At 41.9% G+C, this 288,358-nt stretch overlaps 1 protein-coding gene across 4 annotated transcripts; it reads right to left on the bottom strand.

The window, feature by feature from the left end:
- Positions 1–3,908: 3,908 nt before the first annotated feature.
- LOC138747868 (phosphatidylinositol 3-kinase C2 domain-containing subunit gamma-like) lies at positions 3,909–183,026 on the bottom strand. Of its 4 annotated transcripts, XM_069907457.1 has the most exons (34): positions 182,958–183,026; positions 171,829–173,068; positions 157,707–157,828; positions 151,390–151,547; positions 146,080–146,194; positions 142,454–142,565; positions 142,237–142,313; positions 140,811–140,874; positions 134,711–134,833; positions 118,351–118,387; positions 116,863–117,067; positions 114,116–114,241; positions 112,557–112,718; positions 111,153–111,228; positions 103,026–103,159; positions 98,781–98,972; positions 94,576–94,669; positions 89,336–89,430; positions 79,421–79,601; positions 76,288–76,395; positions 69,712–69,804; positions 63,608–63,737; positions 61,079–61,215; positions 60,636–60,805; positions 57,035–57,191; positions 52,199–52,308; positions 50,972–51,173; positions 47,484–47,608; positions 36,662–36,779; positions 26,322–26,391; positions 26,094–26,194; positions 24,365–24,455; positions 14,542–14,667; positions 4,323–4,411 (listed from the first exon to the last, which is right to left on the bottom strand). In XM_069907457.1, the coding sequence occupies exons 2-33, from the start codon at positions 173,020–173,022 to the stop codon at positions 14,549–14,551; spliced, it is 4,998 nt and encodes a 1,665-aa protein (XP_069763558.1). In that variant the 5' UTR covers positions 173,023–173,068; positions 182,958–183,026; the 3' UTR covers positions 4,323–4,411; positions 14,542–14,548. The 4 variants fall into 4 exon arrangements, with proteins under 4 accessions (XP_069763556.1, XP_069763557.1, XP_069763558.1 ...); XM_069907455.1 differs by lacking the exon at positions 24,365–24,455 and having other exon boundaries at positions 3,909–4,411; XM_069907456.1 differs by lacking the exons at positions 24,365–24,455; positions 182,958–183,026 and adding an exon at positions 179,701–179,775 and having other exon boundaries at positions 3,909–4,411.
- Between the last annotated feature and the right edge of the window lie 105,332 nt (positions 183,027–288,358).

Here is a 288,358-nt window from a genome sequence, read left to right on the forward strand (position 1 = left end):
CCGCTCCCTCTCACCATCCAAGACTCTCCTATTTTTGAAACAATATTTATTTATGTGTATACGTGAATACTGCATATGTATTGTTTGTGTGTTATATCTAGTTGTGTGACTGCGTTTTGCTTGGAGGACCGGAAAGCACTGTTTCGATGGGTTGTGCTTGTGCAATTAGATGATAATAAACTTGTCTTGATTCCTGGCCTCCAATTGCACACAGCTGAAGGATATCCTGCTTTTCTATTCTTCTCTGATGGTAGTTATTATTGGAGTAACATTGGGATTTTCCATCTGCCAAGCTCGTGTCCACTTACCCCCAAAGCAGTGCACATTGATAGATTAAATGTAAATTGACAGTAGTATATACATGAGCAGTAGAATCTGAGAGAGAGGTGATAGGAATGTGGGCACAACAAAAACAAAATGGGATTGCTAATAACATCAGTGCAATGGATGATTGATAGTTGGCATGGACTCAATGAGCCAAAGAGCCTGCTTCCCTGTTACATGAATCCATGCCTTTCTCAATCTGGCTTTATCACCCAGGATTCTGTGTGTCCTCCGCACCGCTTACTCTCTCACACAGCTTTGGGCAGCAGTACATTTCACTTGGTCACCTTGTCTACATCATTGATGCCTGATAGTAAATCACTCAGTTAAAATGTAATCTTTATAGTGAGTCACCTGCTTTAACATATCTACATTCAAAATAACTTTCTATTCCCACTGTCCTTTTTTTTATTTGCCTATTCTTTCATCCATGCTAATGCATTGCCCCAGTTTGTGTGAGAATCTTTTGAACCTCATCTTATCAGAAGCATCTGTACCAAATGAATCTATTTAGCTCCATTATCCTCTCTGCTTGTTACAACTTAAAAGTTAATGGATATGTCAATCATGAATTTCCTTTCAGAACTCCATACTGGTCTTGCCAATCATGAAATTGCAATTTTAAGAAAAGTTATAATAGGTCTGAACAATTTCCCCATAGCTGATGATAAATTGATCACTATAGATCTGTGGTTCACTTGAAGTTCAGAGTTTTGTTTTTCTTACTGCGACCTCTCTGTCCCCAAGGGCTGTTCTACAGTCTTGAGAATTCAAGAAGATCTAAACCAATAAATCTACCATTTTGTAACTACTGCTTTCAAAACCCAAGGATGTAGGCCACTGGATGCAGTAAATCATTTGGTTTCTGGTTTCATTAAATTTCTCCACTGTCATTTCCTCTCTAACCATAACCTCATTCTGAGGAGATCCTTTCCTTTCCATTACTCTCCAAATATTTTCAGGGCCTTCTTCTGCGAAGACCGATAAATGTATTTGCATGATACCTCTCCTATTACTTTATCCCTTGTGAGGACTTTTCCCATCTTGGTAAAGTTCCCCAATTTAACTTCCTGTACCCTTATTGTAACTTTTTCAAGCATTTATATCTCTTGGGAGTTTTTTTTTCTCATTTTATCTTTATTCCATCAATTTTTTTTGTCATTAATGGTTTCTAAAATCTTTTGACTTCCGACTTAGTGGTAAAGATTATTAGCGTCTGTTTTTGAATCTTATCCTAGCTTTGACTGTTGGTCTCATTGTGAATATCAGTGATTATTTCTTTTCTAAAATGTTTCACATTGACTAAAACATAATATGTTTTAATTTAGTTTTTCAGTCTACCCAATTGACTCACTCTGCTTTATTCAGGGTTGTAAAGGAGAGAATCTTGTGAAACTAAGCAAACATGTGCATCTTCACTGCAGCGTTCAACATTAGAAACCTCCAGGTTTCTCCAAACAGGTTTTTTTAACTGAAAGCATTTTTACAGCTGGTGTCCACCAATGACCAGATATTTACAATTAATTCAACACCTTTAGTTCGCAATTTTCTTTTCCAAATTCCGTGCAATAAAATCAATGTGCAAAGTTTGAGCTCAGTTTGGGCATCATGTTCAATACAGACGAAGTTCCTGTTCCGGTGCTGTACCCTTCTTTGTCAATCTATCTTTGAATTATTTTCCTGGCTACTTATTACGTAAATAGCATGCCTTTTCCTCACTTCAATTGTCAAAATGGCATCCTTCTTCATTTTTTTTGCCCCGCTGATGTGCGACTTTGACATTCTCTATAAATCTCTTCCCTCATGTTTTATTTAAGTCATCCTGCTGATCAATATTCAGTTCTGATGGGGGAATGTTGGAACACAGCTCCATGTCAATAATTTATTGCTCTGACTCAGTCAGTGTTTGATGTTCAATGTTCACTTCTGTCATTCTATGAGCCAGTTCTGTCCGACCTGACATTTTAACTTGTCTTCAGGACTGTTTGCCTGTACTTCACCCCTTAACCCCCTCCACTCCTCTCCTGACCCCCCACCCCACCTTTTTAATTCAGGTGGTTTTTGCTCATGGCTTGACAAAGAGCTCAGGCCTGAAACACTGGTCACCCTTCACTTCCTGCACTGCCTGACCTCCTGCGTTTCTCTAGCATCTCTGAGCTTTGCACAGAAGTCACAGTGTCTGCAGTCTTTCCTGTTAAACCTTATTTTTATTTGCAGAGATTTATGTTTGCTTCCAATTTTGTGGCTTTAATCTGAGTGTCAACATCTTTTCAGGGACAACTGTTTACAAATGTGTCATCAATCACAGCTGTCATTTTGCATTGCTATTTAAAGAGTGATTCTCTGCAAATTCAGGGAAATTAAGTCTTATGAAGGAACGTTTTAAATACAGAATTGAAATGGTGATTGACTTTCATGGGAAGGAAAGAAAGTGCTATTTTTATGTTATTTCAAGCTTTGAACGCAAATATCTTCAATCATTGTAAAGAATGATCTGCTATGATGTTTTATTGGTGTAAACTATGAAATTAAGTGGCTATGTCAGAGTATAGTTCTAAGAAGTGGCTGAGAATTTCAATAGGAAGCTTCCAGCCCCACAGACAGGTGCTCAGGCATCAGTGCCTATTCCGGTTTGATGGCTCCAATGACCTCGCTCCCCACACAATGTTGGTTTCATTACGGGGACAGTAATTGGGATTATGGATCAAGTTGACTCCAACACCAAACCTGTGGCAACACAATGGCATCTTCCCAGACCATGACTCTCCGGTGTGGTGAGATCAAAGATAGATTAGAAGCACTTCAAAAGGCTGTAAAACCCTTAGAGATACCTCAGGATAATTGAGGAGTCACACAAATATGATCTTTTCATGATTCTTCCTCAGTTGCACTTGGTCACTTCATTCAAGTGCAGGATGCCCAGTAGTATTGGACAAGGCAAGAATGACAAAAAGAAAATGCATCGTGTTATTTTTCACAGCCTTGGGTGGCTGCAAGTCAGGGTTAACTGGAAACAAAAATCAACTGATAGTTAACAGTCCTTTGGACTACATCTCTAAATGTGATGTGGGTGTCCCTTGGTCTTCATATCAACTATGTTTTAATGCCAAAGTTAATTGAACACGAACCTTCCACCAGGTCAGCCTCACCTGTTCCCGGGAATGAAATGTGCGGTAGCGGAGCAGCCACGTTAAGATGGCACTGTCGGGTTTGGGGATTCCTCGTGGCCTCGGCCATCGTGCGCGCCCTTTCGGCTGCATCATGACGTCACAGCCGACTGTTTGTTTGAAACTCATCCTTAAAGAGCAGCGTGTGAGTTTCAAATATACAGTTGAAAATAGAACTCACCTCGACCTGTGGTCTCTTCCAATCTCTCAATCGTTGTAGCTCCCACAACAATACCATATTAGCAGACATTTAACATCATCACTAATTATCGATTTTGGAGTCAAATGAACAAAGTCCAAACCATAAGACATGTGACACCTTCCACTAAAGGGTTATAACTAACACACATTCAAAATTAACACCCCCCCCCCGCCACCACACCAAATAGTTTAAAATTTTATTGAAGTAGTCACAGATTTTGAATCCTTTATTGCACACATTTTAGAAAAAAGTATTTCATGGATTGGTGACACTTTACGATAAAGAAGTGTGAATAAAGAGATGGAGAATTATTTATCTCTTGGATAATCAGTCATTAAGTAAAGCTTTATATTAAGCTTCAGACAAAATTGCTACAGGGTAACACTCGGATCTGCTAACAGTTGTACAACAATTTACATTGTACCAGAAGCTTCCTTTAAACATTCTGAGGTGTTGAATCTGGAAGAAAATATCAAGAGCAATAGACCTAAAGACTTACAAGAGAGGAAGTCCTGTGTCTGGCGTCTGCTCACTTTCTCCTCTTCCTGCACGTGTACAATCAGATTAAGGAATTGCCTAGTTTGTACCACTTCTCTTCCTCCAGCTTTATATCCCTGAGAGGAATGTTTACAGCTCCCAGCAGATTCAGCCTACACCACACACTCAGCTGGATGACTCGGCTTGGGAGATCATTGCTTGAAATTCCATCGTACTCCAACTGCCAACGGAAAAGATGGTTTGAGATTAGAGTCTAACCCACTAAGATCTTTATGTTGTTTTTGGAAATCTCCCAATGAACAGGAGTGAAAACAGCAGTTCCAATTTTTCACTAATTTTATACAGAAACAGTAAAAACCCTGGTGTTCAAAATTCAAGCAAAAAAAAAAGTGAGGTCAAAATAAATAAGAATAAAATAATAGGTAAAAATTATCTATCTTTAAAATTGTGAAATTTTAAGTAACACTTAAAACGTTGGTGAAGATGGGAGCAAATATTCAGCCAGCGGAGGGCCTTGGCCATGCTTTGCTCACAGCAGTTGCTTGAATACATTTGTGTGAAACAGTAATGGTGTCACCCAGGTTGAAGTGCTGGTTGATGCCACACACCATTGGTGAGTCTCTTAAAACATCTCCTTATCTCTGTTTCATAAGAGTCATCTCAGTGAGAGGCTTTATCTGTAAACATGGTTAAGGAAGGGGGGGGTTAATTATCTATAATGTTATTGTTTGTCTTTTGGACGGCTCCGTGGAGGGGGAGGAACCTGCAGATGCAGCGATGATTAAATGTTTTCAAAGAATGTGACTGAAAATAAAATAAAATTCTTTATATATTCATGGAAGTGAAGTTTGTTCAATTTATGTACAGTATAGAATTTTATTCATTTAAACAGTTTATTCTCAATGCAGGTCTTTTATTCATTGTAAGAGTAAATCTCAAGCAACCGGAAAATAAATTTCTCCAGCAGTTACCAATCCCCATAAGTATTGGATACTTAAGGGTTTCACTGTATCTAAATTATATCAAGGCTGCACCTGGAACAATCTGCAATTCTGGTCTCCTTACTTGAGACTGGCTTTGGAGGCATAGCAGAGGAGGTTCACCAGGTCGATTCCAGAGAGGAAGGGGTAAGCTTCTGAGGGAAGATTGAGTGGCTTGGAACTATACTTGCTAGAATTCAGAAGAAAGAGGGGGCATCTTGGAGAATCATATAATTGTGGAAGGGATAGAGGCAGAAAAGTTGTCCCCACTGTTGCATGAGGCTAAAACTAGGTGACTTTGCCTCAAGGTTTGTGGGGAGTAGTCGTAGGCCAGAGTGTGGAGGAATTCCCATAGAATAGTGAACCTGTGGAATTCTCTGCCCAAAGAAGTAACGGAAGTTGCCTCATTGCATAAATCAAAGATACAGAAAGATAGATTTTTGTACAGTAGTGGAATCATTCCGCTTGACCCTTAATTCCCCGATGAAGCAAAAAGCATGTAGGTGGAGCCAAGTCCACAGCCATATCAGCCATGATCTTATTGAATAGTGGAGCAGGCTCGACAGGCCGGATGACCTCTTCCCTTTCCTATTTCTTACATTATCAAATCAAGATTCAATTTATTGTTATTGTAATAAAACAGTGTCATATTACATGAAATTGCTTTCACCTGCTGCAAGAGAAACAGAAGCAAAAGAGTCGCCCCCCCCCACCCCCCCAGAGTCATCACTGAGTGTCCTCCAGTGCTTCTGCAGCCACACAATGGTCCAAACCATTGGCAACCCGAGCTCCAGATCCGAACCTCCGATACCTGGTACCCCTCCAGCCAGTTTCAAGCCAGTCTCCCGCAGTCCACAGGCCGGCCTGAGGCTCCTGACAGCAGTCTCCAGCAGCCCACAGCCTCCATGGGTTCCTCACCTCAAGGCATTGACAGCCCGCCACATGCATTGGTCTTTCAGTTGCAGAGCCCCCTCAATGGCCGCCGCTGCGGTCACCATCTCCATGGGTCATCTCCTCTGCTTCTCCTTCTCAGACAGGGGATGGTCTCCCCATTTTCTGGTGTCCTGCACCAGCCCTCCACTCTACAGGAGTCTTCAACCCCTCATGGGTGCTGCTAATCAGAGGATCCGCCATCTCGGGCGCAGACCCTGTGGTCATAGGATTTTAAATAAAGCTATTAGCTCCTTTCACGGGCCATTCAAAGCCTGTGTGAGCTGTTGGCAGTTGACTGGGTGGCTGGACCCAATTGGAATGCTATATTTGCTTCCCCCGGGTCCAAAACAGTGGCAGCGCCGGCATTTTGTAGTATTTTGTAGCATTTTCAAGTCAAGTCTAGTTTATTGTCATCTGATTGTAAAAGTAAAACCGAGGGAAACAGTTTTCTCTGGTCATTGGTGTAAAACACGAAGACACACAACAGACATAGCACACATATTGGCAAACAATACATATGCAGCACACAAGAACATAAGAAACAGGAGCAGGAGTCGGCCATCCAGCCTGTCGAGCCTGCTCCGTCATTTAATAAGATCACGGCTGATCTGATCATTGACCTAACTCCAACCACCTGCCTTATCCCCCATATCACTTAATTCCTTTTTTACGCAAAACTCTAACTGAACCTCATCTCCATTTTAAATCTACTCCCCGAATCTTGAGGATAAGTATTCATGAATATGAGAGCCCAGGATGGTTAGTGAGAGCAGTTCCTTTGGTCGTTCAGCATTCTCACTGTGGAAGAAGCTGTTCCTCAGCCTGGTGGTGCTGGCTCTGATCCTCCTGCATCTCTTCCCTGAAGGGAGTGGTTGAAAGGGGTGGAAGGGGTCCTCAATGACTTTGCGTGCCCTCCTCAGACAGTGATCCCGGTAGACCATGTCGATATAGGGGAGGGAGACTCCAGTGATCCTCTCCGCCAGTCTTACGGTCCTGTGGATTGACCTCCAATTCATTTCTCGGCAGCAACCATACCGCACTCTGAAGCAGCCGGCCAGGACACTCTCGATAGGTTGACATGATGGAGCTTTGCCCGCTTCAGTCTTCTCAGGAAGTGCAGTCGCCGTGGTGCCTGCCTGACAAGTGAGGAGATGCTGAGTGTCCATGATAGGTCTCTAGTTGTGAACTCCAAGCAAATTGGTGCTCCCCACTCTCTCTACTGTAGAGCTGTTGTGAAGTGGAGGGTGGTCATTCCTGGTTCTCCTGAAGTCCACGATCTTCTCCTTCGTCTTGGCCACGATGAGACTCAGGTTACTACTTTCACACCAATATCATGAGATTTTCCACCTCTTCTCTGCAGCGCACCTCATCATTGTTGCTGACTGCTGTTGTGTCATCCGCAGATTTGATGACACTGTTAGAGGTGGATCTGGCGATGCGGTCATGGGTCAGTAGCGTGATAGTGTGATTTTTTTAATTATTATATTCAATGAAAACTGAAAATGTTGGTGCATCTGTGTATTGAACGTGTATATGACAATGAACATACGTTGCATCTCAAAGTCTTCTCTTTGAGATTTACTTCTTACAGCAATTATAAATCTAATTCCTGCAGTAATACAAAGGACCAACTTTTGATGATCTAAGTTACTATTTACACCTGATCATTCTGAGACTTCATCAAATGCAGTGATGTATCAAGCTTAAACACATGGCACCTATGACTGACTAGTCTGGGTACGGTAATTAGATTTATTATATTCGATTGATTCCTCCAAGTATAATAAATAGAAAGCTAAAAACCGGGAACCAGCTATGGCATCCGGGCATTTACCAAGGCTTCAGCCTCCCCCTGGTTACAAGCTTTCGTAGTGGAGTGGGTTGGAATTGGCCCAAACTTTGTCTATCCATTGCAAACTTCAGGCCATGGAAAACCCTGATGCTAACGTTCCTTCTCACATGCAGTACTCTACATTATCACTGCGGAGATTGGTTGTAGTCTTCTAAACTTCTTTGAGAAGGTCCCAATCTGATAGAATATGTTATCCGGCTATTCAAGAGCAGAGAAAGAGTCAAAACTGGCATCAAAAGGCCAGAGAATTTGACATCAGTCATCTCAAAATGCTGGAATGCACGAGGAAAGGAATGATTTATAAAATAATTGGAAATAGATCAGCGAGGGTCTCCTCCCTCAGACCACGTCAACTTGGTTTACGGTGAAGAGATGATTTTCTAAAAGGTTCTGCGAGTACAACAAGGATGTAACAAGAATCGCAGACAAGCATTGATTAACGGGGGGAACCAAATTATTGAAATATGTGGGTCATTTTCACCTTGGCAAATTTTGCTATGGAGACCTTGGGGTTCTCAGGCATTTAGAATCAGTTTTAATGACTTAAATGAGTAGGTGATGCATCAGAGTTTGTTGACAACACCAAAATAGTTGGGAGCATAACTTATCAGGAAGTATGAAATGTGATAAAGGCAGATTAAGTGTTGTAAAAGGCAGTGATAGAGTAGCATCAAGGGAAACATGAGATTGAGTGCTTTACACGAGGGCAAAAAAGCAATGTTATTGAAAAGATGTGAAAATGTTAGCCAGATCAGTCATAATCTTTCTTTTAATTTTTTTTTAATTTTTAAGAAAAGATTATATTTATATACAAAAAGGACTCAGTGAATATATATCATTATGTGAATATACAAAAAAAAATTATATTCTTAAAATGCACATTAAGCCTAGAAATAACCCTTCTGTAGCTTAAGAGAAAGGAAAAGAAACAATGGACAGAGAGGGAGTAGAAGAAAAAAGGAAAAGGGGCAATTGCGGGTCGAGAGGGAGATCAGTCACGATCTTATTAAATGGTGGGAGCAGTGAAGACACGCAGAAATGCTGGAGGAACTCAGCCGGTCTCGCAGCGGGCCTTAGGAGGTAGCGATAGGTTACTGATCTTTTGGGCCTGAGCCCTTCTTCAAGGAATAGGCAGGCGCAATGGGCCAGATGGCCTACTCCTGCTCCCACTTCTTATCTTCTTATTCATTATTAGGATATAGTGTGAAACCTGGCCACTAAGTGTGAGCTAAATAGAGCACAAAACTTCAAGCAGGCAGCTGCACACTGTGGTGATACGCAATTACACCACTAGGTCACCAGTACATATCACCACACAGACACCAACTCGTCGATGTGCCAGTGGAGACCCTTCACTTCATGTCTCCAGACTGGCCTGCTGTCCGCTTGGCTCATGTTTTAATGAGAGTCAAAAATGAAGGTTGTGGGCTGCCTGTTGTTGCTCCATTTTCTGCTGTCAAGGCAGGGATAAGAGTCATGCCTGCTTATGGGATTACTCTTTGGGTGAACAATACCAGAACGATATCAATCACACTGATATTAACCATGAGCAGAAAAGTTTGTTCTTTTGTGTTCGAAAGTAGTTGCTTAATTGTGATTTAAAAATACTGAAAATGTTTTTTTTTTTACAGATCATATTTGGAAAAACAGACATAATTGTCTAAGTTTACAAGTCACCAGGTGCATCGCAGGAGATGGGAGCTCTGTTGAGATTGCAGTCTAGCCATTCACAGTTGTGTTACAACCCCCTCCAGCTAATTTGGCCAATCCCAATTTGCTGAGCCAGTAATCCAATAAACTGTGATAGTAAATGCTAAACCCATTTAGTATTACCACAGCTGATCCCGGTCTCAGATCATAAAAATGACTTAAAAGAGATTTATTAATTTACTAATGAACTCCAAAGACTTCGAGATTCACTCTGTGTTAAATGTGATTGTCTAGAATTGCAGCCAAATGTACTAAAAATAGTTAAACATGAGGGAATTCAGAATAGTGCATACATGTCACTTGAGCAGCTTCAGAATGATGTCTTGAAAGGTAAATTTTCATCCATAATGTATATTTTTTTGGAGCTGTTCAAAAACAATTTAATTATTGCTATTTGAAGTTAGATCATCAAATTCAGGAGGACATGATTAAAAAAAATTCATTGTTACCCTACTATTCTTCATTATCTCTCCTTGCTTCTTCCCCAATGCAGAATGTTTGTTTGCCATCACAGCCAGCTTCAAATGGTTGAACACAATAGCTAACCCAGTGCATTATTCTCCAGTCAGTTTTCTTATTCGGTAATCTCTTGCCCTGCTATTGTGCCGATGGAGTGATTCTGTAGTCCTGCATAATTTGTGGAGAAACCCGACCCAACAGTAGCATAAGTGGAGTTTGCCACTGTAGGTAAGTCTCTACATCTTGAGCTCTCTGGGGGTTGAGCCCAACTCTGAGACAGATCAAAGGGGAGAGAAATCAACCCCAGTGTTTAAACCTTGCTTCTAATGTAAATTTAAATAAGGGTTAAATGACCTATCGAGAAAAAGAAACATATTGACATCAAGCAAAGTCAATGATCACATCATGCAATAATTAGAACTCTGCGTCTTTCTGCAAACATAAGGGTTTAAGATATAGAAGGATGAATGAGGTAGCAGTGACTACGGAGGACCATACTTCACCACCATCTTCTGGAACTGCAGTGCTATGGATAGTTTCATAATCCTGAATTATTTGTGACCTCCAAAAAGCACTGCTTTAGGGCTTTTCAGTGAGATAAGACCAGACCTTAGTTGGTTTGAAGCTACTGGGAGTAGTTTAACCTGATGAGTTGGGATTTGCCTTCTTCTCATTGACCCATGGTGGACTTCCAAACTAAGAAGAAGAGCTTGTGGAGGAAGATTCTGATGATGCAGGGCATCATCTCTACCCATATCACTGGACACATTTTAGAAATCCACAGAATTCAACAGTAAAATTATTTAAAGGAAATTAGATTTAATGCATAAGTACAGACTTACCGCACGGTAACAGGCCCTTTCAGACTATGAGGTCATCCTGCCCAATTGCACCCAATTGACCTACAACCGCGGTCATTAAAAATAAATTTTTTTGAAGGATAAATCTATTCAAGATATTTGAGGACTGGTACAGATTGGATATTAAATGTTTTAAAGACCTTTTTATTGGCAACAATTTTGCATCTTTCAAACAATTGGTGATAAAAGTTAATTTCCCTAAAACTTATTTCTTTAGATATTTACAAATTAGACACTTTGTTCAATCTCAGATCCCTGAGTTACCTTGAACCCCTGAGGTGACTGTTCTTGACAACTTTTTTGATCTACAATCTTCCCACAAAGGCTTAATATCTCTTATTTATGATAATTTGGCTGATCTAAGACAACCCTCCCCCCCACTCAAGTTAAAATCAAGAACACCTGGGAGCAGGATTTGAATCTTACATTGTACAATGAGGTTTGGGACTCCATTTTTAATTTGATTAACCTCCCTTCCTTTTGTGCACGGCATTATTTACTGTAATTTAAAGCAGTACATAGAGCATATATGCCTAAAGTTAAGTTTGTCTTGTTTCTATTCAGACATAAATCCTTGATGTTACAAATGTAAAATAGGTAATGATTCTTTAGTTCATATGTTCTGGACCTGCCCTGACTTAGAAGAAATTTGGAACTCTATTGGTAATTCTTGTTAAAATTGGAACCTTGCCCATTAATTGCTCTTTTTGGATTACCTCAAGATGTTGATATATTACTGACTTCATTTCAAAGCCGAATGTTATCTTTTACATCACTGTTAGCCAGATGTACAATTTTCATTAAATGGAAAGATAATACTCCACCTACACATGCACAATGGCTAAAAGATATTATGCCTTGTTTAACTCTAGAGAAGAAAATTAGATGTTCTCCCAAGGATTCAAATGTTAAATTCCAAAAGACATGGGGCCCATTTATGGACTAATATCATAATTATAGATTTAAGGTTGTTCTGGAATTTTGACACTGTGTTGACCCTCTCCAAGTTGGTGTCACTTGATTCATACATGTCAACTTGCTTAGAGGAAGGGGTTTTGAAATTTTTCTTTTTAGTTTTTTTTTTGTTGCGAAATCTTATTGTTACGATTGTGTCCTGCACCCTGGATTTCCTTATTATGAGAATTTTGTGTAATGTTTAAATTTTTTTTCTTTCTCGAATCTTGTAGCACATCGTATAATTGTACTGTTCAATTATTATATTGTGAAACGTCAATAAAAATATTCTTAAAAGATATTTGAGGATACCATTGATAGATTAGATAAGAGAGAACCAGTGAAGTTCAGTGTATTTACAGTTTCAAAGAGTCTTTGATGAAGTCCCATGAACAATATTAAACACACATGGGATTAAGGGAAATACAGTATATGGGCATGGATTGATAATTAGTAGATAAACAGGAAACAAAGTAAGAACAAATGGAGACACTACCACAAGATCACTTCAAAGAATGCTGACTTTGAAGAACTTCACTGGGAGTTCTGTGAGTCCCTCTATCATTGCTCCACTGTGATCTACTGATGACCTTATCCCTCTATGATCAGTGTTCATAAAGGGTTGATGCAGGTTGAGTTCATCCAGCTCATTATTTCTTTGTGAGAATGAATAGGCCTTCTTGGCTGTCAGTGTGGGAATTAGAGGCTAATGCACCACCAGGGCTTGGAGCCCAGGTACTGTAGGTGCAATGGTGGAATCAAATGGAATATTTTTAAAAATTGCCAATGACACCAAACTGAGTGGGATTGAGTTGTGAAATAGGAGCAAACAGACTTCAAGGAGATGTGGACACATTGAGTGGGTGGGCAATTACATGGCATGGAAAAATGTAATTTTACCCACGAGTAGGAATAAACAGAAAGGCAACATCTCATTTAAATCACGAGGACCATCGGTGAACTAAGGGATGTGGGTGTTCTTGTACACCAGTCACTGAAAGCAAACGCAGTTGCCCTCGCCAACCAGACACCATTAACATTGGCCTTCAATTTCCATTAATCTCCTCCTATGAGTCTCTGTTTTGCCCTATCCCTCTGTTTGTTTTTCTCCAGCTCCCCACCTCCTCCCCTTCTTTCTCTGATCAGAGAGCAACCCTCTCCTCCTGTCATTTCACACCTTTCTTTTCTTCTATCCTCCTACCTGTATCCATCTCTTAGCTGTTAACCTGTGCTCCTCGCCCTTGCTCCTTTCTCCCCCATCTACTCTCCTCCTCTCCCCACCTTTTTTTCAGATGCCTGTGTGCTTTGGGTCATACCTGATGAAGGGTTCAGACCCAAAACATTGGTTACCCTTTACTTCCTATGGATGCTGTGTGACCAGCCAAGCTTCTTCAGCACATCTGTGTATTTCAATGGACACCAGCATTTGCAAACTTTCTAGTTTAACTTCAGTAGGCAAATGGTATGTAGGTCTTATTACAAGAGGATTGAAGTACACAGTCAAGGATGTCTTGGTATAATTATGCAGGGCTTTGGTGAGACCATTCTTGAAGTACCATGTACAATGTTAGTCTATCAAAAAATTGAATTCAGGTGTAAAGAGATCATGTTGAAACTCTACCAATCTTTGGTGAGACCACATTTAGAATATTGTGTTCAGTTCTGGTCACCTCATTGTAGGAAGGATGTGGAGAGGGTGCAGAGGAGATTTACCAGGATGTTGCCTGGATTGGGAAACAAGTCTTATGAGGCAAGGTTAGCAGAGCTGGAACTTTTAACGTGGGAGTGTTCAAGGATGAGAGGAAACTTGATAGAGGTCTCCAAGATTATGAGAGGCATAGATAGAGTGGACAGCCAGTAACTGTTTCCCAGGGCAATATCAACAAACACATATGTACAAGGTTAAGAGGTTAGTTTTTAAAAGAAACTTAGAGAGTTGTTGGTGTCTGGAATGCTTTGCAGGGGATAGTGGTGGAGACTGAAACATTGGAGGCATTTAAGAGACTCTTAGACAGGCACATGGATGAAAGAAAAAGAGAGGATTATGATCTAGGATTTTTCTTTAGGAAGGAATATATGGGTCAGCACAACATCAAGGGCCAAAGGGCCTGTACAGTGCTGTATCATTCTATGTTCTAAGGGAGGACAGCAATCAATGACCAGACAGATTTCTGGGAATAGTGTGACTGCAATGTGTGGAGATATTAATTTGACTACGTTTACATTCATGAGAGTTTAGATCAATGTGCAAATTCTGGCAGGGATAGATAAATTTGGGAAGAATGTTGCCCAGGCAACAGGGGTAAAGAATAGCCGTGGGTAACTGTACTGGAATAAGGGTGTCACCGTCTCAGAATACATTTTCTTCATCTGGAGGGGGCGAGCATGTAGAATTCTCTGCCACAGAAGGTAGTGAATAACAGGTTGATGAAAACATTGAAGGAGGAAGGAAGATTTTAAGACACAAAAAGCATCAAGGGATATGGGGAGTGAGGAGAAACATGGCATTGAGGTTATCACCTTGAATAGCAGAAGGGCTAAATGTCTTTATTTTCCTGCTTCTTTCTAATATAAAACCAATAAGGGTCTGCACAGTACTTACAATCTGATTATATGTTGGATTGCTGTTTTTTGGAACCACTTTTGTTTTTCTTTTGGTGACTCGCTCTGCATCTGGTAGAAGATAGATCTTTACATAAGCATCTGGTGCAGAACCATCTGGTAAAAACTGAGAGAAAGACAAGTGTTTAGCAAAAATAAATGACACAAATCTGCATTCAGCAGTTCAGGAAGATTCATGGTTCCTAATATCATCTGCTAATGTAGTAGTCATTACATTACAAACTAAAAAAAAATTCTGATGGAAACTCAATTCATCAAATGCAATAGTGGATCCCAGATGTTCAACTTTAAAAAAAAATCAAATTCCTTTACAGAATTTCCGGATATCTTGCAACATTTTAAAACAAGTTAGTCATTAAGTATCTGTTACGATGAAGGTGAAACAGCCTTGTCGTGCACAGATTAATCCCATAATTAGCAGTTTTATGTTCTTTACTTGTCAGATTAACTTAGATATGTCAAATTAAAAAAAAAAATTCATCAACTGCTCACCCTCAAACTAGCAATTTTAGACACACTGCTCCATGCATTAAGAATTGCTGGTTCAATGCTCTACATCAGAGGTTTTCAAACTGCCCCCCCCTCTAAACTCACATTCCAATTTAAGCAATCCCTATGCCATTAGAGCTCTGTGATTGCTTAAGGTGGTCTGTGAGTGGGAAGGGAAGGCTGAGAATCACTGCTCTTGTCCCAATTGTTACTAAAATATTTTGCTGGAGAAATATTGTCACTGGCCCATTTCCTTTGGAGTTCTGAAACCGTGCACATAACGAGTCAGTGAGGTACGATTAAAACAGTGGTTTTCAAGCTTGTTCTTTCCACCCACACACCACCTTAAGCAATCCCTTACTAATCACAGAGCATCTATGGCATAGGGATGACTTATGGTGGAATGTGAATTTAGGGGGGCACTTTGAAAACCACTGTTTTATATTGTTCCATACCAATTATTTAATTGCCCTGTCTAAATTCTTAGTTTAACCAGTTACCAGCCTGACCACATTACATTTGATTGAACAATAGAAAAGGATGTCTTAAATACCTGGGGGAATACTATTTGATTGTTGCTTTATGAGAAATGTAACGGATCTGCAAAGTGATAGGACTAAAAGGAGAGAAGAATAAATCCATGTCTGCACAAACTGCTGTCTGAGGAATGGTTTGAGATTATCTGATGTTGGAAGCAGGGAGATAGAGCAAACTTCCTACAAAATATTTTACTTTAAACATTCGTTCTTTTGGGTACTGCAACGTATGAGCACACCACATTAATTGCCAGAACTTCCTTGGCTCCTAATGATGTGTAGTGCAGGCTTGACTATTGCTGCCTTGATGTTCTGTATTGAATGTACAGCTTGCAGACTGTACAGATCACTCATATGGAAACAGATCCTTGCAGCAATACAAGACCTACTTCAGTGTAACTCGGAGGGGCAACTAACTCGAGATAGGTCTTTTGTTAGAACTTTTCCTTTGTGTGGGCTTGCATTCCTGGCACAGCCCTTTCTACTACATCATCTTTGAACCCAAAAACTCTCAATCTTTCCTTCTCGTCAGACTCTTGAATGGACCTCTCAAACAGTGATCAGAGAACACTGATTCGTCGGATTGTACAGTCATGTGGCAGTAAACGTGACTCAACTTGCCATTAATGAAAGATGAGGCCTTGTACAGTGTAACTGTACTCTTCTCCTTCACACTTCACCCTATATTTTTGTCTTATGTGACACTATATCCTGTACTATTGTTTTATCGTAGCATTAACTGTTTACTTTGGTACAAACTGTCGCACTACATATAGGTTGACTTCCATGGATAGCACATAAAACAGTTTATCACTGTTTCTCAGTTTAGTGACAATTCTAATTGAAATCACCTTCAATGTCCTAAATATGACCTCAAGGTCCCAATTTTGTAACAGATACTTGAACTCATCATCTCTTCCCTCTCTCGCATTCTCCAATGACCTACATTGAGCATGCATCAAAGAGCCCACTACCCATTTACCCAGTAGAGCAAAAAGGAGAAAGAAATTTTCCAGCTTGCAACAATTTTATATCTCACCTGCCACAGGCCTCACACATGATGAAATGTTGCAATGACGAGTGCTTTGTGCAAATGCTCATTGGCTTATTGCGTGCAAAACTGCAGTTTTCAGGATCTTTTCTAGATCTTTATATTTTAAAATATTCTTGTGAAGAAGTTATAATGCGTGCATTTAAAATTATGTTTCAGAGAAAGTTTGCCAATTGGTTGTTATAATTATAGTATTCTAACATCAGAATTGTATTGAATATAAAGCTGAAGAATTTCAGATGATTTCACAGTGGTTCCTGAGTATCTAAATTTTATATTGTACATGCCAATTTCTCTTGCTTACATATGAGAAGGCTTTAAACATCGCAGCCTGAGGTAGTCTGCATCTTCAGCATTCCTCTGTTAAGTGACACGTAAGATAATTTTTACTGAACAGCTGCTGCTTTTATTCCCCCATCACCTGAGCCATTGTGTTTGCAGTTGGCAGAACATTCTGATTACATGCATTAACATTTGAGCTTGCAGAATACATGGTGCACGTGAAACATCAGAAGGTGGTTCATTCCCTGGAGAACAGGGAATCTCCAGACAGGTTGTCATTTCAAGCAGTTGGCTCACATTCTCTCAATTCCCTCTGACACCAGCTGGACTGTTTGCCTGCTCGGAGTAGATTAACAGCTCACAAAGTAAAAGATATTTCAGGACCTGAGTAATCTCTTGGAGCACATTTGATTGCATGCATTGGTAAGAAACTTTGCCAGATTTCTGCCTCTAAAATGGCTTGGGTTTTCATCTCTTGTCATGGATTTTCAAGGGATTTAAGTGTGTTGAACGGAGTGGTGAATCAATGAGGAAAGAATCAAGTTTAAGTCATGCAGGCTGAAGGTTTTCTCTTGCTGCATCTAAGAAAGAACACGTAATACACAAAAGTCCTGCAGAAACTCGGCAGGTCACACAGCATCCATAGGAAATAAAGGGTAACCAATGTTTCGGGCCTGAGCCCTTCGTCAAGGTATGTACAAAAAGCAAGTGGATGCCTGAAGGAAAAGGGGAGAGGAAGGGATGGGGAAAGTCATGATGGGGGAAGAGAAAAATACTGAAGTGAGAGGGCAAGGTGGTAGCTCTCTGATGAGAGGGATGGGAAGCTGAAGAAAGAGAGAGAGGGATGCAGAGAGACTAAGGGGAGGAATTTAACAGAACCTAGAAAGGTTGATGATAATGCCATCTGGTTGGAGAGTGCCCAGACCAGGGGTTCTCAACCTTTTTCTTTCCACTCACATTCCACTTTAAGTAATCCTTATGCCTTCGGTGCTCTGTGATTAGTAAGGGATTACTTAAGGTGGGATGTGAGTGGGAAGGGATGGTTGAGACCCAATTTTTACTGAAATATTTTGCTGGAGAAAAATTGCCATTGGCCCTTTTCCTTTGGAGTGAGGAAACCGTGCACATAGAGTCAATGAGGTACGATTAAAACAGTGGTTTTCAAACTTTTTCTTTCCACCCACATCCCGCCTTAAACAATCCCTTACTAATCCCAGAGCACTGATGACGTAGAGACTACTTAAGGTGGAATGCGAGTGGAGGAGGGCAGTTTGAAAACCTCTGCTTTAGTGTGCTGATGCCATTTACCTAGGTCATGATTACTGATTGTGCTACACACATTTCTCAAGCTGCTGGCAGAAACTGGAGCCTCCAGAGAAATCTACAACTGTTGCTGTTCGTCCATTAAAAGATTCACCAGGAGCACATTGCACAGGTTTCAGGAAGGGCATGACAATTAGAGTCCACATCTTCACATCCTACGCACGGCCTCTGCTAGCCCTTTCAATATTAGATCATTTTAATCCCTGATTGCAGTTTTCTTCCCAATAACATGCCTGGATATACAATTCCTCGCCCTTTGACTGGCTCTTGGCTTGGAATAGTTCACGAGCACCCATAGTACAAAGTCAATCTAATTGTGTTGTCTGAAGTGGAAGAGCTATACAGTGCCGAAAGATTGGAGAATCCTCTGTGAGACCTCTCCCATGCTATCCCTCGCTTCCATGGTTATGTTTTCTGCAGGGGGAAGTTCATGAGGATCTTGGCTGTGAGCCTTCAAGGGCTCATTTTAGTTCACGAATTAGTGTGCAAAATATGCTGGTTCTGCTTTCCACATATTTTCAGACAAATTCTCAAAGAGTTTCAGGAGATTGGGGGGCACTGTTGGCGCGGTGGTTAGTGCAAAGCCTTTACAGCGCCAGCGATCAGGACCGGTGTTCAAATCCCGCATTGTCTGTAAGGAGTTCTCCCCGTGTCTGTGTGGGATTTCCCCAGGGGCTCTAGTTTTCTTACACTGTTTGAAATGTACGGGGGGGAAATGACTGTAGGTTAATTGGATGTAAATTGGACCGCACAGAGGTGTTGGCCGAAATGGCTTGTTACCGTGCTGCTTAAATTTAAAATTTAAATCTCACTGATGCTCCCCCATGTCATGTACCAGCAAGCAACTTTGAGGCTTCAATATCTAACTTGATGAGAGCACGGATTAGGAGGTCGATTTTCCAATCCACATTTACATCCCGTGGATCAACACAGAGAAGTGAAGTTTGTAAAATTTACCCATGCCCCAGTGTGAAATTTGTGAAGCAATATTTTCAAATGATGTAATCTTTCTCCTTTGCGTCTGCCAAGAGAAAATATTACTTTGGACTGGCCAATATGTGCTTGATGCTTGTGTTTGTAATTAGCTGGGGTGACAATGTTCAATTGGGTCACCCACCATCCTGCAGTGAAGTCAGCGCCAATTTGGTAGTGAGAGGGACATGGAGCCTGACAAATGCGCCACTCTGTCACAAAAAATTGTGACGGCCTTATTAACGATCCACATCCCTCCACACCCAAACACTATTGAACTTCCCAGTCATGTGAAAACCCTGGCTAAATGTCTCCTTAAAGCAATCAAAACAGGTCCAGGAAATCACATTGGCCCTATTGCAATCTATATCCGAGGTCTTCATTCCCGGATTTAAAGAATCAGAAACACTGGGAAAGGGAGGGTTGGGGCTGTGTGACAGAACGTAGTCTTGCTTCCAAAGTAATTTGTTTTTAAAATTCCATCCTACAGTGGGAAGGTTGTTTATAGAATAATCGCAGAATGCCAGAATTGGCTAACTGTGCAGAAACACTGGGTCAACAATTAGCTCCAGTGTAGTGGCAGGCAGGGTGTTGATATTAACAGAGGGAAGAGCTCTTAATAAATGACAGCTGGTCTCCATGTGAAGTGTGGCTGCAACAACACAGCCAGCTGAGAGAGGATAATGTGGAGCTATGAAGTCATTCAAAAGGTCACGGTCAGAGAAAACACAGGAAATAAAAGCCAGGGGACCAGGGAGTTGGCTGCTGTACAGCAGCTCAGATTAAATACGGCTATAAACCACCAGCCTTGCATCCCTGAAGAAAACATTAGAGAATAATAATCAGACCTCCCTGGCTCCGTACACTGCAAGATTACGCAGCAGCACTCGATTTATGCTCCCTCTGAACAAAATGATTGACTTAGTATGATTTTCATCCATTTATCTAGTCTCCCTGGACTTGTTTTGATTACCTCTTGGGGACCATTTGGCCTCAGTTTCCAACTCACCAGGAGACGTCCCCGGGTGTGGTGGCGAGCGGATTGTTTATATAGGGATGCCTGGACAAATTTTCTGCTGAATTATTGTCACTTTTCCCTAACCTTCAATCTCCGTCCAAATATAAACTAATTTAATCCACGGAACTAAACCACAGAATAAGCTTATTGAACAAATAGCCTTGTTCCTTTGTCTTATTTTGGTTTCAATGGTTTTTAGACTTTCTTGAATCTACTCATTATTATTTGAGTGGCAGAGTGCTGACATGTTTCTGTGACGTGCCAACCTGAGGGGAAAAAAATGTTCTGAAACAAAATTTTCTTTTGTGGTGGAAGTGATGAAGGAAAGGAGAATTTTGTAAAATGCCATCTCATTATTAGTGTTAGTCTTTGTAAAGATGATGGGGTAATGGGCTAATTTTGATGGCAGACAATCAAAGATCTAAATGTAATTCCCTGCATGAAAGTTCAATAATCTGAATTGAGTTGAAAAAAAAATCCGTTAGAATCTAGCATTAACCAGAATGCCTGTGAAGTTGTGGGAGTGCAAGTTTAGTTTAAGGAAGGAAACCTGTGGCTTGACCTGTACATGACACTAACCCACAATGGCATGGTTGCCTTTTAATTAACTTTAACTCAGTCTGGGAAAGCAGAAAGCAGGTCTGTAACTCTGTCTACTTCTGCAATTTTTTAGCTTTGAATGCCTCTGCACATTCAATACCTTGCTACTCTTAAACCTCCCCAGTGCTGAAATCCTCTTCATTTCACCCCTGGACACCCCTGGTGGATTTAAATGAGGGTCCATTCCCAAACATGAGGCACACGATTATCGTGCTCGGTATTAATTATGAGCCTGAGCATAAAAGCTCAGTCTCGATGCATCATCAAGTAGACTTTCCCCAAAAGGTCAACCCTAGTCCTATTCGGCATTAGCTGCTGTTCAATTATTTATTTATATGCAATAACAAACAGCAAAATTATTGGATCAAAACAAAAAACAAAATTATGGCTTGAAAATTTGGGCTGAAATCTATCTGCATACTGGAGAGGTCCTGCATCACAAGTTCACCTTAAAACATAAGGCGATATTTATTTTCCCCTGGTCCAATGTTGCAGACGTTTGTCCAGCATTTTGCAAAAAATGCAAATTCATTTAACTAATATAACCTTTTTTTTGTACAACTGTCTATTTGTTTATGATTTGTTCAGAACTACTAAGTCCTGAACCTTTGCCATTGTGTCATCAGTCTTAAAGTCTTTAACAATGGAGAGAGTTGTTATCATTGATCTGGAGTACAGGCAGTTCCCAGGTTACAAACGAGTACCGTTCCTTCAGTTTATCTTTCAGTCAAATTTGTAGTCAGAACAGGTTCTTACTTAGCATCAATCAGTCAAATGTTTGTCTTAGTGTCTAGTATTATAGTAGATATTTTACCTATCTATGATAAAAAGATCATGATTAAAAGTTAAAACTTTCATTCCATCGATGTCTTGTAGACTGGAAGGGGCATTCGTGAGGTAACATTAGATGCATGTGCAAATTGAGGAACAATTTATTCATTAAGTATGGGTCATCCATAAGTCGGACATTCCTAACTCGGGGACTGCCTGTATATATTTTAAGAAACGCCTCAAGAACCATAGTTGTTAGCACAGCGTATAATATACTACAGTTTAAAAAAAAACTCACAAGACTCAAAATCAGCGCATTTGTCCAAAGCTACAGTTATAAATCAGCAAGAAGGAGAAATGTCACTTACTAGAATCTCAGGTTGATTGCAGAAGCAAACACTACCAAACTAACCTGAGCTTTTGTTGATTAAGGTTGCTTCATTAAACAGTCCTCTCCAAGCTGACGATAATGCTCAATGTCCATCGACACAGGGCTCAGTGAATCGGAATTGGATTAAACTCTGATTTGTTCACCTGGGCGTGATCATGCAGCCTGGCAACAGTCGCTATTTACCAACACCCACATGGCTTTGGGATGTGGGAGGAAAACGAAGCACCCATTTGGAATCCATCCCCCCCATCCTCACTCCTGTTCACAGGGACAACAGGGGAATATTCTGCATAGGCAGCACCAGGATTGAACCTGGGTCATTGGGGATATGAAGCAAGACCTCTTGCTGCACCACTATACTGCTTTGGAGTGTTAGTTTGACTTATGCGTAATCTTAACAAAGTTCTCCAAGTTTTAATGAATATCTTTGTCTTTGGTTGGGCAAAGGTTTCCAAGATATTAGCAATTTGGACGTGTTACATTTTAATATGTGATCCACACTGCAAATGCCACAATGGATCAACATCAACAAATTCCTTGTGGAATTCACATGATTTTGTCTCCACTTATGTTGTATCAATGGAGATGGGATGAGGAGAAGTTGACTTGGATTTTCCTGAGTGCTTGTTCCTGGAGCTGGAAGTTGACCCAAGTAGTCCTGCAGCAAGGCCCTCTTCAGGAACAGTGCCTCACATGAATTGGAGGGTTGTGGGCTTCAGAAAACTCGATAGATCATCAAGTTTTCTCAATGCTTCCGAAAGTGACAATCAGAAACATTAAAAAAAAACGATTTCAATTCTAAGATAAAACTTTCCTTTATATGAACCAAAAAATTATACTTAAATAAGCAAAACACTGAACTAAGTTATTAAAATTTATTTTTTTCCTTGTTTCAACCTTGAAACCTAACAATCCCCCTCAGTTACATTGCTCGTTCTGCAAGATTCAGTGGCAGCCACAGCTGGGAGGTTTCTCATTTGCCCAATAAGTATGGAGTGGTAGCCTGCAATCGCGGAGATCGGGCCGGCACATCGCGTGGCAGCAGACGCGGACAGAGATCGCTAAAGCGACTCCCAGGACAATGAACCGGCGGGGGGGGGGGTTGAAGCTGGGGCAGCATCAGACCCACAGCCCTAAAATGGCAATGGTCAAGCGGCCCCGCTAACTCAGCAGAAACAGACTGGGGAAGAAGGGGATTCGTATGGAAGAAGGGGATTCAAGCGGTCCCGCTAACTCAGCAGAAACAGACTGGGGAAGAAGGGGATTTCATATGCATGGATGTTCCCGCCCGCTATTGTTATTCGTATGGTTGACTGTGTAAAAACAGCGAGAACTTGGAACAGTATAAAAGCAGCCTTTCCAGCCCTAATAAAGTAGTGAGCTTAAATTGCCACACTCTGTGTGTGTGTGTGTGTGTGTGTGTGTGTGTGTGTGTGTGTGTGTGTGTGTGTGTGTGTGTGTGTGTGTGTGTGTGTGTGTGTGTGTGTGTGTGTGTGTGTGTGTGTGCGTGCGTGCGTGCGTGCGTGCGTGCGTGCGTGTTTCTTTGTAGTGGTCAGCTACAATGGCATATTTCTTTCATAGGGGTGTCTAGAAATTTATTGCTCTTTTGCTAAATGCCAACAGCTTTGTGAACAATTATTGGCAAAATGCAGCATTATCATATTTTGCTCTGAAAGGATGATGTTCAAACTGGTTGAACATTTTGCACACCACCCTTTCAAAGCACAAGTATATTGCAAATGATTTTTTTTCTCATGCTCCACCAATGATGGCAAATCTTACAAAATGCAAGTGAATATTTTTTGTACTTGAGCTAAGTTCCAAATAGCTGAAAAGTCAATATTCTCAGGGCAACATCTGGACGGACTCAGCCCCTTTCACGCTGCCAAATAAAATGGGTTGAGCCTGCCAATTTAGCAGGTCAGTAGTGAGTAATCTGGTGGTGTGAAAAGTCCAAACTGGACAGGGTGAGTAAAAATCTGACTCTTGGTCGGGGGAAGTGTCAGAGCCTGGTTGAGTTAAGTCGTTAATCACTCTGTGGTGGTGTGGATGGTCTACTCAAATTACCAGGTACCATTAGTGACGTTAGTGCCCGCATGCTTGCGTCAGCCTAGTTGATTTAAAGCACAGGTACGCTGCTGACAGTTCCACCGGCCATGCGCTGACATCCCCGCCGGCTGCACAGTTATATTTCACAGCATGACCAGCGGGGGCTGTCAGCGCACAGCTGGTGGAGCTGTCATCGCATATCTGTGCTTTAAATCATCTTAAGATTACTTATAATATCTAATACAATGTAATGCTTTGTAAATAGTGTTATACTCTATTGTTTATGGAATAATGACAAGCTGGTCTGTGCGTTTGACTTACGTTTGAACAGTCTGAAGCCCACTGCAGAGGATTTTCCCAAGTTTATACATGGAGCACGTATGCGCTTTATTCCTGCTACCCTTTCACTGCCCTGCAGGTACATAATACATCACTCATGACATCACCACTGGAGGTGGGGCCTCTTTAGGTCCAGAAGAACCAGTGGCCCAGTTTGTAGGGCCTACCGGTGCGGCATGCCTGGTAAGTTTACCCGCTTCCTAAGAGGGTTGGCGGTGTGAAAGGGGCTTGATTCCCACCCAATCCTCCCGTCATGGGTCATTGGGGAGCAGCTCAATATATTATCCGTCAACTGGTTCATACAATTTCTAGAAAGCGACATTTCATGAAGAATCTTTGCTGCTTTATAAAGCATCACTAAACCTTTTCAAACCAAGCTGCGATCCAAAATGAGTCACTGCTGTCAGATTGTCAGGGAACTAATTGAAACAACTGCTTAAAAATTATGGTTTGACTTGCACATTGTTTGCAAAGAACAAAGTTCTTCCACAATTCATTTTCAAACGGTGACAATGTTCTCAGCCTAGCAATAAAATAGCAAAAAGGGTTGAGATTTTTTTTATAAAAGGCAAGGATTATATCCTTTCTTGGGCTTTGAAAAGGGAATGAATTACCATGTCCAGTATTCTACTGATTAATGATTTCGAGACCATAAAGACAACACCAGGCACGGGGCTGCTGGAGCCAGAAACATCCTGACATGTGCTAAATTTTGTTTTACTTCAGTATGCTTGCTTTTCTAGAAACTGACATCAGGCCTATACCAGCCAGTAGGAAACATTGACAATCTTCACACAAGTTAATTTTCCCTGCCTGGGCCTTACATTATTTTCGGTGGCAGCTTGGTGGAAGTGACAATGATGAATTACTTTTAATACAAGGGGCGGCACGGTTGGTGTAGCGGTTAGTGCAGCACTATTACAGCTGCGGGGACTGGGGTTCAAATCCAGCACTGTCTGTAAGGGCCTTGTACATTCTCTGTGAGGGGCTCCAGTTTCCTCCCACCATTCGAAAGGTACTGACGGTTGTGGTGTAATTGGGCGGCACGGGCTGGTGGGCCTGTTACCGTGCTGCATGTCTAAATTAAAAATTTTAAATGGCAGTGGGTTGCAGGCTCCAGATTGTCAGCCTGGCACAGAGGGCCAGAGCTGGGGAACACCTCCCCACCAAGGAGAAGCTTGGGCGAGGACCCCAAAGGAAGGTGAGGTTGATGACGCACCAGTGAGTGGCTCATCAGCTGAAAGACTGGGCTGCTGGAGACTGGCTCAGGCTAGGCAGGTATTGGGTCTGGGATTTGTAAGGGCGTCGAAGGTGACCGGGGCACCCGAGGGGCCTCTAATGTTAATTACTCCCAAACTCTATCGGAGGTCCTGAACCAGGAACTTGGGTTCACTGCCGGAGCGGACAGGAGGCCCGTGCTGTTTCAAAGGCGGCGAGAGTGTCACTGAAAGGACTCCCTTTCATTTTTATTTCTCTGATTGGAAGGGGTGCTAGACTAGTGGGACCTCTTCGGTGCCTTTACAGCAAGCAAAACGTTAACAAAATGTGTGCATTTAGGACACGATTTCCCGTAAAATAAGGATTGCATTGTTGCATGCATACAACAGCGAAGGTCATGAGGACTGAGCATTGGCAGTTTTGCATCTATCCAACAGAATCTCCTGCAGCAGAGTGGGTTTGAACGCCTTGTGGATGTAAACAACTTTCTTACAATGTTTTTGATGTGCTTCACCATCACAGACAGCTTGCAGTTCTCCCAGGAGATGAGGAGCTGTGTGCTTGCTGACAACTTCTCCATGTGAGAGGAGGCCTCTGAAAGACAAGCAAGTATATCAAACTGATCAACCATGGCTTGAAAGTACAAGTATTATCTCTGTGTGGAATGAACTACAGAAAGTGGTCAGAAGCAGAAAATGATTGACAGGAACTGTTTCAGTACCTGATGACGTTGACACAGAAGGTCTTTCATTATTTGGAAAACAATGAAAAAATGTGTAGATGAGGTCACTCTGAAAAATAATAATAAAAAGTCCTGTTTGCATATATTGAACATATATTCTTAAAATCACATGTATGATTTTCATGCATGACTCACTTCAAAAATGCAAAATGTAGTGAAATTTCATAAGCAAATATAATGCAATCCTGCCTCATGGAAATATGAACCAGGACTGAAGGGAAAGTTTGACTTCAATCCATCATCATGGTTAAAACCCTGCATTTTAATTTTCAAAAAAAAGCTTTAGTTTTTCGGGATCGAGAAACGACGTTAAATTGCCCTTGATCCAAGGGTTTGTGAGGCCACATCAGAGGGCACTCAAGAGTCAACAGCTTTGGGCAGTCTGGTGTCACTCATCGGCCAGAATGGGACGACACTTCAGATTTCCTCCGCAAGGGACATTCCAACAATGCACCTTCTTAAAGGAGTATTTGACAGTGTTTCTGCGGCATGCACTATGACTGATTAAAAAGAGTTAAAAGGTTGAGTCGGGTTTCAGGAAAAACTCAAAAATATTGATAATGGCAAAAAAAATTTCAACATCAACATACTTGCATGTGTGCTTTTTTTCCATGGGTTCTTGTTAAACCATCGCATTTTATTTTAGGAATATAATTCAATCCCAAATTTATGCCTTCGGCATTTGTTTGACTGAACTAAACAATGAAATGTTGAAATTACAAGAGGAACTTTGTGTTCGCCGATAAAATAGAACCACATACTGTGAAAGTCAAACAATCAGGCACTCTTGGAACTAGTCTATTTTCTTGACTACTGTATGGTAATCGTTTTGTTACAAACCCAGAAAAAACCCAGCAGCAATAGAAATTCACCAAGACAATGGATACTTAAACACAAGTTGCTTTTAATTTTCTTTAAACATTACAACAGGATCAATCTTTAACTTATTTCTCTTAGCTTAACCCCCTTCTAATTCTAAGCTCATGTGTATGCAATGTGTCTATATTCAGAAAAGTTCTCCATTTCACTGTCCAATCATTCACTTCTCCAAGTTCACCAGTATCAGACAATTCTTATACTGTGCACAGAATTTAACATTTATGAATCCTCACCAGGCTCTGGTGCTTAAAGTTAAATGGTTATCGCTCAGGGAGGTTCTTGTTGGTTTCAGAGAGAAATTTGTTGCTCGTTGGACACACGCAAACTGAGTTCCTCCAATCAGTCACTTCAGTGTCTTGCCGAAGAAACTTGCCCCATCATGGGTTTTTCAAATGATAACCTCTTCTTCCAAGTCACCACAGAGTTCCTCTCGTTTTCCTTAATTCAGGAGAAACACTCTAGCCAGCCATTTCCTCTTGTACAAAGATTTTGGGCAGGCTGAAGTCAGAATTCACAACTCGTCTTCAAAATGGGGTTTTTCAGCAAGCCTGCCAGCTTGCCATTTTGCATCCTTAACTGCTACTGGAGAACGGACTTCACTTTCTCTTTCCAAAACCTGTCTGTTTTTCCTCTCTCTGCTTGTAAAAACCATATGACTTCTTACAGGGCTCCAAACCCAATCCTTGAAAGATCTTATCAGCATCTCTGAGCCTGGAGTTTATTGCCTATACACAATAGATCAGCATTCTTCATTCCTTCTGCTCAATGTCCAGCTTCAGCAAAGCTCTTGCATTTTAAATGAGATGTCTTTTGTGGAGTGTTACTCTGTGAAGTGTAACCTAAACGAAACCCCTACAATCTATCATTTTTAAAGACATATTTTACCCATAACTATTCTCACATCCCCGTAACAGTATTAATACCCCAAAACACATACACTTCACTTTTTTGCTTGCATGTTATACTGTGGTTATAATAACACTTCCAGTGAACTTGGTGAGTTTAAAGAGAACATGGGAAAATGGGTCCAAGTGAGTTGAAAGGAGCTTAGGAATGGGGCCCTGGGGAGTTTAAAGGGAGTGCCCAAAAATGGAACCTGGCGATCCAGTTACCAATGGATCATCGGAATTCGACTGTGATTGGCTCTTCATATTTAAATCAGGGGTAAGGCTGCAGAACTCTGGTTTTACTGAGGTCTGACTTCTAATGGAAGCACATCTGTAGATTACAGGGAAGTCTACATGAAGATTACATGAAAGTCTGCAGACCCTGTGATTACAGTGAAATCACACCGAAATGCTGGAGGAGCTCAGCTGGACTTTCAGTAACCATAGGAGACAAAGATACATTGGCGACATTTCAGGCCCGAGCCTTTCTTCAAGGAATAAGCAGAACCAGCAAAGAAACAGACAGAAAATCTCAGGAAGACGGTCGGAATTTCTTCAGGGTTTTGGAGTGTTTTTATTACAGTGCTGGTGACCCAGGTTCAAATCTGGCGCAGCCTATAAGGAATTTCTACATTCTCTCTGTGGCCTGGGTGGGTTTTTTTGCCAGTTTCCTCCCTCACTCCAAAATGTACAGGGTTTGTGGGTTAATTGGACTGGAAAGATAAGCATATTTGTGTGTCATTCTTCAAAGGAAAAATTACACATTTAATTGGATTTCATCCTTATTTGACATCTTAGGTCTAGATCTAGCAGCCAATTAAAGGGTTTTTGATGTGCTTCACCATCACAGACAAAAATATCCCCCCAACAAAAATATCAAATGTTGTTTAAAAATTGTTAGAATGGTCTTTAGCCTGATTGTGGTGTGACCATGGATGGAAGGTCTCATTCCTGAAGAGCTTCCCTCATGGTGTAGCGTAAATCGGAATTAAGGGCGGGTACGACATTGATAGGAATGTTCTGAGAGCAAGCATAGATTAAATGGGTTGAACGGCCTCCATTATGTCATGAAAATATGAGAGGAAATTTATATTCTGATTCAGGAAAACACTGTAGTTAACCCTTTAATACAGTTACAAGGAGAGTATGACAGTGAAAAACCATACATAACTCTGGATACACCACCCTAATGGTCTGAGGGGTATCTTTTCAACATGTTATTTGGAAATTAAGCTGATTGCTCCAGTAATTTGAAGAGCCCGGATCAACACAAATCTGAACTGCAGTCCAGAATGTAATTGTTTCACCCTGTCAAGAAAATTCTGATGAAAAGAATAAAAATTTGTTTATCTTAATCATAGCCAAGAGAAGCAGAATTGGATTCAAGTCATGATGCCACTTTAACTGAGACGACTTGCTTCATAAATTGCCCGTCTAGTGACTGAATACTTCATACAAACTGCTGACAGTCGGAGATCAACTGATCTATCCACTGAATACTGATTAGATTTGTGTTTGAAGATTCAGGAAGCAAACTGGGTAAGAATTTTAGCTCGCATATAGGTTATAGCCTATTGTTTACTTCACTGAAAGTTTTCATCGTTGGAAGATTCAGGATCAGAGAGTTAAACTTTGAACTCTGCGATCTGAATTACCGATTATATTTTTCACCTAAGTGGTGAATATACAAACCAATTTATGTAAACATAGTTTCTTTCTGCCTGTGACCTGCAATTGAAATTCCGAACACAATTAATAGCAGAGCACCTCAAGGAAACAGCAATAGCTAATGTAGCATAGAGAAGTCTGGACCAAGATGCACAAAGAAAGGGAGAGAAACATGATGCTCTGTTTTTGGGAGGGTGCTTAAGTCCCTTATTTTTAAACATATACTAAGGTGCTTGCCGTGCAATGCCTAGCTGCCCAACCTAACAGCAGCACTAATAAAAGATTACACTCCCAACTTCTTCATTTCATCTAGATACCCTTATTAATAGTAAATGATGGAAAAATTCTGCAGGCCAAACAGTGTACTTTATCTTTGGCTTGGCTTCGCGGACGAAGATTTATGGAGGGTTGTGTCCAAATCTGCTGCAGGCTCGTTGGTGACTGACAAGTCCAATGCGGAACAGGCAGGCACGGTTGCAGTGGTTGCAAGGGAAAATTGGTGGGTTGGGGTTGGGGGTTGGGATTTTCCTCCTTTGTCTTTTGTCAGTGAGATGGGTTCTGCGGTCTTCTTCAAAGGAGGTTGTTGCCCGCCAAACTGTGAGGCACCAAGATGCATGGTTGGAGGCGAGATCAGCCCACTGGTGGTGGTCAATGTGGCAGGCACCAAGAGATTTCTTTAAGCAGTCCTTGTACCTCTTCTTTGGTGCACCTCTGTCTCGGTGCCCAGTGGAGAGCTCGCCATAGAACACGATCTTGGGAAGGCAATGGTTCTCCATTCTGGAGATGTTACCCACCCAGCGCAGTTGGGTCTTCAGCAGCGTGGATTCGATGCTTGCGGATTCTGCCAGCTCGAGTACTTCGATGTTGGTGATGAAGTCATTCCAATGAATGTTGAGGATGGAGCGGAGACAGCACTGATGGAAGCGTTCTAGGAGCCGTAGGTGATGCCAGTAGAGGACCCATGAGTCAGAGATGGGAGTGAGTACTTTATGTTCTTTTCTTTGGCTTGGCTTCGCGGACGAAGATTTATGGAGGGGGTAAATGTCCACGTCAGCTGCAGGCACGTTTGTGGCTGACAAGTCCGATGTGGGACAGGCAGACACGGTTGCAGCGGTTGCAGGGGAAAATTGGTTGGTTGGGGTTGGGTGTTGGGTTTTTCCTCCTTTGCCTTTTGTCAGTGAGGTAGGCTCTGCAGTCTTCTTCAAAGGAGATTGCTGCCCGCCAAACTGTGAGGCGTCAAGATGCACGGTTTGAGGCGATATCAGCCCACTGGCGGTGGTCAATGTGGCAGGCACCAAGAGATTTCTTTAGGCAGTCCTTGTACCTTTTCTTTGGTGCACCTCTGTCACGGTGGCCAGTGGAGAGCTCGCCATATAGCACGATCTTGGGAAGGCGATGGTCCTCCATTCTGGAGACGTGACCCACCCAGCGCAGCTGGATCTTCAACAGCGTGGACTCGATGCTGTCGACCTCTGCCATCTCGAGTACTTCGACGTTAGGGATGAAAGCGCTCCAATGAATGTTGAGGATGGAGCGGAGACAACGCTGGTGGAAGCGTTCTAGGAGCCGTAGGTGATGCCGGTAGAGGACCCATGATTCGGAGCCGAACAGGAGTGTGGGTATGACAACGGCTCTGTATACGCTTATCTTTGTGAGGTTTTTCAGTTGGTTGTTTTTCCAGACTCTTTTGTGTAGTCTTCCAAAGGCGCTATTTTCCTTGGCGAGTCTGTTGTCTATCTCGTTGTCGATCCTTGCATCTGATGAAATGGTGCAGCCGAGATAGGTAAACTGGTTGACCGTTTTGAGTTTTGTGTGCCCGATGGAGATGTGGGGGGGGCTGGTAGTCATGGTGGGGAGCTGGCTGATGGAGGACCTCAGTTTTCTTCAGGCTGACTTCCAGGCCAAACATTTTGGCAGTTTCCGCAAAGCAGGACGTCAAGCGCTGAAGAGCTGGCTCTGAATGGGCAACTAAAGCGGCATCGTCTGCAAAGAGTAGTTCACGGACAAGTTTCTCTTGTGTCTTGGTGTGAGCTTGCAGGCGCCTCAGATTGAAGAGACTGCCATCCGTGCGGTACCGGATGTAAACAGCGTCTTCATTGTTGAGGTCTTTCATGGCTTGGTTCAGCATCATGCTGAAGAAGATTGAAAAGAGGGTTGGTGCCAGAACACAGCCTTGCTTCACGCCATTGTTAATGGAGAAGGGTTCAGAGAGCTCATTGCTGTATCTGACCCGACCTTGTTGGTTTTCGTGCAGTTGGATAATCATGTTGAGGAACTTTGGGGGGCATCCGATGCGCTCTAGTATTTGCCAAAGCCCTTTCCTGCTCACGGTGTCGAAGGCTTTGGTGAGGTCAACAAAGGTGATGTAGAGTCCTTTGTTTTGTTCTCTGCACTTTTCTTGGAGCTGTCTGAGGGCAAAGACCATGTCAGTAGTTCCTCTGTTTGCGCGAAAGCCGCACTGTGATTCTGGGAGAATATTCTCGGCGACACTAGATATTATTCTATTTAGGAGAATCCTAGCGAAGATTTTGCCTGCAATGGAGAGCAGCGTGATTCCCCTGTAGTTTGAGCAGTCTGATTTCTCGCCTTTGTTTTTGTACAGGGTGATGATGGTGGCATCACGAAGGTCCTGAGGCAGTTTTCCTTGGTCCCAACAAAGCTTGAAAAACTCATGCAGTTTGACATGCAGAGTTTTGCCGCCAGCCTTCCAGACCTCTGGGGGGATTCCATCCATACCTGCTGCTTTGCCACTTTTCAGTTGTTCGATTGCCTTATATGTCTCATCCTGGGTGAGGACCTCATCCAGCTCTAGCCTTAGGGGCTGTTGAGGGAGCTGGAGTAGGGCGGAATCTTGGACTGAGCGGTTGGCACTGAAAAGAGATTGGAAGTGTTCTGACCATCGGTTGAGGATGGAGATCTTGTCGCTGAGGAGGACTTTGCCGTCTGAGCTGCGCAGCGGGCTTTGGACTTGGGGTGAGGGGCCGTACACAGCCTTTAGAGCCTCGTAGAAACCCCTGGAGCAGAGACAGCACTGATGGAAGCGTTCTAGGAGCCATAGGTGATGCCAGTAGAGGACCCATGATTCAGAGATGGGAGTGAGTACTTTATGTAGCAATGATAAAAATACATAACCAACACTTCTGGCTTGAGCCCTTCACCAAGGTATAGAAAAAGTGTCGGCGGGCGACCGAATGGAAAGGTAGGAGGGGAGGTGAGGCGGAGGAGCATGGCCGCAAAGGCAGGAGGTAATAGGTGGAGAAGGGAGGGAGGCCATGGCAGCGAGCAAGGAGCTTGCTAGGTGAATAGCTGAATAAATGACTAGATGAATAAATGACTAGGTGATGGGGGTGAGAGCTGAGAGAAAGAAGACAGGGGGAAAGGGAAGGAAGGGTGAAAGGAGAGCAGATTAGCAGAAACTGGTGAAGTTGATGTTAATGCCATCCAAATGGAGAGTGCTCTTCCTCCAATTTACCGGTGATATTGGTGGGATAGTACATGAGGCCACGGACAGGCAAGTGGGTGTGGGAGTGGGACACAGAGCTGAAATGGTTTGCCACTGGGAGGTCCCTGTCACTAGTGCAGACAGAGCGAAGTGATCTCCCAGTCTGCTCCAGATATAGAGAAGTCCACAAAGAAGCACTGGATATAATAAATCAATCCTGCGGATACACGTGTTCCTTCACTTAAAAGAGTGTTTGGGGTCCTGGACTGTGGTAAGGGAGGAGGAGTGGGAGCAAATGTTGCACCCCCTGGGGAAGGTCCCATGGGGGGGTGGCAATTGGTAGGGAGGGATGTGTATCAGGGAGTCATGGAGAGACTGGTCCCTACAGAAGGAGGAGAGGGGAAGATGTGTCTGGCAGTGAGATCGCGTTGTAAGTACCAGAAATTCTGAAGAATAAAGTATTGGATGTGGAGGCTGGTGGGGTGGTAGGTAAGGACAAAGGGCATCCTAAGTTTGTTGTATCTAGGGGCAGAGGGAGTCAAGGCAGATGAGCTGGAAATGGACGAAATGCGGGTGAGGGCTCAGTTAATGGTGGTGGAGGGGAGGCCATGTTTGTGAAAGGAGGCAGACTGGACTGGAAGTCCTCATCTTGAGATCGGATGCAGTGGAAATGGAGAAATAGCGTGAAGGGATATAGAATCCTTGTGGAGAACAGGATGTGAGTTATTGTAGGAGTTGGTGGATCGAGGTAATTGTGGGAGTTGCTGTGTTTGTATTATATGTCGGTGGAAAGCTCGTCTCCTGAGATGGGGACCGAGCAATCCAGAAAGGGGAGAAGGTTGTTGAAGATGGACCAGGTGAATTTAAGGTTGGGGTCGAAGTTGGCAGCGAAGTGAATGAAGTTGACGAGCTGATTGCAGGTGGATGAGGCAGCCTTAATGCAGTCATCAGTATAACAGAGGAAAAGTTGAGGGGCCTTGCCTATGTAGACCTGCAGCATGATTGCTCCATAGAGCCCACAAACAGGTAGGCGTAGCTGGGACGCATGTGGGGACCCATGGCTATTTCTTTGATTTGGAGGAAGTGAGATGAGTCAAAGGAGAAGTTGTTTAGAGAAAGGACAAGTTCTGCTAGGTGGTAGAGGGCAACTGGTCAGGTATCTGGTCCAGAAAATCATGAAGATGAGGCAGTCTAGTTTGTGGAATCTGAAGTCATTGAAGAGATGGAGGGCATATGATGTATTGCAGTTGTAGGTGGGGAGGGATTGGACCAGGGGAGAAATGATAGTCAAGGTAAGATGAAACTAATTCAGTGGGGCAAGAGCAAGGAGAAACAATGGGTCCACCCGGATGGCTGGGTTTGTGCAGCTTGGGTAAAAGGTAGAAATGGGCAGTGCGGGGATGGGAGACATCAGCACTGGCCAGCACCGCTCCCAACAAAAGTAAGTACGGGACCACGACAAAACCGAGCAGGGGTCAGAGTAGTGGAGGATGTAGGAGGAGGTGGAGGGCTAGGGAGGTCAGAGGGTAGAGAAGGAAGGTAGGGGAGGTCGGGGGGGTGGGGAGTTGGTTTGGGGAGGTCAGAGGGTGCAAGAGCAACCCAGTAGGTAGATTTGCCAGTTTCATAGAACATAGAAGAGTATCTCATAGGACCCTACTGAACACGATGCCAAAATTAAACTAAATCTCTTCTCATTTGCCATTGCACATGATCTAATTGAATGGAGATGGATGTAAATGATGAACATTATTATTTTTAGGCTCTGGGAGTTTATAGTGCAGTTAAAACATAATTGCTATTGAGCCCTCGGGATCAAACTCAAGACATGTCTTTATTCTACAAATATCTTTTTCCTAACTTTGTTAACTGAAAATATATTATTTTAAGAAAACTTTCACAGTTTTGGACTAATGTTAAAGCTAATTACAGCTAAAATATTTTTGGGTGAATATTAATGCATTTGACATAAATTCAATTAAAGAGGTTAAAATCGGGATCAATGAAATCAATACACAGAATGATTTTTATTTGTTGGATTTGTATTTGAATGCAATGTGCAGGGATAGAGTTCATGCATATAATTATAGATAAGAAGTAAATGATTGCTTTTAATGCTTGGTAAATTGTTAACAGAGAGAAAGGGAGAATAATTACAATTAAGTAAATGATAGTCTTCTTTTTCTTGACAGAAGATTATTAGGAGCATGAAATATATGACATTGACTAACTATTGGTCAGTGCAGATAGTGCAATGCCTTTATAGCGTTAGCAATCAGGACTGGAGTTTGAATCACGCACTCTCTGTAAGGAGTTCGTACTTTCTCCTCACGTCTGCGTGGGTTTTCACCATTTGAAACGCACCGGGAGTGTAAGTTAATTGGGTGGAATGGACTCATGGGCTGAAATGGCCTGTTACCGTGCTCTATGTCTAAATTTAAATTTAAAATTGGAGAAGAGGCCGCAATATCCTGGCGTTACCATTGAACTGAAACGAAAATGGAGTCATCATATACAGTACACAAGGTCAGAGGCTGTGTATCCTGCAGTGAATAACTGCGTAATTCACAGCCTCTGACCTGCAGGGTGACAGGGTTAGGGTTGTGGTTAGCACAATGCTATCACCTCGCCAGCGACTGGCGTTTTTTGTAAGGATTTTGAACATTCTCCCCCTGTTCCCTCTGGATGCTCATCCTCTCCCCCTTCAAAAATGTGCAGGGATTGTCAGTTGTTGTAGGTTAATTGGTGAATTTGGCGGGGAGCACAGGCACGCGGGCTGGAAAGGCATGCTACCATGCTGTATGTATACATTAAAAAAAAGAACAAAAATTAAATAACTCACCTCTCCACTCCCCAAAGCCTGTTCACCATCTAGAAGGCTGAAGCCAGTGGTGCAATGGAGCACTGTCCACTCACCTGGACAACAACACTCAAGAATCTCAACCCCATACAAAAATATAGCAACCTGCATGATAGGCACCCCATCCACACCCACTCAGTCACTTCACCCCCAACACACAGGAGCAGCAGTTTGTACCACCTGCAGGATGTAATGCAACAACTCCTGAGACGGTACTTTCCAACCCCATGACCTCTACCAACTAGAAAAACAAGGACAGCAAGAGTAGGGAACACCACCATCTGGAAGTCCCTCCACCCACCCCCCCCACCCCCCCACCCCTCAACAAGCCACACCCCATTCTGGCCTGTAACTATGTCACCGGTCCTTCACCCTTGCTGGGTTGAACTCCCTCCCAAACAGCACTGTGAGAATAACAACACCCGTTGCTCATGACCAGCTCCTCAACAGCAATTAGATTACGTTGACACAGCCTAAAAAACTCCATATCCCTTGAATGAACAATGAAAAACAAAACCCAATAGATTTGTGCACAAATTTAGAGGATACCAAAGTACAATTTGTTTGGACTTTTTGCACGGGTTACCTTTGCAACCTGAGGTGATCCATTCATCAAATAAGTTACATATGTGTTCAGTTCATCCTTTTTTTTCCTTGCCAATTCTCTTCCCTTAGACAGTCCTATCAGAGGTTTGTAAGGAAATCTGGAACACAGACATTTGCAGGAGTTATTTTTCCCCCCCCCAAAAAAAGAGATATCCTACAGTGGAGAAACCTATTAGCAAGAAGGCTTGGATGTTTTAATGCAAGAACGGAAAATGCTGAAAGTACTGAGTAGTATCAAATATGCTGAGTTTATCTAACAGCAGTAAATATGCCAAATTATGTGGTGGCTTTATTCCGTGCCATTCCTGTGATTTTCACCTCATTATTGTGGCTGGAATAGATTATGCTTGAGAATCAATAAAGGGCTAAACCTCTTCCTCTTCAATTCTTGCACCAAAGAAATGACTACACTTTATACTGGTATGAGCAACATCCGAAATAACCTCACCTGCAATTACAGTCGTCCTTCCCTTATCCACAGAGGTTATGGTCCAAGACCCCCTGGTGGATGTCGGAAACTGCGATTAGTACCGAACCCTATACAGGGTGTGTGCCGCTTAACGTCCACCATACATTCTGCGAAATCGGGCGTTATGCGATGTGGATGTTGTGCAGACACCATATTATATACCTTGCAAAGCTTTATGGGATACTGTAGTGTACCTGTACACTTTTTATGTATATGTAGGGATCAGTGTGGGATGAGAGAGCGGGACAGAGGGATCAGTGTGGGGACCAACATGGGGTTGTGGGAGAGAGCGGAGACATTTTACAAGGCCAGGGAGCTTCCTATGCATTGACTAACGCCATTAGATATTTAATACATATCAGAACAGACACATGGAATCACTTCAGAGTCTAAAAGATGTACCTTTGTCAAAGCAGCACTACTTGAATACTACATCAGTTGAAATTATGTACAGGTTACGGCAGTTGTGGTAATAGAAATAATCTGAGAAACAATAAAATGTTACTCTCATGGAACTTATGTTCTTGACGCTCACACAAATGATGTGGCTTTACATCATGAATAATTAAGATACAGACTGTCTTCATGGAACTCAAATCTACTATAATGCAGGGGCAACCTGCACTCAAGTCCCAGAGCTAGACTTAAATGTCCAACATTGACAGTTGTCAGCTGAAGCTAGCTGGTTGTGACTTCCTAACTGGCATTTCAGCAACAAATGTACCTCACACTGACCATTCTTCCACACATGGATGCATCAAAATTAACATCCTTAGCAAACTAAATCACTACTCAATATCAAGATGATGAGGGGTTGTGGTGAATCAATCGTGGCTTTGATTTTAAAATAGATGTAAATAAGTTGAAATCCGTCTGCTGTGCTGCTGGGTCTCAGCTGGTTACGTTAAACAACAAGCATTTCTTTGGAAGGGGAGGGAAGTGAAATGATTAAAAATGACATAACCTGAGAAGTACACTGGGAGAAATTCAGTTAAGAATTCACTCTCAGGTACTGACATGCCACAGAAATATCACCTTTATCAAACCCGTTCCTGAAGTAATATCATTTGAATTGGTCTCTTCTCGTGATACAAAACCCAACCGAGATCCATTGCAATTTGGACTTTAGCTGACAAGGAGTCAGTTTCCCTTCTATTGCAAAGATGGCACTGCCCTGATTACACAGAGCAGAAGGGCACCCACATTCAGCAAACTGAATTGTGACTGCCTTGGTACTTATTTTAAATGTTAAATTTAGACATTCAGCATGTTAACTGGTCCTTCCAGCCCACGAGCACATATCGCCCAAATAAACCTACAGCCATCATACTTTTTTGAAGGGTGGGACAAAAATGGAGCACCCAGAAGAAATCCAACCAGGGCGAACATACAAACCCGTGAAGACAGTGCCAGATACGAACCCGGGTCACTGGCACGGTGATAGCAGTGCTCTAACTGTTACGTTAACTGTGATAGGACAGAGCTTCTGAATTTCAGAATGATGTTAGGAAACAATTTTCCTTAAAATAATGAATGGAAGTGTGACAGATCATGCAAGGAAGAGCTGGAAGTGTCTTGAATCACTACAACTCCACAAATCCTGGTGATCGTCCAGCTGTTCTTCATGCCAGACACTGAGTTGGTGATGCCAATTTTATCATATCGTTTCATGGATAATCCCCAGACCTTATTAGAAGGTGAGACTGCAGTTAATTCTAAATTTAAAATAATGTTTCTGCCACAATTAGGAGGTATGGTTTTCTGTTTTGGGACAGCTTGGATGGAAACAGACAGTTGTTATTGGGTTAGGCTTGTGTAATGTGGATTGTGGAGGGTTACCTCTGTCTGGAACCTGGTGGGAGTATGGATTGCGAAGAATCACATGACCTCTCTGCCTGGAACCTAGTCAGAATTCACATCATCTGCCAATCAAGATTGGACTCTTCCTACCCTTTGGTTCACACCTGACCATTGGCCCTTTTAATGACTTTGTGATTACCTGGGCTGGACCCTCCAGCCTACCGTACTATAAAGTCCGCCAAGTGTAATGGAAGATTTAAACTGTGTTTTTTACTTCTCAGCAAGGCTGAGAACCTGCTTGTTTTTTTAGAATCAGCAGACATAATCTAATTTACACCATGAGGCCCAGGATGCATATTTAGTAGACACACCTAAATTTCACCATGGGGCCCAGGATGCAGCTGAATCAGAAGACATTATCTAATTTACACTATGGGGCCCAGGGATGCATATGAATCAGTAGACATTATCCAACTTCCACCATGAGGCCCAGAGATGCAGTTTTCTTTTGTTGGTCGCAGACCGTCAGGAGACCTTGAAGATAATTAAATCATTTGTTCAAAGAGATAAGATCTGAAGTAAACAACTTTTGGGTAATATAAGCCATGGTCCCACTGCTGAAGATTGAGACTCTCCAAGAGGTGGCAACATCTCTCAGCAAGAAGAAGAACTTCAAGAGTCCAGCTAACATCCCAGTCGAGGGAGGTAGAGAAGCTGCTACCGTACCAGCACCCCGACAACCTACTACAAGTGTGCAGTCATTGCCTCGCTTCGGCAGTTGGGACCAGTCCAGGTGTTGATAAGTATAATTGTGAAGGGCTTGCATATTGTAGTGTGAATTCAGCTTTAGATTTAGTAATAAAGCCTTGTATAAACTGAACTGCTCTCAGTGTGTGTGTGTCTATTTTCTTTCGGTAGCTCAAACACTGTGACCAATCTAAAACGAACAAAATGAGAGGTATAAGTTTACCCAAGACATCAAGTGCAGTAGTTTTTGCTCTTTGGCCCTGAGATGAACCCTGCTGTGGACAATGCTGAAGGGGTCATTGGCAAGGTGTGTTACCTACTGTTGTAGATAGCATCTGAGCTGTGTCCATGATAGACAAGGAATGGCGGGTAGCAAATTGTCATCCTTGGTTATGACGAGTCTGTGTAAACAGTTGCTTCTTTTGGTCACATTAAGTCCGATGTGAGACTGGGTTGTACTGTGCTTGTAAGAGTGTAAGCAGTTACAGGTATACCCCACTTTACAAATGTCAAATTACGAAAATTCGCTTTTACAAAGAAATCCATGATGGCTTTTACGAAAGGATTTGAATGGGTTTTTAATATGTTGTCGCTTTTGCAAAAATAGCCTCCAGTAGTAGTGAATGGGTCTTCATTTTGCGTCATTTTGGATTACGAAAAGTTTTATAGGAATGCTCTAGTTTTGTACAGCGGTGTATACCCGTGCTGGTATCGGTAAAGTACAACGCGACTGGTTGCACTGTGCTGTGTGATTGAGATTACTTGCATGTGTTATTCCTGTTGTGATCTCTTTATGTGTTTCCATAAAGATTATTTCTGCATTCAGTCTGTGTCCAGACCCACTAATCTTTGAACCCACCGAATTTTTACTTTCCCACACGACAGATTGAAACCCCAACCTACAAATATGCCCAATTCGATTCTGAGGTCTGAATCAGTAAACTTTGATATTTTGCTGCAAGACTGAGATCAACTCGATGAGCAACTTTTTAAGTTAGTGTTTAGTGATCTGTCGGCTAATTATAGATTATAAAAGGGATTGAATGGCTGAAAACCTGCACTAAAACCTCCCCATTAGGCGATGACTTAATTGCACATGAGCAATTATACTCCCACATACTTATACTAAAACGCAATAAGTTCAAGGTTAATCAATGACTTGTTCACAGCGGCAATCAAAAATAAAGCCAGGGCCAAATAAATGGGCTGTCAGGTCCATCAATTTAGAGATTGCTTGAACTAACCTGTATAATTAATACAGTGAAGTGAGAATTTTGTGTAATAGGTTGAGACATTGGATAATTTTTGATTGTGACTTTTAATTAAGAGGGACAAACAATACTTCACGCTCTACCAGTTAAACAAGTAAATCTGTTGATGCTGGGGATAAGTGCAATGCACAAAAGTGCTGGAGAAACTTAGCAGGCCATGTGGCATCCATCAGAGATAAAAAGGCAACCGATGTTACAGACCTGAGCCTTTCGCCAGGGATGTAATTCGTGACTCTGACAAAGGGTTCAGGCCCTCAATGTTGGTGACCCTTTATTTCCTATGGATGCTGGGTGATCTGCTTAGTTTCTCCAGCACTTGCACTCCCTGCTCTACCGCTCCATTTAAATACAGCGTCTGTGTTGTTAGCATTAATGGAGAAAGTGATTTTAGTTTATCGTTTGTCTCTGTGTTTGACCTTTGAATGGGGGCTGAATCTCGGATCACTGGTGAGACTCACAGTCTTGTCATTCAGTTTCAGCCCAAACATTAGCTGACTGCATTATCTGGGAATAAAGCCAAGTTTAAATAATGGGCGTACCTATCAACGCCCAGTTTATGGAACAAGCTGTCTGATAAGTCAACAGTCCCCAAGAGTACTGTAAACTTCTCTGGCTTAGGTATTGGATTACCAAGGTTGCCATGGTAACAGCATTCAGTAGTTATTTCTATAACATTAAACCCACTATTATCCTGCAGAGAAGCTTTTCAGCTGGTTTCTGAATGTGAACAGCCCCTTCCATTTTAGGGTCTGGGTGAAGTTATCCCTTTGATCTCCCCTGTGTGGGAGTAAAGTTGAGAAGGAAGAGGACGTGCATTTAAAAGAGACACACAGAAGTTATAGGTGTCCAGAGGATGCTGCTGGAGTAGTGGCCAATGCACCTGTAACAGCAGCATTGAAGAGGCTTTTAGATAGTCACCTAAAAATGCATTGAATGGAGGGATACAGTGCATGCAAAAGAAATTTAATTTAATTTTGCATTGTTTTCCATGCAGACACTTGGGCCAAAGGATAATCTTCGGAGGAGTGCAGAAAACAAAGGTGCAAAATGAACAGAGCCAGAGAATGAGAAAAGTTTCTTCAGTGTAGAGTAAGTTTTTTTTTAAATTTAAACAGACAGCCCTGTAACAATTTGGCCCTATGAGTCAGTGTCGCCCAATTTACACCCATTAACCTACACCTCGCTATGCTTTTGAAGGGTGGGAGGAAACCAGAGCCCCTGGAGAAAACCTACGTAGACATGGGGAGAACATATGAGTTCCTTACAGTCAGGGTAGGATTCAAACCCTGCTCTGGTCCCAACTGCCGGCACTGTAAAAAGCGTTGCACTAACTGCTACCCCAACCATGCCGTCCCTAATAGTCCTATTATTTGGACTATTTCCATACATGTAAATGATTTAGAAGGTGGATTCGATGGCTTTGTGGCCAAGTTTGCAGATAGGTGGAGGGGTGGGTAGTATTGAGGAAGCAGGGAGTCTGCAGAGGGACTTGGACAGGTTGGAAGAAGGGGTAAAGAAGTGGCAGGTGGAACGTAGCGCAGGGAAGTGTATGGTCGTGCACTTTGAGGGAAGGAATAAAGAAGTAGATTATATTCTAAATGGGGAGAAAATTCAGAGAGGAGAGGTCCAAAGGGTCTCAGGGGGTCTTAGTGCAGGATTCCATAAAAGTTAACTAGCAGGTTGAGTCAGTAATCAGGAAGGCAAATGCAATGTTAACATTCATTTTGTGAGGACGTGAATATCAAGGCAAAGATCTAATGCAGGGGCTTTACAAGGCATTGGTCATCTATATTTGGAGTATTGTAAGCAGTTGTGGGCCCACATCCAAGGAAAGATATGCTGGCGTTGGAGGGTCCAGAGGTTGTTTTCAAGAATGATCCCAGGGATGAGAGGGTTAACATATGGGGTATGTTTCTAAACTCATTGGAGTTTAGAAGGACATGGGGTGAATCTCAATGAAATATTCTGAAGATTGAAAGGGCTGGACAGAAGATGCTTCCAGCAGTGGAAGAGTCTAGGACCACTGTCACCATAGCAGTGGAGGCCAAGTCATTGGGTCTATTTAAAGCTGAGGTTGATAGGTCCTTGATTAGTAAGGGGGTGAAAGGTTTTGGGGAGAAGGCAGGAGCATGGGCTTGATAGGATAAATACACCAGCCATGATTTGATGGGTGGGGCAGACTCGATGGGTTGAATGGCCTATTCTACTCTTACGTCTTATACTTCCTTATAATGAAGAAGGGGCCATTTTGACTCATTGAATGTCTCATAGAGGAGTGGTGAACACAACTCAAATCATCATGGAGGCCAGCCTCCCCTCCATCGATTCTACCTTCACCTCCTGTTGCCTTGGGAAAGCATATTCAAATATATCTTCTTCTTCCTGCTCCTTCCCATCAGGTAGAGAATACACAGGTTTGAAAACTCTCACCCACAGATTGCAGGACAGTTTCTTTCTGTTATCCGAGAATCTCTATGCTAATAATCTCCAAGGATCTGCCCTGGAACCTCCATGTTGATACAATCGTGAAGAAGGCTCGCCAGCGGCTAGACTTTGTGAGGCATTTGAGGAGATTCAGATTGACACCTAAGACCCTTGAAGACTTCTACAAGTTACTGTGGAGAGTATTCTGGCTGGTCCCATCACTGCCTGGTACAGAGGCGCCAAGTCTCAGGACCAGAAAAATATCCAGAGGGCTGTTAACTCGGCCTGCGACATCACAGGCACCAGACTTCACTCCATCAAGGACATCTACATGAGGCGGTGTCTTACAAAAGCAGCCTCTATCCTCAAAGAGACCCCCACAACCCAGGCCATGTCCTCTTTACTCTGCTACCATCGGGAGCCCAAAGACGAGCTCTCAGCGGCACAGGGAGAGCTTGTTCCCCACTGCCATCAGATTCCTGAATGATCAATGAACCAAAGTCGCTGTCTTACTTTTCATGAACTATTATTTTTATATACATTATAGTGTACTTTATGTAGTAGAGACACATAACCAACGTTTCAGGCTTGAGCGCTTCATCAAGGTATAGAAAAATGTCCGAACAAAATAGAAAGGGGTGGGGGGAAGGACAGGGGGAGGAGCACAGTCCCAAAGGCAGATGGAAATAGGTGGATAAAGGGAGGGAGGGCTCACTAGCAAGGAAGGGGAGAAGGGATAGTTCTGCGAATGGAGAGGTGAGGGGGTGGAGAGCTGGAGGAAGGAAAACAAAGTAAAGGGAGGGAAGGCTGGCAAAAACTGGAGGTCAAGGTTAATGCCATCCAGCGGGAGAGTGCCCAGACAGCCTTAAATGCCGTTTCTATTACTGAACATATAAAATCTAATGGAATGAACCAACCATTGAAAAACACAAATGTTAGAAAACCACATAGTAAAGGTTCCATTATTGTTACATAATACTACTTTTACAATGTTACATACACAAAATTCTTGAACTTCTGTCAACTGTAAGGCAGACAAAGAGTCGCCACTTTGTCCAGCGCCCCTCATGGAAACCTACAGGATCTGGCATTCCTTGGCGGTCTCCCCTCCAAGTACTAACCAGTCCTGTGCCTGCTTAGCTTCTGAGATCAGATAATCTCACGCATATTCAGGATATTAGGTACTGTATTCAAGTGGCAAAAGTTGATTTCTAAAAGAGAAAATCAAACCTGATCCAGAAAAAAGTTATGGAAAGGAAGGTAGGTGGTGGTAGAAAGGTGGGTGGGGGGGGGGGGGGGTGGTGGGGGGTGGCGTGAGTGGAGTGGTGGTGGAGGGAGGGGGAGGGGTGGAATGGAAAATAAGTTTCATCACATATTCACTGCAGTTCCATATGGTCTTGGTGAGATTGCACCTGGAATAGTGCAATTTAAAAGACATACTTGTCTAAATGGAGCACAGTGAAGATTGATTACTGGAATTGCCAGGCTTACCATACAAGGAGAAATCAAATAGACGTGAATTTTAACAAGTGAGAGTTCATGAAAATTCTTGGAGGGAATGGCAGGCGGAATAATGGATGAGGAGAATAGAACCAATGGTTGAAGTCTCTGAATTAAGGGATAGGCCATTTACGATTGAAATGAGAAAGTTCAGTCATTGAATCCTGGGAATTCTCCACCCTATCAATCTCTCAAAACAGAGATTGATGGTTTTCAGAATACTAAGGGAATTAAGGGATAAGGGAGACAGTGCAGGAAGATTGAGCTGAAGTGGAAATTCAATCCTGATCTTGATAAATGGCAAGCAAGGTTTAAAATGCAAGATGACCGACTCCTCATTGTTTTGTTTCTATCCTTGTTTTTATCAGACAAAGAAACTACCAGTGAAATTTAGAGCTCAGAATGTAGGTTTTAGCATTTACTCATCTTTGACTCTAGTGGCTGACCCTTGCAACCTTGAAAAGTCTACCTTTGGGCAGTTGAGGGGACATCTACTAGAGCTGTACACACAAGTACACAGTGGGATCAGAGGGTTGATGATCCTGAAGCCCTTTCAGGAACTTTTCAATGAAGGTCTCTCCACACCACTTCCAAGTTCATGGCATTTTCTCTGATCTTCAGGGGTCAAATCCCAATCCTATCCCACAGTGTGGTGGCCGCCTGCATCACAGTCAGGTATGGGAACCTGAGCGGAAAGCTTTGCAGAAGGCAATAGACGCAGCTCAGGACATCATACATGTGAATGAAGTAATAAACAACAGAAAAGAAGGAGAAAAATCATGGGGAGGGGGTGTTTCAATGCCATGAGTTGCTACACTGGGTGACACCAACCCTATTAACGCCACTGGGCTTACCATAAGGTAAATGGCTCTTTTTATGTATCAGAATGCTCAAGTAATTTCTTCAGCGGTGTGAGGTTATAATATTGCCGTAACAATCATCATTGTTTATCCCTAATGATATTGCAAAGAACTCGGGATGAATGTAAAGAGAGCAAAGGCTTTGATAGCCAATTGGATTGATCTTCACTCTTGGCCAAACAGGTTTTTTTCCTTCATCTTTGATATTTTTACAACTAATAAATCAATTTGTTAAAAAAAATGTCGGAAACATCTTATGGAATCCTTCAATCTTCTTGAGTTGCTAGTCACAATATCTTGGGGATGAATCTTCACTTCTGGGGGAATTTAAGAACAGTATCAGGACATCATATGCAAAACTCTCCCTGCTGTCGAGGACATCTACAGGGAATGCTGGCGTTGGAGAGCAGCAAAAATCCACACCAAACAGCACATGCTCTGTTCTCCCTGCTATCATCAGGAAAGAGGTCTAGGTGCCACAAGACTCGCCCCACCAGGTTCAGGAACAGCTGCTCCCCCTCCACCATCAGACTCCTCAATGACGAACTCAATCAGGGATTCATTTAAGGACTCTTACTTGTGCACTTCATTGATTTTTTTCTCACTGCATTGCACAGTCAGTTTGCTTACATTTCTTTATTTGTTTATATGTGGACATATCTACTTGAGTAAAGTTTTATTTTTGCACGACCAATGAGTAGTAATTCTGCCTCGCCCTGCAGTAAAAGAATCTCAGGGTTATACGTGATGCCATGCATGTACTCTGACAATAAATCTGATCTTTGAACTTTTAAACTTTGACCACAGATGTGGGCATATTCCTGGTCTTGTCACTTTGCTAATGTTTGTTCTTGGTTTGAAACATTGGAGACAGTGACCAGTTCTTTTTATAAGAAGCAGAGAGAGAGAAATGGAAAGGACCTCTTTCTCTCAGTTGAGAGGTCAGTAACTGGGGGCAGGAAATAATTTAAGCTTCTTTTTCAATCTTTTTATTGGTTTTAACATATGGAAAATACATAGGTACATATGGCAATAATAATAAATTAATATGAAGTTACAAGTATTAAATGACAAAGTACATATGATCCCATGTTATTAAATGGATAAAGGAAAAGAGAAAAAAAAACAACTATATATTCCTAAACTAAGAGTCAAACCCCACCCTATGAGGGTTGCTGGCCAAGTTACTAATAATAATAACTATGGGGTCATATTAACAAAAGAGCAGAGATAATTAATCTACAAATTTTGATAATAATTAAGGGTATAGGTTTAAGTTATTGGAGGAAAGATTAGAAGGGAGTTGAGTAAAAAAATATTTCTCTCTGTAAGAGGTGAGAGTCTGGAACTCAATGCCCGAAAGGATGGAGAAGGCAAAGACAAACGCTGCACGTGAACGTTACCTCAAAGAGCAACTGAAGAGACACAAGCAATAGGATCTAGAGTTGAGAAGTGATATTAACACAAAGTCCAGTTTTGGTCAACATGGGCACAGTAGGCCTTTCTTTGTCCATGATTCCATTCAAAAGCTTGAGGGGCACCCACCACCCCCATGGCAGAAATGATGTGAGGGGCGCTGTCACCGTCAGGATGAGCCTATGGGATGAGGCAGTGGGGCAAGGGTGGGAGTCTGAGTGAAGGGCAGTTCCTGTGTCAGTAGGCCAATCCATTGAACAATATATTTAACAAGGCAGCAGCTGAAGAGGTGTTGAATTATGAATCCTTTCTTACCTTGGCAATTCTAATGCAGAAAAGTAGCAGTGAAGCTGTTTGTTGAGTTCAGCAAACTGGGTGTAACTTCTTTCAAGGAAGGTCACCCCGCTCTGTCCTTCCCGTTCCACTTGTAATTTGTAAAACTGAAATGAGATTGGAGGCATGAATGTCTGGAATTTCAGGAAAATCAAATAGATTAATCCTGAAAGATTTCAAGCCAAATAATTGTGCAGCAGGAGCTTTGCACCACATATTCCAGGACCTCGACACAAGATGCTCATTACTGGGCTTGTAGCATTTGACAAGCAGCACTCTCAAGCTATTTAAAGGTTGATAAAATACCACTTTCCAGGCCTCTGCATCTACCACATCGTTATCAGCAATTCCAGCTTTTGCTGACTGAAGTCTCTTTGCAAAAGAACTGCATTTCCAGAACTTGCAGATATAACAATGGGAAATCATATTTGTAAGGACACTGCACTGGAGCGTACAACAGCTCACCTGCAGCTCATTAATTAGCTAGATCAAATGGGGAGCCAAATCAGAAAGCTTTAAGGTTTGCTATTGGCATCAGTCGAGGGGGTGCGGACCGCACCAGGTGACACCATCAGAGCGGGTGACACCAAAATGACTGTCTATAAAATTGTTGTGCAGTGTTTCAGCAGAAATGTATTATTTTTTTTACAAAAATAACTCTGTAGTTAGTGATATAACAACAATATTTTCTCATAAGCCCAACTTACATGCATCAGGATCGAATCAAAATTTATTGTCATGAACAAGTCACGAGATTCGGTGTTTTGTGGCAGCGCCATATTATAACCATCTTACAACATGACTATAAATAATTTTTTTTTTAAATTAGTGGATGAAAAGCGAGGCAGTGTCTTTGGTTCATTGATTATTCAGGAATCTGATGGCAGCGGGGAAGAAGCTGTCCTTCTGCCACTGAGTGCTTGTCTTTCAGCTCCTGTATCTTTTTCCTGATGGTAGCAGAGTGAAGAGGGCCTGATCTGGGTGGTGGGGGTCTCTGAGGATAGAGGCTGCTTTTTTATGACACCACCTCATGTAGATTGTCCTCAATGGAGTGAAGTCTGGTGCCTGTGATGTTGCAAGCCAAGTTAACAACCCTCTGGAAATTTTCCTTGTCCTGAGATTTGGCGCCTCCATACCAGGCAGTGATGCAACTAGCCAGAATGCTCTCCACTCTACCCTGAAGATGGGTTCAAGAGTCTTTGGTGATGTACTGAATTTCCTCAAACACCTCACAAAGCATAGCTGCTGGCGAGCCTTCTTTGTGATTGCATCGACATGGAGGCTCCAGGACAGATCCCCGGAGATGTTGACACCCAGGAATTTGAAGTTCTTGACCCTCTCCACTACTGAGCCCTCAATGAGGTTGGGGTCATTTCTCCTCACTTCCTCCTGAAGTCCACAATCATCTCCTTGATTGAGCACAAGGTTATTAGTGTGGCCCCACCCAACAAGCTGATCTCCCTCCTGTACGCTTCCTCATTGAAATCATGATTCTGCCGACAACTGTGTTATCATTGGGAAATATATAGATAGCATTGGAAGTGTGCCTGGCCACACAGTCATGGGTGTATTATTAGTAGAGCAGTGGGCTGTGGTGGGGTTCACCTGTGTTGATAATCAGTGAGGAGGAGACATTGTCTCCATTTCATACTGACTGTGGTCTTCCAATGACAAGGTTGAGGATCCAGTTGCAGAATGGGGTACAGAGGCCCAGAGTTTGTAGCTTCTTGACCAGCAGTGAGGGAGTAATGGTGTTGAAGGCTGATCTGTAGTCGATGAAGAGCAGCTGCATGTATGGAGTGACCCAGAGCTGAGTGGAGAGCCAGCGATTTTGCATCTGCTGTATATTTCATCAATATACCTACAGGCTAAAACTCTATACCAATTTACTTTTTGAACCTTCTAATAAGCTGTCATTAGTACCCAATTATAATGATGCTTTGAATCTTGTGGTTTCGTCTGCAAGCACTACCAGCATGCGCTGTTGTTTTTGTTGCTGCTGGTGTTTTTATAATCGCTGCTTTTGTCAAGTTTTCTGGGGTTTTAGCTACAATATTGTGGTAATTAGTATTTGTGAATCTATATTAATAACTTTTTTGTGAATGAAGTAGTAAATAACAGAAAAGAAGGAGAAAAATCATGGGGGGGGTGTTGCAATGCCATGAGTTGCTACACTGGGTGACACCAACCCTATTAACGTCACTGGGCTTACCATAAGGTAAATGTATCAGAATGCTCAAGTCACTACTTCAGCGGTGTGAGGTTATAATATTGCCATATCAATCATTATTGTTTATCCCTAATGACATTGCAAAGAACTCGGGACGAATGTAAAGAGAGCAAAGGCTTTGATAGCCAATTGAAAATCGGCCAATTGAAATTTTGGCCAAACAGGTTTTTTTCCTTCATCTTTGATATTTTTACAACTAATAAATCAATTTGTTTAAAAAAATGTCGGAAACATCTTATGGAATCCTTCAATCTTTCGTCTTGAGTTGCTAGTCACAATATCTTGGGGATGAATCTTCACTTCTGGGGGAATTTAAGGACAGTATCAGGTTTGCAATTCCACACGTTTTGGTTCAAGCTTATAAGGGGCAGTGAACTATACAGACAGACGAGACTCTGGGTTTGATTGGCACTCTTGATCATTTTAGTGCATTTCGCCTTGGGAAACAAGAGCTACGGTACACTTGCTCAAACTCTCCTCTAGGTATCAATTTCCTCTGTGAGAAAACCAGGAGCTGCTTTGGATCAGGTGCAGGCTTTCTGCAGCCTGAACGCCCCCCCCCCACCCCACCCCCCGCCATTGAGTGTTGCTCTGCAGCGGAAACCTTGAAAATGGTACCTTTTAAATCCAACAGCAAAAACCTACAGATACTGGAAGTCTGATGCAAAAACAGTTAACTCTAGAAATATTCAACAGGTCAGGCATCATCTCGGGGATAGAAACAGTGTTATCACGAGGCCAATGACCTGATGAAAGGTCATCAACGTGAAATTTTAAATTAAATTCTTAAATTTAGACATACAGCATGGTAACATTTCAGCCCACAAGTCTGTGCCGCCAAATTTACACCCTATTAACCTACACCCCGGTACGTTTCAAACAGTGGGAGGAAACCGGAGCCCCCGGAGAAAACCCACGCAGACATGGGGAGAACGTACAAACTCCTTACAGACAGCAAGGGATTCGACCCCGGTCCGGTCCCAATCATCGGCACTGTAAAACGTCATGCCACCCTCTATTTCTCTCTTCTTCGATGCTGCCTGATCTGCTTGTATTTCCAGCATTTTACAAATCTCTGCAAATCTATCTTATTTATTAAAATACGAGCGACCTCGAGGGTGGCAATTTATATTTTAAAATCTCAAATTGCCAAGTATTCTCAAGGAAGCATCTAAGATTCCAGATTTATTTAAGTCAAGCTTAATTATTGCATGTCAGTTTGACTTGCCACATTACTTACATACTCCTTCTGAGGGGCCATTTTCTTCTCAAAATCACACACCAACACAGACATTATTCGACCATCTGTCTCTAATGTGTATATTTCTGGTGCAAAGGAAAGACTTGGTGGGACGTGTACATTTGCAAATTTCTTCTGTGCCAGATTGTGGGCAAAAAAGTTAATTTTCACTGGTAAACATTTTAGGCTTTCTTTTATTAGGCTGTAGGTGGAAAAAAAAACAATGTTGCTGGTCAGTGTGGAAGAAAGTTCATAGTTATAAATACCAGTACTTGCAATGCCTACAGAAAGAACATTTCCCTCAATGCTGATCCTGGGATTTACTTCCAATCATATGTATTTTCGCTTCAGATGAATTTTATATATTCTGTTCAGCTATGCCAATGGCCAACAAATATTAAACTTTTGGATTGACTTCTATCCTGAGGGGAGGCTTTTAGTTAAACGTGGCCTTGCATCAATCATTGTAAAGGCTGCAGTTAAGCTGGGGATCTCAATTAGCCACAGTGCAGGATAACACCACTTATTAAGCACTCACTGGTAAACGATTCATACACTTGCGATCAATTCAAACTGGATGTTGAACAGGAAGAAGATGCCTGTTCTACTGGAGATGACGGAGTTCTTTATTAATGGCAGGTCTGAGTGTGTGGGGAAGGACACTTCAGGTTCAGAAGGGGTTCCAAATGGCTCATCAGCCTGACTGCAAATACCTGGTTGCCCATGACATTAAAATGTATTGATCATAATTTATGCAGTGATGGAAATGCAACATTTAGCCTTGAGTTGTCAGTTCATTTTCAATGTTTGTTCTAATACAGAGAGCTCTAATTTTTAAACATACTGCTGAACAGTCATTGATTGCATTTGAATCCCAACAAATCAGTCTTGCTGAGTTAGTCTGCTTTATACAAAATGAAGAATATTGCAGGGAAGGATGCCATTTGGCCCATCAGCCCTATGTTTAAGCAGCTTTTCATACATAGTAATAGTAAATAAATTTAAATATCTCCTCAAAATCCCCTTAATTTGTTGGGATCTTTTGAAAAGGTCCCATTCTTTGGACTTAATATTTTGCTCTATTTATTGGCATTAAAGTTACAGCAGTTAATTTCTGCAATTAATTCTTGAACATGTTCCATGAGAGAAATTAATTTCAATAGCAGCATGAGAGTTGAATTTAGATACTGAACGAGCTGGGTATTGGAAAAAAGTCCCACATTCAACCTGGTGAAGTACGAGGTGGCTTGTACATCGGAGTCCATCGGCCGCAAGTTATTGTAAACATACTTCAGATCCTGGACCTCAGACAGCTCAGGAAGTCCAGCTGACAGCATCTAAAACAGACAAGAATGGTAGGTCAGTGAGTTAATGTCCATTAATTTTTCTGCCATAAACATAAATTGACTCTGCCATAATACTAACAGCGAAGAACCACCCATATCTCCCTCTGATGATCCCATCCTGTCCATATCGGACAATGTTGTCTTCAGGAAAGTGCATCCAAGGAAAGCAATCAGCCTGGACAGAGTTCCTGGCCGAGTATTAAAAATCTGTCGACCAACTTACCAACATATTCACAGATATCTTCAATATCTCATTCCAGCAGGGTGTGGTAACCACCACTTTCATACAGGTCTCAATCATACAAGGTGCCCAAGAAGTGTGGTAAACCTGCCTTAATGACTATTAAGGCAGTAGCTCTGACAACAACAGTGATGAAGTGTTTTGAAAAGCTGGATGTTAAAGCATATCAGCTCCTGTCTGAGCGGTGACGTGAATACATTCCAGTTCACCTATCATAGCAACAGGTCTATGGTGGATGCCATCTCACTGGAAAGTTCTGGAACACCTGGACAGTGTAGATGCATTCATCAGGATGCTCTTTATCGACTACATCTTGGCATTTAACACCATCGTCCCCTCAAAACTGATCAGCAAACTCCAAGACGTGGGACTCAACACCCCACTGTGTAATTGGATCATGGATTTCCTCACCTCTAGACCCCAATCAGTGGGGATTAGCAAGAACATCTCCTTCACAATCTCTATCAGTGTCAGAGCACCACAGGGCTACATTTTTAGCCCCCTGTTCCACTCACTTTACACTCACAACAATGTGGCTCAGTACGACAATAACACCATCTACAAATCTGCTGATACCAGTGTATAAAAGAAGGTGATGACTCACTATACAGGAGGGAGATTGAAAACCTGGCTGAATGGTGCACCAACAACAGCATTGTACCCAATATCACCAAAGCTAAGGAGCTGATTGTTGACTTCAGGAAAGGAAAGCCAGACGTATACAATCCAGTGATTGTTGGGGGATCAGAGGTGGAGATGGTGAACAAAATTAAGTTCTTGGGAGTCACTATCTCAGAAGATCTTTCCTGGACTCAACACACTACTGGCATCGTGAGGAAAGCACGTCAGCACCTCTACTTTTTCAGGAGTTTGCGGAGGTTTGGTATGACACCAGAAACCCTGGAAAATTTCTTCAGATATACGGTGGAAAGTGTGCTGACCGGCCGCATCAAGGTCTGGTATGGGGACACCAATACCCCTGGGCGTAAAGCCCTCCAATAGGTTGTGGACTCAGCCCAGGACATCACTGGCAAAGCCCTCCCCACTCTTGAGTACATCTACAGGGAATGCTGCCGTTGGAGGTGGCAGCAATTATCAAAGACCCTCACCACCCAGCACACGCTCTGTTCTCGCTGCTGCCATCAGGAAAGAGGTGTTGGTACCACAAGACTCGCACCACCAGGTTCAGGAACAGCTGCTACCCCTCCACCATCAGGCTCCTCAACAACAAACTCAATCAGGGACTCATTTAAGGACACTTGCATTTTATGGATTAAAAAAAATTCCTTCTGCATTGAAGAGTCAGTTTGTTTACATTCATTATCTGTTTACAGTTTTTTTTTTAGTTGTTTGCATGTGTACGCTGCATACAGTTTCTTTTTGCACTACCAATAAGTGGTCATTCTAAGTTGGCTGCAGAAAAAGAATCTTAGGGTGGTATGTGATGTTGTGTATGTTCTCTGACAAGATGTAAATCTGAAATCTAATTACAGAGAGACTACAACTCTTGTCCACACAGTGACCTGTGGGATGCTGGAGTGATGCCACCATCTTCTGTCACAGGCAGTCTGTTTCTTTGGCTCTTGGTTCATTATTCTTGTTATGGCTTTGTGCTGTATGGGCCTGAAACTTCTAAAGAGGGACATCTTGTGACATCTGCCATTATTTATAACTTTTCCTGCAGATTTCAAAGTTAAGCCCTGGTCACTGCTTAATTTGATCTGCTGCTGTTTCAGGTGGATAACGGTGAACGGGAGGGAAAGTAGACACTTGGAGATGTCAAAGCTGCGCGTATCACCAATGAGACGAGAAAGGTTGAGAGCAGAACTGAGAATCAGTGATGATGGATGTGAATTAATGTGGTAGAGAAAGAGGAATAAAGAGCGGGAACATAAGTTTAGCACAAGAGCGAGAAAGGCACACAGGAAAAGAAAATCTTATATGGAAATTCACAAACTGGAGAATTGTGACTCCACAGTTAAGTCATTTTTTTCACAGCAGCTGATTTGATGGGTGCATGATGCGGATATTAACCAGACAGGGTTTCAGAAGCAGGGGCTGAGGATGGTGACTTGGATTCACCGCTGGAAAAGGCAGTAAGCTATGCAGCTCTGGAAGTTACGAGAGCACAGAGGTAGCGGCATCGGAAAAGGTGGTGGGATCTTTGAAGGAACTGCTTCTCTTTCTTGTATTAAATTAAATTTCAAAGTTAGACATACAACAGGGCCCACGAGCACATTACACCCAATCTAACCCACATATGTTTTGGAGGAAAACGGAACACCCAGGGGAAACCCATGCAGACAACGTGCGGGATTCGAACCTCCATCCTGATCGCTGGCGCTGTAACAGTGGCGTGCTAACTGTGCTGCCACACTCATACTTACAGGGCAAGTAACATATAAAATGAATCGACGCCTTAAACAAAGACTAAGGGCAAGATATCTTTCATTTTAATGCTCTCTCCCCAATCTGAACATTTCTCTTTGGTAGCAAGTGGAAAGATGATCACTGGCCATTTTGATTATTTAATGCAGAGAACCCAATCTGGGAGAGATGGAGAGATAGCAGCTATCAACACATCCAACCGGGGATCTCAGGAGAAAGTGAAGGATCCTGGTGTGTCCACACATGGAGCAAGGGCTACCAATTCCCAGTAATGGGCTGCACTCACCAATAAGCCCAGAGTGTAGCCACTTAGCCCCACATCTCAGCACCTCCTACCAGTCTTCACAGGAAGTCTCTCCACTCCAGGCCAGAGATGGAGCTTGGCTGGCTTTGGAGTCAGACTCCCAACAAACAGCAGAACCATGAGTAACACATCTCCAAATATATAAAGCTATAGTGATCCCTTTAAGCGTTGATTCCGTTGGCACTCTGATTCATATCCTGACTGCCAAGCAAGGTAACAATGAAGTCATTATCAACACTGCAGTTTGTTGACACATTTATTCTGCTTAACAGGTTGCATCCAATTAAGAGAGATACGGGGCCTCCTACAGAGGAGATACGGGCCTTTCAACCCATATGGTGACCAAGTTTGTGCCATTTGGTTGCATTGGACCCATATTCCACTAAACATTTTTGATCCATTTTTTTCAAAACCAAAAGTAAACTTTATTAAAAGGAAAACCTGGTCAGAACCTGTTCCCACCCTTACTTTCATATCCATATATTCCTGTCATTGTGCATTGCAACTTTCAATACTATTTACACCATTACCACCACTGTGGCACCTTGTTGCTTCTCTCCCTGCCCCACACCCAACCTCGTTTGTGGGACTTCCCCTCAGTCTCATTCCCTCAATGCCCGGTAATGGAAGGACTCTAGACTGCGGTCTGTATACAAGTAATGCAGCTCCACCCTGCTAAAATCGTAAAGCTCTTCCCCATTCTGAGTAGAGTTCATACATGTCACGTTCAGTCCTACGGGAGAATCAATATTCCATTCTTGTGCTCGTTGTGGCACATCTAGCATGAGTCTGGTTCACAGCACAGACTTGTTTTCTGAACGATTTCCCTTGGAAAGTCTGGTAAGTAAATTTGTTCAAAGTTTCCCTTGAAGGTTGACCTATAAAATGTTACCGACACTCTTATAAGAGCATGAAAGCAGTGGGGGTAAGCTGCTACTGGAAGATTCGGATCAAAATGTTCCACGATTGGGAAAGCATCCATCACTGCTTCCCAAAATAGAGGTGTTCAAGCATAACTCTAGTCAGCTTACAGCTTCTATGAATTCCCTGGTTCCCATGATTAAGGTTCCAGATGATGAAAAAGAATGCTGCAGGTGCTGAAAAGCTAAATCAAAAATTGGAACATGTTGGAAATACTCAGCAGGTCAGGCTGCACCTGCGGGAAGAGAAGCAAATGTCAATGTTTCAGGTAGGAGGCCCTTGGTCAGGACTGGGAAAAAGACAGAAGGATTTGTTTAGTTGCAGGGAAAGTGATCTCTATACTCAGAACATATCCAGCTTATTCCCCATGTTCACCAGGTTTCAAGTTTCAAGTCAGGTTTATGGTCATCTGATTGCTCAAGGACAACCAGACGAAAGTGTTCTTTGGTGGTCCTCGGTGCAAAACACACAGACACACAACCAGACATAACACACATGCAGACAATACACAGGACAATTCATAGCTACAAATAAATAAACATTGTTTCGTACCCGATCCATGACATCCCTCTCCACAATCTTCCCTGCAGCTTTACAAGCTTCCATTGCCTCTTTTCCAAATCTGACAAAAGATCTCTGACCTGAAACATTGACTCTGTTTCTCCTCTCACAGATGTGGCCTCACCCATTTGAGCATTTCCAGCATTTTCTGCCTTCGTGCTGAATACGAAGACCTTCCTATTGCAGCTTGTAAAACTTAAAAGAGGCTTTCAATGTCGTAAAAATGTACTCAAATTCCTGCTCACTCCACAACCTTATTTTCCACAGAAGGAGTTTGGAGGATGTCATAAATTCTCTCTCACCAGCTCCAGCAGATTCATCAGGAGCTGAGTGTGTTGACGGATAATGTTATAAGCCTGACAGCTCAGGTCCACAAACGTCTGGAATCGTACTCCATTTTTGCCACCTTCTGTGATGAAGTGCTCCATTTCGGCAGTAAATATAAAAGGAGCGCGATCCCTAGTCAAAATCAATGGACAAGTCATTAATAAAATGCGAACATCACAATCTGGAGAAATTTTCAACTAAAACATGAAAATGCAGCAAATACTGAACAGATTAGGGAGCACCTGTGAACAAAGAAACAGAGTTAACATTTTGGGTTAAAGACTACACAGTGGAACAGAGAAAACAATAAAAAACAATCTGATTCTAAAGTAGGGGAAGGGTGATCAGGATACGTGGAATATCTCTGATTGTGTGAGGCTAAGAGTGTCATGTTGATAAGATACTGAGCAAACCATTGGTTGACTGATTAATGGAGGAGGTGAGAGAGAGAGAGAGAGAGAAAGACAAAGAGATTTTATTTTACATAGCCGCTGCGTTCCGGGAAATTATTCCCAAATTTACGGATTTCAGTCTGTCTAAAAAGATCAGAACAGAAGTGAGTGACTCATTCCCATTCTGAAATTTTACCTGCGCACCCCTAGATGTTATTGTGAACTGCCTGCAGTTCCGATTAGACTGCAACAATGGCTAACGAATCGCACGTATTTGCAAGTCCTGCTCTTTACTTAGTGTACTTCCAGTATTCAGTGTAAACTCATGTAAGGAAACGGAGATTTTGAGTTTTGGTCGTTCGTGTGTGAACGGCCACTCTGGAAGGTAGGAAAAAAAATTCAATGGGGAAAAAAAGTAAATTCTATTGGAGATGGAGACATGAAAAGAATAAATTTGGTCAAATCTGCAGAAATTTCCCAGTCCATCAGACGATTTCACTGGAGGGAGAATCAGAATTAAATGTGAACAAGTTGTATTTATATTGTTTATTCAAGCATAAAGTAAGTTTTGTACATTCACATATAATAAAGGAGCTAGTGTCTTTCACACCCTTCAAAGAGTAGAGGGGTCACAGACAATTGCAGATGCTTGAATCTGCAGCATAAAATAAACTGCTGGAGGAACTCGGTAGACCAGACAGCATCTGTGGAGGGATTCATGGACGTTTCCTGACCTGCTGAGTTTGTGGATCAGTTTGTTATTGCATGGCACGATTGACGGCCAGTGCCAGCGATTGGGACCAGGGTTTGAATTTTGCATTTTCTGTGGGTTTTCCTCGGGGGCTCCGGTTTCCTCCCACCATTTGAAATGTAACTGGGTGTAAGTTGGGCGGCATGGGTTTGAGGGCCGAAATGGCCTGTTACTGTGCAGCATGTTTGCGTGTCTAAATTTAAATTTAAAAAGCAGAGTCATTGCAAGAAACCCAGAAGCCAATTTAAAAACTGCCAGGTCTCTGAAAAAGCAAACTAATGAGTTTTGGTTTTGGTCTTTACCAGGAGAATTCTTCTGCTCTTCCTCGTTTCATATGTTGGGAACATTTAGAAACATTTTAATGGCTAATTGGTGCCTCTATTTAATATTTCACCAGCGAGGGAACCCCAGTGCAACATGTTGTTTGACCATTAGACAACCCATGTTACTCAAGTATCAGGCATGGTGCTTGAACACCTCCTCTCTGTAATTGGATTCTGGACTTCCTAACAGAAAGACCACTACCTGTATTGATAGCAGAATTTTGAACCCCATCACACTGATCGCTGGGGCACCCCAGGTGTGTGGTCAGGCCGCTCCTGTTCACACTACTAACCCACAACTGCATCGTCAGATCCAGCTCCAACAGTGTCATCAGGCTTTCAGATGACACGGTAGTCATTGGCCTCAACAGCAGCAGTGATGAGTCGCACTGTAGAGAAGAGGTGGAAAATCTCATGAAATGGTGCACCAGTAACAACCCGAGTCTCAATGTGGACGAGGAGAAGGAGATGGTCGTGGACTTCAGCAGGACCAGGAATGACCTCCCTCTTCTCCACATCATCAACTCTGTAGTAGAGAGTGGAGAGCACCAAGTTCCTTGATGTTCACTTAACTAGAGACCGATAGTGGACATTCAACATCTCCTCACTTGTCAGGAAGGCGCAACGCTGACAGTACTTCCTGAGAAGCCTAAAGTAGGCAAGGCTATCTTCTGTTACATCAACCTTCTATAGGAGCTCTACTGAGAGTGTCCTGGCTGGCTGCATCACAGTGTGGTGCGGTTGTTGCAGAGAAATGGATTGCAGGTCAATCCGCGGGACCATAAGAGTGGCAGAGAGGATCAATGGAGTCTCCCACCCCACTCCAACCCCCCCCCATCAATGTGATCTACCTGGATTGTTGTCAGTAGAGGGCGTGCAAAATCATTGAGGACCTCTTCCACCCTACACACAGCATCTTTCAGCTGCTCCCATCAGGACAAGATACAGGAGTTTCAGAGCCAGCCCCACTAGGCTGAGGAACAGCTCTTCTACGGGCAGTGAGAATGCTGAACGACCAAAGGAACTGCTCACACTAACTGTCCAAGACTCACATTTGTATAAACAATATTTATTTGTTCTCGATAACATACTTGTTCTGCATATGTATTGTTTGTCTGGTTGTTTGCGGAGACTGGAGAATGCTGTTTTGTCGGGTTGTACTTGTACAATCAGATGACAATAAACTTGATTGGACTTGAGGCCAGGCTTGTATTGATGGGAGGGCAGAAGGGAGGGAGGTGAATTGATTGAAACATAGAAGATCCTGAAGGATCTTGACCAGATGTTTCCTCTTCGTTGAAGACAGAAGATTTTTTTTTTCCAGAAGCGATTACAGCGCCAGCAACTTGGGTGCAAATCAGGGGCTGTCTGTAAAGCATTTGCATGTTCTACCCGCGTCTGTGTCCGTTTTCTCCAGGTGCTTTGGTTTCTGCCCACCCTTCAAAAATGTATGGGGCTGTAAATTCATTGGGTGTAATTGGGGAAGCACATGCTCATAGGCTGAAAGGGCCTGTTACCGTGTTGTATGTCTCAATTTCAAATGCAAAGGTTACCAGGATTATGGCAGGAATGCAATTTGATCAATTATTGAATGGCGGAGCAGGTTTAAGGTGTGGAAGTCGCCCCCACCCCTCCCTGCTCCTTATTTGGGTGTTGAGCTGAAAAAGTGGTGTCTCTGTGCTACATTAAATGATGACAAGGTATCGGGGGACTCCCTGATTATATTAAAATTCAAAGTTCAGATTTATTGTCAGAGTACATACACTACATCACATACAACCCTGAGATTCTTTTCCTGTGGGCCAGTTAGAACTTCTCCTTGTAGATTATTTATATTTTTCTTGAGTACAGTTTACACAAACAAAAGTGAGAAATGTAAATAAAGAAAGAAATGTAAACAAATTGACTGTGCAAATAGAGAAAAATATTCAATAATGAATAATGTGCCAAATAAGAGTCTTTAAATGAGTCTCTGATTGAGTTTGTTGTTCAGGAGTCTGATGGTGGAGGGGTAGCAATGGCTCCTGAACCTGGTGGTCTTGAGGCCCCGATACCCCAGCACTGAACAGAGCCCAGCTCGCTTGACTGCCGTCTAGTCCATTACACTCACCTCTTCACACTTCCAATCATCTGAGCATGCCCCAGAAACTTCCCAAAGTCGATGTGGAACATGTGGCCTGTGGTTCTCACCATGATGTTGTCATTGTGGCGATCACAGACACCCAGCACAAAAGTTGCAACGCACCAGCCAGCGCAGGATCTGACAAAATTTTCCATAGCCTAGCAATTCAAATGTAAAACGGCAAATACATGAAATGACACAAGTTTCAAACCAAGGAAATATAGCAGAACAATTCCCTGACTAAAGTATAGATTCTCTTCACTGTTTAATACATGATAAATGGGAAGATTGAGGCTCAAAAAAGGGCGAGAAGGACGAGTGGCATTCTAAGTGGATTGAGATTAGCTCTCAACCTACTTATAACATTATGGGAAGATACTGAGCAGAAGGGGAAGGAGGTGGGATAAGATTATGTTTTAATTAAGACTCACTTTGTTGTGTAGCTCCTCAGTAGGGTTGTGTTCTTGAAACCATTTTAAAAGAGTGCTTTCCTTGAATGGCCCAGTCATTCCATGTTTCATGTGGATCTTGGCAAGTGTTGTGGCACCAGGAATTATCTCCACCATTCCTGCAACAAGTCCAAAATGTTGAGTGAAAAAGCCATCTACATTTTTGAACTGTTTTAATGACATTGGCTGCCACATAATTCCACTGCAAAATCGTTGACAATTCCCACCATGACTTACTTTACATTGGTCACATTTAATCATTTATTAAAAGGTAATATAAACAAATTGTGGCTTATTTTCACATATACATTCATATACACACACCCACACAGATATATTGATCGATTGGTAGGTAGGGAGATAGATGCAAATGAACACACAATTATCTATTTCCCTTTCCAATATATTTTATTGAGTTTTATAAGTAAATTGTACATAGGTATTAATAATAAGTATCCAACAAAGTGGATTCACTATTATATATGGCTACAATAACCTATGCTAGATTGAAAAAGACAAAAAAGACATAACATAAAAATTATACTAAAATTGTACTAATAGTCTAACCCCTCCCTTGTGAAGTTATTGGTTGAACACATGTGTTCCAATATTGTAATAGGGAAAAACCAAACCAGAAAATGGGATCTAAATAATCTTCTAAATTATGAAAATAATTAAGGACCCCATACATGTACAAAGTTAAAATTAATTTCAGTAGTAGAACATGTAATTTTTTTTCCAAAGTCGGGCATGCCATCACATCCGACAGCCGTTGAATATGAGTAGGAGGGACGGCATTTTTCCATCTCACAAATATCACTCTTCTAGCAATAAAGAGAGCAAGTCAGCTACATGGGATTGAAGCCTAGACAAATTCAAGTCAGTTGGCTTACTCATTCCAAACAAGGCAAGAATAGGATTAGGAATCAAAATAATATTAAGAACTAAAGACAAGGTATGAATTTTTTTTCCCCAATAGATGGAAAGAGAAGAACAAGTGCAAAACATAAAGTATGTCCTTTAAAATATGTCATTTTTTGGGGAGAGATTCACCGCTGGTTACTGATGTTTAATATGTGCCAACTGTTGAATACATTGTCTGATGATTGGCTCCACTGCCCTTGATGTGGGCAACCTGTAAATTATTTTTAACAAACATTGAACAGAAGTGACCAAGGACCAATTTTGCCCATGCTGGCCTCTGAGTGTGCTGCAGTAAAATCTCATACAGAACCTTAGTTCCTAACACTTAAACACTCAGCAACTACAGTGAGAAGCTCCATTGAAGTGGGCATTACTCTAAAATGACACACTGATCAATAACTGAGTGGTGCAGCAAGCATCTCTTAGGGAGACATGTTCAATAGTTCCATCTGTGGGGGGGTTTGCACATTCACCTTGTGACCTCATGGGTTTCTGCCCACACTCCAAAAATTTGTATGTTGGTGGGTTAATTGAGGAACTAGATTGCAGGACAATTAGAACCTAGTTGAGGGGCATGTGAGTGGAGTTACAGGGGACAAAGTGAAGGAATAAATGATGGTATTACACAAATAACCAGCATAGAACTTGAAAACTCTCCTACTTCTGTGAAAAATGTGATCAAGGAGAATATGATATAACCTCTTCATTACTGAAACTTGGGGTTTAAACTCTGAATATAGTTTAGTTGGCATCTGATGAAATGGTGCACCATTTCATCAGATGCAAGGATCGACAATGAGATAGACAACAGACTCGCCAAGGCAAATAGCCCCTTTGGAAGACTACACAAAAGAGTCTGGAAAAACAACCAACTGAAAAACCTCACAAAGATTAGCGTATACAGAGCCGTTGTCATACCCACACTCCTGTTTGTCTCCGAATCATGGGTCCTCTACCGGCATCACCTACGGCTCCTAGAACGCTTCCACCAGCGTTGTCTCCGCTCCATCCTCAACATCCATTGGAGCGCTTTCATCCCTAACGTCGAAGTACTCGAGATGGCAGAGGTCGACAGCATCGAGTCCACGCTGCTGAAGATCCAGCTGCGCTGGGTGGGTCACGTCTCCAGAATGGAGGACCATCGCCTTCCCAAGATCGTGTTATATGGCGAGCTCTCCACTGGCCACCGTGACAGAGGTGCACCAAAGAAGAGGTACAAGGACTGCCTAAAGAAATCTCTTGGTGCCTGCCACATTGACCACCGCCAGTGGGCTGATATCGCCTCAAACCGTGCATCTTGGCGCCTCACAGTTTGGCAGGCAGCAACCTCCTTTGAAGAAGGCCGCAGAGCTCACCTCACTGACAAAAGGCAAAGGAGGAAAAACCCAACACCCAACCCCAACCAACCAATTTTCCCCTGCAGCCGCTGCAACCATGTCTGCCTGTCCCGCATCGGACTTGTCAGCCACAAACGAGCCTGCAGCTGACGTGGACTTTTACCCCCTCCATAAATCTTCGTCCGCGAAGCCAAGCCAAAGAAAGAAAGAAGATAGTTTAGTTGGAAAACAACAATATTATAGCACTGACCTCTCCCCCTTCCTGTTGATATGCACCGATAGATGATCATACTCATACTCAGACCCTCCTGGCACCACATTCGATCCATTAATTTCACCATCTGCAGAACCAACATGTCCTGTCGCAGGTCGTCTCCTGACTGGGAAGAGGCAGAGTTCCAAACCAGTTTGAAAATAATAACCAACTCCTTCTCCTCTCCCACTGGAGGAATGTTCCTAGCGGTGCTGGCTTAAGTGAGCATTAATTATATTTACAATAGCAAAGGATCATGGAGGTAAATTACAGGAAGAATATGTGACATTTGTAGCAAATGCACACTGGCTTTACAACCTTTAATGTTACTGGTAGGTCTCCATGTGTTGTTGGCCCCAGAACATCTAAGTAAAAACTTTGTTTTCTTTTCACGTTATATAATATAAATGTTTTTTTTATGTAGTTGGTAGGAGAGAAGTAAGGGGCCTTAAACTTTGAGCTGAGTCTTAAGAGGGCCAGAGGTAAAATAAAGGGTTAAGAATGGCTGATTTAGATTTTTACAGTACAAAAAAACACACCTTTTGGTTCAACATCACCCTGCCGGCAAAGTTGTCCATGTGAATGGGCGCCTATTGCAAATGTTGCCATTAAGATACAGTACAACTCCAACTATCCGAAATGGTCAGGACCAGGCCTTTTTTGGATAAACAATATTTTCGGATAACTGGTCATTTTTTAAAAACAGCCCAGTAGCAACAGCAAATCACTTGTAACAGTGTTTCAACAACAAAACAACAAGGGAAGAACTTTTAAGCATTAAAATAATGTTTAATTCTCACCAAAACAAACCATCTGAACAAAATAAAACCAACACCAATAATTCAAAATTCTACTCAGAGGTTTTTCCAAAATTACAGTTTTTTTTCTACCTGTGATGTCAGTATGGCTCCAAAGAAAAATTTTGGATAACTAAGGATTTCTGATATCCTCAAAATTTTTGACCTCATTTTGGCTTCAGAGTTTCTCAGATAAATGAGGACTTCTGATTTTTCCTGAAATCCTCAATTATCCAAAAAAATTTTCAGAGCTGATCACTTCGTAGTCCAAAAAAAATTTTGGATAACTGAGAATTTTGGATAATCTCATTTCGGATAATCGGAGTTGTACTATATGATTAAAGAGGAGATAACAATCACAGGAAATTCACGTTATGCAGGAAAGGTGGCTAAACAGAAGAAATTTAACAATATTTTATGTATCTGAATGGCCAGAAGCTTTTTCCTGGAACTAAAATTGTTAACAGAAATGGGCATAGATTTCAGGTGCTCAGGACCAAGTCCAAGGGAATGTAAAAAGAAAGTGGTGGGTGCCTGAAATGCTGGAAATGGTGGTGGAGGCAGGTACAATGAGAGCTTTTAAGAGACTAATAGATAATGGAACTGAGAAAAATAGGGGGTTATGCAGTTGGGAAATTCTAGGTCGTTGTTACAGAGGAGTTTATTAGATCAGCACAACACTGTGTTGTAGATTTCTATGTTCTATTTTACTTTTGAAGTTCCAAATCTATGGGAACGGAAACTTAAACTGCTGGGTTGACTGTCAATCTCCTCTGAAGGTGTTGCAATGTTGCCATTGATAGGAGGGTCGAGTAACAAAGTCCCATGTTAAGCCAATCAATTTTCACATTGATGGCTAACAGACAATTGTAATAAACATATATAAAAGGACATCTTAAGAGAGGAATTAGGAAAGCTAAAAGAAGGTACGAGAAAACTACGGCAAGCAGGGTGAAAACTAATCCAAAAGAGTTCTACAAATATGTTAATGGTAAGAGGAAAGCTAGAGACAAAATTGGTCCCTTAGAAAATCAGAGTGGAAAACTGTGTGTGGAACCTAGAGAAATGGGGGAGATATTGAACAGTTTCTTTTCTTCGGTATTCACTAAGGAGAAGGATATTGGGAGATGTGGGATAAAAAAAGCAAATTGGGTAAATATGGGGAATATAGAGATTACAAAAGGTGTAGTTTTAAGGCTTTTGAAGAATATAAAGGTGGATAAGTCTCCGGGACCAGACGGGATCTTCCCCAGGACATTGAGAGAAGTGAAGGAGGAAATAGCAGAGGCTCTGGCGGTAATTTTTCAAATGTCATTAGATATGGGGATAGTGCCGGAGGATTGGCGCATTGCGCATGTGGTTCCGTTATTTAAAAAGGGTTCAAGGAGGAAGCCTGGCAACTATCGGCCTGTAAGTTTGACGTCTGTGGTAGGTAAATTAATGGAGAAAATTCTTAGAGATAGTACTTATAAACATCTGGATAGACAGGGTCTGATCAGGAGCACTCAACATGGATTTGTGGGAGGAAGATCATGTTTGACCAATCTGATTGAATTTTTTGAAGAGGTGACTAGGAATGTGGATGAGGGTAGCGCAGTGGATGTTGTCTATATGGACTTCAGTAAGGCCTTCGATAAGGTACCACATGGAAGGTTAGTTAGGAAGGTGCAGTCTTTAGGTATAAATTTTGAGATAGTCAAATGGATTGAACATTGGCTGAAAGGGAGAGGCCAGAGAGTGGTAGTGGATAATTGTCTGTCAGGTTGGAGGCCGGTGACCAGTGGTGTGCCTCAAGGATCTGTATTGGGCCCATTGTTGTTCGTTATATACATTAATGATCTAGATGATGGGGTGGTGAATTGGATTAGTAAATATGCAGACGATACTAAGATAGGTGGAATAGTGGATAATGAAGAAGGTTTTCAAGGATTGCAGAGGGATTTGGGCTGCTTAGAAAAGTGGGCTGAAAAATGGCAGATGGAATTTAATGCTGATAAGTGTGAGGTGCTTCATTTTGGTAAGAAGAATCAGAATAGGACATATGTGGTAAATGGGAGAGCATTGAGGAATACAGAAGAGCAGAAAGATTTAGGAGTGACAGTACATCGTTCCCTGAAGGTAGAAACTCACGTGAATAGGGTGGTGAAGAAGGCTTTTAGTATGCTGGCCTTTATCAATCATTGCATGGAATATAGGAGTTGGAAGGTGATGTTGAGATTGTATAAGACGTTGGTGCGGCCTAATTTGGAGTTCTGTGTGCAGTTCTGGTCGCCTAATTATAGGAAGGATATAAACAGAGTGGAGAGAGTGCAGAGAAGGTTTACCAGAATGTTGCCTGGGTTTAAGCATCTGGAGTATGGGGAGAGATTGGACAGATTGGGTCTTTATTCTTTGGAGCGTAGAAGGTTGAGAGGGGATTTGATAGAAGTATTTAAGATTATGAAAGGGATAGACAGAATGGATGTGGATAGACTATTTCCGTTAAGAGGAGGAAAGATTAAAACAAGAGGACATGAGTTAAGAATTAAGGGGCAGAGGTTTAGAGGTAACATGAGGGGGAACTTCTTTACTCAGAGAGTGGTAGCTGTGTGGAATGATCTTCCGGGAGAAATAGTGGCGGCGGAGTCAATTGTATTATTTAAGAAAAGGTTGGACAGGTATATGGATGAGAAGAAGATGGAGGGTTATGGGCATTGTGCAGGGAGGTGGAACTAGAAAGGGGTGTTTGGTTCGGTGCGGACTAGAAGGGCCTAATGGCCTGTTTCCGTGCTGTAATTGTTATTAACTTGTTAAATAACTGAACTTAAAATATGCATTACATTTCACTAATCTGTCTGGACCTTTATCTTGCGAGACCAACTTTCTTTCAGATAAAAATAATGGGTTGCATTTTTAAGAGGGAGACCAATTGTTGAACTTGTCACGTAGCTTGGGTAAGTGTGAACTGAGCAGGCAAGGATGAGGGCAGATTAATAAGTCTTACTACTGCCAGGATACTCCAGGCTGGTATTCAGATTTGTGCTGATTTTTAGTGTAGAGACAGTCAAATTTTTACTTCAAGTGAAATAGGTTGGTTACAGTTCAGTTGTAAACTATGGCTGTGGACATTCATAATTCATGTAATAAATGTCTGAACTTCCGTCCCAAGTGAATCATAATGAACACCAAATGCTCATTAACCAAAATGAATAAAATTTAGTGTAACTGCAAAAAACATCAAGAGGAAATCTATACAACCTTCTGTACAAGACTAAACCATTCACATTGTCCCCATTAAAATAAATGAAACCTGGACTCCCACTCAGGAACATTAGAACTGGAAGTACTTGAGCCTGAAAACATCTTCTTTCATGAAATGATTAAAAGGGAATGAACTAAATATAATCTGCATGCTCTTGCATCATTTAGAGTTAATCTTAACACTTGTGTCACTTGCACTGTCCTGACGGGGATGGAAATACAAAAAAAACACATTGCTGGAGAAATGACCTGGACAACCCTTGGGTATTTATTTTTAAATTTAGACATACAGCACGGTAACAGGCCATTTTGGCCCACGTGCCCATGTCGCCCAATTTGCACCCAATTAACCGACAGCCCCCAGTACGTTTTGAAAGGTGGGAGGAAGCTGGAGCCCCTGGGGAAAACCCACAGAGACACAGGGAGAAAGCACCAACTCCTTACAGACACCGCAGGATTCAAACCTCGGTCCCGATCACTGGCGCTGCAAAGGTGTTGCACTAACCGTTATGCCATCTGCGCTACCCCATATATTAAATACAAAGATTAATTTGGAACCAGACATTTTAAAGATAAATGAAAATTATTTCACCACTTGCATTTGTAATTTTGAATCTGTAGCCGTATTTCCTGATGTATTGGGTAATTATGATAACATCAGAAAGTAAGTTGTTCCAAAATTTGGTTCAGTGGTCAAATTGAATTTGAGAAGGAAAGTGCAATGCACAATCACTGGTGAGTTGAATATAGAACAACTCTGATCAAGGGTAGGCTTATTAATAATATTCATATAAGATGGGGTTTTCCAAACATCTATGGAAGAGCATAGACTGGACTGATACCAGCCTTATACCAATTAAAGATGACCCTGTCAATTAACCGTGAGCACGTAAAAGCCTATAAAATGAAAGTAGTAGCATTTCTAATCAGGCACCACATCTCTTCAAAATTTCTTTCAGTGCCTTATTTATCTGCTTACATTTCTCTCTGTTGCGGCCTATGTCGCAATTGCTCACAATTTCCTAGTTCACTTTTTCACCCTTCTCTCACTCAACTGTAACCCTCAACCTCTTCAAGGATATTTCTTACCTTTTTGCTCTGTCACTCTCGTCTCCCATGTCTATGCACTGACCTTCCTTTAACCTTTACCAACACATCCACTCATTTTATTCCAATTCCTCAACTTTCCCTTTCTCACTCCTAAATCTTTCCTCTCATTTTATCCCCGTGCCTCGCTGATCCACATTATTCCAAACCTCTTCCACACTTCCACCACTTTCCCCAATATCTCATTCCGCACCTCCCTGTTCCACTATCCGGCGTTCCTTTCCTCCATTGTTTCACATTGCTTGTTTTTCTTTTATCCACGGCATTAATCTTCCATGATTTAAAAATGAAAATATAATGTGATCTCCCCAGAGGAATCACTGCAATTGTCATTATGTTTTCATAGCAAGTGGATCAACTGCCTAATATTCATATTGAACAGTGGAAGAATTCCAGGAATGTTCCTTGGATGAATATTCATTATTATATTTCAGAATATGTTCATTTATGATACTTGACTGAATATTTCTAAAAAAAATGCTTTAGTCAATGTACTAGCACAGAGGTTTTCAAACTGTCCCCCAAACTTGCATTCTACCTTAGGCAATCCCCATGCCCTAAGGGATTGCTTAAGGTGGAATGTGAGTGGAAAGAAAACATTTGAAAACCTCTGTTTTGATTGTACCTCATTGACTCGATATGTGCATGGTTTCATCACTCCAAAGGAAATGGGCCAATGACAATTTTTTTCAAGCAAAATATTTCAGTAACAATTGGGTCTCGAGCAGTGGTTCTCAACCTTCCCTTCCCACTCACATCCCATCTTAAGCAATCCTTTACCATTCACAGCATCGATGTCATAGGGATTACTGAAGGTGGAATGTGAGTTGGGGGGGGGGCAGTTTGAAAACCACAGCTCTAGCATAAATGCTCAACTATTATTTCACAAATAATTATCATTGAATTAGTGCTGAAATGAAAGTTTCAAATATGCTACAATTAAAGCAAATACCCTACCTTGAATATCACATTGATATTTTTTCCCAAAGGATCTGCATTGATGAACGAAAGTTTCAAAGGAACAGCATTTGATGTGAAATAGGAACACGCCTTTTTGTAAACAAAAACACAAGAAAGTATAAGCATTGTAAATAAAACTTGCTGTAGTTAAATTTCTGATGCAATTATAGATTTTATTTGGGAGTTGAAAATGGAATGAGTTTTGGATTGCTTTACTAAATAGATGACATAAGAGGATGGTATAAGTTCTATAATTGAATCACTAAAGACCTCCAACATCTTACTGAATGGTTTAAATCCCTACATTGCACGAATGTAAAACCAAGGTAGAGATTTTTACTCACTATTGTGAGAGTGCAACAATGTGGGAATATTTTCTTTCTGGTGTGATGCTAATTTGATGCCCAACTCTGGCTCTAAAGGGTCCTATAGAGCACTTGGTGTTGAGCAGGTAGCCTGGGATGCTGCCCAAGTTATTATGAATCACTCAATGAACTCCCCTTTAGAAAGATAATCTGCTAATTTATCCTGTTCATAGTGGAACTATTTTTTCATAAATCATTGATATGAATATCAAATTATCTTTGCTCAGAATATTGCAATGAATATTTAGTTAGTTCAGTATGGAAGATGCCGATTCTGGCCTTTTAAATCCGTGCTGCCTAATTACACCCAAATTAACCTACAACTTTTTTTGGAGAATGGGAGAAAACTGGAGCACCCAGTGAAAACCCACACAGACACAATGAGAATATACTCAGAATAGGTTGTGTTTTATATTGTCTATAGATATGATTTTGGGAGATAAAGTGTGGCAGGTTTTCTTTTTAGTGTAGGTCATATACAAACATTTCAAAACAGATCTCATTTAAAATACTCAAGCCAGTCAGGCCGGCTCCGAAGGCCTTTGCAAGAGCTGTGGCACTTCACTAATGGATTGTTGTTTAGAAAAGGCAACAGGTATAAGAACTTGGAGGATTAGGTTCAGAGCCACAGTCTGCCTGAGTAGAGGTTACTGTTCTAAGGGGGGTCATGTGGTTTTGCAAGTAGAGAGAGTCAAACAGGCTTTTCTCTGAGAGGGGGAGAGAGAGAGAGAGAGAGAGATTGAATTCAGTTCTACAGTTCAGTAGCAACAGCTGGGACTGGAAGAGGACAAGCCGGCAAGCTTGTGGAAAAACCCCATTTTCAAGATGGGTTGTGAGCATTTAGTTCAGCCTGGTCAAAGCCCGTGTGGTTCATGCAAGAGGAAAGGACTGGCTGCCTAATGTTTCACTGAAATAAGTGAAATGAAAAGGAACTCTGTGGTGACCAGAAAGAAAGAGGTTATCACATGGAAAACTCTGATGGGACAAGTTTCTTCAGCAAGACACTGACGTGGCTGATTAAAAGTGATCAATTTGTGTCCAGAACAACAAACCTCTCTCTGAAAACTGACAAGAACCTTCCTGAGTGGTAACCATTTATCTTTCAAGCACCAAAGCCTGGTGAACTTTATAAATGTTAAATTCTGTGCACAGTATAAGAATTACCTGCAACCAGTGAACTTGGAGGAATGAGAAGTGAGATTGGACTGTGAATCAAAGAACTTTTCTGAACGTACACATTCATTACATACACGTGCGCTTAGAGTTAGAAGGGGGTTAAATTAGGTTAGTTAAGTTAATAGTAATAAGTTAAAGTTCAATCCTGTTTTCGTGTTTAACAATAATTAAAAGCATTGTTTGTTTAAGTAACCATTTGTCTTGGTGAATATCTATTGCTGCTAGGCTTTGGGATCCTCTGGGTTTGTAACAGTACACCGGATTCAATCACGGGTCGCTGGCGATTTAATAGTATTTCTCAAATAAATGATATAAAGTAAGTAACACTGATCATAAATTCCATGAATTACCAAATGGTAGGATGATGTTCCATCTAAAGGCACATCGTTTGTTTGTACACATCATGAATAGAGAGAGAAAAAACAAAGAAACAAAGTCTAGATTTTTCTATTAAAATAATGTCATCAAAACAAATGCAAATTATTTCACTGGGAGGGAAATAAAAGGTTTGTGTTAGCAATTTTACAACCATGAATGATGAAAAAAGTTAACTACATCCAAGAAATAAAAAGTTTGCACTGGTCACATCAAGTTTTTGTAGACTGTATATCAGATGCACTGGTTTTACATATCACAGCATCATTATTCTCATAAAAGTACTTAATTTCACCCACTAACAAAATTAATTTTAGCATCGACTTGCAATTCAGCATCAAGAGCGGAGGCTGTAGACCACTGAGGTAATTTTGTTTTAAGCACGAGCCTCAAAGCTACAAGACTGTTGTAATTTATTTCCCTTGTGACATCCTCCAGACAATAGAGAATGTGGATCATTATATCCACCACACTCTGTATTGGCTCACGTTTACAAATCAGCATTTAACTCTGTCGGCAATGATTTTGCTGCCATAAATTTTAATGCACATACTTGAGTTTCAGAGGGAAGAATCATGGTCCTATCTGCAGATTGTGAATTTGGCAAGTTTTGATCGAGTATACTTTGGACATGTTGCCAAAGAAAATGATGAGATCTGTAAGTAAGATAAATCTGTTCATTTTCTGCTCATCTTTAGTTCCTAATTTCATTGCCAGAGTCAAAAGGTTGGAATGCAACTCGAATCCAAAATCTCTGGTGGTAATTCAAGGCATTCCAGTGGGAGTACAGCCTTGCGGGAGGTGTCACTTTTCAGGCAACGAGTAACTGCTGTACAATGTTAATAGTATGTAGTTAACTTTGCAAACATTTATTAAAAGAGAAACAAAAAAAACTGTACGTGATTTTAAATAAATAAGTTTTCAGACACTGTGATTGTCATTTAATTCAGAAAAGTGCTGGAGAAACTCAGCAGGTCATGCAGCAGTTTAAAAATTTTTTAAAGGCAAAGATACATAACCAATGTTTTGGGCCTGATTCCCTTCATCCAGGTACAAGCAAAAAGCAGGCAGGTGCCTGAATAAAATGGTGTGGGAAGGGGCTGGGGGAGGATGGAGGAGCAGAGGCCCACAGGTGACACGTCATCATAGGTGAATATGGGTGGGAGGGTACAAGTGGAAAAAAAAAGCTTGAATGTGACGGGGGAGGGGATAGCTCAGAAAATGGAGAGGGATGGGGTGGGGAATGGAGAGAGGGAGGGAGGGAGCCGAATGGGAATCGGAGAAGTCATCGCTAATACCAACTGGTTGGAGAGTGCCTAGACAGAATATTAGGTGTTGTTCCTCCAATTAGCGGGTGGCCTCAGCATGGCAGTGCATGAAGCCACTTTCAGACGTCAGCATGAGAGAGGCACGTGGAATTGAAATAGGTCTGTACATGACTTATTTCGATTGGGGATGGAAAAGCCTTGTTCAGCATTTCTTTCTCCCATTTGACTGATTCCCCACTGCACATCACCATCAGTCACTTTAGCTCCCACTTCCTCTGCATCCTGCAGCTGTGTCAGCCCATCTGTCACTGAGAACCTCGTACCTGTCACTGCCGCCCCCGGACTCGCCCATTTCATTGCTCTCCTGGCTGGCTTCCATTCCCTTTCCTTCTTTAAAACAGGGCACATCCGCACTCACCTTCTCCACCATGCACAATCTCAGCAAGATCTGAACACCAGCTACCCTGAAGCAAAACTGGTTCTCGGATTGCTCTCAAACCCCCTAAATCCGGACATTTATTTCTCTCTTTAACAGGAAAAAGCACTTGCTCAAGAAGTCTGTTTAACTGAATTGTTCATTGTGACTCCAAATGCTGACAACGCCAGAACACTAATTTGGATTGAGGCACCACTCCCAAAATAACGAATCAACGAGAGAATATAGATGAGAGCCTTGTTCTCCGAGTTTTTCAAGTTTGGTGTCACCTTACTTTGGTTTATTTGCCTTTCAATCAGCAATCAGGAGGACATTACCTAACTTAGGATTTTGGTAGCTGAGCCAGGATAACCTGTCGGTGGATTGCTTGACAGAATACTGCATTACTGGAAATGCTGGGGTGGTAGATTTGTGTGAACTGCAATTAATCTGGATGCATATAAAATTTATGTTGCTGCCCAATGATCAGTCTCTTAGCCTCAAGATTATGCTGTTTATTGCTTTAGAGAATGTCCAGTTGTTCAGTTAAAGGTATACACATACTAAACCTGTCTTCTAAAATTCCACTTCCCCTTCATTCTGCCTTGCAGTGCTCCTCTCTCCGTTATCATACCCTGTGCACTTATAAAAGCCAAGGCGTTTCTCGAGAGATGCTGGAATCCAGAGTAATATACGAACTGCTGGTGGATCTCAGTGGGCCACGCAGCATCCATGAGAGAAATGGAGAGTCAACATTGCGGGTTGAAACTCAAGCTTTGGGATTGAGAAAGGAGAGGGAAGACAGGCAGTGTTAAAGAGAGGGTGAGGGGCCGGGGCACAATAGCTGGAGCATGAAGCAGTGAAGGATGGTGGAGTGATGGAACCAGATGGGGTGGAGTTGGGAGACAGTGATAGGTGGAAGTAGTCAAAAGGAACAAAGGTGCCATGGTTAGTGTAGTGGTTAGTACAGCGCTGTGGCAGCACCAGCGATGGGGACAGGGGTCTGAATTTCACACTGCCTGTAAGGAGTTTGTATGTTCTCCCTATGTCTGCGTGAGTTTTCCTCCCCTGGGGACTCCAGTTTCCTCCACTGTTTGAGACATACCAGGGGTTTTAGATTAATTGGGTGGCACAGACTTGTGGGCTGAAATGGCCGATTAACGTGCTGCATGTCTAAATTTAAAGTTCAAGGGGAGGGTCGACGGAAGCAGAAGAAGATGAAAATGGAGGCAGCTAGTGAAGAGAAGAGGTAGGTGGAACCGACAACAGAAGGATGGGAAGAGTAGGGACGGGTGTGTTGGTGGTGGGTAGGTGGAGAAGTTCAGGAAAGGTAAAAGAGCAGTATACTGGTGAAGAGAGTACGTGAAAGAACCAGGGCAGATGTGGCGGAGAGAGGGAAAGGGACCCCATGGGAACTGGCTATCTCGAAATGGAGAACTCAGTGTTCATACCATTGGGTTGTAGACTAACCAAGCAGAACAGGTGCTGTTCTTGGCTAAAAGTTCACTTTGTTTAGCTCAGGGGTAAGAGGCAAAAGGATGAAGGTGAAGACATCCAGTACTCAATGACCTGCAGTCACTAGGTGAGATACTGTGTACTCCAGAATGAATGGGCTAAACCCATTCAAACCCTTAAATTCCTAATCCTGCATGGAATTAATTCCGCCCAAGGAGACAGTGCAACATTCATCTATTTGAAGTGGCCCAATGAAGAGGCAGTTCCTGCTTTCCTACCATGTTGTGCCAAAGGTTCCAGCACCTGGACAATATCATGTCAGAAAGTTTGTCTCTTACCTCCAACTGGATTATTAACAAACATTGTGAAGAGCACAATCCCTTCAATTAATCAATACCGACCCCATTTGTAACCTCGCCAAAGTACTGCAGCTTCTTCAAACAGCCTCTGCTTTTGAATATTGTGGTGATATACCATTAGCCGACTGCAGGGGGTGCTGTCTGTACCTGCAGGTAGATCGGCAGAGGACAGACCACACCTGGCTGGCTGTCAATCAACCGCCTGGGATATAATCCTGAGCTGGCCCCTCCCGAGCCAGACACTCAGGAGCCACCAGTATAGCTAGCACTGGAGCCGAGACGTTTAACTGAACAAAGCCTGTTGTACAGTCTTTCTCGATTTTTGTGTCTGCTTACTGCTGCAGCAGTGCATCGCACACACGCAATCTGTCCCTGAACCAATCAAAAATCTGCCCGCTCACCTTTTACTTTTCTGGATTCCAGAATCTGTAACCAGTGTTATGAGGAAAGTTTGGAATAGCTAGAACAGTTTTCACTGAAATGAAAGGAGCTGAAGTGTGGTAACTTAATTGTGGTGCATCAAATGATTTAAGGACGATATGAAACGAGAAGGGTCTAGTTTCCTTAGTGCTAAGGGTCAAAAAAATGATCGAATGATTGAAGAAGAAATGAGCAAAATAGGTTTTCTCTCAGAGGGGGACTGGAACTCACTCCCCAAGAAAATGGTAAACCTTCATCAAATTAAAAATTAATCATGACCTGCAGGGCCACACACTCGTTCTGGAAGGTGATATTAGGCTACCTCATTCTTTTTGAATCAACACAGACAAGATGGGTGGGGTGGCCTCCAGTATTATAATTTTTATATAATTTCCATCTTAATGCTGTGTTTTGTTTTATCTCAGAATCAAGGGATGCGATATCCATTGGGACTAAGTTCACCCAAAAACATATTGACAGGTTCAATCAATTGAATCAAGGACATTTTACCTCCGAAATGGTCAAATTTAGGATCTCCAATGATCCATCCAGAACCAAAGTTAATGGACTTGCCAGTTCAGTTCTGATTTCCTGTTCCCAAGTTACAGAAATTACATTAAAAAATGTGATTTAAGAGAACAGAAGATATGGGAAAGCTAAAGACCGTGCATAATTCAGAAGTTCTGCCAACCAGCATTATCTCTATGAGACAGCTGCAATTCCTTTCTATGTGAACGTACACTAACGTCAATGCCTTTCACGGCCCATGCAGGGTTCAGTGGCAGGCGACAAGCATGCTCCTGGTAGAAGAATTTCTCTATTTTTTCCAACTCTTTTGCTAATACAGTCTGCAATGTAAAAAAAAAGATAATTAAACTTTGTCATCATCTTACTCATTGCTAAAAAAAATGTGAACATTAAATTATACATTTTGCCAGGAGAAGCAAAATAGTCATTTCACAAGATGACATAAAACAAGAGCCGAGAAATAAGAAACTGAAAGGATACATTTACTGATCCAATTCCTCTTGTAACACAGATGCCGTATGTAATATTGATTGGAAAAAAAAATCAAAATTATTTGAAGAAAAAATATCAAAGGATTCTTCCTTGACTTGGTTGCTAAAGGTCAGTTGTTTTAGGCAAACCAGCGTGAGGTCATAGAACCTTTACAGATTAAAGAGGAGGAAGTGCTTACCATCTAAAAGCAAATAAGGATTGCTAAAGGCCGTCTGATCTTGAGGAAGGCTAATGTAAAAATGGCAGGGACTCTGGCAGATATACTTAAAATATCCAAAGCCATGGGTGAGGTGTCGGAGGATTGTTCCGTTGTTTAGAAAAGGGTCCAAAAATAACCCAGGAAATTATAGGCTGGTGAGCCTGTCATCAGTAGCTACTGGAGATCGGATATACAAGAATTTGGATAATCGGGGAATGATTAGGTATAGTCAACATGGCTTTGTGCATGGTAGGTCACATTTAACAAATCCTATAGAGTTTTTTGAGGAGTTTATCAGGAACATTGATAAAGGACTTTAGTAAGGCCTTTGACAAGATTCCACATGGGAGGATAATCAGGAAGATTCAGTCGCTCAGTATTCATGGTGTGGTCATAAACTGGATTGCACATTGGTTTTATGGGAGAAGCCAAAGAGTAGTGGTGGATGAATGCCTTTCAGACTGGAGCCCTGTGACCAGTGGTGTGCCTCAGGGATTGGTGCTGGGTCCATTATTGATTGTCATCTGAATCAACGACCTGTACAATAATGTAGTAAATTAGATCAGCAAGTTTGCAGATGACATAAAGATTGGAGGTGTAGTGGACAGTGAGGAAAGCTTTCAAAGCTTGCAGAGGGATCTGGACCAGCTGGAAACATGGGCAGAAAAATGGCAGACAGAATTTAATGCAGACAAGGTGTGAGGTATTACATTTTGGAAGGACAAACCAAGGTAGGACATGCACGGTAAATGGTAGGGCACTGAGGACTGTGGCAGAACAGAGGGATCTGGGAATACAGATACATAATTTCCTGAAAGTGGCATCATGGGTGGACAGAGTTATAAAGAGAGGTTTTGGAATATTGATTTTATAAATCAAAATATTGAGCACAGAAGCTGGGATGTTATGGCAAAGATGTACAAGACATTGGTGAGGGCAAATTTGGAGTATTGTCTGCAGTTTTGGTCAGCTAACTAGAGGAAAGTTCTACATAGCTACAACATGATCTCTTTACTTTTATAAACAATGCCTTTTCCCATGAAGCCAAGCATGCCATATGCCTCCTTTAGCACCTTAGCCACTTGCTGGCTCTTCTTGGATGATGGGAATTCCTTCATCAATTCCAGGGCAGGAAGAGAGAAGTTTCTGACTTGTAATTTACAGTTTCTCCTGCCGCTGAATAACCTGTCAACATTAATAGCTTGGGCTCACATTACACATGAGGCCACGAACTACTTCCTAGCAGAATCAACTTGTGGGATAGGGGGGAAAATGGGCAACAGTCAATGTAGAGCAGGGGTGTCAAACTCAAATTCACAGAGGGCCAAAATTAAAAACTTGGACTAAGTCGTGGGACAAACTAGATATTTATTGAAAATTTTCAACAACATCTGCATGTTTTCTCTTCTTTCAACATATGTAATGTTAAACTTTTTCTTATTAAAATAAATGTTTAATAATAGTTTTGGTTAAACTCTCTCCAGAAGAAGCATTAACAAATGAGAAATAAAATATTCAATAAATAATATTACTCTATAGCCTTTAAGCTCCTTTTAAATGTATTTTTTTTCACAAGCCAACAGGTCAAAAAAATAACAACTTGCTTCAATGAAAATCCAATCTTTCAACTATGAACAGTCCAAAGTTAACCAAAGAAAATATTAATCCAAGCTTAGCTTGCTACACTGTGATTTTCTCTGATGCACCTGGGTCTAAACCAGATACTTGGCATCTCTTCTTAGATGCAAGTTCATCAAACTGTGGGGTCAGAGTTTGCCTCCCACCTGTCTTGAAAGGTCCTGTTTTCTGTCTTTCGTTTGGCCATTTTTCGTAAGGGGTTTATTACATGTGAGTTAGGCGACAGGTCGCAGACGCTAATGAAAGTAAAGAGAGGAGGTGGGGGCGATTCGCGGGCTGACGGGCCGGAGCCAATGCATTTGCAAAGCATTCTGGGATTTGTAGTATTAGCTGTGCATGCGCTATACTGGCGCGGCGGCCAGCGGGCCAGCTCTAATACATATTTGATATGATCTTGCGGGCCAAATATAATTATATCATGGGCCAAATTTGGCCCGCAGGTCTGAGTTTGACATGTGTGATGTAGGGGGAATGACAACGTTGGAATTGGATAAAATTGATACCAGTGCAAATCATAATATCATAACAAATCGGCCCATTGGGTCTGCTCTGTCATTCAATGAGATCATGGCTGATCTGGTGTGAGACTCATCTCCACTTACCTGCTTGTTCCCTTATTAGGTAAAAAGGTATCTAACCTGGTTTTGAACATATTTACTAAGTGCCTATTATTTTTATCTTGTCAGGTAATTGTCCATTTAAAATGAAATTTGTTTCTCTGGTATCTTGACATTTCCTAAACAAATGACCTTTAGATCGGCTGGAATTATACAAAGATCTGATAAGTCCAGCAGATTCTACATTTGTGCTGGTTAGAATTGGGGACGTGCTACTTGAATCCCAAACAGCCTTCTTGATTTTTCTTTATCATTTGATGAACAGTTGGGTGATAATGGAATAAGAGAAAGTTCTTCAGGGACTACACAATCTCCATCCATCTCCCTTTTCTGCAGGGTGTGCATGGAGGAGAAACATTTACAAAGATGCCACTGATAATACATCGGTCTTGAACTCACCGAGCACTTTGAATGATCAGCTGAACAGACTTTTTGCGCTACTGCTGTCAGCTTTTCAACAAGCTTGGTTTCTTTGTCCAATTCTTCTTGCATGGCCTGCCCTGAACAACAGAGCACTGCTGCTAATAGCTGGCCATATCTGTCCTTGAACTGAGAGTCTGCCATGCCATCCTTCAGTAACCTAGGGAGAGACAAAAGGAACAATCTTAACTCAAAGTGAACACATGCCTCCTGAATTGAGCCTAAATGGCTTGACCCAATTAAAAAAACACACCCCCTTAGTGACATCACAGGAAATGTTTCTTCTGTATCTGGACCACAACATTCCTTTATCAATCAGAGTACTCTCAAACCTCAAGAATACAAGACATTCTGTCATCGATATTTACAAGGGAGGCCCATAGAGATGCACATGGATGTTAGAAAAATAAAGGGTTACTGGTGCGAAGAAGGGAAGGATTTGAATGTTATGGAGTAGGTTTACATATGAGTTGAAGGGTTTGTACAGTGCTGTAATGTTCTATGTTCAAAACCTGATGCCACTCACCCATATCTGTGGTGTGCCCCAATACCAGGGAACATTCTATCATTCTTAATATGTAGTGGTGGAAAATAAGCTGGCCTCAGATAGAATATTTCAGCCTTTAAGCTTTATTATTTTCCAAAAAGCTTCAATGAATGATCACAGTTGGGATTTCACACCAGGATAAATTTTTGCTCCATGCCAGTGAATGAAAGGAACGATTGTTGATTGCAATAGCAGGCAAATGGTGACCTTGGGGACTACTGATTGCACAGTTTTATACCATTGTGGAGCCTCTACTGCAGTGGTTCTCAACCTTTTTCTTTCCACCCACATACTACTTTAGGTATGCCCTATGCCATCGGTGCTCTGTGGTTAGTAAGGGATTGCTTAAGGTGGTGTGTGGGTGGAAAGAAAATGTTTGAAACCCACTGTTTTAATCATACCTCATTGACTCATTATGTGCAAGGTTTCATGACTCCAGAGGAAATGGACCAATTACAATTTTTCTCAAGCAAAATATTTCATTAACAATTGGATCTAGAACAGTGATTTTCATCCTTCACACTTACATACCACCTTAAACAATCCCTTACAAATCATAGAGCACTTATGGCATAGGGATGACTTAAAGTGGGATGTGAGTGGAAAGAAAGAGTTGAGAACCGTTGCTCTACTGTGAAAAATAAATAACAACAAATCAAAAGATGTTCTCAACTTGATCAAGAAGAAAGGGTGAAAGGAGGTACCTGGAATGATTTTATGGTGAATACCATCAGTGAAAATTTTAAGGATGGATTATGTGAACTGACAGATACTGGCAATCCCCGCATTATAGGAGAGGGTAGGCTGTGTTCCTAGAAAACTGTTGGTTCTGCCAACATCAGCTGTGCATGCGGCAAGAAATGCAAGGGGAAAAATAAATACCTTTTCCCCCCCCCTGCATAAATTCAGAGGTAGCAAATTTTATTCTGCATCTCAAATTTTTGGGAAGGGAGCTGTGACATCTGGAGGGGTTAATTAGCAACAAGAAATTAAAAATGGAAAAGATATTAAAAAATGATGTATGGAAAATATAGTCTAATTAAAAAACTGTTATTAATTAAAATAAGGGAACAAAACCATTTACCTGCACTGATCCGTTTAATTCAGGTCAGTGTTCCAATATTAATGTATATAACATAAGCCCATCATGACTGGCATTAAATTGAGGGACCAGAATTGCTTCAGGAAGATTGCGGTCTGCTGTTGGACTCGCCTCTGCACCATGTGATAGAGGTCTCAATGTGACCTCCAGCATGCTCATGACCCCTGCTTGACAATGCATGATACAAACAAAATGAACAAACCAAGTCGTGAGGAGAAGTCCTCATTGATTCACTTCTAAACTGGGGCCAGAAGGCAGGTACGTTTTGGACTAGTGTCACGTGACCACTGAGGTGATTCATTGACCACAGTGTATTTACCAGCCATAGTTCCTTTGGTTGAAAATTTGATCTTCTCATCTTGGGAACAACAGCCATGGAGCCATCGCTGAATTTCTCTCTCTCTCTCTCTCTCTCTCTCTCTCTCTCTCTCTCTCTGTCGCCACCTCCCTCTTTAGCTCTCTAATCTTCATCTCTGCCTTTCTCCAAGCCTAGCCTCTTGTGCATCTTCAACTGCTCCCATTCCTAGACTTTAAGCTGCCTCCTCCTTTAGGTGCTCATTGATAGGAGCCTCCTTGACTAATCTTTGCTCATAGAACCAAAATTAATCTTCGGTTCAGTGCCAAGCAGCTTGAAGTACTTTGTGATATTTTAGGTCTTTAAAAGTTCTTCAGAAACACCAGTTGTTTTAAATCACAAGTCATCTACAAGCAGTCATCGCATGAACCCAGTAAAGAGGTAGACTAAATTGTATGTTCGTCTTAATGTGATATCTAAAATGAAGTAAACACTGTTCCAAACCCATTTGCAATTTAATTTATAAACCCAAGCAATTCAATAGTTACACTGATGGAATTGTGCAACCAAAGGCAATTACTCACACCAGGGATCACTATTAACAAGCATCTTAAGTCTTGAAAAAGGTAGGCACCAATAATTCTTGAGTAAATAAGATGACAGATGGCCAAATGGTAGAATAATCCTTTAAAGAAAGCTGGTAGTTTAAAGCAGGGGTTCTCAACCTTTTACTTTCCCCTCACATACCACTTTAAATAGTGGTATGTGAGTGGGAAAGGAAGGTTGAGAATCACCCAATTGTTATTTTGGTTGAGAAAAATTGTCATTGGTCCATTTCCTTTGGAGTTAAGAAACCATGCACATAACGAGTCAATGAGGTACCATTCAAACAGTGATTTTCAAACTTTTTCTTTCCACCCACATACCACCTTAAAGAATCCCTTACTAATCACACAGCACTGATGGCATAGGGAATACTAAAAGTGGTATGTGAGTGGAAAGAAAAGGGCTGAGAACCACTGGTTTAAAGAAAGTCTGGCTAGAAGATTGTATTCAAGTCAAATCAAGTCAACTTTATTTATTGTTCATATCATGTTCACATGGCAGGATGATATAGCATTTCTCCAGGACCATGGAGTGTATTTACATAAATATAAGTTAGGAAAGCAGATAACACATTAAAATATTAGGGTATTAATACATATACACTGAAAATCCATGGCGAACTATGCACATCTGTAGTGGGAGTTTAGGAGTCTGATGGCTTGGGGGCAAAAGCTGTTTCCAACTCTGGATGTAAGTGCTTTGATACCTCCTGCCAGATGGCAGAAGGGAGTATTGCATTGTCCAAAGGTTAATTGAATTTTCTGATTTCTACTCAATTAGAAATTCTTTTTGTTGAACGTGAATGGGATATTAGTGAAACAAAAGCAGAAAAACAGCAGCTCTGACACCATCTGCACAAAGAGAAACCGTCAATGTTTAGGGTCAATGGCCCTTTGTATTCACTGAGGTTTCTGCACAGAGGTGTCCAGCTATTGCAGTCTGTCAAATGACAAACAAAGCATGCTACTTCACAAAACACAGTTGAATATGTGTCCTCAGAAGTGGCATTATTCGTACAATAGCTGTAGCACTCATAATAGACACGCTCTGGCAAGACTTCAAAAGCACCTGCCAGTTCTAGAGATTATTACTTGGAATGGCAGGTCCTCTTTAAGTTTGGTACTTTGTCCTTTCTCCTTGAGGCTCCTCTCCCTCATCTGGCTCAAACATTTCCACCCAGCCACGGGCTGTGACCACACCTTCCATCAGATGCTCTGACCCATGATAATCTTTATTAGTTTCCAGCTGTCCAGCAATCCCTCTGCCCTCTATATAGGTTCTTGGTCAGACCCCATTTGGAGTACTGTGCGCAGTTCTGGTCATGTCGCTATCGTGGAAGCCAATAGAAAGGGTGTAGAGGAGATTTACAAGGATGTTGCCTGGTTTAGGGAGCATGTCTTATGAAAACAGGTCAAGTGATCTTGGCCTTTTCTCCTCGGAGCGGCGGAGGATGAGAGGTGACCTGATAGAGGTGATTAAGATGATGAGAGGCATTGATCATGTCGATAGTCAGAGGCTTTTTCCCAGGGCTGAAATGGTTGCCACAAGAGGACATGGGTTGAAGGTGCTGGGGAGTAGATACAGAGGAGATGTCAGGCGTGTTTTTTTAACATAGAGAGTAGGGCTGCCAGCAATGGTAGTGGAGGCAGATACGTTAGGGTCTTCTAAGAAACTTTTGGATAGTGTTATGTTGTCAGGATAATGTGAACTATTTTGTAACTGCGTAAGAATACACCCTTCTCTCTGTAGTGCACCACTGTGGGGCACACGTATATGCATGTAAGTGTGTGGACAGTTTCCTGAGATGGTGGAAGGCATCAGTAAGTAAAGTCTCTTTTGTTATTTGAATCTTGCATCTCTAAATTATTTAGGAAGCCTCCCAAGTAATGCAGAGACATAACAGATAGTTACATGGAGATTAAAAAAATAGAGAGCTATGGGAAAGCCTCATTATTTCTAAGATAGTGACAGGATTGGCCCATCTTTGAGGGCCAAAGGGAGTAGTAAGTTTTCTATGTTTCTCCCTATGGGACATTTCCATGACCTGCCTGAATTCTAATACTCAGCAGTAGAGAAGTGGAGGAAGGGCCTTTGTGAGCAATGATGAGTTCATGGCTTGTTTTATTAGATGTCTCGGGCCCTGGGCACATTTGAACTTTGCATCAAAGGACAATCGCCACAAAATCCATCGGCCCACGTGTACATGAATGGTTAAAGGTACATTCATTTGAATGGAACATTTGCCAAGCCCCCATGGTTTCAAAACTTATGGGTTAGCTGTGACTTTCTTTGGAAGAAAACACAGATTAAGCATCTGAAAGTTTTGACTGAAGAAATGTTTGCTTATCTTAATCTGCTCTACTTCATGTTGATGTGCATCCAACAGTTGGAAACAATAATATATTGTGACGGACTACATTCCTTGCCTTCAACTAATCTATTTACTTCTGACAATCTCCAATCTCAGGGAAAAAACTCAGGGTTCATTTTCTCATATCATAAAGCTGACTCGCGGTTTAAAAGATCTGTCAGCGTGGGAATGACGAGAGGGTGATTTCAGCTACATCAACTTCTCCTTCCTCTCACCATTTCCCCGCACCTTTCTTTCAGTTTGTTGTTTCCACCCCCCCACCCCCGCATTGTGGGATTCTGCCCTTTTGCTTCTTCTCTTTATTGCACAAATCTTGTCTAACGAGGACAACAGCTCAGGCAGCATCTGTGAAGGGAAAACCCAAATCAATTTTGGAGGTCGATGACCTTTTGTCACAGTTTCATTGATGTCAGCAACTTGAAACATTAAGCTTTCCCAGCTCCATAGATGCTGCCTGATCAGCTAAATACTTCTAGCACTTTTTTGACTTTCACCATATATTTTGGCATATAAGTCGACCAGCAGATAGGTCAACCCCCCCCTTCCCTTTTTTAGCCTCATTTTTTGGGATCTCCGGACCTCCCAGAAACATCCCAAAATGTTTTGAAACACCCCAATCGCAAGTAACAAATCTGTAAATTAAGTAATTAAAAAAAAAACACCTCGCCCTACCGGACAGCAGCGGTGATGGCCCACGGAGCTGGAGCGGCGCCATCATGCTCCTGGCAGGAGCAAGAACCTTGGCCAACCAGACAGGAGAGGTGAGAGTGACCTCAGGCAGGAGCGGTTATGGTGGCGCCCAGCAGTGGGGAGGGGTTAGGGAGCGGCGGCAGTGGTGGGGAGGTGCTACATCAAATTGACGACAATCTGTTTTTTTTTAATGGTCTCAAAAGAATATCTGGCGTATAAGTTGACCTTCCTTTTTGAGAATTTTTTTACGGTTTCACGACTCGAATTACACGCTGAAATATATGGTACTTTCCAGCATCGACAGTTTTTATTTTGCTTTGGTATATGGATTGCATTAACAAATCTTCCAATATCCATCCAAAATCTGCTTTGTGTTTTAGAGCAAGAACATTGTTCTTTCCTTAGAAAAGCAGGAATGGAAATAAGAGCAAATGGAAAGTTAATGACTACTGCTTGCGCAGGTGCAATGAGACAGCTCTATGGGCATGGAGTTGAACATGAAAGTCTGCAGATGCTGGGGTCGAGTGCCAATACACAACTGTGCTGGAGAAGCATAGCAGGTCACAAAGCATCCATAGGGTGTAAAGGGTAACATTTTGGACCTTGGCGTGCCGCTTGGAAGCAAGTGGAGCAAATGGTACAGAGTTACGTTGAGTTTCAATTCCAGCCTGCAGCACTGATTTGTGGGTACTGATGATTAGGGCTCACAGAGTCTTACAGTTCACTTCCCATCTCTTTTGATACATGTTCAGTCAGCCGTGAAGCTCGTTCTCAATTATCCGGGCCTGGATTGGACAGAACTTTTTAAAAAAATTTAATCCAAGTCTACCTCTCTCCTTCTGCTGGCTGTGTACTGATATGGAAAGTAGTTTGTGGTAAATGAGTTGCTCCAAGATTGGAACACCCAAACTAAAATAGTTGGGTTCATGTTTCATCTGCAACTCCACCATTCTTCACATTTTCATCCACACAGTCATTTGTGGTGACTCCGTCACTTCACCTCCCCACTGGAGGAACCACTCGGTAGAGGGGTGGCTTTATATTCAGATAACTGCTCAGATAAATTACCGGATTTGTTTCTGCTTTCCCCTTAATCTCATAGCAAATGAAAACGAGAAGCTGGAAGGACTCCGCAGGCCAGGCAGCGCCCATGGAGCGAAATGGACAGTCAAAGTCTTAAATTTAAATCTTTAAATTTAGATGTGTAGCACAGTAACAGGCCCACGAGCCCATTCCGCATAGTTATACCCAATTGACCTCAAACCCCCAGTACGTTTCGAACAGCCGGAGGAAATCTAATGCACCTGGATGAAACCCAACCCAACACAGGGAGAACACACAACTCCTTACAGAGAGCGCTGGATTTGAAACCCGGTCACTAGCACGGTAACAGTGTTGTGCTAACCGCTACACTCCAAAAGGGTCAGGACCCTTCTGCAAGACCAGAGGAGATGTATAAAGGCACTCAATTCTCATCGATCACTCTTGGTCACCCATCCAAAAAAATAGTTTAACTTCCATTGCAAATTTAATGACTTTCCCTGTGCACCTTGAGTGAAATATGTTCCTGATCTGTAGTGTTAGCGATAAATTGGGTGCGTTTAGGTGTTGAAATACAGTTCAAAATAAAATCTCTCTCAAACCTCATGAATCTCTTGGTTTGTACATCATTGTGCCTTGTGATGGAAAATGGATGACTCATCATGTCAATTCAGTTAAATCAAAAGCCAGGACAAGTTGGGTTTGACCAAAGACAAATGATTAAAGTCCAATATTCAAGCAGGATTTAGCAGCATATTTATAAAAGATGCTCATCAAAACTGTTCATTCATTACAAGCAACTTATTGTCATTACTGCAGATTCACAATGAATATCCAGGACATTTTAAAGCCAAAATGCAAATGATATGTGCTCCGAACAATTGCTAATAAAGAATGAGCCTAATGTTTCATTTGCTTTGCAGGTGGGCAAATAGATTACATCACAACAGAGTCTGACAACCTAAAGTGTCTTGATGTCAAATCAATTACAACGATAAACCATTCCCTGGGGTGTTATAGCCAAAATTAACCATTCTGTTTTCCAGTGTACATACTGAATGGAGAACAATCTATTTGAATCAATTTAAAATAAAAATTCATTTAGTTTGTTTGAATACTGACTTCAGCAGAAGTGACAACTTTGTATCACCATGAAAGAATATACAATGTACAGAGAGCCATTTATGCTATTGTGGACGCGCAGTCTTCTGTAAAGCAACCAAACTGACCCCATTTTATACGCATCCATGAGTTTTAAGCAAGTTAGAATGGATAACACTGATGTAATGCATCACAGTAAACTTAAGATAAATTCCCAATAATCTTTTATGACCAAAAAATGTTAAACCCATGCACCCTTGAAACTGATGACAGAATCATATAGCACAGAAACAGGCCATTCAGCCCAACTCATGTCAACCAGTGAGCTCCCTTCTGAATTATCTTCATCATTCAGTATTATCCATAACTTTCTTAGCCTTAAATTTTCATAAATGCCCAGTGAATTCCAAGGGCGAAGAAGGACTCTGCATATCCCTTTTGAGTTCCTTCCTCTTTACCCTCTTGTTTTATCTACCCCTGATAGGGGCAATCTTCTCCTGCAGTTCTATCGTATCTATCCCCCCCACAATTTTATATATCTCCATCATAACCCCTCTTCATCTCCTCTGCCCCAGAGAGATCAGACCAAGCATCTCTGGTCTCTTCATAAATGAACTGCCCCATCCCAGTTCACAACCTGGCGAATTCCCATTGGACCCTCAGCACTGTCACATCCTTCCTATACCTTGGTGATTGGAACTGTATGTAATGCTCTAGTTGAACTATGTCCAATATTTTATGAAGTTGGAGCTTATCTTCTCTATTTCTGACTATTGAAGGCCATCAGTCTTCCTGATCACATTTCCTACTCAAAGTGGCACTTTCAAGGATCGATGGGCTGTACATCGAGGTCCTTTTGTTCCTTGATACTCTCTATGATCCTACCATTTCTTTGTTTCTTTGGAAGTTTGTGTTACATGTTTAACTTAATCCACATCTCACCAGAGCACTAAGCACGACCATTGACTGGTAAATGACAATGCCTGGAGTCTTGAGTCAATAAGAGGACAAGGCCTTTATTTCAGAATCTCAAGTAAGCTGCATGTGCTTCATCTGGTTCTAATAAGAAGATAAGAACATAAGGAATAGGAGCAGGAGTTGGCCATCTGGCCCATCGAGCCTGCTCCGTCATTCAATTAGATCATGGCTGATCTGATGATAGGCTCATCCCCACCTACCTGGCTTTTCCCCCATATCCCTTAATTCCCCTACTATGTAAAAATCTATCCAGCCTTGTCTTAAATATATTTACTGAGTTAGTGCCCACTACTTCCATGTACAGTGAATTCCATAGATTCCCCAGCCTCCGGGAAAAGCATTTCTTCTTCATCTTATATCCTGAATCATGAGGCTCTGCCCCTAGTTCAGGTCTTCCCCTCTTATGGAAATGACTTACCTACTCTATCTTACCTATGTATACCTTTCATACGTTTCTATAAGATCCCCCCTCATTCTTCTAAATTCCGACGAGTACAGTCCCTGATGCCACAATCTCACAAGGATCACAGTTGCTGCCTCAGAACTTCCATGATCAAGGTTCAATCTTGACCCTTGGTGCTGGCTGTGTGGAGTTACCCTGCAACCATATAGGTGTCCTCTAGTTTCCTCCCACATGCAAAGGTGTATGGGTTGGTAGACTAATTGACTACTGCAAATTGTCCCTTGTATGATGGTGGAGGCAGAATCAGGGGGTCCTGGTGGGAATGAGGGGAGAATAAAATGCTCTTATTGTGGGATTAATACAAATGGAAACATGCAAGCCAGTATGGATTTGGTCAGCTGAAGGCGCTGTCCAACGTTTAGGCTTGCTGAGAATCGGACGGTAAATCTCGCTGAGATAAGACTAGGTGATGGTGTCATCTGGCAGGATAAGAAAGAGACAGCAGGTAGAGATTTTTTGGGAGGGCTTTATTTGCCTCTTCATAAAAATGTTCTGAAAGCAAATGGACTTGCCTTGAGAAAGGATTCCCCTAAAGAGTGCTGGGTATCATTTGTGGAGAGTGTGGCTGGGCTGTCCACCTTGAGGTTCCAGAATGGGAAGTAAATCAGTTAAGATCCAGGTGCGTCATGGTCCAATTAAAATTTAGAGACCTACTTTCTTGGTGTCCTTGACCATTACAAAGTTGATAACTTTGACTTACCAGTACAACTGATGAGCCACCCGGGTACTCCTGATTGAACGATCGACTAAGAGTTCCACAAGTGGGCTGTTAAGATGCCATTCAAACTTTATTGCCTGGTTAAAAATGAAATGGTCTTTTAAAAGCAAATTCCAAGAAGTTTATCTGTCAACATTTCCAATTTTTGTCACCTATGTTATTAAATGTTACAACTCATTCAATTTTTACAGACACGATTACTGATTCATATTTTGACCTTAGGTCAGAAGCCACAGGGCCAATGGGTAGGTCCATTCCTGTTTGACATGTTTAAATGTGACATCTCAAGGCTTGTCAAAAACAACCCCTGCCTCCTTTCAAAATGCAATATGCTACCACTACTTGTCACTGAAACCAACCCCTGGTGAAATTCTAAAATGGCATGTTCGGGGGGTCACATTCCTCCGTCCAATCCATTCATTTCCTCTGAGGATAGTTCACACACACCACTGCGAGCTTCCCACTGTGTTTGCATGTCTATCAAGTATAAAGTCACATCGTGGTTTCAAATCTAAATCCAAGATTCATTCCCCTTGTGCCCTGTTATTTCCCCGGCTTTGCAAGTGCAGATTGAATGTGATTGTAAATCATAGTTAACAGGGCAGTGCAGGCAGTTAATAATCTGGATCTTCCAGGAAACAAGATAAATGTGATGGTAAATTTGCCAGATGTGTATGCGTATCCAGTAAAATTTTAAAAAGCCCCCCCATCGGGGAGTATTGATATTGGCAATCAACATATGTTAAAAATAATTACACTTAAAACATAATATTAGATGCAGCTTGTATTATAGCTTTGAAGGGTAGCATTACCATTGAACATCCAGAGCTACTGGATGACTTACTGCCACTGCATTTCCTGGATGGTAGATTTTGGTCATTAATGAGAGCTTGATTTCAACTCTGCGTCAGTAAACGTTGACTTGATGGCGTGCCACTGACCAGGAGGAACTAAATGATTTTTAAGTCTGCAGATCAATATTGCTTCGTACTTATGGGTGAAGGAGCTTCACAATCAATGACTTACTGCTGGGAGGACCAGCATTTACAGTATTACCTAATCCTAATTGCCCTTGAGGTGCTGGTGGTGATAAGCCACCCTCTGGAATCTCTGCCATCCTTCCACAGAAGATGTTTGCACAATGTTTCTGGAAAGGGAGTACAGTATTTAATGCAGAAACAGTCGTCAGATGTGCTCAAAAATAATGTATCAAATACAGTAAATGGAAGTTTTATTTCGCTTTTGGTCAATTTAAATATTCTTTCATCTGCATTTCTGGAAGGCATTTTGATATCACTGAATCTTTCGAATATGAATACCTCTGCAGTTCAATCCTTCACATCGACACACTGTCCCTGATGACACCTCCTGCCAGAGGTGCATCCAGTTACAGGTCCTAACAGACTAAGTTAAGGAACTGGCGCTGGATGAACCTCCAGATTATTTGGGAGGCAGAGAAGGGTGGATGATAGACAGGAGCTTCAGGGAGAACCCCTTCCCCCTGTAGCTCCAAAGCAGGTAGCTGGGTGACTGTTAAGAGAGGGATGGGGAATAAGCAGACACCACAGAGCACCCCATGGCTGTTCCCCTCAACAATAAGTATACCATTTTGGATACTGTAGCAGGGGATGATCTACCAGGGACAAGTCATGATGGTTATAAAGGGAAAGGGGGAAGAAATGGAGAGTGATAGTAATTGGAGATTCGCTAGTTAGGTGAACAGATAGGAGGTTTTGGAAATGATTTCAAGACTTCTTGATGGTATGTTGCCTCCCAGGTGCCAGGATCAGGGATGTTTCTGATCGAGTCCATAATATTCTCAAGTGGGAAGATGGGCAGCCAGCTGCTGTAGTCCATGTTGGTACCAATGATATCGATAGAAGTAGGGAAGAGGTCCTGAAGAGGGATATAGGGAGTGAGGAAAGAAGCTGAAAAGTAGGACCTCAAAGGTGGTCATCTCAGGATTGCTGTCTGGGCCACATGCCTGAGAGGGTAGGAACAGGAAGTTGTGCTGAAGAGTTGGAGCAGGGGGAAGGGGTTCAGATTTGTGGATCACTGGGATCAATTCTGGGGAAGGACTGACCTGTACAAAAAGGACCTAGGTGCACCTGAACTGCAGACGGACAAATATTCTGGCAGGTAGGTTTACTAGAGCTATTGGGGAGGGGTTAAATTAGCTGGGCAGGAGGATGGGAACCAGAATGTGAGTGCAGAGGATAGGGCAGAAGGTGAAAAGCATGAAGCAATGTGCTGTGGAGTTGTGAGGAAGAATTAGGCAGGGCTGACGCCTACATGTAGTCAGAGGGTTTGAAATGTGTCTATTTCGATGCAAGGAGTATTAGGAATAAAGGAGGTGAACTTCGAGCATGGATCAGTACATGGAATTACGATGTTGTGGCTGATACAGAGACTTGACGGGAGGAAGGGCAGGATTGGCTGATGCAGCTACTGGGGTTTAGGCTTTTTGAAAGGAATAGGAAGAAGGTAAGAGAGTGGGGGGGGGGGGAGAATTACTGGCCAGAGATAGCATCTCAGCTGTAGAAAGGGAACGCACTATAGAGGGAGTGTTTACTGAGGAGGTGTAGGTTGAAATGAGAAATAGGATGGAAGCAATCACTCTACTGAGCATAGTCTAAGGGCCCCTCAAATAGGCCTTGGGAGATCAAGGAACAAACAAGTAGGAAGATTTTGGAATAGTGCAGAAATTACAGGGTTGTCATTGTTAGGTCTGCTTTGTTCATGAATGAGTGAGACAAACACCAGACTGAGTCGAAATCAGGGTTCTTTGTTCTTTATTACCGGATTGTAACACTTGCGACTAACCATGTTAGTCGGAGAATGCATTCTGCCGTTATCAGCAAAATGGTGATTTTTTATACCCTTGGATACATGCTTAGAACATCATCATATCATTACTTGTCCAATGACTAAAACTGTTGCTATCCTTTCCCTGCTAGCTTCCTGCCTCTCAATCCATCAATGTCTCTCTTATCTTGTAAGTACAAGGATGCATTCACATCTTGTTACAGCCCTGTACATTCCCATCTCATGATGTTTTACCTAACAGGAGTACAAGGACACCTCCCCTTCTTGTTACAGCCCTGTACAGGGTAACTCCCTACACATTCCCATCTCATGATGTTTTACCTTACATCATCCACGGGAGACTTCAACTTGCCTAATGTTGACTGGCGCCTCCTGACTGCAAGAGGGCTAGATGGGCGCAGAATTTGGCCGGTGTGTCCAAGAAGGATTCCTGGCACAGAATGTGGAGCAGCCAATGAGAAAAGGGACCATACTGGATCTAGTGCTGAGTAAAGGTGGTGGACCTGTTGGTGGGGAGCATTTTGGTGAGAGTGCCCACAACTCCCTGAGATTTAGTATAGATACATACAAAGGTAAAAGCAGCCAAAATGGGAAAGTGTTCAACTGGGAAAGGGCTAATTATGATGGGATGAGACAGGAACTACGGAGAGTAAATTGGGAACAGACGTTCATGGGAGAAAGTGCAGAGGTAACGTGGAAGATGTTTCGGGATCCTTGCCCTGGGTTCAGGATAGGTTTGTCCTACTGAACTGGGAAAAGATGGTTGGAAAAGGGAAACGTGGTTGACAAAACAGGTGAGGCAGCCAGTGAAGAGAAAGAAGGAAGCAGACATTAGAGTGAGGAAGCAGAAATCAAAATCAGAATTTATTGTCATGGACAATAAGATTCGGTGTTTTGTGGCAGCATCATAAAGCAAACATTCATATTATAGCCATCTTACAACATGGCTATTAAAAAAATAGTGCACAAAAAGTAAGGCAGTGTCTTTGTTTCAGTGAGTATTCAGGCATCTGATGGCAGCGGGGAAGATTTGTGCCGCTGAGTGCTCATCTTTAGGCTCCTGTATCTTTTCTCGATGGTAGCAGAGCGAAGAGGGCATGGCCTGGATGGTGGGGGTCTTTGAGGATAAAGGCTGCTTTTTTTAAGACACCGCCTCATGTAGATGTCCTCAACGGAGTGGAGTCTGGTGCCTGTGATGTCGCAGGCCGAGTTAACAACCCTCTGGAGTTTATTCTTATTCTGAGAGTTGAAGCCTCCCATACCAGGCAGTGATGGAACCGGCCAGAATGCTCTCCACGGTACACCCGTAGAAGTTTTCGACAAACTGAATCTCCTCAGGCACCTTTCGAAGTATAGCCGCTGGCGAGCCTTCTTTGTGATTGTACCCACCCAGTCATCCCTCCTCCTCCCCCTCAGTGCAGCTGTCCCTACCCTTCTTTCTCCACCTATCATCTCCTACCTTTGCTATACCCCTACTCCCTACCTCACTTTTTTGTTTTGAAGCCTGCCGGCATTTTCTCATACTTTGATGAAGGTCCAAGCCTGAAACGTCGGTTATGTATCGTTATCTTTGCTATATAAAGGAAACTGTTTGATCTACTGAGATTGTCCAGCAATTTGTGTTTTTTACGATCTGTAATCTTCGACATTCTACACTGAAGACAGTGCCATGTACAACAATACTGTCCTAGTATTGTAATGTCCTGTGTATGTGTGAAAAGGAGCAGGTCACCTCATAAACTCCACAGCTTCCCATCTTGTCAGCCACCATCTGACCCATTTATGGAAGACTCTGTAGTTTCCTCCATGGATTCATCGGCCACCAAACTAGAGAGGAAGCAAAGTCATCCTTGATCCTAAGACACTACTAAAAATAAAAGTTTGATGGGGTGATATATGATTCATGGCCGTAAGTGCAAAACAGATGGAACAAGGAGAAGAGACACTGCAGGTATTTTTAGTTCTCTGTCTTTCTCAGTGATTCAGCCTATCAAAGTGTGCAGTTGGAATCGAACCCCAGGCCTCCGTTATTTCAATTCATTCACTTCTTGCCCTCAGCATTTGGAGATCAACTGCACCAACCCATTGTTTGAGCATGTGTTCCACAGTGGAGATGGAGTCATCCAGCCACTAATTAATTCATGGTTATGGCTTCAGCTTTGTTGGACTTCAAAATTTGCATCCCATGTCACTTTTCTGAGCCACATATTCACATACTTACTAAACCATCAACCCTCCCCCCCCACTCCCCCCCCCCCCACCCCATTAAATCCAGTCAGTTAGGCAAGAAGTTTTTCATTAGGTAGCTTTCACTTTGTGGATCCCTGGAAGCTGTAATAGTGAGGGCTTGACTTTAATTCTGTGTATAATGCTGTACCTTAACAAGGGCGATTTACCTGAACCAATTGTGGCAGATAATCTAACAATTCGTCATTGAGAATGGTTCCAATCTGTTGAACTGCAGCCTGACGAAGCTCTTGATCTGAAAAACTTATCAAGTGGAAAACAAAAGGTACAATGTGAAACAGTGAGAGAACCCATTTCTGTTCCCCAGCCCCCAACAACATCATATATACACACCCAATTTTACCAGAAAATGAAATTAAAAAAAAAGCCAAACAGAGGCACTTTCAGAATTAAATGAAACCAGCTGATTTTGATGGGTATAGAGTAGACCTGGACTGCTCGGGGATTGAGTCGGTCCGGATTTTACAGATTCTTGGGTCGTACTTTTAAAATTCAAATTTAAGGAATAGGGTAAATTTTGATAATTTTTAAAAATATTCTATTTATGATTTTCAAGCTCAAACTCAAACAGCTTTCAGCGCCAATGTTAACAAAACCAGCATTGACTAAAGTTTACCATTGTCAATTCTGTACAAATTTATTTACAGGGTTTAAGGTCTTTCCATCCCCCTCCCTCTCACCCCACACCCTCAATATTTAACACTTAATGCTTAACTAACCACAATTACACAGGACACTAAAGACATTCACAACAGAGGCGTGAAACATATATCGGGAATCTGTGGGTTTGTCACGGCATGGCGGTCAGAGCTCAGGCTGACTTTGCCTGGTTGGGATGAGATGGACCCCCACCCACTCCGTTCCAGTACGTTTCCGATTATCCAAAAGCCATTCTACCAAAATTCTCGAATATCCGTAATTTTTTTTTCAGCTGAGACAAGTTGAAAAAAGTTAAATTTCTTTTACCCACCGTGCTACAGGGAATCAGTTTTACAAAGGAGACATTTGTCCTGCAGGTTACACATTGAAAGAAAGGACAAGACTGATTATTTATTTATAAATTGGCATTTTTTTTACCATGAGTTACTGCAACTTTGTGATAAATTGCCTTGTGGCATTCTCAGAGTTTGAATTGAATACCGCACTCTCTCCCTGCTTGCCTGAGCCGCACTCTCTCCCCGCTCCCCCACCCGAGCCGTGCTCTCTCCTGGCTCCCCTGAGCTTCTCCCTCTGTCAAATGACCTCTGAAATTCCATTGGAGGACAGTCCCTGCAATCTCCTACCACTTATGGTGAGGTGAGACCTTGGGCTCCCGATCTGGATTTGCGATTGCGGTGGGGAGGTGTCGGGGATACAAGTATTTTGCTGATGCTACTGGGCCACTTAAAGAAATTTCTCGATTATCTGAAAAATCCGTATGACTGATATAGGTTAGGTCCCAAGCATTTTGGATAATCGGAAACTCACTGTACATCACACTTCATTTATCAAAACGAGCAGTTATGAAGAAAAATAAAATCAACACTTGATAAAAATGTAAACGTAATCATGGGCGGCACGGTTGGTGTAGTGGTTAGCGCAACACTGTCGCAGCTTCAGCAATCGGGTCTGGGATTCGAATCCCGAGCTGTCTGTCAGGAGTTTGTACATTCTCCCTCATATCTGCATGGGTTTCCTTCGAGTGCTCTGGTTTCCTCTCACCATTCAAAATGTATTGGGAGTTGCAGGTCAATTGGGTGTAATTGGGCAGCACTGGCTCATGGGCCAAAATGGCCGGTTACCGTGATCTATGTTTATGTTTTTACTTATTGCTTCGTGCATCTGCGGCCCTTTTGCATACATACAAAAGCCTGTAAAATTTAAAACGTTTGAGAGTTTTCAAGAAGTCCAGACTGTCGGGTGGTTTGGATTTATGGCAACCGGATTTTTGGATGTTTACTGTATACACAAAAGTGTGAGAGAAACTAAGAAGGTCACACAGCATCTATCAGAAGAAAGGAGATATTACCAATGATTTGGGCCTGAGTCCTCCATCAAGGTACGAGCAAAAAACAGGCAGGAGCCTGAATAAAGAGGTGGGGGGAGGAAGTAGAGGAGAGGAGGGAAGAAAGAGTTAGGGAGAGGAACGCAGGGCGAGATGGGAATGGGTAGAAAAGAAAGTGAAAGGGTGAGGGGGTAACTCTCTGAATGGAGAGTGAAGGAGGTGGGGAACTGGAGGAAATGTTGTTCATTGCTCATTGACTACAGGTCAACACCATCATAACAGCAAGACTATAAATAGACTGAGGGATCTGGGACCCTGATGATAACCTCTTCCTACTGCTACCTTGGGGAAGAAGGCACAGAACCCTAAAGGCCAGCACCTCTAGATTAAAGAACAGTTTCTGTCTGGCGGGTGTCAAGCTCTGGAACACCCTCACCCCCACCTTTTTATTTACACTGGCTGCAGTGTAAAGTAAGAATATTGTTGGATAAGTATATTGTACAATGTATTTCACAATAAACTCTATCATTATCATCAGTCAGAAATAATCACAAATCTTTCAAGTAGGCTTCCGTTATTTTTGTCCTACAATCTGCATTAGAATCAAAAGAATCCCAAACTTTTCACACGCCTCGTCTCAAGCAGGGTCTGAGAAGCCTGTCTGCACCTGTCACTGGACTTCTAATGGTGACCCTTGTAGGGCAAGGTGAGGGATTTAGCCCCTGTGTTAAATCAATACTGGATATACTTCAAATTCGGAGAGCGTGCATGGAGATCCGTTTTAATGATTAACATTAATTTTTGATGGGCAGTTCTAAAATTTTAATTAAAGTTTAATTTATTTACAACATGGTAGAGTCTGATTCTAGCTCACAAAACTGCCTAATTACGCCCAATTAACCAACCAAGCCTGTCCGTTTTTGAAATTTGGGAGGAAGCTGGAGCACCCGGAGAAATCCAATGCAGGTCATGTGAAGAACGTACAAACCCCTGACAGACAGATTCGAACGTGAATGTAATGGCATTGCACTCAGTCAGTGCAACATTAATCCAATTAGTGCCTCTACGGTAATGGCAGCAATGGTGCAGACCTGGGAGAGCAGGAAGCAGAGACACATAGCTCCTCTGAAGGGTCCTACTGCCTGGATGTGTGTATCCCTCAAGTTTTAAACAGCCTTTAGGAAGGGTGGACAGTTCTGTGCCCAATATGACAGGAGATCATGAGGGGTGCAGGGACTGGGGAAACAGTGGATTGACGCAGGACGCCAGAGCGGGAGAACACTACCCCTCCTGCTGTGAAGGAGAAGCCTGGGAGAGGACCTTGCAGCGAAGGTGAACGCAGCAGCAAACCAGTGAGCAGTTTGGTGGCAGAAGGACTCAAACCAGGCCATGGGTCTTGAGATTGGGATCCGTGAAGGTACCGATGGCGAGAAGGGCTCCCGAGGGGCTTTGGGTGTTTAGCAGCTTCTTGATTAATAATGGAGATTCAGACCCAAGAGCTCAGGTTCACTGCTGGAACGGACAGCAGGGCATGAGGCTGGAGATATTACAGGAGTGCAGGACGCAAATCCACGGACACTTGGTGTCCTTGAAGGGTCCAGGGCATTTTGGCAGCCTCATTTGGTTCCCTATCATTTTGGCTTTCAGAGTTGGGCATCCATAATTTGGCACCGGAGATTTTGCCACCTGTTATTTAACGCTGGGCATTTTGCTGCCCACAGTTTGGTGCTGGACGAACAGCTTGGTGGATTTCACCACGGGGTGAGGAGAGTGCAGAGATGCTACAGTGGAGAGATAGGAGTGTGGAGATGTAACCGCAGGGAGAGAGGAGTGTGGAGATGGATCTGCGGGAAGAGCTGAGATGTAACTGCAGGGAGACAGAAGTACGGAGATATTACCGCGGGGAGAGGCTAATTAATTAATCAATCAAATTAATTAATTAATACAATTGATAATATTATATTCATTGTTTAGGTTGGTGCCAAAATGTCCTAGGGCTACAAAAGCCTTGTTGTTTTTGTCGCCAAAGTGTCTGGCAGCCAAAATATCTGATGCCAAACTGCGGACTGCAAAATGTCTGATTCCCGTCCTTGAAAGGACTCTCTTTTGCCTCTCTTTTCCTTATTGGTGGATTACTGATGTCTCTTTGTGTGTCTTTACAGTCGGCAAAAGGTAACGAGCTTTGTCTGTTCTGGACATGACAATAAATGGATCTGAATCTGGGAGCCACCAGACACATGGTTGGATCCAATCCATTGATTCTGGCACCAAAAGAACTCAAACATAATCCACAGGAATAAAGACTAACAGCTCTGTGAAGTGTAAAGATCAAAGGAGGAAAATCCACCAATGGATACTCCAGACTCCTACCTTGGAAGTAAAAGTCCCAGTGACTCCAAAGGGTTTGTTGAAAAGCTCCACGTTTTGAGCACAGCATAGATCTCAGACAGAGAGGCCAAGTCCCTGATGAGCATACTGCCCAGTAAGAGGGGAAGGAAGCAGTTGGAGCTGTTACAGAATGAACGTTTTGCCCAGAGCAGCTCCTTCTCGTTTTTTTCAATCCTGTAAAACATAAATTGAGGTTCAAAACATTCAGACCTGGCACTCCAGAAGTGGATTAATTTTCTTGTTATGGACAACAAATCCAAATGTTCTCTGACATCGTACCTCAGCTCTGAATCGACTTTATGTGCAAGCAGTTGCCTGGCCTTTTATTTTTCTCAGAGGTGCATCCAATCATCTCCCACGTAAGAGTTTCAAAATCAATCTCAATTAACATCACAATTATGAGCAGGTTTGTTTCTCAGATACTGAATCTTTTTGATAACTTGTGGCACATGATTTGAGTATTGCTTTTTAATTGTAAGAACAAGCCGGAGGACTTAGGTGTAAATTTAGAATATAGAAGTAAATGTTGCAAAGCACAGTGGTGGGAAGGTAATTTAAAGGGAAGCTCCTCCATCCATTAAAGACAGTGGTTTTCAAACATTTTCTTTCCATTCACATTCCACCTTAAGCAATCCCTATGCCACCGGTGCTCTGTGATTAGTATGGGATTGCTTAAGGTGATATATGAGTGGGGAAGGGAAGGTTGAGAATCTCTATTTTAATCGTACCTAATTGACTCGATATGTGCACGGTTTCATAACTCCAAAGGAAATGGGCTAATGACAATTTTTCTCAAGCAAAATATTTAAGTAACAAATGGGTCTTGAGCAGTGATTCTCAACCTTCCCTTCCCACTCACATCCCCACCTTGTGCAATCCCTTACTAATCACAGAGCACCAATGGCATAGGGATTGCTTAAGGTGGAATGCAAATTTAGGGGCAGTTTGAAAACCACTGCAGCAAATAACCCTGGCAAGATAATATTGACATATTCTCTGCCCATATATTTTATCTGTTCTTTGCTTACCGCAGGACAAGTTTTCTGCGCCAGTTGTGTCTACTGCCAAAGAACATTATTTGATTTTCTGGGCTTATCATTAAACTGGCAGGGTTGTTATGTAACTTTGGAAAGCTTCTTTTAAAAGGTTAAAAAAAAGGACAGAACAGTTGTGTCCAAGCAACTAGCATTCTTGCTTGCAATAAAATAGGGAAAAATGCTCACTGACCAAACATTTGGAGAGAATAGGTAGTTCTCCTTGAGAACAGTAATTTCCTCAATGACATGGATTATCTTACAGAGTTATCACCTCGAGTCATATGGCCCAGGCCCATCAGCTATCTAAGTCTGTGCTGCCTTCTGGGCCCCATTTCCAACCATGCCACTTTATTTAATTTGATTGAATTAATGTAACATGGCTACAGGTCCTTCTGAACCAGGAGTGTGTGCCACCCAAATATATCCATGTTGCCAATTAATTGACTATCCCCGTCCATCTTTGGAAGGTGGGGGGAAGCCAGAGGCACCCAGAGGAAAAACATGCAGACATGGGGAGAACATACATACTCCTTAAAGGCAAGATCAGATTTGAACCAGGAATGCTGGCGTTACAATATTGTGCAAACCATTACCCTAATGGTTAGTGTAGCAGTTAGTGCCATGCCGTTACAGTGCCAGCACCTTGTACAGCACCTGGTGTTCCTCGGTGATCTCCCCTCCAAGTACTGACCAGTCCTTAGCCTGCTTAGCTTTTGAGATCAGACAACCTCAGGAGTATTCAGGCTTTTGTGTAGTTTATTTATACCGCACATTTAAAACAACTCACGATGACAAAGCGCTGTACAGATCATAAATCACATCTCAACTTAAGCAGCTATTTAAAGTGCAGTACAAAATGGGTACCCAAGGTACAGAATTGTACATTCAACATGGTGGCAATCAGCAATCACCTCAAAACGTTTGCGAATAAAAATACGCCAACCTGGATTTAAAAGAGTTAGGGACTGATTTAATGGACAGAGGAATATCGTTCCATAGTTTGGGGACTGATATCGCAAAGGCACAATCTCCCTGGAGTTTGTGATTTGAGCACGGAACAACCTTGTGCCCTAAATTGGCCAATCAGAGGGCCTTGAAGTGGAGTAGGACATTAAGAAATCGGTTATGTAAGAGGGGGCTAGTCCATTAAGGGCTTTGTAAACAAACTGGACCACTTTAAAATCTATTGTGAGCCGTACTGGTAGCCAGTTGAAGGAAGTCAGAATAGGGGGGGTCAGGAGCCTTGCTGCAGCATTCTCCACCAGTTGCAGACAGGATATTGATGACTGATTCTCATATACAAAGAGTTAGAGTAGTCCAGCCTAGGTGTTGACTAATAAGGTGATTTATTTATCTGATAAGGATTTTTTTCCTCTCTTCACCAAACAGCTTCAATTTTGGTAGTGGTTTAGATTTTCTTTTTTATTACTGTAATATAATATGTTTGATTGAGAATGCGGAGTACCTTGGATGAACTGGTATGATCCAAGTGCAATGTATTTTGTTTTACTTTTAATATTTATCTTTAAGTACTCTGTATTTTTCAATGTGGTATTTCAATTTCGATTAAAATATTGAAAAATAAAGAAACAGACACCCCTGCAACTTCCAAGAGAGATGAAGTTTGAATGCTATTGGAACGGTGTTGTGACCAGAGATTCCCCAGCGATTTTAATCCTGCCACCTCAGGCCCGACAATCTGGAATCATATACCGATGGAGAATCTCATTAGTGAGACAGATTGTGAATTAAAACTCAGTAAAAGTTGCCCTGGGTAAGAAGATAATTATCTGGATGTGTTGGCAATTATAGGACTAAAAAAAAGTTATGTCAGGTGATTGCCAAGACATCCTGATAATTATGTTCTCAGCCAGGACACTGTTTAATCTGAGTTTTGGTTTTAGAAACGGAATTTACCATGCCATTTCAAATTTCTTTGCATATCAAATTGTTTTGGAGTGTCGGTCCCATCTGAACCACAGTGCACAGAATTACAAAAAGTCACAATTTGCTGAGGTACTCCAAAATGACCTGCACTTCCCCTCTATCGAATACCAATAAACTGATATTTGATTATCCAAAATCCTCATTTATCTGACAATTTTTCGGAGCCGAACTGACCGCACAGGTTGAAAAAATAGATTCGCTCGACATGAAATTAAAACGACGATTTTCCTCGTTTCAATATCTCCCTCCCCTCTCTTTCCATCTCTTCTTCACCTTCCCCTATTGACCTTTCTTTCCAACTCTCCCTCTCAAAATGTATGCCACTGTATCCCAGCTGCAAGCGGTCAGAAGAATCCTTTGTCCCGGCGTCATCCAGGAAAGCAGCCTCCTGGGAGCAGAGGGGACGTCGGGCCTCCAGGCAGGAGTGGGGATGTCGGGCCTCCGGGCAGGTGTGGGGACGTTGGGCCTCCGGGCAGGAGTGGGGACGTCGGGCTCCCGGCAGGAGCGGAGCCTTGGTGGGGAGGTTTTGGTCATCGACAGTGGCCAGCAATTTTTTTTGGCGAGAATTAAATGTTATTTGAATGCTTAAAAAGCTTTCCCTTATTGTTTGTTGTTGTTTAAACACTGTTACAAGTGATCTGCTGTTGCTACTGGACAGTTTTTTAAAAAATGACCAGTCATCTGAAGAAAAAAAAACATTTATCCACCTAGGCCCAGTCCCGACCATTTCTGATAATTGGAGTCGAACTGTGCCTTCTTTGGCAAATCACCTCATTTCTAACAACTTCCTGTACCACTTGGCCCGACTCCCACTCTAGCAAGTTTCCACTGTGTACATTTGAATAAAAACATTTTGTAGTCTCCTGCCCTTCATAAAAATGGGATCCATTACTTCCCCGGTAATGTTCACTGCTTTTACCTCTGCTATAATGTTATTGAAGGGTCACAAAGGTTTTTTTTATCTTAGACAAAACATCAAACTGCATTACTTCTATGGTATATCTGTTGATTTTTAAACATCTAGTGTAAACTCAATGCTTGCACATTTTGAAATTCACATTTTATTGGCCTGTTCTCTTGTTTTACTTACTTAACCTCAACTACGAAGTGTGCTAACTTTAAGCCCGTGCTTCACTGTCCTTCAACACTCTCTTATCATCCAATGTCCAATGTCCAAGCACTGCAGAAATCTTGTCATGGTGAGATCCCGAAAAGGCTTTTCTTGCACATGAGAAAGACTTACAAAAGTAGGGAATGTTTTTGCTGGATGTTTGCAATCTGTTTTCTGGAAACTTCATCAATATCACCGACATACTGGCTGCAAGTTACAGGAACAGGCCGAGAATAAGTGACCAGGAGAGTGTCTGGGAAATCTATCTGCAATTGAAATGAAATACATTATCCACAGTTTGACAAAATTAATATTGGATAATCTTGCACTTCAATGCCAAGAAAAATAGATCAGGTAAATAAACTGTTATATGTGCAACTGCGGGCAGAACAATCGGGTTATTTTAACTATTCACGTTTGCAACGTGCATGCAACGCTATGAGATGCATGTGGCCATACGGAGAAACATGCCTGATTTACACAGCACCAGCTTCTTTCTTTTGTACAAATCCCATATTTCTGTTTTTACATACCTATTCCTTCAATATCTCTTTCAAGAATAATTAAATCACATTTTTGAGATCAGTAATCAACTTCACATCATTTGCTAACTCTGGATTTGGATCTCCTCTAATCTGATGCTTCGTTTAAGATTGCAGACACTAATTTCTAATTTACCGATCATCAGAAATCACACACCTCTGTCCACTTCATCTATTTGACAGAGTTTGGTCAAATCTACTACTGGGCTTTCTAGGTATGATGGAATATCACTTCAGGTGATATAATCTTTTCCTGTAACCCATCTGACTAATTTCCAGTGAGGGTTTATAGATTTGTTCCCAGTGAAAGATCAAAGGAGCATTTGTACTAATTTATCACTCAACATACACCCTCTATCACATCTGTTCTATGAAAAACACGCTATGAAAGCAATTCTGTTGAAAAGTCTACTGATTACAAAATGTCTTTGTACTCACTTTACTTCATTAAACCTTGAGAGCATAGCCAAGATATTGAATTGTTTTGCAAACAGGAATTTTACTGTCTTGCCTAAATAGGAATTTAACTATTGACGTGATCACTGATTGACTTCATTAAGTTCTGGACTGGGCAAGTTGCACGCTACATTATCGATTTATTTTGGTACCAAATTGACCAGTTCTTCATCTGAGTCAGGCACTAAACTACAATTTTCTTGCTGTCCTTGGCCAGCAGTGACTCCACACTAGGGGTTGTTTGCACAGATGCAATTTTCCCCTCTTCCGCTAAATCTTGACTGTGAGGGTAATCTGGGGAGGGGACAGTACATTAAGTCTTGGGAGTAAATGCCATCTTGGAAGTTCCATACCTGATTCCTTAGAGGTTGAGATTGAATCCCCAAGCACACAAACACCTTGCACAGATTCACACTGAACACCCTACACATGCATGCACACGCACACACACAGACAGTAGCCCCTATGCACACACACACCACGCACACACACACACACACACACACACACACACATAAAATACACAGTAATATACATATAGATATCATTTAAAATAACTATGCAAATATTTTGGGCTGATTCACTTGGTTACAGGACACTGTTCATCAATCTCACATCCTGCAGGATAAACTCCCAGCCTGGCGGTCCTTATATTGATGCTTCTGTACCACCTTCTTGATGGCAGTGGGTCAAAAATACAGTGCATTGGATGGAAAGGGTCTTGTATAATTCTTTGAGCTCTTTTCAAGCAACGCTCCTTGTAAATGTCATCAATAGAGGAAAAGGAGACCCCATTGGCAGCTACCAAGCCACGCCATGATGCAGCTGGACAGGACATGGTCAGATGTGCTCCTGTAAAATGCTGTCAAGATTGGGGCTGGTATCCTTGCCCTCTTTAACCCCCTTAAGGGTTAATAGGCTTTGCTGCGGCTTTTTTATGAGAAAGGTGTGTTCCATCTGTTCTATATCTAACCCCTAAACTTATCCAAGAACTGAGTAATTTGGTCCTATTTTCAAGGGGCAGCAACAGGATTTTACCCCAATGGTTTTATTTAAATATTGTTACAGTCATACTTTTGCAATGGCTACAGCAAAGTGAGAAGAATAATTAGAGAGGGAGATTACTTTGGGGATTCTTAAGGTAAGATATTCACTTGCTCATTGGTGCAATGCTAGACATTTCCTCTCATTGCTCATAGGCCACATTCTGGTTCACCAAAACATGGAAATAAAATTGATGTTGAATTTTAAGTTCTAAGCCAATACAAGATTTTTTTTTTAGGAACTTTGCAGTTCATCTGAGGGAAATTGTCAGTAGAATAACAGATGCCTGGAAGAATTTCTTCATGATAGGGTTATCGACTGATGCAGAATGAAAGCAGGCCCTTCAGCACCTGCTTACCCCAATCGTGTTTCGCTCCTCAGATTCCTATCAATTCCCACAAACTCACTTTTACAGTGGGCACAATTTACAGAGGTTTATTAACTTGCAAGTCTTTAGGATGGTAGGGGAAACAGGACCACCCAGAGGAAACCCACAAACTCACGGGGTGATCAGTATATAGACAACACCTGAACAATTGGAGCAGGGATGCTGGATCTCTGCTAGGTCCTGTCCATGGTTTTGATCTGATTTTATCAATAATCCCATTAACCCCATTGGCAGTTTAACACAAAACATAGAGGTCCCAACATTCATTGATCTGCTATATTTAATGGATGGGGTGCAAGGTATGAATGGTCTTCCACCTGCTTTACACTCCTGGTGAATTGAGAAGTTGTTCATATTTAAAGAGACAAGCGTTGATGCAAAGTAAAGCGACCGTGGCTGTGCAGGTTGGGGAGTGGCTTTCAACATCTCTGGAAGGAGAATTCAAAGGGTAAAGTGGACTTCCTCATCTGAGTTTCATAAAAACAGGTCATATGTTGGAACCAGATTAACAAATAAAAAGTCAAAACAGAATGAGGGGTGAATAAAAAATTGGGTCCATTGGAGGAGTAATGTAATGAAACTGGAACATCTGCTGTGATTGTAGTCCAATGCACAAGACCCTTAGAGAAACTCAACAGGCCATGCAGTGTCTACAGGAAGCAAAGGGTAACTAGTGTTTTGGACCTGAGCCCTTCATCAAGGTGCAAGAACAAAGCAAGCAGGTGCCAGAAGATAAAAAAAAAAGGTGGTGGGGGGGGGGGGGGTGGTAGGCAGATGAGGAGAGGAGGAATGAAGGAGAAGGGGAGGAAGGAAATGCACACTTATACCTGCCTGACCACCATTCATGGCCCAAAACAGTCCCCAAACCGCAACACCACTTGTGGTCTACAGGGATAATCCACAGCATCTGGTGCACCCGTAGTGGCCTCCTCTACAGTGGAGAGACTGGACGCAAAAATGGGAGATCATTATGCTGAGCACCCTCATTCTGTCCACTCCAAAAATGAGGATCTCCCAGTGGCCAACTATTTCAATTCCACACACCATTCCCACACCGACATGTCTGCCCATGTCCTCATGCATTGCCAAACCGAGAACACTGGCAAATCAGAGGAACAAATCCTAACATTCTGTCTTGGCACCCTCCAACTAGATGCCATTAACATTGACCTCCAGTTTCCATTAGGCCCTTCACACACACACACACACACACACACACACACACACACACACACACACACACACACACACACACACACACACACACACACACACACACACACACACACACACTCCTTTCCTTTAGCTCCTCAACCCCTTCCCTTTCTATTCAGAGAGCTACCTGCACCTTGTCTCACCTCAACTATTTTCTGTTCTTCCCCTCCCATGTGTATCCAACTATGACATCTTGCCTGTTGGCCTGCACACCTCCCCCTGCCCCTTCTCCCCTCCACCAACCTTTTTGTTCAGGCACTGTCTGCTTTTTGCTCATACCTTCATGAAGGGTTCAGGCCCGAAACTTTGGTTCTATCCCTTTGCTTCCTATCGATACTGCATGACCTGTTGATTTTCTCCAGCAATTTTGTCTATTGCAGGAGTATTCATCTTTATGTTGAGAATGATTCAATGGGTCAAAGAGGCTGTTGTCATGACTATAACTCGATAAAAATGATAGGAAAAATGGCATTAAGAACTTTCTACAATTAACTATACAATTGATCAGATTGGTGACAAAGAGCAGCAGTAATCATTGAGGATCCACACCACCCAGTACATGCTCTGTTCTCACTGCTGCCATCAGGAAAGAGGTATGGGTGCCACCAGACTCGCACCACCCGGTTCAGGAACAGCCATCAGACTCCTCAATGACAAACTCCATCAGGGACTCATTTAAGGACTCTTTTTCTCTCTGTGTTGCACAGGTTGATTTCATTTCTTGTTTACACCTATGTTGAGTATAGTTTTTTTGCACCCACTAGTAAGTGTTAGTTCTGCCTGGCCCGCAGGGAAAAAAGAATCTCAGGGTTGTATGTGATGTTATGTATGTACTCTGACAATAAATCAGAAATCTGATCTTAGCCCTCACTGCTTCTTTGTCTGCCAAATGGACAGATATGACAGTATTGTTTATTTGCTGCCTCCTCCCATCCCAGAAATAATGAGACACAAGTGGTCTATGGTTCAGTTGAGTGGAAGAGGAAGTTTGAGGATTCAAACAGCTTTCCTCTAAAGCTTGGGGACACTATCTTCCTCCGACATGAGGCTGTAGTGAATGTCATCAACCTATTAGAAAACTCTGCAAAGTAAAGGCAATTTCATTCAGACTCTTCAATGGGTGCATAGGATACACTCCACTATTTTTGTGCGATATTTGCAGTGCAGAAGGCTGTTGAGATGTTGGCTTTCATTGTTAGAAGGATTGAGTTTCGGAGCAGGGAAGTCATACTGCAGATGTACAGGGTACTGGGGAGACCACATCTGCAATACTCCATGCAGCTCTGTTCTCTTTACTTAAGGAAGGGTGGACAGGGGTCCATCCCCCTTATCCATGGTTTCGATTTCCGTTACCCACGGTCCGAAAATGGAAGGCAGGTTCCTTTCCACCACAACATCAATTTTACCACTGGCTTCAAGTAACCCTTATTTTACTTAATAATGGGCTCAAAATGCAAGAGTCATGATGCTGCCACAGAGAAGTTGTAAAGTGCTTCCTTTAAGTGAAAAAGTGAAAGTTCTTGACTTTATAGGGAGGTTGCTAAGATCTTTGGTAAGGACGTATCATCTATCTGGGAAATTGTGAAAAAGGACAAAGAAATTCATGCCAATTTTGCTGTCACACCTCAGACTGCTAAAGTTATGGCCACAGTGCGTGATAAGTGCTTAGTTAGGATTGAAAAATCATTAAATTTGTGGGTGGAAGACAATGACAGAAAACGCGTTTCAATTGACAGTAACATTTGCATCAGAAAGCAAGATTTTCGCAATGGATCCCTTAAAATGAGTGATACCAAGCCATTTATTGCAGGTAAGGGATGGTTACACAGATTTGCGAATAGATTTGGACTGAAAAATATAAAAATTACTGGAGAGTCTGCCGATGAAGAAGCTGCTGTCGCATTTATTGAGGTTGATTGAGGAGAAACCACACCATCTTCAATTGCGATGAAACTAGGCTGTTCTGGAAGTAGATACCCAATAGAACCTACATTCATAAAAATGCACTAGGGCATAAAACATGGAAGGACAGATTAACTCTGGTACTATGTGGCAATGCTGCAGGGCATATGACAAAGCCAGGCCTAGAGTACAAAGCAAAGAACCCACGCGCTCCCAAAAACAAAAACAAAAATTATCTGCCCATGTAATGGCAACATAATCAAAATGGGTGGGTGACAGCCATTTTGTTTTTGGAATGGTTTCACCAATGCTTTATCCCAGAAACGAGAAAGTACTTGGAAGAGGATGGGTTTGAATTTAAAGTCCTATTAATAATAGACAATGCATCTGGCCAGCCTGACTTTTTTTGCTATGAAAATGAAAATGTCGTGGTTGTATTTTTTCCTCCAGATACAACCTGATTGCTTCAGCCCCTCGACCAGGGTATCATTCAGTGCGTCAAGGCCACATACACCCACCTGGTATTTGATCACATTTGATCAGCAATTGCTGCAGACCTTAATTTTGACATCATCCAATGCTAGAAATCATTTACTTTTGCTGGACACAATAACATTCATCAAAGCTGCAGTGGATGAATTAAAACCAGAAACTGTAAATGCCTGCTGGGAGAACTTATGGAGTGAAGTCATGAATGATTTTAAAGGCTTCCAGGGGATTGATGGAGAAGTTCAGAAAATCATTCACTCAAGCAGGACAAGTCGGTGGAGAAGGATTTGTCAATATGCTTGATGAAGAAGTGGAAGAATATATTGAAGCCCAATGAGAAGTGTTAACAAATGAGGAATTGGAAGAACTTATTAAGTCATCTACAGAGGAAGATGAAGAAGAAGAACCAGCAATGTGAACATTACAGAAATGTGCCGGAAGTGTTTCAACTTGCACAGACATTAAAGGATAAAGTTATGGAATACAATCCTCGGATGGAACACGGCATTAAAGTCACCTGTATGATCACCGAAGGATTACAACCTCTGCAGCAACATTTTGATAAGTTAAAAAGAAAGAGACAACAATTTCCGATCACAATGTTCTTCCAAAGGATTTCAGCAAAAAAACCTTCAACTATTGAGAGAAACCACATTTACATAACTTATATTACAGTATATTGCTATAATTCTTCTATTTTAGTATTAGTTATTATTGTTAATCTATTATTGGGCCTAATTTATAAATTAAACTTTATCATAGATGTGTATGTATAGGGAAAAAAATAGTTTATGTAGGGTTCTATCCACGCTTTCAGGCATCTGCTGGGTGGGGGGGGGGGGGGATCCTTGGAATTATCCCACAGATAAGGGGGAACTATTGTTCTAGCTTTGGAGGCAGTGCAGAGGAGGTTCATTCGGATGATTTCAGAGTTGAGAGGGGTTAGCCTATGAGTAGAGATTGAGTCACTTGGGACTATTTGTGGAATTTAGGTGAAAGTGATATTTCTTATAGAAATACATAAAATTAAGAAAGGCATACAGTATATAAGATAGAGGTAGGTCAGTTGTTTCCATTGGTAGGGGAGACCAGAACCAAGGGACATTCAAAATTCAGGATAATAGATTTAGATGAGGAGGAACTGCTTTTCCCAGAGGGCAATGAATTATGGGATTTTCTGCCCATTGAAGCAGTAGAGACTACCTTAGTGAATATAGTTAGGACAAGGTTGGATAGAATTTTACAAAGTCAGGGAATAAAGGGACATGGAAAAAATGCAGGTAGCTGGAGCCCATCATCAGATCAGCCATGATCTCATTGAAAGGTAGAGTAAGGCTTGACAGGCCGGATGACCGACTCCTGCTTCTATTTCTTATGATCTTATGTTCGACGGCTCAGAAGTCCAAAAGCAGCAAGAGATGCACAGTGGGGACCTCATTTTGTTCTCATTCACTCTGTGTCAATAATCATTGACTCTTTGTGTTTTGACTACGAGCCTGGAGCTGACGTGGACATTTACCCCCTCCATAAATCTTTGTCCGCGAAGCCAAGCCAAAGAAAATAATTTGTGATGGATCTGGCGAGACTGTTAATCTGCACCCGACTGTTTGCCCAGACTTTCACGCTGGTAAATTCTCTTGCTACTCCAGCAATTTTTCTCCATGCCATATATTTCACACATGTGAGTTATTTCACATACCACTCCCCCCCTCCACCCTCACCCATCAACACCTGCCGAGTTGGATATTGTCACAAAGTTCATTTCCTTGTTGGCCCTGAGAGGACTGGTAAACGGAGCCATCACATTGACAACATTCGAATTCAAGCACCAGCTCTTTCGATGCTGGGACTTGGCTTAAACTTTTTCACATAGGTGAAAGTTAATGAATTGTTTGAGTAGGACAATATTCAATGATCTCACCCCTGAGCGTCTAGTGGTGCAGTCTCTCATTCATTTGCCTGATTGTCAGGCAATGAATCCAGCCAATAATTCAGAACATTCAAAGCATAGAAACTGCTCAAATAAAGCATGATTTTAATTTAATTATTGAAGAGCATTTGTCTCTCACCATTCCCTGAGCTGCCATCATTACTGAAAGTATAAAGGAAACTTCAATGTGACTTAGTTCTTCTCAACTCTAGTAACCAAGCCACAAGTTGCATTATATACTCTAACGGTGTTACAACTGAATATTGCATTGTACATATTGCAACACTGCTTACCTGTAAGGTTAAAATGTCTGCTTGGCTGACATTAACTGGAATAAGACACAACAGTTTTGTACTGTGGATCAAAGTTCTGTTTGAAAAGAAGGAACGTAGCATGTATTATTAATCAGACTGAACAAATGATGGCCATGCTTTATTCTGCATCAAGCAATTTAATATAAGCTTCTCTGAACTGCTGAGACTTGCATTGTCTATATTCTTTTAATCAGGCGCAAGGGACAAATTTAGTCAGGATTTGAATGAGAAATGTTTCCTCACCAGAAAGGAGACTGAGTCAGACACAAAATATTTACCCGTATTTGTCCTGGGAAATACACCAACCTCACTGGAGTGTTGGTCTATTTTGGGCTTGCTTTAATGTGCTGCTGCTCTTTGCAGAAATTGTGTTTACTTGTTCTGGTAAGGGCTGGGAGCAACAAAGAGGAAATTTCCCAGCTGAAAATTTGAGGTCCAAGAACTCTGAAGAGATTTGGCATGTCGTCGCAAACCGTTGGGAGTACACTGAGTGGTCCATCATCGCCAGGTTTGGAAACTCATCAAGGTACAAAAGGGCTCAGGCCTGAAATGTTGGTTACCCTTTACTTCCTATCGGTGTTGCGTGACCTGGCGACTTTCTCCAGTCCACCATCTGCAGGCTTCCTTGTTTGAAATCTCCATGTTCAAGAACAGCTGTTTGGCTCTTGAAGCTCCTCATACTTCAGGACTACAAAAAGGACCTGCCTACATTACTGAAACCTCACTAATATTTTTTGAACTAACTACACCAGTGAATATTCATATATCTATGATTTCTTGTCTTGGCATGTTATGGTAATTTGATTCATACTCTTCCAGTTGGTGTATCTTAGATATCTGTCCAGCTGGAGCAAGAATTTCACTCCATCTGTAAATTAAACCTCTGCGTATGATAATAAACACACATACATACTAAATAATTAAAAGGAAGTTGGACATTTGCTTGCAGGGCCAGGTGTGAGAGTGCGAGTGGGATCCATCGAGTGGATTACTTTCATGTGGAAGACATATTAATATAATGGAGAGAATAGGTGATAGTAAAAATAATGAACCATGAAGCAATTAAATCAAGTAATTATTTTGGCAAAAGCAAATGCCTCAGTCAGAGAAACAGAACTCTACCCTGAAATATTGATGAGGTACTAAATACAAAGAAAGAATTTAGTGAACAATGCAGAGAAAAAAAACCAGATTGAATTGTGAGAAAGCAGGAAAAGAAGGAAGTTTAATCTGGGAATAGGTAGCAGTCTGAGTTTGGCTCCAAGAAAACCCTCTGATAACATGCTTATGATTGACTAGGACAGCGATCATGAAATTCGATGCCTTCTAAGAAATCCACGGTGCACGGCAGGAGACGAGTCACCTCCAATTTTGTGAACTTACTGTTGAGAGCTGTAGAGAGCCATGGATGCACTTGCTAAAGTTTCAGCGTTTTTAGAGAACTTGTTGGCTTGCTGGATGCCAGCGGTGACACGGAACCCATGCAGCACCAGATTGAGTGTCGCCTCACACGGCAATTGCCTGATCTCGAAGGGCATGCATATTCTGAAATGGAAACACCCAAGTTAGAAAACAATTTGTCTTTTATTCCAAATTTATTCTTAGTACAGGCTTTTGCTGAAGCTTTTATTTCGGAGTTGTCCCTGCGAAGGTGGTGGTCATAATGATGCCCACTTCTTTTAGTTGTATTCAGTGAGGAGAACCAGGAGATATCCTGGCAATAATGTCTGCATATAATTGGTTTCCCACAATCTTGACAGCAGTAAGGGTTTGTAAATTATTAATGCCTTAAAGCTCCCCTCACAATTAAATTTTAAATTTAAATAGATAGCATGGCAACAGGCCCTTTCAGCCCATAAGCCCATGCCACTGAATTACACCCAATTGATCTACAAGCCCCCGGTACGATTTGAATTGTGGGAGGAAACCACAGCACTTAGAGGAAACTCATGAAGATGCAGGGAAATCGTATAAACTCCTTAAAGACAGAATGGGATTTGAAACCCAGTCCCGATCGCTACCTAACCTCCAAAAACCTCATGATGATGCGACATCCGGTAATCTAATGGGGCAGAATTTCAATTCACAGTTTGATATAACCTGCAAAATACAGTTCCAACACGATATAAATTTAAACATGACCCAAACCAAAGGACAGACCTCAAGGTCCATCTCTCTCTGTCAGAATTGAGTGTCAAAGGCTTTGCATTACAATTTCTGTATATTTTGGCATATGTCAGCCTTCAGATAAGTTGGGTCCCCATTTTCAGCCTATTTTCATGGTTTTATCATATATCAGGCATATAAATTGACCCCCAATTTTTGCAAGGAATGTGCCAGAGAGTCCCAGCAACAACCCAAAATTTGTTACCACACCAAGTAATAAATCAGTAAATTAAGCAAGCAAGTAAAAAAAGTTAAAAAAAACACCTTTGCTTCTGGCTGGGAAGATGCCAAATGGCGCTGGGTCTAACTTTTCAGCATTAGCTATAGCCGGAATTGACAACTGCGACTCTATTCTCAACCTCGGGTGCGATGCAGTCCACAATGAGAAAGTTACCTCGCCGCCGATGTGCTTGGTGCAGGAAACTTGGCTATGTGTTGGCTCGGGGAGAAGCGGAGGCCTCGGGCCCCTGGGCAGAAGCGGAGGCCTCGGGCTCTACAGTTGTAAAATGTCTGGGTGGACTATGGCAGCACCTGGCGGTGGGGAGGTGTCGGGGAGTGGCAGCAGGCGGGTGCTTTCAGGATTGTCTTATAAGCTGAATCTATGTCAAACGGATTTTTTTTTTGTTGTATTTAAGGTCTAATTTTTGTATCTGGCGTATAAGTTAACCCCTGATGTTTGAGTTTCAAAGCTTGACTTATACCCCAAAATATACTGTAATTTTTCAATGACAATGAGCAGCTGCAAGGTTACAATAATTCCAACAAACATTACCTACCTCTGGTTCCATCTGGCAATGTGGAAAAGGGTAGGTTTCGTGATGGAAACCTTCTCTGTTTTAATCCGTGGGCACAGTTCTTCACCTCCGTATTTTAATGAACAAGTTATAAATAAGTTCTCATAGCTACATCAGGAAGGAGAAAATAAAACAAAGCATTAATCCTTGGCATTCTTGATTTGGCAATGTCCCAAAGTTTAGCTGTCAATGGCAGAGGTGCAATTAAATTAACGATGTGATTTTTTTTTAAAGGACATAGGAACCAAATGCATTAAGAGAAGAAAACCTACAATAAGATTGATGGAGTTGACAGTACTTTGCACATTTCACATTATTATCGTGTTATTTATTGAGGGTCGATTTCCATTATTTCCATTGCCTTGGAAACTAATAGGATAAAGCTCTGCTTGGCTTTTGAGTGGAATAAATACAAATGCAAGAAGGAAAGCAAAAGCAAACAAATACTGGAAATATTCAGCAGGGCAGATAGGAGGAGAGAGGAACAGGTCAAGTTTTAGATTGGGGGCCTTCAGCAGCTCTGAGAAAGGACCTAAAACGCCAGCTCCTTTCACAGATGCAGAGTTAACATCAGAAGAGATCTTATCATGGGTGGGGGGGGGGGGCATTAGGGTAACTGCGGTGGGGGATGGGGAGGAGGACCAACTGACGTTCACAGACTCACTCAGCTGGGTGGGGGTGCCATACCTGCCATGAACCTCCTCCGTCTGCCATCACACCTCCCCCTCCCTCCAGCGTTTCGGAAAAGTGCGCGCGCTTATAGTGGGTGGAGATGAAACCACATGATTCATTCTGGTGATACCCCCTCTGATAGTGTCACCCGGTGCGGTCCACAACCCCCTAGTGAAGCTAGTGCAGTGAGTGGGTGGGGGCATGGCCCGCGAATGCCACCCCACGATGCCGACCCTGCACAGATGCTGCCAATGCCTTGAGTGCTCCCAGCATTTTGTGATTTTGTTTCCTATTTCCAGTATTAGCAGTTGTTTTGATTCTCAAGAAAGGCAGTGTCCAGTTTATTTTACCTTCTCCCTTTCTGCTAATTTCTCTTTATCAATCTGTTCTGTCATGCTGAGAAAAGTCAATGGAATATTGTTGCAGAATTTTGTTTTGGGAGCAATGGAAAGGAAAGGACTGTTGAAACACAAAATGATTAATAAGAAAACATTGTTTTTGGACCTTAAACAATCTCATGAAATTCCAAAGCAACTTAAAACCACGTTTGAAGTGCAGTTATTGTTGGAATGAGGGAAACACATTGTGAACAATGTGAACGTGGATTGAATTGATAATCATGACCGCCAAAAGGATCTCGACCTTTAACATTGACTATCCATTTCTTTTTAAAATTTAAACTTTAAATTTTTAAAAATTAGACATACAGGCCCTATCAGTCCACGAGCTCATGCCACCCAATTGTCTGGCAACCTCTGTAGGTTTTGAATTGTGGGAGGGAAGAGGAGCACCAGGAGGAAATCCATGAAAGTATGGGGAGATCTTACAAATTCCTTCCTGACAGTGCAGGATTCAAATCCCGGTCCCGAAGGGACAGCACTGCACTAATCATGTCGTCCTTCTCAATGGATGCGGTCTGACCCACTGAATCCCTCCAGCTTCTCATTGTTTGCTCATAGATCAACAAAGCACGCTTCTCTAATCTTTGGCAAGGTGTTCATTCTTAATAAAATTGACTAGGACACGAAAGAGAACTTCCAAACATTTCCTTAAATAATGGCATCGTTCATTTGGATCCCCTGAGTAAGTGGTTGGGGCTTCAGTTAAAGATATGGAGGTGCTGCCGGAACTGCAATTAAGGCAGTGCTGTCACTGGTGTGGACCCTGGAGAGCAGGGAGCAGAGACACAACATTGTTCCACAGGGTCTTACTGCTCAGTTGTGATTCAGATGGGCCAGTGCCGTCTTTAAATGTCTGTGGTGTTTCTTTTTTAAACATCTTGCAATCATGAAGGTCTGTGCCCGAGATGGCAGCACCTTGCTGGGCAGCATACCATGAGGGATGTAGACTCTGGGGGAGAAGTGGACTGTTGCAGAGCACCAGAAACTGGAAGACCCCCCCCCCCCCCCCCCACCACACTCACTCCCCCTCACCTCTGCATTGAGAAGAAGTGTGGGAGATGTCCATGCAGGAAGTTGACCACTGCAGTGGACCAGCGAGGGACAAATATAGATGGTGGGCTGTGGACGACTTGCAGTCAAAGGACCCATGGGAACCAGCTAATTGGCTCCAGGATTTGAGCAAGTACTGAGGGCAAAAAGGGCTCCCAAAAGGCCTTGGGAGCTGACAGCTTCCTGACTATATCAGAGGTTTGGATCTGGATCTGGGTTGCTAATAGTTTTATCGGACAGCTGCAGAGGCCGCAAGAGCGCTGGAGGCGAATCCGCGGACACACAATATCTCGGAAGGGGCTCTCTTTTGCTTTTTCTCTTATTATTAGAGATGACGGGGAATGCTCATGGTGAGTCTCTGTTTGCCTTACAGCAGAAAAGTTGAAGTATACCATGTACATTTCATTTTTTTATGTGTTATTAATGGAACCTTTGATCGAAATGTAGGCACCATTGATGGTGCACAATTCTCTCAAGCACTACGTATGGGAGTTACCCTAGAGAGCACCTTCAAGTCTCTGATGCAAGGTGCACCCATTGCCGAAAGAGTTGGAGGGTAGAAGCTCGCAGAAAATTCCTTCAGTACCATAGACCATATCAGCTTACCTCCCAGCCCAGGCACTTGGGATTCCATGCACAGCATACACATTGAAGCTGAAACCTGCAGTGATCTGCTGTGCCTCAATCACTGATAGAGGTTTTGTGGCACCAACATGGGCAACTTGATAATCAGTGTTAAAGTTGTTGCAGAAGATGTGGATAAGGTGGGAAATAGCAGCAGTCAGTTCATTGATTGCTTCTTTGAGCGTATCTGCAGTGGAGAAGTAACATTTTTCAAATATTAATTATTGATGGAAGTCTCACCGTAAATGTTAGTTTGTTGCTCATTTGCTTTTGTTAACACTGAGAAGCTTGCTTGGTCATTTTGGTGTGCAATTAAGTGGCAACAGTGCAGTGCAGGTCAGGAGTCACAGATGGGTCGGACAGACCACACGAGGACGTCAGGCTTCCTTCCCTGAAGCACTCTGTGAACCAGCAATATTCTATGGTGACGATTGCCACATTTTACACCAGTTCAAATTCAAGTTCGTAAATGGCATGGTGATATTCTCCCAGACTAACAGGCCCCATGAGGTTAACTAATTCTGTCGCAGAGTGCCGTCAGGTTTCACATTGTCTGAGGTGGTTGGTATCGGAGGCTTGCCATTTCAACCACTAAGTGCAAATACCTCAAACCTGAATGGGTTTGTTTTAACTCTGCAAAAATAAACAATTTTTTTCCCCTCAGGACAAAATATCAAGATGATCCCATCTGTCCTTGGCCCTCCTTCCCCAGAAATTTGGGGAAGGACACAGCAACTTTGCCAACATCCAAAAATAAATATTGGCAGGTTAATTCCTTGCATTGAATTCAAATGAAGGATTAATTCCTTTCCTCTATTTACAGGTGCCGATTTTACTGTTTGCTCTGAGTTTGCAATATTTGTCTTCTCTTCCTGATAATATCTGGCTTAATATGCAGAGTCCCAAAGGCAACTTTTCAATCACAGCTGAAGTGATGCTGAGAAGTATTAGGCAGAGTGAATGAAATATTAAAGGGCAAATTGACTGTAATAACCTTGCAACCAACTATCGACAAGCCCTTGAAACAGCATTGAACAAGGCTCCAACTCACTCAGGAATGATGTACAACCAGGGAAAGAAATGGAGAAAATAGATCTCAGTATATTTCCATCTTCATCTCTGACCTCAGTACTCCGGTAGACCCTAGTAGTCGATCAACTTAGAGATCGCAAGTTCAAATCCCATCAAGACAAAGTGTGAAGTAGAGTTCAATAAATATAATGATTTAAAAATAATTTTGAAATCTATGGGATTGACAAAAATACTCAAATGGTTTATGAATATCAGAAAAGGGAACCTGCCCATCACTAGCTAGTGCGACAAACCCATTCTCAGAATGGGAAATAAAAGGAGCCTTGCTGATATCCCCAATCTCCCATGAAAAATTAAAACCCAAGCAGTTAAAGTGACTGAAACTTCTTTAGCGCGAGTCAGATTTCTGTTCAAACAAGCAGTAAATTGAACCTTTACCTTGTTGCTTAGGCAGTTGCACAGAATGCAATGAAGCCTGAAAGTGGAAAAACAGAACATTTAATTAGTCACTGAAAATTTCATTTTCTTTTTAATTAAAGAATTCTTTCAAAATTTCACTCCTAAAAATGTATTCAGCAGGTGAAGCCTGTTCGAATATTTTGTTGTCTCATTAATTGATCTGCTGATCAACTTTGTAATTCAATTTCACTTTATATGCATCATTTAAAATGATCAGATTAATTTGAAACTGGTTTATTACACAGAAAGAGACAGTCTTAGAAAATGCCAATAAATCAAGTACTGTAAACATCATAATTTATAGAGAGCATACAGTGTCGCTTTAAACTCTTCTATGGGGTAAACATATCAACTGTGGACTAGAACTGAATGATGTAAATGCAAACCTAGTTTGGTATTTATCCATTAGCCCACAAATATTGCTCAGAAATTTTCCCATGGGTAATCACCCCATCCTAAGGAGACCTTCAACTGGCTCTTTTAAGAAAGAGACAAAGGGACTTTTTTGACATTCTGCACCAAGCTCGCTTGTTATTCTAAGTGCCAAGTTCACTTAGCATCAGGCAAAGATGTATGAAGGGAACTGGTGCAGTAATGTCTCAAGTGATTTATAAAAAGCAATTTGTATACAAGTTAGTAATTAACCCAGCACCCGTATAATTCTGTACCTGGTGACAATGCTCAGCTTCCCCTGGGCAAAATTACATCGCCTGTACTACATTGGCCTGACTGCAATAGCCCAGAGCCCAAAAGTTCATTGATGTGAGCTCTTTCATCACATTCCTCCTGAGATTCAAAGACGAGGACTATGCTAATTTTCTGTCCGAGAACCCATTACTATAAATGTTACTCTTCTCATGGCGCCATTAAATAAAACAACAAGGACTTGCTTTATTAACCTTGATGAAATGTTTGCATTTAGAGTCAAAACATTATTAGGACCCTAATTTAGAGCAATTAAGGTCATCAATTTGCTGGTTTCTAAAACTTTGAAAAACAGCATTCCACTTTCCAAGAGACTTGTGAATTAAATTCTCATCCACGATGGTATAGGAATCATATTGAATTGATATCATGGTATTTCTATTCACAGAAGGGAGGGCAATTCTGTTTATCTGGTTTGTCTCATGATTTGTGCTTCAAAGGCATCCAGTTATAATTATTCTTTATCCCTTTATGTTAAAATTCTTATTTTAAAAATATTTATCTTAACTAATTTTAAAACGTTAAGATATTTTCTCTGTGTTTAAGTAATCAAAATTCTATTTCAGTACATTCTTGATTTCCTCTTTTAATTCACTTGGTGAAAGTTCATCTGGAAATTCCGAAGGACGAGAGGCAGCTGACTTGACCTTGGCCAGTGCAATGGTTCTCAACCTTTTATCTTTCCACTCACATACTACTTTAAGTATTCCCTATGCCATCGGTGCTCTGTGATCAGTAAGGGGTTGCTTATGGTGGTATGTGAGTGGAAAGAAAAAGTTTTAATCGTACCTCATTGACTCGTCATGTGCACAGTTTCAGAACTCCAAAGGAAATGGGCCAATGACAATTTTTCTCAAGCCAAATATTTCACTAACAATTGGGTCTAGAACAGTGATTCTCAACCTTCCCTTCCCACTCACATCCCACCTTAAGCAATCCCTTACCAATCACAGAGCACCGATGGCATGGGGATTATTTAAAGTGGCATGTGAGTGGAAAGAAAAAGGTTGAGAACCACTGCTCGACATCCTTCCCGTCATGGCTTGAAGAAATAATCATTTTTTTTCCTGCAGGCAATTGCAATTTTACAGGCTAATTGCTTCTTCATCATACTCTAAACATCTCTTCAAAACTCCCCTGTTCTACCATTTTGTCCAATGTTTCACTGCATGCACTCCTTGCTCTTTGACAACCACATTTAGCATGGATTTTTGGCCCCTCTATAGCTTTGCTTCTATCTAGGCACTTCTCTGAAGTTAAGTCTATGGAGTTTGACTACATCCTTAAATTCCAAAATAAGCTAGCTTCCACTTGTGATAGTACGGATTCTATCATCAATGTGTATATGTACAGATGGTAGCGTAGGATGACTGTGATTGGCTGAGAGCATAGCCACACCTACTGGCAGGTCTTAAAGGATTGCTCCTAGCCAGATCTGGTCATTCTGGACTGGTCGACCTACATGTGATATGTTCCAGTCTTTTAGTTAACAAAAGCCTCGGTTTGGTTCAACAAGTCTTTGATTCTTTCGGTGCACTCTACATCGCTGAGCGAGCCTTTCATGTCCACAAAACCACAAAAGTTCAAGGATTCATTTTATGGTCATGTAGAAAATGCATTAAAATCGAATATACATGATATACCTATTCTTGTCCGCTGTAAGGTGTTCAGCATGAGCATTGCCTGGCTCCCCTAACAATAGGAGAAAGAGAAGCAAAAGAGGGTCCCTTCAGAGTTACTGAGTGTCCATGGATTCGCCTCCAGCGCTCCCCAGCTTCTGCAGTCAGACAGACCTGCTCAATCTGAGCTTCAAATCCAAACTTCTAATATGATCAGGAAACTTTCAGCACCCAAGGCCCTTCGGGCGCCCTTCTTGCTCTCAGCACCCTCTCGCGACTTAGCTCCGATACCTGGTTCCCACGAACCAGTCTCCAGCAGCCCGCATCCTGTTTTGGGTCCTCCGACTGCAAGTCACCAACCACCCGCAACCTGTGTGGGTCCTGCAGCCACTGAACCCCTCACTGGTTTGCTGGTATGGTGCCCATCCTGTAGGGACATCTCCTCTGCTTGTACTTCTCAACAGGGGTGTTCTCCCCATTTTGAGTAACCCAGACACTGGCTAATAATTTTTAGCTCTGTGAGCAAAAATTCTCCGCATTCTGATTGAGTGAAAGAAAAAGCAATAGCATTCTACTGTTTCATTTACAGCACAGAAGTAAAGTGGGCTTTTACTTTCATCTGTCCTGCTTTTTCTTCCAGATCCAGTTGAATGTACAGTGCGATTTTTTTTTCTGTACATCGTATCCATTCTTTTGACAGGTTAATTGTGTAGAAATCCAATGGAGAGGGCATCTTCATTTGTTCCGTGGTGCGATATCTCACTTGAATCACACAGCTCTCTGCCTCTCAGCACACATCCACACGTTATCTTTATTTTCAAGCATGGATTAAAAATTTCAGAATTTTGTTAACAAGCACTTCTGATGCCATACCTCAGTATCTTAAAAATGCTGGAGGATAACTGGTAAGCGAAACTAACAAAATGGTAACATCGACAGAGAGGAACAGAGCATTTCCTTTCCTGTGCCCTTATTCTCAGAGAGGCAATCGATTCAAGTCATTCAATAACTCTTGATGTAACAATATATGCATTGAGAGTAGCTGGTCACATGACATAATTCTTAAAAAGGTACATACCAAATATTGCACTCATTGAACGTACTCTCCATATATATTAAAAAAATCCAGGCCCATGTCTTGAACCTGGACTCTGGGAATGTTAAGGACAGGCCTTACAGCCCACTTGACTGCACTAAAATCTGGTGCTTGCTTATGAGACACATCCCTCTATTCCTGTCTATCTCGAAGCCTTTTACCCAATGCTTTCAAATCAGTTTCCGCCAATACTTCTGGCAGCCCGTTCCACTCTCTGTGCAACAAAACTTTGCCCCACACCTCTCTTTAAAACTTTCCCTTTCTCACCTTGAATACATGCCCTCCAGTATGGGCCATTTTTATGCTGGGCAAAAGATTCTGTGTGTCTACCCGATCAATGCTCTCATTGTTTTATAAATGCAGGTCAAATATCACTCTCTTGACATTCCAGAGAAAACAATTCAAACTTCTCTTTGCTTGTTGCCTCTCATGAGAGTTGGATATTCCTCAGTAATTATCTTTGCAGATATTATCACATTAATGAGCCTGGGATATTGCTGTTATATCTATGCTTCAGAAACTTTGAGTTGATTTTAGATTATGATTGCATTTTCTATTTTCTTTTATCTTTGTCTCAGTTCAGGGATGTGTCTGAAGTGTTCAGCATAATCGTCTTATTTTGTTTCTTGAACAAACGACAACCACTAGAACAGTGGTTCTCAGCCTTTGTCTTTCCCCTCACATACCACTGAAAGTATTCCCTGTGCCATCTGTGCTCTGTGTTTAGTAAGGGATTGCATAAGGTGGTATGTGAGTGGAAAGAAAAAGTTTTAATCGTACCTCATTGACTCGTCATGTGCACGGTTTCAGAACTCCAAAGGAAATGGGCCAATGACCATTTTTCTCCAGCAAAATATTCCAGTAACAATCGGGTCTAGAGCAGCGATTTTCAACCTTCCCTTCCCACTCGCACACTGCCTTAAGCAATCCCAGCATTTATGGCATAGGGAATACTTAAAGTGGTATGTGAGTGGAAAGAAAGAGGTTGAGAACCACTGCTCTAGAAGTACCTCCCCGCAGGAGCAATTGATGACAATCAGTAAAAAAAAATGGCGTGCACATTCAGTCTCAGTTCCTCAACATCATACCACTGACCAGTATATTTCACAAACAAATGGTCTGTCAATAGTCTGCCTACAGATTTTGAAGATCGGAGAGGATTTCTTAAGGTGCAGTGAATGGGACTGTAAATTCTGCAGGTTTGACATTTATTTCTGATGTGCTTCATAATTGGCTTTTTGCACTAGATGCTTGGGCACTTATCCCACTTTAAACAGTTAAAATGGAAAAGTTCAAGTCTCAGCACATTCTAAGAATATGAAAGACAAGGGTTTATTTATAATTGGCAAGAGTGATGTGTACAGATTAAGAAATGGATTTCATGTCAGCTATGCCTCGGCTGCAGAGCGCCCAGTGCTGTGGTGATGAAATGTACTGATTAAAACGTTGGTTGAATCTTTAACTGGGCAGATTGCGCTCTCTGCAGCTTTTAAAATGGAGGAGGACTCTGGCGAACTCCTCTTCACTTGAGTAAACAAAAGAGAAAATACCACCAGGTGCCTTGCTGAGAGGTGACCTTCAATAAAGAGCGGTTTCTGTAGACGCTTAGTGGCATCAGAACAAAGGCACTGGAATCAAACTGCAAGCCTCCAATGCATTGACCTGGAAATTCAGCTCATAATCTTAGCTTTATGTTCTGTGTTTGGTGATTAAAAATGGACTTACCCAGAGTGAAACCACAATCATATCAGTTGCACATGGAATGATGCAATTTCCCCCATGCAAGGGGTGGAGGGAGGAGGATGGACTAAATTATCTTGAGGAAGCACATCTTTGTTCATTACTGGGGAACTGCCATATATTTTACTGCTGCTTTGCTGTATTGAGAGGCATTTGTGGCAAAAGCCTTCCTTAATTTTGGGCCTTTGATTTCATCCAAATCTCATCAACAACCCTCACCATTTCACTTTCTACCCAACTACCAACACCATGGTCCTTCTCTGAGCCCCTCATGGTTATCCCCCACACCTTGATGGGCCTCCCCATTCCAGACTTACAGGCACTCTCCCCATGCCTGACCTACTGAGCTTCTATCATGCCTGATCTTCATGGTACCACCAGCCCCCACCAACTCATACACATACATACACCCTATCTTCTGAAATTCCTCTAAGCTCATTCCTCTCAGAACACAAGATGCCCAATATTTGAGGTGCCCCAATACTCAATCCTCTGAACCCCAATGATGGTCAATCTCAGTCTCCCCACTCACTGAGTCTTCTAGTAATCAATTTTCCAAAATTCTTGCTAATCCATTAAGCCCTTCAATGTTGCATAATCAAGGCATCTATCACCAAAGCTCTGAACTCCCAGTCTGACATTCAAAACTCTTGGGTCCATTCTTTGAGACATCTCCAATTACCAATTCACCAAGGTGCCCTAACATCCAACCTACTAAAAACGATTATGTCCTGATCTTGTCAGCTTTGTTACAAGCCCAAAGGACCCCAAAATCCAACAGCAATAGAAATTCACCAAAACAAGTTGTTTTTAAAACAAAAGTTATTTTAATCAACTTCAAACATGAAAATAGAACCAAACTTTAACTTATCTCTACTTATACTAACCCAAATTAACCCCCTTCTAATTCTAAGCACGTGTATGTAATGTGTGTGCAAATTTAAGAAAAGTTATTTGGTTCACTGTTCAATCTCACTTCTTCTTTCAAGTTCTCTGGATGCAGGCAATTCTTATACTGTGCACAGGATTTAACATGTATAAAGTTCGCCAGGCTTTGGTGCTCAAAAGGTAAATGTTTACCACTCAGGAAGGTTCTTGTAGGGTTTGCAATGAGATTTGTTGTTGCAGGATTTCCACAACTGAGGTACCTCAAGGTAACTGAGACCTCAAGGTCTCGCTGATGAAACTTGCCACATCAGGGTTTTCCAGATAGTAACCTCTTCCTCTAACCCACCACAGAGCTCCACTCTGTTCCTCTTATTCCAAGAGAAACATCAGTCAGATAGCACTTCCAGCCATCCACATCTTTGGAACTTTTCATCAGTTCTTCCTGGATTGCACTGTTCAGTGTCCCACACACATTGACTGAGAGAGCTTGCCTCCCTCTCTCTCCAACTGAAACTTCCAGAAAAAGCATGTGACTCATGTGACTTGCAAAACCCCCACCTTCTCCAGCAAACAACAGGAGTTCTTCCATCTGCTCAAGTTGTTATCTTAAGTATAAACAAAACCCAGGAGTGACCTTTCTGTGAGCACTTTGCAGAAAGGATTATAGACAGCCTGACTCCAGCAAAACAATGGTCAAGCATTCTATGAACCATTAGCACCTACTGGTGAAATAACAGAGATCCTGCAATGCAAATTCTTCAGTCTTTCAAATAAAATTTGTTTTAAAAATGTGTGTATGTATGTAACCTACTCTAAATCTTACAAATTCCCCAAAATATTATAATCATTACAGCTTCCCAAATTCCTAATTGCTGAGGAACCTGATCCCCAAGATACGTCTAATGCTGAACTTCTGAGGCTGCACCAATGCACAATCCTTTAGTCTTCCAAAGGCCTTCAATCCTCGAGTTCCCATGATTGGTGATTTTCCTCATCCACATGCCTATCCTCTCATCTCCTAAAGTCTTGGTCCCACTCCAATAGGGCTCCCCTCCTGCCATCCATATACCCACCCTTGAGCGGAAATCCTTAAAGTCCAATAGGAGGTCCTCAAAACCCATCATTCATATAGCATTGTCGACACCAGACTCTAATCTTTCTAATCAGAGAAACTCACTCTTCTCTGGTTTGCTTTGTGGAATCGATTCCATTCCTTCTTCACGCCTAAATCTCATCTTCTCCTCAGGAGTATATTATCACATACAAAAATATTCCATACTTATTGGGTCGCACCTGAAGTTTACATCTTCAGCACACAATAAAAGTTGCAGCAACAGGAGGCCATTCTGGCCCTGGACTACAGTATTTCTGGACCTTTGTCATTAGCTATGTAGCCTCGCTCAGTGAAAACCTTATGACCTAACTTTCTAAAAAAATCAGAGGAGATTTGGCATGTCACTCTATTCAGGTGCAGAAAATATACTGACTAGTGGTACCATGGACTGGTTTAGAAACTCAAGTGCTTCGGAATGCAGAAGGCTGCAAAAAGTGGAAAAGTCCAACGTCATAAAGGATCCTCATTACTTCAGTTCAACAACAGTTTCTTGAACCTACCCTAACCCAAATCATCACCTACTCCAGGACTTGCAAAAGATTCTTGCACAAGCTTCAATTATGAATATTTCCTTATCTCTCTTTTATTTTATGATCTCTTTTTCTGTCTCAAGACATACTGAGATAACTTTAATTTATACTCTTGTAGTTGGTGTACCTTACATGCCTTATGTGGCCGCAGAATTTCAGTGCATCTGATAATTGAGTGATGGCTTCACCAAAGTTTGTGGGTCTAAACTTATCTTTCTGTATCCAACCATTTCAACTCGGCCCCAACCATTCCTACAGTCTCATGTCCGTCCTCGGCCTCATCCATTTTTAGGATGAGGTCAAATGTAAACTTAATAAACAACATATATTCCTCCTGGACAGCTTTAAACCCAACACCATTAACAGGGAATTGTCTAATTTTAGATACAGGATTTCCCCACTTTACGAATACTCACTTTACACAAATTCACTTTTATGAAGAAACCTGCTCTCCGAAAAAAATTTGAATGGGTTTCCACTTTAACGAAAATAGTTTTCAATAGTAGTGAATGGATCTTTGCTTTACAAAAGGTTTTATAGAAATGCTCTACTTTCATCAAGCAGAGTATACCTGTTTTTCCCCACTCCATCTGATTCCACTATCTCTACTTTACCTATTCCTGAATATTTAATTTTCTACTCTCTTTATGGTTTCTCCTTCTGCCATCTCTCCACCTCCCACACCTTCTGTCCTTTCACCTCTGGTTATCTTCCCCAGCTTCTTTCCCTATATTAGTCTTGACAAGGGGTTCAAACCTGAAACATTGACTGCCCAACGATGGTGAGTTCCTCCTCCCTTTCCTTGCGTAACCTTCCAACCTGCCTGCCTTTGGAAGTTCAGAAACCTGCACAGTAACAGGGAGAGCATGCAAACTTTGCAGAATCATCAGCAAAGATCAGGACGGAACCTGTATTGCTGGAGGTGTGGGGCAGTGGTTCTCCAAGCCGTGACATTATGCGACCCTCATTGTCCTGAACTATTGATTTAAGAAAAGATTTTTCCCCTGTGGATCTCCTTGTGTTGGTTACATCTGCATGTGGATTTGGGGACAGATCTCTCATTGCAATTTTATTTTAGCATTGTTGAATCACCTTTGAGATTGACAGACTTGTTCACCAAATAGCAGATCACCATCTGGTGGCCAGGTGGGGATGTTCATACACAAAATTAGCCGCCATTTTGGCTGTTTATGTGGTTCACGAATTTCAAAATTGCAGCTGGCTTGTCTATTGTTGAGAATATTCAACAATAGTCTTTTGTTAAACATATTCGTCAGAGTACTTTGTGACATGAGAAATGTGTAATGCAGATCACTACTGCAGCCAACAAAGAGTACTTGTTATGAGTAGAAAGATGGTGAGAAATAGAAATATTACACAGTGGTTATTTTTTTGTGAGGTTTTTCAGGTGGTTGTTTTTCCAGACTCTTTTGTGTAGTATTCCAAAGGCGCTATTTGCCTTGGCGAGACTGTTGTCTATCTCATTGTCGATCCTTGCATCTGATGAAATGGTGCAGCCGAGATAGGTAAACTGGTTGACCGTTTTGAGTTTTGTGTGCCCGATGGAGATGTGGGGGGGCTGGTAGTCATGGTGGGGAGCTGGCTGATGGAGGACCTCAGTTTTCTTCAGGCTGACTTCCAGGCCAAACACTTTGGCAGTTTCCGCAAAGCAGGACGTCAAGCACTGAAGAGCTGGGTGAGTCACGTCTCCAGAATGGAGGACCATCGCCTTCCCAAGATCGTGTTATATGGCGAGCTCTCCACTGGCCACCGAGACAGGTGCACCAAAGAAGAGGTACAAGGACTGCTTAAAGAAATCTCTTGGTGCCTGCCACATTGACCACCGCCAGTGGGCTGATATCACCTCAAACTGTGCATCTTGGCGCCTCACAGTTTGGCGGGCAGCAACCTCCTTTGAAGACTGCAGAGCCCACCTCACTGACAAAAGGAGGAAAAGCCCAACACCCAACCCCAACCAACCATTTTTCCCCTGCAGCCGCTGCAACCGTGTCTGCCTGTCCCGCATCGGACTTGTCAGCCACAAACGAGCCTGCAGCTGACGTGGACTTTTACCCCCTCCATAAATCTTCATCCGCGAAGCCAAGCCAAAGAAGACAGTGGTTATTCAGAACACAGGAAGTCATCAAATCTCTAGATTTACTGGAATTACTTTCAATTGTGGCTGCGCGCATAATTAAAGTTGGCAGCCTTCCAGTATTAACTTGGAGTGCCCAAGAATTAAATATTAATCATGAGATGATCCCAGGAAATAATTAAAGTAGCAATAAAAGTCCAAATTGAATCCTTTTGCTTAGTCGTCAGGAAAAAAACATTGGGCATGGGTTACAAAGACCACTTCATGGTTAAGATACATCCAAAGGGATAATTAAGAATCTATTCACCTTCTGATTGCTGTGGGTGGATGTCCTAGAAGGGACTTCTGTAGGGTAAAGATCATTGGTTCTCCCCCCCCACCCCCATCCACACACACATCACCACGAAACCTCCTGTCTATCATCTTAGAAAAATGGCAAAAGTCACTGGCAGCTTTACAGCATTGAATCGTACAAAACACTCTGAATTCTGCCACAGACCCCTTAAGGGACCATCTTGCAGCATTTATCAAATATTTCAGGCCAGATGAACTGTTCAGGCCATCAACACTGATTTATTGTCCTGTCCTTTCATATAGCTTCACCTGAAGGATTCCTAAGGCTTTGGGGATTCTCTGAGAAAAATAAGAAGAACCTTATATTTGTTGCTCCTTGTTACAGCTTACACAATATCCCAGAGCACTGTGGAAGTCTGCACAAATTGTGCATATACAGTGTCAAATGTGCACTAAACGCTACTTGCAAAATTCAGCTCCCCTTAATAGATGGAGGGCAAGAGGGAAGAGGAAGGGAGAGGCAAATGAAACAAAGGAGGGGGTGGGGGAGAAAGGGAGAGGGAAGAGAAAGGAAAAACGTGGGACAGGGAGAAGGAAGGCAGCGGGGAATGAAAGGGGGCTGTCAGAGGAGAAGGAGGGGAAGAGGGAAAGGAGAGGGGCAAGAGGGGGAGGAGAAAATGTGAGGGGACAGGTGAACAGGACATGAGTAGAGAAAGGGAGAACTAGAGAACAGGGTCAAAGGGATAGAAGGAGAGGGCTGAGAAGGGACGAGCAAGTGAGAATGAGCTGAATCATTAAAATAATGTTTTGATTGGGCGGTGATGGGGTTCATGAAATGACAGCAAACACCCTGGCCACTGTTGTTATCTTGATGGGGTCAATACGAGCAGCAGTCATAATGGAAGCAAAAGCGGCTCTGTCCACAGAACCCTAGCTGCACTGGCTCCTCTATCCTGTGTCTGCCAAACAAAGTTCTAGCAACAAAGCACATCGGGAAATCAGGCCACACTGGATTATTGGAACTGAAAGTAGCTTTTTAGTTTCTTAAGCTCATCCTCTGATTCAATAGGATCAGGGCTGAACTTCATATCCTTTCTCTCCATCCTTTATTTGGAGGTTGTATGTTCTTCCACAACTGTACGTTTTCCTGGGTTATCTGACCACTGTAAATTACCCTGAGTGAAGATGGGTTAAAGGGGAATTGGGTAGACTTGGTGGGCATAGGGGAGACGAAAGGATACAGGGAAATAAATGGAGGAAGGAGATTGATAGGAATTCTCTGAGCATAAACTTGATCAATAGCTTCTCCTGTCACCTTTGATATGGGAAGTTACTTGGGGGAAATATGCATACAGCGAATACATGCAAGCCTCATGTCGACAGCACCAGAAGTCAGGATTCGGGATTGAATCCGGATTCTCTGAGGTTGTGTTCTGCCACTGTCACATCCTTCTTCTCAGGCAGTTCCTTGGACTTGAGCATGACTCACCTCTGCTTCAGTCACCCGAGTTCTAAGATGACCAACCAGTCATTAATGGTGTTGAGGCGGATAATGAGCCATTATTTTGGCAGCCCAGGACTGTAGGCCAACTCGTGGACCATTCCTTACATCTTTAATCTTTTCCCGCCTCCACTTCCTTCTTTCGTACGAGGAGAATTTATGCAGACTGGACTTGTGCTCTCCTGACTTTGAAAGAGTGAGAAGTCACTGTAATGTACACAATTCTGAAGGGGGTTGATGGGGAAATAAATGCAGTTCTGTTGATTTCCCTGACTGGCTTGTCTAAAACTTACGACCGCTGTCTTAAGTTAAGGAGTGGGGCAGTCAAAACAAGAACAAAGAGATATTTTGATGCAGTGGGAAATGACGCTTTGGGACTTACTATCCACGAGGGCTGTCTCTGAGTACATTCAGGATCAATGTTGGCAGATGTTTAGATACCAAAAGAATCAGGGTATATGGGGTTACTGCAGGAAAGTGATCTCTCTGAATGGCATCAAAAGCCTTGGACCCAAATGGCCTTCTCTTATTTGTTACATTCTAATGTTTTCAGATGCTTTGCATCCTTCCTGGAGCAAAGCACAGAGGCCTCAGGAACTCTCTGCAACAGCCATTTTACACGTACAAGCCAGGAGGAGGAATATAGGCAAGCTATTTTGCGGTGGTGAAGCATTGTGGACTCATACTCAGCCGGGGTCTGTTTCCCAGAGGAATTGAATGCCATTTTGACCTGCAATGATCAGGTGACTTGATTTGGATATCACATCACTGAGCACATTGCAAAGGCCATTTTTTCCCTTTTCTTTAATTGATTCATGTGCGCTTTTGTTGAGGATTCGATGAGCTCTGTAAAAATGATCCATTCTTTCAATGATATAGTACTGGGTCACTCATCCAAGAATCAGACTGTTTCTGTGCAGCTACTTGTGTGCATCTATCTGTGGAAAGCACTCGGTGGTCTGCGGTAATTAGTTCAGTCAAAGCTGCGTGTGGGGATTATTATTCCCCTTGACAGTTTCGCAGTATTGTGGACAGGAATGAGAAACCACATTGTCTTAAGTGAATATATTCAGACAGTGATTTTCAAAACTGATCCTCACTCTATGAGAGCAGGGAATAAGACTGGTCTATCAAGCCAAATGTGCTTCCTCTGTGTCATAACCATAGAACATAAAGCAATGCATCAATAGGGCAAAATGGTTGGTGTAGCAGTGAGCTCAAGGATCGGTGCTCGGTCCCCCGTTGTTCATAATTTATATTAATGATTTGGATGATGGGGTGATTAACTGGGTAAATAAATACGCAGACGATATAAAAATAGGGGGAGTGGTGGATAGTGAGGAAGGTTTTCAGGGATTACAGAGGGATTTGGTTTGTCTGGAAAATTGGGCTGAAAGATGGCAGATGGAATTTAATGTAGAGAAGTGTGACATGTTTCATTTCGGAAAAAATAATCAAAATAGGAGATATGTAGTGAAGGGGAGGACATTGGGGAATGCACAAGAACAAAGAGATCTTGGAGTTATGGTGCAGCGTTCCTTGAAGGTGGATTCCCATGTTGACAGGGTGGTTAAGAAGGCATTTGGTACGTTAGCCTTCATAAATCATAGCGTAGAGTATAGGAGCTGGGAAGTGATGCTGCGGCTTTTTAAGGCATTGGTGAGGCCAGGTTTGGAGTATTGTGTTCAGTTCTGGTCTCCAAATTATAGGAAGGATATAGATAAGGTGGAGAGGGTGCAGAGAAGATTTACAAGGATGTTGCCTGGCTTAAAATACCTAGAGTACAGAGAAAGATTTAGGACTTTATTCATTGGAACGTTGACAGTTGAGAGGTGATTTGATAGAGTTGTTTAAAATTATGAAGGGAATAGGCAGACGAGATGCAAGTAGACTCTTCCCCCTGAGAGCAGGAGAGGTTGAAACAAGAGGACACAAGTTGAGGTGTAAGGGTGCAAAACTTCAGGAGAAACATTAGAGGATGCTTCTTCACTCAGAGAGTGGGGGCTGAATGGAATAATCTTCTGGAGGAAATAGTTGAGGCAGAGTCAATCCTTTCATTTAAGAGGAGTCTGGATATATACATGGATAAGTGGGGGTTGGAGGGTTATGGGTGGGAATAGGTGGGGGGTCCAGCGGAGTTGTTTCAGTGAACCGGCATGGACTTGAAGGGCTGAGATGGCCCGTTTCCATGCCAATAAACTGTTATATGCCAACGGATAGGGACTGTTATATGCCAACGGATAAGGACTGTTATATGCCAACGGATAGGGACTGTTATATGCCAACGGATAGGGACCGGACCAGAGTTCAAATCCCGCACTGTCTGTAAGAAGTCTGTGCGTTCTTCCCCTGTCTGCATGGGGTTTCCCTGGGGGCTATGATTTCCTCCTACCATTCGAAACGCGCTGTGGGGGGCGGGGTAGGTTAATTGGGTGTAAATTGTGCAGCACGGTCTGTCACTGTGCTGCATGTCTAAATTTTTAAAAATTAATTTAAATTTAGCCTTTGATGTCTGCTTCAAATATATTGCCAAAATAAATGAAGTTCTTCTGTCTGCACATGATCCAAATCATTCTATTCCTGCATATTCATATGTCTATCTATCAACCTCTTAAACTCTACTTTCCCTATATGCCCTACCCCTAGCTGCCTATTCCAGGCACCTACCACTTTCTGTGGGGAAATCCCACACATCAATGCACAAAAGGTAACCAACAGTTTGGGCCTGAACCCTTCGTCTGGAATCCTTTTACTTCCTACGAATGTTGTTTGACCTGCTGCATTTCTCCAATAACATTTGTGTATTGCGCATGACCCCAGCATCAGCAGATTTAAAAAAAATTGTTTTGCCCCACACATCTCTTTTAAAACAATTCTATGAATTCCTGTTGTCCAACTGTTACCTGCAAACAAAGATTAGTTTAGGGCCTTTTATTGTCAATTAAGTCTTTGTTGGGTTGCTTTTAACAGTTGTTTCATGAGGTTTTTGTGTTCCAAAGGACTTCCTGAATTAATTAACATTAATACAAAGGCAGTGAGTGAAGGAAAGTTTACTGTTCTTTTTCAAAAAAGATAGAATTTGTGTGATTTAACCAGTCTGAAGAATGTCCGACATCTCGGCATTGGTCTTTCACACACTAACAACCAAAACTCAAAATCTCTGTTTCCTTATGCGAGTTTTGACAGCGACCCAGAGTGCAGTAATTAAAGAGGCGGGGTTTGCAGCCCCGTCATTGATACGTCCTATTTGTTTGCCTGTTGTTCAAGGAACGCTTGCAGTTCACTTTAGCCTGCAGGTGTTCGGGAAATTTACTAGGGGTCTAGGAGGTAAAATATTGGAATGGGAATGGCACCCTCATTCCCGTTCTGACCTTTTCACACAGCATGCATTCTGGGAAAATGGCAATAATTTCCTGGAATGCAGCGGCTGTGTGAAAAAAAATGTCATCCCTTGTTATAGGTCTCATTTCTACTTTTCCAGTGATTCATTCCTGATTCCACATTTGAGTAAGCTCCACGCTGGGAAGCAAGATGCATTTCACTTTACTCTCCCTTCTCTCATATATCCCTGTCAATTCACCCTGAATAATGTACCATATATTTTGGCAAACAAGTCCAACTTCAGATAAGTCATGTCCCCAATTTCAGCCTCATTTTCATGGTTTTATCATATAATCAGGCATATGTCAACCAACCACCCCCCCACCAATTTTCTGCACCGAACGTGCCAGTGACTCCATTCTCAACATCACATGCAGTGCCGTTCACATCGAAGAAGTCGCCTTGCTGCCCAAGTGTGGTTGGTGCAGGAATCATGGCTACGTGTCGGCTCCTGGGCAGGAGCGGGGATCTCAGGCAGGGACCACATGCTCTACTTTTGCAAAATAACTCGGTGGGTTAAGGCAGTGGTGGGGAGGTGCTGGGGAGTGGTGTTGCCGGCAGTGGAGAGGTGCTTCCAGGGTCGTCTTTTTTGCCCGATATATGAATTTAATGTCTAATTTTTGTATAAGTCAACCCCTGATCTTTGACTGCTTTTTGAGGGTTTCAAGACTCAACTTATACGCCAAAATATACAGTAAGTGGATCTTTCCCAGCACTGTGGTAGTGTTAAAATTTATTTTACATCATATTATTCAATAAACGCACAGCTCAATTGTTGCAGGATATGTCGGGTTTTCAGCAGGTAAGTGCAGTTACACTCGCCACAAAGAATGGAGAGATTTCCCATGTGGCTGAGCAACATCCTATCAAAGCAGGGATGATTAGGGCTGATGCTGGAGAGGTAGTAAAGGGAAATATTACTCTTTATTTGCATTGACCAAGAAAATCTGGAAGTCCTATACTTGTGCTTAGGCTGGTAGTATGACGTACCATTTGTTCAGTTCAATAGCATTCCTACTGACACCTTTTCATTACTTCGACTCATGATAAACTATGGATATACAATATATGTAGTTCATGTATAAGGCGGTTAGACACACAACTATCTTTTACTGTGATTATCAACAGTTAGGCAATGCATGAGCTGTAATCTGCTCAGGTTGTTCATCATTTGGGTATTAATGGAAGGCACACTGTAAAGAATAAAGTGATCTGGAGAGGAGGATCCAAGTGTAGAGCATCTGCCCTGCTGCTCTGACACTTTACTTTGGCTAGACATAGACTTATGACGGAGTTGAGACTGACTGACGTCAGATCTAAGTCACTACAATGCACGAGGGCCCTTTCACTCTCCTTCAATGTTCTTCAGATTGTACCTGCTGCTGTCCTGGAACAACCGAATTCAGGTGCCGGATGGCTTCTGTTATTTCCTTGGTTTCCACTGACAAATGCATGTAGCAAATGGCTTTAACCTCCTCAACAACGCGGCCCGTACTTTTCTGGAAAGGACCAATAGAGACACTTTTCAGTTTCCTGTGAACAACTATTACCACAAGGTTCATAAATAGTGCAAGGCTAAAGATTTGGGTTGGCTAAAGTGGAAGATTCCAAGTAAGAGCACTCATAACTCATTCTTCATTCATCCCAATATTTGCATTGGAAGCTCTCAGGACCTTAGCCAAAATATCAAAATAAATTTGAAATGTGCTGCAGTTTAGAGTTTTTGTTTTTGTGGTCTGTCAGAAAGTTATCAGTTGTGATTTTATATTAACTGTGCATGTTTACAACATTCATATGGTTCCTGATTAATATTCTAATGCAGGACTCGTGGTTAACTTAAAATGAAAGACAAAGCTGCCGTTTGTCGACATGTTAATGATTTTTCTGGTAATACAGCAAATGGTCATCGACCATTGCCTCAGAAGCAAGTATTCCTCAGCTAGCACATCACAAGCCGCTTTCAGGTGCTCAGACGCAGATAATGCACCAGCAGACGCAGCTGGGGGAGGGCAGCTGGGACTTTCAGGTGGCCGCGGAGAAGACGCCTTTCTGTCACCTGAATGTGCCAGCTGGAGGACAGCCACATCCGAGCGAACGCCGGCTCCTGTGGACTGTGGCCGTAGTCCCACTGCTGCTTTCAGGTGCAACGGGGGATGCTCTGAGCTGGAGAATATACCTACAAGAAGAGGGCTAGATAAGTGCTCCTCCTGGCCAGGTTCTCCACTTTCAGGTGGCCACCCAACAGCCGCATTGGGGTAGAATAGGTGGCTTTACAGTCGGGTATTCTGGCCACCTGAAAGCGGCTACAGATTGTTTCAGAGGAATGCTTTATTTGTTACTATGCTCCAAACATGTTTTTTAACTCAAATTCAGAAGTGGATGAATGTGATTTTCTGTAATACTGAAAATAAATCTTCCTCTCCACCTGTCATAGATTCCCTCCTTTTAGATGCCCTTAAATCATGCCACATATTTTAGAAGTACCAAGAGGTCTAGTTCAGATAACTTTCACCTGAGTCTGCATTGTCAAGCCCTATTTATCTGCAGGAAGGGAGCTAAGCTTAACCTCACTTTCTGAGAAAACCCATACCTACTTGCATCCATTTCCAATCCTTCCTGTTGATTAGCGAGCAAAGACTGTTTCCTGTATTTCCCACCACTTCCTTGACCACCTCAATAAATCCAGAGGAAACTATATTTACATCAATTATAACGCCCACAGGACAATCCTGGCCTATATTAACTAAGTCAGCACAGACAAGTGATCCAATGTGGGATTTGATTGTTTTGCCTGACGTACACCTCTGAGGTTTGTAAGGTTACTTCACCTCAGCCCTCCATGATTGCTAGTCTGTGAGCTATCTTTGGACTGTTGATTTTCCGTTACCTTTGTTTCAACAGTTTGTAGATGAAGGAGCAGAATAGCTCTAGCCAGTCCTCTTTCACTGAAGTGTTTTAATAGAAGAAAAATATTAATAAATTGAGATTTACATTACAGATCTGTTATATATAAATGTGTTACACTCCAGAGGAAGCTTGAAATGCAAATCACTCAGATCATTCTTAATACAGTAAATAAGATATTTAATCGTGACATTTACAAATTCAAATTATATTTCAATGCAGCTTTTAAATTTAAAAAAATGTTTATTATTATCAGGCTTTTGGAAGTGTCCTGTTTTGCTGCTGCCATTGGTTTCTTGGTTCAGCATAATCATGTATCCACTTTTGCACATTGCACCCAATTGTCACAGCACCAGGTGGAATCAGGTTATATCATATGCTCTCAAACAGGCTCTATCATCTTAAGATGCAATCAGAATAAAGCCACCATCACTCAAATTGCACTGTCTATTACCCAGGACCCATGCAACAGATTTTCCAAACAGCTACATTTTATTTTTACATCATTGTGCCTGAACAGACCATCCACTTCAGAGGTTTTAATCTCCTACATGAATTGACCTTTTAGTTTCACATCAGCACACATCCTTTACTGGCAGGTTCCAGGCTCAGATGAATGCTGCCGTTTGGCCAGGCATGAACAGAAGGAGCCTTGGTTCTGATTTCCCTCACCAACTCCATTAACCCTTGGCTTTCCTTTCCTCATACAGATTTGGAACTGGATGAGATGAGTGTCAAATAGAACTACAATATATATATTTTTTATTATTGTTTCAATCTATAGCCCCCTTTATAACACAAAGCCACAGTATTCCCGGAGACATGACCCATTTTAGGAAGCTGCCTTACGTGTTCACGCTGAAATGAAAAAAAGCCAGGTCTGTGAGTAAAAAGCCCCTTTTACACAGAGCTTGAAAGCTGGATTTTATCCCCTCTTCGAGTGCCATGTGAAAGAAATGTTTACTTATAAACATCTGGGTCTGATCAGGAGCACTCAACATGGATTTGTGGGAGGAAGGTCATGTTTGACCAATCTGATTGAATTTTTTGAAGAGGTGACTAGGAATGTGGATGAGGGTAGCGCAGTGGATGTTGTCTATATGGACTTCAGTAAGGCCTTCGATAAGGTACCACATGGAAGGTTAGTTAGGAAGGTGCAGTCTTTAGGTATAAATTTTAAGATAGTCAAATGGATTGAACATTGGCTGAAAGGGAGAGGCCAGAGAGTGGTAGTGGATAATTGTCTGTCAGGTTGGAGGCCGGTGACCAGTGGTGTGCCTCAAGGATCTGTATTGGGCCCATTGTTGTTCGTTATATACATTAATGATCTAGATGATGGGGTGGTGAATTGGATTAGTAAATATGCAGACGATACTAAGATAGGTGGAATAGTGGATAATGAAGAAGGTTTTCAAGGATTGCAGAGGGATTTGGGCTGCTTAGAAAAGTGGGCTGAAAAATGGCAGATGGAATTTAATGCTGATAAGTGTGAGGTGCTTCATTTTGGTAAGAAGAATCAGAATAGGACATACGTGGTAAATGGGAGAGCATTGAGGAATACAGAAGAGCAGAAAGATTTAGGAGTAACGGTACATCGTTCCCTGAAGGTAGAAACTCACGTGAATAGGGTGGTGAAGAAGGCTTTTAGTATGCTGGCCTTTATCAATCATTGCATGGAATATAGGAGTTGGGAGGTAATGTTGAGATTGTATAAGACGTTGGTGCGGCCTAATTTGGAGTTCTGTGTGCAGTTCTGGTCGTCTAATTATAGGAAGGATATAAACAGAGTGGAGAGAGTGCAGAGAAGGTTTACCAGAATGTTACCTGGGTTTAAGCATCTAGAGTATAGGGAGAGATTGGACAGATTAGGTCTTTATTCTTTGGAGCGTAGAAGGTTGAGAGGGGATTTGATAGAAGTATTTAAGATTATGAAAGGGATAGACAGAGTGGATGTGGATAGACTATTTCCGTTAAGAGGAGGAAAGATTAAAACAAGAGGACATGAGTTAAGAATTAAGGGGCAGAGGTTTAGAGGTAACATGAGGGGGAACTTCTTTACTCAGAGAGTGGTAGCCGTGTGGAATGATCTTCCGGGAGAAATAGTGGCGGCGGAGTCAATTGTATTATTTAAGAAAAGGTTGGACAGGTATATGGATGAGAAGAAGATGGAGGGTTATGGGCATTGTGCAGGGAGGTGGGACTAGAAAGGGGTGTTTGGTTCGGTGCAGACTAGAAGGGCCTAATGGCCTGTTTCCGTGCTGTAATTGTTATGTTATTATGTTATGTTAAGATGGATTGATGGGTCTGGACTTGCCCATCTTTGATCCACCTTGGTATGTGGTCTCAGTGGTGGAGTTTATTTAGGGTTTTTTTTAATGCTCAAAACCCACGTAATCTCTTGCTCATTTTTTTTAAAAGGTGAATTTACCTTTTAAGCTGACGACCGAAAATGTAGATCATGCGATGCTTTCATGCAGGGGTGATTCGCGAGCTGAAGGAGGCGGTAGCACCACCCGCCACTGTGACGTGAAACATACGCGCAGAGAGGGGAAAGCGGCCTACCCTCAAAATAGCAACTGGAGAGCAGGTTCGAGGGCTAGTGGAGTTCTGCGGCAGCACTCTTGGGATTCGGGTAGATCTTCTGCGCTACATAATCACCTTTTCTGACCAAATGGATTCTTTAAAATTCGCGCTCTTGGGTTGCGGGCTGATGGTGTCATCTCGGCATCATCAGTCCTCCCCTTTGGGGTCACATTCAGCGGCATTCCTTTTACGGAGGAGGTGGAACAACTTCGCTCCACCTCTGACTAACCCCACCCCACCAGGTGGAGGGAACGTGGAGCAAGTTGGACCAGCCAATCCTCCTTTGGACCTTTTTATGGAATTAAGCAGAGTGATTTAAAGGGAGATGAAACCGATCTTTACCAATCGCTAATTTTCACTATAAAAGGACCTTTTGACTCACGGAGCTGGCTTTTCTCGGTTCTATGCCGGCTTCCTAAGTCGGGTCATGTCTATGGGAATACCGCGGCTTTGCAGTACAAAAGGGCCTATATACACTCCACCGCTGAAACTACCTTATAGGTGGATTGAAGACAGGCAAGTCTAGACCCCTCCAATCCACCTTGTGATTCTTTCACACAGTGCTTGAAAGGCAGATAAAATCCAGCTCTCAAGCTCTGTGTAAAAGGGGCTGTAGTGACACAGGAAATAAAATGGGGAAAAAGGATAGCGTGAGCGAAATGATGAGGTGAGTATAAATTAGAAATTGTGTGAATAAAGAAGTTGATAGAGAGAGATTTCATGAAGGAAGTAGTGAAAAAGGCTGACAGTCAAATAGCTTGAACAATTTCGAGGGAAAGAGATTTGGAAGATTGGTCTGATTTTACTTGGTTTCTGAATGTAATTGGGAGAAAAATAAAAATAAATAGTTGATCAGGAGCCAAGCAACATTCCCTGTCCAGGGCGGATTTTTTTTGGAACCAAAGACTGTCAGATAGATGTAATGGCTCAACTGCACAAAGAGACGCTTAACAATCTGGAACTCTGATCTGATGTTTCAGCTAGATTATTTGCCAGGGTCTCTGAGTGGAGCAAGAAATCATCACAGCTGACTTCAACGTGACTGCTCTTACAATATTGAAGAGTAACCACTGAGAGTACATTGTAACAACAAGCCTCATGGTATAGATGGTGACCAAAGGTAAAGGTTCCATTATTGGAACGAAATACTACATTTAGAAGGTAACATGAAATTCTTTATCTGATAGAGAGTCACCACTTTGTCAAGCACATAAAACTACATTTAGAATGTAACAAAGTGATACATGAAATTCTTTAACTTTGTCTACTGTAAGGCAGACAGAGAGTTGCCACTTTGTCACAGAAATGAGGCCCCAGTGAGGAATGAACTCACGACCCCTGGTTTACAAGACCAGGGCTCTAACCATTGAGCTATCGGAGAAAACAGCTGTTTTATTTTTGTGGATGTGTAGGAGAGCATGAGTAATGTTGTACAGCTGTTTTCTCATTAGATTGTTTTTTTATATAAACGATTTCTGAAATGGACAAAATCTACGCCCAGAGTTGGATAGATAATGAAGGAGGTCAATGCCTCAGGCACTTATTTAACTTGTTCAACTATACCTTACAACAGTTAAGCCTGAAACATGCTATTTGACTGCATGCCGTGATTATTTGCCTGTGAGCAAAACGCAATACATTTATACACACAAAAGTTAAAATACACCAATATTGGATATATTGGTAAAATAAAGTGCTCACCACTTAAAGTTCACCACCATGAAGTTATTTACATTTCAGTTACCTACTAGTAAGTGAATAATTCCAGTTGAGATTCAGTATGTGCCAATTATAGGATCTCATCTGTACCAATCAGGAGGGCCCTTTTGGACAAATATCAGATTATTTCCAATCCATATAACATTTGCCTGACCAGGGCGGACTTGCGTTTCGAGAAAAAAATTGCATTGCATTGCCACTTAAATTGCAATGTTAAGACAAATCAGCTTAATTGAACATGATAGGCTTTTGTACGTTTTGCCTACTTACCCGACTAGATAATAAACTTTTTAATTCATTGTGATAACTGTTGAGTTTTGAAGTCAGAACTTTCCTGTGGAAATTAAATTTGGATTATTTATTGCAGCAAAGAAGTTCCAACTAATGACATTTAATTAAATGGAATTAAATCATGTTATTAACATTAGGATAAATAAATCTCCATAAACAATATTCAGAGACAAGTTGACTGCTGAACATTTTAACCAGGAGGTCTGGAAACCATTATTTTTCTGGGGCTTAAAGTGCACCAATGACTTTCTCAAATGTTTAAGGAAATTTAGCAGGTCTCCAAGATCTCGTAACAGTTTTTACAGCTGCAGTAAAAAAAGTATCCTGTCCTGATGCAATGACAGCTTGCTATAGGAACTGCTCTGCCCAAGACAGCAAGAAACTGCAGAGAATTGCAAGCTCAGGCCATCAAGCAAACCAAACTCCCCTCCATCAGCCTGTAGTACAGGCTGATTTGCCTGGATGGCCCACAAAATCAAGAATTTCATTGTGTCTCGTATGCAGTTCAATTCAAGCAAAACTGACACCAGCGAGTGAGGTCTGGGCCTGATGTCCCACTCTCTCAGAGAAAGTGCACATGTAATACATCATCTCTCCTTTCTTGGTATCGTGATTGCCACGTGGGCACTGACTGGCTTCCCAGGCAGCAAGTCCAGGCAAAAGGCCTCTCCTATATTACTGTGTTCGTAGCAACACCTTCTCACTGGTGTCCCCCACTTTCACTGAGTTTGCTACATCACGGCGTGACCAAGTGTTCGGCGGTATAACTGGATGGGTAGGCTGGGCTTGGCTTGGTTGGCTTGGTTAGCAGCCAGTCTAAGAGAAGGAAAACTCTGAGTTGAAACCCAGGCAGATGGGGCTCGTTAGCGTCGTCAGGTCATCCATCTAGGAGAAGGAGACACTGGCGTAACACCCACGACCTGAGGACCTGGCTGTCACCAACCTAGTGTGTTAGGCTGTGGTAGGTGTAAAGGGTGGGACCAATACTGCACACACTGCATCCCAACTTAAAAACAATCCATCGTGCAGGGCATGCCCATGCCTAAGGCTTCGCAGAGTTGGCAGATGTATTGGGGGACAAGAGAAGGTTAAAAGAAAAAAAATATTGTGAACTTTCCTGTCCAAGGCTGTTGTGCAGAAAGGAAAATGATAATTACAGAATGAGTGATTCTGTCATTAAAAGACAGAACACAATGACTCAGCTAAGGTAGGAAGACAATATTAGGAGACTCTTGATTTTAGGAGGGAACAGAAAAGTGCCAGGATTGGAAAAAAGATTCATATAAATCAGAGCCTGTTAAGCTTCCATTGTAATTTTCATTACATTTCAAACAAAATTCTTTCCAAACAGCGACAAGCTGTCACATTCATGCTTCGGAGAAAAGATCCATTCATCGGTTCGTACCTGGATAGATTCACTTTATACACCCCTGTTTCCATGGCTATGAACTGAAGAGTAGATAAACTCTGGTCATCTCGTTCCTGTTTGGAATAATTTGTAGGGTACAGTTACATCATAGCCGCTGTTCATCTTAAAGCAAATAGATATTCATTCTTTAGGTCTTTGCCTCAAAGAATAAAAATGCAATGTGAGTAAAATGCAAAGCACAATGATCACTTACAGTTCGAGCCAGCGCTCGCTGAAGGTCGCTGGGCCTGAGTAGCTGAAGCCTAATGTCATTTCCAAGCTTCAGGTAATACTGTAGGCATTCATGACTCCCTAAAGTGCAGGGACTAAACCAACAAGATTACATTATGAAGTCATCACACGTCTTTCACAAGGAAAAAAAACTTACTCTTTAATTAGGAAAACCCCTTAAATCCCTACTGGCAAATTCTTATTGGCCCAACAACATTGCATTTCAAGATGGAATGCTGAGGGACTGAACTGAAACAAACCTCTTGCAAGAAACATTTGTTGGGAAATTTGCAGCCAGCTTTCTATTTTTTCCCCTATCTGAACAAAACTCCTGGCTACCATAACAATCCTGAAATGTGTCCCCAAAAATGAGATCCTTATAGTCATTGTAGTGTGTTGAATGACTCAAAGACTTGTTGACTCAAACCAAGGCTTTTATTAGCAAAAGTACATCGAGGTCAACCAGTCCAGACTGACCTGGGTCTGGTTAGGAGCTACCCTTTATGACCTGCCAGTAGGCGTGGCTACGGCTCTCAGCCAATCACTACTACTCTATGTAAATATATGTAAATATATACATTGGTGATAGTATCCTGTACTATCACACTCATTGGATTTAAATACAGGATATTCCTCCTCAGGAACAGTTGATCTTCACTGGGAGTGCAGGGGTTGAAGAAGGCAGCTCAGATTCATCTTCCGAAGAGTAATTTCCAATGGGCAGGTTGTTGACTCGGGACGGAAGGAGTTTGGTTCTGGAGAAGCAGTGATTACCTGTTGAATAATTTGCCATTTACCTTGCACATTTTCCAGTGTGGAACCATTGTCTTGCAGTTTGTACGTGCACGGCTGGCCCGCTCCTTGCTGTAACTCCTCCCCCTCGATTCCCCTAATAAAGGCGGCAATTCCATAGCCCCTCCCCCAGTACAAGCTCAGGTCAAGGGTCAACAGCATGAGAGTTTATGGTCATAAAAGCTTCTAGTCTTTGAGGTTACTGATAGAGCATCACAGTGGGAAACTAATTTGAGGTGAAGTGCAATATTTTGGTGAGGAAGATTGAGAAGACGTTTTGTGAGATAAACCAGCCTGGGTGCCCCAAGTCTGCACTCAGACCTGTTATCCTGACCTGTATGCCATTGTGAAGCAGAAATGGAGAAGAATGGCTAATGGACAAATCAGAGCGAGATTCTCCCCATTTGTCTCGCGGCGTCCCATGCTGGAAAAACTCACGCAGTCCAACAATCCTCATGCTTTTGTGGCTTTTCCTCTCTGCATTTTGCACCCAACCAGCTCGCTATAAGGGAGAGTTGCCAAGTTTGGGACCAGGGCCAAGGCCTGTTCCTTAAAAAAGAGTCAGAGAAAAAAGAGGAGAAATCCTCCAAAACCATGTGTGATGCCCTACAAGAGTCGGTGACATTCACTTCTGCCAATGGTAGTACTAGAAAGCTAAGAATTCAAGCCACAACTCAAAATTCCCCATCGAGCTGACAATGTACAGAAGGGTCAACTCAGATCACAGCAGATATGAGAAGGTATTGTGGTCCAGTGGGATCACAGAGAGACAAATTCTGGACACAAGTGTCACAATCAATGCAACTTTATTGAACACACAGGAACCAAACAGGGGAAGACGTCAAACAATACTTATTTTCTGACTATCCATCCCATAGGATAATGATTGTTCCTTTCAGTCAGTTTGTGGGGTTTGATATGAGATACCCCAGTCCTCAGAAAGGAACAGCGTATGCATGAATGGATTGAGGCAAATAAGGGTTGCACAGGTCCAGACCCCCCCCCCCCACCGTTTCGACACCACCTCCCGGATTCAGCAGCATGGTGAGGCCAACAACGGCTGGGGGGGGGGGTGGTCTGTTTCTATTGCAGTGAATGGCCTGACCAAGCTTGGATACAAGGGATGCCTTTGACAGGCCTTGTTTTTCATCCTGCAGGGTGTCTAGTCACCCTCCTCACCAGGCAAGCCTGGTGGATGAGCAGGTTTAGTTGCCAGTCACCTGACCAAGCAACACGTAGTACGGGGTTACATGGTACCAGTAGCACTCAGATGAGTGACCTGACTCTACTACTAAAATAACTATATGGACATTCACATTGGCCTAGGTTGGATTTGGATACTAGCAGCCATCTATCTTCGACACTGTACAAGACAAAAACTATAAACTGTAAGCAGGCACGTTGAGCATAAGGGGTTGGGCACACATATGTGGCTGCTTACCCTACCACTCTCCCACTCTTCACAGACAAGGACTTTCAAACACACTCCCGATTCCTTGTACTAACTTGGGTGTGGCTATCTGAAAGCACTGATCTATCGCATCTCTATGGCTCAACAAAAGGGTTGTGCGCACCTTACCCTCGACTCCTCCAGTGATGTCCACAGTAGCGACCTGGCATGGAGCGATGTCTGGGACTTGAACCAAGAGGCAGAGGGAAAGAAATTTGGTATGCATTGATTTTTTTTTTACTGTTCTGAGCTGGGCGTCTGGCCAACAGTAAGGTTTGCACTAATGGGTGTTCATGAACACATAGTTGAAAAGTAAATTAGCAGAAAAAAGGGGCAGCACGGTCTGTGGTTAGCGCAACGCTTTTACGGCCCCAGCGATTAGGAGCAGGGTGGTACGAATCTCATGCTGTCTGTATGTTCTCCCCGTCTGAATTTCCTCTGGGGACACCAGTTTCCTCCCACGTTCAAAAAAATGTACTGGGTTAGTAGATTAATTGTGTGTAAATTGGGTGGCATGGACTTGTAGGGCCGAAATGGCCTGTTATTGTGTTGTATGTAAAAAAAATCCTGAAATCTACACTTATTAAAAATTCACAAAAATTAAAATATCTGCAGTATCTTGAAGCCAGCACTCATCTGGACAAGGGAAGAGTGGAAGCAATAAACATAAGAGCTTTTCTTGGGTTATTGCTCCACTGAAGTGATCAGTCCCTATACACAAACCAATCTGCGATCTATTGCTTTTTTAAAAAAAACACCAAGCACAATGTAGATTGCTTATATTGAAGGGAAACAACTTGGAAGTATTTAAGTGTTTTCCGATGCGTGGGTCCCACAAGCTCCATCCCAAATGAGATGGAACACGGCTCATTTTAATTTGTGGCCAGCTTGGAGGCTAGCAGAACTGGAAAATGAAATGTTAATTGATCTTGGAATGAGGCATTGGTTCGAGAGGCTTTAATGTTCTTCAGAACTAGTTTGCTGATTCAAGGAGCTGCTCTGTTCCACTCACACAGTGGGGCTCTCTTGCTTGGATGGGAGCTCTTTGGCAATTAAACTGCACCTGTTTGATGCAATTACCCATGTCTCACCCCTTAAAAATTGTACAATCGTTGAGGAACAAAGGGAGATAAGATGGCCATGCAAGTCCTCCCACCTTTTAATTTAATCAGCTATCTACCTGAACTTTATTGACTTGCATCTACACATTTTCCCATGATACCCTTACTTGATATAATCTATTGATATCAATCTCCAAAATTTCCAACCCATTTATCACATTGGATGTCTAACTTTCACTATCTTCCGTGTGAAATACACATTAGTACAAATTTGTTTAAAAACAAAATTGTGCACAATCAACTTACTTCTGCAGAATTTCTTCAGCATCACAGAGCTTTAAAACATAATCGGTGCTGGCCTCGGAACTTTGTTGTGCATTGAACAGGGTTGTATGAATGAGTTCCTCAACTGTGGAGCCAACTAAAAGGATAAGAGAATAGGTTTCAACAGCAGAAGATAGGCCCCGCTGTTTAATCATAAACGGATCCATTCTCCCACTCAGCTCCGCTCCCCTGTCTTCTCCCCATAATCTTTGAGGCCCGAGTTAATCAGGCCCCTATCAATCTCTGCCTTAAATACACCAAAAGGCTTGGCCACCACAACCGCCTGTGGCAACAAATTCAACAGCACCAAACAGATGAACAGATTATCACCATCTGGTGAAGTAAATTCCTCCGCATCTCTGTTCTAAGTGAAATTGTGCTCTCTCATCCTACAATGAGCTCTCCTACAATGGGAAACTACCTTTCTACGTCGATTCTGTCCAGGTTGAACAGCTCCTCATTTTGTTTTTGGCAATATTCTGATCTGTGGATATGAAACAAAATGCTACTTCATGCACTGCTGTCACCACAGTGCAATTTTATGCAAAAAAAACACTTTTCCGTTGCTTTCAAATTGGCCCACTGCAGGGGAGGAAAGGTCCAGTAATTTTGGTACTGAAACACTAAAGTCGGCAGCCGCTGTGATTGTAGTAAAACGCAGACAGAAATGCTGGAGGAGCTCAGCTGGTCTTGCAGTGCCCATGGGAGGTAAAGATACATTACTGACATTTCAGGCCTGAGCCTTTCTTCTGGAAGATTAGTTGGAAAGAATGGAAATATTCACTATTCATATTATTTAGAGTCAATGATAAAGGCAAATACAAGAAAGAGAAGCTGACAGGAATGGGCCATATGACAATACTGAAGTTTTGTGAATAGTATTACAGTAAAACCCCAGTATCTGGTACCTATGGGGATTAGTAGATGTCAAATAAGTGAATTTGTCAGTTGCTGTGTGATTGGTGAACTAACTGGTCGGGGGTGCCAATTTTGAACTTGCGTATTTTTTACCTATTTATTTTCCGCATTTTTTTTTTGCCAGTTGCTTGAAGCTGTCGATTGCTTGAATTCTGCTTAAGGGGGATTTTACTATTGTCAGCTATTTCTACTTTTGACATGGATCAACTGAAGGCTTTGTTTCTTGCTGTGCGTTTGTCTGGGGTTAACTCTCTCCTGCCCTAGTTCTGTTGAGGTTCACCACCAAGTGGGCTCCATCTCCTGTTGTTGTGTTGGTCTAGTCTCATTTCGCCGCTGCCTTATTTGATTGGACTTCACTGCTCTGTGGGATTCAGCACCTTGCATTCTGCTAGTCTGGACTTTCCTTCTGGGCTGCTGGATTGGGCTACAGCGACTGAGGGTTCCTTTCCCCACTGCCCTCATGGTCTGGGTTACTGATCCCTCTGCTCTGCCAAACTCTCTTCTCCAACACTCTAGGTTCATGAAAGAGGGCCGCAGAGAAGGAAACCCAATATAGAGTGGGATAAATTGGCCAGGAGGGTGCAAATCAACTGGAGACAAAAATTAGTTTGAAGATGCAGAGCAAGAAAAGGAGAAAGTTAAAGACAGCAGAACTTTGCTTCCTGTAGATGTTGCAATGCTTGATGAGTTTCTCCAGTACATTTGTACATTGCACTACAATCATAATGTCTGCAGACACTCATGTTCAACTCTTGTTCAACTCCCGTTCAGTCTTCATCCAACTCCTGTTCAACCCCTGTTCAAAGTTCAAGAGTTATATTCATCCAAAATCATTTAGAAATAGATGCCAGTTGTGTTTACTGAGCGATAAAGCAATAGGTGAGTGAGACCTAATTGGGAGGGGACCTGATTGACAGTGGGATAGCTCATGTAAGGTTGGTGCTGTGGGGTGGGTGAACGGATGATGGTGGCTTTGGGGCCAAAATGACCTCCCCTGTCAATGGTGGGTGGAAAGGAAAAATGCGAGCAATATTCTGGTGGCAAGAAGATGGAAATAGACATTCATTGCAAACTGATGTGGGATCTGAAGACCCATCTTAGCACAAACAAAATTCCACACTCTACAATGTCAGTTTAAGACCAAATTAACATTGCAAGGAGGACAGAAAATAAAATGCATTATATTTAGCTCTAAATGAATGACAGTACTGGGCTACTGAATCTGAAATAGCATCCCGAGGGACAAAATTTTCTTCGCACTTCATTGCCTTCTCTATTTATAACTCTATTGTAGCACTAGAGCAAAGACGGTTTTGCATTTGTTCTGCTTTAAGGATTTTTTAAACTTTGATATTTGTGCCATCTCACATGAACTAGCTACATGTTTCTTTAGATGGGACAAAGCTTCCAGAGGCAGGAATCAAGTTATAATCCATTGCACTGAGAAAAACTCATGCAAATTTTACCTAGTAAGTTGCACAATTCCTTGTTCCATCAGATATTTGATGTGAGGAGAGTTTCTGCAGAGCCTTTTGCAATTAGAACACAAATCGACTTGCACAAAGAATCCTGGGACCAGGGCATGGGAGACTATTGAACCCCACATAACTCAACGACAACTATCTTAAATATTTTTGTGATGGATGACAGGTCTCTGGTGAAGCTTATCGATGAAAGCAGCTGTAAAAATGCCTGATATACCAAATGTGCATGGGGGAGTGGGGGGGAATTGTTTTGAGTGGAATTTTGGAAAGAATGGAAATATTCAGTGTTCACTTCACTTGATGCCTTTGAGTTGAGCAGTGGTTCTCAACCTTTTGCTTTCCACTCACGTACCACTTTAAGTAATCCCTATGCCGTCACGTCTCTGTGATTAGTAAGAGATTGCTTACTAAGGTGGTATGCGAGTGGGAATCATTGCTCTAGACCCAACTGTTACTGAAATATTTTGCCTGAGTAAAATTGTCATTGCCCCATTTCCTTTGGAGTTATGAAACCATGCACATGACGAGTCAATGAGGTACGATTAAAACAGAGGTGGGATGTAGGTGGAAAGGAAAAGGATGAGATCCACTGGAGTAGATGATAAATGCAAATACGCGAAAGAGAAGCTGACAGGACATCTTGGCCATATGACAACGCTGAATTTTTTTGAATAATATTACCTCTACATATTAAACTGCTCAGAGGTAACAACCTTGGCAATATGTGAGAAGGTCCTAGCTCAGGTAATGTTCTGGGGCATTTCTATGCAAAATTAATAATGAAACTCCATTTCTGTACCAATGCAACTTTGCACTGATGTGGGTTTGCATCTGACATCAAAACACACTGCCAGTCAAGGGGATCAAAATTATCATTTAGAACTAATCAAAAGGGAAACCTGAGCAGGTCTCTTAACAGTGTTTGTTTCTCAATCAACTACTGAAACAATTTCATTCCCTTGCTGTTTTGGGATCTTGCTGCGTACACATTGGCTGCCATATCTCCAAACATATCCATGAAGACATCACAAAGCAAATGTGGCTCTTCTGTGCCCCTGCTCCATATTCCAATGAAATTCAGGCTCAATTTACTCCCAGAAGGATAAAATCAAGGCAGGAGATGGTTGGGGGCGGGGGGGGGGGGGGGGTGGTGAACAAGGATCTCCAAGTTTTCCTCCACCCCACACACCATTCTTTCTCTTATAGATTCAACTCTCAGTTCATTGTTGACAGATCACAGTCTGAGGATTTGTCCTTGACAGCTCCAGTGCAGCAACTTCTGCACTTGAGCTGACAAACTCACTGTACCTTGAACAGACTGATCAATTCACACTGCCAAGCCTCCTAGGAAGTGGGTAAACTTACGGGCTTCTATTCACACTGGCCCTGGTTCATCTGGACCTCTTGGGGGGGGGGGGGGGCACCTCCAGCGGTGATGTCACAAGTGGCGTTTTACAAACTTGCAGGGCAGTGAAATCACAGTGGGAATAAAGCACATACATGCTCAATGTATAAAAGTCCGTGGGAAAATAATTCGCAGTGGGCTTCAGACTGTTCAAACTTTGGACAAACTCACAGACCAGCTTGCCATTATTCCCTAAACAATAGAGTATAACAACTATTTACAAAGCATTACATTATATTAGATATTATAAGTAATCTTGAGATGACTGAAAGCACAGGTATGCTCTGACAGCCCCGCTGGCCACCCTGTGACAGCTCCACTGGCTGTCCTATGAAATATTTACTGTGCAGGGTGGAGCTGTCAACTCGTACCTGTGCTTTCAATCATCTCAAGATTACTTATAATACTATCAGTCTGACGCATGCACTGAGCATCACTAATGGTATCTGGTAGAGCTAGTTGAGCATTGACCCTGGCGCCGAGTGATGAACAAGTTAACTCAGACGGACTCTAGATATGACCCCCCACCAACAGCGGGGTCTGGTTGATTTTTACTTGTCCTGCCCAGTTGGGAGCTTTCACAACACCAGATTATCCATTACAGACCCGCTAAGTTGTCAGGTTCAACCCACTTTATTTGACATTGGTGCTAATCTTGCCTGTGATGCCAATTTAAAGAGCTATTATGTTAAAAAGAACTACCCTTTGTCACAGATTAAGTTCTTCAGTTGCAGAGTGAAAATATGAATTGATTAAATGGTTGCAGAAATCCTTTGGACATGATACAAAATTGATGTGGCACCCTTTCATTTAATTTCACAAGAGAAAAAAAATTCTGTGTTCACATCTATTGGAGAGGAGAAATTTGAAGTGGGTCATGTCAGATGGTTTCAGAAGACGGAGAATTTGTTATGAGTGGGTTTAGCCTTTAGACCAATGGTTTTCAAACTGCCCCCCAAACTCACATTCCACCTTAAGCAATCCCCCATTAATCGCAGAGCACTTATGGTATAGGTATTTCTTAGGATGGAATCATGGTCGGTGGCAAAGGGGGCATTCATGGGCATGGTCCCTCCTTGCGAGGTGCTGTGCCCCCATACACTCGCACGGCATGGCTCCCCCACCTTGCGAGGTGCTGTGTCCCCATACGCTCGCCGTCCGACCCGGCCCCACCTGTGTTACTAGCCCGCGTCCAGTTCGAGGCACACTAGTGATTCTCCATACTATAAAACCAGCGCTTTCAGCTGCTATGTCAGAGGGGCAGAGGAGTTTACATCTGCTTGGCAGGTAGGCCACCACTAGCAACCCCTGCTGACCGAGTTTACGGCTATCGGACTGTAGCCACACCTGGTTACCCTAATGCCCTCCTCTAACAATCTTTCTGGTGCCGACCCTGGATGAAATGTGAGTTTAGTGGGGATCAGTTTGAAAATCACTACTTTAGAGCTTATAAAAAATACATTTGAATATTAAACAGTTACCAACCATACGGGAATGTTTGTATCGGCTCCGTAAAAATCTCCGAGACAATGGTTAGAGGGATATGCCAGACCCAGAGAAGCTCTTTCGGAAATGCTGTGACAATACTGGAGACCAGACCAGAATTGGACTGTATCTCAGAACTTGGGTGTTTAGCTCTCAGCCTGTGCAAAAGAAACCAAACAAAACACAAAAATTAATATGTGTAAGTGTGTGAGGGGGAGAAAACAAAAGAAAGAGGGAGAGGGCAAGAGAGAAGGAGAAAGAAAGTGAAAGAGTGAGAAAAAGGGAAAAGAAGTGAGAGAGAGTGATAGAGAGTGTGAAACCCAAAGTAAATTTCATTTTGCATCCAACAAATACAATTTTTGACTATATTTTCTGACCTTCTAACTATATGGAAGAAATAAACAAGCTATGTCATCTCGATGTAATAAAGAAGAAATAATGTTCTAAATGTTGCAACAGTATGGGCAGAGTGAAAAGATTTTCTCTAGTGGCTGTAATAGCTGGAAATGCTCAGCAGGCGGTCGATGGAATGGTCACTGACCTGAAGCGTTGACTCCTTTCCTCTCCCCACAGATGGTGCCTGACCCCAGCATTTACAGCATCAACACTTTTTATTTTTGCTTTTCAATTATCTTCACGGTCACCCTTCTCACGATCTACAGGCCATCTGCACCTGCCTATAGGGTGAGTCCTGAAGATTGAAGCTCAAATAGGATGCCAGATTTTACAAGCCTTTTAAATTACACCATTTGGCTGCAAAATTTTGAACGCCGGCTTGCATGATTTATCTGCAATGATTTACCCCAATTTGTTTGGAACTTCATCCTTGGAGATTCATTTCCCCTTCCCTGTGCAATTTATGATCAATCCAAACTAGAAAAACATTTTTTTTTTAAATTCAGCAGAAAGCTGGCTGACTATAATGAACCACCTCCATACCTTTTGCAGAGTGGGAAATGCTGGTGTGACAAAAGATGGATCTGAGAATTTTGTCAACTACCTGAGACCAGAGAGGGCAACAAGGTATCTTAGAGATCACAAGATCAAAGAACAGAAATATGCCATTTGGCCCATCAAGTCTTCACCGCAAATCTACCCTGAGCTAAACTTTTCTCACATCTCGTTCCAAATTCTGGCATTTTCCCTTGAGTAATTAGATACCAATCAATCTCCCCCCATGATCGGGCCTCCACAGCTGCATGTGGCAACGAATTCCACAAATCCATGAACCACTGGCTAAAGAAATTTCTCCTTATCTCTGTTTTAAATGGATCCCCTCTAAAACTGTGCCCTCTTGTCCTGGAGTAGTGTATAAGATCTAAATGTATATGATCTAAATGAATGGTAGTGCTGGCTCAATGGGCTGAATGGCCTACTGCAGTACCTGTTGCCTATTGTCTAAGAGTAAAGAGGTGTTGATGCGGCACTATTGGGTGCTGGTGTGACCTCATTTGGAGTACTGTGTGCAGTTTTGGGCCCCCTATCTTAGAAAGGATGTGATGTTGTTGAAGAGGATATAGAGGAGGTTTGCTAGGAATGATTCCTGGAAGGCAAGGGCTAACATATGAGGAATGTTTGGCAGCTTTTGGATTGTATTCAATGGAGTATAGAAGAATGAGAGGGGATCTCATAGAAAGATTTTGAATTTTGAAATGTTTTGACAGAGTGGATGTAGATGTTTCCTTTGGTGGGTGAATCAAGGACAAGAATGCACAGTCTTAAAATTAGAAGTTATCCATTTAAAATAGAGATGAGAAAAAAAAGTCTTTAGTCGGAGGGTCGTGGATTTGTAGAACAGCAGTACAGGCCGGATCACTAGGAGAGTTTAAATAGGAGATTAATGTATCTAATTGGCTGGGGCATCAGAGGATAGGGGGAAAAGGCTGGGAATTGGAACTAGGTGCGAGTATAGGGTAGAGTTCTGGAACAGACTCGATGGGCCAAGTGGCCCTCTTCTGTTCCTTGATCTTGTGATTCACCCACCAAGGTAAGAGGCTGGAAAGTTGCATTAAAGCCTAATTGTGGGAACGATTTCCACACTTTCCCCTAATTACTTATGTTAATGGACTCTCAATGGATTTCTATCGCTTTGTGCTTTCGTTCAAATCTTATATCACATGTTATTTTGACAGAGGCGTGTCTACTTGTTGAATTCCCTGCACATGATACACATATCAAAAATGAAGTTCTTGGAGAAGCAGAAATTAAGCACTGAAAGAGATTGCTGCTTCAGTGAGATGCAAGAACACATCACAGATGTAAACACCTTTCTCTGTCCATCAAGGATACTGACGAGAAGCTGATGACTTGGCATTTTACCAGAATTCAGTTTTTTCAGGTCACATGTGATATCTTCTTGTTACTAGATCTAATAGAATGAGAAAAGATAACGTCGGATGATAAGCAAGGTTTCCGGGACTGGGTGGTAGAATGGAATGTGGAACTGAGTTTACAATCAGATCGGCCACATTCTAATTGAATGGTTGTGCCATCTGGAGTGTGGGGGGGGGGGGGGGGGCGGGGGAAATGGCATGCTGCAAACTTTTATTTCCTCGTGGAGTTAGCTCTGATGGCTCAGAGGTAAGAATGCTGGTCTTCCAGGGATCACGAGTTCATTCCTTGCTGGGGCCTCATTTCTGTGAGGGACGCTGGACAAAGTGGTGACTCTCTGTCTTCCTTATGGTAGATAAAGTTAAAGAATTTCATGCATGTTACATTCTAAATGTAGTATTACATGACCATTTCATGCATGTTACATTCTAAATTTAGTATTACATGACCATTTCATGCATGTTACATTCTAAATTTAGTATTACATGACCATTTCATGCATGTTACATTCTAAATGTAGAATTACATGACCATTTCATGTACGTAACATTCTAAATGTAGAATTACATGACCATTTCATGTACGTTACATTTTAAATGTAGAATTACATGACCATTTCATGTACGTTACATTTTAAATGTAGAATTACATGACCATTTCATGTACATTCTAAATGTAGTTTTATGTGACAATAACGGAACCTTTACCCTTACCACTGGATCTGTGATGTTTGAGATTATGCCATGCACAGCTTGACCTTAGCTAAAATAACCCAGCACTTGAAATATTTCAGTAGATTTAAACAAAGCTCTGATCACTTTTCTCATCAATTTCAATGGAATAGAGGGGACATATCTTGACTGGCCCCATCTAAACTGAATAATGACAAAAAAAAACAAGAATTGTAGATCTTGTGCAAACCATGAGAAGCTGGCAGGACTCTGCCATATCCATGGAGAGAAATGGCAAAGCAAGGTTTCAGATTGAGACCATTTCTTGAAACAAAGACAAGTGCCTTTCATAAATTCTGGATTCTCCAAATTGCTAAACAATTAATGAGTTTCAACAAGCAGGCCCCGTTGTAACATGAACAGCATTGCAGTGGATTTACACAGAACAAGTTCCTGCAACCATAACACATTAATAACCAGGTAATCTCTTATTGCAAGGGGAACCAGGTGACACCAATGGTGACTCATTGTCTGTCTTGTGTAACATTTCATATGCTGTATTGTCACATCTCAATGAAGGAATCTTGATTTCTGTGCAGATATTTGGGCTGAAGGCTCTGGAGTGAGACTTGAGTACCAATGACAGAGGCAAGATTGCTACAAGTCATTGTTCTAAATATCTAGTACTCCAGTAGGATTCTGTTCCTTTTGGTGTAATGTGAATAATCAAAAAGTACTTTTGATTTCTTTTCAAATGCATAAATGATTTGAACCATTGACATAGAAACATGTCTGTCTGTAAAAATAAATACCACATGCACATATTGCACACTGGCCCCTAAACCAGGTCCCAGTGAATAGTTTCAAACTGAATTTTGAAAGTGGGGATTGTGGAGCAATTGCTAAACATTGCATGTTTAATGAACGTGGGGATGATTTGGGCCTTGACCTACTTTGCTGGCCCCACCAGGATCCTCGGGTATGCTGAAGAGTATGCTTTGATTATTCTGCTGCAGGCATTGGCCTAGAAGTTGCAATTTTCCTTTACTGATACACCTTTGTAAACCTTTATTCTTTCCTTTTTGGGAGTAAAATTGATCTCATTTCCATTTGGAGCATACGATTCAGGAATCTCAACCTGGTATTCGCCCTTCTACTCTCTGATGTGATAGGTGCACACAAAATAATGGAAATCCCCATGCAACGCTCCTTTTGGAGTACAGCCAGCAAAATTAAATTTACATTTTTAAAAAATTGTAATTTTTGGGGTTGGAGGTGGGCGGGGTGGGGGGGGGGGCTAGCAGAAAGCACGTCTACATTAATGCCATCTGGCTGGAGGATAGAATACAAGAGCTTATTCCTCCTTGTATTACGTGGTCTCAGTTTGGTAGTGTACGAAACTTTGGACAGTAACATTGGCACAGGAATGGCAAGGGGAATTGAAATGGATTGCCACTGGGAGATCCCCACTATTGCAGTGGAGGGTGCAACAAAGTGATCTCCCAGTCTGTGTGCAGACTCTCTGAGGTAGAGGAGACCACAATGGGTACAGTAGATGACCCTTGCAGACTCACAAGTGAAATGTTGCTTCACTTGGAAGGACTGTTTGGAGCTCCAAATCGTGGTTAGGGAGGAGGTGTGGGCACGAATGTAGCATTTCCTGCAGTCACAGGAGCAGGTACCAAGGGGGTGATTGATAGGAAGGGAAGAGTAGACAAGGGAGACATGGAGGGAAAAGGGAAGATGTGTTTGATTGTAGGATCATATTGTAGTTGGCAGAATATGCAGATGATGGTATTGGATGTGGAGGCTGGTGAGTTGGTAGGTGAGGACAAGAGGAATCCTGTCCTTATGTCTGGGGTTGTAGGGTGCAGTGGGTAATGGAGGATATACAGGTAAGGGCCAAGTTGATGGTAGTAGAAGGGAACCATAATGCCTGTTGGACTTTGGACCTTCGTGTTTGGGACCTCAGTGACAAACATATGAATGACACCTTCCTGCACTCAAGCGGGAACATGGGGTTTCCTGAGGTAAAAGTAAAAGAGTGAACAGAGAGCAGAAGAAAAGAAAAAAAATAAACAGCTGAAGAAGCTGCGACAGTTCCTTAAGAGTGTAATAGCAAGCCTGAACTGAAGTGAAACATCCTGGAAAGTCTCCTTAGTGCAGGTGAATGGGGTTCTCCAAGGTAGACGCGAGCAGAGGATAGAGATTGGAAGCAGAAACACAAAAAAAAAGCAGAAAGAAACATGATGTAAAAGAAAATTTCAACTCAAGTGAAATATCCTGGGAAACTAATTCCCGAGAATGCAGAATGCTGGACGGAAGATGGAAATTGAAAAGAAACATATAATGACAAATTCAATAGCTTGCTCTCACTCCACCATCTTGTAAAGGGATTTAAAGAAAACAGGATCTTTCAAGGAGGAGTGAACAATGAATGTCATCTGCAGAAGGATTGAAATTGCAGCAACAAAACATAATAGATTGCAGGAACACAAGGCAAGGCAGGAAATGCTGAAGCAGCTCAAAACGTGTGAAGAAATGTACAAAGGAGGTCAGGCAGGGAGTGCAGAGGGTCATTAAAAAGACTAAATTAAATTTAAAGATTTCTTGATGGATGGCGATTGGGTGCAGAAGCTGAGATTAAGATAGATTTTTTATGAACATAATGCTCCTGGGCAGTGCTAATATATGCAACTGTCAGCTTGAACTGTGAGCTGGAGGCACTAATTGATAAAATCTGCCCAGTTACGCACACCTACACGGAATGGAAGGTTCAAAGATCCAATTGCTGTTTTAAACGAATCCAAAGACACTAAAGGTAAGACTATTTAATTCCTTTCATATTAACCCTGTAGTAGCATTAGCAAGTGGAATGGTACAGCAAAATTGTGTTTATTTTTTTACGATCCAGCACAACAGAGGCCCGTTCCGGTTCATGAAACCCACGCTGCCCAATTAATCGAGTGAGTTTTAGAGTGTGGGAGGAAATTGGAGCACCTGGAGAAAACCCATGCAGGTAAAGCGTACAAGCTCCTTACAGTCCACGTTGGATTCGAAATGAGGTTGCCTGCGCTGTAGTAGCATTGTGCTAACCACTACCCTGACCACGCTGCCCATATATCATTCTTATATAATGCCAAATTGTTGAGATAGAAGTGCTCAGACAATGGTAATTGAGCCCTGGTAGGCAATTATGGGAAGGAGTCAATATTGTGAAACCTTCATTTTAGTTTTGTTTGTTCATCATATTCTGAAAGTAATTGGAGCCAATCAGAATTTACTGGGAGCATCCATTCAGCATTTGTGACTTACCGTTTTAAGAAATGAGAGAAGGTGGCAATCTCTTCATTGCTCCCCTCAGGTTTACGTAACAATTTCACCTGGTGACACTGCAAAGGCAGTAGTACATCATTCGAATCAAAGGAAGTAGAAAACTGTCATCAGAAATGAAGGACAAATTGAAATCAGTCGTCCCAAATACTGAAGAACAATACCTTAAACAGCACACAGTAGTTGGGAGCAATGTGAAGAACTAAGAAATCTGTAACTAGACGATGTACATGTAAGTCAGGGTTTCCTTAATTGTCCTAACCAGAACATTACTGAACAGGTATGGTGAAAGATGATTGCTTTGTAGCCACCCAAGGATTGGAGATATAAATAAACCTTTCAAGATTATTAACACAGGGAGAGTCCTACAGCTTGGATTCCCAGTTCTGCACCATGTGCCATAGGACGTCAACACAAGACAGACATCCCACTCCCAACATGACAAATAGCACTGGACATCAATTCCACCCCCCCTCCACCCCCACCAAAAAAAAGTTTGCTTCCTGAAAGAATTGGGGATGATGATCTTCAAACTGAATACAAAGATAATTTCAGATTTGCTGCATCACGTAGGTAAACTGGAGGAACATTACATGAACTTTTATGGAATTTGGCATGTTTAATCGCATCTTGATGCTGACCTTTTGCATTTGTTCAGTTGAACTAAAAATATTTTGCGGCTGATTTTCATTTGTACTCAACGTCTGATGCTTATCGTGTCAGTATCTAACAATAGTTGGCCGGCATTGATGGATTCCAGTTACCCTGACACTGCTTTTCCATGGTCACAATGTCCTGGTGAAACCTTTCACCATGTTCATCACTGATGGCACCGAGATCAGCAGAGAAGAAGCCCAATTGCAAATTCAGGAAATGAATTTTCAATGACATGTATGTGAGAAGTAGACTTGAAATATGACAGGAAATCACAAAAAATAGGTTATATCTAAAAAATGTACATGATAGGAAAGTGTTAAGGTGATTTTTGTGATCACCAGCTCAAAATCCATAAAATACACACAAAAGTGTTCAAGAAGCAAAATCTTCATTGTCCAGTGTAATCAAAGGAATAAATTTGTTCAGGTGCTTCTATTTTTGGAAAGTTGTTTGACATACTTAACTGGAAGTTTGGCTTTAATGACCATTAACTTAATAATTGCTTGTCAACATCTTCAAGACTGTTGAATAGCAATTCTGATGAAATTGAAAGATAATTCTTCACCTACTCATACGCAATGATTGCATGATGTTACGTCTTACTTAAATTTGGAGAAAATTAGATATAGCATTAAAGATATCAAGATTGAATTTGGCAAGATGTGGGGTCCATTCATGGATGACTATCACAGCTTGTAGTTGTGTGAATGCCCTGTCTGATGTCCAAGAGTCACAATTTGATTTATATCTACTTTCTAGATGCAGGTTAACCTTTTTTAGTGGGAGGGGTAGGATTAGTGTTGGGGGGGGTCTTTTATCTTATTTATTTTCTTTTATTTCTAGAGAAAACCAGGCTATAGTGGACAATTAATAATGATCACATTATAGAAAAGGATGAAGATTTATAGTCCCTAGAAGGGATTCTTAATTCTATCTTCAACATAGTGGTTCTCAACATTTTTTCTTTTCACTCATATCCCACTTTAAGTATTCCCTATGCCTTAGGTGCTCTATGATTAGTAAGGGATTGATTAAGGTGGTACGTAGGTGGAAAGAAAAACTTTTAAAATTGTACCTAATTGACTCGTTATGTGCACGGTTTCATAGCTCCAAAGGAAATGGGCCAATGACAATTTTTCTCAAGCAAAATAACAATTGGGTCTAGACCAGTGATTCTCAACCTTCCCTTCCCACCCACATCCCACCTTAAGTAATCCCTTACTAATCACAGAGCACCGATGGCCTAGGGATTACTTAAAGTGGGATGTGAGTGGAAAGAAAAAGGTTGAGAACCACTGAATCTGAGGTTTTGAGCAAGATATGTTGCCTAATAATGATAGTTTAGATTCTGTATTACAATTTATATATGTAATGTATATACTATGAATTGAATTATATAATCAGTTAGAAATCACGTATAAAGGGTTTTTCCTATTAAAATCAACAAAAATATTTTAAAAAGAAAAAAAAATCTATTAAATGAGCACAGTGCTAGTTGCAAACAACCTGGCAAACTTCTCCATGTATACTTTGAGACTTGGGGAGAAGGGATGGGAAACACAAGTTAATTTTGGGTGGTCACATACTGGTTGGCATGACTGGTTAATTTTGTTCACAATCCTAGCCTCATATTACAGAGGATAATTCAGTCCATCTAATTAGTGGCCGAGTAGTGATGTTTTTTAAAAAAAAATATTGTAAACACTTTATGCCACAGCACTGGCAAGAGATTTTGGATAGGGTGTGCATTTCCATGGTAACACCCCTGCCTCAAGCCTAATATCCTGAATGTCAATCTTGTTTTTAGTATGTTCTTTTTCTATACTTCAGCTTTCAAGCCATATTCAAGTCATACTGTCCATACTGATTTCATTATGATACTGCCGTAAGCCTCTTGTCATGGACTCACTACTTCCATCTCTCATTCACCAGCTACTCAGCTCCTTCTCCGACCAGTCATTTTCTTCTTGCTCCTTCATCAACATTAATTATTATAAATGTTTGAGCTGCTGCAGTTAAAGCAAAGTACCAGACTTTAGTCACCACCTTAAGGCATTCATCTTGCAAGACACCACTTCACCGCACTGGCCATCATTAGGATGTGTAGTAGTGTGCTGTATCCAATTAATCAGTTTTAGAGACACATGATCGTGTTTGGGTTTCAATAAAACCGCAAATGAAAAATGTATTAAAGTGAAATAATTGGTCATCCTCCAGTGCACAGTCCACGCAACTTAAACTATCTGCAAGCGAGAACCATTTGAATTTACTGCTGGATATTTATTTTTCCAAATTTAACTTCTTCTGCGAGTTATTTTTAAAGCGCATGGATTGGAATTAAACATCATCTTGATCTTGGAGACGGTAGATTCTTGAGCAAAGGACGTACTGCTGGAGGAAGCTCAAGGTGACGCAGGGACTCGACCCAAAATTTCGACTGTCTCTTTTCCTCAACAGATGCTACCTGACTTGCTGTGTGTGTGTGTGTGTGTGTGTGTGTGTGTGTGTGTGTGTGCACCATCTTGTTTTCATTCTGCTGTGTTTGGAATAAGAGGGTAGTGGGAGTGTCAGTGATGTGTAGAAGAAGGAAATCCATGTAAACAGCATGGAGTCATGGCAGTTCCAAAGGGAGCAATTAGTGACACTTCTGTTCCTATACAGCTGCGAGTACAGTATGGAACAGTCACACAGATAAACCAATTCACACAAGCACATAGGGATTTCAAGTGAGATGAAGTGGCACATAGAACATAACAGATTTTCAATAGCTTTGATACAGGAAGTCTAAGCATAGATCAAGTGAAGTGCAAGAGTGGGTGGATAATTGAACCATGTTTAAACTGGTGTGTGACATGATTACACAGTACATTTCCATTATAAAAGGGCATGTAGACATAAAATGGCAAAATTTGGCTGTGCTCTGATGGAATATATGCAACATAATTAAAGAGAGATATTGGGCTACCACCACCTGCAACAAATTGTTCTCTGGCTCGAAGCTCCGCACAGCAGGAGTACAAGTTAGAAATTAAGGTACCAGGGGGATGGTCAGCTTTGAAGGAAACAACGTATTCTATTTGTTAAGGTTCTGAGGTGCACGTCAAAAGAAATGGCAGATATTGAACCTGCAGAATGCTTTCACAGCTGAAGTTTGTGCCAGAGTACCTCTGACACGCCATCAGAGTGACAACGCTGAGGCTCATTTGTTAAATAATCCTGCAAACCTGTTTTAGAGATGCTAGATAACAGATGAATATTGCTCGGGAGCTACATCGAACTGCCCCAAATCCTTCCTTGGGATCTTTTTCCCCTCTCAGAAGGATCAAGTGAGGTCTCAGTATTAGACTGCAAGCCACGATTCATTGTCCAGGTAAAAATTCAATCATGAAATCCAGCAGGATCATTTTATCCATCTGTATTAAGGGTCACTGAATGCTAAGGATAAAAAAAAAAAGAGCTATTTGATCCACACCTTCAATTTTCAAGAGCATTGCAATGACCATCCCTTTTTTGCCCGGTGTCAGATCTAAACTTTATAATCAACAATTTATTAAAGATAAAGAAGTGATACTTTTGGAGTCTGAATGAGTTTGGCCTCATTCCCTTTGCACTGAGCCCCTGCGCACCAATGCTTCCTTGGTGGAAATAACACAACCATTCAATAACTACTGATGAATTGCTGACGGGATCAAAATCAACTTGTGGCCTTCTCTACATTGGACAGACTGGACACAGACTAGGAGGTCGCTTCATTGAGCACCTTTGCTCTGTCCACATCAGTATCAGGAATCTCCCAGTGGCCAACCATTTCAATTCTGTACCCCATTCCCATGCTGACATGTCTGCCCATCACCTCATATATTGTCAAACCAAAACCACCTGTAAATTGGTGGAGCCACACCTAATTTTCCACCTGGGGACTCTCCAACTGGATGTCATTAACATCTACTACCCATCTCTCTCCCTTCCCAATCCATCTGTCTTCTTTCCTCCAGCTCTCCACCCCCTTCCTTCTCCATTTATAGATCCCCCCCCCAACCCTTGTGATGTTTCTTTTATTACAATAAAGAAACATGGGTTTTTTTTAAAACAACTAGTGTGACTGTTCCATACTGTACTCGTAGCTGTATAGAAACAATTATTAACGAAGCAAACAGCACTAAGAATAGAGCATAGACGTGCCAGACCTCATGTGGAGGCATTCCCTCTTGAATCTACCCAAGATGTAACAGGATTCTCAAGATGCAACATTCCCCAGATGCTGCACACACTGTCTCTGACTCCTCCTGCTGGTAGCACTCTATCACTACATGCCCTTTCCTGGAGATGTTTAATCAAACATAACACATCAATACACTATTCTTTCAATTTAAAGATCAACACAAAACATAACATGAACATCAGTAACACAAACTTTTAATTGTGCAGTTCTTTTTCTTTAATAGATTCAGTCTGTAAGGAGCTTTGACAACTCATATGGATCTTATTAACATAGGTATTTTTGTCAGCTCTACTGGTCCACTACCGTCTAGCATGGGTCATGTTTTCTCTGTTTCTGTGCAGGCTAAATCCTCTGCATTTATCTGCTCCTGCAGCATCTCTGGTGTTTTTGAGTGTATGTCCCTCCTCGGTTCTGACAGTGAATTTATTTCTCCCAGAACAGTAGCCTTTTTTGTCCCAAGTGTTGGAATCTCTGAGTCTCCCTGTGTCATGTTGTGCCAGTGGCCCTAAGCTTCTCGGTGACTTGTCGTAGTTTGCCTTTTGTCTCCCTTGCAGATGCTTTTGTTTCCGTTCAACATCTCAGATCCTGCTTGGGTCTGCAGAGTAGGGAAGTGTGGTGCATAGTCTATGTCCCATAAGAAGTTCAGTGGGTGACGTGCCATGTTCAAGTGGCAAAGGTCTATAACTCAATAGAGCTAGGTACAGATCTGGGCCACTGTCTTTCTTGAGCATCTGTTTAACTATATGAACTCCTTTCTCTGCTTTACCATTTCACAGAGGATGCAGAGGACTGGAAGTCACATATCAGATATCATAATCTTCCCCAAAGTACTGGAACTCTCCACAACTGTAGCATGGTCCATTTTTACTGTAGACAATTAGAGGAATTTTGTGTCTTGCAAAGATTAATTTCATATATAGGATCGCTCAAGCAGCAGAAATGTAAGGAAGCAGCGCAATCTCTGGATAGTTCAATAGATAATCAATACCAGGAAGTAATTCTTTCCACCCATGTGGAACAGATCAGTCCAATCTTTGTGCCATGGCTATGCTGGTACAACAATCATCATGGGTTCCTTTGTCTGCTTTGCATGAGGTTTCAAACAGGTTTCATAGGTTGAAACTATCTTGTCAATGTCAGCACTTATCCATAGCCAATAAGCTGCAGTTCTGGCCCTCCTCTTGCATGTACCCCTTATGCTCCCTTTTCAGCATCTCTTGTCACAGTGATTGAGGAATGACAATTCTGCTCTGTCTGAGTCAAAGCACAGTGACAACACTCAGCTCAGTTCTGATGTTGCAGTATGGTTGACATTCACCTCTAGGCCATTTTTCATTCAGGTTCTTGATGGCCTTCTGAAGAACTGTCTCCTTTTCTGTTTCAGCTGGTACCTGCTCAGATTTCATGTCAGATACAAGAAGAGATTCAGTGATCAGATTCACACGTCTTTGTGGAACTCTCATTGTGTGCATCACTCTGTGACGTTGCCCTGGATAATGCATCAGCTAAAACAATAGGTTTCCCTGGGGTGTACACCAGTTTAAAGCTGTAACATTGTAGCTTCATCATCAATCTTTGGATTCTTGGCATCTCTGCCATGAATGTTGGTAGACCATACACATAACTGTGGAATTTCGAGTCCGTAGACCAGACTTCGACGCTCTTTCTTGATCTGTGCATTTCAACATTCAGATGTTGTCATCATCCTTGATGTATATGCTATTGGCCTCCAATCTTCTCTGAAGTAGTATGGCACCTATTCCATCTTTTGAAGTGTCCGTAGATGTTTTATTCTTTCTGGATGCATCAAAGAACATGAAAAGTATTGGTTCTGTAGTGAGAATTGTCTTCAGTCATCCAGATTCTCCCTTGTGGTTGTCTGTCCATTTGAATTCACATTTGTCCCGTGACAACTTCCTTAGGTACAAGGCTTTGGAAGACAGGTTTGGTGTGTTCTTACCAATGAAATTGATCATTCCCAGGACTCTCAATGTGCCTTTTTTGTCTTGACATCTCTAAAATTGCTTTCATCTTGCTCTTGTCTGGCTCTGCACCTGCCTCTGAGAGTTTATCTCCCAGAAAGGTGATTTCCTTCACACCAAACTGACATTTTTCTCTGTTTAACTTTAATCCCTACTGCTGGATGCATTGTAACACTTTGATGAGCCTCTCATTGTGTTGTTTTTTTGTGTGTATTCCCATAGGATCACATCATCCATTTACACACATACCCCATTTATGGGCTCCATTGTCCTGTGAACATTTCCGGACTGAGGAAATTCCAAAAGACATCCTTAAACAGAAGTATCGGCCAAACAGTGAATTAAATGTACAGTATCTTGTGCTATCACCATACAGTTTTATTTGGCAGAAGCCCTGAAATGCACCGCAAGTTGAATTAATACCACACTCTACTGTTATTTTTAAATTTAAATGCTGGAAATCTTTATTACAACAAAATTTAAATTGAAAAAGACAAACATTACTGGAATGCACACTAATGTCTTTCCAATTTAAATTTTATTTAGACACTGAAGACTTTTATTATAGTGCAATTTGACGTGACGCAAATTTGACACGACCCAAATTTTATACGACACAATGCAAGTCTTTAGGTGGTGTGACTCTGGTGTGACTCTGGTGTGACTCTGGTGTGACTCTGGTGTGACTCTGGTGTGACTCTGGTGTGACTCTGGTGTGACTCTGGTGTGACTCTGGTGTGACTCTGGTGTGACTCTGGTGTGACTCTGGTGTGACTCTGGTGTGACTCTGGTGTCTGCTGAACGCTACTCTCATGCTAGTGCTACAATTGTCCAGCATCGCAAGAGAGGCGCATCATTGCGCCACATATCGCAAGTGCGGGACAATATCAACTTGAGACCTGAAAGTGCCGGATTGTGACCAGCGTAACTTCAAAATATCACAAGTCGGGGGCGTCGTAAGTCGGTGTCTATCTGTATCCAGCTACAACCTCTTACCTGTTAGTCTGTACTCTTCCCCCTGCCCCTTCCTCCTCTTCTCATATCTCGATGAAGGGTTCAGGCTGAAATGTTGGACATACTTCACTTCCTATAGATGACCTCCTGCATTTTTTTTTTTATATCTTGCACTCCAATCACCAACTTTCTTATTTAACAGCTATTTTAAAGCTGGCACATTTATGGTTATGACATTCTTAAAATGTGACATTAATATAATGGCTCATTGGAAACGAGTGGCATTGCAGCAATCTAATTCATGCTTTTGCAAGATCAAGAAATCTGTGTGATTAAGCTTGAGCTGTTATAATTTATTTTGCTCGTTATGGATGAATGAACACACTCTTGGCTCTGAGTTTGAAGGCAACCATTTCATGCCACACTGTGAAGACCTGAGCAAAGTTCAGAACTGGGGCCTCATTTTCGGTGAGAACAGGGCAGTTCAACTTAAGGTGCTAACTAATTTCGACACGTCGCTCAGGCAGCTCTGAAAAGCTGCACCTCCAAAGTAGTTCGACAATGTACTTTGGGTCATGCTACAAGTTGCAAAGGCGCTTAACAGATGAAATTTCTCTCATTTATCTTTGTGAGGATATGCTTGGAATTTTATCAAATACAAATTCAAAGTTTAGATTTATTGTCTGAATACATACATGACATCACATACAATCCTGAGGCTCTTTTTGCAGGCTAGACAGAATTTCTACTTATTGGTATTGCAAAAAATCGTATTAAAGAAAAAATGTAAATCAAGTAGAGTTCAATAAATTGATTGTGCAATACAGAAAATAAATAATGTGCAAAGTACAAGTTCTTCAATGAATCACTCATTGAGTTTGCCATTGAGGGGTAGCAATTAATCCCAAACTTGGTGGATCAAGTTTCGAGTCACCTATACCTCTTTTCTGATGGCAGTAGCGAGAAGAGAGCATGTCCTGGGTGGTGTAGATCCTTGATAATTGCTGCTGTTCTCCGACGGCAGCGTTCCATGTAGATTTTCTCGATGGTGGGGAGAGTTTCTGCAGGTATTGGTGCCCCCATACTAGTCCGTGATGCAGCCAGTCAGCACACTTTTCACCACGCATCTGTAGAAGTTTGCCAAGGTTTTCCATGCAATAACTAAACCTCGGCAAACTGTGCTTTCTTGTAAATAACATTTGTGTGTTGGGCTGGAAAGTTCCCCTGAGAAAGTGACTCCCAGGAATTTAAATTTGCTCACCCTTTTAAGTCAATTCGCCTTTATTTATCATTCATACCCTGCTCACATGGTAAAGAGATAGCATTTCTCCATGAAGCTGATTTACTTAAATACAAGTTAGAATAGAAGTTAAATATATCAATATATTAAGACGAAAACAGTAAAAATCCATGGGACACTATCCACATAAGTTCTAGAGTTCAAGAGCCTGATGGCTTGGGGGAAAACTGTTGACCGATCTGAATGCAAGGGCCCCGAGTGCCATGGTACCTCCTACCAGATGGCAGAAGGGAGAACAGTTTATATGAGTGGTGTGTGCAGTCCGTCACAATGTTTATGGCCCTTCACCTGCCTCGAGTGCTGTAGACGTCCTTCATGGTAGGAAGAGAGCTCCAATGATCCTTTCCGCTGAAGGACTTGCGGTCTTGCGGTTCGAGGAGGTGCAGCTTCCAGACCAGGCGGTGATGCAGTAGCACAGTATGCTCTCGATACTTCCTCTGTAGAATGTGGTGAGGGTGGGAGATGAACTTTCCTCAGCCTTCACAGGAAGCAGAGGCACTGCTGGGCTTTCTTGGCTATTGAGCTGGTATTAAGAGACCAGGTGAGATTCTCCACCAAGTCCACTCCAATGAACTTGATACTCTTGATGACCTCAATGGTCAGTGGATCATAGTTCCCCCTGGGCCCTCCTGAAGTCAAAAACCATTTTTTTGTTTTATTAACGTTCAGATACAGGCTGTCGGCTCTGCACCAGTCCATTCGTGACTGAACCTCATCTCTCTCCGCTGACTCATCATTCTTACTAATAAGGGCCACCGTGGTTGTGTTGTCAGCGAAGTTGATGATGTAGTTTGAGCTGTGATTAGCTGCACTGTTGTGGGTCAGCAGAGGGAATAGTAGTGGACTAACCCAACAACCCTGGGGGGCCCCACGCTCAGTGTGATGCAAGTGCTAGTACCGATCCTGACTGCTGTGGTTTCCCCGACAGGAAGTCGAGAATCCAATTCCAGAGGGAGGTGGTTAGACCCAGCAGATGCAACTTCCTTATCAGGAGGATCACCCTTGATCCCTCAATGATCACTGGCTTTTCCCCTCCTAAAATTCCTGTGAATTTTAAACCTGACCTCTGTCCTCAAGTTTGCATTTCTGCTATTTAAATGAGCCAGTGAGTAGGCGAGGATGTTAGCTGACGACCATCACAGGGAAAGTGATATTCTGCATCAGTGCACAGCCAATCTTGCCATGATGTGCAATACAAGCCGTTTTGTAATGGGAAATGCTGACACGATCTTCTTTAAACTTGGTTCAATTATCCCTGCACCTTCCAAACTATTTCACAAGCTCTAAACTTGGACTCAGTCCTTGTGCATAAGCTTGTGAAAATCTATGCCAGTGATGCGCAATCTACCAACTTATTTGATTTGCAATTCTCATGTGCTTTGTTAAAACAGAGGCCATTGTGAAAATGTTTCACACTGGACTTCAAATCACACAGCTGCAAAGGAATGAAGCATCACCAGTGGGGTAATTAACTCCAAAAGGTACTCCGTTTTTATCCATTTAACTCATCATTATTAAGAAATATAGAATTTTGTGATTTTATGAGAAGTAAAATATATTTAGATATATTTAGATACAAACACAAATTCAGTTGATAATAAATTTGTTTTATGGGATGCATTAAGAGGTCAAATAATGTTATTCGACTAAAATTAAGAAAAACTATCTTAAGGAAGAAGATAAATTAGAGAAGGAAATTATGATTTTGGAAAAATTACAAAAAAACCCATCTGGAGAAAAGAGGTTAGAACTGATAAATAAAAAAAATGCATTATAATTCAATTTAGATTTATAGGACTGAGAAATTAAACAGAAGTATTATGAGTTGAGAGAATGAGCACATAAGGTTTTAGCTTGGCATTTGAAAATGGAGCAAGCCTCAAGGGTTATTAATGCTGTTCTAAAATTACTTATAAACCACAGGATATAAATGATTGTTATATACCAAATTATATTTATCTCAATTATTGAATAATGAAGAAGAAATTAATGATTTCTTACAGAAGCTTCAATTACCATCTTTGAATTGCCAAGCTTGAAAAGATTTCAACTCCCCGTTTACGTTGAAAGAAGTTATTAAAGCTTTAAATTCTAGGCAAAATGGGAAATCTCCTGGTGAAGATGGATTTATGTCTGAATTTTAGAAAAAAATGTAAAGATTTATTGATGCCTTCATTAATGGAAGTATTAAAACAAGCAACTGTAACTCGTTCTTTACCTGAATCTTTTTCAAATGCTGTAATAGCAGTAATACCCAACCAAGAAAGATAAAGATTTATTAAAACCTGAGTCTTATAGACCTATATCGATTTAAATGCTGATTATAAAATTGTTGCTAAAGATTTGGCTAACAGAGTAAATGAATATTTACCTGAGTTGGTCCATTTAGATCAATCTGGATTTATTAAGAAAAGATGCTCTGCTGATAATGTAGCTAAATTAATTAGTTTAATACATAGTTCTCAGAGACAATTGGATCCAGCATTAGACTCATCGTTAGATCCAGAAAAGGCTTTTGAATGGAATTATTTACTTAAGGATTTACAAAAATTTCAATTTGGGTCAAATTTTATTAATTGGATTAAAGCTTTATATTGAAATCCTTTGGCTAAAGTAGTTACTAATGGACAATTCTCCTTTTTCACTAACACGATCAGCTAGACAAGGTTTTACTTTATCTCCTGCATTGTTTGTTTTAGCAATTGAACCATTGGCACAATTAATAAGACAAGATGTTGGTATTAAAGGAATTAAAGTGAATAAAGAGGAGTATAAAATTAGTTTGTTTGCAGATGATGTATTGATTTATACAACAGATCCTGAAAATTCTTTAGTTTCTTGATATAAAAAGTTACAAGACTATGGAGAAATATCTGGTTATAAAATTAATTGGGATAAAAGTGAAGTTATGCCGTTAGTTGAAGGAGATTATGATCTCTGTAAATCTGTACTCAATTGAGGTAGACAGATAATCAAATTAAATATTTAGGTATTAGAACTGATAAAAATTTAGGTAATGTACAAGTTAAATTATGTTTCATTATTTAATAAAATTAAAGATGATTTAAATAGATGGAATGATATACCTATTACTTTAATAGGCAGAGTGAATTGTATTAAAATAAATCTTTCTGAGGATCCAATATCTTTTTCAATCTATTCCTTGTTTGGTACCCCAATTTTTTTATATGTATATATATAAAGACCTTAATTTAATTGTAATAATTAAAAAAAATATGGTATCTTTGGAGAAGTTAACTTGGAAATTTGAATTAGGTGGTCAACAACTTCCTCATTTTCAGAATTATTATAAAGCTGCACAATTTAAATTTATTAATGCAATGTTTGATCTGAATAAATCATCTATTTGGGCCAATATAGAGTTAGATAAAATTGATAAGAAGTTTATGGTCAAATTGATTTATAAGTGGAATTCAATATTGTTAACTGGTATAGATCCACCAATTTTGAAACATTTAATTGAAATATGGAATAAAATTGATTATCAGATAGGTGGGAAAGGAAAGATTTCAGCGAAAATGCCTTTATATCAGAATAAACCATTTCCCTTTACTGCTAATAATCAGTGTGGCAGAGCCTTGCTAGATTCTACCTGATCCATAGTCCTTGAACTCAGAAAATATGGAATAAATTGGGAATTTTAAAAAGTTGAAGATTGTTTTGAAATAGGGAAGTTTTTAATTTTTCCAATCAAATTAAGGAGAAGTTTCAAGTTCCTAATACTTTTTTTGTAATTATTAGGTTAAAAAAAATTTGTTGGAGAAATTAGGCCGTAGTTTGAGGAGATTTGGTATGACAGCAAAGATACTTGTAAATTTCTACAGGTGTACTATGGAGAGCATACTGACTGGTTGCATCACTGCTGGTATGGAGGTACAAATGCACAGGACAGGAAAAGACCACAAAGACGTGAACTTGTTGAACACTGTAATGGGCATCACTCCATCAAGGACATCTACAAGAGGCAGTGTCTTCAGAAAAAAGCAGCCTCTATCCTCAACGACCCCCACCACCCAGTCCAAGCCCTCTTCACACTGCTACCATCAGGAAGGAGGTACAGGAGCCTGAAGTTGAACACCCAATAGTATAAAAACAGCTTCTTCCCCTCTGCCATCAGATTTCTTAATGGTCAGTACTTCACTTTCTCTACTTTTGCATTAACACATTCATTTAATGAATGCAATTTATCAAAATATTTGCGCCTGTAACACTACCACAAAACAACAAATTTTGTGACATGTCCATGTCAATAAATTTTGATTCGAGTCCTTGGTCTATTGTATGCATTGAAGCTGCACTCTTTATTCCTATACCAGCCCTCCACAATATTCAACACCTAGCCCTACCTTGAGTTTCTATTCTAACCATGTATATCTTCACTTTTAAATGCTTGACTCTGCCACAGACATTTTAACATCTCTTCTTGTCTTGACTCTCAATCATCTTAAAGCATCTTTCTCTCCATCTCTCCTACTTGCCCTTTCAGAGACTGACTCTTTGTGTCTATCTATATTGATGGTAAGGGATGGCTTAAGGTGGGATGCAGAGGGGAGGGAAGGTTGAGAATCACTGCTCTTGATCCAATTGTAACTAAAATATTTTGCTTGAGAAAAATGGTCATTGGCCCATTTCCCTTGGAGTTATGAAACCATGCATATAACGAGTCAATGAAGTACGATTAAGAAAGTGGTTTTCAAACTTTTTCTTTTCACTCACATTCCACCGTAAGCAATCCCTTACCAATCACAGAGGTTTAGGGATTGCTTAAGTGGGATGTGAGTTTAGGGGGCAGTTTGAAAACCACTGATGTAGATCTTCATTAGATCATTGGAACACAGACAATTGAAGCTGAATACTCTTAAGAAATTTAGTGTTGGAAATATCTCTCTGGTAATGCAGGAATAAAATGGGTTGATCAACTGCTACCTAAAGGTTAATCAATGTTCTAATTCACAAAACAGTACTTACAGAGTCTTTTCTTGGTTGCAACAGGAATGTGTGGTCAGGGATGGGCAAGTCAAAAATTGATGGCTCTGTCCGAACATCTGGCTGAGGAAGATTCATTGAAGAGGCTGGTGGCACAAGTAGAGATGGTTCTATAAAAGAGTTCCCCGCACTGTAACCAATTGGTGGCTCTGAGAATGAAGCAGAGTCCAAACATTGGTTACCATCATTTATACTGGGATACCTTAGGGTCTGAAAACCAATTGATAACTGTGATGAACCCAGGGAGATGGAATAGTCTTCAGGTCCTGCGGTTTGTCGGAACTGGTCAATCATAATTTCTGCCGACACATTTTGCTCCGATTCCTTACTTTGGCTTCTTTTGAAAGTTGAATGAGAATGGAGAGGTGAATGAGGGCTAGCCGGAATGGCATTTTGAACCAGTGGAGTCGATTCATCTTGATAACCAACTGACAACCATTCTGGGTCATAGTTCAAGGCCTGTAGATCAGGTAGAATCTGGCAAGGCTCTGCCACACTGGGCATTAATGGTTGATCAAATGAGGACCAACCATGGCTCATCAAGCCACTTTCTTTGTCCAAGGAAGGTGATGTTGGAATTGGCATTTGAGGAGCAGAGGTCAATGGATATGGACACAGCTCCTGCTTTGGACTAACTGGATATGGAACAGCTGTGGTGTGAGGCCGCTGCTCTGCAGCCAATTCTTGAACAATTGCTTTATCATATCCATATTCAGGATTTCTCTGGAAACTGAAAGAATCTTGTCCATGGTACATTTGGTTGGAAGGAAGGTGCCAATCAAAAGGCCTTTCCTCTTGGTGTCTTGAATAGAAAGCATTTTGCGCAAAAGCTGCTGCTTTTGCTCCCTGAGACACTGTGTCATGTTGCCCGCAGTCAATTTCTTGACTGCTAATCTCTGTTCCATTATGATCCAGGTGACAATTCATGTACATTTGTGGGTAAGGCATTTGGTAACGAGGCAGTGGATCCAATGGATAATCATCTCCTGGAGTCCTTTGAAAGTGGACTGAATTGGGCATTGGCTGAGGGAAATTCAGGGGTGCATCACTTTCTAAATGCCAACCACGCAGATCTTGTACTAATGGATCAGCCAAGTCCCAACCAGTAGGAATAGGACACTGCCAAAGATCTGGAGAAGTTTTGTCCGCTGGTAATTCAATTCTCCAAGGTTCCATGTTAATTGCTTATATCCAAGGAATATCCTAGTCCAATCAGAAAAATCTGAAAGTAAAAAAAAGTTTGTGAAATATCTTCCATTGACTGACAAATATAACTAAAAATAATTAACTAGCAATTGCTTAAACCAAGTGCCCCCAGGAATCAAAAGAATGATGACCAAATTTTAGGCTAGTTTTGGGGCCAAAATCCTTTTGGGAGGCAAAAAGTTGGGGGAAGCCTATGACGAGAGAAGCTGAAAGAGTCCTCATGGGGTCTGATGAAGGATAAGAAGGGGCATCTCGTGTGGGTAAGAGACAACAAAAAACATTTGAAAAGAAGGGACAATCAAGTTAAAGGAACCATATTTAAAGATTGACATGTTCTCAATTCAGCAACAACCATTGCAGAAGTGGCAATTCCCCTTGTGTTAGCCTGGTCAGGGGTTCATGGTATCGTTAGCTTTGTGACCGATGCAGTGCTACCACAGTGCAAGTGATCCAGCTTTGTGCCTGGTGCTGTTTGTAAGAACTTTGTGTGTTCTCCTCAGCTCTTCGTGGGCTTCTTCCTGACGCTCCGGTTTTCTCCCACCTTCTAAACATACGGGGTTTGCAGGTTAATTGGGTGGAACAGGCTCGTAGACTGGAAAGGCCTGCCACTGGGCTGTATCTCCTAAAATATGCAAGGAAAACCCCAAATTGAAATAGTGAAAATTTAATGAGTAAGTATGGTGTCTTTTTTGTTTGTTGCTATTGTTTCAAAGAAACGAGCCAACAATCAATTTTTTAAAAAAATTAAATTTAGACATACAGCAGGAACACAGATACTTCCAACCCACAAGCCTGTGCTGGCCAATTAACCTACAATCCCTGCATGTTTTGAAGGGCAGGTGGAAACTGGAGCACCTGGGGGAAATCCACACAGCCACGGGGCAGACGTACAAACACCCTACAGACAAGATGGGATTTGAACCTGGGTCGCTGGCGCAGTAATAGTGTTGTGCTTAACTGCTATGCTAACCATTATGCCCTAATCCTCCTAACCAAGGAGACCATTTTCATTTCACACATCGAGGATTCCAGATTCACAGGATACTCCTCCAAACTTCTGCCATGCACGCAATGTGGAATAATCAGCTTTAGATCGAAATAAAGTCTATCATAGTTTCATCTGAATGCTGATGGAACAAAAGATTCACGAAGGACATTTATGCTGTTCATCTCGTTTAACCAAAGATTCAAATGTTTTGTCTCATTTCGCTGGAGGTGGTAAGGTTTTCATCAGCTTTGATACCTTATCTCTTACACGAACAAAATTGACTTAATCTTTCCTCACAGCAAAAAAAAAACAATGTTTTCTATTCATTAAACCATGTTCAAAAGTCAATTGAAAGAATCTGAAATATCAGTTGACATCTTGACTTGCATGATGCCTTGTCACAGCAGAGGTAAGGGAGAAAAATGATCTGGGCAAATCCAAATCAACCTCAGTAATCCACGCCACTCTTTAAAACAAAAATGGAATCTCTTTCTGCAAAACCTGCTTTCACCCTTTCATCAATTATCTTGGCAGCAGTGTTCAGTGTATTGCAAACATTGAGTAAAATCTACAATGTTCAGCTTTGTTCATATTTTAATATTACATTACCAATTGGATCACAACCAGGTAAGTCATAGTAAGCTATGAACCCAAGTTATATTAGGGGCAAAGCGGTTGGCGTGACACCTTTACAGCGCCAGTGATGGGGGACTGGTCTGGGGTTTGAATCCCATGCTAACTGTAAGGAGTTTGTATGTTCTCCCCTGTGCCTGCATGGGTTTTTTTTTCTGGGGGCTCCGGTTTCCTCCCACCCTTCAAAAACATACTGGGGGTTTAGGTAAATGGGGGGTAAATTGGGGTGGCACAGAATCGTGGGCCAAAATGGACTGTCACCATGCTCAATGTCTAAATTATTTTTAAAAAGGGATGGGTATCAATGGGGGAAATTTTATGATTTTTTGATATTTGAAGGCATTTAAAACCACCTTCACAAAGACAGTTGGTAGGGTGGATGTGGGCAAGATGGAGACACAAGATATCATTGATATGGTGGTCCAGAACAAAAATAAGCCACTGGAGGAACTCAGTGGATCAGGAAATACATGAGGAGGGGCATGGACAGGTGACATTTCGGGTAGAGACCTTCATCTGGATTGGAAGTGATAGCTGGTATAAAGAGGTGAGTGGAAGGGGTGCAGCAAGTGGTGGCGTGCAATAGGTGGAGCCAGGTGAGGAAGAGCTGAAGGGTAGATGGAGTCAGGTGGGGTGGGAAAAATGGAAAGGCTGGGAGGCGATGTGGAGACAAAAAGGGGGTGCAGATGATGGAGTCTGATCCGAAAGGATGACGGTGAGTGGAACTAAAATATATGGGAACAGTGGGATCAAGGGATAAGGGATCAAGTGAGAGGTGTTGGTTGGGAGATGGAGCAGGTAGTGGAAGGGATAGAAACTGGGCCACAGAGGGCTGGGAGGGGTTGAAACAGTGATTCTCAACCTTTTTTTTTTCCCACTCGCATACCACTTTAAATAATCCCTATGCCATTGCTGCTCTGTGATTAGTAAGGGATTGCTTAAGATGGTGTGCGAGTGGGAAGGAAAGGTTGAGAATCCCTGCTCTCGATCCAAATGTCACTGAAATATTTTGCTTGAGAAAAATTGATATTGGCACATCACGAGTCAATGAGGTACAATTAAAACAGTGGTTTTCAAACTTTATTTCTTTCCAGCCACATGCCACCTTAAGCAATCCCTTACCAATCACAGAGCACCGATGGCACTGGGTTGGAAAGAAAGTGTGTGGGTGAGGACCCGGGTCCCGGGTGGGGGCGGGAAGGGGAGCCGGGTGGGGGCGGGAAGGGGAGCCGGGTGGGGGCGGGAAGGGGAGCCGGGTGGGGGCGGGAAGGGGAGCCGGGTGGGGGCGGGAAGGGGAGCCGGGTGGGGGCGGGAAGGGGAGCCGGGTGGGGGCGGGAAGGGGAGCCGGGTGGGGGCGGGAAGGGGAGCCGGGTGGGGGCGGGAAGGGGAGCCGGGTGGGGGCGGGAAGGGGAGCCGGGTGGGGGCGGGAAGGGGAGCCGGGTGGGGGCGGGAAGGGGAGCCGGGTGGGGGCGGGAAGGGGAGCCGGGTGGGGGCGGGAAGGGGAGCCGGGTGGGGGCGGGAAGGGGAGCCGGGTGGGGGCGGGAAGGGGAGCCGGGTGGGGGCGGGAAGGGGAGCCGGGTGGGGGCGGGAAGGGGAGCCGGGTGGGGGCGGGAAGGGGAGCCGGGTGGGAGAGAGAAGTGGAGTAGGGTAGGAGAGAGAAGTGGAGTAGGGAAGGAGAATGCTTCACAATGAAACTGGAGAATTCAATGTTTTTACCACTGGGTGGTAGACCTTCTGGGAAGAATTCAAGGGATTACATTTTTATTTTATGTTTGGCCTCACCCTGGCATTGGAAGAGACTGAAGACAATCAGGTCAGTGTGGAAATGGGAATTGAAATTGCTTCCAACCAGAAGTTCCACATTGCCATTGTGGATCAAACACAGGTGCATGCAAAGCTTTTGCAAAGTTGCCTCTTGATCTTACTGATGTAGAGGAGAGGACATTGGTGGTAATAAATGCAATAGATGTGGATGGAAGAGGAGCATACAACTTGAAGAAATGTAGTGGAGAATTCCAGGGTGAGAACTTTTCATTTGCAATTGAGTGCACCAGAAAGGAAAGGAGCCAGAAGGAAATTGCATCACCTTCAAATTCCCTCCTTAACACACTGTTCTTGCTTGGAATTGTACTGCAAAATCATCCTGTAGAGTTTCTCTACCCTACAGGATTCTGATAACACTTTCTCCAAATGGACTTTGGGTGTTCAAGAAGATAGCTCACTGCCATCTCTTCCTTCACCACCATTCGGGGGCCCAAAACAGTCCTTCCAAGTGAAGCACTTGTGAAACTGCAGGGATAATCCAGTGCTCCTGTGATGACCTCCTCTTCATTGGAGAAACTAAATGCAAACTGGGAGGCCATTTTGTGGAGCACCTTCATTCTGTCTGCCACCATTACAGTGGCAGGATAATTGGAAGGAATGAATGAACAACTGTATGTTAAAGACGATACACAAAAGTGCTGGAGAAATTCAGCAGGTCATGCAGCATCAAATTAAAATTGTTGAGCACCTTCGTTCTGTCTGCTGGAATTACAGAGACTGCTCAGCAACCAACCATTTTAATTCCAAACACTATTGCCTCGCATACATGTCTATCCATTGCCTTATGCACTGCCTAAACACGGCTATCTGCAAATAGGAGAAAAAGTCCAATACGTCTGGGTACTCTCCAACCAAAACAGTTTTAACTTCTCCAATTTACATTAAACCCCCTTCCTCCTCCACCACCCTGCCCCAAGTCTCTTTCTCAATCCCTCTATCTCCTTTCCTCCAAATTCCCCTTCCTCCTCTCTCCATTCAGAGCTACCCCTCCCCATCACCTCAGCTTCTCTTCTACTCTCCCACCTATATCTATTTATGACTTACCAGTTAACCTGCTCCCTCCCCCCTCTTTATGATTCTAGGACATTTGAAGTCACTTAAAGCCACTTTCATGGGAGGGGACTGGTTAAAAAGTGGTTCTGAGTCATGTCAATTGAGTTGCAAGTTAGTCCAGCTCGTCTCAGAGATAGTGAGGATGTGCTGGTGGGAGAGCTGGGGAAGGAATGCCACTCTCCAGAACCAAGCAGTAGCTTCAAAGAGATGGTTTGTAGCAATACACAAGAACTAGGAGCAGGAGTTGGCCATCCGGCCCGTCAAACCTGCTCCGCCATTCAATAAGATCATGGCTGATCCGATCATCGATTTAACTCCACCCACCTACCTTTCCCCGTATCCCTCAATTCCTTTTTTTAAAAATGTAAAAATCTACCTAACTGAACCTTAAAATATGTTTAGTGAAGTAGCTTCAACCACTTCCCTGGGTAGAGAATGCCAGAGATTCACTCCTCTCTGGAGGGAAAAAAAAACATTTTTTCTCATCTGTTTTAAATCTACTCCCCTGAATCTTGAGGCTGTATCTCCTAGTTCTGATCTCATCTACCAGTGAAAACAATTTTCCTGCCTTGATTTATAAGATCCATAAGCATTGAAATTAACACCTCAGTGAATCACCTTCAACATATAGAACAAGGCTTGAATAAATATTTCCGTCAGAAGGGTGAAGAAATCAGCTTCACCCAAAAATTAAAATAAAATAGCTTCTTTATCAAGCAGTGAGCCTTTCCTAAATTTCTGGTCATTATCAACTATGGAGAATGTTAACAATCTGTACACAAGCACAAGGTTGCACTGTTAAAAATGGGGGTGCACACGCACGCACACACATGTATGTAGTGCTTGTGTGTGTACACATGGGGCATGCATGTGTATTTGTATAGCATGTGTTTGTGTGTTGACTGTGCATTGTATGGGGAGTCTTTTTCCACATTTTGTGTGCATATGCAAGTTGAAATGTGCCAGAATGATTCACATGTTTGTGTTGTATTCCAAGGAACAAAATTACTTTTGCAAGCCATGAACTACTTTTGACATTGACATACTGTCACTGTCGAAAATGCTGAAGCCAATTTGTACAGAGCAAGCTCACACCAACAGCGATGTGAAGAGATGACAAATCTGCTCAAAATTTGGAATAGTCGGGAACACACAACATGGACACCAGCATTTGCAAAATTCGATGGAGAAGCCTTTGTCAGAATTGAAAACTGTAATCAACATCTCAACAAAACTGCAAAACATCAGAAAGGAAGATGATCACTCACCGAAAACCTTATCTCCAAAAAAAATGTGCTGATTCGCTTTCAAATTTGTAATGAGAAAATGTAGAGATCATTGAGAAAGTGAAGATGCCATTGAGCAAAAAAAAATGCTGAATAGAGGTGAGGAATATCCTCAACGGGCCAACAGCATCTAATTGGATGGTGCTGGAGACTTTTCACAAACTGTTCAAACAGATTTCTGCTTCTTTCGGCAACCAGTTTGAAGCTCATTTAGCCTTTCTTTCCCTCTCTCCTTTGAGTCCAACCTCAATCAGAAAATAAGCTTATATTTCAGTTTCCACTCCTGGTAAAATTGCACTTTGATTGATTGGTTTTGTCCTTCAGATAGATGTGCTATTTTTAGAAATGAAAGAATTCCCAATTACATTTGCCTGAGAGAATGCGGAATTTCAGCATGTTATATGACAGACTCCACAGGAAGTCATGGGACTCCATTAGTTGAATGGGACATCAACTAAAATCCATATTTTTCAAATAATTATTCTATTATTTCCTGAAAAGTTGTATAACCTCTGCCTCAACAACCATTTTAAACAAGATATTTCACATTCCAAATGACAAACATGAAGTATTTCTGCACTTACCATATTGTTACTACCTTATATCCTTTGAAGAAGACCGCAGAGCCCACCTCACTGACAAAAGGCAAAGGAGGAAAAACCCAACACCCAACCCCAACCAACCAATTTTCCCCTGCAGCCGCTGCAACCGTGTCTGCCTGTCCCGCATCGGACTTGTCAGCCACAAACGAGCCTGCAACTGACGTGGACTTTTACCCCCTCCATAAATCTTCATCCGCGAAGCCAAGCCAAAGAAAAAGAATATCTTTCCTGGTAAGGGGCTAAGAGATTAACAATTACTCACTGGAAGCATCCAAGTCTGGTCAAATCATCCAGAAATAAAGTATTGTTCTCCCAAGCCTTAATGCAGTTTTTTTTTGTCATTACTTCTGGTTCAAAACTTCTTGGACATCAAAAATACATTGTGAATCACTCGCCAGAACATAATTCAATTTAAATCAAAGCAGAAGTATTAAGAGTTCAGGAGAGAATGTTTCAATTTCCTTCGTTGGACTTGTTCTTCAAAGAAGCCTGAAGATATTGGATTTCCTGTCAGTTGTTCTAGGATGTAGAAACCAAAGATCCCATGAAAGGTGATTATCAGAGCCTCAAAATCAAATTCACTCAATCCCACTGTTAAACTGAGCAGAAGTACAGGAGAACCAACTTTTCGGGATCAGTTCAATCCATAATCGCTGCTTCCTGTTCACTAAATCTCATAATAGCTCATGACCTAAGCCGGCATCTGCTCGAGTGTCTACATTTACAAGGTCAAAGTGGCCATGTGACAGGGAACTTTCAGTAAGATGGAATGCAGTGAGGACGGCTTTCGCTTTCTGTATTATTGCACTTGTTTTTAATCTTGAGCAGGCAGCTGCACAATTTTACCACTGGCATATTTCAATAGTTCAGGTTCATGCAGTTTATTGCTCTCTCTACTTTAAAAAGATTATTGAACAAACAAAGGTATCTCCGATAATTTGATATCTTTTGTTTGACCGATTTCAATGTCTCCTTACCTTATATATATTTTTTAGAGCATCGTCTTGGGTTGAAGAATAGGGTGGAGTTTCTGGTCTTGCGGTGGTTCGACTGTGAAAGGCTTGTTGAATTTTGGAATGCAGTGGTTCCTGAACAGGGAAAACTTATTAGGCCTTTTCATACCGCCGATTCCTTGTGGGTTAACTGGTCTAATTCAGCTCATCTGTTCCCAGTCATCGTGCGGTGTGAAATGCCCAAACCTGGCAGGGGAAGTTAAATGCAACTGGGCTCTGACACTTGGTGGGGGCAAGTGTCAAAGCCCGGCTGAGTTAATTCACTAATCACCTTCTGGCAGTCTGAAAGCACAACCTGCTCTCGCATCAGCATCGTCACCACTAGAGACGGGACCCACCCCCCCTTAAAATACAGGGTTGCTGATTAACCAGGGTAGATCATGGGGCAGTGGGAAAGGCTCCTGAGGGCAGGGTTGGCAGTGGCTAATTAAATGCAAAACAAACTTTCCCCGAGCCTATAATATACTGTGACTTACTGATCACACATGGACAATAGAATTGCTTTTAATAATTAATGGTAGCAGAGAGAGGGAGATTGAGTTAGGCACCCCGACTGACTCTAAACTAATTCTGGCACTGCTCAAATGCTTCCTCGTTCCTAACATAAGCAAGATCAAGTTTTTGTGGGTATCATCAGAAACTTTGGTTTGCAAATGGTCACCCGGAATTCAGGGTTTCTGCAAATTTAAGTGAGCTTTCTGTGCAAAACCACTAAGAGGTTAACAAGCCCAGTGCCATCAATAAATCACAGGGAAGATCACAAGCTTCAACACAAACTCTCCCTTCTGATTCTTCAAGACGGCCTCCAAAGCTGCATCGCAACAGTGCATTTTGATTCAGGAAGAGTAGAATTAGGCAACGCCATAGTAGGAGATAAAAATAAATTTCTTCACTCATTGGCGGAGAGCGGAAGGTTTGAGCTAGTGGAGTTGTTCGAGTGAACTGGTGAGGACTCGAAAGGCCAACATGGCTTGTTTCCGCTCCGTAAATGGCTATATGGATACAGTCACCTGTGGCACTATCACTATGTGTATAGATGTAAGTATGGGCTGGCCCACCCCCTGACCCTGCGACTCCTCCCTCCCAGATATCCCCATAAAGGCTGCTACACCCAACCCCTCCCTCTTAGAAAAGGGGCCAGCTGCATGCAAGCTGTGCTGACACTTTAAGGTGATTAAAGCCTATCAATCACAATTCTCTGTCCTGATTGTGGTTGATTGGTAGTTATGGACAAAGGTAACTATGCCCCAATCATCTCAGAATCTCAGAACAAGAATCTGCGAGAGAGCACTCATGCACAAAATTAAAGGGATCTTGCCACCATTCTTTGCTCCTTCAACTTTAGCAACAGAAGATTCTCCAGAGACAGAGGAGCTATAACCACTCCTTTACTTTGAAGATCAAACCAAGAAGGGAAAAAAAATCAAAAGATATTATTTGTAATGAATTCAAACAGAATAGCAATTGAGCATTGGAAATTAATGAGCTTTGATTAATCCTCTCCAGACTGGTGATAGACTCATCAGCTAAATAAGGCTTCACAAATATCAAGGAAAAACAGCAACCTCAAATGAAATGTGGGCAAATGTACATCATTCATACATTTGCAATGTATAGAGATGATGTCCTTTGCACTCAATCATAATGCTTTTTGGAGGCTGGTCTTCTGCTACTTTTTTTTCTAGTAAGGACTCCGTTTATAGTCACATGCACTCAGCAGACTTAAAGAAACAAGATTCCGAAAGGTCAAAACTCAACCTCCATATTTACTGAGTGAAGAGACATTTTCACGTCTTCCATCAAGCTTCAGGCCGAAGTGTAGTCGGCCGGCTTGCTAAACAGAATTCCTTCCCCGTCCACTCGGAGACGACAATTGCCCTGCTGGTTTTCAAAGACGTGGTAAAAAGCAACACTCTATACATGGAAAATCTGGAAACTTTAGCACCCCTCTACTCCTTATCAATTCTTGATATTGTCTGGGTAGCTCTGCATTTGAGGATTGTGAAGAGCAAATTTATCCGTTTTGTTTTTAAAAGTGATCAATGAAATTAAAACTAATAACTATGAAGTTGCTTCCAGCAAGCAGGAATCAAATTAAATGTGGAAACACAGCAGTATAAAATTATAAACTCAAGTGATAAAATAAGATTGCAGTTTGTCTCTGAATTCTGTGTTTCTGTGTCTCAGTTCCATATTATTTCATTTGACAGCACTATCTTTTTCCCTCTCTGTCTAATCCCTCTTTCTTGCCATTTCACCTCTCAACTGCATGGATTTTAAATTTCACCCCTTCTCCAAGAATTATATGTATTAAAAAAAATTACTGTTGAACTCCCCTGGAGTACTGAAGCATGGATCAGGTTTCTCATATCATTAGTTAACTGGCCTTTTACAACTATAGCATTCCTCCAGTTAATAATTAAACTGTGACTGAAGCACATTAAACACCATCCTACACCATTAGTAAAAGGTACAATTAATATGGATTTGATTTGAATAAATTTACCTTTTAAAGTTGAGAGCAGTCAGAAAGTGATGAGTTTTCTCTTCACTTCCAGCAGCCTGAAATGGAACGTAGAAGTACAGGTTACAACTCAGGGGGATTTTAAATAATGTAGCCAATCAGGTATCCCAGAGTTTGACTGGGGAAAAAAAAGCATAGTAAATAGAACCTGGCTGAGAATTAAACAAAACAGGTTTGGTAACTGAACTCACCCGAATTCTATTGGTCTGCCAGAAAAATATTGTTTACTTTCAATCCTGGACTGATACTTTACTTCAGACTTCTTAGTTTGCATAAAATCTCATTCTTGACATTGCTAAGATTAAAATTAGACAAACAGTGCAGTAACAGCCCGAGCCAGTGCCGCCCAGTTACCTACATCCCCCTGGACGTTGGGAGGAAACTGGAGCACCCAGAGGCAACCCACGCGGACACTGGGAGGATGTACAAACTCCTTATAGATAGTGTGGGATTTGACCCTCAGTAATTAGTGCTAACCGCTACGCTAACCTTGTCACCCCATTATAATATTGACTAGAATGTTGGAACAAGATAGTTTACAAAAACAAGTTCAATCAAATTCAAATTCATTTGTCTATGCAGCTAGATAAAATATGGAGTTCATGCCAATAAAATATGGTTCTATACATTTCTGACAAAGAGAAAGTAAAACTCATGTTTAAATCTGACTGAACTGCAGCAATGACCCAAGGTTTCCATGGAATTTATCAAAAGAGTTTTGTTTCTTACTGTTTGGCATTCAATCAAGGTCCACACTTACACAGTGTACTTGTATAGCAGAGCAAGGCTGGTTTCCCATGGTCATGGGAGTCATTGTGTTATATACTACCAATCAACCCCAAATCAGTCAAAGAATCTTGATTAATAGGCTTTAATCACCTTAAAGGGTCAGCACAGCTTGCATTGTTGCTGGCCTGGTTCCAAAGCAGGTGCTGAGGGAGGGGTTTGGGCGTGATAGCCTTTATGGCTATATCTGGGAGGGTGGAGTCACAGGTTCAGGGGGTGGGCCAGCCCATACATACATTTGTGCGCATAGTGGTAGCACGACAAGCAGAGCAACAATCCCTCCAGCCAATTTGCCTATGTGAGTGAGTCTCATTTGCTGTAGTTGGCCCATTTCCCTCTAAAGCTTTCCTATCCATGTATCTGACCAAATATCTTTTAAATGTTATAATTGCTTCTACCAATTTTTCTGGTAGCTCCTTCCACATGTCCCTAAATCTCAAGGTAAAATCTCTAATGTCCTCTTTAACTCATCTCTGTCACTTTAAATCTAATTCCCCTACCCAGTGACCATTCACCTTATCTATACTTCTCGTGATTTTATATATAAGGTCGTTCCTCAGCCTCCTAGGATCCAAGCCCCAGCCTATTCAACCTCTTCTCGACCAGTTCCAGTAACATTCTTATGAATCTTTTTCTACGCTCTTTCAGGCTTAATGACATAATTCCTACAAGCCATGAAAGACCTCAACAATGAAGACACTGTTTATATCCGGTACCGCACGGATGGCAGTCTCTTCAATCTGAGGCGCCTGCAAGCTCACACCAAGACACAAGAGCAAATTGTCCGTAAACTACTCTTTGCAGATGATGCCGCTTTAGTTGCCCATTCAGAGCCAGCTCTTCAGCGCTTGACGTCCTGTTTTGCGGAAACTGCCAAAACGTTTGGCCTGGAGGTCAGCCTGAAGAAAACTGAGGTCCTCCATCAGCCAGCTCCCCATCATGACTACCAGCCCCCCCCACATCTCCATCGGGCACACAAAACTCAAAACGGTCAACCAGTTTACCTATCTCGGCTGCACCATTTCATCGGATGCAAGGATTGACAACGAGATAGACAACAGACTCGCCAAGGCAAATAGCGCCTTTGGAAGACTACACAAAAGAGTCTGGAAAAACAACCAACTGAAAAACCTCACAAAGATTAGCGTATACAGAGCCGTTGTCATACCCACACTTCTGTTCGGCTCCGAATCATGGGTCCTCTACCGGCATCACCTACGGCTCCTGGAACGTTTCCACCAGCGTTGTCTCCGCTCCATCCTCAACACTCATTGGAGCGACTTCATCTCCAACATCGAAGTACTCGAGATGGCAGAGGCTGACAGCATCGAATCCACGCTGCTGAAGATCAAATAGCTGGGTAGGTCACGTCTCCAGAATGGAGGACCATCGCCTTCCCAACATCGTGTTATATGGCGAGCTCTCCACTGGCCACCGAGACAGAGGTACACCAAAGAAGAGGTACAAGGACTGCCTAAAGAAATCTCTTGGTGCCTGCCACATTGACCACCGCCAGTGGGCTGATATTGCCTCAAACCGTGCATCTTGGCGCCTCACAGTTCGGCGGGCAGCAACCTCCTTTGAAGAAGACTGCAGAGCCCACCTCACTGACAAAAGACAAAGGAGGAAAAACCCAACACCCAACCCCAACCAACCAATTTTTCCCTTGAAACCGCTGCAACCGTGTCTGCCTGTCCCACATTGGACTTGTCAGCCACAAACAAGCCTACAGCTTATGTGGACATTACCCCTCCATAAATCTTCGTCCGCAAAGCCAAACCAAAGAAAGAAAGGTGGCTTCACAATCCGAGTGAAGTCTCGCCAACACCTTGTACATCGGTAATGCGGTGCCCCAGTTCTTGTACCTGAATGGCGAAGGCAAGTGTGCCGATGACCTTCTTCTTCGCATTGTCGACATGAGGCCACTTTCAGGGATCGGTGTACTTGTTCCCCTTGGTTTCTCGGTTCCACAACATTCCCGGAGACTACTATTTCCCAACTTATATTAACTTACTCTTCTCAAAGTTAAATTCCATCTTCTATTTCTTGGTCCACTTACCCCAATGATCTGGATCCTATTGCATTCTTAGATGACCTTCTTCACGAATTTTGGTGTCATCCACAAAATGACTAACCTTGCCAAATCATTTCTAAAGATGACAAACCACCATGAATCTAACTCTGATGGTCCTGCCACACTACTGGTCATATCCTCCAATCTGATAAACAATCCTTACCCAATTAACTTTCTAAATCCAATCAAGCCAGTTCTGTATCCATTTGCCATCTCGCCCTGGATCCTTTGCAGTCTCACCTTCTGATCAGCATACCATGGAGGACCTTGCAAAAAAGCTTAGCTAAAATCCACTTAGCTAACCTTACCTTCACTTGTTTAAAAACACAATGCTGGAGAAACTCAGCAGGTCAAATAGCAAAGACCAATATTTCAGCTTGAGCCCTTCATCAAGGTAGAAGGTCAGGAGAGAGAAAAGGTGAGAATTGATTGGTGTCGTGGGTTTGGCTCTGTGGAAGCAGAGCTGGGGAAAGAGAGAGAGAGAGAGAGAGAGAGAGAAGATATAGGGATATATGGGGAAGGGGGAAAGGAGAGGAAGGACAAATGGAAACTGAATGTCGATGTTAATGCCATCCTGCTGGAGGGTGCCCAGATGGAATATGAGGGGATCCAATTTGCAGGTGATCTCAATCTGGCAGTGCATGAGACCATGGACGGACCTGCCAGCAAGGGAATGGGGCCAAGAATTGAAATGGGTGGCTACTGGGAGATCCCCACTATTGCAGTGGACGGAGCCAAAGTACTCAATGAAATGATCTCCAGTCTGCATCCAATCTCTTGGACATAGAGGAGTATATGGCCCATGCAGATTCACAAGCTTCATTTGGAAGGACCACTTGGGGCCTTGAATTGGAGGTGAGGGGGAGGCACCTATTATTACAGCCATATTACTGTGATAGCTATATGCAATCTCCCTACCAACTTGCTCCATTCTCAATATGTTTAATAAATCCATCCATTGAAAGGAACATTATAACACCCTTCTGACCCCATACACCCATTGCAGCACTGAAGACCTACTTTCTATTCCTCTGCATTCACCTGAGCATCACGTCAAGCTGTGGTTTGTCCCAATGACCTTTATCTCTGTGGGATGTTCCAGATTTATTTTTTATTGCAGTTGGAAGTTATTTTTGTCTGCTCCCAGTTTTCCAACGGCAGTGCTCTGGTACTTTTTCCCAGAGATGAATCTCACGCAGCACGAATCTTTGCTCTGAACTTGAATGCGGCTGGGGGTCACAACAAGGTGATGCTCTGAAGTGCAGTAGAGCTTTCTAGGGACCTGATTCAGAGCCAAGTACAGAAAAGGGACAAGAAACCAAACTGAGTAACTTCGAATGCATTGATTTATTGAGTAGCCGGCTGAACACAGAACCTTGCTACGTAAGCTAAATGAAGCATTGTTCTGGTCTCGAAGCAGTGCTGTGCTGAATAGTTCAGGGTGCTTTGAACTAGATGCCCTACTGAGAACAGTGCATGCTGCCATGTTGACACAACAGTAAAGGGGAGTGGGACACTGGTGCTGCTCTATCCCAGCTCCAGCTTCCTGGATTCAATCCTGACCTCTGGCGCTATGTGACCATACTCGTTTCCCTTGGATCCTCTTTTCCTCATCACATCCCAAAGAAACATGGGTTGAAATGCAAATTAGCCCTCATGAGGCTGTGTATCATCTTATCCGAGTGGAGTGTGGAAAAAATAAAATGGGGAAAAAAATATCAGATTAATTAACATTGATGCTCATAATGGATTCAAGGGCTGAGTTGCCAGTTTCCATGCAGTATGACTTTATGACTCTACAGACAGCACTATACCAAGCCCTGCATTACTAGTGGTCGCCAATCAATTTAGCAGTATGAGTTTGTAATTTGTTTCCTTGTTAATGTTGGTTCTATGTGCTTAATTAAGACTAACACATCTCTTTAAACCTTGCCTTTAGTTATAGTTATTCCAACATCACTTGGTGGCAGTAGAGTTATAAATTTGGATTCAAGCGCTCCCGTACTTATGAAGGTCCAACCTACGGTTTTTCAAAGTTACAAAATGGTTCAAATCCGTACTTTCAATCTCTCCCGGACTTGCGATAGTCGGTACGCTACTCTCTCGAGACGCTGGGCAATGTTAGCTCAATACTTCATGCTTTCAGCGGAGTGTATTCATGATTTTTTTTTCAGTGTGGAATAAAGGTATTCAAAATATAATTGTTAAAAATGGTAGGTGCGTTGTCTTTCTTGACTTACAACTTTCTGACTTACGATGGGGTTGCCGGCGCGCAAGTTGAGAAGCACCTTGTGTTTTTTACTAATCAAGAGACTGGATTTTAGCATGGCGACTGTGCACAGAGGTGCTAGCCTGTGGATGGAATGTTGAATTGAGACTTCAGATGGACTCAAAAGATCCAGACGCACTTGCCCTGATAAACTGTCCAATGTAGAATCTCTAACCAAGGCTAAATTGAAAGGAAGTAGACAGAGGCGTGCTACTTAATGGGACATGAATGACCTTCCTCCCCTTGGCATAAGGCACATCCACAAAGTCACCCTGAGCCCTCTGAGAGGAGGAGCTCTCTTCTTTTGTACTACCTTCAAATATCAGTAAATATGGAGACCATTGGATAGCCAATAATAATACAACCAAGATAGAGAACGCTTTTGCTTCTTCCTTTAGAGAAGATAAATTTTGGATGCACAATCAATTACGAAGACTGATGTTGCCGAAACTGAAGGTTTTTATTTGCAATAGATGGACAACATCGCTGTGTGGGTCGCTCACACTGACCCGGGCTCTAACTTGGGACAGGCTTATGGCATGACAACCTTCATGGGGAAGAAAGGGGAGGAATCATGAGCTGGCCAGTGAAAGCAGGGTCAACCAGGAAAGGTCATGTTATTTACATATGACAAATATGTACAATAGTGTTTTCACACAATTTAGATTCTTTTGTTGAAACTCTGTTTCTGTGATGAAGGACAATAGAGTGATGTGACTAATGGAGTTCCTGCCGCACATCTTCAGAGTCTGGGGTTCGATCCTGACTTTGTTTGTGTACATTGCACTTTCTCTGTGTGAGTGTGAGCCTTTCCTTCAATTTCCTCTCATATTCCAAAAATGGTGCATTAATTGGTCCCTCAGATAGTAGTAAATGGTTTAGAGATTGATAGGCACATAGTGAGAATAAAATTGATCGGGGACGAATTAGTAAGAAAATTAATGAATAAAGGTCAGTACGGTGTTGAAAGGTCTGTTTCTGCCTTGTATCTCTCCTCTTATTGACTTGAACAGATAAAATCTCTTGGCTTGAAGATGCAGTGAATATGTGTCCGGAGTTTATGGGTGTGGCACAACCACTGTACTGTATGAGCTGGCCCGACCTCTGAACCTGTGACTCCTCCTTCCCGGAAATCCCCATAAAGGGAATCAGGCCAGCAACATGTGAGATGTGTGGATGTCTTAAAGTAATTAAAGCCTATTCATCACAGATCTCCGTCTAATGTGGTTGATCAATAGAGCTACAATGGGGGTTAGAACACACTCACCAATGACATGGGGATGTCACCAAGCGCAGTTTGCATTTTATCCAAAACTCAGTGTGAGCCTCATGTCAGAGTAGGTTGAACTGAAGAATTCCATGTGCTCCTCAAAGTTTTGCTCCAACTTTTTTTTTCCCAATGGAAATTAAAATTGTGAAGAGGGAAACTACACCGTATTCCTGTTTGAACTATGTAATCCAGAAACTGCAATGTCATTAAGCTCATTAAAAAAATCAGAAAAAAGATCGCAAGATGCAGATTGACACATTTTTTCCTTTGACAGCTAAAACAGTAGGACCTATCAAAGTTTACTTCCTTGAATTGATGCCAAAGCATGGAAACCAATTAAGCGCGTTTCCTGCAAGATGATATGCTTCAACTGGGTGTACATCTCCTGCACTGCCTTTGATAAAGTTCTTCATTTTATGTAAAGGGCTTTACATGTTGGCAAGGATGTTATTTGAATGAACGTCTATTTTGAATGTAAAAGTTTGAAAGTTGCGTACATGAAGTAATGTATGCACAAGGCAAACAATTTCTCTGCATGTTAAAGTCAATCACACTGATCATCCTATCAGATTTAACCTTGGACCAGCAGATACTGACAAGCTCATTAAAAGCACAATTACTCCACAGACCTCCCTCTCCAGAAGTGATTTGGGAATACCTTAAAAACCACCATCCTGCAGACCTCTGAAGAGGTCTTAGGGTTTTCCACAAAGAAGAACAAAGACTGGTTCGATGAAAACACCCAGGAGATCTAAGAATTGCTGGCGATCTGCTCACCAAGCGCACCTTACTCAGCCATCTTGTCAAGAAAACAATCTCCAGAGCAAGTTTTGAGAGATTCAGAACGTGGACAAACTTCGCAGAGAGGACCAAGCTTTGCATAGCCACCAGAGACTACAGGGGTTTTATGAATCCCTGAAGGCAGCATACAGCCCTTTGCACCAGGTCTAGAATCCTTTGCGCAGTCCAGACGGCCAGGTGCTCAACACAGACAAGACATCCATCCTGAACCGGTGGTCAGAACATTTACAGACTCTCTTTAAAGCTAACCGCATGGTCCAAGACTCAGCAATTCATTGTATCCCACAACAGCCAAAGAAAAGAGAACTGGACAAGATTCCAACCATAGAAGAGATTGTCGAGAAGCTGAAAAGTGCTAAGGCAACAGGAGTCTAAGGAGTCCCACCAGAGATTTGGAAGCATGGGGGTCCAGTGTTGCACACCAAACTCCGTGAGTTCTCTATCTGCTGCAGGGAACAAGACAAACTACCACAGGACTTCTGTGGTGCAGTCACCATCATCCTGTACAAAAACAAGGGAGAAAAGTCCGACTGCTCCAACTACCAGAGGATAACTCTGCTCTCCATCACAGGAAAAATCCTCACAAGTGTACTCCTGAACAGACTGGTGCCCATCAATGCAGAAGAACACCTCCCAGAGAGTCAGTGTGGCTTCAGAGCCAACGGGAGCCCCATCCCTATCGTATTTGTTCTTAGACAGCTCTAAGAGAAGGGAACAGAACCAGAACCAGGGACTGTACTTGACGTTTGTTGACCTTACAAAGCGCTCGACACTGGGAGCAGGAAAGGTTTGTGGCAAATCATGGAATGACTGGGTTGTCTCCCAAAGTTCCTCAGTATGTCATCCAACTACATGAAGATCAGCATGGCCAAGTTAGACACAACAACAATCTTTCAAAGCTCTTCTCAATAGGCAAAGATATAAAGCCAGGCTGCATCCTCGCACCGACTCTCTTCACCATCTTCTCCAAAGGGTCACAGAAGACCCTGATGATGAGGACATTGCCTATATCCGATACAGCCCTGATGGCAGCCTGTTCAACCTGAAGCGACTACAGTCCCACACCAAGACATTGGATCAACTCATTCGAGAACTACTCTTCACTGATGATGCTGCCCTTGTTGCCTACACAGAGACAATCTTGCGCATATACCATCCTGCTTTGCGAAGGCTGCCAAGCTCATCGGACTGGAAGGGCAGCTTGAAGAAGACAGTTCCTGCACCTCAGGAAGATTACCACCCTCCCCTCATTACCATCGGCGAAACTGAACTGAACACAGTCCACCAGTTCAGCTACAAAAGATCGGCAAAGGCAAATAGCACATTCGACAGGCTGAACAACAAGCATCTGAAGAAAGGCACTGTGTGTACAGAGCCATTGAACTGACCACCCTCTTGTACGCCTCCTAGTCATGGGTCACCTACCGTCACCACTGATAACTCCTTGAGCGCTTCCATCAATGCTTCCTCCGCACCATCCTCAACATCCATTGGAGTGACTTCGTCACCAACATTAAATAGGCGGAGGTTACCAACATCAAGACCGTGCTGTTGAAGATGCAGCTACGCTGGGCAGGGCACGTCTCTAGGACGGAGGATCATCACCTGCCCAAGATTGTGCTGTATGGCCAACTCTCCACTGGCCACCATAACAGAACGGCACTGAGAAAAAGGTACAAGGACTCTCTGAAGAAATCCATTGGTGCCTGTCTCAGTGACCATTGCCAGTGGTCTAGCCTCCGAGCGCGCGGCCTAGCAATACACCATTCGCCGGCCTGTCTCCTCCTTCGAGGACACACGCAGGGCTGACCTTGAGGACAAAAGCAGATGGAGGAAGAACCTTGACACATCAGCACCAAATCCAGAACAGAATTTTACTTGCAGCTGCTGTGGCTGTGTATGTCTGTCCCAGGGAGCCTGCAGCAGATGTGGGCAGCCCCCTTCCTAAATCTTCATTCAGGAAACCAAGCCATGACTCTGTGAGGAAACTATTTCAGGTTGATGTGGCAGATCAGTATTTGATTTTTAATGAAAAATGTCAGGTAAAAACAATCCCATCCCACCTGCAAAACCCATAAAACTGTGGTTGAGTTTCTCTCTGCTCCTTTATTTCTACATTTACTTCCTCAGCTTTAACAATTTGATATTAGCTATTTGGACAAATGAAACTGGCAGCTCACCAAGAAGAAATAATTACATTTTCTGTTTCTTTTTGCAAAATCTATCTTGACTCTGTTAAGTCCCTCATTCTCTTTTGGGGTTGAACCCTATCACTCCAGTGGGTTTGTTCTACGTAGAATCTATGATGTTACAAACAAGCATTGGAGTAGATAAGGACAACACGAGTAATTTCACAAGGCAGAGTTCTCACTTGTGGTTGGATCAACAGAGAGAAAACACGCAGTTCAACATTTAGGCAAATGAGAGAAGAGTGATGCAATAAATAAATTTATGCAAAAATCCTAAGCTCACCCCCTTTAGGCACGGAAAGCATTCAGGACTTTGCAGGTATGTGGTGAAAAAGCTGGAGTATAGAACTGAACAGTTTGCTCTTCCTGGGGCTGGCATAGAACTGAAGGGCAGAATATAATGGGCCATCTATAATGGGCTAGGATTGGATTAGTGAATGCGGGCTATGTCTTTGGCTCCATATTGTTACAGTCCTATATTTGTGGTTGCAATAAATCCTTGCAACGTTATCCCTCTGGTAGATGTCACTGAATAAGCCAATGAGGTTTTTTCTTTCTCAAATCCCAGGCTTTATCTTGAGCTCCATGCAACTGTCCTCTGGCTGTGAAACAGTATTTGGCCATAAGAGAAGGGAGTAACAGAGTGAAAAGATTTCCTCATGTATATCTTCCACTGAGAGATTTGGAATTCGTCTTTGTCTCACAGCAATATCAGCTCCTCCATATTTTGCACTCTTTAGTAATTGCAGTTACTAATGACTGCAATTAAAAAGCAATTAGATCTATAATGAAGGGCTGGAGGGGCTCAGAAGGCTCTGAGATTATTTTCAATTAATTTTTTTTCCCCATACTAAACTTGAATTCTATTTGAACCAGTGGTTAAAATCACTAATTCTTTTCTGAATCTGGTCAGATAGAAGAGCAGCAGTGTTTACAAGAGCTGGATTTTATTCAATAAAAAGAAATTACTTCATTTGATTGTCAGACAATGCCTGAGGTGGTACACAATTCATCCACACACCATACGATTCAATTAAGCTTCAGGAACAGCATGAATATCTTTCTGCACAATACATATTTCCTTTAAAAACACTTCAATCACATCCGATAAAATGTGCCCTGAGTCGTTCTGCAATTCAATTTTTATTTGCTTGTTTTTTTCTTTTTTTTTATACACCTTTCCTGTACATCACCCACTTCTTTCCAAAGGATCAGAGTATCTGATCAAAATTGGGAGTGGCCAGACAACATGATCCTATCTTATTTTGATTCCCAGCCATAGTTTAGCTATTGCCAGCCTCATTTTGGAATTACAAAGTGCTGAAGTCGAGATGCATTCTTGCTCAGCGTCGGCAGCCGCTCCCATCGGCTGCCCTGCACCTGCTGCGCTTGCATTGCCGCCACTGTACTCACCACAGTGCATGTGCGAGTCCCCGTGAGGTGTGGCAGTTGAAAACAGAGCTTGGCCGATAGCAGACACCATTAAAATATGTTCCTGTTGTACATAGTGTTGTTTGAGTTGAACACAGTGGTTCTCAATCTTTTTCTTTCCACCCACATACCACTTTAAGTATTCTCTATGCCATAGGTGCTCTGTAATTAGGTAAGGGATTGCTTAAAGTGAAAAGAAAAAGTTTGAAAATCAATGTTTTAATCGTACCTCATTGACTCATTTTGTGCACAGTTTCATAACTCCGAAGGAAATGGACCAATGACAGTTTTCTCGAGCAAAATATTTCAGTAACAATTGGGTCGAGAGCAGTGATTATCAACCTTCCCTTCCCACCCAAAACCACCTTAAACAATCCCTTAAATAATCACAGAGCATCAATGCAATAGGGATTACTTAAAGTGGTATGTGAGTGGAAAGAAAAAGATTGAGAACCATTGGACATTAACAGTAAAGCATTGACTAAGGTTACCACTTGTGTTGTCTGCTTATTCGGTGCAATAACAAGCGCTCAGGTAGATTAAGACCATCAACAGTGCAGTGCGCAGGGAAAGCTGTGCAGACAGGGGTGATGCTTTTGGGTAAAATATTAAAGCAAGGCCCTCTTGACTTGATACAAACATCTTAATGTTCTGAATACGTTCATGTGGTGCAGCCCATTTGGGAGTTTTAACTGAGGGTTTTAGATTTTCAGAGTAGCATCATGGGAAATGTTTTGAAACATCTTAAATGGGTCAGTTATCTGTTGCCAGTTGTGAAGGAGGCAGCATGACGTTCTGGGAACTAGCACCTGAACTAATATCCTTTCCTGGTGGAGAAGTAAATTAGTGGTGTAATTTAACGACAGCAATCAGACTCTTGAACTTTCAAGAACTGCCTTAACTGTAAATGGCTCCATCAAAAGAGCTGACTGCACTATTGATCCATCACCTACCTCTTCAGCATTTAACAGCAACTGTGAATATTTATCTACCTCTTCTTTGATATTCATAATTAGCCTTTTCCGTCTCTAAGGTAATTCAATTTATGTTATTTGTTGTTGGTGTATTTTAGGTACCCGTGGGGCTGAAGCAAGAAAGATTTTTGGATTTCTGCACATTGTTCTGATAAAACAATGAAATTTCATCCCATATCAAATAGACACTTGATGGTTGGCACAGACATTGGGCTGAAGGGCCTGCTTCCATTATGTATAACTCGATACCGCTACATGGCTGGCAGTGGAAGAAAGCCAGGTGTTACTGAGAATTTTAAATATATCATATGCTTCACACTGCTGAAGCATTGAAGAAGGCTCTTTAACCAGAGAAGAGCGATAATTTGTAAAGACTTCAGCAACACTCCACAAATAATGGTTTTGGGATTGTTTTTTGAATGCTCTGGAACTCCTTAGAAGTTAACATATTTTGTTAGGAGCCTTTCTTGGTATGCAGGATGAATGTGAGGTCAGGCAATCCTCTACCCAACCTAACAGCAGAGAGGAAGAGAAAGGGTGGGATGGTTGGATATTCGCCTCTTTCCTTGTTTTGTGGAGAATGACCTGCCTCCTCCTGGAAACCACGTGTCCTCCCTGTCAGCTTCCGGACCTCCTTAATTCTGGTGCTGAATGTCAGCATCTGGTCATGGATGAAGAGAGGAAGACATAGATTTCGAAGACCTTCAAAAACTTCTACAGGTGCTATCATGGAGAGCATTCTGGCTGGTTGGAGGATGGGCAGGCTCTTGGTGGGAATGGCAAATATTGAGGGCCCCCTTGTCCCACAGCCATGCAGCAAAATACTTGCCCAACCACTGGCAATATTTGTCAGCCAGACTGGCCAATTCCTTGTTGGAGTTTTCCCGAGTCTCTATGACTTTATTCCGGCCCTTCACCCGTCCACATTACATGACAATAAAACTGATGGTCATGTGATGTCCAAGAATTGGAACTCACCTCGGTGATGATGTAATGGTCATATGATTTGGAGAAATATATTGCCAAATTCAGACATTTTGAATTCAGTTTTGGAAGAGTTCAATTTGGAGAATACAGATGTGACACAGCAATTGAAACCTTGTGAAAGATAGGGTTGAGTTACAGTAACCAGAATTGGTGCTGCCATTTTATGTTACTCCTGGAAAAAGAGGATCACAGTATCGGTGACTTTTGAAATAAGGAGGACTACTTCACTGTCTCTTTGGAAAAGAGGATAGATTTCTACTGGATCTATTTTTGTATGCCCACTTCATTTAACCCTTCTCTGGTTTGTGACTTCATCATGGAAGCAGATAACCACATTTGTTTAATCCTTGTCTAGGTTTGTGAATTCAATGTGAAAGAAAATAGCCATTGTGAGTAAGGAGACCTGAAGATATAATGTTTAAAAGTGCTTTCTAATTTTTTTAAATTTGAGTATTTAAAAAAATTATGCTGCATCACACACACACACACACACACACACACACACACACACGTCCACAGTGGGGTTAAATTAAAATTTAAGTAAGTTTAGAGATAAGTAAGAAATGTCATGTTATTGCTAGCTTAATTAAAAACTATTATTTTGAATTTACCATTGTCTGGTGAATTTTCCATTGCAGTTCCTGTGCTCGTGCTAACAAAGTCCCTTTAATCCCAAAAATAATTGGAAGGATTGTTAGTTCGTAACACTCTATGGCAGGGAATTTCCCACACACTCATGGTTCCCTGCATCAACAAGGGTGCAGCTCTCTGCAAGCATTGGTCTACTGCAGTTCTATAGCTCAGCTTATGTGTAGAGCACATCTTATGCATGACACTACCAGCGATCTCTACAGTAGCGATCTGGCATGGAGCGATGTCCAGGGCTTGGATGACGAGACAAAAAGAATGTGGTATGCAGTGTTGTTATATACAGTTCTGATCTGGGCACTTAGCCAATAATAACCCTTGGTAATTTAAATGAGCCAACGGCAAGGTGTGGATTAATGGATGGCCAAAGGCCAACCTTGATTGACAGGTGAGGACACATGACCAACCACAATATTCCAGACAGGCAGGGAGGCCACATGTTTCTCCACAATCCACGTATAACAAAACCCAATCAAATCATAATTGCAAATGGATCAGACGAGCACATTGCAATCACCGAGGGGCCACTTTTGGGTGAGTATACCCACCCTGATTGCCTTCCCTTTGCTTTAATATATATTCCAGTGCACAGATGAGCACATTGCAATCACCGAGGGGCCACTTTTGGGTGAGTATACCCACACTGATTGCCTTCCTTTTGCTTTAATATATTCCAGTGTTTAAAATGTTCCTCTGACCTGATGTACAGTAACTTACTTCTGTCAGCAGCATGTGGTTTTATTGCTATTGGACGCACATGTTGCAGCTTCCCCAGACTGGCACTGAAGACTTCCAGATTGTGTTGGAAGTTTGGATCCAGACTAGGTCACCGATGGTTTGGACTGAAGTCTGTGTGGCTGCGGAGACTGCGGAAACACTGGAAGAGAAACCACAGACATTCAGTGACTCTGAAGGGACTCTCCTTTGCTTCTCTTTTTCTGGCTGTAAGGGGCAGCGGGCAATTTCTGCTAATGGCGAATCTTTGCCCTAGGGCAGATAATTTTGTGTGATATTAATATTGTTTTATTACATGACAATAAAATGTATCTTGAGAACATTTGGTACTACCTCTGGCATGGCATGCTTTGGTCCACATACTATAGATTTTTCTGAGCTATGTGGATTTTGGTGGAGTACTGCTCTTTGCTTGCAGCACAAGATTTCTCGGCAATGTGGAACCGGATTCTGCATTTCAAACTGCACCTCAGCCTGTTTATATGATGTTTGAAGGTATTGCTTCTTATTTGGATGTTATTACTGGTCAATTGAACCAGCTGGTTCAAATGAATACTGATATAAGTTCAGAACTAACTGTGGTTAAGGCAGAAGCTAAAGAAAATTGGGAAAACTTAAAAAAATTTGAAGCTTCCTTTTCTGAATGTAAACAACAGGTACAATCCAATTCAGAAATAATAGTAAAGGTGGAAAAATCAGTTAAAGATTTAGGAGCCCGGGAAAAAGAATTAACAAAAAAAATAAGACTATTTGGAAAATCAAAGCAGAAGAAACAATGTGAAAATTGTGGGTTTGCCAGAAGGTATAGAAGGTCAAGATCCTGTCAAATTTTTTTAAAATTGGATTCCCCAGATGTTAGGGGAAGAGTCTTTTCCTGATGGATTGGTATTGGAAAGAGCACATAGAGCTTTAAGAAGAACACCCTTACCTGGTCAACCTCCAAGAGCTGTGATAGCTCGTTGTTTGCAGTTCAAAATGCAAGACAAAGGCAAGCTCCAATGATGGTTCAGAATAGTAGAATTTTCTTCTACCCTGATTTGAGTCAAGATATCATCAAACGCCAACATGAATTTAATCCAGTTAAAGATGTTTTATGGCGTAAAGGTTACAAATTTGCTTTTCATTATCCTGTGTTGAAAGTGTTTTATGGAAACTATCAGTCTCAATTCTTTGAGAGTGAGCATGAAGCAATGGTTTTTGCTAATTCGTTACTAGATGTCAGAGGACAAAGAAGAAGTCCACCATTATTTCCTAAAAGAAAATCTGATGGGTTTGGAAATGGGCAAAATGGCAGAAGTAGAAAGAACGGGAATGGAAAGAGCTTACCTACTCTTAAAATGAGTTCACCATCTGGACTGGAATCTCAAGGCTGATTTTTTTTGTAATATGTTAATATTTTTGATTGGCTGGCTGGGGAGGAGGGGATTGCACTAACTTCTTTGTTAGTCATCAGTCACTAGTGGGTAATCCACACCCATTTTTTTTTTTAGTGAGTTACTACCTTTTGGTAGTTTTTCTTTTCTCTTATTAATGAATATTATTTTTATTTGGAGGGCCTATATATTTTAATTTGAGGGTCCTATATAATTTTTTTTTCTTTTGTTATTATTAATTGTGTGATTATTTTTGGTATTTAGCAATTGTATTAGATATGTCAAATTTGAAATTTGCTACCTTTAATGTTCAGGGACTAAACAACCCGATCAAGCATAACTGAGTTTTGGCTTATATTAAAAAGATAAAGATTGATATTGCTTTTTTACAGAAGATACATTTGAATGAAAAAGAAAGTATGAAATTGAAGAGGGACTGGGTTGGACATGTTTTGTTTTTCTTCATTTAACTCCAAAGCAAAGGGAGCAGCAATTTTGATACATAAAAATTTATCTTTTGAATTACAATCAATGGAAATGAATGCAGGACGTATTCTTAAATTGAATTGTAAGATTTTTAATGGATTTTGGACTTTACTTAACATTTATGCACTGAATGTAGATGATGAAGCATTTATTTTGGATACATTTTTGCTTCTGGTTGGGGAGATTTTAATTGTGTTTTGGAACCTTTATTAGATAAATCTCCAAAAAATGTTAAAAAATCTAAAATGGCAATTCAAATTCAAGCTTTGATTAAAGATTTTAATTTAGTGGATATTTGGCGATGTCTTAACCCAACAGAGAAGGATTTCTCTTTTTATTCATTTAGACATGAATTTTTTTCCAGAATTGATTTTTTTTTTAGTATTGGCACATTTACAGGGGAAAATATTGCAAGCAGAATATAAAGGTAGGGTAATTTCAGATCATTCTTTGTTGTATTTTACTCATGAGAGTTCTGTAAAAGTTCGAGTAGCTTCGCGTTGGAGATTCAATACGATGTTGTTAAAAAAAGCGGAATTTATTGAATTTATTAAAAAACAAATCAACTTTTTGGAAGAAAATGTTAACTCCGTTCAGAGTAAATTTATATTGTGGGATGCTATGAAAGCTTACTTGAGAGGTCAAATAATTAGTTATACCTCTAAGGTTAAAAAGAATTATTTGACCGAGAGCCTTGAATTAGAGAAACAGATTGATGAATTAGAAAAGGAATTTCAGAGAGATGTGACAGAAAATCAGAAGATAGAGTTGTCTAGATTGAAATTGAAATACAATACATTGCAATCTTATCAATTTGAATGCTTGATTAATAGATCTAAACAACAGGGGGTTTGAGGTGAGAAACCACATAAGGTACTTGCATGGTAGTTAAAGAAAGAACAAGGATCAAGGGTTATTAATTCAGTCAGATGAAATACGACTATTACTTACAAACCTCATGAGATTAATGATGAGTTTCATTCATTTTATAAGGAATTATATACTTCTGAGGAAAAACAGGAGAGCGGATTGATTGACTCCTTTTTATCGGTGTTGAAATTACTGGTACTAGGAGAAGAAGACATATTGGAGCTGGCGGCTCCTTTTACTGATTTAGAAATTAAATTGCCTATGTTGGAAATGCCGAATGGAAAATCACCTGGTGATGACGGGTTTTCGGTTGAATTTTATTAGGTATTTTATGATGATTTATCTACAGTGTTTGGAGATGTGTTACGACAGATTAATGAACATGATGATCTACCTGAATCATGCTCTAGTGCCTTAATTACTGTAATTCCTAAGAAGGATAGAGATCCATTGAAGGTGTCTTCATATAGACCAATTTCTTTGTTAAATGTAGACTATAAAATAATAGCTAAAGTATTAGCGAATTGATTGGCTAAATTTTTACCTAAGTTGATGCATGTTGATCAAATAGGTTTCATAAAGAATAGATATGCTTCAGATAATATTCTTCGAGTGATTAGTTTGATTAATAAATATCGACAGTGCCCTGACCATCCAATGGTAATATCTCTCGATGCAGAAAAGGCTTTTGATAGAGTTGAGTGAATTTTTTATTTAAAGTTTTAGAGAAATTTAAGTTTGGTCGGTCCTTCTTTTATTGGTTGAATTAAAGCTTTTTATAATAAACCAATAGCCAGGCTACTGACAAATGGTCAGATCTCAGAACCTTTTAAATTAACTCGTTCAACTCGACAAGGTTGTCCTTTGTCTCCAGCTTTGTTTGCATTAGTAATTGAACCTTTAGCACAGCTGATACGACAAAATACACAGATACAAGGTATGAGAGTTTTAGATGAGGTGTATAAAATTAATCTATTTGCTGATGAGGTATTGGTGTATCTAACAAACCCAGCTCAGTCACTTTTACACTTGAAGGAATGTTTAACACAATATGGATCTTTGTCTGGATATAAAGTTAACTGGGAAAAAAGTGAAATTTTACGGATAGGTGAAGATTATTCAGTTTATAAGAATATTACTAATTTGAAGTGGACTGATTGAATTAAATATTTGGGTATAAATGTGGATGTTGATTATCAATCTTTATATAAATTAAATTATGTACCGTTAATGAAAAAGATAAAAGCTGATTTGATTAAGTGGAAGGATCTTCCTATAAATTTAATTGGAAGAATAAATACAATTAAAATGAATATTTTTCCATGTACACAATATTTGTTTCAGTCAATTCCATGTTTACTTTATAAATTTTTTTTGAGATTTAATAAAATGTTTAGGGAATTTTTATGTAAGGGTAAATTTCCGAGAGTAGCTTTGAATAAGTTAACTTGGAGATAACTTGGGGATTACGTTTACCACATTTTCAAAATTATTATGAGGCAGCTCAATTTAAATTTATTAGTTCATTAATGGATTTGGAACGGCCCCCTAGTTGGGCTAAAATTGAGATGGCGAATATTTTTGAATTTGAAATACATCAATTTTTGTTTCGGTGGAATTTAAATTTATTACAATATAATGGGCCTATACTAAAACATTTAATGAAGTTATGGATGAGGAAAAATAGAATGATAGGTTCTAAGGGTAAATTATTGACTTTAACACTGTTATATAATAATCAACATTCCTTTTTCAAAGTATAATCAATGTTTATTACCTTGGAAATCTAAAGGTATAAAAAACTTGGGGGATTGTTTTAAAGAAGGTAAATTTTTATACTTTAATCAAATGAGGGAAGATTCTGGTATTAATGAGAATTATTTATTTGTTTATTATCAACTTCGATCCTTAGTAAAACAAATATTTGGTAGAGATATGATTTTACCTAAATTGACTAAATTTGAATCTTTTCTTGTGATTGTACCAAAGAAGGGATACATTTCTGCCTAAAGAAATCTCTTGGTGCCTGCCACATTGACCACCGCCAGTGGGCTGATATCGCCTCAAACCGTGCATCTTGGCGCCTCACAGTTCGGCGGGCAGCAACCTCCTTTGAAGAAGACTGCAGAGCCCACCTCACTGGCAAAAGACAAAGGAGGAAAAACCCAACACCCAACCCCAACCCACCAATTTTCCCTTGCAACCGCTGCAACCATGTCTGTCTGTCCCGCATCGGACTTGTCAGCCACAAACGACCCTGCAGCTGACGTGGACATTTACCCCTCCATAAATCATCGTCTGCGAAGCCAAGCCAAAGAACCAAAGAAGGGATACATTTCATTCATGTATCAAATATTACAGGAAAGTATGGAACAAAAGGGATGGGATATATCTAAGATTAAATGGGAAAAGGATATTAACCTTACTTTTTCCGAGGATGACTGGTTAGATATTTGTCATGATAGTGTTAGGGTTAGGGTTAATGTTCGTTATGCAATGGTTAATTACAATTTTTTACATCAATTGTATTTTACACGTGAAAAGTTAAAAAAAAATGTTTTTAGTGAATCAGACTCTTGTTTTAGATATGGTAATTCGGTTGGAACTTTTTTTCATGCTGTTTGGTTATGTGTACATATACAATCTTTTTGGAAATCAATTCAATTGTTTTTGGAACATTTGTATAAGATCAAAATACTTCTAGTCCCAACAATATTTTTGCTGGGTGAGTGGAAGCCTTTGAAATATTTGGGATTAGACAAATTTCAGATTGCTTTTGTATATTTAGCTTTATCTGTAGCAAAAAAATGTATAGCAAGTACATGGAAAAATGCTAATGTGATTGATATTAATAGATGGCATAATGAGATGAAAACTTGTTTGGTAATGGACAAAATCACGTATGTTTTACATGATAATTATTCTTTTTTTCTTAATGTGATATTTATATTCAGAATATTTACATTTAAATTTACCTTGATTAGATTTTAGTAAATATGTTTGTTTTTTTTTTCTCTTTAGCTCTCCTAAAGAGAGCTGGCTGAGAGGGGGAGGGGGGGGGTTCTTCTTTCTTTTTTTTCTCTTCTTTTTTATATATAATTTTTTTTTATTGTTCATAATATGTACTTTTTTTTACTGTATGTAATAACCTTGTTGAACGAATAAATAAAGTTGTCAAAAAGATTTCTCAGCAATGAAACTTGGTGTTGTTTGCAGGACAGCAAAAAAAAAACACAATGAAGGATATCTATGACATGGAACTCTGTGGAACCCGTTGGTAACTTGTCCATACCATCCACACTCTGGCCAGTTTCCTTCAGTGTTGGCTATCTCATTCCTTCCAGGGTCACCATCACTGATCTGCTCATTGTGTCTGCCATTGTCCTCCAGTAGGAAGTGATACAGGCAGGTACCACAACAATGTTACAAAGACATTTGGACAGTTACATGGATAGGAATGTTTACAACGATATGGGGCAATTATAGGCAAATGGGACAAATTCAGAAAAGGCCAGAAAGCCTTTTTCCATACTCTACAACTCTATGACTCTCCAGTCAGACCTGCATTGTGAGTTAGCATTAATTTGATCGTGTGTCTGGGATAAAAATTATTTTGGGTAGTAGTCGCTGTAGATGTTAAATCGCACTGAAGAAAATGGGAGTTTCTTGTTCATTTGGGGAATCTGGGGCTTATTGATCAGACAGGATAGTCTGAGGGCTACATTTCTTGAACATCTTTGACTCATGACATTTATTGATGACAATGTTTGGAATTCCTCATTGGTATCTGGAATATGATTTAGACTATTCCCTGAGAGCATTATGTCATATTTGATTGCAAGAGCCTTGTTGAAGCGCTCTATACAACAAGCTGCTATTGATTTGCATACAGCACCAGACTGCATCAGGATTTCCATTTGTCTCACTCTTCATCTCTCTCTCTCAGCCCACTCGTTTTAGGTCAGAATTCATGCACCTGCAATGTGTCTTTAACCCAAGTTGTCAGGTCTGTTTTGTTCGGGTAGGACCTATAAAACTCTTATGGCTTGGACCTGAAGTGTCCAATGGCTTTGTCTGTGTTCAGACCTTAAGTGGAGATACTATCTTGTTCTTTAAACAATGAGCTCCAATGATACTCTTAAAGTTTTTAGATTGCAGGCATGTAACATCATAATCAATAAATTTGCCATTATACGGGCAGTCTAAAAAGACAAGTCCAGGAATTTTTAGTCAATTCCGGCACCGCGATTTATCCTGCGGGATGCTTATTATTTTTTGGGGGAGCCTGGAGTGTAAATCGCACCACAAACTCACCTCATGAATTCAACGTCCAGCTGATGACTCAGGCCACTTTGTTCTGTTACGAGCCCAGAGGACCTCAAAACCCAGCAGTAATAGATATTCACCAAGACAAATGGTTACTTAAATAAAAGTTGCTTTTAATGATCTTTAAATATGAAAACAGGATCACACTTTAAAATCACTATTGACTTAACTCACCTAACTTAATTGCCTTCTCATTCTAAGTGCCTGTGTATGTAATGTGTGTGTAAGTTCAGAAAAGTTCTTTGATTCACAGTCCAATCTCACTTCTCATTCCTCCAAGTTCACTGGTTGCAGACAATTCTTATATTGTGTACATAATTTAGCATTTATAAAGTTCACCAGGGTTTGGTGATTGAAAGGTAAATGGTACTGCTCAGGGAGGTTCTTGTTGGTTTTCAGAGAGAGATTTGTTGTTCCAGGACACCCACAACTGATTTGCTTCTATCACCCACTTCAGTGTCTTACTGACAAAACTTGCCCTCTCAGGGTTCTCCAGATGATAACCTCTTCCTTTCAGGTCACCACAGAGTTCCTGCTTGTTTCTCTTATTCCAAGTGAAACATTAGACAGCCAGTCCTCTCCTCTTGCATGAACCGCAAGGGCTTTGACCAGACAACCAGTCTTCCAAATAGGGTTTTCCACAAGCTTTCCAGCTTGTCCTGTTCCAGTCCCAGTTGCTGTTATTGTCTCTTACACTGTAGAACTGATCTCTGACTCTCTCTTTCTCTCTGAGAGAAAGCCTGTTTTACTCTCTCTGCTTACAAAACCACATGACCCCCTGAGAAGAGCAAGTTCCCCTCCAGACAGAAGGTGGCTCCAACAAACTCTTTCATCTGATGCCTTGTTGTAAACAACAATCCATTAGTGAAGTCTCTTGGGCATTCTTCAAAGCTTTTGCCAATACTCAGTGGCTCTGACATGTCTAGCATGAGCAGAGCTCCAGTATTTTAAATAAGATCCATTTTCAAGTGTTTGTATGTGACCTACACTAACAAACCCTGCCCCAATTTATCTCCCAAAAACATATTTATACTCCATCACAGCTCCCCATAAAAGTACTGGGACTAACAAGCACAGGAAGTTAAGGGGTGCAGTGTAAATGAGGTAGGTAAATATGTTAATTTATTTAAAATTTTTCACAGATTTTTCCAACATTGCCGTCTTAAGCACACTTCTGTTTTTCAGTTTATTATACTAATGATTACCAAGGCAAGTATGTCAAAATAAACACCTACTTTTTTTTGTTAATAAAGAGCATAGACAATCACCAGGTTGTTCTGAGGAGCACAAATTACTTCATGCTCATTATTAATGGGGAAACATTGAATAAAGAGTTTTAAAGTGGCAGCTTCACAAGATATTAACAAAAACTTAATTAAAAAAATAATTAGACATACAGCATGGATACAGGCCATTTCAGTCCTTGAGTCCTTGTCACCCAATTTGCACCCCATTAACCTACACCCCTAGTGCATTTGGAATGGTGGGAGGAAACCGGAACCCCCCAAGAAAACCCACACAGATTCGAGGAGAACATTCAGACTCCTTACAGACATCGAACCCCAGTTTGGTCCGGAGTGCTGGCGCTGTGAAGGTGTTGTGCTAACCTCTAAGCCAACTGTGTCCCTGGAGCAAAATTTTTTCCTTTAATCTTACACCACAGTTACAAATCATAATGCATGGTGAATTTAAATACTTGAGCCTTTTACATTACAACGCATATAAATCACTGACACATTGTCCATTCAACTGGACAACCAGAATTAACTTGGTACATGGTCTTGGCGCACACACATGGATACACACGGATTCACACTCTCATTATACGCATTATCTGCATGTAGAGCCACTTTGTTGCTGATGGTTAGTACAACAGCTTCGAAGTGATGGCTGAATATTTTAGGAATTTCAAGAATTGCCACAATAAGTAACTAACAGCAGCTCTGCCGACCTCTCTGGGCACTGTTTGAAAGTGTTTCACCTATCTTATGCCCATGATTACTCGAGGAAATCATGCACCAAGTGTCTTGTGAACCTCCTGCTGACTTCCTAAATGCAGAGAGAACAATGAGACTTTAACTTCAGAGCATCGCAAGCCAAACTGCTAAGAGTGCAGCAATGCTTTTCTACAGTGGAGAACACTAACTAACGAGCGCACTACCACTGTCTGTCAGAGCCAAAAGAAATAAAGGGATGGTGGCAGATTAAGTGAGTGGGGGAAACTGTGGATTTTTGTAGGGGGAGTGTAAGCTTCTCCCCTTGAGTCTGTGAGAGAAGATCAGAGTATTTTCTGAGCAGTGTGAAAGAAGGAAATGTGGAGAAGCAAAGGCATTTAAGAACCTAAATACAGATATAACAAAACTAGTGGTCAGGGGCAAAAATAAATTAAGACCGATGGGATGGCCTTGAGGTTTAGGCAGCTGGGAGAGACAGGGATGGAAGATGTATGAATGTAATGGTTGGAGTTGAAACAATTCAACTCATGGAATTGTTTCAGAGGGCAGATACCAAGGCCTAGAGGAATAAGTTATGAAGCACCATTGAGCCTCGTCTATTTAATTTAACAAACGTGGCAAGATGGGTGGACAAGGTTTAATTTAACACCTGTTTGATGTCCTCACACAAATTAAATATATTGTCTTGCTTGAATTATAGTTCAATCATTGGTCCAGGCTCAACCATTAAATTGTGAGAAAATCTATAGATTTTGGCAAACGCCACAAGGCTAATTGGTTGCTAAGAAACAGTTAAATATGTATCTGTTGACCACCTCCAAATTTATATGGAAAGTGAGAAAATCACCAAACATTTCTCCGTGCAAATTACTGTTTGGATGCAAAAGGTGCACAAAACCCAAATTATTATTGGTAAATAATTTCACAGTTCCCAGGGGATGGCACAGTTGGCGTAGTGGGTTCGAATCCTACTCTGTCTGTAGACAATAGACAATAGACAATAGGAGCTGGAGTAGGCCATTTGGCCCGTCGGGCCAGCACCGCCATTTTAGATCATGGCTGATCATTACCATCAGTACCCCTTTCCAGCCTTATCCCCATAACCCTTAACTCCATTACCCACAAGAGTCTTATCTAACTCTCTTTTGAACATAGTCAGTGAATCCGCCTCTACCACCCTCTGTGGCAGAGCATTCCACAGATTCACACTTCTCTGGGTAAAAAAATGCTTTCTCATCTCCGTCCTAAAGGGCCTACCCTGTATTCTTAAACTATGCCCTCTAGTCCTCGTCTCCCCCATCATTGGGAACAAGTAATCAGACTTCACCTTGTCTATCCCCCTGATGATTTTGTATACCTCAATCATGTCCCCCCTCATCCTTCTAAACTCCAATGGATACAAGTCCAGTTTTTCTAGCCTTGCTGCATATGACAACCCTGCCATCCCTGGAACTAACCTTGTAAATCTGCGCTGCACACCCTCTATAGCTAGTATGTCCTTCCTCAAGTTTGGAGACCAGAACTGGACGCAATACTCCAGGTGGGGTCTCACCAGGGCCCTGTATAACTGCAGAAGGGCGTCTCTGTTCCTATACTCCAATCCCCTCTTTATGAAAGCCAACATTCCATTTGCCTCTTCACAGCTTTCTGAACCTGCATGCTAGCCTTCAGTGACCGGTGAACAAGTACACCCAGATCCATTTGCACTTCCCCACTCCCTAGCTTGTCTCCATTTAAATAATACTCAGCTTTCCTATTACTTCCCCCAAAATAAATAACCTCACATTTGTTCACATTGAAATTCATCTTCCATTTAGCCGCCCACTCCTCCAGCCTGTCCAAGTCCCTCTGCATTTTCCTTACATCCTCCTCACACCGCCACCCAGTTTAGTGTCATCTGCAAATTTGCTCATGTTATTTATAATCCCCTCATCCAAATCATTAACATAAATTACAAACAACTGAGGACCCAACACCGATCCCTGAGGCACTCCACTCGTCACATCCTGCCATTCTGAAAAAGACCCATTTACTCCAACCCTTTGTTTCCTATCTCTTAACCAATTTCCTATCCATGTCAGCACCTTACCTCCAATACCATGCTCCCTGATCTTGCCCACTAGACTCCCGTGCGGTACCTTATCAAAGGCCTTCTGGAAGTCCAAATACACCACATCCACTGGCTCTCCCGAGTCCACCCTCTTTGTCACATCCTCAAAAAATTCCAGAAGGTTAGTCAAGCATGACTTACCCTTAAGGAATCCATGCTGACTAGCCCTTATACTATTATTATTGACTAAGTGTTCTGCTATTTCTCCTTTTATGACGGACTCCAATATCTTCCCCACCATTGATGTCAGGCTAACCAGTCTATAATTTCCCGTTTTCTCCCTCCCTCCTTTCTTAAAAAGCGGCACCACATCAGCCACTCTCCAATCCTCAGGGACCTCCCCGGAATCTATGAAACTTTGGAAAATGTCGACCAGTGCCTCCACAATTTCCATAGCCACCTCTTTAAGCACCCATCAGGCCCTGGGGATTTATCAACCCTCAGTCCCAACAATTTACTCATAACCTCCTGCCTCTGGATGCATATTCTTGTCATATCTGCATGGGTTTTCCCAGGATGGGGGGGGTGGGTGGGGGTTGTGGTTGGGCAGCACGGGCTCGTGGGTTGAAAGGGTCTGTTACCGTGCTGAATGTCTAAAGTTAAAAATGTGAATTTAAAGGTTATTTTATTTTCACCTGGCTTTATGCCAACAACTGGCAAGTTTGTCTCTGAATGACGTCAAACTCTACTTTAGGAACTGAGGCCTAGATGAGCATTCCAAGGCCAGTATCAAGACACAAGTGCATTTCAAAGGTGCTAGGCATTTGTCAGGTTTAACAGAGACACGATGGTCAGAGAGGATTACTCAAAAAGAAGCAAGGATTCTTTCATTGCCTTGGTTAACATTCCTCCCACAAATAATGAAACTGAAAACACATCGCAGTGTCACTTACCTGTTGCTCAATATCATTGCTTTGGAAGTGACGATTGTTTATTTTCTGAAATAATAAAGGATGAATAGACTTAGGCTCTTCCTTTTTTTTAAAAAAAAATCAGCTCATTATCATAAAAATGTAATATTTAAAGATAAATTATACAGTCACCAACCAAAGATCATTATCAGAATCAGAATTTATTGTCTGTCGTGAAATTTGGTGTTTTGTGGCAGCATCAATAGTGCAAACATATATATAATAACATAATATAAAAAATTAAAATAATAGTGCACGAAAAGTAAGGCAGTGTCTTTGGCTCAATTATTATTCAGGAATCTGATGGCAGAGGGGAGGAAGCTGTCCTCATGCCGTTGAGTGCTTGTCTTCAGACTCCTGTAACTTTTTCCCGATGGTAGCAGAGGGCGTGGCCTGGGTGGTGGTGGACTTTGAGGATAGAGGCTGCTTTTTTAAAGACACCGCCTCGTGTGGATGTCCTCGATGGAGTGAAGTCTGGTGCCTGTGATGTCGCAGGGCAAGTCAACAACCCTCAGGAGATCATTCTTTCCTGAGATTTTGCTCCCCCATACCAATGATGCAACCAGCCAGAATGCTCTCCATGGTACATCGGTAGAAATTGTCACTAAAAATTAAAGAACTAAGCTAAACTAATCTATCCCCTCCCTCTAATCAAGCTGACCTTTTTTTGTGTAATGAGAGGAAAAAAATCACTAATGATATGGGATCACTGGCGACCCCCAAAGAACAGACAAAAAATTCCCGGAATGTACAATAATGATTGTTTCTTTCAATTATAAAAAAAATTCTAAGAATGGGCCCCATAATTTAATAAATTGAAACTTTCTATCTTTAATATTATTTCTGATTTTCTTTAAACTTAAATAGAACATTACACCACATAAACACTGTGTATGAGGAGGGGTTGAATCTCCTTTTCATTTCAATAAAATAGCTCATCTAACTTTTCATTTCAATAAAATAGCTCAGCTAACTATCAATTTAGGAAAAGCTAAAACTTTTTCCTGAGAGGTTCATCTGAGTCACAAGAAAAAAACAAACAGAGCAATTAACGGACAGGGTTCTGCGTTAGTTTTGAAGATTGTTGATAAAGTTTGAAAAATCTCTTCAAAATCTCTCAATCTGGGCACTCTCAAATGTGTGAATCAGAGATGCTTCAAAAATGTTACATTTCACACAAAAAGGACCAACAACTGCATAAAAAAAAATTAAATTTAGACATACGAGTTCTGTGAATCCCCTAAAATTGTAATAAGTAATGTCTTGCAAAAATGAGGAATCATTAATTGAGCAAAAGTGAAGTATCAAATGTTCCTCTGAAAAGGTTATATTCAAGTCTCTTTCCCAATCTCTTTCGATCCCAGCCACTGGGACTGAATTTCAGTCCAGTAAATTATTATAAATACATGCTTTTATACCCCCATGAAAAGAAAATAGTATATTAAAAAGCAGATCAAGAGTCTTACAAACTTTTTTCGGGCTCTTTGAGTGGGTGGGGAGGGGTTGGAGCGTTTGCCCACTTATGCATTGATATTCATTAATTTTGTATTTGACTATATGTATGGTCTAAAACTGTTTAAATAAAACATTTTTAAAAAGTCTTAGCATTAGAAATTTGCAGAAAATCCGAAAGCTTGGACTGAACAAAATGACTAATTAGTAAATATCTAAAAAAAATGCCTATTGGAAAGATTACATTTGGCTGATAATTGATTGAAAGATGCAAAATTATTTTGAATAAAAATATCCTTGAAACTTTGAAAAGCTTTTCCATGCCATTCCTTGAAACCTGCATCCAACGGAGATGGCTGAAATAAATGATTATTTGTAATTATGCGAGCCAGTGAAAAACCGTTAATTCCAAAGAATTTCCTAAACTGAGCCCAGATTCTCAGCCTATTTTTCACCAATGGACTATTTGTTAATTTAGAAAAGGAAAATGGTAATGAGGATCCTCTAATTCCCAGCAGAGAAGTTATTTTTTAGTAAACTGTAATTCCATTTCCACCCAGGAAGGGCAATTCACTGATTTATCCAAATGTAATAATAAAAATAAATTACATATAATAATCACCCAATAGTATAATTTAAAATCTGGAAGAGATAATCCTCCATTTAGTCTTTTGAAATAGGTTTTGTTTATATGTGGGTTTTTTTCCCCCCTTGCCAAATACACATGGAAATAGCCAAATCCAGTGGATTTGGGAATTAAAAATGGGTAAAAAGATATAAAAATTGAGGTAAAATATTCATTTTAATTGAATTACTATGTCCCATCATTGTGTAATAGATGAGGGAGACCAACCCGATAATGATAGTTTAATCCTATCGAATGATACCCAGAAATTCTCTTTCAGCAAAATTTTAGTATTTCTTCATAATTGTAATTCCTAAATACATGGGAATTGGTTTTTAATGATGTCAGGGGATTAAGCTAATGCTTCTGAAGATTTAATTTAATTTTTTAATGTAATTTAGACATACAGCACTGTAACAGGGTAAAAGTTCACTCTTATGTAAATTTAACATAACCTGAGAACTGACTAAATTTATCAAAAATGCTTAGTATACTTTTAAATTTTTTTGTATTTTAATATAACAGTCCATCATGGGTCTGACATGGTTGTATGCTTAATACCGGCATCACCTACGGCTCCTAGAACGCTTCCACCAGTGTGGTCTCCACTCCATCCTCAACATTCATTGGAGCGCCTTCATCCCTAACGTCGAAGTACTCGAGATGGCAGAGGTCGACAGCATCGAGTCCACGCTGCTGAAGATCCAGTTGCGCTGGGTAGGTCACGTCTCCAGAATGGAGGACCATCGTCTTCCCAAGATCGTGTTCTATGGCGAGCTCGCCACTGGCCACCGTGACAGAGGTGCACCAAAGAAGAGGTGCAAGGACTGCCTAAAGAAATCTCTTGGTGCCTGCCACATTAACCACTGCCAGTGGGCTGATATCGCCTCAAAGTGTACATCTTGGCACCTCACAGTTCGGCGGGCAGCAACCTCCTTTGAAGAAGAGCGCAGAGCCCACCTCACTGACAAAAGACAAAGGAGGAAAAACCCAACACCCAACCCCAACCCACCAATTTTCCCCTGCAACCGCTGCAACCGTGTCTGCCTGTCCCGCATCGGACTTGTCAGCCACAAACGAGCCTGCAGCTGACGTGGACATTTTACCCCCTCCATAAATCTTCATCCGCTAAGCCAAGCCAAAGATAACCATTTACAGCACAGAAACAGGCCAGTTTAGCCCTACTAGTCTGTGCCGAACATCTTCTCCCACCTTGTCCCACTGACCCGCATTCAGCCCATAACCCTCCACACCTCACCTGTCCACAGACCTATCCAACTTCTCCTTGAATATTAACATCAATCTCGCTTCCACCACATCTGCCAGAAGTTCATTCCACACCCTGACCTCCCTCTGCGTGAAGAAATTCCCCCTCATGTTTCCCCTTTTACTCTCAATCCATGCCCTCTTGTTTGAATCTCCTCCATTCTCAATGGAAAAAGCCTATCCACGCTGACTCTATCTTTCCCCTTTATAATTTTGAATACCTCTATCAAATCACCGCACAATCTTCTACACTCCAGGGAATAAAGTTCCAGCCTGCTCCACCTTCCCCTCTATTATGCATGATTAAATGTTAAACTCAATAAAAAATATTTAAAGAAAGCAGTTGTCCTGCTGACCTTGAGTATAGCTGCAAAGTTGCAGCAGACTCGAGAAGCCAACTGCCTCTTTTTCAATGCCAATTTTAATTTGTTGCCCTCTGCAGGGAATCAGCGACGAAAGCAAGCAGCAGTAAGGTCAATCAATCAATTAATAAGGCCAGGTCTTGCATCATTGCCAGGAAGAAAGGCAAAAGAAGTAATTATATCACACAGAACATTGAACGAAATTAAAAAGAGACAAATGGGATTAAAAGAGAAACTTAAACAAAAATATTAAAATATGTTTATTTTTTGAAAGTGCAAAAATTGGCAGGAACTTTATTGGATCAAGTCTGAACATCTGTCTGTTTCATTCAGAGTTGTGATAGTTTTATCAATATTACTTCTAATTTACCAAGACGATTTTTCTGCCAAAGCATCCACACACTGGTATATAACACTTTTATATGATGTACAGAGTGTAGATTGTTGTATCAGTACTTTGAAAAATGAAGCAATTGTGAACCAGTTATTAATATTTACTTTTATTTACCAGGAACTCATTGAGGACTAATGAAACATGCAAGAGCTTTGCATGGGAATTGGTTTCCAATGATGTCAGGGGATTAAGCTAATGCTTCTGAAGATTTAATTTAATTTTTTAATGTAATTTAGACATACAGCACTGTAACAGGCCATTTCGGCCCACAAGTCTGCGCCATACAACGTACGCATCATTAACCTGCACCTCCGGCACGGTTTTGAATAGTGGGAGGAAACTGGAGCCCCCAGAGAAAACCCACGCAGACACAAGGAAAATACACAAACTCATTGCAGACAGCGCGGGACTCGAAACCCAGTCCAATCCCAATCGCTGGTGGCTGTAAAGCCGTTGTGCTAACTGCTACACCAACCAATAGCCCTGGCTGGTTCAGCATCTATACAATACAACACCTATGATTAAATTCATCGTCATAATATTATTAAACCCAGGAGTTTATAAGAACTGGTTTTTGAATGATTCCAAAAGGGAACAACAAAAATTAAAAAAAAAATCACTGATATACATTGTATGTTAGAGCATTAAAGTCACTTATCACTCATTGGGAATGTTTAATGTTTGAAGGAGTTAATAATAAACTCTGGATATGAAAGAATTAATGAATGTTTGAGACAGAATTCTTTTTGTGGTAATGAAGCCTCTGGCTGAGTTCACCATGATGGGATACTTTAAACTGAACAACAATATTAGTTTTGGCCTTCCATCAACCCAAGTTGCAATGGGCCAGATCACATTGATGACTGGCTAGTATTTCAACAAAAAAATACTAGTGTGTCGTGGTGTATGCGTCAGATCTTCACACCTTTATGAATTATGAATTGCAATCAAGGTCGGATAGCAGCTCATCTAAACTCACACACTTGTGTCAAGAGTATATAGAGGTGTTCGGGAGATAAATTGGAAAAGGTTTGTTAGAGTAGGTCACACACAAACACTTTAAAGCAGAATTTTTGCAGGAGCTTTTTCAAGAGGGCTCAGACTCATGAATGAAGTGTCATTTACAATAGGCAACAAATGTAACAACAGGCAGTAGCAGATTTGTCTGGAAAAGAGCATTTACTGTCTGGAAGGTCGTGATCTTTGCAGGCAGAGAGCAGGAAAAAAAAAGCAGGCTTTTCTCTCAGAGAGGAGGGAGAGAGAGAGAGAAAAAAAGAGATGAGACACAGACATCGGTTCCAGAGGGACAAGTTGGCAAGCTTTAGAAGATGGCCTGGTCAAAGGAGAGGACTGGCTGTCTGGTGTTTCCCTTGGAATAACAGAAACAGAAAGGAACTCTGTGGTGACAAGAAAAACTCTCTCTCTAAAAACCAACAAGAACCCTTCTGAGTGGTAACCATTTACCTTTTCAGCACCAAAGCCTGGTGAACTTTATTAATGTTAACTTTTGTGCACAGTACAAGAATTGCTTGCACCCAGTAAGATTGGATTGTGAACCAATGAACTTTGCTGAACTTACACACATATTCCACACACGTGCACTTAGCATTAGAAGGGGGGATTAAGTAAGTTAAATGAGTCAATAGACATAAGTTAAGGTTTGATTCTATTTTCATGTTCAAAGATAATTAAAAGCATCTTTTGTTTAAGTAATCCTTTGTTGCGGTGCTTATCTATTGCTGCTGTGTTTTGGACTGCTGGGTTTCTGGACTTGTAACACTCTTCTGTAGGACTCGGATTAAGACCAGCAGTCATTCCAGAATTTGTTGAACTGAGTGGCAGGGGAGAGTTTGTGTCTAAGACTCACTTTATATCAGAGATAAGCGAGAGTACTGATAAAAATCCATTTATTTGGATGGGTTCACTGACCCATGTTAAAAAGTTAACAGAAAGTATCTGTATTGTCTGAATTAATTAATATTTTAATTAACTTAAGCAAGTTAAAAGTGGTTTTGAAACAATTCATTAATTTTTAAAAACATTTTAATTTTCTGAACAAGGGTAGATGCTTTTCAACTGCTTTTAAATATTTCTGGGCTTGTTAGATATTGAGTTCATTTGGGAGGAAGTACAAAACTGCTGGGAAAGAGAATGAAGCAGCAGGTGAAAACCCAGAAGAGTAGCCACACTGTAAGAAATTATACACATCCACATATAATGGAGGAATTTTAAAATATCAGTGCAATAATTATGGGAAACATTAAATACTGCATTCATTAAAATATATTTTTCTTTTTAATATATTTTTCTGATTTTTTAAAAATAAAAAGTGTGCTACAAGACCAGAAAAGTTATGAAAATGATTATGTACAAGTTCCAAAGCACAATCATGATAAATTAAATAGAACATAACAATTTTTTTTTTAAATCAAAAACCCCCTTCCCTAAACAAGGCTGAAGATTTACATCCATAAATGCAAGTGGCAGTCTTAGAGAGGGACAAGATTCAAGATTAACACTAAATCTTAAGGTTATGAATGAGCCTCATATAATTTGGAATTTAATATTTGAATCATTGATTGCATATCTAAATTTTTTTTTTCAAATTTAAGACATAATATCCCTTAGCCATTGTGCATGGCTTGGTGGGGTATCATCTTTCCATTTATTCAAAATTGCACATCTGGCCATCAATGGTAAAAGATAAAATGTAACATTGAATTTAAGGTAGTAACACATCATCTCTTGGAATTTTCCAAAAAGAGCAATTAAAGGGCTAGGTTCCAATGTTAAATTGTGAATCACTGTTAAAAACTGAAATCGTTAAAATATTTTCAAAAATTATTTCAAAAACATCTCAAGATTGCCCTGGTTTAGGGAAACTTCACATTTTTTTTACATTTTTAAAATTTTTCACACTATAACATCAGGGATGTTATATTGTTTTATTGAGCATCAAGTATTGATTGCCCAGTCAGGTTCCAAAATAACTCTCTTAAGTAGCTTCCTGCATTGATGCTGGCAGCTTGTGTTCTTTTTAGAGACAACAGTGCCTGATTAGTGGGGAGAGGTGGCAAATTTAAAAAAAAATAATTTCAATTAGCCAAGAGTTATGGTTGTTCATTTGTACATAGGTATGGCATCTTTTGTAATTTAGAGTGGACTTGTATGTTTAACACATATAAAGGGAATTAGAATAGAATGAGGAGAGACTGGCCTGACCTGGCAGGTATGGGGAAAAGCCACAAATGAAGGTTACCAGCCACCATTATGTCAACCTTCTACAGAGCTTTATCGAGTGCGTCCTGGCCTGCTGTATGGTTGTTGCAGAGAAATGTATTAGAGATTAATCCACAGGATCTTAACAGCAGTAGAGAGGTTCATTGGAGTCTCCATTCCCCCCTCCCAAACCCCCCCCCCCCAAATCGGCGTGATCTACTAGGATTGTCGACTGAAATGAGCACGCATTGAGGACCCCTTCTACCCCCATCACACAGCATCTTTCAGCTGGTCCCATCAGAAAAGCGACACAGGAGTATCGGAGCCAGTACCATTGGGTTAAGGAACAGGTTCTTCCCATGGGCAGTAAGAACGCTGAATGACCAAAGGAACTGCTCACATTAACCATCGGAGACTCTCATAATTCACAAAACAATATTTATTTATTTGTAGATTTGAAGACTTGTCCTGCATATGTCTTGTTTGCCTGTATGTGTGTTATGTCTGGTTGTGTGTCTGTGAGTTTTGCACTGAGGATTGGAGAATACTGCTTCATCGTGTTGTGCTTGTGCAATCAGATGACAAACTTAACTTGAAAAGGCAACAGGTAATCAGCAGTGGTTATTGAAGGAGTAATCATTTAAATTATAACTTGGAACAAAAATATATCTCAGGAAGGAGGAGAAATTCTGAGGGAGAAATTAACCAACCATGCCTAACTGGGGAATGTTGGGAGGATATTGAGAGGAAAAATAGAAAAGAAGGCACATTTAATGGTAGATAATCCTGCAAAGGAGGACAGTGAAAGATAACAGAGAGAAAACTGGGGTGGCGTACTTGCCATAGAGGTTCGCGCCACACCATTACAGTGCCAGCGATCAGGACCGGGGTTCAAATCCCAGGCTGACTGCAAGGAGTTTCAATGTTTTCCCTATGTCTGCGTGGGTTTTTCCCAAGGGCTCCAATTTCTTCCCACTGTTTGAAACGTACTGGGGGTGTAGGTCGATTGGGTGTAAATTGAGCAGCACAGACTCGTAGACTGAAATGGGCAGTTACTGTGCTGCATATCTAAATATAAATTTTAATATAATTAAAAACAGGGCAGCATGGTTAGCGCAATGTCTTCACAGCACTAGCGATTGGGACCGGGGTTCCAATCCCGTGCTGCCTGGAAGGAGTTTGTACATTCTCCCTGTGTCTGCGTGGGTATACCCCGGAGGCTCCGGTTTCCTCCCACCATTCAAAGCGTACTGGGGGGGGGGGTGTAGGTTAATTGGGTGTAAATTGAGGAGCCCGGACTCGTGGGCAGAAATGGGCTGTTGCTGTGCTGTAGGTCTAAATTTAAAAATAATTAAAACCAAACAATTAGTTTACCACTTTTCACTGTTGCAGAACTAATCTATTTTTAGTTCACTATTAATTTTAATGATTATTTAAATAAAGTTTCAAGCTTGAATAATGCAACGAATACCTGTGAATACAAATGCAAGATGGAAATGCCCAATGAACGAGTGCTGTAGTTATTGAGAACAAAAGATAACGATTTATTTCAAGCTCATGAATGATCACAAAGGTCCTAGAGTTGAGTACTCTGCAGAATTTTTCTTCCATCAGATTGTTTTGGAATATTACGTAAAAATAAAAAGATAAAGTTAAGAGGTATTTCACACTGCTTTGGAATCATTTGGAATCCCAGAAATGGTCTCTCACTTAAAAAAAATGTCAATAAGTCTCGAGCTTAGAAATCATATGTTCATCCAAAACGTTTGCATTTTGGGGTCAGGGGATGAATTGCCTTTGATATAGTTCTACAAGCTATTGCTGAGAATATATGCAGGAGGCCTCAGATAATAGAGTAACTGAACAGTAATGTAACACCTCGTGCCAGTCAGTGTATGTTTGGTACAATTAACAGAGCACTCAAGGACTTTGTTCCTGCTTCACAAGTTGAAGTGCCAGTTGATAAAGTAGACAAAGACGATGTGGTCAAACAATAATCATGGCTTTTATTAGCAAAAACTCATGGTACAATAATGAAAGACAATAGATGCATATACAGTTAAATCCAAGGGGAGTGTCCTTAACAGTAGAGATAATGCCCAGCAAATGTTAGTACAGCAAGGCTCGCCAGAGGGGAGACAGGCAGCTTGGCAGACATTCACCACAGTCTCCCTCTGGCAGAAGAAAGGTTAAAATCAAAAGGACAGCTGCTGGGAAAGACTGAAGCAAGTGATACATGGATACCATGTTTGGCCTTGAGATACTCTAACAGCCAAAATATGCCAGTATCTAGCAAGCAATCGAAGTATAATGAGATGTTTTATGAATATATCAGCCTATCAAGTTGTTTATGAATTCTGGTGTGTCATCAAAACAGGTGGGTCCTTTTCAACTTTGGGATCTGGTACAGGTCCTAGGTCTGTAGTGTGGGAAGGACTGACTTCTGGACGCACACCAGAATTGCCAGCGTGAGGCAGTGGAGCCTCAGAATGGCCATCTGAAAGCTTACTAGGGGTCACAGGCTGGGGGGATGAGTCCAATCTCTCAGGCTCACTCTGAGTAGGGGTGCGAGGAAGGGGCGAACCAGGCGAGGCCAGATCTTTTAGGGGTACAGTGTTAGTACTCCCATCTGGGAATTTAACATGAGCGTAGTTGGGGTTAGTATGCAGTAGCTGAACTAGTTGGACTAGGGGGTCTGTTTTATGTGCCCAAGCGTGGCTTTTCAGCAGCACGGTTCCAGGCTCAGATAAACAGGCTGGCCAGTCCATCACAGTTCCTGATTTCCTCGGAAAGGTAAACATACGTTCATGAGATGTTTGATTTGTTGCAGTACACAATAATGACCGAATAGAATGTAGCACCTCAGGCAACACCTCCTGCCACCAGGTAACAGGATAACCATGTGTTTGTAAAGCAAGATTAACGGTCTTCCAGACTGTAGCATTAGCCCTTTCGACCTGCCCATTGCCTTGCGGGTTTTAGCTCGTTGTAGCTCGTGGTAGCTCGTGGTACAGCTGGTGGCAATCCCCTTTAATAGCAGGGCTCGCCTCAGTTCAGCACTCATGAATGCTGAACCTCATTGGTATGAATGTAATTGGGAAAACCAAAAATGCTGAAAATTCTGTCAAGTGACTTAATGACAAACGCTGATGAGACGTCAGGACAGGATATCGCAAAGGGAAACCTGAAATATTCGTCAATTACAGTAAAGAAATATACATTTTTGTTGTTGAAAGGTAACAGCCCTTTAAAATCTAAGCTAATCCTCTCTAAAGGTCGGGTTGCCTTGATGAGAGTGGGCTCTGGAGCTTTGAAGTATTGCGGTTTGCATTTGGCGCAAGCAGGACAGCTTTTAGTCAGTTTCCTGACTTCTTCTGGAGAGTAAGGAAGGTTGTTAGCCCTTATGTAGTGGAAGAATCTCTTGACTCATGGGTGGCACAGTTTGCTCTGGATCTCTTTTAGCCCCTCCAGCTGAGCACCAGCAGCAGATCGTGTCAATGTGCCAGAGGGATCATTTAACCTGCCTGGTCTGTACTGGATCTCATAATTATAAGTTGAGAGTTCTATTCGCCAGCGTGCCATCTTATCATTCTTGATTTTACTTTTGTGTTTAGTACTGAACATGTAGGCTACAGAGTTCTGATCAGTGACAAGAGTAAATTTTCTGATGGCTAGAAAGTGTCTCCAGTAGCGAACAGCTTCAATAATAGCCTAGACTTCTTTTTCAAGGGCAGGATGTTTAAGTTCAGGTCTGCATAACGTGTGGGAGAAGAATGCCACAGGTCTGACCTTTTGATTAAGGGTTCTTGCCAAGGCACAATCTGAGGCATCAGTTTCTACTTGGAATGGGACATCCTCGTCAATGGACGAGAGTGCAGCTTTGGGAATATCAGCTTTAATTCTCTTGAAAGCCTTCAAGGCCATTGGAGAAAGAGGGAAAGATTTAGTGTCAAACAGAGGGCGTGCCTTCATGACGTAGTCCCGAACCCATTTGCAGTAGTAGGAAAAGAATCCCATACACCTTTTAAGGGCTTTTGCTGAGTTTCGGGGTGGTAACTTCTTAAGGTAACTTCTTTCTGGGTCGGGGCGGATTTCGCCCTTGAGGACAATGTAGCCCAAAATGGGTAGCTTTGTCGCGTTGAACACACATTTGCCCTCGTTAAATGTAAGGTTGAGTTCTTTAGCTGTTGCTAAAAATTTCTTTAAGTTGTTGTCATGCTCAGCCTGTGTTTTCCCACATATAGTGACATTATCCAGATAGGGAAACGTACCCTGTAACTCATACGACCTAACAATCTTATCCATTTCCCTCTGAAACACTGACACACCATTAGGACTCCAAAAGGTACCCTTTTAAACTGGTATAACCCCCCATCTGCCTCAAAGGCTGTATAACATCGTTCCTTTTTTTTTTAAATGGGGATTTGGTGGTAAGCTGCTTTGAGGTCAATAGTGAAGTACACTTTGTATTGCGCTATCTAATTAATAATTTCATTGATGCGTGGCAGGGGGGGGTAGGCATCCAGGTTAGTGTAACGGTTGATTGTCTGGCTGTAGTCAATAGCCAGTCATTTCTTAGTGTGATTTTTCACAACTACCACCTGGGCTCACCAAGGACTCTTACTGGGTTCAATTACTCCCTCTTTAAGCAATCTCTAGGTCTCAGCTTTGATAAACTCATGATCCTCTTTGCTGTAAGAACGGCTCTTAGTGGCAATCAGCCAACACTTGGGGGATAAATCACTGAAAAGAGAGGGAGCTTTGATCTTTAATGTGGACAGAACGCAGTAACTAGCGCGGGGGATGGTAAGTGTGGCTAGTGGCCCAGCGAAATTTTTACACAACACTGTTCATCTGAGATTGAATATCTAACCCCAGTACCACAGGGGCACAGAGCTCCGGCATAATAAGGAGCCACACATCAGCCAGGCAATGTCCCTGCAAATTTAAAGTAACTTTACACTTGTCCCATACAGTTTTTGTAAGTTCACTACAAGTTATCGATATCTTTCGGCTCGCTGGATATCTCTGCAAATTTAAGGCTCTGGCAACTCTCTCGTGGATGTAACTGTCAGTACTCCCAGAGTCTATTAGACAATCAAGAGTCTCACCTCGCCATCACTTGAAGTCGATTCAGCCTGCTCGTCTGAAGATTCCCCCTTTTCACAATTGTTCACTTAACAGTGAGCGATCAAAGGAACCATAACTGATTTAATGACCCATTCGCAGTTTCACTGTACCGTCCGTGTATACTTACACATGCATGGATTAATCTTTGAGACAAGCATGTGCTACTGGCAGGATCAACCATGATTATTGTTTGACCACATCGCCTTTGTCTACTTCATCAACTGGCACTTCAATTTTATTAGCAGAAACTCATGGTACAAAAATGAAAGACAATAGGTGCATCTGCAGTTATATCCAAGGGGAGTGTCCTTAACAGTAGAGATAATACTCAGCCAATGTTTGTACAGCAAGGATCGCCAGAGGGGAGACAGGCAGCTTGGCAGACATTCACCACACAAGTCCAACTGTCAATTTGTACCCATGAAGGGAATAACAATTCTTCATCAGACCAAAGCATGAGGGCTGAGTGCCAGAGGCAAAATGTTGCCCCTCTGTGAAACAATCATTCAGATCTCATTAACGAGAGGTTTGTGGTATACCCGCATTTAATTACTTCAACAATGATCCAATTTCATTACCATTTATACTATTATGGATCTGTTTTGTGTTTCAGATTTTTTAAAAATAAACACAGCTGCTGCATTCCGGGAAATAATTCCCAAATTTCCAGAATGCAGTCTGTGTAAAAAGATTGGAACATAAATGAATGGCTCATTCCCGTTCAAAAATTTTAACTCGTAGACTCCTAGTAAATCTTCCAGGATGCCTGCAATCTAAAATGAACTGAAGGCAACAAAATACCAAACAGTACATATTTGCAAGTCTTCACTTATTGCACTTTTGGTACGCGGTCTAAACTCGTGTAAGGAAACAAAAATTTGGAGTTTTGGCTGTTCATTTGTGAACAACACCACTCCAGAAGGTAATATATTTTTGAATGGAGAAAAAAATGTAAATTCGATGTTAAAAAAACCTAAACGAGGATCATTGCATATAACAGCAATGCAGAAATATGACAATTTTGCTGCTTCACAACACAGCAGAATTTACCGCACATTTCATGCAGAAACCCTATCAGGATTCATTCATTAAAGCCCAAGTGTGACTTCAAGAATTGGATTTAAAAATCTTGACATTTATAATAAACCCAGCTTTCTAGCTGAATAAATTAGACCATCTAATTCACCAGGCCCTGATAAGCCTGTGGCGGACAATTACATTGGCGCTGCCTCCTGCACCCATGACAAGCTCGTCAACTTTATCCCCAACCTCAAATTTCAGACCGACTCTCGGCCAACACTTTCTTGATCACTGTGTCCATCTCGGGAGACAAATTCTCGACAGATATTTTCTACAAACCTACAACTCCCACAGTGATCTTGGCTACACCTCTTCACCCCCTGACTCCTGTAAGAATTCTAGTCAAGATCCCTGGATTGTCATGTAATAGTACAGTACATGTACTATTACATGAAATTGCCTACTGCCTGCCATGAGACAAAGAGTCACCATTAGTGTCGCCTGGCGGGCCTTGCAATAATTGAGAGAGAAGCTAAAGAGAGTCCCTTCGGCGTCCCGGTGTCCATGGAATTTCCTCCAGTGCTTCCTGCATCTGCGAAGACTCCTGTTTAATTCATCAGCAATCTGAAGACCAGTTCCAAATCTCTGACACAATCAGCCTTTCAGTTCTTTGCCCTCTCGAATACCTGCTCTGACACGGGGTTCCCCTGGGCCAGTCTCCAGTTGCTTGCAGCCTGCGTGGACCCCTTGATCACAAAGCATGAGGGCTGAGTGCCAGAGGCAAAATGTTGCACATTGCTGAACCCCTCTGTGAAACAATCATTCAGATCTCATTAACGAGAGGTTTGAGGTTTATGGGTCCCTCAGTCACTGAGCCCCCTGGCTCATCTGCTGCTATGGGCACTCGTCCTCTAGGGTAATCTCTTCCTTCTCATCGGGTGGTGGGGGGGGGTCTCCCCATTTCTGGTGCCCTGTGCCGGTCGTCTGTGACCCTCGTGCACTGTGCCGAGCACAGGCGCCACCATTAACAGGCAACACCAAGATTGGGGGCATTTTGGGCAACAAGGAAGGCTTCCAAAGCTTGCAGAGGGATCTGGACCAGCTGAAAAAAATGGGATGAAAATGGCTGATGAAACTTAATACAGACAAATGGGAGATGCTGCATTTTGGAAAGACAAATCAATGTAGAACATATATGCTAAATGGGAGGGCACTGACAGTGTGGTAGGATGTCCTGTAAGTGACATCACAGATACAGTAGATAAGGTTGTCAAGAGAGCTTTTAGTATTGAGTATAGGAGTTGAGATGTTATAGTGAAGTTGTTTAAGACAATGGTGAGGCCAAATTTGGTGTATTATGTACAGTTTGGTCACCTAACTACAGGAAAGATATCAAAAAGATTGAAAGAGTGGAGATAAGATTTACTAGGATATTACCGGAATTTCAGGAACTGGGTTACAGGGACACATTAAACCAATTAAGGCTTTATTCCCTGAATTGTAGAAGAATGAGGGGAAATTTGATAGAGGCCTACAAAATTGAGGGGTATAGATAGAATAAATGCAAGTGGGCTTTTTCCTCTGAGTTTGGGTGAGATACAAACTAGAGGACATGGGTTAAGGGTGAAGGGGGGAAAATTTTGGGGAAACATCAGGGAGAACTTCTTCACACAGTGAGTCGTCTGAACGTGGAGACGAGCTGGCAGCTTAAGTGGTTAATGCTGGCTCAATTTTAACATCTAAGAATAACTGGGACAGGAACATGGATGGGAGGGGTATGGATTGCTATTGACTGACAGGGTGCAAGTCAATGGAACCAGGCAGAATAATAGTTTGGTGCAGAATAGAATGGCCGAAGGGCCTGTTTTCTGTTTGGTAGTGTTTTAGGGTTCTGAGGCACAGACCTCCGTGGTTTCAGAATTTTACTTACAAACACCACTGGCTCCTTTAACAGGCCATTTAAAGTCTGTACAGAGCCACCAGCATTTGGATCGGGTGGTTGAACCCTTCGGTGCCTTGCTGCTTTTGCACTAGCTGTTCCGCAGTCATGACAGCAGCTCCTGCAGTGAGACCATTCCTTTCTCTCAATTATTTTACCTCCATCACATCCTGAACAGGGAGTTAGGAAAGAAGTCAAAAAGCAGGACCTCAAGGGTGGCAATCTCGGGATTGCTACCTGTGCCACGCACCAGAGGGGGCAGGAACAGGATGTTATGGCAGATGAATGTAGAGTCAGTGCAGGGGGCAGGGGTTCAGGTTTCTCTATCATTGGGATCTCTTCTGGGTAAGGTCTGACCTCCCAAAAAAGGACAGGCTGGAGGGGGACCAATATTCTTGCAGACAAGTTTGCTATCTTTTAGAATTAGTGCTGTGACCTCATAAGAAGAAAATGGCATTTTCTCTGAGTGTCTCTGGTGCTTTTGTGTTCAATTTTAATATGAAAATTCACCTGAAAAGCTGAGAACACTCTCAGTATTGCATGCTCCCAATCTATTTTCATTTGATTGGGACTGTCACTAAGAGAACAAATCAAGCTGCAAGCCCTGTAAGTTTTGGAGATTGACTGTGGACTGACAGACTGGAAACAGTGTGTACTCAAATTAGTTACTTCTGAGGAGAGAGGAAGTGGTCCTGGAAAACACAGCGGCAGAGGCCATTTGGCCAACATGTTAAAGAAAGTGGACTCGGTTTGATTGGAGCTATTTTAAAGGAAGCAGCGCTTGGAGAAGCATCTCTTTGAAGGGATATTGTGCTGAAGTGGCCTTGTGTGATCGTAGATAATTTGTCTGATTTCTCTCTGTAAGGAGAATGATTATACCCCACCGTGGCCGAAGGAATGGTCACTTTTGAAGGGGGATCAGTGAGCCACAACCTGACCAAAAGGAGGTCACTATTTTGGCTGACCCACAAAAGGGTTCTGGAAGATTTGTGAAAACCACTCGCTTCGTGTCCCCCATGCAAAGGGGACTTTTAATTGCCACTCTTCTGCAAAGGACATTTTTTTGGAAGCATCTCAACAAGGATTTCATGAGTTTACAGCAGACTGTCACCCGCCTACTCCATGATTGATTCTTTGAGCAATTTAAGAATCATTGGATCAACATGAGATTTCTGAGACTGGATTTTCAAACTGACATTCCAGAATTGGTCCTGAACTGTAATGGTTTGGGATATTTTACACACACAAGTATAGTTGTACATAGTTGAGGTGTTAAGTTTGGATCCATCGGGCACACAAAACTCAAAACGGTCAACCAGTTTACCTATCTCGGCTGCACCATTTCATCGGATGCAACGAGATAGACAACAGACTCGCCAAGGCAAATAGCGCCTTTGGAAGACTACACAGAGTCTGGAAAAACAACCACCTGAAGAAACCTCACAAAGATTAGCGTATACAGAGCTGTTGTCATACCCACGCTCCTGTTCGGCTCTGAATCATGGGTCCTCTACCGGCATCACCTACGGCTCCTAGAACGCTTCCACCAGCGTTGTCTCCGCTCCATCCTCAACATTCATTGGAGCGACTTCATCCCCAACATCGAAGTACTCGAGGTGGCAGAGGTCGACAAGCATCGAATCCACGCTGCTGAAGATCCAACTGCGCTGGGTAGGTCACGTCTCCAGAATGGAGGACCATCGCCTTCCCAATATCGTGTTCTATGGCGAGCTCTCCACTGGCCATCGTGACAGAGGTGCACCAAAGAGGTACAAGGACTGCCTAAAGAAATCTCTTGGTGCCTGCCACATTGACCACCGCCAGTGGGCTGATCTCGCCTCAAACCGTGCATCTTGGCGCCTCACAGTTCGGCGGGCAGCAACCTCCTTTGAAGAAGACCGCAGCGCCCACCTCACTGACAAAAGACAAAGGAGGAAAAACCCAACACCCAACCCCAACCAACCAATTTTCTCCTGCAACCCCTGCAACCGTGTCTGCCTGTCCCGCATCGGACTTGTCAGCCACAAACGAGCCTGCAGCTGACGTGGACATTCACCCCTCCATAAATCTTCGTCTGCGAAGCCAAGCCAAAGGATAAATTGAAATATTATTTTAAATATAACACTGTCTTGGCTAATTTCTATTGCTGCAGTCTGAGTACATAACATGAAGAACTTTATATTGTGATATTGGTAAGGTAGAGTATCACAGCAATTCAAAGGACCTGTCAGTGAGTGATGTAGTTTCATGTCTGGGGAGATTAGATATCTCACTCAGAGTATCTTAGTTGAAATCTGTACAACGTCCTTTGAACAGAGAAATGTTAATGCAGAGAACTTGTGGGATGACGTTACAGAAGGCTATTTTCTAAGGAAGCCTGGAGCTTATAACATTGTTAACCAAGCCAGGTACTAGCTGAGTATAGGAAACACTTGACTTTCATCGGTAGGTTTTAGATGGAGAAGGGATTATTAAGTAGCATTTCTCCCAGCAATAATAGCACACAGTTATCTGACTTAGTGTTGGAACCAAGATAGAATAGAATTGGTGTTATCATCCTCCAGGATGATCTCCGAGTCAGAATAGCCAAACCTTATACTGGGGAATCGGAATCCAGTTCAAAACCAAGGGAAAGATTTACTTTTGGAGGTACCAATTTTTTTTTTTCTGAGACGTGAAACCCAGATTCTGTCTCCTCTCCTGTGAGTGTGTAAATTATCTCACGTTATTTTGCAGAAGAAAAGGACGGGCAAGGAAGGAAGCAGTTTATTCATAATCTGAAACTTGACCTCAGGAGGCCAAGAATAAAAATTATGGGTAAAGAATAAAAATTAAAGAATAAAACTGCAGATGCTGGAAACTTGAATCAAAACAAAACATGCTGGAAACACTCGGTGATAATGGAGAGAGGAAAACAGGCATGTTTCAAATCAAAGAGGAGCTTGGGATTGAAAGGAAAGATGTCAGCTTGTGTGGTACAATGTTCATTACAGATTTAGCCTGTCCGGCGGTCTCATCTGTCACTCCACCTGCTTAAATTGTGCTACCAATCAACCACATTAGACAAGGATCTGTGATTAATAGGCTTTAGATGCCAGCACATCTTAGATGTTGCTGACCCGGTTCCAAGGCAGGTACTGAGGGAAGGATTTGGGCATAACAACCTTAATGGGGATATCTGGGAGGGAGGAGTTATAGGTTCAGGGGGTGGGCTAGTCCATAAGCACATACATATAATATACATAGTGGTAACACCACAGCTTGATAGCATGATTTTATTTCTCATCTATGTATGATCTTATTTACGATTGTAGTAAAGACTATAGTAAAGACAGAGAGGATCTTTATCTAATATAACATGTAGCATACAAGATAACCAAGCATATGAGTCATTCCTCCTGCCATTCACACTGCTAGTATATAAAGGTCATCCATTCGACTTGACTAAATGTCATTCATGTGTAAAGGTTCCATTATTGTCAGGATTCGAACCCTGGTCATGCTGCTTTAACAGCATCGTGTCCTTATTTCATTGGGTACAAAGCTCCTTTGAGATTCCATGTGAACAATTTTGTCACATATAACAGATTTCTTTTTCAGGAGCTGTTAGATTCAACTGGCACATGCTCCCTACAGACACACAATCAGGCACTAACACGGCCCTGTTTGTCTTGAGTCTTTGCTGAGAAAGTAAAGGTTCCACTATTGTCAAGTAATACTGCATTTTGAATGTAACATACATGAAATTCTTCGACTTTGGTCTATGGTAAGGCAAACAAAGTCGCCACTTTGTCTAGCGCCCCTCACAGAAACCTACAGGATCTGGTGTTCCTCGGCGGTCTCCCCTCCAAGTACTGACTAGGCCTGAGCCTGCTTAGCTTCTGAGATCAGACAACATCAGGTGTTTTCAGGCTTCTACCTTGTACTTGGATTTATTTTAAGATACAATTATTAATTTAGCTGTTGGATTCACTTTTAAACGTGATTTCTAAACCTGCTTTCTCTGGGAGGAATATTGCTCACACAGAATTTTAATAACTTCCTTGGTTTAAGATTTGAATTGCAGCTAAACAAAACAGGTTAGTTTTAAATCTTTGCTGGATGTTATAGGATGTTTTACATGATATTCCCAAAAGGACTACAGATGTGTTGGAGAACCGTAAGAGCTAGAAATTACATCGTTCATAAAAAATATCGCCAAATGGCATGGTGTTGGAAAACATGGAGGTTTGCCCTGATGTGGTTGAGTGTATTTTTAGAATTATAGAGAAACACAGCATAGAAATAGGTACTTCAATTCAGAGTCTGTGCAGAATATCAACCACCCATTTACACTCATCCTATATCAATATGGTTTTTTTAAATTCTACCCACATTCCCATCAACTCCTTCGAGATTCTACCTGGTGCATTTAGTGGCAATTTGCAGTGACACACCAGCAAATAACTGGAGAGGCTGAGAGTGAGTCACTGATTTACAGTGGATGGGGACCTCAGCCTGTGCTGTGACCTTGGCTTTCTGGTGAAGGGTCAAGGTGTTAGAGGCTTTATACAAGGTCAAAAGAGGAAGGGGCCACGGGTACAGTCACAGAACCAGGCAATGAGGAATACAGCAGTTCACCACACAGCATCTAGTTCACCTACCAATGCATGCATGTCTTTGGGATGTGGGAGAAATCCAGAATATCAGGGGAAACCTACATGGACAGGATAAGTGCCTTCCACGGATGCTCCCTGACCTTGAGTTCCTCCAACATTTTGTGTGTGGCTTCGTATTTACCTTAGAGTCTCAGATCTAGGAAGGGGACGATACTATGTTTATTATGCAGAAGGGCCCCTAGTGCTTGGTGAAATCTTCCAGGTATGTTCAACAACACGACATGGTTATTACCTCTCTTTTGATTCTCAATTCTATCTGGACTGTTATTGTCTCGCAGAGGTGTCTGTGTCACACCTTGCAAAACCAAATACCTTCTGCTTTTTGCGAAGAGGTAGGCCTTGTGTTGCTCTTCTGCCGAAGAGGAGGAAATTAAGGGGAAGGATCTGGAAAAGGTCAGAGAGGAGCAGGAGACGACATTGGAGAGGATTGGCAGGAGGAAGCGTGAGATGGGGAAGATTGGCAGGAGAGGATTCTGGAGAGAGGGGTATGTGAGAGGACACTGCAGAGGAGGAGGGGCCAAGGAGTATTGGCAGGGACTGGAGGGGAGGGAGAGAATGCTGGAGAGAGGGGTGGAGGAGGGGACAAAGGGGAGAGGGGCAGGAGGGGTTTGGAGTGGGAGAAGGGGTAGGGGATGATTGTGGAGGGGAGGGGGAGTAGAAGAGGAGACTGGAGGGGGAAGGAGGGGCAGAAGGGTAGGAGGAAACATTGGAAAAGAAAGTGAGCCAGGAGGCGTCACTGGAGGGGAAGGAGGGGACACTTGGAGTGGAGGAGGAAAGAGGTACAGAAGGTTGGAGAGCAGAGGAGGTATGATGATGAGAAAGAGCAGAATCTGTCCTTCTTCCACAGAGCAACCCAATCAAGACTTTAGCAGAAAGATCACGTAGAACCAGATAGAAAGCGCAACAGAATTTTTTTCCTGAGACAAGCCCTTCTGGCCCATGCTGCTCAATTACACCCAATTAACCTACAACCCCCATACATTTTCAAGGGTGGGCGAAAACCTGAGCACATGGAGGAAACCCACGAAGACACGAGGAGAACTTATAAACTTCTTACGGACCACGCCATACCCAGGTCGCTGGTGCTGTAGCAGCACTGTGCTAACCGCTATGCTAATCATCCTGCCCCTCATTTTCAATTCATGTTTACAAGATTAGCAACTCTGAACTTCCTATTTAGCTTATGTGGCTGTGTTTCACTTGGATCTCACAGGTATCACTCTTCACCATGGTTACTATGGCAATCTATCGGCCCTAACAACTCCACACAACAGTGGGAAAGAAATAATCACTTTGTGAAAGCAAGGCGGCTGCATTCTAAACAGGTCTTTGATGAAAGCTTTCCTAACAGGAAGAAGGATTAACAAAATATTTGTGCTTGGGAGGTGGACAACCCCATTGTGATTTTATTCACATCGATGAATGGAAACTCCTCCTCAAACCTACATGTTTTGTTGGGTCTCTGTGATGCTCCTCAATGAGGCCATCTCTTTCATCAAGCTTTTACTCTTCAAATGCTTCCTTCTTTGGTCTAGGTTCAATTTTTACCTTATGCCTTCAGATTTTTAAGTGTTCAAGAAGGCACATAGCTAGAGTAAATAATTTATTCAAATTTGAGTCCAGGTGGTCAGCTATCGTCTTGTAAATCAGAAGTTACCTACCGATTTTTCAGAATGTCCAAGTAATTAATATCAACTACATTTCTTGAATTGGTGGAGATGGGAATAGACATTTCTCATAACCTCATGCCCAGGATTAGCAAAATGCCCCACTTTTCTGTAAAACAATGCTAATTTCTTCAATATTTTATCATCAGTTACATTTGAAAGATTGGACAATTTCCCATGAACATTCTGCCACTATGTGACACAAGGGCACCCTCTTCTGGATATGGTAGAAATACAGATGAAACATTCATTTTGGTACTTGTCCAAAAGGCCAAATAATCATCCTGTAAAGGAGGGGGGGGGGGGGGGGGTTGAATTTTTCACACAAAGTTTATACCAGGGCAAATTGCCCTTTTCATGGGATGTCTGAAACATACTCTGTTCCACTCTTCACCTGGTTTAGCCAGGAATGTGAAAGTGGTAGACCAAGCCAAGTTCACCACAGGCACTGACCTCTCATCCACTGAAGACATCCTTTTGAGGCGCTGCTTCAAGAAGCCCATCGGCATCACGAAGGACCCCATTCCCCGGACGATGCTCTTTTTCTCCGGCACAAAAGTAGAAGCTTTTAGACCAGCACCTCCAATAAAATCACCGTGCTAGTGAATCTCAGCAGGTCAAGCAGTATACATTACCAGCGTTTCAGGCTTGAGCCCTTCATCAAGGTATGGACAAAATGTGGGTAGGTGCCAAAACAAAATGGTGGGGTGGGGGAGAAGGGGGAGAGCACTGATTCTCTTGCTACTGATCTGATTGTTCCATACTTTTTCCTTAGCTGACTCTTCTCTGACAGACCAATCACATTTGCCCACACTCTGCAATCACACAAAATATTCAGGTCATAACCATTCCCAGTGCTCTACTTTATTGCTCCACGAATCAACCAAAAAGACCCTTCAGCCCATCATTTGTACTGCTGATTCAGCACCCACCTACACTAATGCTGCACCACTCCCATTTTATTCTCTCCATTCACCTGCCCACAGGGGACAATTTACAGTATCTGTTCCTTTGTTAATCCCATTGCTAAACCAGTCCACTGAGCAGCCTTATCCCATTTGGGCGGCACGGTTGGCACAACACCTTTACAGCTGCCAACAATTGGGACCGGGGTTTGAATCCTGCGCTGTAAGGAGTTTGTACATTCTCACCATGGGATTTCCCTTGGGGATCTGGTTTCCTCCCACAATTTGAATCATGCTGGGGGTGTAGGTTAATTTGGTGTAAATTGGGTGGCACAGATTCGTGGGTCAAAATGGGCTGTTAGCATGCTCTATGTCTAAATTTGAAATTTCATCTTCAACCCTATTCATTTATTTTTTTCTCCCATCCATCTACATCCATCCAATTCTCTATCTCCATGCAGGATTAAAACCATTGCATCTCAAGATGTTCTGGATGTGATGACACCCGACCTATGGATTTGTTCCATCATTTTATTTTATTATTGTTAATTAAATAATGGAGTTAAGGATACCTTCAGTTTCAGTGCAAGCAATTACACAGGGGAGACAGAGTATCAAATCCCCACAAACTCTCCTTGAACTCAGAAGGCTATCGAGTTTTTATCCTCTTCAACACCAAGGTAAGAGCAGATGATTAAATACATTTGCACAGGTGATTTCAATATTTTTCTATTATAGCAGCTCCATAAGATTACACATTTATAAATCAAAGCACACGTAAAGTGACAAGACCATCAAGCAACTTCAATGGACCTCAGATGGTCCAAAAGCTTCTGAAGACCGAAACCTTGAACAAATTTGAGAATGATATCTGATCTGGTGAATGGTAAACTAGCCATTATTCTCAACCTGTAGGTTTTGATGAAGGTCAATGAGCACAGCTCCACAGTCTATGGAAAGTAACCTCATGGTTTAATCAGTTTACAAACCATTTCTCTTTCGTGTCTTTCTGCTGTGAGCTGGAAGCGAACTCTTGTCAGATAGTGGTGTTTCTTCGTGCAGCTGTTCTTTTACTTTCAGAACTGATTGCTGTGGTTGATCCTGTGAAATTTCAGCTGCCTTTCAGGATACTCTGTCACTGGGAACACTTCCACTGTACCAGGAATGAAAGGGTTAATATACCAGGAATGTTTGTCAGCTCGTGAACTGTACTCATGGGAGTACAGATGTATAAGGGGGGGAATCTCATTGAGACATTTCGAATGCTGAAAGGTCTGGGCAGAATAGATGTGGCAAGGTCATCCTCCATGGTAAGGGAGTCTCGGACAAGCGGGCACAACTTCAGTTTAAAAGGGCATCGATTTAAAACTGAGATGTTGAGAAATTTCTTGAGCAAGAGGGTCGTGAGTCTGTGGAGCTTGTTGCCACAGGCGGCTGTGGAAGCAAGGTCGGTGGGTGTATTTAAAGCAGAAATTGACAGGTATTTGATTAGTCAGAGTGTCAAGGGTTTATGGGGAGAAGGCCAGGGAGCGAGTCTGAGTGGGAGGATGGATCAGCTCATGATAGAATAGAAGAGCAGACTCAATGGGCCATTTGGCCTCCTTCTGCTCCTATATCTTGTGATCTTCTCCCCTTCAGAAATGAGGGGATAGTCACTTAGCGAATGGGACTCCCAGGTTTGCATTTTCAGCCATTCCCCTTTCCATGGCACTTCCCTCTGCCATAGGTGCTATTTTGTGTCGATACGGCCCTGGATGCGGTGATGACAAAACCTGCCTTTTCAGCTCTTCCCTTTCACATATGAGACTGGCTCCTGCTTGTGCAGTGAAGGAGGGTTGACCATGAACCCTGAAAGGGCAATAAATACACTCAACGCTATGTAGTTAAGTCTACCTGTCGTAGCCTGGTTAAATTAGTGACTTTTGAGAATTTAGCCGAACAGAACATCTAAAATCCCTGTTTCTGTTGATCATATAGATCAGGGGTGTCAAACTCAAATTCACGGAGGGCCAAAATTAAAAACTTGGACTAAGTCGAGGGCCGAACTAAATATTTATTGAAAATTTTCAACAACATCTGCATGTTTTCTCTTCTTTCAACATATGTAATGTTAAACTTTTTCTTATTAAAATAAATGTTTAATAATAGTTTTGGATAAACTCTTTCACTGTCATTGTCATTGGCCCATTTCCTTTGGAGAAATGAAACCGTGCACATGACGAGTCAATGAGGGATGATTAAAGCAGTGGTCTTCAAACTTTTTCTTTCCACCCACAGACCACCTTAAGCAATCCCTTACTAATCACAGAGCACCAATGGCACAGGGACGCGAGTGGAAAGAAAAAGGTTGAGAACTGTTGTATTGTGGTAACTCCACATCTGATTAGGTTCATTGTTAGGCAGGTGGTCAGAGAAGAACCCCCCCCCCCCCACCCCAAGAAAGGCTTAAATCACAGGAACAAAATAAGATTCCGTCTCACTGCTCCCAATCTTACACACAGGCCTGATGTGGAGTGTGGGGTCACAGCTCCACGTTAGCCCGAGTTCAGGTGCTATCTGTGTGGAGTTTGTACACTCTGCCCTTGTCTTGGACCAACAGGTCGGTCGCCTGACGAAGGCACCCGAACCCCCCGTTGAAACGCCGGCATCCGGGGCGGTGGAGGAATTGGCTGAGAAGAGCGCATTGCTCCCACCCCCCCTCCCATGGTTGGAGAGGGATTAAACTGCGATCTCACGGCGTCGGGCTCGTCTCCAACAAAAGGAGCGGGAGGCAGGGTCCGCCGTGCACGGAGCGAGGGGAAAGGCATCGCCAACGAGACGTTCGGTCTGGCGTCGCCGCTGAAGCGCAGACCCAGCGAGGATGGTCCCCAACTCCAGCCGCGTCTGTGTGTCCGGGAGCCGGCCGGGCTGAGTGCGGCGCTCCGATCCCCGGGATTCGGGACTCTGAGATCCCTCCACACCTCCGGCATCTTCATTTTCACCTTCAGTGTGCATGCGCTATACTGGCGCGGCGGCCAGCGGGCCAACTCTAATATATATTTAATATGATCTTGGGGGCCAAATATAATTATATCGCGGGCCAAATTTGGCCCGTGGGCCAGAGTTTGACATGTGTGATATAGATTATCCAATGTGCCAGCAGTGAAATCCTACTTGATCCCAAATAAAACTTAGTTAAATAAAGGAGCTGCCATTATCAGTCATCAATTCACTATATAACCATTCCCTCTCTTTGCAAAAGCTTCTTCAGGTTTCACTTGCACATTGACTTTTCTAATCATCTACTTAGGATATCATAACATGGCGATTCTGCACACCAGTTGTTGCACCAACAGAAACAGTGAAGTTAGGTTTTCTGTGTTCACACAACATAGCCTTTTTGATAGCGTAACTTCTGTTCAAAATGCACCTTTGGGTTTGAAGCAGCATTTACTGCAGTAGGTTACTCAGTTAAAGAATGGTAACTGCATTGGGTTAATTGGCAGGCAGCCCAGAGTTTTGATTAGATCAGTGGTTCTCAACCTTTTTCTTTCCACTCACATCCCACTTTAAGTAATCCCTGTGCCATTGGTGCTCTGTGATTGGTAAGGGATCGCTTAAGGTGGGATGTGAGTGGGAAACGAAGGTTGAGAATCACTGCTCTAGACCCAATTGTTACTGAAATATCTTGTTAGAGAAAAATTGTCATTGGCCCATTTCCTTTGGAGTTCTGAAACCGTGCACATAACAGGTCAATGAGGTACGATTAAAACAGTAGATTTCAAACATTTTCTTTCCACCCACATCCCACCTTAAGCAATCCCTTACTAATCACAGAGCACCTATGGCATAGGGATTGCTTAAAGTGGGATGTGAGGGGAAAGCAAAGGTTGAGAACCACTGGATTAGAGGGTCCTTTCTACTACTGTGGGGCCTGAAATTGTTGCATCACTTTGGTACAGTCAGGGGCGTGTCAGGGTATGGCACGTGGCCTGGGCACTACATGAAAGGGGTGCCACTGAGCCAGCACCACAACCCACCCCCTGGTCGTCATTCCTCGTCCTATCATTCATTCGCACTGAATGTATCAGATGCCAAATACAACATGTCGGCCACCAAGGCCAGCTCTCGCGAGATCTAGTCGCTCTTTGTTTTGACCTCTGCCATAGGTGCCTTTTTTGCATTGGTACACCCCTGGATGTAGTGATGGCAAACAACTCTTAGGTCACTTTTTAAAAAAAAATAAGGCAAAACTTCACTGTGCCTGGGGAGCATCTTAACTAGATCTCGGACCTCCGAGTGATTTAGAGTTTCTTTAGAATTCTCCATTCCGATGGACAAACCCAATAATTTGACCTGTGGACTATACACAGGGAGACAGAAGATGAAAGAACCCGAAGTTAAATGCAATCAGCTGAAAGAACTCAGAGTTCCACTGAGATCCTTCAGCATGGTTGGGGCATCCCTGCTTTAAGTGCTCATCTTTGAATCTGACACCTGTGTTCATATCAGACCTTTCATACTGGGGCAGAAGGACCTTGAGTAAAATTAACTTGATCAATCCCATTCAAAGAGGAACAAAGCAAAACTAAACCTCCGATATTGCATTTTGTTTTATTGTAACACCATGATTTTACTCTTGCACTACCTACTTGAAAGTTGATTTGCCTAGGGAAAAAAAAATCAAGATTCCTATTGTCATGTAATTATACAGAAAATGTTATATTGTACTAAATTTTCTTTTGTCCTCTAAGGCAGAGTCACTATTTTGTGTCATCTGCTTCCCCATACAGTAAGGAAGAAAGAAGCTAAAAGATTCCCCTCAGGGACCCGATTCGTGTCCAGCACTCCAGTAGCCGCACAGAGTCCTTTTTAACGATCCATCGGCAACCTGAGCTCCAGATCCAAACCTCCGATACAAGGAGGAAGCTTTCAGCACCTGAGACCCTTTTGAAGCCCTCCTTGTTCTCAGCATACTGGTTCCAAAACCTGATTCCCATGAGCCAGTCGTCACCAGTCCGCAGCCCATGTAGGCCCTTTGACCGCAAATCACCCTCAGCCCATTTGGGTCAGACAAAGTTTTTCCACTGCATTAGTATATATGACAATAAACAGCTCATTTTTATTCCATTAATCATTTAAAATGGGGCAGAAATGAATAGCTTTATATCTTTGACAGCACTAAACTTGATGGTGCAAGAACAGATGACTTGAAATATGATATATACTTACCTTTAACACACAAATGTTCCACTTGGACCTGTAAAAACTACAACAGGAATATGAAACAGCATAACTTTTAAAATATTCAACAAGTAGAATATTATGTAAAGATAATGGAGTTGATATTCTGGAAACATGGCATTTACAGCATTAGATTCGGAAGAGCCACTAATTGCATAATTATATTAAGTGAAGGAGAACTAAAGTTTTATGATTTTTGGACTTTCTCCCAGTATTTTTATAATATGCTCCAGGCAAAGTGACAAGCTTCCATAAGGAGAATGAATCTGTTGTAAATTGAAAATGTCATTCTTGTGTGCGATTTGAATGTGATAATAAGCCACATGAGAAATAATTACCCTTTAACTAACTGTAACCTGAAGCCATCTTGGTGGTATTCCAGGCAACACAGTACATCTCACTACCCATCACAAAAGCCAAAAAATACCACATTCAGAATCCGGATTTATTGTCATGAACAAGTCATGAGATTCAGGGTTTTGCAGCATCGTCAGAGAGCAAACATTCATATTATAACCATCTTACAACATTATTATAAAAAAAAATAAGAATAATAGTGAATGAAAAGTGAGCCGGTGTCTTTGGTTCATTGATTATTCAGGAATCTGATGGCAGCGGGGAAGAAGCTGTCTTTGTGTTACTGAGTGCTTATCTTTAGTCTCCTGTACCTTTATCCCCCCCTAATGGTAGCAGAGTGAAGAGGGGATGGCCTGGTGGTGGGGGATTTTGAGGATAAAGGCTGTTCTTTTAAAAAAAAAGACACCGCCTCAAGTTGATGGAGTGAAGTCTGGTGCCTGTGATGTCACAGGCCGAGTTAACAATCCTCTGGAGTTTATTCTTGTCCTGAGAGTTGGTGCCTCCGTACCAGGTAGTGATGCAACCAGCTAGAATGCTCTCCACGGTACACCTGTAGAAATTTGAGAGTTTTCTGTGACAGACCGAATCTCGTCAGACACCTCACAAAGTATAGCCGCTGGCGAGCCTTCTTTGTGATTGCATCAACATCGAGGCTCCAGAACAGATCCTTGGAGATGTTGACACCCAAGAATTTGAAGTTCTTGATCCTCTCCACCACTGAGCCCTCGATGAGGACTGGGTCATGTTCTCCTGACTTCTTTCTGAAGTCCACAATCATCTCCTTGGTTTTGCTAATGTTGAGTGTAACTCATTCAATGAGTTGATCTACCTCCCTCCTGTATGCTTCCTCATTCTCCAACTTTGCTGGGTTCAGGTTAAATAAATCAGGCTATTTATAAATTATATGATTAAAAGTCATGAAGTATCTGTAAAGCTACTGATATTACAAATGTGATGAAGGTGGAATCAGCTCATTAAAATTATATCATTTAAGATTTACAAATGATAATTTCCTATATTTACGTCATTTCCAGAAGGCAGATCACCACCACATTTTCAATATGAATTTGGATGGGCAATTAAATACTGGCTCAACCTGCAAAGCCCAAATCTATTGAATGATTAAGCAAACAACCAACCAACAGCACTTCTTGGGGGCATGAGAAGAAAACCATACCATCCAGGGAAATCTACATGGTCACAGCAAGAACATGCAAACAGCACACAGCAAGTACTGAAGGTCCAGGGTTCAAAAGGGGTCACTGAAACTGGGAACCAGGAGTATACCAGCTGCACCACAAGTGTACTACTGGGCCAAACTTCCTTCTCCTATCATTGAACTGTATTGACCCAGATTTACTGCACAACCAATACAACAAAACAATATTGTTGCCATGCTGCTTACAGGATCTTACACTTTGAATATCAGCAAGTTTATTTCCTACATTTTCACAGTGAACCCATTAAAAAAAAAAAGAACTTGATTGGCTGCAAAGTGCTTTGAGTATTTTATTTCCTTTTATATGATTTTCCAACAAAAATTACATTTTAAATGTCGATCTCATTTTACTTTTCAATGCATTGTTTGGGATTTTGGCTTTATGACCAAAGTCAGTATTAATTGCCCTTCCCAAATTGCCCTTGCAAAGGTGGTATTGACTTCTTAAAACAACTGCAGTCCTTGGTGAAGGTGATCCATTAGTGTTGGGTAAGGAGACCTAATATGGTAGATGGAGGGCCATTCCTGCAGTTTGCTTCATTTTGGAAGTTATCAAGCATTTTGAATATTGCTGAAGCTGCAGGCCATCCTGCCAACAGAAAAATTATTGCAACATTTTTTCTGTTTCACCTTATTTTTGGTTGGTTTAATTCTGAAAGAGCACACCCAACAATGATATTATGGATTAAAACACACAAGTCCGCAGACACCATAATTGAACTAAAACCAATGCTTTTTTTACAACTCAGTAGGTCAAACAATGTCCCTCGGTGTACCTTTGCTGTACTGTCCTTCCTTTATCCATCTATTATCTCCTGCCTGTGGAATGGTTTTCAAGATTCAAGATACTGTCATAGTAGTAAAACTGTCCTATTACATGAAATTCCCTTTTGCCTGCTGCAAGGCAGGTAGATTTGCCACCAGCCTAGGTGCCTCTTACATTTCTTACAGTCAGAGAAAGAGAAGCAAAAGAGAGGTCTTATCCCCACCTCCCCCTCCCTCCCCCCAAGTCACCGAGAGTCCATAGATTCTCCTCCAGTGCTTCTGCAGACTCTGCAGCCACCCAGATTCAGTTCAAACCATTGGCAACCCGAGCTCCAGATCTGAACCTCCAACATGGACAGTGAACCTTCGGCACCTCCTCGCATCCCGGTTCTGATACCTGGTACCCCTCCGGTCAGTTCGAGCCCGTCTCCGGCAGTCCATAGCCTGGCGCAAGTCTCCCGACAGTGGTCTCCGGCAGCCAGCAGCACGCCGCAGAGCCCCTTCGCTGGTCCACCTCTGTGGTCAGTCCAGTGGGTCTGTGTTGTTCAACTGTGCTCCTCCCCCTGCCCTCCCCCCCACCATTTTGTTTGGAGGCCTGTCTACATTTTGTCATACTTTGATGAAGGGATCAAGCTAAAAAAAACAAAAAAAACGATGGCTTTGTATCTTTAGCTTTGGTATATAAAATATACTTTCTCCAGCAACGATATTATGGACCTGAACTTGAGAGAAATTAGATAGAGCAATTTAACGTAGAAGTTGCAGAGCATAATCATGGCTTCAAATCCGACAGCAGAAAACATTATATACAATAAACCATTGCTTGTAGTGTTGTTTTTTCCATTTCTGTAAATTTTATTTTCCAATTGCATCAAACAGACATGTTTCTTAATCTTGAACAATAGAAGCAATTCAAAATGATACATAATTTTGTTTTTACATGCCGCCCCCCCCCACCCCCCAAGAAAGGAAGAAAGCACAAAAGAAAAAACTTAAGTGGATTTTTTTTAGAGATTACATAAACCAACACATTATAACATATCCAAATACATAAATCTTATGTTTGAAATCAATTCTAAATATCAAATTTCAATCTAATATTACTCCTAATTAATCATATTAATTATCTCTTATCTTCCATCATCCAATTAAATTCCATATTAAATCAATTCTCCAAAGTGAAATAAAACTTCAATATAAATCAATACAACTCCATTCATAAACACATATTTAATAATAATAGAACCTCCCTCTAGGCACTAAGGAATATATCACCAGACGAGATGTGACTCATTGCCACAAACGAGCCCTTAAACAGCGGCCAACGGATTCTGGCACCTTACCTCCCAAATATTACATCAGAACAAAGTATCATATTTACTAGTCCATTAACCCATTCCAAATAGTTCCTTCTCATTTACTCAGCCTATTGAGAGGCAAAGTTTCCACCAAATCTGAATTGATTTCAGCCATGACCTGAGAATTCTATGTACTTTTCAATTTCAATTGGACCTCTTGTATTTTAAATCAATTGTAAATGTTAAATTCCAATATATCTAACAATAATCCTAATTAATCATATATCCATTAAAAACTACCATCTCTTCCAACATCCATTTCAAATTCAGTATTGAACCAATTCTCTAAAGTAAAATAAAACATCAATACAACTCCATTCATGGATTTATATATATATATATATATGCAAAATAGTGTAACTTCCTCTCTCCCTCTCCCTCCCCCCCATTGGCACTAAGGAAAAACGCACCACCCCCCTCTATTGTATGGGATGTGGCTCATTGCCGCAAACGAGCCTATGAAGAGCAGCTGATGGACTTCAGCACCCTTCACCTCCCATCAAAACAGTCTTGAATTTACTAGTCCATTGTCTCATTGCAAATAATTCTTTCACATTTACTCAGCCGATTAGAAGGCAAAGTTTTCACAAAATCTGTTGCCTGTTTGTAATCCATAAAACATTTATTTTTGCCATCTGGTAATACAATCTTCATCGTCGCTGGATAACGTAATGTAAACTTGAATCCCTTTTCCCAAAGGCATCTCTTGACTTCATTAAACTGTCTCCTCTTAGCCAACAGCTGTGCAGTAATATCCGGATAAAGGAAAACCTTTGAACCATGATATTCAAGCGGACTTTTTTCTTCTTACATTTTTTTGCTGTGAAGGCTAGAATCTTTTCCTTGTCTCAATATTTTAATTTCTCTAGAGCGAAGTTTCTCATTTGATTGCAGTCGTGGTCCGAGGGCTTTATGTGCTTTTTCAATTTCAATTGGACCTTCATATTGATTCACCCCCAGAACCTTGAGGGAAATTGAATCATGTCATGTTTTTCTTCTCCTTCCTCCAAGCCAACAATCTTAATGTCGTTTCTCCGACTAAAGCTTATCATTTTTTTCTGAATTTACCTTCCTCTCAACAATTTCTTCCTCAACTTCAGAATCCAAATTTTTCAGCTTCTCCTTTGTTTACCCTTTTTTTAAACCTTCATAATATTCTGATTTTCCTCATTCTGTGGTTCTTGTGCTTCCATCATATTTATTGATAACTGCTTGTATTCTTCATTCATACGTTTAACCTCAGATCTTAAATAATCCATTTCTTTCCACATCATTTTGATATAATCCCACATTTCCCATACCATCTGTTGCCATCCACCATCAGAGTTCTCTTTATCCTTTGGTGCAGCCTTAGTTTTATATTTAACTTGTTTAACATCTTCATAGACGGAAGTAACCTCTCCAAATCTTGTCTGTCCTTGTTCTACAACACTTGCTAATTCACCACTAAAATCAATCATCTCACTCAAACATGACATTCTGATCTTGCTTTGGCTTGATGCCATCTTTGCCAGCTGAGAGGCTGGTCACACTCACTGCTACTCCCAGCAGCTCAACCCTCTGACGGGCCTTGGTTGTCACTCCAGACCCAGGATTTCTGCGTCAGAGGCCTCTCTTCATAGCCACGAACAATGCCTTCATCCACTCTAGCAACAATTCCTTTCTTCAAAGACATTTTAAAAAGTAAACGGACTATTCTTCTTCCTTCGTATTTTAATCTGTTTTCTTGAGCTGAATGATCATTTTCTTCTATTTTCCCGGGAGTTTTGGATCCCACCTCCTCCATGTCACACGACTCCCCTTGGACCACCGTAGTGTTTTGTTTCTTGACCAAACTATTGTATTTTACAGCTGAATTAATGTTAGCAAAGTTAATGCTCAAATTTGGGATTCAATCGAGGATAAGTGATGACTTGGCCATAGTTTGAGGGGTCCGTTACAAAGTGAGAAACAAAAGGTCTTCCTAAACAATTCAGAGAGCATAAAATAAATCATTTTAATCAATGGAGATTTTAGTTTTTCATAAACAGCCTCAAATAACAAAGTTCTATTGCACCTTTTCATGTAAAGGGAAAATGAAAAACTAAGCCAAGGAGAGGCGAGAAATGCAGGTATTTGGTGGGGGAAAAAATGTGGTTTAAAGGTGGCGCTGCTTTATAAAGTGTGGAATGCTTTTTGCAAATTGCATTAATCACAGGACATGGTTGAGATTCTAAGCAGCAAAGCTGAGAGTTGATTGGTCAGAGATAGCTTGCAATTTGAGGGTGGGGGGGCGGGGGGGACTTCTGATTCTCCATCTGAATAGAGAGGGAATGATACCAAGATTTACAGATAATGCCCTTTAATATAAAAAGAATGAAAGAAATAGGGCAGTCAACCTGGCACGCCTGCTCTGCCATTCAACAAGATCATGGTGAATCATTTAGTTCTTCAGTGTCATTTTTCTACAGTGACACCCTATCCAACAATTCCAAAAATCTATTAGGCCTTTGCCTTGAATATACTGAGTAACTGACCCTTGGGTGGTGATTTGCCAGATAACTCAGACTGGACCTCAATAAATGGGTATTTTGATATTGTGGCCTCTTCTAGCAGCCAGTGAAGCATTCACTGCTCAGCTATCAAACCATGCAAAAATGTGCTACTTTTCAGTTAGGTCACCTCTTATTTTCCTGAGCTAGAGTGTTTTTTTTTATAATTTTGTAGCACATTTTATAATTGTTCCTTTCAATTGTTTATACTTGAAATACCAATAAAAATATTTTTAAAAGAGTATATGGACTCATTTTGCTTAATCCAATTAAATCGGTTTGGCCACCAAACAGGACACTACCATTCAATTACAGGTAGCCCTCGACTTCTAACCTACATGAGTTACGACCACCAAAACGTTTTCTAAAAAAATCTTTATTAAAACTTCTCTAAAAGTACATATTTTGTATTAAAAGTACTGTATACAGTGGTCCCCACGGCAGCCTGAGGTTCCCACTCCCCACCTTATGACCAACCGAGTAACAACCAATCGTTCAGTTCCCCATTGGGGTCGCAAGTCGGGGACAACCTGTATAATCTGCAGGAGGTACTCAGTAAGTAAAAAAGGTCAATGTTTCGGGCTGGAGCCTTTATCAAGCAATACTCAACTGCGTGTAATCTGCTAATCATTTTCCAATGATGGTATTGAAGCAATATTTTGCAAGTTTTTTTGGACATGGCTAGATTTGAATGACGTGGGACACAGGCAGACTTGAGCTGCCATTAAACCAACGTTTTCCCAAAATCAGCGGCACAAAGAAAAGATTACCCTGTTTGCAGAAAAAGGTAATGAGATGAGCTGAACTTCATCTTCTGTTAGAAATCTGGAGAAATAATGTTTCACCATCTCATTTAAAGCTTGCATGAGGACAGTGAAGAAAATTACCTTTTTAATGTAACATTCCAGCATTTCCCATTAATTGCAGCATGAGGGAGACAGTGTTACAGTTTAGTTACACAAGAAGTGGTGGCAAATTAAATTTGAGTCAAATCCATGCAGACAGATGCTCATAAATATCAGTTCCAACTAATAAAACTTGACTTCCCTTCACACTGTACTTGGAGTAACAAATGCATTAAATTTGTTGTGAAATTCATATCATTTGGGAAAGCATTTCTAATTTGCATTTAATAGTTAAAAAGCTTGGCAATATCAGTAGAAATTAAGAAATCATTTTGGCTCAGAATTTGTTGAGAGAAGTAATGGTGTAACGATCAAGGATTGCGGCTCGCAATAAAGGAATGCTGGCAATAACTTCTGGAGCACAGAGAACCGTGGGTAAACAGGACTTTGGACTGACATCGTAGAGATCCTGCTCCTCCACAAGAGATGAGTGGGTGATCCATGGGGATGGGCAGGGTCTCTACGATGTCAGCTTACCCTCCAGCTTACTGTACTATAAAGACCACCACATGCAGTAGCTTGGCCTCTTATGCTCTTCAGCATTGAAACGAACTGTAATGATCTGGATTGTATATAGTAATTGGCTGGTAAAGGTACAGGCTGGCCCTCCCCCTGATGACACTCTCCCATGGACTCCTCCCCTGTGGTCTAAGCCATAAAGGTCGACCCTTCCCTGAACTTCCCTAGCTTGGATTCGGGCTAGCTCAAGTCTTCTGTACAATAAAGCCTATCATTCTCCTCAGTCTTTGTCCTTGTGGTTGCTTGGGCAACTGGAAGTGCCCATCATGAACCCTGCTTTAGACAATGCTGGAGGAGTCATTGGTAAAGTGTGCACTGCATAGGGATCAGGCCTATTGCATACTGATGTAATTGTAGATAGCATCTGAGCTGTGTTTATGTTTAACAAGGAACAGTGGGTAGCATATTGTAGTCTTTGGTTGTGAGAAGTCTGTATAAACAGTTGCAAGTATCGGTTGTATTAAGTCCAGTGTGACTGGATAGGACTGTCCTTGTGCAAATGTAAGCATTTTCTGGTATTAAGTCTGATGTGACTGGTGCACTGTGTTGTGTGATTGAGATCACTTGCATGTTTTATCCCTGATGTGATCCCCTTATGTGTTTCCATTAAGATTATTTCTGCATTCAGCCAGTGTCCAGACCCACCATTATTTGAACCCACTGAACCTTTCCCTTCTGACACAATGACCTCTGACAGCCTAAGTCTCCTAAAAACGATCAGCTGCAATGAACAAGCCTTCACCATTCTGTCTCAGTGGGTACTAGCACTATTTTCAGACCCTTGATTTTCACCCTATCACAGATATTCCTTTAGTACCCCTATCCCTGCCACATAAATTCTAATTTTTCTTGATCCCGATTGACACGAAATGTAAAGTCACTCTCTCTCATTATCTCTTTCTTCTTTTCTCCCTCTCTCCTACCAGGTGCTCTGACCTGCTGAACATTTTGAGTATTTCCTGCATTAACTACAATAGGAATCCAAAAGTCCAGATGCCAGAAATCTGCCCTAGAATTCAGATTTTTCGACAACACAAACTTTTAAAATTTAGCGAGCTTGTATGTGCGTGTGCATAAATGCCTAGTGGCAATAAAGTGACCACACTTGTTGACTATTTTTCTTTAAAACTGCTTATTTTGATAAACTATAAAAATTTACCAGTTCATCTATTCTTTATTCTCTTTAAATTTGAATTGTAAAAGTACTGCCCAAGAATCCGGAAAATCCAAACCGACCCAACCCTCGAGCAGTCCAGATTTTCAGACTTCTACTGGACATTCAAAGTCCTGAATTGTTGTTGATACAAAACAAACCAGCTACCACCAACATGCACATTTTGTATAGAGGCCATAGTTGTTTAAGTGGGGAGGCAGGGAATGCAGAAAATTTACATCAAGGTGGTGGACTGTACAAGGTCAACTAAAGAGAGCAGAGTCCTGAAACCCAAAATTTTGCAGTCTGCACAGCCCAATTAAAAAATACATAGAACACAAATAATTATGGACTACCCACTATTTTGGAGGATCAAAAGAAATTCATCTCCATTATTTAACCTAATTCCTCCACTCAGCTGGGAGATGATGCTGGGGACATTGATCAAGATCCCAAGGTAGCCACCTGCTACAGGCAAGGCTCCACCCCACAAATCGCAGATCCTGGGTTTCAGAGCTCTTCTGTACCGTCTTTGATTGAACTGCTCCATTCAGGTATTCTGATGTCAGCAGTATCTCCACAGACACTGGCCTGACCTGCAGAGTATTTCCTCTTTTCGTCTCAGATTTACTGCATCTGCAGTATTTTGCTTTCCCCTCATAAGAGCTGAAAGCAAGTATTTTCAATCGTCTTCTCCAGGAGTTGGAATCCCCAAACAATGGGGAAAAGCTGCAATAAGCAGAATGATCCTGCAAAGATCAAGGTGTTCTGTACACCACTTTTGGGATCCTCAGATTAAAATACATTTGTACAAAAGTCAAGAGTTCTCCAAGTGAGGTGTCTCTCATCAGAAAATTCAGAGTGGTTCCAAAACACTTCAATAAATAGCTGCCATTTATTTCTTCGTAAGCAAAGCAGAGTTTGTTGGATTTGTACTCCTCATTTGGAGTTTCCTCCAATTATAGTTTACAGTGCCTCTCTGTCAGGGAGCGACTTCACAGCTGCTAGAGGTTTTGCCTCTATGCAGCTGGGCTTTGGGCGTGTTAAGCAGGATCTTCTCTTCCACCTGATGTTCTTCAAGCTCTGTGTCATGCACCTCAGGTGCAAACCTCCTTGCTGCTCTTCCCCTGAGTGCAAGACTTATCTGGACCTGCCTGGGATCCCTGGTCTCCTTCAGCCAACCAACTAATTTCATTAAGTAATGGTAATCATTACACCATTTAATGGTCACGAACATCCTATGGAGAATGAAATCCCCATGGTTTGGTTGATATGCGACTCCAGACCCACTGTGCCCAGAGTTCATTGTTTTTGTAATGACGACCACAGCCCAGGATTAAAAAAAAAACATCCCTCTTTAATTCTGTGGGGACTCTCCCCATCTGTAACCCCTATTGCTTTCAAGCTCTATGATCATGTACTCACCCAGACTCAATTTGCAGCCACACTGTCTTCTGTTTGACCTGCTGAGCTTCTCCAGCATTGTGTTTTTACTAAAAAAAAACTGGATAAGAATGGAGGCAAAAAGGGGAGGTAAATTCCCATCACTTTTAAAATGAGCCACTGAGAACCTGGCTTCATCCTGATTTTTTTCCCCATTCGTGGTTCCCTTCAAACAAGAAATCATTCTTGTTACCATCTCTGCAAAATTGTATTTCAATTTTCCCTTCCAAGTTTCTTTTTGTACATTTTTAGACATACAGCAAGGTAACAGGCCCTTTCAGCCCAAGAGCCAGTGCTGCCCAATTAAACCCAACTAACCTACAACCCACCCCAGCACGTTTGGAACGGTGGGAGGAAACCGGAGCCCCCCCCGTGGAAAACCCACAAAGACACAGGGAGAACATACAAACTCCTTTCAAACATCACGGGATTCCAACCCCAGTCCCGATTGCTGGCGCTGTGTTGCGCTAACTGCCAGGCTAACAGTGCCGCGTGACAATTGTGTTTCAGCACAATTCAAAGCTAATTCCATCATCGTCACCGAGTACAGAATAATTCTTCAAGATGCTATCAATTTGAAATCGCTGCAGATGGCACAGGAAATCAATGTCTGGTGCTGAAGTTAAGCTGGCATTCATCAATGGACTTAGAGCATTTCCACTTTTTAATTTCGCATTAACATTTGGAAGGAATAATGAAAGGTGTCATCTCCTTTGTATTTTGATATTGTCACGTCAAGAGCTTCAGGAAGCCAAGTAATGTGCACATCTTTGGCTAACATTTTCTAATTATTTTGATAACATCATGCATCCTGTTTGCATTTGTTACAACTCATGGGTTAATGCTCTTCCCACAACAATTATATTATTTTTTATATACAAAACCATATGGCCTTCTCTTGATGATTCTTTATGGCTCACAGATTCATTGGAAAAACATCCTAGAAAGAATCCATTCATTTCCTCCCAGGCAAATCTTGTTATCTGCTCATTAACCCCAGTCCTGTCCAGCGTGTGAGGCCAATTTTATTTGTTCATCTGCAGAGTGTTGGATTTGGGCATCCTGAACAGTTAACACTGCTGCCAATTCCACCATTTTCCGCTAAGAAGGTTGTGGTGCACTTGCTTGAGCTGCTTATAGTCCTCTTGACTTGTGCCAGATAGTTAATAGGAAGGCTTTGGGGGGGGTATCAGGAACCATCCTCTGTGGGATATCTAACACCGTGCAGTCACAGTACTTTTGTGTTTGGTCATTTGGGACTCCATGATGTTGATGGTTGAGAGTCAATAATAACACTTGCTGTGAGCATGAAAACCTTGGTGGCTGCTGTCCAAGTTTTATTCAACTGTACAGTTACAGTCCGAGAATGGTAAGCTGATTGTAGCAAGAGAGGTCAGATGACCTGAGGAGCGGTGGCAGCTAGGATCAACTAAATATGAAAAGCAAGCTCATTAGCGGTTAAGAATAACTTGGTAATATTACAATACTCCTTTAAGTAATTGCTTAAAGTTTCTCTTGTATAAAACTGAATACAACTTGCTACTTACAAACCCTGCTTTGAACGTTGCTTGGATCTTGCTGCATGCGAGTGTGTGCTGATTTATTTGCAGAAGACAGGCAAATAGAAATGAACATTATGCAATTGTTAGCAAATGTCTTTCCTGATTTATGGTGGAAGGATATCCTAAGATCAGTGGTTTTCAAACTGCCCTCCCTGCACCTTAAACAATCCCATAATTGCTCTGTCATTAGTAAGAGATTAATTAAGGTGCAATGTGAGTGGAAAGAAAAAGGTTTGAAAACCACTGTTTTAATCGTACCTCATTGACTCGTTATGTGCACAGTTTCACAACTCCAAAGGAAACAGGCCAATGGCAATGGTTCTCAAGCAAAATATTTCAGTTACAATGGGGTCTAAAGCACTTCCCTTCCTACTCGCATACCACCTTAAACAATGCCTTACCAATCACAGAGCACTTATAGTATAGGGATTGCTCAAGGTGGAATGAGAGTTTAGGGGGCAGTTTGAAAATGACAGTCCTAGATAAAGCAACTGGTTGGGCCTAGGATACTGCCTGAGGCTCTAATGTCCTGGGATAGAATGACTGACCACCCCCCCCCCAACATCCATCTTAATTTGAGAGCAATATAACTCCAACTTCAGGTTGACCAAGGCTCCTTGATGTCACATGGTCAATTGGTGCCTTGAGGTCAAGGGCAGTCACTTTCACCTTACCTTGGGAATTCAGCTCTGATCTATATTTGGATCAGCATGGTACTTGCATCTAGGTCATGGTAGGACCCAAAGCGAGCATTAGAGAACAGGTTGATAGTCAGTGCTACTTGCCAACTACAGTGATAAAAGCTGATGATTTAGGTTGATTAAGGGAGATGTAATTGACCAGAATAATTTCATTTGTTCGAGATAGGGCATTAGCTTGGCAATTTGTTGGGTAAACTCTAGTGTTGCAGCTTTGGTTGTGTGATACTAATGCAGCAGAATCACCCAACAACTCTTCAGCAATTTGAAAATGTTAAATAAAAATTTGTTTTTTAAAAAATATTCTTTTCATATAAAAGACTTGTATCATTAATGGGTACATCACTTGGATCATGTTTGTTTCTGCTAGCCGATTGTTGTGTCATCGTACAACAAGTCTCTCTCTGAAAACCAACAAGAACCTTCCTGAGCGGTAACCATTTACCCTTCAAGCACCAAAGTCTGGTGAACTTTATACATTCTATGCAGAGTATAAGAATTGCCTGCAGCCAGTGAACTTGGAGGAATAAGAAGTGAGATTGGACTGTGAACCAAGGAACTTTTCTGAACTTACACACACGCGCGCTTAGAATTAGTAGGGATTAAGTTAGGTTAGTGATTGTTTAAAGATGTTTAAAAGCAACTTTTGTTTAAGTAACCGTTTGTCTTGGTGAATATCTATTGCTGCTGGGTTTTGGGGTCCACTGGGCTCGTAACAAAAGTTTCAAATCAAAATTTCAAGTTGAGTCCCTTTTGCTCACTATATTTTATAATGAGTGATTCAAATGTCTTCCAATTGGATATACACTGGAAAACACTCAAGGCAGAGAAAAAGGTGATCTAGTAATTAAATGTAAAATCAAGAACTATTTCTCTATCCAACTTAGGCTGCGCAAAATAGTATATTCCACACACATTATTCTCAGGAGCACAGAAGAGCTTCAGTACACCTTCAATAAAAATGGTAACTTGCGGTTGAGGTTTATGCCTTGAGCATGAATGTTGAATAAAGCCAAAACGTGCTTGGAGGATAAATGTGACTGGGCACAGCAGAAGCACGAGGAGGAGGAGGAGATTGACAGATGGAGATGCAGAGAACGACACAGAAATAGAAGAGTTCCTCAATCAGGTCCGTGAGAATGAGGGGCGAATTGCTGGAGTGGGATTGAAGAGGCAGAGTGAGGGGATAATGTGATGCCCAGAGCAGCACTGCAGTAAACTTTCCATCGGATCATTGAAGTGTTAAGCATCATGCATGAATTCGCTGTAATACAAGGAAAAGCAAGGATGTTATTCCAGTCACTCCTCTCCAGGTGTTTTACTTCAGAAGGCTGAATCGATAAAGGATCTTAAAGTGTGTGCCATATTTGCACTGCAAATCAATTCTTCAATTTGCTCCTTCGCCTGATCTTTCTGCTGAGGATAAAAATCTTACCTTTGTTATATTACAGTGGTAATTAGTTCCATTCAGTTTGTGTGGGCTCTGAATCACTGGATTCTGATAACGTCCTTGCCAAATCTGGGTGAGCTGTGTCACAAGACTTCAGGTTTTGTTGACTTTTCTGCCCTCTCTATTGATGATCATTGTCTCTGCAACATTATGTTCTCAAACCTCCATTACCTGCTCTAATGCTATAGATATAAATATAAATAAAATGAAATAAATAGATAGATTTATATTTTAAAATATAAAAAAATAATCGACTTTAACAGTACTTTTCCTCACCTTCCAGATTTTTAAAAAATTAGTTATAAACAGGTATACAAAGAAAATGTGAAGTAACTATTTTGTATCACATCTCAATTTTTTTTTTGCTTTACTCAAGATTCATCTTTATTCACAGGCCAACCAACCTTGACAAGTGGGTAAAACTAGCTAACGTGGCAGTTGAACGGCTTGAGCCTTCCAGGACAGTGGGGCATTTTAAATATCTCACTACAAAAACAATAAACATGATCTATGGCAGCATGACACCCTTGGTAGGAGGTCCTCCGTATATAGCAGTCCCTTGACAACATTCAGCCAAGCAATACATCTCCAAGAAGAGGGAGTCCCATCATTTCTACTTGGCATGCAATGGTGCCACCACAGCCGATCTCTTGTCATCAATACCTTGAGGAAAGATCATTGTTCAGAAACTGAAGTGGATTGAAAAGAATATCTACAAGCTCAGGTCAGCAAATGTATGTGATATCATGTACATACTCTGACAATATATCTGAACTTTGATTATGAGAAGTCGCTATTAATGACATCCTGTTGGCAAGTGGCTCATTTCCTGATCCTCCAAAGGCAGCAAATCATTTTAAAAGTATGGTGCAATGTTTTCTACACACCTGAATGAGTGGTGATCCAACAATATCACAAATCTGATCCAAAACTCCCTGCTCCCTCAACACTCACTCACTCCCCTAGAAGGACAGTATGGTTTTGTTTCCTCCATCCACAAAATGCGTGCAGAAACCCATCAACTCTTCGATACACCTCCCCCCTCCCCCCACCCCCCCCCCCCCCCCCCCCCCAACACCACATCCATGAGTTCTAAATCTGAAAGGATTGAACGCAAGATCACCTGCTCCTTCAAATTGCATCATCCTGACTTGGACATGTTTCTTCATTAACACTGGCTCGAAACTCTGGGTCCTTTGCTCATATTGCTGTGGAAGTACTTTCACCTTCCCCAAACGCCTGTCACCCAACTGTAAATGATCACCTAAATATATTTTTAAGGACTCCTATTTCCTTGAGATAATGTCTAATTTTTTAATGCTCCAATATAATTATGTTCCTCCTAAATATGCCAAACAAGTCTGTACTAGGCCAATCTTACAGCAAATCTTCCCACCATCCATTTAGCAAAAGGCCTAGTGTTCCATTTATCTCTAATAACTTGCCACGTCTACATATTCATTGCTCTGCAGGATCTTACTGTCTGGTCCTGATGCTGATGGCTCCGTACAAGTTTTAAGCAGCCTTTTAAATGAGCTGATGCTGGTTTTCTTTTAAATCCTGCAATCATGGATGTCTGTCCAAGATGGTGGTGCCTGTACTGGGCAGCGTACCACAAACAGTGATTCTAGGGGAGTAGTGGAGTGGTGAAGGGCAGGATAAATAGGGAGGATACTCCCCATTGAGATGGAGCAGCAGAGAAGACTCTACAGGAATGTGACCACAGCAGCAGACCAGCAGGGGGTGGGGGGCTAAGCAGCAGAAGGACCAACAAACACTTCTGCAATCAAAGAACCCTACAGGTTGCAGGCTGTTAGTGACTTGCAGTGGAAGGACTCTCCCAGGCTGTGGGCTTGTCCACAGGAACCACAGGTCTGCTTTATCCACTCCTCCCTTCCTTATTAATCACCCCCTTGGCATCTACCCCCTGTGACTGCAGCAAATGCTCTATGTGCCCACACCTCCTTCCTCACTACCATTCACGGCCCCAAAGAGTCCTTCCAAATGAAGCAACACTTGACAATGAATCATTAAGGGTCACCTACTGCATCGAGTGATTCCCTACATTGGAGAGACTGGATACAGACTGGGAGGTCACTTCATTAAGCACCTTCACTCTGTCAGCTGGAATAGCAGAGGTGTCCCAGCTCATTTCAATTCCCATTCCCAACATGTCTGTCCATAGTCTCATGCACTGCCAGACTGAGACCACCTGCTGCACCTTATATTCTGTCTGGGCAACCTCCAACCATTAACATTGGATTCTCTGGATTCCTTTCACACCACATGTTCCTATTTCTCCTTTCCTCTTGCTTTGTCTCCAGATCTACATTTACAGAGCCACCCCCATCAATTCTCACCTTTCCTCTTCCGTCCCATCTTCTTTTTCAAATATTTTATTGGTATTTAATATATAAACAATTGAGTGATACAATTATATATATGCAATTTTTTTTTAAATTTGGAAAAAGACTTCAAATAGGAACACAATTCAAGGAATAGTGCAGTAAAACACAGCATCAAACAAAAAAACCCAACCCAAAAGAGAGAAAGAAAGGAAAAATAAGGTTAAAAATAAAGTTTAGTGACTTGCAGTGGAAGGACTCTCCCAGGCTGTGGGCTGGTCCACAGGAACCACAGGTCTGCTTTATCCACTCCTCCCTTCCTTATTAATCACCCCCTTGGCATCTACCCCCTGTGACTGCAGCAGATGCTCTATGTGCCCACACCTCCTTCCTCACTACCATTCATGGCCCCAAAGAGTCCTTCCAAATGAAGCAATAGTAAATGAATTATAATTTTCTTATTTAAAAAAAAACAATAAAATTCTTTCTGTAAGAATTTCTATCAAAAGTGGTATTAGTCACAGTTGAGGAAAGCCATTATCTGTTATATTATCCCATTTTAAAAAAAAACTACATTACTTTAAAGAAGAAAAATAATCCTCCTCCTCACCACTCCACTAAGGTTAGAAAATGACTAGTGGAAATCAAGCAATATCAACCTGGAACTAGACAGCATAGCAATAAAACACTACCTGAACTCTTTAGGTTGTAGCAGACTTCAACAGGGATTTAATCTGAAGGCTGCACCTGGCAATTGAAGACAGACAGATCAGCAGGAAGCTGATTGGCCAATAGAGATCAAGTGTTCCAGGGAACTTGTGACCAACTCAGCAATAAAGGGGAGATGGTACTATTGACTGGATTTCAACACCATGCATGCAGCAATGAATAGGAAACTTACAACTAGTTGGGTTTTTTTTAAACAAGATTATAATAATAGTGCATAAATGTCCTTTGAAAGTTAAATTTTACCTTTCATCTACTAGTCTGTTTCTTCTTTCCCTTTTAATTCAGCCACCTGCCTAATTTTCACTTGTTTGTTGAAGAAGTACTCAAGCCCCAAAATTTAACTATATATCCTCCCATGTATCAAGAACTACTGAGTTTCTCCAGTACTTTTACATTTTCATAGTTCTCATAGAAGCATCCGCTCATGATTGTGGGAACAAGTTTGGAGGGTCCAACTAGCAACAAATCTGAACATGGTTTAGCCACAGTGATCCTTATTAACATGTGGAGGAATTTGCAAAGGGGACGCATTCACAAACACAAAGCAACGACACACAACTCCTAGATGTTGGGTGCAAATAAATTATCGACCCTCGTGACAAATCACTGCCAATTGCAACTCCTGTTTGTGTAAAGGCGAGGATTACACTAGTGATACCTGCCACCCCTTGTTCACTTTCAGGTACAGCACCCCAATTAACTAGAAGGTATAACTGTCTATGGACAACAGAGTAAGATGTAAGATAGTTTCTCTTGGCTATGCATTACAGTAGCTTCCTACACTTTACCACCACACAACTTGCAATTGCTTCTCCAACTACTGAAGTAGAGCCAAGTTTCATTCCCAGCAGAGAAAGTGCTGCTCTACATGGTGGGATTTTTACTGTTGCTGGCTGGGTGGGTGGGTGGGGGGGGGGGTGAGGGGACACGTGATCTGAGGTAACAAGGGGAACTAATTGCAACACAGTTTCACTAATGGGTGGATCTGACCTTGATTAGCAGATGAGATGACTTCTGATCAGGTATCTATCTGCCCATATAATAATTCTTAAGGTTATTGACTGAAAAACATCCCCAGTGTCTCCCAAAAAATACAGATGTGGAAGGACTCTCTTCTCAAAAGCTTTTCCTATCTTTCTTAATGCCTTGTTGAATGGTGTTTTTTTTTATGAGGTATTGTTGATTCGAGTGAGCAATGTAGCTGTCTTGTTGGTAGAAGTATTGTTTGCTCACTCCCACAGAGCATGGATGCACTTGATTCATCATCTTGACAATTGCCCGGGGTGGTGAGATGAATTGGTGTGTGCACTGAGTCAGCATTATGGTTTTTCGCCAGGAACTTTCAGAATTATGTTATTGATTTGAAGGTGATGAGACCCATTCATCTCAATTGATACTTGACCTAGGTCACCGAGACTAGGCAGTTATTCTGAATTGGCTGGGAGAAAGAACAAGCAACATTTTGCCCCACTTATCTTTTCTTTTTTGCAGTTTTGCCTTGGTGCAGCCTGGGTGTGCATGTGCCATGGGAACCAGCCATCCAATAATTTCTTTTTATCATTCAGAAACAAACAATACAGAAAAAAGGGATTTAACCCCATGATCTAAGTTACAGATGGGAGAGTTTCAATGACATTTCACTCTGCATGCCGAACAAATGGTCTCAAAAGGCCTCTTTACCAAAATGTTTGCTGTGAGATCCTCATTGAAGCAGCATTGCAGATGTATAAATGCTGAAGAGTGTTTCACATTGCAAGCTCTGTTGGACCACCAAACATTTGTATAGTTCACGAGGAAAACAAAAAGCAAAAATCTACAGATGCTAGAATCTGAAACAAGAACCATTCAGAAATGGTAATCACTCTACAGATGCTGAGAATTTTTTTTTGTGCATTTTCCAATTTGTTGCTGAGAACATTATCCAGAGAGAAGACTTGAATGCCTACTTGTATGCCAAGAGCTCATACTTTATTAATGGCTTTGAAGAGAGAGGCGGCAACACCTGCTTTTCCACTATTTAATAGAAAGCTGAAGAGAATCATTGCGGTCAGACTGTATCTCAGCACTCCAGCCAACTTTTGATCAATCAGAAGGCAGGAGATCAAGGTAAGACAGAAATGTGGATAGTCTATGTTTAATGATGTAAAACAAACTGGCTTTATAATAAATAAGCCATCAGGCACTACCCGCAAGACCAGCTGGTTGCAAGACATAAATAATTGTAGAGCGAGAATGTTGCTTTATCACTTGACACAAAGTTCACTAAAACCACAGGACTGGCAAGTTGAACGTGTTAACTGACAATCTGTTTCATATGGTGAGTTTTTTTTAGAACCCTTGCTATGTAAATTACAATCGATGATTCAGGGAACAAATAATGCAAACTATTAGATCATAGATGCTGCCAAATGGTCTATATGATTCCTTTGATGCTAACCTGTAGTGCCTGAATTATCTTGAAATCTGCTAAATCAGATTTTATTCAGGAAAATGTTAAGCCTGATGTAATGATGCATTTCAATATGTTCTCAGAATAATGTTGGAATTCTTCAGGCAGAATCTTAATTTCCAAATGAGAGATAGGATTTTGGCAGTTATCAGTGTTCAGATACCAACACAAATGGGGGAAAAAATTATGGCAGATGCTGGAAACCTAAAATTAAACAAAATGGTTGAAATGCTTTGCAGGTCAGGCAGCATCCGTGGAAAGAGAAAGAGAGCTAATGCTTCAGTTATTGCAGGGTCTGTGTTAACCTCGATTGGTTGAGATATCTGTCTATCTTCGATAGATATTTAATTTTTGTAGTAAGTTGTAATACCTCCACCCTTTAGCTCCACCTTATGGATGGGAGTGAAATCTCCATTGTGAGGACTTGGAATCTGTAGCCTCCATTTTGAATAAACCTATGTGTTTATCTCTGTGTGAATATGTTACACATTTGGCGACAAGGATGGGATTATGTTTTCAAAATTTAGCTTACCTGTTTAGTTGGAAGGGCAAGGGATAGCAGGAAAGGTATTTTGGATGTTTTTGAACAACTAGAAGCTGAAAGATTTGTTTTTCAAATTTTAAAAATACCTGGTGAAGCAGAGCCAGGCCCATATCCCAGGATGGCAATACCCAGTGGCTTCATCAGAAGCTCGACCACAAATCTCTCCTGTACACATCCTGCAAAATCCTCATTCCTCCCCACCATGGCCACTTAAAGGGTGGTTATTTATTCTGTAACATGTCTAATCATGGCCTGGTGCACTGCCAAACCAAGACTATCCACAAATTGGAGGAACAACACCTAATATTCCGTCTGGGCACTCTCAAACCAGAAGATGTTAATACTGAATTTTACAGTTTTTGCTAAACTGCACGTCACCTGAGAGTCTCACTTTCCCTATCATTCTGGGTCCTTTCCTTCAGCTCCCCAACCCCTTCCCTCTCCATTCAGAAAGATACCCACTCCCTATTATTTTCTTCTCTTCTTCCCTCCCCCCAATAGGTACCTATGCATGTTAGCCTGCACTCCTCCCTCCTGCCCTCTATCCTTCTCCCCCCCCCCACTTCATGTTTGTATGTTGGTTACCTTTTACTTCCTATAGATGCTGAGTGACTTACTGACTATCTCCAGCAGTTTTGTGTATTACATTCAATCGTGTCTGCAGATTAACACAGCAGGTCAAACAGTGCCTTTATGTAGCAAAGCCTGAAACGTTGGTTCTGTATCTTCACCTTTGCTACATAAAGGCACTGTATGACCTCTACCGGCATCACCTACGGCTCCTAGAACGCTTCCACCAGCGTTGTCTCCGCTCCATCCTCAACATTCATTGGAGCGCTTTCATCCCTAACGTCGAAATACTCGAGATGGCAGAGGTCGACAGCATCGAGTCCACGCTGCTGAAGATCCAGCTGCGCTGGGTGGATCACGTCTCCAGAATGAAGGACCATCGCCTTCCCAAGATCGTGTTATATGGCGAGCTCTCCACTGGCCACCGTGACAGAGGTGCACCAAAGAAAAGGTACAAGGACTGCCTAAAGAAATCTCTTGGTGCCTGCCACATTGACCACCACCAGTGGGCTGATATCGCCTCAAACCGTGCATCTTGGCGCCTCACAGTTTGGCGGGCAGCAACCTCCTTTGAAGAAGACCGCAGAGCCCACCTCACTGACAAAAGGCAAAGGAGGAAAAACCCAACACCCAACCCCAACCAACCAATTTTCCGCTGCAACCATGTCTGCCTGTCCCGCATCGGACTTGTCAGCCACCAACGAGCCTGCAGCTGACGTGGACATTCTACCCCCTCCATAAATCTTCGTCCGCGAAGCCAAGCCAAAGAAAGAAAGACCTGCTGAGTTTCTCCAGCATTTGTTTTTTTTTCACTTCACCGCGGTGTCAACAGAATTCTGTGTTTTACCCCTTCCTGTTTAACTCCGTTATTCTATTGGCTGTCACTACAATTCTAGAACTGTTTGAGGCTTACTTGAATTTGTTCAAGTCACTAAGGTCTACAAGGAACGGTGCATCAGATGCTGCTCAACTTTGAAGCTCTCCCAAGCCAAATTTTCCTCGATTAAGTGCTTTCCACTGGCATTCTAGAGTTGATGATAAATCTTCACAGAGCACAGAGAAGAATAAACAGAATTGGAAGTGAAAAGGGGAGAAGCTCTGCTTTGAAGAGCAGATATCTGTCTTGTGTTTCCAAGGAATTTTCCTTCTCGCTGAACCCACTCAAGGACGGTATGGGTGAGATGCCTGTGCTTCATCAGGTACAATCTGCTGCTCCTGTTGCATCACTACCTCAGAGAAGGCCTCTACCAATTCCCAAAGGCGTCAAACACTATTTCACAACATTCTTGTGTAATCTACACCTTACTGGCATATGACCTGCTTGTTTCGTATTCATTGCTACTGTAATTATAGAGCTTGCACACTACACAGCTTTCCTATTGGATATTAGCCACTCACTATTCCTAACATGCCCTGGTTACTCACTTCAATTCACTTAATGATGCTCAGTGGCACCAAATTTGCAGGGAGCCAAGTCCAGTCAGTACTTTTAGTACCAGTGGCCACAGAAGAATTTATCACCAGTACACAAAACACAAAAGGGTATCAGTCAATGGTTGTTTATAACTGATAAGAGATATGCAACAAGACATTTCCAAAATGGAAAAACTGCAACTATCAGAAAGACATTCTTAAAAGAAAACTTTGGATTTCAATAGCATTGGATATAGAAGAATTCTTTAGGATTGTAAATTGGAAGTGACAAAGGACAAGTATGTGGCAAATGCTAACAATTCAAATTTGTTTTAGTGATAATATGTTCTATGTCAAATGGTTGTAGTTGATCATACATTTAAGAGTTATAATCTGCATATGAAGAAGAGAATGGCAACTTAGGTAGAAGTAATTAGATAGAAACAAGAAAATCTGCAGATACTGTGATTGTAGTAAAAACACAGCAGTTCTTCTCATGTCCATTGGAGGTAAAGATATATAACCAACCTTTCGGGCTTGAGCCCTTTTTTTAAGGTGTGAGTAAAAAGCAGAGAGGCACCTGAATTCAAAGGCTGGGATGAAGGGAAGAATGGGCAGGAGAAAGAGTAGAAACCAACAGACAAAAGGTGATGATTGGACCTGGATAGGAGGACAAGAGAGAGGAAAGGTGAGAATTGATTTTGGGGGTGGGGGGGTTAGTTTTAGGCTCTGTGAAAGCAGAGGAGCTGGGGGGAGGAGATAGAGGGAAAGAGAGACAGATTGAGGAAAGGAGACATAGGCAAAGATGGGGGGGGCATCCAGTTGGAGGGTACCCAGAAGTGATTAGATGCTGTATGTGTGTGTTTTAAACTGGCACAGATTAGTTTTAATGAGCTGTACGTTTTAAATAATTATGCAAACTATCTTCTGAATTTATGTCCATTTATTTATGGATGAAAGGGGTGTTAGTGGGCAACATTGATGGATCTCTCCTTCTGGGTATTCAACAGTATACCTACATCATTTTCATGTGCCCAGTTTGTAAAGCATCTGAACTTGAATGACCCTATCTTAATAAATGTACCTGAACCCTATGCAAAAATAAAATGAAACTGAGGTTTAATGCATTTTTAGTAGACTGAGAGCAAATTAAACCGGACACTGGCCAATTAAGCAATTTTTTAAAACTTTGGTATAATTACTAATTATTCTGATTAGATAATTTCAGTGCTAAACAGAAGAACACTGTGTTTACTGAATATTCTATGGCAATTGATCAAAATCTCATCAATGGCTATAACTTCAGCATGTTAGATTTTATTCTCCTCCTTTTTCTTTCTTTTTAAAATATTTTTGTTGAGTTTAACATGTATAACAAAAAGCATGTCATATCATATGCACATCGCAAATTAATGTAGATGTAATTCAAATTCATCTATATTTGTTGATTTAACATTATTTCTTAAAATACATTCTGGATAGAAACCAATTGAGTTATACTATACCAACCCTTGGTCAAAACACAGAGTTTTATCTGTCTAATTTGATGATATGATCTTGGACAACCATAATTAAACTGGTTTCTAATCGATTAATCTTAAAAAAAATAAACAAAAGAAAACTTAAACTAAATCTAATCTCCCCCTCCATCTAATCAAGGTTACCTGGTATAAAAAAATGTAGACATGAAATAATGACCTTCAGAAACCAAACAGAATCACCAGAGCATCCAAATTACTTAAATCTCCCAATTATGATGTTATTCTACAAATGGGCCCCTCATCTTTTCAAATTGAAACTTTCTATAATGTATCTAATTTTCTCCAAGCTTAGATAAGACATTTAATCATGTAGCCACTGTGTATGAGAAGATGAAGATTCATCTTTCCATTTCTTTAAAATGACTCATCTGGCTATCAACGTGCTAAAAGATAAAACTTGTGATGACGACAGAGGTGTATCCAGTTCATGAGGAAAAGAAAACAAACAAGGCAATTAATGGGCATAGTTCTGTTTTGTTGTTGATAAAGATTGAAAAAATGTTTTCCCAAAATCTTTTCATCAAGAACCAAAAAGATCTTAAAAGCAAGTCTCAGAAGGAAAGCATTAGCCCGAAGAATTCTCAAGTTTTAATCTATGCCAATTATTGAGGTTGTTTTTTTTCTCTCAAAGATGAAATGTAATGTGAGGCTATTATTACAGATATCAATGATTTATTCACTATCTAAAGTACTTTGTAGGATTAAATTTTGGGGCATAAAATACAATAAAAATGTGCTTATTCTATTAACAAGTCTGTACATTGATTTGCAGCTTTGGAAATAACTTAATATTGGATTCATAAAATTTCTTGACCATTTGGGCAAATTAATTGCCAATGCTTTTATTCATGTATGCTATTAATTCTTTCCAGTACCTTGGGGGAAATAAATTGAGCCAGCGACCCACGGCAACTTACTGCTGGCTGCCGAACCCCTGATTAAATAATCCTTTAAAACACTCACCTTCACAGCTGCTTTCGTTACAATCAACTGCATGCAATGTTTTTTTTTCATGAATAACCAGCTGCTGAACAGTTAAGAATCTACAAATCTCCCAGGTAATGGCTGAGTCAGGAACAGGCCAGCTGGAAGTCAGAGGACCTAAAGGAGCAGGCCCCATCAAGGTAGAGGTCAGAAACATGGAGCGTGGGCTGGGATCCAGACACAACTGAAATGCAGGTGTCTGAGCCCTCTCCTACTGTCCACTTTGCTGGTGAATGTCCACTCCGTGGAGAATAAAGTTGACGATCTGCGGGCAAGGCTGCTTTATCAGAGACCAATGTCAGTTGTTTGCTGCACTGAGTCCTTGCTAACAGAGAACACACTGGACACTGCTATCTGACCTGACTGTTTCACCATTCATAGACTGGTTTAGATTCTGGAAAAGAGAGATGGCACAGAGTGTGCTTTTTCGAATACTGGGTGGGGCATTGGTGTTATGTCGACTTCCTGCTCTTCTGCCTCAGAGATAATCTCGATTAAATGCAGACCCTTCTATCTACCCCAAGATTCCTCATCAGGAGGTATAGAATATCTAGTCATCTTAAGCTGCCTTACCATTCAATGTCCATGGCCGATCTACAGCAGGCCTCAACATTTTCTCTAATAACTCTCATTTTCTTACTCTTTCAAAAACACTTTCTGTATCTTCGTCCACTTTAAATATTTCTCTTGATTCTACCTTTCACAAGTCTTTCAAGAGACTCTTTCAGAAGTAACAAAAGAAAATGATCTGGATAGGGCAGTAGATGTGGTTTTGTATGGATTTTACTAGGCACTTGACAAGGTCCCCCATGAGAAACTCATTCAGAAGTCATGAGACCTTGTGTGAGTGGATAAAGATAAACTGTAGAAAGCCGAGTAGTAGTAGAAGGAAAGTATTCCACCTGAAGGACAGTGAGTGGCAGAGTTCCATAAGGATCTGTCCGGGAACCCCCGCTCTTTGTGATTTTTAGAAATGACCTGGATGAAGAGGTGGAAGGACAGGCCAGTAGGTTTGTGAATGATACAAAGGATGGGAAAGGTGTGGATGATGAAGTTTCTTTTGTACATTACAAAGGGATATAGATAGACAGGATGCAGAATTTGGTGGAAAAGTGGCAGATGGAGTTCAATTGAGGATTCATTTTGGAAGGACAAATCAGAAGGCTGAGAACAGGGATAATGGTCAGTTAGGAGTGTGGATGAACAGACGGATCTTGGGGTCCAAATCCATACATCCTTTTGGGCAGTTGTACAGGTTGATAGGATAGTTAAGAAGGCCTATGGGACGTTGGTCTTAATAAGTTGGGGGATTGAGTTCAAGAGTTGAGGTCATGTTGCAACTCTATAAATCTCTGGTGAGACCACACTTTGTGTTCAGTTCTGGTCATGTCAGTTTTGGAAGAATGTGGGAGGTATGGAGAGGGTGCAGAGGAGATTAACCAGGATGATGGCTGAATTGGAAAATCAGTCTTGTGAGACAAGTTTAGTGGAGCTGGGTTCTTTGGAGCAAAGAAGGATGGGATATTTGGGGCATTTAAGGGACTCTTAGATCGACACATGGAAGTAAAATAGAGGCTTACGAGTTAAGGATTGTTCAGAATTTTCTTTTAGGAATATCTGGTTTGGCACCACGTCGAGAGCCAAAGGGTCTGCACTATGCTGTAGTGTGCCATGCTCTATGCTGGGACAAAGAATTCTGGAGATGCACCACATTCTGCAGAAAGAAGTTTGTGAATGAATGATCCTCACCTAGAACATCACCAGATGTACCATTCCTCCTTTTCTACTCCAATATCTCTGGAGCAGTACCAGGAAATCTTGAAGCGCACATACCCCAGGTTCATTGCACAAAGGACCTCACTAAAATGAAGCTGATTAGGGGAGGCTCTCTGGAGGTTCAATGAATTGAGAGAGCTATGGTATGAATTTCAATGTCACAGATCAGAAAGCTGTCACACCATTATACACCATTGGCTGACACTAACTATATAACATTATTTTTACTCATTTTGCAAAAGGGTTTGGGAACCAAAGCATGCTAAACAAAGGGTGATTAAGTGACCTTTTCACTGGCCTCACATCTGGTTAGAGCGTAGCATTAAAGTATTGCTAAATATTGCCAAAGCAACTACTTACATTATTTCATCATCATTTCAGTCAGTGGTTCTCAACCTTTTTCTTTCCACTCTCATACCATTTTAAGTAATCCCTAGGCCATCGGTGCTGTGATTAGTAAGGGATTGCTTAAGATGGGATGTGGGGGGGAGAGAAAAAGTTTGAAAACCACGGTTTTAATCGTACTTCATTGACTCATTATGTGCACGGTTTCAGAACTCCAAAGGAAATGGGCCAATGACAATTTTTCTCCAGCAAAATATTTCAGTAATGAGTCTGGAGCAGCGATTCTCAACCTTCCCTTCCCACTTGCATACTGCCTTAAGCAATCCCTTACTAATCACAGAGCACCGATGGCCTAGGAAATACTTAAAGTGGGATGTGAGTGGAAAGAAAAAGGTTGAGAACCACTGATCTAAGGGTACATATAGATTCTGACAAAACACCATTTCTCCATTCCATTTAAAAGGAAAGGAAATATTAGCAGCAATTTTACTCCTTTCTACCTCATCAGAACATAGACTGGATTTAATTATACAGTACTGACCAGACAAGTTAATAAATTAGATGAACTCTTTACATACTTCAGTAATGATAGTGGAACATAAATCTGTTCAGACCTCCAGGGGAAAAGAAAACTTTGTATCATTTGGATTAAATTTCAGCCCTACTTGTTATGTTTTTTTCTCCTGATAAATGATCTGAAACTTACAAACTTGTAAAATGCTGAACAGTTCTTGGAAATTTTTTAAGAATGTCAGAATATGGTCTGGTGACTAATTGCTCTGAATGTTGTATTTTTCAATGAACCTGGAATAATGCAGTGTAGGATCAGGCCCACAATGTCTGAAATGGACTTTGTTACGTATCAGACAGCAGCGATTAAAAATTAGTCCAGATGGTGTTCTACTTGAATTAATATTTTTAATTATTAATAACACTTGTATAACACCTACTCTAATTTAACTAACTTTTCTAAACTTAAGTAAATTTATATACAATTATCTAACTTTAACTATGCTCCAATATATTGGTATGTGTGTGGAATTCCCCTAAGTCACTACAACTCAAGGCACAATTCTGGGAAGGTAATTCATTGATGACATGTGGGCTTGAGATTGATGCGACATATAGGATTTAGATGGTTGAGGCCTACAGGCTTTAGGTAAATGGTGCGGCTTGCAGGCTTTGAAAGGTTGAGGCACGCAGGCCTTGGATGAATAGTGAGACACACAATGGTGATCACACACTTAGATGGAAGGAGCAGTTCATGAAGTGAGTGAAACAGACTGGGGGCGGGGGTAGAGTGACAGAAGGTTGATTAACTCACCAAAACCCTTGCTTTGGTACTTCAGAGAAACATCCTTTTTAGATGAGGGCCCTCTTCGACAATTAGAGCCCTTTCTTCTTGGGTCAGTAGAAGTGGAGGGCAGGAGCTTGCAGAAAGAATGGGTCTAACGGGACAATTGGGTTTCTGGATCTTGGGAGAACCTGGCAGTTCATGGTTGGGAAACAGTGAGGATGGAGGCCATGGGAGGATGATGACTGGAAGTGATGAGGTCAGAGATGGTGGCTTGATGTTCTTTGGTGGGGTCCTGTTGAAGGGGTAACTAAGAGGAGATATCGAACAGGCGTCGTCTGGCTTCGGCAAGGAGGTCAGTGCATCAGCTCACAATAGCAGCATTCTTGTTTGTGGGTTTAATAGTGAGGTTGCAATTCAGCAGGGAGAGTGGAAGGCTGAGATTCAGTTAAGGAAGGGGAGTGATGAAGCTGAACTGGTTGATGTCTTGGCGGCATTTGGAAAAGTAAAACTCTGGAGCGAGTAGGTGGTTAGAACAAGGTGTCTAAGAGGAGGAATTTTTGAGGCAAGAGAGGGGTTTGCAGTGGGGGTGAAGAATCCTTGCGAAAGAAGAAGGCACTGATCCAGAGAAGACAAGAAGAGTTTGAAATTGTGGCGTGTGTGGAACTCATTCAGGTGTTCGCGAATGGGAACATAGGTGAGGCCTCATCTGAGGACAGAGCATTCTGCTTCAGAGAGGGGGAAGGTTGGAGATGAGAGGAAAAACCCCAGCAAGGATGAGAGTGGGAATCAGTGGGATGGAGGGTGTCAAATTACAGAGGGGTGAAGTAGGGAAATCAAAGGAACAGTTGGCAGATGGGGAGGTGAAAGGAAGCAGGGTTGGGTGGTGATGCAGTTTGAGGATGTCAAAGGGGAATTGGGGGAAAAGAGAAGGTCAGAGGACTGGAGGGGGTGGGAAGGTGGAGATGGGTGAGTAGAGAGATGTGTGAGAAGATATAGAAGGGTAAGGGGTGGTGGTGGTGGTGGGGAGGGGGTGGGGGGAATGAGGCTGTATCATCCACAGTGGAAGCATCTAAAATGTCAATCTTAATGAGACAGAGGTTGGCGTGGGAATTGATGAAGGAGTCACTGTGGATGCCGAAATGGGGGTGATAGGGGTGTTCCTGAGTTGACAGAGGCCTCGGGGGCTCCAGTCTTTGGCCAAGGCCAGGGTTAGTGGTGGAAATGTCAGGGCTCAAACCTGTTGGTGACTGGGGCCAGGGTTAGTGGCAGTGACGTTGGAGGCTGCGGCCTGTGAATGGATGGGGCTTGGGTTAGCGATGGAATTATCAGGGGCACCAGCACATCTTTCTTTGTATATGGTAGGAGTTCAACTGCCTTTTGATACCAGTGCCTTCAAATTTTACAAGGGCTCCTTTGAGCCACACACGGTCAAATGCTGCCTCATGGCAAGGGCAGTCTCTTTCACTACTTCTGGAATTCAGTTCTGATTCAGCTTTGAACTAAAGCTGTGACAGGGACAGCGGCAGAGTCATTCTGATGAAACTCAAATTGGACATCAGTGAGCAGATTATTGGTTGCAAGTAAGTGGTGCCAAGCAAACAGTTATTCTGATAACTTGCATTTCTAGGACTGTGAACCAAGGCGATTGGTCTCATCTGCTAAAATTGGACAGCAATGATTTATATTGTTTTGAAATACAAGAGTTGTTTCAGTGCAGATCTTGAAGGTGTACATGACTCATCCGATTCATAAATATTCCAGAAAACAGGTGTATATCCAGTAAATCTAATCCATTTATCAAGTTATTTTGGACAGTAGCATCTGCTTGTTGAAGCTAAACAAGGTTACTGTAATTACCATAAAGATGGGCAACAACAGTAGTCAGGTGGGAGGTGCTCAAATAAATCAATAATGTTTATTGTGACACAATAAGTTCAATGAAGGTCGTATTTGCTGCAACTTCCCAGGTACATGAAACACACAATTTGTACCAACGCTTCAGAGAAGGAAAAACTCCAAGATAATGAAAAGTAAGAAGAAAAACAATAAGTTGTAGTGGGCTAAGCAGCCGCATGACACAGTGGGCCTAATCGCCGCTCACTCAGCTAGCGCCACGAGCCTAATCGCAGCACCCTGGGGAGTTAGGTACTCACCTAACTGAAAGCGTTGGCCACCTGTCATCTTCACTTCAAGCTACACGTCCTTTGGGTGTGTCGCAAGCAGGTGATGATTTCACTTCAGGTCCTGGGTGTCCAGGCTGGAAGTGATATAAAGAGGAGGCAAGTTTGAATAAACCGCCTTTGCTGACTAACCACTCTGTATGGTGAATTGATTTAGTACCTCTACTGGAGTAGTGGCTACAACATAATAATAATCAATTGGCTTAATCCAACATTTTAATGCATTTGATCAAGCACTTCACCCAATTGATAAGCTTATTAAGGTATTCAACAGTTATACACCGTATCCTTTGACAATGTGGAAAATTATGCAGTATGGGTATGACTGTAAAATGCCTTGTGGAACCTGATTGTCTTGAACCAATTTCAATATTCAAGGTACTAGATTCAAGGTTCTTTTATTGTCATGTAATAAAACAGATGTAATATTACACAAAATTTAAATGAATAGGAGCTGAATGGAATGAGTCCAAGTTGTCATCAAGTTCAGGGGATTTCTGGATTGGTCTTTGCTTTGCTTTTGAATCTGTTTGATTGGAATGATTAATTTGGAAGAGAAAGAGGTTAGTGAGATATTGAGATGGTTTTGGTTGCCTGGAGATCTTTAGCGTGCAGAAAGAATAGATGCCGAAGAATTCCTCTCTGGTTAAGATTAGTTTGCTGCATCCTTTCCCCATTTCTATTCTGCATTTCTGATCCAGACTCAAGCCAACTCTTTGCACTCATTTTTTTTTTCAGTACTTTTGGTCTTTCTTCATTTGCTCTGTCTACAGCAGTGGTTCTGAACCATTTTCCGCTCACCTACCACTAGGTATTCCCTGTGATTAGTAAGGGATTGCTTAAGGTGGGTGGAAAGAAAAAGTTTAAAAACCACTGTTTTAATTGTACCTCATTGTGTGCCCGGTTTCCTAACTCCAACGGAAATGGGCCGATGATAATTTTTCTCAAGCAAAATATTTCCGTAACAATTGGGTCTAGAGCAGTGATTCTCAACCTTCCCTTCCCACTCACATCCCACCTTAAATAATCCCTCACAGTGCACTGAGGGCATAGGGATTACTTAAAGTGGTGCATGAGTGGGAAGAAAAAGGTTGAGATCCACTGGTCTACAGTGTTGTTTGCTTCACAAAGGAACAGAATTTTGTGATGTGGCCTTTCAAGTGTAGCTTTTCAGATGAGCTGTTTGAAACTAGTATTAGGCTGGTGGTTCAGATATTGAGGCCTTGTTTTTGCTCACTCAGTTTCTTCCTATTGGTATTACTGCTGAGGTTGAAAAAGAAACAAGTCCACAAAATTGCATTTAGTCTGCCGTAAGGCAGTCAAATATATTTTTTACTCAGCCGCTGCGTTCCTGAAAGTTATTCCCAATTTCCCAGAATGCAGTCTGTGTAAAAAGATTTGAACAGGAATAAGGACTCATTCCCATTCTGAAATTTTACCTCCTTGTAAATTTTCCAAACACCTGCAGTCTAAAGTTAACGGCAGGCATTCTGGAAACCATGGGATAATGAATAGCAGGCATTTATTTGCAAGACCCGCCTCTTTACTTACTGCATATTCTGTGTAAGAAAATGAAGATTTCCAGTTTTGGTTGAAGGTAGGAAGACATTTTTGAATGGGAAAAAAACGTAAATTCTATGTTTAAAAAAAAAACAAGTGATTCACCATCAACAGAAATAAACTGGCACCTCTTACAGTCAGAGAAGAAGAAACAAAAGAGAGTCCCTTCAGAGTCACTGAATGTCCGTGGATTTCCCTCCAGCGCTCCCGCAGCCTCTGCAACCACACAGACCTTCGGCATCACCATCACAAGATCAGAACCTCCAATACGATCCGCTCCCGAGGTCCCTTGGGAGCCCCTCCACCCTTGGCACCCCCTCGCATCCTGGTTCCGATACATGCTGTCCCTTTAGCCAGTGTCGATCCAATCTCCAGCAGTTTGCAGCCTGGCGTTTGAACCACAAGTCGCCAGCAGCCGGCTATGTGAGTTCCTTGACTCGAACCCGTAGCCTGTGAGTTCTTCAGCTGGTCACCGTCACCTCTGCTTCTCCTTCTCAAAGGGGTGGAGGGTCTCCCCTGCATTCGTCCTCTGCTTTCCCAGAGTTTGTACCCCTCAAAGCTGCTCCCAGCATAATGGCTGCCATCTTGGGCCCAGAGCCTGCAGTCACAGTATTTTAAGGCAAAACACCATCAGCTCCTTTAATAGGCCTTTTTAAGCCTGTATGGGGCTATTGGTATTAGGACTGGGCGGTGAACCCTGTGTCTCTGCTTCAATTTTCTATGGATCCATAGCAGCGGCAGTACTGCCATTGCAATTTACTCAATTTTGACAGAATTTATTTTTAAAAGCAGTCCTTGCTATCCAATGGACGGTGTTGGTGGATAATTGACATTTAACATGGACATAATGGATTGAAGAGCCTGGTTCAGTGAATAAAGAAGCTGCATTTAAAATGCCTTTCACATTTTTAGCATAAGTTCAATTATGTCAATTAATTTGAATTAGTTTCAAAGCTTAAGTAATTAGCCAAGTAATTACTCTTGGAGTGCCATCCTAATTGATTCGCAGACAAAATTTAGTGGCCAATACTGGCACATGGAGGAGTGAGATAAATACATAATTGTACTCTTGGCGTAATGTTGATTGTTGATGCACATTGTTTAGAGTAGAAATTCCTCACTCCATTCATTTGCATAAAATTGTGGGATCTTTCACATTCACCTGAACGCAGAACAAAGGCCTCCGTGTAACATTGCATCTGAAGGACCGCATTCAACCATCTAGCATTCCCCCCAGGTCCACAGGAAATAATTAACTCAAGTACAGAAGTGAGATGCTGACCATTGAACTCAGCTGGCACAATGTGAAGCTTCTGAAAGTCAGTTTTCCACACAAAAAAAAATCTACCAAAAAGGTTACAAATTGATGAAAACAAGAGTATAATTTTTTTTTAAATTCCCCAATGGCCGATGGTCTGTGTTGGTCAGCATTTATACCTTAAGTTGTGCTAATTGTTCCATACAAGTCGAGGTCCAATTTTGCAAACACAATGCATTATGCGAACAACAGCCTCCAAGTAAAGGTGTAATGGCTCTTTATCCATTCCAGCTTATTTTGGGAATCAGGAAGGGAAGGTTGAGAATCACTTCTACTGAAATATTTTGCATGAGAAAAATTGTCATTAGCCCATTTCCTTTAGAGTTATGAAACCGAGCATTTTAGGTACAATTAAATACAATTAAAACAGTGATTCTCAACCTTCCCTTCCCACTCACTTACTACCTTAAGCAATCCCTTACTAATCACAGAGCACCTATTGCATGAGGTCCTCCATCAGCCAGCTCCCCACCATGACTACCAGCCCCCCCACATCTCCATCGGGCACACAAAACTCAAAACGGTCAACCAGTTTACCTATCTCGGCTGCACCATTTCATCAGATGCAAGGATCGACAATGAGATAGACAACAGACTCGCCAAGGCAAATAGCGCCTTTGGAAGACTACACAAAAGAGTCTGGAAAAACAACCAACTGAAAAACCTCACAAAGATAAGCATATACAGAGCCGTTGTCATACCCACACTCCTGTTCGGCTCCGAATCATGGGTCCTCTACCGGCACCACCTACGGCTCCTAGAACGCTTCCACCAGCGTTGTCTCCGCTCCATCCTCAACATCCATTGGAGCGCTTTCATCCCTAACGTCGAAGTACTCGAGATGGCAGAGGTCGACAGCATCGAGTCCACGCTGCTGAAGATCCAGCTGCGCTGGATGGGTCACGTCTCCAGAATGGAGGACCATCGCCTTCCCAAGATCGTGTTATATGGCGAGCTCTCCACTGGCCACCGTGACAGAGGTGCACCAAAGAAAAGGTACAAGGACTGCCTAAAGAAATCTCTTGGTGCCTGCCACATTGACCACCGCCAGTGGGCTGATAACGCCTCAAACCGTGCATCTTGGCGCCTCACAGTTTGGCGGTGTTAGGTCTGCTTTGTTCATGAATGAGTGAGACAAACACCAGACTGAGTCGAAATCAGGGTTCTTTGTTCTTTATTACCGGATTGTAACACTTGCAACTAACAATGTTAGTTGGAGAATGCATTCTGCCGTTATCAGCAAAATGGTGATTTTTTATACCCTTGGATACGTGCTTAGAACATCATCATATCATTACTTGTCCAATGACTAAAACTGTTGCTATCCTTTCCCTGCTAGCTTCCTGCCTCTCAATCCATCAATGTCTCTCTTATCTTGTAAGTACAAGGATGCATTCACATCTTGTTACAGCCCTGCACAGGGTAACTCCTTACACATTCCCATCTCATGATGTTTTACCTTACAGAGGGCAGCAACCTCCTTTGAAGAAGACCGCAGAGCCCACCTCACTGACAAAAGGCAAAGGAGGAAAAACCCAACACCCAACCCCAACCAACCAATTTTCCCCTGCAACCGCTGCAACCGTGTCTGCCTGTCCCGCATCGGACTTGTCAGCCACAAACGAGCCTGCAGCTGACGTGGACTTTTACCCCCTCCATAAATCTTCGTCCGCGAAGCCAAGCCAAAGAAGACTTAAAGTGGGATGTAATGGAAAAGAGAAAGGTTGAGAACCACTGGTGTAAATAATGGATTGTCCCAAGTAACAACTCCTCTCCTTCAATAATTTATTCATTCTGTTGCGGAGAGAGGGGCAGAGGGTGAAGAATCCAAATTTGCTTATGACATGAAAATATGGGAGGAGATGCAGTAATGAGGATGCTTGGAATCTCCAAAAGGACCTAAATAGTTTTAGGAAGAAGGCAAAACTCAACAAATGGAGTTTAAAGTTGCAAAATGCAAGGTCATGCACTTCAGTAAAGGGAACTAAAATGGAGAAAATGCAGATTTTAAAAAAAGTACAGTGGAATCTTAGTGTTCTGGTACACAAATCACAAAAAAACATTTAGCAAGCAGTTACAATCACCATGGGGGATTTTAACATGAAAGTAGATTGGGAAACCCAGGTCAATACTGGATCCCAGGGGGGTGAGTTTGTGGAATGCTTTTGGGAGTTTGTTGATGAGCCCACCAGGGGATCGGCTGTTTTGGATTGGATGCTACGTAATGAGGCAGAGGTCTTTTGCTAATAAAAGCCTTGGTTTGGATCAACAAGTCTTTGGTTCTTTTGACGAGCTCTACGCATGTCAAATCAAATACCTGTCTTAAATACACCCAATAACCTCACTTCCATTGCTGCACACAGCAACAAGTTTCACACTCATGACCCTCTGGCAAACAGAAATTAAATAGGGAGTCTTGGGAGGCAGTGATCACATTATGATTGGGTTCACTGAAAAGGAAAGGCTAAAGCCCGATATTTCAGTGGAGTAAGGCAAATTACATGAGAGGGGACCTGGCCAGTGTCGATTGGAATAGCACACTATTAGGGAAAACAACATATCAGCAGTGGTTGGAGTTTCTGCAAAAAATGAGGGAAATGCAGGGCGGGTACATACCAAAAGAAAGTTGTGAATGGGGAAAATGAGTTGATTACGGCCGACGAGGGAAGTTAAAGCCAAAGTAAAAGCAAAAGAAAAGGCAAAAAAATAAAGATTAGTGGGAAGATCAAGGACTGGGTAACTTTTAGAAACTTAGAGAAGGCAACTAAGAAGGTGATTAGGAAGGAAAAGAGAAATGATGAAGGGAGGTTAGTAAATAATATCACAGGATTCTAAAAGCCTTTTTAAGAATATAAGGAATAGACACAGGACTGTTAGAAAATGAAGCTGGAGAGATTGTAAAGGGAGACAAGGAGACGGAAGAGGAATGGAATGAATATTTTGGATAGTCTTCACGGTAGAAGACATTAGTAGCTTACTGGACTCTCAAGGGTCTCTGGGAAGTGAAGTGAGGATTGTCGAGATTACGGGAGTGAAGGTACTTGGGAAGCTAAATGGTCTCTCAGACCAGATGGAATGCACCCTCGAGTTCTGAAGGAGGTTGTTGCAGAGATTGTGGTGATAATCTTCAGGAATCAATGGATTCTGGCATGGTTCCTGAGGACTGGAGAACTGTGAATATCACTCCACTGTTTAAGAAGGGAAAGAGGCAGCAGATCAGAAACCATAGGCCTATTAGTCTGACGTCAGTGATTGAGAAGATATTGGAATTAATTGCCAAAGATGAGGTTATGGAGTACTGAGAGGAGCATCATAAGATAGGTCCAAGTCAGCATAGTTTCCTTTAAAGGAAAATCATGCCTGACAAACCTCCTACAATTTTTTGAGGAGGTAACAAGCAGGATAGATGGGGGAGAAGCATTCAATGTTGTATATTTTGGACTTTCAAAAGGCCTTTGACAAGGAGCCACATCCAAAACTGCCTTATTAGATGAGAGCTCATGGAATTACAGGAAGGATACTAGCATGGGTAGGGCATTAGTTGATGGGCTGGAAACAGAGAATGGGAATAAGGGGATCCTATTTGGGTTGGTGGCCTGTTGATGTGTTCCACAGGGGGCAGTGTTGTGGCCGGTTATTTTATGCTGTATATTAATGATGTGGATTATGCAATAGTCAACTTTATGGCTAAATGTGCAGATGACACCAAAATAGGCGGTAAAGCTGGTGGTGCTGAGGATACGGAAAGGCTGCAGTAAAATTTGGATAGATGAGGAGAATGGGCAAAGAGATTGCAGATGAAATACATTGTTGGGAAGTGTACAGCCATACACTTTAGTATAAGAAATAGATGGGCAGACTATTATTTAGGTAGGGAGAAAATTCAAAATTCAAAGGGGCAAAGGGACTTGGGAGTCCTTGTGCAGGATACCCTAAAGGTTAACCTTCACTGAGTCGGCAGTGAAGAAAGTGAAGGCAATTTTGGCAGTCATTTCTAGAAGAATAGCATTCAAGAGCTGGGTTGTAAAGTTGAGACTCCATAGGGCCCTGGTGAGACTTCACTTGGAGAGCAGTGTGCAGTTTTGGGTCCATTATTTTAGAAAGGATGTGCTATCATTCAAGAGGGTTCAGAGAAGATTCACTAGAATGATGCCAGGAATGAAAGGGTTAGCATATGAGGAACATTTGTCAGCTCTTGGACTATACTCGTTGGAGTACAGAAGGACGAGGGGGGACCTCAGAGAGGCGTTTTGAATGCTGAAGGACCTGGAAAGAGTAGATGTGACAAAGTTGTTTCCCATGGTAGGGGAGTCTAGAACAAAAGGCCATAGTTTCAGGGTAAAAGGGTGTCAATTTAAAACAGAAATGTGGAGAAATTTCTGTTTGCCAGAGGGTCATGAGTGTGAAACTTGTTGCTGTGTGCAGCAATGGAAGTGAGGTTATTGGGTGTATTTAAGACAGGTATTTGATTTGACATGCGTAGAGCTCGTCAAAAGAACCAAAGACTTGTTGATCCAAACCAAGGCTTTTATTAGCAAAAGACAGGAGCTCTTCACAGGTGGCCGACCAGTCCGGAATGATCCGACCTGGCTAGGGACACAACCCTTTAAGGCCCGACAGTAGGCAAAGCTCTCAGCCAATCGCTGTAAGCACCGTCATTACACTCTAGATACTGTAACTATATACATTGGTGATAAGTCTGTACTATCACAACATGGCATCAAGGGTTATGGGGAGAAGGCCAGGAATGGAACTGAGTGATAAGGATCAGCTCATGATTAAATGGCAGGCCACACCCGATGAGCCATTTGGCCTACTTCTTGTGAACATGTCTCAAAAAGAGGGTTGATCGAAAATATTGACTGATCATTTCCCTCCATGGAAACAGCCTGACCTGTTCATCCCTCAAGCTTTGCTTTGATCTCCCAAAGGAAAGCTACTCATTCCCAGTGTAAGAAATCTATGCGCGCATTTTCACATTTTCCTAACAATTGAATTGATCTGCTAACTCCAGGCAACATTTGGGATTTATATTTCACCTAAACTTTTTTGAATTTGTTGATTTTTAACTGTTCAGAAAGCTACATCAATTTGATCTTGTGTTTGTTTAGAGTGCATTCCAAGGAGCTGTGGCCTGGTTAAGATAGCAGAATTTAGCGGCAGAACAAAGGGCATCCAGGTTGTAGTGGTAGAGTGCTAGTGATCGTCCTGACCACTAGAGGGAGTCCGAGACCAGTTGTTGCAACTCAGTTGGATTCAAGATGGAAGCCTCCACACAGTCCTGAGTGAGTTCTTTAGCTAATAATGCCCAAGTTTCTTTATTACAATAAAAGAAGCTTCACCCAGATCACACCAACAGTAACTGCTGGACATCCAGCAGTAAACTGGGAACCAAATCACAGAAGAGATGATAATTATTTGGAAAACTGAGCACAAACGTGTCTGTCAGAGACCCATGAAATTTCTTGCATTTTGACTGAAATTGTTAATTTATTCCCAATGGAGCAGTATCTGCTTACTGCACTTTGCAGTAATTCCTCCCCTTGTCCTATCCGTCTCCACTCTACAAAGAACCCAGAAAGCCATGCATGAACTGTTGAACAATCAAGCCATTATGGTTGCTGCAATGCTTGTGGCTTCATTAAAGATACACTGAGATCTTCTGTACTTTGAAGATACAAAAGTAAAACCTGGCAAGAGCCCTTGTGGTTGTTTTTATATTCTTACATTAAAAGTTGTTGCCATTTGCTCTGTTCATTCACATTGTGCTTTGAATGAATAAAAACACACCATTATTCCTGATTGACATCTTTGATTCTGCAACAGAATAAACATCAATGACAAGCAAATAATAGACTCCTCAAGTAAGTTCATAAAAGTACAACTTTTATTGAGTTTGGAACAGTCTTCACCAATTTTAAAAAGAACAAAAATTCATTATATTTTTGACAGATAAATATTTGCATGATGCTGACTTTCAAAATAAATGTGATGGATTGAATCTTCTCATAGAAAATGAAATGGGTAGATGTGTTTGCAAGACTAATGAACTAGGGCCTCGAGCATATACAATAAACTTGTTCTGAATGTCATATATTAATGTGAAATTAATGTCAATGCTTGTTGAGGAAGACAAGGGCATGAGTCCAACAGAAATGAAGGAAGGACTCCAGGGCTCAGTCAGTCTCAGATGGTGGGTCCAGAATGAGTTAGGTTGAAATATTCAAGTTGCTAACTTCTCATTTGTCTTTGTCTCCTTAACTTTCTACCTCAGAGCAGTGAATAAGCCCACTGTGCTCTCTTAACAACCAACAAAATAAACACCATGAAACACTACAAATCATAGTGAGTCACTTTAACCAACCTGTCTTAAGAAAACCCTTCCCAATTATCTCCACACGTAACCTGCTCCACCAGAGGTCCCATCACATTTTATCATTGCTACACTAAGATAAGGAAAGACTGCATTTTGGCAAGTTGGATCATTTGGTGGTGGTCTTTCTGCAGACAGACAGGCAGAACCTAAAAAAGAGGCACCAATCGGGACAGCCAGAAGGTGGATGTTATGCAGTGGTGGATTAACTATCACCCAGGCACTAGGCTGAACTTTAGTAAGGCCCTCCTCCAAACTTGGTTGAATAGAATAAAGTGTGGAGGAGGGGAATTCTGGTTCAGAATCTCAACCCGAAATATTTGCCTGTCCCTCTGCTGCCAAGCCGGCTTGGTTCTCTGCTCTGGAATTAGTTGGCCACCGGGTTCTGATGCAATCAACTTGGTTGCAGGGCAAGCCAGCTCCCCGCACCCTCTCCCCTGTTGTTACACACCACCCCTGTGCTCCGATCTGTAGCCCCCAGGCATAAGCAGCTGTCGGTCATACAGAGAGATCGTGGCTGCGAGTCAGGCCCCCAACCGGGCCGATGAGCCCCAGCCAGAATCACCCACCATTTTACAGCAGACACGGTAAACATGGAGCAGAGCAGCACATGGCTCCCGAGGGAATATAGAATCTGCCGCCATCCCCGCTCAGCAGAGGCACCCACTCCAGGATGCAGTTGCAGTCTAATTCTAACGGCACGGCAATACTCGCCTTGCTCTGGGCCCAAGCTGTTGATGGGTAACAGTCTCCATGGCTACCATGACTACGGTGTTTATTTTCAAGGCAACAGTTGCTACTGATCTCTATTCGCGTCATCATCTACATGATGTTACCGCCCCCACGGCTGACAATGTCTACTTTCATTGGCCGTATGTAATGCCCTCTGCATGGCCTGTTGGGTGATTATCAAATTTGGACAGGTCCCCTTACCTTCCAGGCCTCTAGCCTTCAGCCTATTCAGCCTAATGGGTAATCCACCATGAGGATCTGAATGATTACATCAGGGCTATTATGGACTTTATCTAAACAGCTGTAGATGAATGTGTCCCTGCCAAAACCTTTAGGGTTTTCCCCAACCAGAAGCCTTGGATGAGCAATGAAATCTAGAACCTTCTGAGACCTAGATCACAGGCATTTAAGTCCAGAGATCCAGAACGCTAGGTACAACCTATGGAAAACCATCTCCCAGGCAAAGTGGAGATTCTGGACAAGAATGGAAACAATGAAGGATACCCGACAGCTGTGGCAGGGCCTAAATGATGAAACCTGCTACAAAACCAAATCTGGTGAAATAGGAGACAGCAAAGCTTCACTCCCAGATGGGTTCAATGCCTTCTCTGCCAGATGCTACATTCAATGTTGCAACTACTATAATTATCTCCAGCTCACCTTATCAACATATTCCTGCTTTTTCCTACCTGGTGCATCAGCTCTCTTCACCCAACATCTTTTCATATAGTCCAGTCCACTTCCAAGCTTTCTGTTCTCTCTGCTTGAACTTGCTGTTGATTACTGTTGCGCATTCTTGGATTCAAATTCTGTTTCCTGGTTCATCCTACACAGTGTGGAGAGCCTTGATATTTTCAGGTTTGCTTGAGTACCCTGCTCCCATCTTCCTTTCAGGCCCTTCTCAAATTATCCCTGGTTAACCACGCCTGGTGTGCTATCTCATCAGCTTGCAGGACTTCACATTGCCCAATCCACCACCATCCTCCCGGCACACCTTGCTTCATTTACTGCTGCGCATTGCAGGGCTCAATTCATCTATACTCTGGCCACTTCAAGTTTGCGAGAGCACATACCCTCAATGTGTGGATGTGCTCGTGAATGTCAATGCAATTCTCAAGAGAACACGACAGAAGGAAAACTGGAGCAGTGGACCAGGTCAGCCAGGGGTGAGCCACAGAGGTTTTGCAGTCATGGAGACTCTGACAGTCCCATCCGGGTTACTATGTGGAGGGCACACAGCTGAAGGTGGTTGAATGGCAGACCCCAACTCTGGCTCAGCGGCTGGACGTGGCATTTTGCAGCAGACTGCTGCCGAACAGCTTCAGGGAACCAGGAATTAGAGTCCGGAAGGCATGACAGCAAATAGGCTCCCCAAAAGGCTTCGGAAGCTGATGGTGATCAGGGGTTCGGAACCATCGGTCGAGGTGGTATGATCAGGATATGGTTCCTCAAGGTCAGGTTCACTGCTGAACAAAGGCACCAGAAGCAGAAAAGTCTAGGGCAGTGATTCTCAACCTTTTTCTACTCACTTACCACCTTACTAACCACAGAACACCAATGCCACACTGATCTAGGGACTTTCCTTTGCTTTTCTCTCTCTCTTGTTATAACTATAGTGTTGGATCAATTGGTGAATTTTTGTTTGCCTCTGCTGGACAAGCAAAGTGAGGAGTTTTGTCTATTTTGTGGACATGACAATAAATAGAATCTTGAATCTTCTCTAGACTATTGTTGCTAACACTGGCCAGTGTATTGCTTCTGTAGCTCAATGGTTCTCAACCATTTTTTTTCCCTACTCACATACCACGTTAAGTAAACCTTGACTAACCACAGAGCACCTAGACCATAGGATACCATAAGTAATCTTTACTAATTACAGAACACCTATGACATTTCTATGGCCTAAGTGCTCTGTGGTTAGTAAGAATTACACTATGTAGTACTAATCTTGCCGCAGAAGAGCAAGGTTGGAAAGTTAGGGTGCGCCTGGTTACCAAATCCATGACAAGCCTCTGAGGAATCTCAGTGCAGGCCCTCAGAAAGGTAATTACATCCCTATCTGACTCAGCTGAACTGAGCAATCACTAGCTCTAGCTAAACAGGAGGGATCCCATCTGGGCTGCAAATGACCACTGGGTGAGATGGTTATGGGACACATTCCTAGGTTTGATCAGCCTGTGGTGGGCCTGCTTTGGCAGAGGGTGTCTTGTATTTACAAGGCTGAAATACCCAATGATACCAGGGAATACAACTGAGGTGTCCTGTTAATATTCCCTAATGGTCATCCTCCATTATTATAATTGAGGCAACCGACCATGTTAACTCGATGAGAGAGGATCGATCCAACCAATACTGAAACATCAGGGATTATATGAATTGTTCCTCTATCTGTGACCAGTTTAGCTTCCACCAGCTTGGAGTCAGAACAGCCACTAATAATAGAGACATATCTTAGCTCCACCTACCTTTATTTTGGCTAAGGAAAGGCCCTAAAATAAAGGGTTTGCTTGATGATGATTTGCATAAATGTCAGCATAGATTTATGAACAGAAAATCAAGTCAGACAAATCAGTCATGAAGACACAAGGAAACAAACTCTTCAGCCCAATTCAGAGATTCCAACCAAGTTGCTTGACTGAACTGGTCCCATTTTCTGGAGTTTGGCATCCATCCAAACCTTCCCTATCCACGTGCCTCTCTGAATTACTTTGAGATGTCATAATTGTGCCTGTCACCACTGTCAGCTGTGTCCTCATATTCCCCACCCTCTGTGTGGGAAAAGGTCCCCCTAAGGAAGTGATTCTCAACCTTTTTCTTTCCACTCACATTCACTTTAAGTAATCCCTAGGCCATTGGTGCTCTATGATTAGTAAGAGATGGCTTAAGGTGAGAGGTGAATGGGAAGGGAAGGTTGAGAACCACTGCTCTTGACCCAATTCTTACTGAAATATTTTGCTGGAGAAAAATGGTCATTGGCCCATTTCCTTTGGAGTTCTGAAACCGTGCACATAATGAGTCAATGAGGTACGATTAAAACACTGGTTTTCAAACATTCTTTCCACCCACATCCCATCGTAAGCAATCCCTTACTGATCACAGAGCGCTTATGGCATAGTGAATACTTAAAGTGGTAAGTGAGTGGAAAGAAAAAGGTTGAGAACCACTGCACTAGGGTCTCCTTTAAGTATTTCCCCTTTCCCCTATGAAAAAGAATGACACCATCACCTGATCTATGCCCCTCATGGTTTTATAATCTTCTCTCAGGTTATCCCGGAACCACCTACTCTCCAGGGGAAAAGAGCCAGTGTCTCCTTTTAACCCCAGCTCTCTAGCCCGTAGCAGGCTTCTGAATCTTTCTGCTGTTTACCAGGTTCATGATATTATTCACACAGTCGGGCGATCCAAAACTCCATCCAGCACTCCAAGTATAGTCTTACCAATGTTTTGAGCAGTGATGTGTCAACTCTTGTATTCAATGCTTATTATTGTCTGATGGGGCTCCAAGTGTGCTGGGTTTAGAATAACTTTCAGCTCTTGGTAGCAGTGTTTTCTGATTAAGAATAACTTAGCTCACTCATAGCTAATTTGGTTTCCCTGCAATTGTGTGTCTGGAATTCAGTTTCAAAACTGTTCTACTGCACTCTTGTGTTCAGCAAGTGAAATTTCAAATAATACAACTAAAGCCGCAAAAGATTTTGACGTGCAGTTCATGAACTCAACCCTGGGTATATAGAGGAAAGACGCTGTCCAAATGGCCAGCTCTGAGTTACCACACCCACTAATTGGCTCCTGCTCCTACAATTGGCAGCATCTTGGGAAGAGATGGGCTGACGGCCTTCTCTCTGCCGTTTATCTGTGTGTGGGGTGAATATGCTCAGCGTCATGGGGGAGGGGGGCATTTGCGGGCCATGAGATGTTGTGCCCCCCGCCCACCTAGTGCCACTAGTGGCACGTGGCTTTATTTCCTTGTGAAATAAGCACACGTGTCTGTTAGGTTGGAGCAAGGGGGAAGTGTGATGGCAGCACATGGAGGAGGTTCATGGTAGGTATGCCACCCTCTCTCCCTGCCACCCCGAGAGTCTTCGAACAGAAGTTTGTGCCCCCCCCCCCATTAGACTTGAACTGACACCAACTCTGGGTAACCAAAAATCTGCCCCTAGTACTGTTCCAATGGCTTTTGATTGTTTGCCTGCATCAAGGAATTCTTTCACTGCTTTAATACTCTGATGTTCAGACACATGAAGTGATCGACATCGGGTAAAACAATAAAAGCAGTAAAAGGAGAGGAGCCATTCCGTGCAAAGGATGCAGCGGCACCCAACTGTCCCCTTCCTCTTTCTCTTATCATTCACCTTCTTCCCAGTCTGTGCCCACAAGCAGTAAGGGTGGGGTACACTTGCCGTCACTAGGTGGAGCATGGAGTATGAAGGTAAGGCGTGAAAAGTAAGGTAGCTATATGGGCGGCACTGTTGGCGTAACGCCAGTGATCGGATCCCGTGCTGTCTGTAAGGAGTTGGCACGTTCTCCCTGTGTCTGCGTGGGTTTTCCCCAGGGCTCAAATTTCCTCCCACCGTTTGAAACTTACCAGGGGTATAGGTTGATTGAGTGTAAGTTGGATGGCACAGACTCGTGGGCCAAAATGGCCTGTTACTGTACTGAATTTCTAAATTTGAAATGTACATCAACTTTGGTTTAGGCCACTTGTGGAATACTGTGTGTAATCTACATTGCCCCATTGCAGGAAGGAGGTGAATACTTCAGAGAGGATACAGAAAGGATTTGCCAGGATGTTGCCTAGTTTAGAGGGTTGATGACTGGACAAACATGGGCTGTTTTCTCTGGAGCGCATGGTGACTTGTCAAGCAGAAGATGTATACTTTTTGAGGATTGACATTTGTGAACATCTCGATCTAAAGCTTTCAGGCTGTAATTGAATATGTCTTCAAATTGGTGACAATAATACTTATGCTGTATTTAGCAGTATTTATCTTTGAAAGATATCATCTCAAAAAGCAGAAGCAGGAAAAAAAGGAGTAGCCGCAGCAAGTGAAATAAAGTCCAGAGCAAGATAGGCTTTGAATGGAACTGAGGTCTATCGATGTGGTGAGGGAAGAGATTCCAAGATTGTAATTATAAATCATAGTGATGTTTATTTATCTGATGTGACACGGTGGTGTAGAGGCATTTGGAAGGGAGCAGGAGATCAAGAACAAAGGAGAAAGCATTTCATCGGAGCATCGCAGCAGGTTGTGTCCTAATCGCATAGTGGCTCCTCTCCTCACCATCCTCTGCAATTGGAAAGAAAGATCAATGAAGTCACAGCGCAGGAACTTCTAGAGAGTGTCTGTGAACTCCTAACTCCACAAGCAATAGAACAAGTGATCAACTGACGCAGTGGTTCTCAACCTGATACTTCCCACTCACAAACCACTTTAAGTATTCCCTATGCCATAAGTGCTCTGTGATTAGTAAGGGATTGCTTAAGGTGCTATGTGGGTGGAAAGAAAAAGTTTAAAAACCATTGTTTTAATTGTAGCTCATTGACTCGTTAAGTGCACGGTTTCATAACTCCAAAGGAAATGGGCCAATGACAATTTCTCTCCAGCAAATTATTTCAGTAACAATTGGGTCTCGAGCAGTGATTCTCAACCTTCCTTTCCCACCCACATACCACCTTAAGCAAACCCTTACTAATCACCGAGCAATGACGGTATAGGGATTACTTAAAGTGGTGTTTGAGTGGAAAGAAAAAGGTTGAGACCCACTGAACTAACGCAAGGGTATTCACGTCATTGATGTTGCACACAGCAGACCTCAGGCCCATTGATCTAGAGATCTGAGCTCACACTCTCATTGTGACAGTTGGGAATATTCCTGTGGAATCCAAATCTGTTTTGCCTCAGGGCAAGGAACCTGCTGTCCTTAACTGGTCTCACCCCTAGGTGGCCTCGGAGTAGTTGGGTTGACCTGAGGTAAGCCCCGAGGAGACAATGTGGGGTGGTACTGCAAATGATGCCCACGTGCCAATGTAGAGCTCGTCGAAAGAACCAAAGACTTGTTGATCCAAACCAAGGCTTTTATTAGCAAAAGACAGGAGCTCTTCACAGGTGGCCGACCAGTCCGGAATGATCCGACCTGGCTAGGGACACAACCCTTTAAGGCCCAGACGTGGCTAAGCTCTCAGCCAATCGCTGTAAGCACCGTCATTACACTCTAGATACTGTAACTATATACATTGGTGATGGGTCTGTACTATCACAGCCAATAAATAAAATACAGGCCTACAGACACATTACAGTGAGGTAATAACAACACTTGTAATAACAAAGCTTGTGACCCTGAAGTTACAGAATTTCAAGCCCAAGCAACTAATGATCAAATAGTTCTACTGAAAAATCACACCCAAAAGTGCAGGACTAGTCTTTCAAAGTTCAAAGGTGTAAAGGAGCCATATAGTGATGTGACATCAATGTCAAAGCACCTTTGCAATATTTACCATAATGATTCGCCTATCTAACCGACTGTCATCAGCTGTATGCCAATGAACTGGGTCTTTCTTTGATTAACCAAATCAAATGGTGATTATATTCTTCAAGATTTTGCCTTTGGCTTCTAGTGACATTCTGCACCAAAGCAACAGGTGCAAATTAAAGGTATGATAACCTCAAAATTAATGTGCACAGTGCATTGGGGCAAACAATTTTGGCACACTTGCCTTCATCAGTCAGGGCATTCAGTGCATGAGTTGGGACATCAAGTTAAAGCTGTATAAGAGCACATTTGGAATACTTGTATTGGTTACCTTGCTACAGGAAGGAAGTCTTCTCTGAACTGGAAAGGCTGGGGGCAGGGAGGATTTGAAAAGTTATTGAGAGTGGAAGGTTCGAGTGATAAGGAGGGACTGAAAACAGCTATGACTTTTCCCCTGGAGCATGGGAGCCTGAAGAATGACATAATGGTTTTCAAAATCCCGAAGAGCATTGCTCAGGCCAATAGTCGCAATCTCCTCACCAGCGAGGGAGAATCGAAACGAGAAGAACATTTAAAAATGAACTGAGGGGTATTTTTATTTCCACACAAAAAGTAGTGGTCATTTGGAATGTGCTATCGGAATATGGATGGCATGGTTAGTGCAACGCCTTTACAGCGGCGGCGATTGGGACCGGGGTTTGAATCCCATGCTGCCTATAAGGAGTTTGTATGTTCTCCCCGTGGGGTTTTCTCCGGGGGCTCCAGTTTCCTCCTACCGTTTGAAATGTACTGGGGGTGTAGATTAATTGGGTGTTAATTGAGCGGCATGGACTCATTACCATGCTGCATGTCTAAATTTAATATGAAGTACCAGAGGTATGTACAATTATTATATTTAAAACATATTTGGAAAGGAACATGGTCAGAAAAGGCAGGGGGATTAGACCAATCACAGGGAAATAGGAGCGCCAGGAATGGGCATTTTGGTCAACATGAATTTTGGCGAAAAAGCCTGTTTCCATTGCAATAAAGTCCCACGACCTTGTGCAATGCCAATATAGTGTTAAAATCTTCAAATGTTGTGGCCACATATGGCTCACAACCATCATGACTATCGGTGGAGACACCCGAGAAACTGAAGATGCTGTCCATTTTCTCTTGGTTGAGCACCATCTGTGGGAGAGAAAGAATAGTCAGGTTGGAATCCTTTAGAGAGGGGAGATGGTCAGTAAAAAGAGGAGCAGGTAGGAGATATCGGTCAGATAACTATCAAAGGGCTTTCTTTGATACAACAATAAACTACCAACATGAAATATATGAATGGCAAGTTAACACATTGAAGGTGTGGTTAAGTGGAGCGAATTGGATTAAGGCCCGCAGAAGGCTTTCCTCCCTCCAAACCAGCCAGAGGATTGATTATGCCCATTTGAACATGAAGACAGGGTGAAGGTTTGGCATTTTCTGCACCTCAGCAGTGCCCTCCCTCATTATTTCTGTGGAGCAGCAAGGAATTCTCAAATTCATTGTGGAGGAGAAACGTACCTCTTGCAAGTCCCAGGAGTTTCTCCTCAATGGTAGGTTGGGTGCAGTCTCTGGCTCCCGTGTACATTATAAGTGAGCTACTATATTCATTTTAACATGGTATGGCTGCACCTGACAAGAAGTAAGATGAGAATACTTCATCAGCTGGGCAGAACGATGATGCCTCCTGAAGGGCTCAGGCCCGAAACCTCGACTGCCTTCGACGTTCTGTGGATGCTGCGTAACCTGCTGAGTTTCTCCAGCATTTTTTGTTGCGTTCTGTATGATGACATTTCTCTCGGTTTTGTCGCAGGCACTGTATCACATTTTCGATAACATTATTCCTGATTCTAAATTTTAATCCTAAAATCGCATCCTGGAGATATTTTTAAAAATGTTTTATTATTCATTCTCAGGGAGCGGTTTTTTGGGTTTTTTTGCTCATTTAATAGTGCCTTAAAATAAAGAAGGGGTGAGATCCTCTTAAGGATTTCCATCAAGTGAATATTCCCATAACGTTGTTAGGGAGACCATCCTTGAGGACAATGGCAATGAAGGAACGATGATGAATTAAAGTCTTGATGATGTGCCACGGGGCGTTGTAAGGGATGCTGATTATTGGGGGCTTGGGAACTGATGCTCATGCATCCTCGACAAGAATCAGAAACCGAATCAGGTTTATCGTCACGAACTTATGTCATAAAATTTGTTGTTTTGCAGTTGCAATATTGTGCATTGCAGGTGGAAAATTGCAATGAATTACATTCTGTAAATGCAATATTTAAAATTAGTAATTCATGCAAAAAGAGAAAAATTGATGTAGGGTCTCCAGGTCGAAGATCCAAAAACAGTAAAGATCCAAAAAACCGAATTTTTTTTTTAATGCCGACAAGTTGTAAACAGTCCACCACCTGACTTGCCCATGTGGAGCTCTGATGCTCTGTTGGCGTCAGTTTACCGAGTCTTGGAGTACAAAGATATAGTTGAAAATGGTAACTGCGTGCATTCATAACAGAACAAGAAATCCTCTCCATTTATAAGATCAAAGAGAGACCTCACGGACAAAACCATTGCTAATGAGGCAAATGACATTGGAGGAAATATTTGAAAAAGCCATCGAGGTGTTTGGTGCTGCATTTATCTTCTTTTGTAAGCGAAGATCAAGTTTTATTTCGGTAAGTACTAAATATCATTTCATGTGAATTTTCCATTTGTGGCATCATGTTGGCGCTTAAAAAGCCTGCCGTTGTCTCTTGTTGCTGGTTAACCACAAATACAGATTTTCTGCTGATGCTACTAGGAACATAGGAACATAGGAAGTAGGAACAGGAGTAGGCCAAAATTGGCCCATCGAGCCTGCTCCGCCATTCAATACGATCATGGCTGATCTAATTTATGACCTAACTCCACCTACCTGCCTTCTCCCCATATCCGCTAATTCCTCTATCATGTAAAAATTTATCTAACCAAATTTGAAATATGTTGAATGAAGCAGCCTCAACCACTTCCCTGGTTAGAGAATTCCAAACATTCACTACTCTCTGGGAAAAACTATTTTTCCTCATCTCTGTCCTAAATCTACTCCCCCGAATCTTTAGACTGTGTCCTCTCGTTTTAGTTTCCCCGGCCAGCTCAAAAAAACCTTCCTACATCTATCTATCCTATCCATACCCTTCATAATCCTATATGTTTCTATAAGAACTTATAGAAGGAAAGGTGATGGGGGAATGGGGGTTTTAACAAAAGCCAGATAAGATGAGGTTAATGCCATTGGTTGGAGGGTGCCCAGTCGGAAGATGAAGTGTTGTTCTTCCAATTTATGACATGTTGAAAAGAGAATGAGATGAAGAATCGAAATGGGTGGCCACTGGGAGATCCATGCTATTGCAATGGAGAGAGCTGATGTGTTCAACAAAGTGATCTCCCAGTCTTCATCCAGTCTCTCTGATGTCGAGGAGACCAAAATGGGAGCACCGAATGTAGTAGATAACCCCTGCAAGTGAAATGTTGCTCCACTTAGAAGGACTGTTTGGAGCCCTAAATGTTGGTTTGGGGGGGGGGGTGGGGGGAGGGCAAGGTGTGGGTGCAGGTGGTGCAGGGATAGATCCTAAGGTACGGAGGGAGGAGTGGACAAGGGACTCATGGAGGGAGTGGTCCCTGCAGAAATTGGAGAGGGGAATGTGTCTAGTGGTGGGATCACACGGTAGACAGCAGATGTGCTAGATGGGGAAGCTAGTGGACTGGTTGGTAAGAATGAAGAATCCTGTTCTTGTTGCGCATGGGGGCAGAGGTGACCAGGGCAGATGTGCGGGTAATGGAGGATATGTGGGTGAGCACCGAGTTGATGGTGGTAGAGGGAAAGCCACGTTATTTGAAAAAGAAGGACATCTCTGATGATGTGGCATGGAAGTCCTCATCCTGGATGCAGAGACAGAGAAATTGAGAGAATATAATGTAATCCTTACAGGGAGCAAGATGGGAAGAAGTGTAGTTGAAGTAACTGTGGGAGTTGGAGACAGAGAGATCAGGGAAAGGGAGTGTGTTGCTAGAGATGGATCAAGTGAATTTGAGGTCGGGGTGGATGAAGTAAACAAGCTCATCATGGGTACATGAGGCGCCACCAACATCATCGATGTAGTGGAGGAAGAGTTGAGGGGCCTTGCCTGCAGAGGCTTGTAGCTGGGGTCCATGCCTGGAGAAAGTGGGATGAGCCAAAATAGAAATTATTGAGGGTGAGGGCAACACCCAGGTCAATTCCAATGATATTTTATTTTTTATCTGTTCTGTGGCCTGTGATAGTACGGGATCCTATCACCTCTGTATATATTTGTATATAGTACTAATGATTGGCTGAGACCTGTAGCCACACCTACTGGCCAGGTCATAAGGTGCTGCACCTAACCAGCTCCAGGTCAGTGTGGACTGGTCGACCTTGATGTACTACGCTCCATTCTTTTGGAAATAAAAGCCTTGGTTTGAATCTACAAGTCTTTGAGTCATTCAACGCGCTACATAACCTGTTGATAAATCTGATGTATAATTATTAATCTAGAGTTCATCTTCAATATTTGAACAAACTGTGGCTGCAGAAGGACAAAATAAATCCAAACTAGAAATGGGTTTTAATTAACTTACAGATATTTATTTGGCAATTCTAGTCACCATTTTGCATTGTTCAACAATGAAGGCTATGATTCACACGGCCTTGCCTTGTCTTGTG

The sequence above is a fragment of the Narcine bancroftii genome, chromosome 13 (genome assembly GCF_036971445.1).
Source record: "Narcine bancroftii isolate sNarBan1 chromosome 13, sNarBan1.hap1, whole genome shotgun sequence".
Classification (NCBI taxonomy): domain Eukaryota; kingdom Metazoa; phylum Chordata; class Chondrichthyes; order Torpediniformes; family Narcinidae; genus Narcine; species Narcine bancroftii.

Excerpts from the sequence above, each read along its gene's own strand:
- LOC138747868 (XM_069907455.1), bottom strand. The coding sequence starts at position 173,022 with ATGGAACCTTGGAGAATTGAATTACCAGCGGACAAAACTTCTCCAGAT. Across the intron at positions 61,216-63,607 it reads ATCAACAGGAAGGGGGAGAG|GAATGGTGGAGATAATTCCT; the intron begins GTCAGTGCTATA and ends GACTTGTTGCAG. Across the intron at positions 51,174-52,198 it reads GCCACCTCGTACTTCACCAG|CCTAATAAAAGAAAGCCTAA; the intron begins GTTGAATGTGGG and ends TTCCACCTACAG.